The 288358-nt window shown below is 46.6% G+C and overlaps 2 protein-coding genes, 1 long non-coding RNA gene and 1 pseudogene across 7 annotated transcripts; 1 reads left to right on the plus strand and 3 right to left on the minus strand.

The window, feature by feature from the left end:
- Positions 1 to 4791: 4791 nt before the first annotated feature.
- LOC126540002 (FUN14 domain-containing protein 1-like) lies at positions 4792 to 144353 on the plus strand. 5 transcript variants are annotated; one of them, XM_055075779.2, is made up of 7 exons: positions 4951 to 5136; positions 33952 to 34037; positions 35743 to 35762; positions 53868 to 53961; positions 103027 to 103102; positions 113179 to 113298; positions 143333 to 144353. In XM_055075779.2, exons 3-7 carry the CDS (start codon positions 35753 to 35755, stop codon positions 143411 to 143413), a joined length of 381 nt encoding a protein of 126 aa, XP_054931754.2. In that variant the 5' UTR covers positions 4951 to 5136; positions 33952 to 34037; positions 35743 to 35752; the 3' UTR covers positions 143414 to 144353. The 5 variants fall into 5 exon arrangements, with proteins under 5 accessions (XP_054931756.1, XP_054931754.2, XP_050042783.1 ...); XM_055075781.2 differs by lacking the exons at positions 4951 to 5136; positions 33952 to 34037 and adding an exon at positions 4792 to 4944; XM_050186826.3 differs by lacking the exon at positions 33952 to 34037.
- On the minus strand, positions 43417 to 44049 carry LOC126540001 (tigger transposable element-derived protein 6-like). Its single transcript, XM_050186825.3, has one exon. It carries the CDS (start codon positions 44047 to 44049, stop codon positions 43525 to 43527), a length of 525 nt encoding a protein of 174 aa, XP_050042782.2. The 3' UTR covers positions 43417 to 43524.
- Positions 144020 to 150408, minus strand: LOC140216222 (uncharacterized). The gene is made up of 2 exons (XR_011892920.1): positions 150373 to 150408; positions 144020 to 147976 (listed from the first exon to the last, which is right to left on the minus strand). It is a non-coding gene; the product is annotated as an uncharacterized lncRNA (long non-coding RNA).
- Positions 150409 to 196588: 46180 nt separating this feature from the next.
- LOC140215875 (uncharacterized) lies at positions 196589 to 197406 on the minus strand (annotated as a pseudogene).
- Positions 197407 to 288358: the final 90952 nt, after the last annotated feature.

Raw genomic sequence — 288358 nt, forward strand, 5'->3', positions numbered from 1 at the left:
AATGATGGGAAGTACAGGCTTCGGATTGACTTCGGTCTTTAGACTAGTGGCGTTTGCTTGCGGCGCGGTAAACAAAGTTATACTCGAATATTATCGCGTAAAATCTAATTCTATTTCTGCAGTATGTTATATAATGTACAACACGCTGCATAAACTTTCTATGACTTTGAGATGGAAGCATGGTTTACTATGGTTTGTCGCCAGAACACACCAGGGTATGCATACTTGTGCGATTCTGTTCCCAATTTAACGCCAAAGAATAATTATTTATTCATTTTTGCAACAGCAAAACAACCGTGGAAGTACTTATATAACAATACTCATCAAGTATTTCTGGAAATAAAAATGTTGTATTGTGACAAAGCGTTGTGCCCTTGAGAGGAATGCTAGAAGTGTCGTCTGCTACGACGCCTGCTCGCTGCAAACGCGAGACTTTTCTCGCAGACGACAGGCACTTGCGAACTCTCTCGCTCTTTCGAAAGGTTGCGTCGGCTGTCACGATTGCTCAACGTCTTCAAGTACTTTTAAGCACATCTGCTGCAGTGCTAGCTAGGACGCTAGTGGCCTCCTACGAGTATGCTGCATCATATTTTATATTGGCGTACCGCTTCCGAAGCGTTACAGCGTGGCTTTGCGGGTACCCAAGGTGCGACACTAGACTACAGCTAGGAAGCAGCTATCTTTCCTACCACAAGTAAGTTTGTGTTCTCAAAGTCCTAAAACACGCATTTCAATGAGCACATAATGAAGCCCTCAATAAAATTTGATTGTCAAGCCACTAGAAGTACAACTGTATATGTCTTGTATCAGTAGTGCCTTCTTTGTCCTATTCTGCAGTTTCATAAAGCACGTAACGCTACAGTGCCAACCTAACACACTTAACAAACAAAGGTCCAAACGCTCAAAACATGTTCTTTCAACGTTTACGATGCCGCCGCTTTCTCGTCACGGCTTCGACGCCACACCGCGACACAAGCATCGTCCCAGTCGCTGGCCCAGGGCGCTATCGCCACTCCGAGCAACATAACAAAGGCAGAGAGCTTCGCGTTGCACTGTCCAACTGCAGGTTAGAGTAATTGCGCTTGGAGCGAAACCAAAACTGCCAAAAAAATACTTGTACACTAGTTCGCCAGTCAATAGAATGCCAATCCGAAGCCTGTACTTCCCATCATTCCCATGATTATAGTGTACTAGAATAATGTCCTAGTGGCGCGAGCAAGAGGGAGGGACAATGCGCCGGCTGAAGCAAATGCCAGTAGCCGCCGTCGGTGGCGCTGCTGTGCTTTTTCCAGCTGCTGGCGCGTGGTCGAGCCGGCTCAGACACGCTCTGCGGGTGTTTGCTCCGTGTGTTTTCCGAGCCGTGTTACGTTCAACGTGGCCATGCTTGTGAAAAACAGTGGATGATTTGAAAAAAAGAAGGCGTATCCCTGCATCTACTGCAGCACAGGAGGTTCGATGCCAAAAAGAAAGACGGACACCCATTTATACGCTCCGGGCTGCCACAGCGATTATCAGGGCGCTCCGAAAGCGTCATTGTTCGCCGCACCAACGGAAAATGAACTTGGGAAGAAATGGGAGAGCGCAATCTGCGAACAGCAGACAAGCATCTCACTGAATCTTCAGCGGTATTTCATTAAAACTTCTTTCTGGGCGAGTTGGTGCATACTTGACATAAGAATTCCGTGCTTGTTTCTCGTCCTTGTTACTTTGTGGTTGCATGTGTTTGCGTTGTTACAATTTTTTATGTTCAGTGGTATGTGAGCACCACTTTGAGCCTCGATACATTTGGAGGGATTACGTCCGCATCATCAACAGCACCGAAATGCGACTTCCACGTGGGAAGCTGTCGCTGGCGCCTGGCGCGGTGCCTACCCTTCTGCCCGACTGTATGTACGTCCTACCTTTCTGTCGCACCTGTTCAAGAGAGGCCAGAAAGGAAGAGGCCAGCCGTAGAAAGTGCACCGATGGTAAGCGCGAATTAAGCCACGTAAGAGCGCACGGACCGCACAAAATGAAGAAAGAGCGGGAGATTGTCAGCTCCGCCAACCACTTCGCGAGATCCTGGTCGAGACTGGGTAAGATGAAAACGGACAGTTTGCGGAGAATGAACCATTCGCAATTAGCTCGCTCCAAGTAGTGAATGTTCCCTCAAGCTCTGGTGCCACTTTAACTGTGGCAACGACTCAACCGTAGTTTTCGCGACAACGTAGGTACAAAAGCAAGAAAGGCTCGAGATATTGCATGAGAAAGTTCTGCATTTCAGTGGGCATGAAGACGAAGTGTCTGCTCAACTGTACTTTAAAGGTGGGCTGTGGCAAGACATAGTTGTACGCTCCCTTGCCGCTGCGAACCATTTGCTACAAGACTCTGAGAGCATCATCTGCCAAGGAATAATGCCTGAAAGTGACTTTCATGACCTCTCACGTGTTTTAACTCGGGGCTGCAGCCTGCTGCTCTGGTATTTGCGACTCCAGCATATAGTGACAGCCGCTTAATTTTCTATATTGCTGGTTGTGGCGAGAAAGTGCATTTTAAAGACAGGCTGTGAAGCCTGCCTGAACTTACTACTGATCACAAAATGGGCAGCAGGAAATTTGAGGTTTGCAGAGTTTGCCATATGAAAGACAACGGTGGTTTGTCATATCCTGCCTCCCCTATGTACAAGTTTATGATCAACTTGGACAAAGACTTCATAGTTTGTTTTAGTCTTCTTGAGTTGCACGCAGACAGTGTTTTAGATGTTTTAGCTAGGTGCTGTTAAAGCCAGGCTGCAGCATCAACTTGGCTGTCCTGATCACTTCGAATCCATCACAGCAGAACTCACTGCTTTCTACATCACAACCAAGCTACATTTCTTCACAAAAAGCGTGAAGAAGTGTAATGAAAGAAGCCGCCCTGCAGGCATCAAAATATATTAAGCTCAGTTGATGTTCCTAGAACTCCATGCTACAAGGTGTTTTTTGGTCATGTGTTTTAACAGTAATAGTTACTTATAATGGGATTTGATGCTCGGTGTCTAGGGAAGGTACACTTTAGGGTTCCATTATAGCTGTGCTATTTTCATTGTGAATAATTAAAAAAAATACTTACCTGGATTTCTTTCGAGCGTCACTCTGACAGTATGTGCTGAAGATGCGGCGGATTTCTTAGGAGCTAAAACTTCGGAAAAAATTGTGAGTTTGTATGTGCGCAATTGCATAGTCAAAAATGAATTCATTCCGGGGTTTAATGTGTACAACACACTAAGATCTAATTATTAGGCACGCAGTAAAGAGGGGGGGGGGGGGGGACACATGAATAATTTTGACCAACTTGGGTTTTATAACCGGCAACACGGACATGTTTGCATTTTCCCGCTATGAAAGTGCAGCCAACGAGTTCATTATTTAATCCTACGCCCTCGGGGTTAGCAGCGCAACGCCGAAATCGCTACGCACTTTCCTGTCATTTGCGATAAGCACGCGATTTAAATGGAGTGGTAAATATAGCTTAGAAGCAAGGCAGGCCCAGATATATTGGCTTTCGAGCAGTAGATGAGCAACAAGGAGCTCAGTGAATTGCCAGCTGGCACAGGCGATACGACGAGCGCAATGAAAGCGCCGGACTGTGCGAGAATACGCTAGCAGACGACATTGTCGATACTATGCTCTCGGTGTGGCCTTCAATATCTTCCTTTACACAATACTTTGTTAAATACAATCCTGTTCTGTTATAATGAAAGAACCATGTCCGTAAAACACCCTTAATAACACGGACCGCCTCAAAAGCGACGAATATGAGAGCAGCCGGTCTGCTAGAAAAGGTCGCAGTGGCGACACCTGGTGGCGTCAACGGAAAGAGGCACGCGCGCTCCTTTCCGGTCGTGTCACTAGGACATCATTCTAGTACACTATACCCATGATGGTTGAACGATCGCAGCGCCAGATTTGCCTCTAATATGAAACTCTATGGTGTAAAGTAAAAAAATTCAGCATGTTCAGCGCCCCTAGCAGAGAAAGCACAAATTAAAGTATGCGACCAGATTACAGTAGCTCCACTTACGCGCCTCGATTGATTTTTAGCCCTCTGTGGCCATTTGTTGAACTTGAGAGTGGTCGGGGCAACTCTATGGTCGGGGCCATATGGGGACCATAGAGTTTCTATGGTCGGGGCCACGGAGGAAGGAAACTAAGGAGAGGCCCTGACGTCACTCTTTGTGAAGCAAAAGTGAAGCCGGAATTTGGCGTTGCTCATGGCGATGCTCCGCCTTTTGGGCCACCCTCCTCTCTTTACATCTTTCGCGAAACCACGCCGCGCTGCGCGTGGTGTCGCGCGCGCGCTCGCGCAACATCAGGCAGAGCACGGTGCAGGTAACACAGCGGAACAAGACACGGTGACTAACGCAAACCCGCCCACTCAGCGCCTTTGCCACGGCCCGAAACCTACCAGAGCAACACGTGTGAGCGCTCAAAACCATAACAACGCCGCCATTGTGGCCCAAAAGGCGTGGCCATACAACAAAAAAAAAATAAAAAAGCAGCAAAAAAATGAGAACCTACTACGTCATTTCCGCCACATTTTTATCCTAGCTCGCGGAGGGGGTAGGGCCTCTCTTTAGTTTCCTTCCTCCGTGGTCGGGGCCCTGACGTTCCATAAAGGAAGCGGAAGCTAGGAGCGCCGGTACTTATCGTCATTCGTAGGCCTACAGCCCATCAGCGGAGGCCGAAGTGGACAGTCCACTAGGTGGACTCTTGCAGAATAGCGCTCCAATCCTCCGATCCTCCATTGCGCGCCGGAACATGCCGGTACTTGCGAATACGTCATGGACGGTCATCTCGGAGTTTAAGAACTTCGAATCTCAAATGCTATAATCGCGTACGCTGCAAGTGCCGGAAGCGACTGCAGACGGAAGCACGCCATGGTTGCCTTATTGGACACCGCCTAATTTTTGTGGCGTTGCGAAAGGTATGCGAAAGGTGCAGCAGTGCAATAAGTGTTGTGTGGTGTAGGCACGGCGAGTGTCTGCGCTGTGGTGGTAGTGTCCTAGTGCCGTGGTCATAGCACAAACTCCTCGCGTCGTGTGGTTACTCACCTGCCGAGCACTTGCGAAGCGTAACAGCTGCAAAGTGTAGGCCCAAGCCCGTGCGTGTTGCAAAGGTAAGCGTGCGACGCGCTCGTGTTTGTTTCGTCGCCTGTGCCGTGGGAGCGAGCGCTGGCCGTGCGCGGTTCCGACAAGCGCACCACGTTTCGCCGCTTGGGGTGCATTCGCCCACAGGTTCACATTGGAACTCCTGGCTGTTCATTTGGCTGTGCTCAAGCATCAGATGACCACCAGGCTACTATATAGAGGTGCTTCGGAATATAGTTGTGATCGCGATATTGTGCGCCATCGATAGCAGCGCTTAGCTGCTTTGCGTAAATAGACGTATGGTACTTGGAAAAGTTACACAGTAGGTAGTTGGAATACTAAAATTTGAGCTTAAAAACTACGAAATTGGACAAGGCTGGAGCTAGTACACGATCCTAAGACACTGTGCGCGAACGATCATACATATTCACAAGTTTCTGAAAAATACATTTGATAGCTCGCGCTCGATGGGTGGCCTCAAGGTTCTGACTGGTGTTGCACAAGTCGCGGGGCGTGATTTATTTCCAACGAATGACTTTCGCTAATAATGTCATCTGTTTGCTTTCACACGGGAAAATGTAATGACATTCGTTGAAAATCGGGGAAAACACGGGGAAGCTAGGAGATGGAAATTCAAGACAATGAGCAAAATGAGAACAAGTTGAAGCGAGAGCCAACGTTTCGACAGGTGGACCTTTTTCAAGGCGACATATACTTTCCTCGGGACAATATATATAGGTAGGCTTCTAAACGGGAGAGGGGTAAGGCAGGTGGGCGAGGCAACAACCGAGGGCATGTTAGCGGCGACAGCGTAGAATGTAGAAGAAAGGAGTGCTATTGAACGTCGGCGAGGGAATTCTGCACCCTCGCCCCCTAACAACCTCGGTTGCCACGCTCGCCCGCCCTCTCACCTTTAGAAGAAACCTATCTATATTGGGGGCGAGCTCCACCGCTGGAAAAGGTGGCGCCACCGTCGGCGTGACGTGGCATGAGGGATCGTCTGAACACAGCGGGCGCGTCAGCTGCTTCGGAAGCGCCGAAGCGAGCTGAAGAGGAAGTCCCACCTGCGCCGCGGTTCTGATTAAGTGGTGAGGCTTTACCGCCTTGGATGTCTGCTTGACAATATTTGAAAGTACTATAATAGGTAGTGGCTGCCTTTGGAGGTGTGCAGCATGGTAGGCATTGGTAGGCGCTGAGGCTCGGTGCTGCAGTGCCAGACGTACGCAACGGAGCCCGGTGTCAGCCTTGTTTACACATAGCCGCAGGGCAAGGAGCTGCGTGAAGCTTGGCTGGCGAAAATTAGAACCGGCAGGCAGCCATCGGCTTCAACTCGGGTATGCAGCAAGCACAGACGCGAGGAACATTTCTGCTATGGCGCCGGGACTGCGCGATGTTCAACGAGTAGCAGAAAACGCGCACCGAGACAGATGCTCGCCTGCACCCACTGCCTGTCTAATGTCATGATGGTTTGGTCTAGGAACTTGTTGATGCTAGATACTGGCAAGTTCACTGGAACGGACAGGGAGTGATAAGACGCACATAAAAAAAAAAGGGCATGGCATATGGTCATGTTGGTGTTATGAATTAATCCACTGGATTACGAAAAAGAAGCAGAGGGAAATCGCACACTGAGAAGACCGATAAACATACTGTGCGACGCAACTTGAGAAATAATATTGAGATGTCCAAGAATTTAGAAGACAAAAAAGGATTGAATCATCGCGACGGCACATCAGTCGCCGTAGGCATCGAAGTCTATAACGAAATTATTTTTGAACAGTTAATCTGATAGCGTCTGCGCAACAATCGTTGCTAGTGTACTGTCAAATGCTCATATGCTGCGGCCTAAAGCTCACGGTACGGTGTAAAAACGCGTTCACAGCGAAATCGAAATATTGTGCGCGGACATGCATGCAGACGCGCAGTCGGTTGCTGCGAACCTGTGCGATCGTTGCATTGAGGCTTCATTTTGTTATGCCCCATTTGGTTATACAGACAGCCCACTATAAGAACATATTTCACATAGTTTACTCTCAGCGTTCGCCTACCTTTCAAGCAAGAAGCCGGTTCGGGAGACTCCATCGCGGCAACCGCGCGCAGTGGTGTTCACTGTACGTGTTCGGTAAAGAGATAGCATCTGTAAACAATTCTGTGCTTTCAGTTTGCCCAAGATGATTATATCGACAGTCAAAAACTTCCCTCATTTTGAGAGTACCTATATAAATGTCCAGGAGTGCTGCCATGTGGTGTTTTTATTGAGCACCGTAAGTGAAACCTATGATGTGTGCGTCGCATGATCCCTCATAGTACGCAATTTCAGGACAACATTCATTTGGGCTAGATGGTGCATACTTGAATTAAGAAGGAACAGTGCCAACTACGACGATCACGAAAGGGAGAACGACACAGGACAAGTGCCAACTTCATCTATCTTTATTCACCGAAAAATCGGCAAATATAAGGAAAAACACAGACATGCGCACAATGGCCATCATGCGTCATCTGCCAAGCCATTCTGGTAGGGCATTTCGCTTTTGAAGAGGGTCACGGAAGTATCACTAACACAGTTTTTTCCTCTTTTCTTTATATGGAATGCTTCCAAAACCTCACGTGCCTTTGTTTCCCTGCTTCTGCCAAGAATCTTCATCTCTCCGAACCGTGGTTCACACTTCTTGCAGTACTGGCATTGTTCTTGTGGCGAATGTTCTGCCGCTTGGTCACACACAGTGCAAGTTGCGCAATGTTGCGAAAGATGCGTCGCAACATTGCGACGCATCTTTCGCAATGCGCACCTCCTTCTTTCAGTGACCTCACATGTTCAGCTGCATGGTCATTCACGCATCTGCCCGTTTGGCCCACATAGGTTTTCCCACAGGTCAAAGGTATTTCATATACCACACCGGTGCAGCACTTTACAAGCTGCTTTCCATGTTTTTTGGTGCAGTTGCTCCTCGTACCCTGGTTCGCGACGCGGGCGCAGAGCTGAGCTTGTTTTCGAGGAGCCGAAAACACGACTAGGACGCCGTGTCTGTTTGCCAGCTTTTTCATATTGTGGGCTATCCTATGTACATACGGAACCACTTCCGGCTTCGCAGACAGTTTTTCTTGTGCGCACGGTTCCTTGACCATGGCACCTTTGATTTTTTGCAAGATCGCTTCAGCCACTGCTGTGATAACCGTGCTTGGGAACCCCGCCGTAACCAACCTATCAACTTGCTTGTCAAAGCTCGCATGCATTGCATGGTGACACGATTTCACGAGAGCAGACTCAAGACAAAGTTTAGCAATCGAATGTTTTACGGTTTTTGAATGCGCCGACGCATAAGGAAGAAGCTCCTTTTGTGCTCGAGGTGCGTACTGCCAACATACATGATCTTCACCCAAGGTAATGTTAATGTCCAAAAACTGTAATCGCCCCTGCAAGGGTAGCTCATGCGTGAAAACCAACCCCCGTCCCTCCTCTTTAAAGCTGTCTAGGACAGTGCTTACACCATCTATGTAAGTCAACACGTTCAGTTTGTTAAAAACTATTAAAAAATCGCCAACATACTTGAACACATTTAGTACACCCTTTCCTGTTAAAATTGGCTCCAAGGCGCTGTCAATACAGGTTAAGAAAATGTTAGTAAGCACCTTATATCCTTATATTTGCAGATTTTTCGGTGAATAAATATAGATGAAGTTGGCGCTTGTCCTGCGTCGTTGTCCCCACTTGGGATCGTCTTAGTTGGCGCTGTTCCTTCCTAATTCACATACTATGCAAGGGAGGCGCTTCCGACAGATGGCGATTCCGTAACTCCTCACCCCCAGTATACTCTCCCGAGGAAAGCACATGTTGCCTGGAAAAAGATCAGCCCACTTGTCGAAACGTTGGCTCACGCTTTTACCTTGTTCTCATTTTGCTCATTTGTTGAAAATGACATTTTCAAGTGAATGAGTGTGCCAAAGTCATTCGAATTCGTTTTTGAACTGAATGTGTACCCTCAACACCAGGAGCCTACCAAACAGCTTCACAAACAGTGCATGCTTTCTTTAATGTTTAACAAAAACAACTATTGTTCTGTCAATTTTATTTCATAATTATTACTTTAATGATGTTTAAGTGCATCTCAATGCGTAATTACCATGGAGGAAGGAAAATGTTAGGAGGGAGCATTGTGCAACACGATTGAAGCCAAACCTGGTGGCCCAACATGTGATCGCACGTAAAAGTGTGCAATGGGTTTTAGTGTTCCTGCTCTGCAGGCAGGGCAGCTGAACAAGTGCACACTGAATAAAAAGTACTGGCGTAGCTACTGGGAATCAAACGTCTCAGCAAATCTTTATTCTTGCTCCATGATCTTGACACAAGAGGTCATGTTGGGCTACCACTGAGCAAATTTATGGGCTTTACGGAGCATTTGCTCGTGAGTCTTTTTCTCTGCGAAGACTTGCAAAGCAGAGGTTCCCTTCTGCATCATAGTTTCGGAACGTGGCTCTTGGCAACTTGTGGAAATATAGCTACAGTGCTCCCAAGACACATCCATCATATCCATGACGTATCGTCTTGGATGTGAACCTTATCAGGAAGCCACAGGAAGTGTCCACTACAAGTGAGCTGCTTTTCAGTCGATGTAAAAGACAACATTCATTGCCGCTGGACCAGGTCTGCGCTGAGGTGAACCATCTCTCATTTCGCGCCCCAAATGCACCTATTAAGGTTGGAATGCCTTCGGGTTGGGGACCAACACTACTTTCCAAGCATTGAGGTCCCATAATGGTTGAGCACTAAACTGGGAGAGTGCTTGTACCTATTTTACCAGTAGGTACCCAGTGGCAGCACTTGCCTCCTACAGCCGCAGCAGATGCTCTTCATCGAGGCCGTCTATGATTGGACAAGAGGCACCTAGAAACAACTTGTGAAATCTCTATTAAGCTTCCTTTTGAAATGAAAACCCTCACGAGAGCCAAACACCAGGTCAGGGAACATCTGTACCCATTAGAATAAAATGGTGGGTTTCTGGGATTTGAGCTCGGTACCTCCCACATATGAGGCTGCTAGGTGACCACTGTGGTGGCCTAGCCTGGCTTCTGGGAACCATTTTCTTTGGGATTGCACCCAGAATAGTTGTGCCAGAACAGTGTCCTGGCAGCAACAAGAAAGCCCAGTCAAGTTTATGCAACACCTCAGGTGAGTCGTAGTGCTCACTGATCACTATTCCATGAAGCCATCGTCATCACCAATGTGTAGTTCACCATTTACCAAACTCTGAAAGCACCCCATGACTGAACTAGCAGCCCAGCAAAAACCACCATGGAATTACCACATGCTGCTTCACAGTAACCACAATCCGCCCGCAAAGAAAGCAGTTGCCGCTTTGCTGCTCTTGCAGGCTTAGAGCCAGTTCTGCTCACCATGGCACATTCCACACATAGGCCAAGCAGGAGGGGGTGGACAGCGTGCGCTTATTTTGCCGGGTGCCATATGTTCCCCCCTTACTGCAGCTGCGGTCCTCTGACTCCTGACACATAGCACGAGCTCCCCTTAGCCCTGAAGACATCTGAAGCCACCTACATGTTGCCCGCGATGCCCCCCTTGGAAGTGGGGAGAGCTCCCATACAGAGGCTGCGTCTCCACCCTAGCTTGATTACGTGGGTACGCAAACACCCACTATAGTGTTATCAAGCATGTGTGCTGATGTATAGCATAAGCAGGACGGTTTACACGTGTCACACTCTTGCTTATCATGACCAGTCATGTGACGTTTGCTGTTTCATTATAAAGCCAGTAACACCAAGCAATAAGTGTTCATTCTTTGGTCTGCCGCTACCCGCTAGCTACGTTCCGTTATTTCACTCACATTGTACAGGCACCTCTGGGCCATGAATCGTCACCTGACTCTTCCCAGGACTGATTCACAAGACCAGATTTCTGCGCTGTGGCCTCCAAGCTGGATTACAGGGGTGTGCAACCAGCACCCAGCCCTAAGAGCGTGGTCACTGAACTCTCTCACAAAGAGTGTGATTCCATATTGAGGCCTCCAAGTAGCTGGATTACAGGTGCTTACGAAAGTCACCCAGCCAGTTCAGTATGGTCTGGTGGTAACCTTCCTTGGCTGTGAGCCGATAGTATCCGAATTCATTCGGCATCATTTGTGTACGTGCTAATCAACACCCTGGCCCCAGGCAATAGGTTACAGAGGCTCGCCACAAGCCTCCGGCATGGTCCAGACATGCATAGTACAAGGCAACATGCATAGTTCAAGCACCACTTTCATGCACTTTTACTGTAGCAGTGGCCTAGCGGTAGAACATTCTCCTTGTTTGCGGGAGGAACCGAGCTCAAATCCGGGTGCCACCGGAAACCCACCGGTTTTTTCTAATGGGTAGAGGTGTTCCCTGGCCTGGTGCCCAGCTCTCAGGGAGGGGTTCACATCTGGAATGGGAATCCAATAGAGATTTCACGAGTTTTCTCTGTGCACCTCTTGTCCAACCGCAGATGGCCTTGCGGAAGAGCATCCGCTGCGGCTGTGGGAGGCAAGTGCTGCCGCCGGGTACCTACAGGGTAAAATAGGTAGAAGCACGCTCCTGGCTTGGTGCTCGGCCATTATGGCACCTCAACGCATGGAAAGGAGTATTTGTCCCCAACCCGAAGGCGTCCCCACCTCGATAGGTGCATTTGGGCCACCAGATGGGAAATGGTCACCATGGAAGCAGTCAGAACCTCCATTTCTTTGTGCTCACGAGGGTTCTGACGGAAGAGGCTAGGGTTTTCCCCAGATTAAACTAATGTATATCAGCATGTGAGACTTTATTGAAGTGCTCTTATTGTGTGCACTCTGGCTCTGTAGATTTCCCTTCACTGCCACAGAAAGTTGTTCGCAAGTATGAGAAGAAATGTGCACCCGCAAGAATTACTGTTAGGGGTACTTGAACAGTGAAATTTCGAAATCAAATGGCAACCGGACTGAGCGACCACCTGTGATACAGCGCTGAGAATTCACACTACATCGGCAACATTGTCCCCTTTCTCGTTCCCCCTGTGCAGGCTAGCCAACCGGGCTCAGCCCTGGTTGCCTTTCGTTTACCTTTATCTCCCTCTCCAAATGAAATACGAATATTTGAGGAAAAACACCTTTGCATATTGAATTGAATATTGAGTGTTTTCTTTTAATTTGATAAAGGGAGGCCTGCTTACATTAATTAATACATGCTTGTAATGCCATTCACAAATGGACATCCATTCAACTGAAGGAAGAGCTTGTAAATGAGAAACAAATGCTGTCTCTGATCTGGTGCACCAGGGCAATAACAGTAAAGCCACACTGGAGGAAAGATGCATGCTGCGCGCCGCTGCCAGTAAAATGCTGCTGCAACAGTATGGCCACACTGCTGAAGCAGTCGCGTGACAGCATAAAAGTCTCGCTTCCTCTCTTTGCTCTGCATGTAGGTGCGAGATGTTGTGCGCTTTTTCCTTTGTCTGCTGACAAATTGCTGCTGTGTTCTTGTTGCATTCTTTAGCCTTTGTTCTTGATGTGAGTCACGCAAGATGATGCCGCATTCTAAAGACTTGGAGAATGAGGTGCTGGGTGTTGCCTCCACGCCCCTGTATTCAGGGTCCACCTTGTAATACAGAATTGGATGTGGCGCGCGGCCTCCAAAAGCCTTTCTGTTGGGACATCTCGGCGGAGGCTCATCATTGTAGAAACAGTTGAAAGCCATGGCAACCAAAACAAGCGTGAACAAGAGTTGACAGAAGTAGACGATAATGCGAAACGAGTCGTTTGGCTGACACCAGACGCGAGTGCGAATCAAGCAGTCAGGCGGGCCCACATGACACCAGTTTTCCACATGCATGTCACTGAAGGGGCCACTCTCATTGTTTGCCTCCGTCCATGGCAAGCCACGAAAAATCACTCCAGGACCAATCCTTCTCTCAGCACAAGAAAACTGCCGCGAGGCAGCTCCACAAAGCGCTGCGTGCTTTCTTCCTCTAGCGTGGCCAAGGCTTAATGAAACAAGGGGACACCATGCCACTCTAGATGGACGTATTTATTTATTTATTTGTTTATTGTACCCTCAAGGCTTTACAGCATTGTAGAGGGGAGGGGCACAGAAAGAACACTTACAAATTTGATAAGGAGCATCCTACATAAAACAAAATCAGAAAATACAGCAAGAAAGAAATGAATAAAAGGTAATGGCATGTTGACATAAGGTACATGAAATGACATGGTGACACAGGTTATGGTGCTATGCAACGCATACATGTGGCAAAGAAAAAAGGAAGATGTAAAAACAAAAGAAAAATACAATAAAAAAACCTGTTAAGTTCCTCATGGAATCTTTCTGGGTTACTAATACTGACGGTTGAGGCTGGCAGGTGGTTTCAGTCGTGCCTAGTTTTGGGTAGAAATGAATGGGAATATGTTACCGTGTTTCCTCGACGAATATGAACTTTGCAGTGGTGATTAAGGCGTGAAGGTATGAAAAGAGCAGGCTGGATCCAGCGCAATTTAAGTACGTGATTGTGATAACAGATCTTTTGAAAAAGGCACAGGTCAGATAATTTTCTGTGCATTACAAGGTTAGGGAGATTAAGGCTATTTTTCATGGTAGTTACTCTGGATGCTCGATGATAGTTGAAACGTGCTGAGCGATTTTGAACTGCTTCGAGCTTTTTGATAAGTGTTACCTGGCTGGGGTCCCATACAGATGAAGCGTATTCCAGCACAGGACAAACGTAAGTGATATGTGGCTGTTTCTTTAATGATCATCATGCTAAGGAAAAATTCTGTTCTAAGTAACCGAGCATATGATTTGATTTGGATGTTACATAATCAATGTGATCAACCCATGACAAAGAGTTAGTGATGTGTACACCAAGATACTTGTGAGTTCGAACAAGTTCAAGCCGGATTGCGTTCGAAGGATACAAGTAGTTACGAAAAGGTGTGTGGTTACAGGAAATTCTCATTGTTTTACATTTAGAAGTATTCCATTTTTCAGAGCTCACACCAATGCATAATATTATTAATGTCTATTTGAAGGGATTCGATGTCAGCATCATTGGTGACTTTTCGGCATATAACACGATCGTCAGCAAAAAGACAAATGGATGAATTTATATTGTTAGGTGAATCGTAGTGTGCCTTGAATGGAACCCTGGGGAATGTCTGAATGCACTGGTACCTCAGGAGAATCGGTATTATTGGTGGAAAAGAACTGTGTGCAGTTAGAAAAAAATTCTATCCACTGGAACAATAGTGGGTCAATATGTAAGCAGTTTAGTTTTATTAGGAGCAGCTAATGATTAACCTTATCGAATGCTTTCACAAAGTCTAGGAAGATGTGGTCAGTTTCCACACCTGTGTTAAGGGCAACATGCAAATCATTAGGAAATATGAGTAGTTGCATTTCGCATGAAACGAACTTACGAAAGCCATGTTGGGAGCTGTGGAAGAAGTTATTTGAATCCAAGAAAGTAACAAGATGGGTGTAAATAATATGCTCCATTAGTTTACAAGGAATGTATGTAAGAGAAATAGGGTGATAGTTACGGGGGTTAGGCCAGACTTATAAAGAGGAATTACCTTTGCTGTTTTCCAGTCTTTCGGCAAATAGTTATCCTGAATCGATTTAGTAAAAGTGCAGCCTAATATGATAGAACTATATTCTTTGGCATTTTGGAGGAATTTAGAGTTAATTGTGTCAATACCGCACGAGGAAGACCGTTTCGATTTATTAATGATAGCCACTATACCGGCAATTGCAAACGTCATAGGATCCATAGGAAAATAGTTAAAATCTTGTGTGCACGGATAATGAATAATGTTAGAGTCTGAGAAAGAGTGAGTAAAAGTTTCATGAAGTAATGAAGCACAGATATGTTTTGGAACCGGATTACCAGATTCATCAACGAGTCTTATGACTGTTTCACTTTTTGGCTTTACTGTGCTTTAAAACTGCTTTGGATTATTTGTTAACAAAGCTAGAAGTGTAATGTGAAAGAAATTGAATTTAGCAGTGTTGAGAGCTTTAGCATACACTGTAGCAGCTGTTTTATAGGCAGACCAGCACTTTGCGATCTTTTCGCAGCACGAAATAGCCTTGCTTTTTTGTTAGATAATCTCTTTAGGTGTCTAGAATACCATGGTGCATTAGAATCACTGTATACGGTTCTTAAAGGGACGTACAGGTTAATTAGTTCAATAACTTTTGCTTTGAACAACTTTCAGAGTGCTTCAATGCGTTTATCCGAATAATTTAAAAGGAATTCGTCGAGGAAGGAGCAAAGAGTGATGTTGATAGCTTCAAAATAGGCTTTGTAGTAGTCTCTTACTCTTTTCACAATCTTATGTGTACTAGGTGTGGGAAAGGAAATTGTGAAATGAAGTACATCGTGATCGCTCAATCCGGTTGTGTGTGTTACCGATGAGGTGATATCTGGAGCTGGTGTTAGTACCAAATCGAGTAGTGATGCTGTGGTGGGTGTCATACGTGTCGGCTGAGAGACGAGTTCAGACAGATGGAAATCTAAACAAACGTTAAGGAAACTGATAGCTTCTGCAGACGATGGGTCGGGAAAGGGGTATGGTTCTGACCATTGTATATGTGCAAAATTAAAATCGCCAACAAGAAAAATAGGCACATCGGGAAACCGCACAGTAACTGCACTCAAAGAATAATGTAGCAGCTCAGAAAAACCTTTGTGAACGATAGCAAGTGCCAAGAATAATTTTTTTGAAGTTAATGGTTAGGCAACACCAAATTATTTCCAAACTACTAACTGTTGGATTCAAAAAGCATGTGAAATTCTCATTCACTGCGATCACAATGCCACCGCCCATTCTATTGCCACGGTCACATCGGTACACAACAAACCGTTTGTTACACTAAAACAATTCGGTATTTTTTATTTTACTCGACAGCCAGGTTTCTGTTAGTATTACAATATCCGCTCCTGAATCATTTATTAGAGCGTTGAGGCTGTCTTGTCATGTAAAGACTACGGATGTTAGTGTAGAGTACAGTTGCAGAGAGGAAGCGGCCGCCACCCCTCGCGTTATCCTATTTTTTTTTTTTTTTTTGAGGTGTACAAGTGAAGAGAATGCGTCGACTTAGGTGGACATTATCAGAGGGACATTATCTGAAGCGTGAGAAGATGATGCAACTTCACATGCACTGCCTGTAAGTCTGTAAGTATAGAGTAGAGGGATTGCCACTGTGACGTTTGTGTACACTATCATTGCCTGCATCGTAAACATAGCATATCCCACCTGTGAAAAGTTTGTTGTGGTTCAATCTAGTGGCCGTGTTCAATGATTTACTGAACTCCCGGAACTTTTTGCATGCCATGTGTGTGCCGAATGAAAAATCTTGCTTTATGTTGAGCTCACTTTCTGCGATTAGGGAACGCTTCGAGAAGACCAACTCTTTAGTTTTGCGAGTGCCAAATTTGACAATAATGGCCATGTTCCCAGTTTTCTGGTGCAATGTCTGCAATACCAAAGAACAGCAGGTTGTTGCGTTGTGAATGATCCTCAGTGTCATCAAGCCTTGTGCGCAAAGAGCTTATTTCTTTCTGCATGGTGGTTACACTTTCACACATGCAGTCAACATCTTGCTGAAATCCTTCGAAAGTCGTAGTTTTTCCACTTCCTGTAGGCGGTCATTAATCTTCGGTAAGGCGGTGTCTACTGAAGCGTGTGCAAGTTTAAGTTCATCTATCGCTTTACATATGTTGCATTGGTTTGCCTCAATGCGAATGCAACGTGCATTTGTTTCCTTTACCATTTTAAGTATTCCCTCAGTGGGTCCCGGATTTTGCTTGACATCGCCGCACAAAGCCAAAAACAAGTCACAAAAAGGATCGAACAAGGCACTTGGGCACGAAAGCACAATAATGCATCAGTCGTCCGACCAGAAACACTTAAGAGGCGATAATAAACAGTGACTAACCTGTGCAATCAAGGACAAGAAGTGGTAGTGCCACATTCTAGTTTTGCTTCCATGTCCAATGACAATAAGGCCCACTGGACGCGGTTGCAATAATGTGCTGAAGGGCAAACTGCTGGAAGGTGGGTGCAGCATTGTCGTCATCATCCATCCGGAGCAAAACTGGCTGTGCGCCATGGGAAACACAACGACGGCGGTTGCAGGCAATGCCTAGGCTGTGAACACTGCCACTGCAGTGCGCCGAGAAGATGCCGTCACTCCAGCCCCCACAGGAGCCAAGAAGCTGCACAGTCGGAAACACGAGGGTCCTGCTACAGCACTCTTGAAAAGTTGTAAACTTGACGGTGACCATCTAATACATTGCTTTTCCTTAATTCAAACAGCAAATTTCTATATGAGCTGCATAACACCGAAACATCTTGTTAAATGACTGCCATGCAGTCTGCTTATAACAATATCAAGAACGAAAAATCCAATCGTTATAAACAATCATTGCTATATCTGCACTGCCGTAAAAGAAAAACAACTGCCGAGCATACCTTTGTAGCTCTAAAACCAAACTTGCCACTTGTGCTAAAAGCAGACATTGTAAAAAGTAGTCAATAAAACCTAAAATGTTTATTTATACCTCAAAATAGCACATCAAGCATTAGGTGCGCTTAAATAGTCAGAAATCTGCACTTGATTTTGTGGGAGTTTCAGGTTCACAACTGTGGTATGCATCGTGTCCAGCTGCTGCGTGAACACTGGCAGAAATAATTTAGCATGCATGAAATCAATGAGCGACTCTATCAGGGTCGGTGTCTAAGACGGTGCCGTTGCTGTCGTCACCTCCATCGCACAATGCCACCGTCTGTCGTGACAACCATCGCCCTGTCTGATATCTCTGCAGAACAAGGCAGCACTATCTGCACTTAGAAACTGCTCCATCAAAGCACCAGCTGTTTCATTGTCAGTAGCAATGTGCTCCCAGAGCTCAGGTAATCTCAGCGGCTACCACTCTTGGTTTCACCCTTGCACACAAACCCACCTTTTCCATTGATCGGCAGTGCCACTGGTGCCAGCATTCATGATCTGGGTGCTCCCAGTTTCCAGAATTGTCGATATTGTAGACTTCGCGAGCTTGTGTGTCTTTGAGTCTTGCAAGATTTGTAGCTTCGTCTCGAGCGACACAACTGTGAGCTTTGTCGACACCGTCTTCTCCTAACTCGGCTGTCCACTCCTTCAGGGCTTCTTCCACGCTCACTGAGAGAGAGTGTTGATAGGGTGGGCCCCGCTTTGCTTCTTGACTTTTTATTTAAAGCAGTGCTTTTCTTTGCGGACGTGACAATGTTTTATCTCCATCTTCTCTGGACACATAGGGCAAGGTGATGATGATTTTTCGTATGCCCTTTGAAATGGGATGGTGACAATCACCTAGCCTGCTTATCTAATCAGGTATGCGGTACATGTTTTAAAGTAAAGCTTTCTTTGCCTCTTCCTTCGACTTTCCCACTGCTGCTGCTGTGGCTGCTGCTGTCTGGCACACCTTGTCGGGGAGGTTGTTCAAAATGTGTGTATACATGACAGGAGCGGGTCAAGAGAGGAACTGGGATGTGAGAAACTCGTTTGGACCCACCGCGTCGAATGTGCACAATGCCCTCTAGAGCTCTCTGGTTGTCGCCACATTAGCCTCTTGACAGCTGTAATTATCCGTGACACCCCTCAAAAGCATTGCAGAAACTGCAGTGACTTCCTTTCTACAAATTTTCGAGCCCAGAGGGGACGTAATAGAACTGTAGAAAGGAGGGAGAAGAGGCAGTTCCCATACAAGGGTGGGAGAGGGAAAGGTGACGTGAGAAGGCAAGGGAACCCTACTACGATACAACAGCGGTTGCGGAGAAACTGGATAAGCTTAAGTTAAAGGTATGGTATTGACACGTGTACTTATCTTTATCGGGCAACCACGTTTCGCCGCCTAACAAATGTAATCGCACAGCGTGCGACGCGCCTGCATGTATCCGAAATTTCTGGAAAGTTATCGATGCTTCTATCCGCTCTCTGTTATCGCCGAACCTTATGTTATCGGATTTAATCACCTGACGCGAATGGCGTAGAACTTTGTGGAAGGCATGCGGGTTCAAACAATTAGTCTGGAACATTCGACGACTGCTCTATAAAAGCAGACGCGCTTGACCCGCTGACCAGATTTCCGACGATCGCTGACCGTGTTCGCCGCTATCGTTGTGCTATAAGTGTAGCCTGTTTTTGGGGGCACAGGTTCGCCCAATAAAAGCTAGATTTGTATTCCACCGTATTGCTGCTTTCTTCACCGTCACTACCACGTGACAGTATAGTACGTTTCTGCTATTTCTGAAAAATAAACACCATGCAAATATTATCAGTGGACAAATTGCAGTTCTGCAGAAGCAGAACTGCATTAATTAAAGTGCACCGCAGGGCACACGAAACACTGCGGAAGAGGTCGACTGTCGAATCAACACGTCTGTGTCCACCGCGGTAGCTTTGCAGCTATGGCATTACTAGAGGTCACAGATTTGATGCCGATCGCGGCAGCCACATTCCGATGGGGGCGAAATAGAAAACGCATGTGCACTTTGATTTTGGAACACGTTAAAGAACATTGCGGTGTCAAAATTAAACCGGAGTTCGCCGCTACAGCATGCTTCATAATGCGATTGTTGTTTTGACATGAACAGCCCCATAATCCAATGCAAGTTTAATACTTCTGCCACAATGTGATGTGCCATGTGAGGCAATGAGAAATGCTAAACCCCCTGAGAGGTTATGAAATATGGTGCACAATGCCTCAAGCAAACACTTCTCCCTGTGTGTTCTGTGTACTACGCAGACAAACAGCAGTGGTGCATGCAAGGCAACATTTAACGTCAACTCATCACTCTCGTGTTGGACTAAATGTTAAAGAAATTAAACATTCACCGTCAACATCACCACTAATTATTGTCAATCAAAGCAACCAGCACAGAAAGCTTCACTTACATCGATTGCCATGGTGTGTGGGATCTGCATAATTTTTTCATTGTCCCATTTTTGTACACATCTCCATAATCTTTTTTTTCTTCAAACCTTCTCTATCTACCTTATATTGTACCTATGCCTGTAAAAGGTCTAGTTGTATCAACCTCTCCTTTGATTTTTTTCTACCAATACTCTAAACGTCCCCTGGTTATCTCGACTGCTGACTGGTTGATGCTCCCGTCCACTTTAAATTCCAACACTTCTAAAAGGTATACGTTAAGTTCTGGTCTCAATGGGTTCAGTAAGATCATTGGCATTCCACTATGATGTGCTGAGTGGTCTCTGCATTTTTCCTGCAGCATATACATGCCTCATCTGCTTGTGAATATTTGCTCTGGCATGTTTTTGTCCTTAGGCAACTAGCTGAGCTTCAAATAGCAAGGCACTGCCCTTTGTGTTGTACAGATTTTCCGTTCAAATTTCTTTCTTCTCATTCTTTTAAATCTCCATGGTCCTTCTTGTTTTCATTCTTTATATCGAATTGCCTGTCTCCATTTCTTTCACTTTCTTTCTGATTTATTTATTTATTTATTTTATTTGAACATACTACAGGCTTTGACGGCGCTTACAGGAGCGGTTACAAAGGTAAAACAACAATCATGAACAGAAATGAATGGTTTTTACTTTGGTTACAAAGATTCCACAGTATTACAACACACAGCACTGTTAGGTAAATTGTTCTAGTAAGAAATAGCAGAGGGAAACAGTGAATATTTATGTATATTAATGTGGCTTGGGGGTTGGCAAATTACCTTACTGTGGTTAGTTCTTGATGAGTGTAAAAACGGATCAAGTAAGTAATGTCAAGTAAGTAATGGTATAAAAGGTAAATGAATTTAAGTTCTGAAATTATTCTTCGTTGTGCCAGTAGTTCTGAATGTGCTTTCTATAATAGTTCAGACACTGAATTTCCTTGAATAATCAGAATATATGAATCTGAGTGCCAGTTGTTGAATGCGCTCTATTTTGTCAATTAGGTGTCTTTGATAAGGGCTCCAGATTAAACCAGCATATTCCTATGATGGTCTGAGAAGTGCTTTTAGGCATTTAATTTGATGTGTGGTGGAGTATTACACAGCTTCCTTCTTAAGAAGGACAGCTTACCTTCGGCGGTCTGATATATAGAGGAGATGTGAGGTTCCCAGTTAGGGTTCGATGTGATACTAAGGCCCAAGTATTTTATTTGATTGCATTTGATGAGTGTGGTGTTTCCAAGATCATACATGAAATGAAGTGAATTTTTCTTGTTAGTGAATGTGATGCATATTGTCTTCAACGCATTGTCTCATGTCCCATGTGTCCCACCATGAACGGATGGATTGAAGTCAATTTTTTAGTTCGATTTGGTGTCCCATATTACGTGCAGCTGTGTATACTACACAATCATCGGCGAAAAGCCGCATCTGGACCATTCCATGAACATTGAACTGGATATCATTGACATACATAAGAAATAAGATACATGTAGAAGCAGAAACAGACCCTTACGGAACACCTGAGTAAATTTCAATTTGCTACGAGACATGCTTATCTATGGCCATGCTTTGTTTTCTATTTAATAGAAAGCTGAAAATCCATGAAATTATTTTGCTGTCAATACCAAAGGCTGAGAGTTTTGTAATGAAATCTTGATGCGGGACAATGTCAAATGCCTTGGAAAAATCTAAGAATACTGCGTCTTTTAGGTCTCCATTGTTTATTGCATTAGATATTTTGTCCGTTAACTCAGTGAGTTGGGTTACGGTTGACAGACCTGATCTAAAACCGTGTTGTTGGCTTTAAAGCAGTTTGTTGCTTTCTAAATGGGATGTTATGTCCTTGAAGATTATGTGCTCCGATAGTTTGCAACAAGCACTTGTTAACGACATAGGGTGGTAGTTATTTAGTTCTAATTTTGAACCCGATTTGGGAATTGGAATGATCTTAGCATTGCGCCAGTCTTCTGGCAATGTCTCTGTTTCAAGGGAGGTGATAAATATTTGTGCAGGTATTTGGATACCCATTTGGCATAATGGTTTAGAAATGAATTCGCGATGTTTTCAGGGCCAGTATATTTCTTCAAATCCAACTTTCCTAAAAGAGAAATGATGCCTACTTCACTTATCGTTAACCTTGGCATGGGCACTATCAGCGGATACGGTTCTAGTTGGGTGTTAGAGGCATGTTTCGTGAAAACAGATTGGAAGAAAAGTGTTAAATTCTTTTGCAATACCTTCCGGTTCGGAAATAATGGTAACTAAAAATTTATGGGTGCAGCAGTGGCGTAGAGGTAGAACACCCGCCTCGCGTGCAAGAGGTCCGTGGTTCGAATCCGGGTGCCGCGCGATTTTCCACCGGATTAAAAAAATAAATTCCGCGTGTTGATAAAATTGCACAAACAGGCCTGGAGTGTAGCCTGATCCCGGTGACCAGAACCGGTAATGCACTTTCTCACCAGAGCAGGATATGCCACCCTGGTGCAGTACTTGACCACAACCTCCTATATGAACACAACAATCAAACCCCGGCCCTCAGTCCCCAGCAGCTGCGAAGCAACTCACCACGGCGGTGGTCAGACCTGCGATGCAGAAGAGGGTGCTATGAATCCCTCGCTCCGCAGAGGCCGCCATTGGAATATGAACCTGGCAACGTTTAACGCTAGAACGTTATCTAGTGAGGCAAGTCTAGCAGTGCTATTGGAGGAATTAGAGGGCAGTAAATGGGATATAATAGGGCTCACTGAAGTTAGGAGGCCAAAAGAAGCATATACAGTGCTAAAAAGCAGGCACGTCCTGTGCTACCGGTGCTTAGCGGAGAGACGAGAACTAGGAGTCGGATTCCTGATTAATAAGAATATAGCTGGTAACATACAAGAATTCTATAGCATTAACGAGAGGGTGGCAGGTCTTGTTGTGAAACTTAATAAGAGGAACAAAATGAATGTTGTACAGGTCTATGCCCTTACATCCAGTCATGATGACCAGGAAGTCGAAAGCTTCTATGAAGACGTGGAATCGGCGATGGGTAGAGTGAAAACAAAATACACTATACTGATGGGCGACTTTAATGCCAAGGTAGGCAAGAAGCAGGCTGGAGACAAGGCAGTGGGGGAACATGGCATAGGCACTAGGAATAGCAGGGGAGAGTTGTTAGTAGAGTTTGCGGAACAGAATAATATGTGGATAACGAATACCTTCTTCCGCAAGCGGGATGGCCGAAAGTGGACGTGGAGGAGCCCGAACGGCCAGACTAGAAATGAAATAGACCTCATACTCTGCGCTAACCCTGGCATCATACAAGATGTGGACGTGCTCAGCAAGGTGCGCTGCAGTGACCATAGGATGGTAAGAGCTCGAATTAGCCTAGACCTGAGGAGGGAACGGAAGAAAGTGGTACATAAGAAGCTGATAAATGAGTTAGCGGTAAGAGGGAAAATAGAGGAATTCCAGATGAAGTTACAGAACAGGTATTCGGCTTTAACTCAGGAAGAGGACCTTAGTGTTGAAGCAATGAACAACAATCTTGTGGGCATCATTAAGGAGTGTGCAATAGAAGTCGGTGGTAACTCCGTTAGACAGGATACCAGTAAGCTATCGCAGGAGACAAAAGATCTGATCAAGAAATGCCAATGTATGAAAGCCTCTAACCCTACAGCTAGAATAGAACTGGCAGAACTTTCTAAGTTAATCAACAAGCGTAAGACAGCTGACATAAGGAAGTATAATGTGGATAGAATTGAACATGCTCTCAGGAACGGAGGAAGCCTAAAAGAAGTGAAGAAGAAACTAGGAATTGGCAAGAATCAGATGTATGCGTTAAGAGACAAAGCCGGCAATATCGTTACTAACATGGATGAGATAGTTCAAGTGGCTGAGGAGTGCTATAGAGATTTATACAGTACCAGTGGCACCCACGACGATAATGGAAGAGTGAATAGCCTAGAGGAATTCGTAATCCCACAGGTAACGCCGGAAGAAGTAAAGAAAGCCTTGGGAGGTATGCAAAGGGGGAAGCCAGCTGGGGAGGATCAGGTAACAGCAGATTTGTTGAAGGATGGTGAGCAGATTGTTCTAGAGAAACTGGCCACCCTGTATACGCAATGCCTCATGACCTCGAGCGTACCGCAATCTTGGAAAAACGCTAACATAATCCTAATCCATAAGAAAGGGGATTCCAAAGACTTGAAAAATTATAGACCGATCTGGCTACTGTCTGTCGCCAACAAAGTATTCACTAAGGTAATCGCAAATAGAATGAGGAACACTTTAGACTTCTGTCAACGAAAGGACCAGGCAGGATTCCGTAAAGGCTACTCAACAATAGACCATATTCTCACTATCAATCAGGTGATAGAGAAATGTGCGGAATATAACCAACCCTTATATATAGCTTTCATTGATTACGAGAAAGCGTTTGATTCTGTCGAAACCTGAGCAGTCATGGAGGCCTTATGGAATCAGGGTGTAGACGAGCCGTATGTAAAAATACTGAAAGATATCTATAGCGGCTCCACAGCCACTGTAGTCCTCCATAAAGAAAGCAACAAATTCCCAAGAAAGAAAGGCATCAGGCTGGGAAATACAATCTCTCCAATGCTATTCACAGCGTGTTTAAAGGAGGTATTCAGAGACCTAGATTGGGAAGAATTGGGGATAAGAGTTCATAGAGATTACCTTAGTGACTTGCGATTCGCTGATGATATTGCCTTGCTTAGTAACTCAGGGGACCAATTGCAATGCATGCTCACTGACCTGGAGAGGCAAAGTGGCAGAGTGGGCCTAAAAATTAATCTGCAGAAGACTAAAGTAATGTTTAACAGTCTAGGTAGCGAGGTAGCGAGGCACTGGTAGTATAGGTAGCAAGGCACTGGAAGTGGTAAGGGAATACATCTACTTAGGGCAGGTAGTGACGGGGGATCCGGATCATGAGACGGAAATAATCAGAAGAATAGGAATGGGCTGGGGAGCGTTTGGCAGGCATTCTCAGATCATGAACAGCAGGTTGCAATTGTCACTCAAGATAAATTTGTATAACAGCTGTGTCTTACCAATACTCACCTTCATTGCAGTAACCTGTAGGCTTACGAAAAGGGTTCTACTTAAATTGAGGACGACACAACGAGCTATGGAAAGAACAATGGGTGTAACGTTAAGGGGGATAATAAGATAGCAGATTGGTGGAGGGAACAAACGTGAATTAATGGCATCTTAGTTGAAATCAAGGAAAAGAAAGGCCAAGACCACGTTTTTATATCTTGGCATAACTAGATTGTGCATTTGCATCGTTTGCCAGTTTTATTTTGGATGAACGTATTTGTGTATTGTGTTCTATTCATCGTTGTGTTATCATTGAATTGTTACATTCTTCAACTGCATTCTGGCTGTATTTTTGCACCGCATGTCTACAGCCCACGTTTCGTCCATTCCCCCTACACTAATGCTCAGAAGGGCTCTATAAGAAACTGTGTTAATGAATAAATAACTGGTATATCTCGGGGGTGCACAAGTTGTTGGCTGCACGAGCAGCATTTTGACCAAAAGGTTCGGTCCCATGTAAGGGCCGCACCTCATCAAAATTGGGGAAATAAGTACAGTGCTTGCAAAAAATTTAGTAAGAAAATGTTTCCAAGTATCCCCCTGCCGTTATTAGCTACACTTTCGAATGTCTTGGCAGCAGCGGCAGTGCTCGCGCACCAGCTCGCGCATTCCTTTTTGGTTGTACAGGTTGGTTACGACAGCATCTGTCGTTTTTTTTGTTATCCGGTTACTGTCGCTGCTGCCGATAACTGCTTTTATGCTACTTGTGTCCTTGCATTAAGTTTTTAGTGTTTTTTTAGTTGAGCGCTGTTAGATATGCCTACCTGTGCTGAGCTCGCTAAGAGAATTGATGAACTGGAGCCAAGACTTCTTAATGAATCGGATTGATTGACTGATTGCATTGTTGACAAAATTATCGTTAACATGAAGACATCTGGGGTTACGTGGAGAGCCTTGAATCCAGTTTAAAATTTCTGAATGATCTGGTCGACAAGCTGCACAGTGAAAAGGCCTCAGTTGTGGCAGAACACAAAGCCCTGAAAACGGAACTGTTCACTTTCCCGAAGGGTCTCCGAGCTCGAGCAGTACCCTCGCATGGACAATATAGAAATCAGGGGTATCCCCTATACTCAGGACGAGGACTGTGTTGCAGTTTTGGAGACAATGGGCAGGAAAATTGGATGCCCCATGACTTCCTCTGATGTCGATGTTGTTCATCGAGTCTATACTAAAGATAAGGGTAGGAAACATTTAATTGCTAGGTTCTGTTCTCGAACAAAAAAGAATGATTTTACCAGCAAGGCACGAAAGGCAAGGCTCTGCCTGAATGACACCGGAAAGTATGATAACAACCTTCCCATATTTGTCATTGACTACTTGACACCACAAAATAAGGCACTCTTTTCCAAAGCACTGGGGCTTAAGAAAAGCCAACAACTGGAAGCACTTGTGGACGGACAGTTGTCAGATTAAGGCTAGAAAGACTAATTAGAGCCGTGTTTGTCACATTGCGGATGAGTCTGACCTTTCTGTTTTCAACTAACTGCCTCGATTCTGACTCTTAAATGTCATTACCATCAACCATGGATTCTTACCTCTCAACATCTGCACTGAATAAATTCATGTCACGCGACTACCATTCAATTATTCACTTCAATGCTAGAAGTCTCCACAACCAGCTTGATGATTTTCAGCACCTGTTTTCGACACTTAACAATGCTTTTTGAATAATATGTGTGTCTGAAACCTGGCTTAGTAATGATGACAAGGATCTATTCTGCTTTAACTCATACACTTCTGAGTATTCTCACAGAGAGACGAGTAATCACGCCGGTTCAGCTATATTTGTCTCATCTAACATTCTATATAAACGACGGCCTGACTTGGAGTTGAATATTACTAACTGTGAATCTGTGTTTGTTGAATTTGATTCCTCTGTCTTCAGCATAGAGAAAAAGAACTTAGTGTTTGGCTGCATTTATCGCTCACGTTCTTCTCTAGTTACTGACGTCTGTAGTGCCCTTGATCAAACCATGGAAAAAATATCATGCGCTAATTGTAACGCAATAATCATGGGCAATATCAACATTAACCTCATAGATACTAATTCATCTAATTCTTCTAGTTATTCAAGCATGATTTTGGCTTCTAGCGCGAAGTGAAACACGGACACAGAAAGGAGCAGACAGGACGAGCGCTAACTCTCAACTAAATTTTTATTAAAACGAAGAACATATATATAGGTGATTGCAAAAACCGTAGCAAAAGAACATGACAAGGTAAAAAGCATCAGTTTAACATATCAGGGGGTATAGAAGTCAAAGAACAAAAATTACTACAGATTAGTACACGTATTGCGAAGGTACTGAAATTCGCAATCTAACAGAGACAACGAAGCATGACTGACGCAAGTGTCTCCTAATCTTTTTATGTGGAATGCCTCGATAATTTCCCGCGTGGTTTGGCATCTGTGTCTAGAAAGAATTTTCGTGTCTTCAAAGAAAGGTTTGCAACCACACTCGAAACAATGTGCCGCTAAATGTGATGCATTGGGGCTGTTTAGTGAATGTTTGTGTTCTTTTAGTCTAATGTTAATGCACCTGCCACTCTGTCCACTGTAAGCTTTCCCACACTCGAGTGGAATCTGATAAACTATACCCGTGTTGCAAGGCACTAAAGGGGACACATGTTTAACTCCACAATCATCTTTTCTTTTTTTGCCTTCCTGTTCAAGTCTCCTATTTATCAAAGGGCACATGTTAGACAACTTGCGTGGGGCCGAGAAAACGGTACTGACGTCATACCTATTGGCCACATTCCTTAAACCATGGGATAATCTATGTATGTAGGGTACTACAGCAAACTTTGTTTCTTTTTTCTGTTTTTCTTGTTTCTTACCGGGGCTTTTTACCCATTTTACAAGTTTTTCGCAGGTTAGTGATAATAGATGCACTGGATAGCTAGCTTTTCCAAGCCTTTCTATCTGTTGTGAAAAACTTTGTTGCATATTGTGCGGACATGACTTAGTAATGGCAGACCTAAGAGTTGAATAAGCTATCCCCTGTTTAACAAGTTTAGAATGGCAAGAAGAATATTCTAGCAGTGGTTTCTTGGCCCTAGGCGAATAATGCCAACAGACATGCTCATCCTGGAACATTAAGCACAGATCTAGAAACTGTAATTTGTTGTCCTGGATAATCTCTAGCGTGAAACCTAGGCCCCCACCACATTCCCTAAAAACTTTTAAAATATCCGTAGCTTTCTTGGTGTAGTTATCGCGAGAACAAAATACCAGATAGTCGTCTACGTATCTAAACGCATGCACCGCCAATTCCTTAAGATTGTTTTGTAGTTTTTTATTAACTCGACTTAGATAAATGTCACTCAAAACTGGCGCAACTTTAGAACCAATACAAACTCCCGATTTTTGTACATACATAGAACTACCCCATTTTACAACGGTATTCCCTAAGTAAAACAACAAAAGTTCTAAAAAAGATTCCACGGGCATCCCACAGTCCTGAGTAAACCGGAACTCATCATTGTTGAGCGTCAGTGCTTCTTTAACACTACACAGTAGTTCCGATTGCGGAAGCGAATAAAAAAGGTCTTTAACATCAACACTGATCGCTGAGCATTTACCTGGATTATTTTCTGTGAGGAAGGCTACAATTTCTTCCGAATGTCTTATCAGGAAGGGGTCATTAAGACGAACTGAAGACAATACATTATGCAAAAAAGTTGAGACTGTGTACTGCCACGTTCCTTTTTCAGAAATAATGGCTCGAAAAGGAACTTCCGGCTTATGTGTCTTAGCACTAAAAGATATGTCGAGGTGCAGTCCCTTGGTATGTTTAACTCCCGACGCGAGGCACTCCAGACCAAATTTCTCAAGCAAATCATTTGCAGTTTTTTTCACTTTCTTTAAATTGGTAATTTTTGGAACAAAATTTTTGTCAATAGCGGTTTTAGCTTTTTGTGCGTACAATTCTTGAGGAACAACAACAAAGAAACCTTCTTTGTCCGCAGTAACCAACCTAAGCTCATGCTTGACGAAAAAACGCGACACACCAGTTAGGTTATCTGACTTACTGGACTGAGGTACAGTCCTCGCGATCACATCAACGCACTCGGCCACACACCTTGGTCGAAAGTCTTCAGTGACCCAACGAGAAATGGATCTAGACAAGCTGACCTTTTCCGGAGGTGACAGTTCAGGTTCACAGGCAAACTTTGGTCCCTTGCGCAGAGTGCTTTCGATGTTAGCTGGGAGTTGTTGACCGCCGAGCACAAGCACTTTTCCTTGGTCCCGCGTAGTCTTATCCTTCTTCGGTAACGAAAGACGAGCATGGGCCCATAGGAATTCAGTGGCCTGCTCTGCGATCCTAATCCATTCCCGAAAACTGTGGAAGGCCAACGACGATGTATTATTACCACTGATATTACCGATCTCTATCCTATCGTTCTACACCTGCGCAATCACTCAGCCTTATCTAACACAACGCTTTACAGAGTTATGCTTGACAAAGAGATGTTCCTTGCTAGCATAACTAAAACTGACTGGTCGGAAGTTGTATCATCTAATGAACCTCAAAAAGCTTTTTCACAATTTTGAACAACACTTTCGTCGCATTTCAATTACCACTCTCATAAAATTAAATGCAGAAAAAAGGTATCATCGCCAGAAAATCTGTGGCTTACAGATAGCCTTCTGAAAGCAATGCGGTCACGTGAAAATTTGTATAAGAAAACAAAGAAGCAACCTTTCAATACTAAATTACTTGCCTATTATAAAAATTTTTCTAACTCACTTTCGGCACAGCTGAGAAGTGCGAAGAGAAATTATAAGGAACAAAAAAATATATAATGTGGTAATAACACTAGAAAAAGTGGGAAATAGTTAACACCTTTTTAAACCGTAACTCTCAGAACGTCATTTCGAGAATCATTCACAATGACATGCTATACATTAATCCGCTTGCTATTGCAAATGCCTTTTGTAATGCTTTCTTCAATAACACTTCCGATTCTGCTTCATGTTGTAACATGTCCTTTAAGCGCTTACCTCATTCATTTTTCCTTTTTCCAACAACACCTGATGAAGTAATTTTAGTCATTAAAACCCTTAAAGCCACTAGTGCTGGCGTAGGTAATATTAATGCCTACCACATTAAAATTATCGCGGAACCTATCGCTAACATCCTCTCAGCTATCATTAACGTGATATTTAAAACCGGTATTTTTCCACGTGAACTTAAGAGGAAGCTTTAGCTCAGGTGCTCCTATCAAAATACATGTAAAAGGAGAATTATTTTTCTCGGCAACCACTGTACCAAATTAGACGAGGTTTGTTGCATTTAACAGAAAAGCTTAAAATCTTAGTGACTGTTCATTTCGATTTTTGAGTTAGGTTGTCAATTTTTTATTAAAAATTGGCAAAAATCGAAAATTTTCAAAAAACGAGACTCAAGTTTACAACCCTGTAACTCAACAATGCAAAATGATAATATAATTCTGTGAATTGCATCTCATAGTAAATCTAAAGCGGACAAAATTGATACGTTACACATGAATATAAAAAAATTTAGTAATATGTAAATACAGCTTTTGCAGAACCCTTGTAACCAATGTAACAAATTCACGTAAGATGTAAAATGACATCGAATTTGACCGCATTGAATGATCTAATGGATGCCGTGTACAGAACTGCGATACCTGTTCTTGATGCAGAACTATGAATTTGTAAATGTCGTGCTTCTATTTTTTTCAAATGGTGGAATTTTTGAAAATTATTTTAACAAAATTCGAGCCCTAAATCGAAATTTTGCTTCCAACAGTCACTAGAATTTAACTTTCTCTCTCAAATGCAGCAAATTTCATTAAAATCGGTCAAGGAGTTATCTCAGAAAAACGTTTTTGCATTTTAGATGTATTTGAATAGGCCGCGTCGGAGTTAAGCCCGAGGTAAAGCTTCCTCTTAAACGCGGTCGAGTTCAAAAGGAGTTCAAGCATGAGCTCTGTCATGTTCATGTCTCCGGAAGGCGACAATGAACTTTCTGCTTGGTCGGAAGCCTCTGATGATGCCTTTACGACTCTTCGTCACCTACTCACGTCTCTGCCAGTCTTGCGCCATTTTGATCCAAGCGCACCTACAGAACTTCACACTGACACCAGTGGTGTCGGCCTTGGTGCCGTGCTCGCACAACGCAAGGACACTAATGCCGAATACGTAGTCGCTTAGGCCAGTCGTGCCCTCACGAGACCTGAGGCCAATTACTCAGTCACAGAAAAAGAGCGCCATGACCTCAATCCTCCCCCTCACCCCTTCCCCGTCGACTCACTCGTGTGGCTTTGGGTCCCGCCTGTTGCTGCTCCTGGCATTTCGTCCAAGGTCCTCCCGAAGTACCATAGGCCCTACCGCGTGGTTGCACAAACATCACGAGTGAACTACGTGGTCAAACCCGTATCGCCATCTCCCGATCTGCGTCGTTGGGGGTGAGAGACTGTGCACATTGACCGGCTGAAGCAGTATTACGATCCGCCCACCTCCTCCTAGGTCGCCAGGATGGCTACTCTTCAATTCCGGGGTGATTGTGACGAAGAAGATCGGCAGGCTGAAAAGCCCCATTGCCATTGCTTGGCTCGTACCCAGTTCGTTCGCTGGCTGCTCCCTACCTGCTGTTGCCGCGTTGGTCGCTGCTTCTCTACGACCCGAATAAACCCCCTTTATAGGATAAACAAATTTTAATTTCTGTGGACAAATGACAGGCTTCAGCAGTAAATTACGTATGCAGGGTATCTGGAGGGTTATAACTTTGTTTTAGGAATGCAGAATTTAATATGCTGCTCTGGAGGACCTGTAAACTGCAACAAAATCACATATAGTGAAAATCAGGGGACTATTATGACCAATATTATCGCAAAGTAAAATGCATGTGGATGAATTACTGCACTTGTAAAATTTCTTTACCAAGAGCCCGAATGAGTTAAATGCTGAAGGGTTTCAAATGGACCAGTCATAAGAAGGGCAATGTTTTAAAATGTGTGATTTAATTACAAGCAACTGATATTTTTATTGCAACTGCTTGAAAGAAACAGCTTTGCTGGAAATCGGGTTGTGATTCTGTAGGGTCACACAAGTCTGCAGTGTTTTTGTACTAGTTTTTGCGAAGTTTTTGAAAACACTAGCAGTATGGATATAGTAGTATGTAGTTTGAAAGTTCATCTGCACCGTTACCCTTATGTGAAAAGTTACTTTGGGCTCCTTCTTAGGGAACTTCCCCCCAGAAAACAAGATTAAAAACATGCTCTAATATAATGTCCAAGACTTTGCAAACAATCAGCATCACAGCAGTTTCTATTTTCTAGCGATTCTGAGCCATCAGTGATTTCAGCTAAACTAGTTGAAGTTAGAAATGTCAGTTGGAGTTAGAAATGTCAATCTTTTGTCAGAGCACCCAAGAGCTGCAGGTAGCATGGTGTATAATTGAAAGTGTTATCCAAGTCTACTTCGGCGATAGTTCGGCCATTTGAAATTATGTCGTGGACATTTGGCTTTTTATTCATTTGATGCCTTGTAATTTAATTTGGGATTTTCCGTGCAAGAACTGCTTTTCCATTACATTCACATTTAACAGGTTATGTAAACTTACTGCCTTCTTTCGCAGTGTGATTATTGTTGTTACAGTGTTGTGGATTCATAATAAAGTTATTAACCTTATTTGTTTGACTCTTAACTAGGTTAAATGTGTTTCACCTCTATTATTTACAAAGGTGTTTCATAAAAACTTCATAAAAAGTTTCATAAATAGATTCATAAAAACTACTGGTTCTTATGTAGATTCCAGTATGTAGGTGTGGCAGGTGGGCCTAAATGCTGTCAAAAGGTGTCTGCCACTTCTGTAGGGCCACTGCTGAACTTTATTGCAGCACCAGTGTATGTCTGGGTGCCACTGGTCTTCTTTTCCCCATTTCACGCTCAGAGCAGTCCCTCTGAAATGGGAGAGTAGCTTCTTTGATTATTAGGCACTACTACTGCCCCTTCCCTAAATTAAATTTAGACCCCACTTTATCATTAGCTTGTCTGCTACTTTTATGTTGTCTCCGTGCTTCTGTGCCATCGAATATCTGAACGTTTTTTTACTAATATCCACAGCAGCCAAGTTTGTTTTTGACCTGTTATCTTTTATTCCAAGAACTGCACCAAGGTTGACCATGTGATGTCAATGTGATGCTGTAGATCCTTAACAAAATAATGCTCATTTATAAGAAAACAAATTATTGATGAGTCATTGAGAGAAACTGTAAGGGGGGCATTCAACCTGAAAATAGGGAGTGGGCAGCAGTCCAGTGCTGCAGTGTAAGAAAAGTGGCTGGTTCCAGATTCTAGTTAATTAAGTTGTGATGATTTTAAAAGGTAAAAGAGACCAGCAGGCACTCAATTTGTACACAAAAAAGACAAGAGGCACCTTGTGTGCCTTTGCTTTGAGCCTGTTCAGTAAAGAGATTGAATTCTCAGTTTGTATGTGTGAGATGCTGGTGTGCACTGCTTCTTGTTTTCAGTCTTGTTGCATGACTATTTGTACCATGTCCAGTAAAACTAGTTGGGTGAGTAGGTTCATAATGCTTGGGAAAAAGATGCTGCACAAAAAACCGACAAGCTCGAGAGGGCACTTGTGCCATGCTCATGTAGTATGCTCTTGTACCATATTTGCATTTGTACCTAGTTTTTGAGCATTCCGTTTTCTTGTGCTTTATTTCAGTCAACTTTCGTGAATGTTACCTAGATGGCATGGGTAGTATTTGTTTGGAATATGTGGTGTTCCAATTAAAACAATTGTTTAATATCCATAGGTGCCTCATGAAACATTTGAATATGGCTAAATTAAAGTGGGTCAAATTAAGATTTGTGCACACACCACAACATGCCTTAGACGAAGGTCAGTGCTGCATTGCACATATATTTTTTTCACAATCTAGTGTTCACCCCACTTGCTTGCAAACCTGTACTAGCTAGCTTGTCTAACATCCACCAAATTCCATGCTTACACCGTTTTCATGAACTGGAAAGAAAGGCATGGTGCATAAACAGCTTTCTGTGGGAGGAGTTTCGTACATTTGCCAAATGGGCGGCGATGTTCTAGAACTGGAGTGCAGTGCTGGTGTTGGAAGCAACTACCTGCATGTTTTTTTTTTTTTTTATTGTACCCTCAAGACCGAAGTATTACAGAGGGGAGTGGGTAAAAAAAACAAAAAAAAAACATACACAAGTAAATAAACAAAGCAGCAATAAACAACAAATGTAATTAGTTAATTGCATCCGGGAGTAATGATGTCTGATAAGGCCGAACGAAACTTTGAGTTGTCCTTGATTGCGACAACTGCGCCGGGAAGGTGGTTCCATTCCTGAGAGGCCCTAGGAATGAATGATTCGTTACAGGTTCTGGTGCGGCACTGAATGATTCCAACCTTATGGCTATGGTCGATGCGAGAGGAAATGTAGGTAGGAGGTGATATTAGATTATCGCGTAGGTACGAAATGTGGAAATATAGTTTATGAAATAAAGCAAGGCGAAAGCACTTACGCCGGGCGGAGAGAGGAGCAAGCAGCAAAGTGTTTTTCATGGCAGTTACGCTTGATGTACGGCTGTAATTGCTATGAATGAAACGTACGGCATTGTTTTGGATTAGTTCAAGTGATTGAGTAAGGGTTTCGAGGTGCGGGTCCCAGATGGATGAGGCGTACTCCATTTTACTCCTAATAACCGTTTTGTATAGAATTAATTTTAATGATGTAGGAGCAGAAGAAAAGTTTCGGCGAAGATAACCTAGCATGCGATTAGTATTGTTTATTACGTTGTCGATGTGCAACGACCAGGAAAGTGACGAGGTTATGTGGACGCCTAGGTATTTATAGGAGGTTACGACCTCCAGGGGAGTATCATTAAGGTAATAGTTTGGTGGAGGAATATGGCTGCGAGTTACACGCATACATTTACATTTACTTACGTTAAGTTGCATTAACCATACGTCACACCAGTTAGAGATAGCGGTTATATCGTCTTGTAAGAATTGGTGATCAGATTTGTCCGAGATTTCACGGAGGATAACAGTCATCTGCAAAAAGGTAAATATTAGAACAAACGTCATTGGGTAAATCGTTAATGTAAATTAAAAAAAGAAGAGGGCCTATAACTGATCCTTGGGGCACACCAGAGTCTACAGGATTAGATGGGGATATATGATTTTTTAACACAACATACTGCGACTGATTAAAGAGAAAATGTTGCGGCAGGAGAAAGCTTTCCTAGCAACACAGCAACGCTGCCCTGCCAGGAAGTAACTGGCCATGCTCAGGGCCACATGTTCTGCAAGGACATCTTTCTCTGGGGCCGCCAATGCCCTACAGCCATGTGGTAGAACTTGGTGCTTTTCTCTTACTGGTGCATTAAGGATTGCATGGTGCTTGGGCAAGGAGAAATTTATTACTAGTATATAACACAAATGATTTGACTGTCACTCTAAAGCATAGTATGCTTGCTTGACTGCAGTCAGCATATTTGTGTGTTGTTGCTTGGTTTCAGCATGTGAAAGTGATTGTGGTAACCATGCTCTTCGTTTATAGTGCCCTTTTTTTCTTTGCAGATACCGAAGAATGAAGCCAGGTAAGCAGAAAACCTGTGTACACAAGAAATTCCCACAGTATAGACATTTCTAGTAATTTTGCGAACATGGCTTAACTAGTAGATGCATTGCATTCATGAAAACACGGCAATACATATTATGTGGAGCATAACTAGACCAGCAACAATTCCTGCTCCTTGCTGAATACCACAGCACCCCTAGTCTTAGCAGTGCAGTGTACCAGCAAGGCCAACAGAAATAAAATCTCACTTACACTAAATAGTTATCAGTGAGTAGTATGAACTATCAAAGCAATCTTTTTAAAGCTGTAAGTTTTCTTATTGACGGCATTTATATGGCGCCTAAGCAGATGATGCAGACACCTGCTGGTTAGCAGATATGACGCAATTCCCAGAACATGACCTTTTGGATGTTCAGGGTGCCATGGGCACTCTTGGAGACCATGCCCAAGCGCTGCAGCATTCCTCAGTATGTCGGGTCATGTGCAATTTCTGGAAAATGGCAATAATGGCATTTGTTTGCGTTGATTCTTCGATATTTTTTGTGATGCATCCACTCATATTTCAAATGTAAGTTTTTGCAGGGAAGCAACTGCACCAAATGTTTTCTTTTTTTGAGGAACGGCTTTTTTTTTTTTTACAGCGAAGCTCTTAAGAGCCAGTTCCCCCAGGATCGTGTCCATGTGTAGACACAAAACTCCCCATACGTGGGCCAATAGTGCAATGCCGGACCGATCTGCGGCGGAGGTGGCACAGGCATTAAGTACGCCCCATATGTGGCCCGATACCAAAGATAGTGCAATACCGGGCCGACTCGCGGAGGATGTGCAGTTCGCCATTAAGGGGCCCACATACACAGCTTCGCTGGTCATCCTTCTTCACGGAGTGAAACGTCACTGAGTTTTTTAAATAAGCTTGTATCTAGGCCACTGCCATTATTGCTGATAGGCTAGTGCTTATATAGGCGGACATTAGCGGTGAGAAAAATTTCAACACTAATTTATTTATTTATTTATTTATTGATACTGCAATCCCGGTATCGGGATTACAAAGACGGCGCCGAATAAAACAACACACGAAGAAAGGAGACACGAGACAAGCACGTAGGCGCCTACGTGCTTGTCTCGTGTCTTCTTTCTTTGTGTGTTGTTTTATTCGGCGCCGTCTTTGTAATCATGCTTAACCAACTAGCCCATCAGCACATGCCCGGTATCGGGATTATAGCAGGGTGGGAAAAAGAATTAAGCAGTTTCACAAAAATGGCAAAATGTAAACAAAAGAAACAAGGGTGCAGGTTGACGCTCTGCAGCCAGCATCAGGAATATATTTGAACAAGATATCAAACAGTAAAAAAACAAAAAAAAACACAATAGAACAGTAAAGTGAGGAAATGCAGTAACACAGACTAGGTAATATGTTGAGCGAATAACGTCAGTGACGGTTGCAACACTTCATTGTTAGTGAGGTTATTCTAATTGGTAATAGTTCATGAAAGAAATGAATATTTAAAACAGTTATTACAGATGCGAAAAGGAGTTTAAGTTAGCTGATGTTGTTCTCGGGTCGCATACCCAGACGAAAAATGAACTAAATGGGTGAGTTCAGTTCTGTAGTGCCCTTTAATTAATTGGTACATGAATTTAAGTCTTGCAGAACGATTTCACTCATTTATTGTGGGCAGACCAGCTTTGATTAAAAGATGTGTTATCGATGTACGTCGGTAATTATTATATATGTATCGAGCAGCCCTCCTTCGAACCCTCTCTACTTTGTTTATGTTAGTCTTAGTGAATGGGTCCCAAATGATAGCAGCATAATCTAAGGTAGGCAAGACAATACATTTGTAAGCAAGGAGGCAGACAAATGGAGTGGATAACCGTACCGCCCGTCTTAGGAAAAACAATTTACGAAAAGCGTTACACGTTATGAAATCAATATGTTTGTTCCAGCTGAGATTGTTAGGGACCCAGAGCCCTAGATATTTATATTCTGTTACTTCTGCAAGTGTCACATCATTAATATTGTAATCAAATGGTAAGGCATTCTTTTTGTGAGTAATCCTCATCAATACAGTTTTTTCAAAATTAATGGACATTTGCCATGATTCACACCATGCAGAAACTTTTTGCAACGCGCGCTATTTAGTAGTATTTGATCTGAGACACTTCTTACTTCTGTATAAATTACACAATCGTTTAGCTAAACTATTCTGATTAACTATTTAAATATTAATTTCAGAGCACATGTCGTAATTGAAAATTGAAGCTGAGGAGCAGTTAATTCGTGTCTGCTTAGCAGCGATCCGATAACTAGCACCAATTTTTTCGAGATGTGCGACCTTAAAATGTGATACGAAATACATGCTCATTTCAGTTCAGCTTCCTAACAGCAAGCCTTTAACAGTTCAGGATGATCTTAACTGGAATGCCAAGGCATTTTTTAGAAGATTTGTGGGGATATTCTCCTGTTGTGGAAGTCACATATAAAGATGCATTTACAATATTTACAAGAGAAGCAGAGCAGTGATGCATAAACAAGATGGCTGTCGATACCGATTCCACCTCCACACGTCAAATTGTCTTCTTCTGACTCTTGGTAACATGACCCCTGCCTGTAAAGCTGGCGCCTCGGCGCTCACTTTAAGGAAGGTCAACTCGCGGCAAAGTAAAGCTTCAGCCGGGACACATGCACAACGTCAGTGGGAAGTGGGAACATGCGAGTCCAGCAGAGCTATTTCAGAGTTCGCATTGCCAAGCTGACACCATATTGTCACGTTGTAGTGACGATGAAGAAAACAGTCGCAAAACTGCAAACGACGAGACTAACTTTTTATCGGGCGAATGTGTGCCCACAAAAGCAAGTTACGTTCAAAGCACAATGATGGCAGTGAACACAGTCGGCGAACGTCAAAATCTAATCAGGGGGTCAACCACATCAGCTTTTATACATGAGTCATCGAAGGTTTTTATTTATTTATTTATTTATTTATTTACAGTACCCTCAGAGTAAGTATACATTATAGAGGGAGAGGCTACATAAAGGAGGTAAAAATGGTATACAGAAAAAACACAGTATAAGTAACAATGAAAAATTATGCTAGCTCACTAAGTTATACATAATAAACAAAAAATAATAGTGGTAGTTCACAATAGAAATCTCTTGATACATTCTTCAATACACAAGTTAGAAATGATAGGTCAATATACACATAGTTAAGTTGCAAATATAGTATTCATACAATAAAAAGTCACATGACATATTGAACGCAAGTTTCGTGATTTAAATGTAGTTAACTAAAGGATTTCTAAATTGAACAGGATTACTGATACTAATAATAGATGCTGGCAGACCGTTCCATTCGTTGCATGTTTCGGGTAAAAATTATTGCGAATGTGTTAGTGTGTTAGAGTGAGGCACATGAACCTCATGCGTATGATCTATACGTGAGGAGATGAATGGTGCTGTATTAATCCATGCCAACTGAAGCACCGCATTCTGGTAGTAAATCTTATGAAATAAGCATAGGCGTGATTGTTTCCTGCGGGTTAATAGCGAAGGTAGGTTCAGAGTAGTCTTCATTTGTGTTACGCTTGCCGTGCAATGGTAATTAGCTAGTATAAACTAAGCGGAGCGATTCTGGACACTTTCAAGGCAGTTAATTGAGATTCCAGAGTAATCACTGGTGCCCTCATGTCTACCAGAAAGTACCACACAATTCGCGTCGCGCATACATGCAATCAGATTACACAAAGTTTGGTGACAACAGGCAGCAGATAGAACCATCAATATCATTCGAGAAATTTCCAATACATGCAGTTGCATCCTGCACTGAGCAATAAGATTTGTTAGACGGTGAAATGAAAAGATCAACAAGTACGCTTGTCAATATCGTGTAGGGCCCTGTGTAGTGCACCAGCAACTTTTTAGACCAGCCGACGTGGCAACATGTTGTCGATAGGAGAACTACAGAGCCAGGAGGAAATCGAATGTCCCGATGTCAGCTGTGATGCTGGATCTTCTGCACGGCCTGAGACTTGGTGAGCCAGGAGCCGGCATTCTGGCGGGCCATGTGAGCCCGGGTGAAGACGTCTTGAGCATGTTCAGTGGGATTGTTCGTCGTGGAAGAAAGCAGTGTGTCAAAAGGCAAAGTAGGGTGGTGACCAAACAAAAGTAAAAGGGTGAAAAGCCAGTGGTCTTGTAAAGGGACAAATTATAGGCGAAGGTCATAAAGGGTAACATGCTGTCCTAATCACTACAGTCATCAGAAACGTACATAGACAGCATTTCTCTACACGTGCGATTGAGCTGCTCTGTGAGTCCATTTGTCGGCGGGCAGTAGGCAGTGGAAAGCTTGCGCTCAGCAGAACAAAGGTGAAGTAGGTCTTCAGCTAGTTAGGACAAGAAGGTGTGGCAGCAATCAGTAAGGAGCTGCCGAGGTGTGCCGTGATGGAGGATGACATCATGTAAAAGGAAATCCGCCACCTCAGTTGCACAGCGTGTGTGCAAAGCTCGCGTCATAGCGTACTGGGTCACATAATCAGTCGCAACAATGACAAACTTATTCCAGATTTCAATGTCAGAAAAGGGCCGAGAAGATCGAGACTCAAGCGAAAGAATGGTTCCGAGAGCACATCGATGGGGTGAAGGCAGGCAGCACAGCAGGTTTCTTTGTTGCACTTACAGAGCGCACAGACTGCAACGTAGCAGTGCACAGAGCAATAGATGCCTGGCCAATAGAAGCGGCGCCGTAAGCCCACAAAACACTGAGGCTGCCTGCAGTGGGGGTGTCATACAACTGCTCAAGAACTGATGTCCGGAGATGGCTTGGTACGAGTAAAAATTCTGGTCCTTCAGGGTGTAAGCTGTGATGCTAGACTATGTCGTTGTGAAGCACAAACATGCACAGTGTGGGCTCCGAATGTCCAGAATTGAGACAATCGATGAGAGCACGCATCACACCGTTCTTCAGTGCAGATATCGCCCATATAAGAAATGGCCAGGACACAAGAGTCTGTGTCATGCGCATCATATTCAGGACGGTCAACAGGATGATGGGAGAGGCAGTCAGCATCCTTGTGCGAACAGCCTGACTTGTTTAAAACAGCAGATGAATATTCTTGTAGCCATAGCGCCCATCTACCCAATCGTCCAGTAGGGTCTTTAAGTGACGAAATCCAGCATAAGGCGTGGTGATTGGGGATCGGCTGTGTGGCTGTAGAAGTAGGGGCAGAATTTGGCAACTGCCCAAACTAACGCCAGGCAATCCCGTTCAGTAATTTAATAATTCCTCTTGGCGGGTGACAGTGGGCAGCTGTCATATGCAATTATGCGCTCTGCATTGCGCTGCCATTGAACAAATACAGCCCCAACTCCATGGCTACTGGCATCCGTGTGAAGTTCAGTGGCAGCAAATGGATCATGATGAGCCAGCGATGGGGGAGCCTTTAGCAAGCATTGAGGGCGGAGAAAGCTTTGGTTTGTACAAAGCCCCATGTGAAAGCAATGACCGTCTTAAGTTGGTGAATGGGTGAGCGGTTTCAGCAAAGTTCTTGATGAAACACAAGCATAGCCCAACAAAGCTTCTTACATCTGGGGCGGAAGACGGAACAGGAAAGTTCTGGAGAGCATGAATCTTGTCAGGCTTGGGCTGAACACCAGCAGCACTGATGAGATCGCCAAGAACGGTAATTTGATGGCGTCCAATGTGGCACTTGGAGGATTTCAATTGCAGACCGGCGCGTTGGAAAACAGCAAGAATGGCTGATAGACACATTAGATGACTTGTGAAAGTTGGTAAAAAAGACTATCACATTGTCTAGATAACAGACATGTGGACCATTTATAGTCACGAAGCAAAGAGTCCATCGTTCTTTTGAAGGTTGCCGGAGCATTACAAAGGCCGAACGGCATAACCTTGAATTGGTAGAGGCCATTGGGTGTTACGAAGGCAGTTTTCTCATGATCCATGTCATCTACCAAGATTTGCCTATAGCCTGATCCAAGGTCTATTGATGAAAAATACTTGGCTCTGTATGTGCAAGCAGTCCATAGCATCATCAATAGGTTGTAAGGGGTAGACATCTCTGTGTGCGGTTTTGTTCAGGTGTCTGTAATCGACACAAAACTGCCAATTGCCATCCTTCTTCTTGACAAGGACAACAGGCGACTCCCACGGACTGCAAGATGGCTCGATAATGCCTTTAGTCAACATCTTATCGACTTCTCATTGTGTCACTTGTAATTCAGCTTGTGAAACACAGTACGGAAATGGCATATCGAACTGGCGTCTCTGGCATAAATACGATGGGTGACCACCAATGTCTGGGCTAAAGGGTGGCCGTCAAGGTAAAAAATGTCGCAGTAAGTTTCCAAGAAATGGCGGAGGTCAGCAACTTGTGCAGGAAGAAGCTCAGGTGCAACCATCTAGCTAAGATCGTCATTGAGTGTCGGTGAACTGAAGGTTCCTGTAGAGGGCGACGGAATTTCAGCATCAAGAGCAGATATCTCACAATCGTTCACAGCCGAGATGTCGCTGAAAGACATGCCTCTGGGAATAATTTGAGTTGAGCACTTAAAATTGAGAGGGAGTAAAGTGTGATTACCTGTAACAGTGAGCACAGTAGGGGGAACAGGAGGAATAAACCTTATTTGTGCACAGTATGGTGAACAGCCAAATTTCACTCGAGCAGTATGTCAGTGGTGGGACATAGCACATAAATGCCGTCAGGAACACATAGTAATGACATTAGAATGATGTACGTAGTGGCTCGAGGCAACAGGCTTATGGATGTCTTCGGAAGAGCATAACCGTGGTTGTGGGACTGGTGGACTATAGCAGCCATGGGGCAGTTCAAGCTGAATGACACTAGACGTGCAGTCAAAGAGAGCTGATTGGGACGATGAAAAGTTTAAGCAGAGTATTATGTCGTAAGGGCATTGTTTCAAAACTGCAAACAAAACAGTCGTTAGGCGCCCTGTGATGCCAGTGTGAGCGTTGCATATACCAAGCACGGTAGTCGTTCCCGTGTCAGCGACATGGAGAGTGAGTGATGCAGCCGGTGTGAGAACTTTGTTCAGGCATTGGCACAATTGGGCACTCATCAGGGATATATATGCGCCAGTGTCAGTGACACCATCGACTACAATGTCCATCAAGTTCTGTTTGGTTGGCAAAGTGATCAGAGGGTTTTGCAGTCGAGTCATCAATACAGCATCACCTCCAGTGGCTGCATCGCTTAGTTTTCCAGAGATGGGTGTTGGGACTGCATCGGGGATGGTGGGCAACGAGCCTGCGGCAATAGGCACGATTGTCGAGAAGCTGGTGGCCAACGGGACTGGTGACGTCGGAATGATGATGATGGACTGTTCCAAGGAGCATGAGTGTCATTCTTTGGCTGTTATGGTTCAAATAGAGGCTGGTAAAGATGCTGGCTCTGTTTGGAGCGATAATAACTGGTGAATGGCGGTTGCAGAGGTGAGGAGACAGTGTGGTTGTTACAATGGTGAGGAATGTAACCAATATGCCAGCAGGCAAAACAGATTGGCTAATTGTCTGCAGTTCACTGCTCAGCTGGATTTCGGTAGCGTGCACAATACCACTGACCATTTGATAGACCAGGAGCATGACACAGCTGTGAAGTGGCAATGGCACATACAGAATACAGTCCAGCCCACATATAACGAACTTGATCGTCACGTGGCATTTGTTCGTTGTATCCAAAGTTCGTACTAAGTGGACCACCTATAATACGGGAAAAAAGAGCAAGCGAGACGAAAGTTCACTTTATTTTTGAAAAAAGTCCGTGATGCATGTCTGCTTCTTCAAAGCTGATTGCATCACTGCTGTTTCTAATTTTTCCAGCGCGGTAATATGTTCATCGCCAAGGCCTCTGCTGCACACGAGTTCCTTAAGCGACGCGATGTAACCAATCGCGGTTGAAGCGTTCACAGCAACCGGCGGTAGAGCAGCATCCTCGTCATCGTCCTCGTCGGTCTCTGGGCAGTCAGGAAGGGCTCGCACTTCACACACAATCGCTTCGTCAGTGCATGGCTCCGCAATGTCGGCGTCGTCATCAGCAGAAACGAAATCGTCCCAGGCAACGTCAGGTCCGGCCAGCTGCGTGTCAACGACGCGTTGCCACAAGTCCTCGTGCGACCGGCCTTCCGGTGGGTGATCTATGGCGTCCTCGGTGCCTGGGCCCATAAAACCCGCCTTGCGGAAGCAATTTTCTATGCACTCCGCGATGAGTTCCATCCACGCCGCTTTCAACATGTCCACAGCGGCAAGCAAGCTGATGCGAACTGGCATGGCAGCATCAATAACGATCAACAAGCGTTGGATGATGCGCCGCCGGTAGTACACCTTAAACGCATGAATGATGCCTATATCCAGCGGCTGAATTTTGCAGGTTGCATTTGATAAAACAACGCAGTCTCGTCGGCATTGTAAACGTCCTGTGGAGCATAGCTCGTGATTGTTGGGAGGTTGTCGGAAAGCCACGCATCGACGTCGTCGTTGTTTACAGACGCAGCCTCGCCGACGACCGCCTTGAAAACAATTCCGTGGCGAGCCTTAAACCGGTGGAGCCATCCATTGCCTGGGCTGAAATCGGGAAAGTACAAAAGGAAGGCGAAGTCTTTAGCCTTGGAGAGCATCAGCGGTCCACTGATCGGAACGTTGCGAGACCGCGCGTCAGCGAACCACTTCAGCGGTGCGTCCTCAACGTCCGCGTAGGTCGCCTTCCGAAGGCGCTTTCTAGTCGTCGGGTCGGCATTCACGGTAGCACCAAGAATCTTTTTCTTGCTCTTAGCAATGGTTGAAATGGTCGATTTCGACAGTCCGTACTTCTTGACCAGTTCGCAGTTTTTTGCACCTTGAGCAAGTTCATTAACAATGGCCATCTTCGTTGCGATGTCGACAGCTTTCCTTTTAGCACCTGAAGAGGTTGGCGTACAGTCCTCCATCGCACCAGGCACAAGTCAAGCCCTTGGGCTCGCGCGCTGAGGCAGCCTTCAACTCCCCGATCTGGGAAAGGCACGGATGCGGCAACGATGTCAATGCAGTGCCATCGCACAGAAAGAATCGACGGCACAATGCCCTCAGCGCGGGGTGGCAACGGAGCAACAAATGGAGAACCGGTGTGAGCCGGTAGAGCAGACGCCTGACTTTTCGGATTGGCCGACGCAGATCACATGGATGCATCACAGCGACGCGAGCGGCGCCACTTTTTCTTTCGTCACCGTGCGCGCGCGCTTTCTTGTTTTCATTTTTTCAACGCGCGCTTTTTCTTTTTTACTTTATTTTACCCGCAAAGGAGCGCCGGGGGACGCTTTTTGCGCTCTGTGTTCGCGTCGTGTCAGGAGAACACAAAGTGCGCGAAATTCGCCTGCCGCGGGTTCGCAGTCCAGCGAAACCGCACCAAACACCGCCTGCTCGGTCAACTACAGGGGCCCAGCTTCGCGTTCGCTCTAACCGAGTGTTGAGGCCACAACAGTTCGTTCTATGTGAGACACTGTGCCATTGCCCCAATATATATTTTGACGGTAGCACCGCCCTCGTTCGTACTAAGCGAGCGTTCGTTATATCTGCGGCTGTTATAAGTGGGCTGGACTGTAACTCCAAAACAGCGAGTTCTTCACGGACTATTGCTTACACAAATGGTGCTGTGGGCAAGTTGTTCAGGTAACTGGGGCCGGACAAAAGGGCTGCAGGAGCCATGGCTTCAAGTTCTTGCCGCACTATCTGTGTCAGGTCATCTGATGATGATGGTCGCTACATTCCTAGCCTGTCGTCACAAGAGGATGATGTAGTCGTGTTCGGCAGACGTCCGAATGGCATTGCAATACGGCGGCTCTTGGCCTGTTCGAAGCATGGACACTCTTTTATGATGCCCTGTACAGTTTCACAATTTTTGCACATGAGCAGGTTGAAAGCATCACCAGCGATCCCTTTCAGTACATGCCCAACCTTGTCTGACTCAGCCATATCACTGTCGGCCTTACGCCACAGAGCCAGCAAGTCCTGGATGTGAGAGATGTACGATTCTGTGGAGGTTTGGATGCAGGTCGCTAGTTTTCTTTGTGGCACTCTTCCACCCAGAACGGCTGAACAAGTCCCTCAGCTTGTGTTTGCACATTTCACAGTTGTTAAGCTCTTCGTTGTGGTTGCCATACCATACCTTCGCCATGCCTTGTAAGTAGAAAACTAAGTTAGCCAACATAATCATTGGATCCCATTTGTTGTGGGCACTTACATGCTCATATGTGCCAATCCAGTCTTCCACGCCCGGGTGGTCAGTGCTGCAGAACGTTCCTGGATCCCACAGCTGAGCCAGCACAACCATTGGGGTTTTAGGCATTGATGTAGGCCGTGCCATTTCAGGTCCTGTTTCGTCTGCCATCTTGTCCAGTCAGAGGTGACAACCACTGTGGAGCTCCGTTTATTACATTGTGGAAGTCACATATGAAGATGTAACAGTCTAGCCCACTTATAACGAACCTTAGCATCACGTGACGTCTGTTCGCCATATCCCGAAGTTCCTAGTGAGTGGACCATAGTCAAAACACGATTTATTTCTTTGCAAAGAAGGTTGTGATGCTCGTCTGTTTCTGCAATGCAGGTCCAATGAGGGCGGTCTCCAGTATATTTAAAGCAAAAGCGTACACTTCGCCGAGGCCCTTAGCATAGACAAGTTGCCTGAGGCCCTCTATGTAGCCCATTGCAACAGGTGCACTTATGGGTGCTGGCTCCTAAGTTTCATCGTCATCCAATTACTCCGTGTTGCTCTCCACCCACACTTCACAAACGATGGCCTCGTCCGTGCACAGTTCTGTAATATCAGTGTCTTCATCAGCAGAAGTAAATCATTCCAACCAATGTCATGGCCCCCCATGTCGGAGTCGACGACGCGCTGCAGCAAATCGCTGCCGGACTTATCAATTTCGGAAGCATCAGGCTCGGCATCAGGCACTGTGTCGATGAAGCTGGCTTTACGGAAACAGTTCCACACACAAATAGAGGTCACCTCTGCACAGGCTGCCTTCACTATTTCAACGGCTGAATACAGTGAAACTCGAAGTAGCAAGTTGGCGACCAGGTCGTCAACAGCAATCAGCAAGCGCTCCACAATGCGGTGCATATACGATGCCTTAAATGTGCATATTATGCCCAAATCAAGGTGGCTGCGCTTTCGGAAGAGTGAGTGACTGCCGTCGGAGTTCACATGTGGTGCTCTGAGCAGTTGTCAAATACGAGCAGCACTCGCCTGCCTTGCCTCTGCATGTTGTGGTCAAACTTGTCTAGCCACTCTGCGAATAAATTGCTCGTCATCCATACCTTAGTATTGTGTCTGTAGCTTACAAGTACGTAGCTGCAAAAGCAATACGGCTTCTTAGATTTTCAGATTACAAAGGGCACGCGCTGGTCGCTGCCATCCATATTAGCGCACAGAAGTACTGTAACATGCACTTTACTGTGCTTGCTGCCAGCACCTGAGTCGCCTTTCATGCCGTGCGTCTTGTCCAGCAGCATTTGAGACAATAACGCAATTTTGTCTGTGTTATACACGTCCTGCTCCACATAGCTTGCAATAATGACTTGGTTTCTTACAAGCCAAATGGCAACGTGTTAATCACATACTGAAGCTGCCTTGCTGACCATCGGTTTAAAAACAATCCCATGCCGCACTTTGAATCGATGTAGCCAGCCATTACCTGGACAGAAGTCTAGAAAATCTAGCAGGAACGCAAAGTATTTGGCTTTGCTCAGCATCATCGCTTCATTTATTGGCGTGTTGCGAGCCCATACATCGAGGAACCACTTGAGCAGCACGTCCTCTACGTCTGCACAGGTGGCCTTCCGCAGGCGCTTTCTGTTTGTCGAGTCGGCATAAGAGCTGGTGAACTTTTCCTTGCTGTTTACAATTGTTGAGATGGTTGATTTTGACATGTTGTACTTCTTCACCAACTCGCAGTTTTTAGCACTTTGAGACAGTTCCGTCATGATTGCTCGCTTCTTGGCCATGTCCAGTGCTTTTCGTTTCGTGACCACTCCATCGTGACCACTCCATCGTGACCATCCGCCATCTTGAATACAAATCGGGCCCGACTAGAACAATGCACAGAAGCGAAGTATGGAGACTGTAAAGGGGGGTTTATTCGGCTCGTAGAGCAGCAGCAACAAACTCAGCACCAGCAGGTAGGGCGCAGCCAGCGAATGAACTGGGTACGTGCCACGCGATGGCAACGGGGCTTTTCAGCCTGCCGATCTTCTTCGTCACAATCACACCAGGAATTGAAGAGTAGCCATTCTGGCGACTTAGGAAGAGGTGGGTGGATCATAATACTGCTTCAGCCGGTCAATGTGCACAGTCTCTCGCCCCCGACGACGTAGATCGGAAGGTGGCGATACGGGTTTGACCACGTAGTTCACTGGTGATGTTTGTGCAACCACGCGGTAGGGCCCGTAGTGCTTCGGGAGGAGCTTCGACGAAAGGCCAGGAGCAGCAACAGGCGGGGCTCAAAGCCACACGAGTGAGTCGACGGGGAAGGGGTGAGGGGCAGGATTGAGGTCATGGCGTTCTTTTTGGCGGCACTGTTGAGCAGACGTGAAAGAACGGGCCAGTTGTCGGCATTTCTCGGCGTGCTGAGCAACCACAGAAACAGGTGAGCATACAGCAGGGTCCAGCCGGTACGGGAGAACCGTATCAATGGTGCTGTAGGGATGGCGGCCGTAAAACAGAAAGAATGGTGAGAATCCGGTGGTGGCTTGAGAGGCAGTGTTATATGCGTAAATGACGAATGGAAGTACAAGGTCCCAGTTGGAGTGGTCAGATGCAACATACATTGATAGCATGTCACCAAGAGTTCTGTTGAATCGTTCTGTTAAGCCATTGGTCTGTGGATGATAAGCAGTAGTAGTGCGGTGAATAATTTGGCATTCAGATAGGAGTGACTGAAGGACGTCCGAGAGGAATACGCGGCCCCGATCGCTCAACAGTTCACGAGGGGCGCCATGGCGAAGAACGAAGTTGTTTAGAATGAACGAGGCGATGTCTTTTGCTGATGCGGCAGGCAAGGCGGCGGTTTCAGCATACCGTGTCAAATGATCTACGGCGACAACAATCCATCGGTTGCCAGCGCCAGTAGATGGAAGAGGCCCGTATATGTCAATACCGACACGGTCAAATGGCTGATCTGGGCAGGGAAGTGGTTGTAGAGGTGCGGTGGAGAGATGCGGGACACATTTGCGTCGCTGGCAGGCAATGCAGGAGCGTACGTATTTGTGGGCGAAGGTGTACATCCCTCGCCAATAATATCGTAGGCGAAGACGTGTGTAGGTTTGTGACGCTCCGCCGTGACCACACTGCGGGTCAGAATGAAAAGCGGAGCACAAATCTTGTCGTAGGTGGCGAGGCACTACTAAGAGCCATTTGCGGCCGTCATTGTGGTAGTTGCGGCGGTATAAAAGTCCGTCGCGGATTGTGAAATGCTGCGCCTGTCGGCGTAACGCTCGAGGTGCCGAAGTTGCCGGAGGATTTGACAAAAAGCCGAATATCATGACGATCCACGGGTCTTTTCATTGCTCCGATGCCATGTCCAGGATGTCAAGTGTTGAGATGTCATGTCTCTAGGTAGAAGTGCTGTTGTCTAAAGTAACTGGGGAGCGCGAGAGGGCATCGGCATCAGAGTGTTTGCGTCCAGAACGATAGACGACACGGATATCATATTCCTGGATTCGGAGGGCCCACCGAGCGAGGCGGCCCGATGGGTCTTTTAGTTGGACAGCCAGCAAAGAGCGTGACGATCCGTCACCACGTCAAAGCGTCGACCGCAGAGATATGGACGAAATTTTTAAAGAGCCCATACGCCAGGCACTCTTTTTCTGTGATTGAGTAATTGGCTTCAGGTTTCCTGAGAGCACGACTGGCATAAGCGACTACGTATTCGGCATTAGTGTTCTTGCGTTGTGCGAGCACGGCACCAAGGCCGACACCACTGGCGTCAATGTGAAGTTCTGTAGGTGCAGTTGGATCAAAATGGCGCAAGAGTTGCGGAGAGGTGAGTAGGTGGCGAAGAGTCGTAAAGGCATCATCAGAGGCTTCCGACCAAGCAGGAAGTTCATTGTCGCCTTGGAGAAGTTGGTTAAGTGGTGCGATCACAGTAGCGAAATTGCGAACGAAACGTCGAAAATCGGAGCATAGGCCAATGAAGCTGTGTAGTGCTTTCAAGTTAGTGGGCTTCGGAAATTCGGATACGGCACGAAGTTTATCAGGGTCAGGAAGAATGCCTTCTTTGGAGACAATGTGGCCTAATATAGTCCGTTTTCGAGCTGCAAATCGGCACTTTCTTAAGTTAAGCTGGAGACCAGCATTCCAGAGACAGGTCAAAACTTGATGTAAACGCCGAAGATGAGTCGGAAAATCAGGAGAAAAGACGAAAACGTCGTCGAGGTAGCAGAGGCATGTATGCCACTTCAGGCCGCATAGGATGCCGTTCATCATGCGTGCGAAGGTGGCGGGCGCATTGCACAGACCGAACGGCATTACAGTGAATTCATACAAGCCGTCTGGTGTTACAAATGTGATTTTCGAACAGTCAGCGTCAGCCATGGGCACCTGCCAGTAGCCAGAGCGGTGATCTAAGGAGGAAAAAAACTCCGCTCCTTGCTAACAGTCAAGTGCGTCGTCAATACGTGGCAACGGGTATACATCCTTTCGGGTAATCTTGTTAAGCCTTCGATAATCGACGCAAAATCGTATGGTGCTGTCTTTCTTTTTAACTAGGATCGCTGGTGATGCCCAAGGACTACTAGAAGGCTGGATGACACCGCGATTGAGCATATCGTTCACCTGGTCATTGATAATGCATCTTTCAGTTGCCGATACTCGGTAGGGACGCTGTCAAATTGGTGCATGGCTCTCAGTGTTGATAGTGTGCGAAACAGTCGTTGTGCGGCCGAGTGATGTTGCTTGGCAATCAAAAGAGGAAGAGAAGCCTTGGAGCAAGTGAAGAAATTCGTCGCGCTGCGTTGTCGTAAGGTCACTGGCAATAGCTGGCGTAACAGAATGCGGCAGAAGAGCAGCAAAATAAGTGGAGTCCTCCATCATGTCAAATATTGAAGATGAGGTCAGTGGCTCTGCTCTGCCAAGGCTTTCATGGCAGCGTATAGTAATTGGTTCAGCCGGTGGGTTTGAGACGCACATGAGAGAGGCGCCAGCTTTGAACTCGAGGATGGCGAACGGCAGTGGTAGTGAACAGTGGCGAACTAAGAGTTCGGACGGAGCGAAGAGTACTGTGCCGACATCTACAGATTCGCAAGAGATACAAGAGTGGAAGACCAGGATAACAGTGACTTCTGAAACAGCGATTTTGCGACAATGGTCCTTATAGTCAGTGATAATATCGGTCAAAAACTGAAACAGCTCGATTTCAGCGCAGGCGCAGTCAATGATCGCATGATGTGTGGAGAGAAAGTTCCAACCTAATATGACGTCGTGTGAACATGATGGCAACACAATGAATTCTATGATATAGAGGACCTCCTGAATTGCAACACGAGCAGTGCAGGCTCTGGATGGCTAGACGTGCTGCGCGTTGGCAGTTCAAAGAGACAGTCCAGAAAGCGGCGTCGTCACTTTTCCTATCTTGCTGCAAATACGGGCATCTATCGCTGAAAGTGCAGCGCCGGTGTCAAGTGCTAGCGTCAATGTTCCTTCTATTGCGACGTCATTAGCGTTCTTCGGGGAAGTGTGAGGCCTTATACATTTCGCTGGCACTGCAGTTCTCGCCTCCTGAACTGCGATATTTAGTTTTCCTTGCACAAAGGGCTCCGCCGCCGGTGCATGGGGGAAAGCAAGCGGTGGCGAGGAGAAGGTGAACGGCGAGCGGCGGAGAATGCGGTGTCGACGGCAGAAGGAGATTCAAAGGCGTCCGAATAGTTGCGGCATTGTTGGAAACGTGGCGCATACGGACGCGCATTGTTCGGGACGTTCGGTGTAAGCAGGCGACAGTGACGTGCCATGTGTCCAGCACGGCTACAATAAAAGCAAATCGGACGGTTGTCTTCCCTGCGCCAATGGTCTTGAGGTCGTGCATAGTGCACCAGTGGACGGACTGGAGGGGATACGGGTGGGCGCAAAGGTGTGCGAAGGAGGCCGTAGGTCCGTGGTGCAGGCCTCATTGCGACTTCGGCGTACGTCAGGGGAGCGGCCGTAGGAGCCTGCTGAAGAGAAGGCGAAATGTGGTCGGCTACCTGCTCCTTGATGACAGATTGGAGAGCGGGCGCCAACGGAGTACTCGGCTGGCCGTGTGCTAGTGGAATCAAGGAAAGCTGACGAGCCACCTCTTCACGGACGAACTCCTTGATCTGTAGCAGCAGTGAAGTGTTATCCGGGGCAGCAGCCAAGCTCGACATTGAAGTGGCCTGAGGTGCAGATTGGCGGGTGGCTACGCGATGTTTGCGCAGTTCGTCGAAGCTTTGACACAGACTGACGAGTTCAAAGTCTGTCGAGGGATTTTTCGCCAGCAGCATCTGGAAGGCCTCGTCTTCAATGCCTTTTAAGATATGGCGGATCTTCTCGGCATCAGCCATTGCGGTGTCAACGCTGTTGCAGAGGTCGACAACATCTATATAGCTGGTAAATGTCTCCCCGCACTGTTGCGCACGGCCACGCAAACGTTGCTCGGCGCGAAGCTTGTGAACCGAGGGGCGCCCAAATACCTCTGTCACGTTAGTCTTGAAGGCCGTCCATGTCATCAGATCACGTTCGTGGTTGCGGTGCCACACGCTAGCGACACCGCTCAAATAAAATGACACGTAATTCAGTTTTTTGGTGTCGTCCTAGTGGTAGTGGTTGTGAACGGGCCGGGGCAGACCATGGTAATCACCGGGGCTGTGGGTTGTGGTGGTCCTTCTTCTGGCATTATGAAGACGGGCTGCAGTGTCCGATTACGATGTTCCAGAATTCTGGTTGTACGCAGCAGCTCCACCAATTGTAAAGGGGGGTTTATTCGGCTCGTAGAGCAGCAGCGACAAACTCAGCACCAGCAGGTAGGGCGCAGCCAGCGAACAAACTGGGTGCGTGCCACGCGATGGCAACGGGGCTTTTAAGCCTGCCGATCTTCTTCGTCACAAGACATGTGGAAAGGCCTGCTTTGTGGTAACGGCCAGAAAATGAAACTTATAAACTTAAGCCGGCGCCGCAATGTGCCTATTGAGACAGCGAGGGAGTCACAAGAGAGAGTGAGGAGAGGGGAGCAGAGTTGCAAGGATGGGCGAGAGGGCAACCTTGGAAGCCACACGCCAACGCTCGTGGGCAGAGCGTGACAGCGGGAAGAGGGTAGTGGGGCACATGACGGATAGTTCGCCTGCAAGAAGACTAGGGAACACAGACCGTGCATGCAAAGGGGTCGGAGGTCGTTGTCATCTCGCATTGTGGCGGCGGGTTTACGCTGTCTGTTCGCCGTAACCGATTGGCAGGGTTCAAAGACGTTCGTTATACATGCGGTTTTATGCCGTTGAAGTAATGTATATTTTGGCGGTCGCACGGTTCTTGTTTGTTTTAAGTGAAAGTTTGTCTGAAGTGAGGCCATTATATGTGGGCTCAACTGTATTTAGAATATTTAAGAGATGCAACAATGCATAGACAAGATGGCTTTTGAGACCGATTTCACCTCCGCACATCAAATAGTCTTCTTCTGACTGGCGCCACTCTTGGTTGCGCCATAACAATATTTTCGTTAATTAGTGAAGATGAAATTCTTCTTGCTACTATTGTCGATCTAGCTATCTAGCCTATCTGCAAAAATGGCAGGGGCCTACATATGACAGCTTCTTTTAGAAAAAATTGTTTGCATAAAATAACACATGGTATATCTACTACATTTTCTAAACCTAAGCCTTTTACACAGTATAAAATTTTGGCCGTGAGCACACACATTGATTGATATTCAGAGCGTGCATAGTGAAATGAGTGATTTGTAAACTGGTTTCAATAGAATCTTCTGGTTGATGCTGTGTTGCAGTTTGTGATCTACCAGTTGGCATTTAAATTGCTTTCACTTATACTCCATGGGTGGATGAAGGGTTTGATGGACGTTTGCCAAGTGAGGGAATGGAACTTGCAGGTTCCAAAGGCGAGTCTTGGCCTGTGAGCTTCTTCAAGGATGCCACCAAGGCCTCACCTGCCAAGCAGCTCACAATAGGTGGCATATCGGGATGGTGAGTGTGAGGTCATTATTTGCATGCACTTTGCATACCCAAAGCAGAAGCATAACATGCCGAGGAATGACAGAAATGCAAAAGATGCATGCTTGAGTATATAGTTTGAATATGTTGACAACATGTCACTGGCACAGATATTGTGGGGATGTGCGACTCTCATGTTATTTTGCCCGCATGGCTCCCATCTTCTGTAATCCGGCTTTGCTGCGTGTCTTTAGAGCGTAGGTTGGTGTGGTTGCAGAACAGTACGAGAGATGGCGCGAGTGTTGCGCTGCTAATGCCACCTAATGGCGGGGTCACTTGGGCGCGAAAGGGAGATGGCTGTTGCTCTTTGGCTCGGAGTCTGCAAGTGGCGTGGACGTTCCGTGTGTGCACCAATCCATGCTTCTGCAAAACCGTCTCGCAAGGCCTAGGAGCAGAACACCTGAATAGATGAACACAATTGTTTGAACGCGCCACCATTCGCATGACCATACATGCAAATGACCAGGCGTTAGTGTCCAGCATAGGGCGAACATTTTCGCTCTATATCCAGTCGTGGTGAGTCGGATTTCCTAGATTTATTGCGCACCCATTGGCATGTTTTGTGGATAGTAACTCTGCTAGCAGACCCCACATCTGGCTGTCCAATGTGGACCTCTTGGGGCACGGACAAAATCTTTGACAGTTTGCTTGGTTCGAGACGACCTTTCTTTGAACTGCATCATAGGCCTAGCTTGTATTTTAATCGCAAGTGTCGGCGCCGTGCTTTCTTAAGCAAGACAATAGTTGCTGTAGTTTGTTTGAACTTTTCAACATGCTAAGCCTTTTCGCAAGTGTTTTCAATAACATTCATTGGTACGAGAGCCACTTGGTCTGCATCCTGGGAGAGCAAAGCTTAGCGCCCATGGATCATTGGCAAGCCTGAAGCAAGTGAGTACGGAAACCTCTTAGTTGGTCCGAGTTCCTTTTGTAAATAGCTTCTTCTCTCTCTTTGACTCTAGAAGTCATGGCTCTGAGAGCTGGGTGGCCGTGGGTGCCGCTACAGGCTTTCTGGTATTGTGGTCCGGCACCGGCCGCTCTGACACTGTCTGGGACGGTGGGCACTGTCAACTCGGATGCTTTGTGCGACGAGCAGGGTAGGACCATCTCACAGAGCTGACCTCTCCACGCGGCTGCCTGTCTTGTGCCCATTTTTGGTGTTGTTTTTGAATGCTGGTTGCTGTCAGGGTAGCGACTCATTAGGCCTAAGGCTTTACAAAGCTGCCTGTCACATATGGAGGGACACAACCTGGTGGACTGTGGTATTAAGGTGTCACACTTTGCTTCCCTCATTCTAGTTAGCCTCACATGAATTGAAATTATTCATTTGACTCAAGAAAGCACGCTTTGTTCACGTGAACTTCACATCTGAATAGCCGCCCTAAAATTAGCTAGCCAAATTGAACATCCTACCACGTGGGCAATGCACTTCCTCTTGCTTGTACTACTTTAGTGTTTGTTGAGTGCACTGAGTGTACGTAGTGTGAGCGAAGTCACCCCTGGTTTACTGTCACCTGCACATTGTCTGCGCTGTTGGCCCGGACTACGAACGAGCCACTCCGAGCAATGGAGATGCATGTGGCCAGCTCAGCGCAGCGACTTCGGCGGCCGCCTGTGTCCAGCTCGCAACCCTCAGTGGCTGGGAAAACAGCCGGCAATCATGAATGGCTACTGTGACTCTCGCCAGCAAGGCATATCGGCACAAGCAATGCTTCGTCTTGCCGACTAGTGCGTCTCTTTTTCCAGACTGCTGATCTGAAGTTGGGCTGTCGAGTCTGCAGAGCTGCTGCTGTAACCAGCGGACGCCAGTGGGGTACCCAAGAAACAATGTCGGCTTGCATGTTATGGACAGCACATGGACATTTGCCCGGCATGGCCACTTCTGGATGTACTACTTCTTCATGAAGCAAGCATTGATGGTAGACCCTGTGACACGTTTCATCGTACTATGCAGTGATTTAAGGTTGGGGGGATGTGGGGACGCGCGACTCTCACGCGTCCCCTGATGTTGTTTTCCCTGCATGGTTTCTGTCTTTTGTAATCCGGCTTCGGCGCGTGGCTTTACGGCGGCGTTCGGTTTGGTTGCAGAGTAGTACAAGAGATGGAATGAGGGTTGTGCTGCTAACGCCGCCTAACGGTGGGGTTACTTTGGCTTGCGGTTGGCAAGTGGCACGGATGTTCTGCAGTTGCGCCGATCCATGCTTCTGCGAGACTGTCTCGCGAGGCCTAGGAGCAGGACACTGCAATGGACGAACACGATCGTTAGAACGTGCCACCGTTCGCATGACCATACACACGAGCGGCCAGGCATTTGTGTCCAACATAGTGCGAACATATTCGTTTGCCATCCGATCGTGGAAGTTGGTCTTCCTCGATTTGTCACGTGCCCATCGGCATGTTTTGTTGATAGCAACTCGGCTAGCAGGCATTAGTGTATGAAAGATGCAATAAATGTCTTTGTGATTGTTTGCACTGTGTTGTCCCGCACAGGTGAGACCCCATATCTTGAGGGTACACTCTGCATGTGGCTAGGGCTGAAGGCGAGCACTGGATGTAGCCACACATGGGTGTTCCGTGGTACTCCTCAACCCATAGCGCATGTAATCACAGCTATGTCAGGTTTGAATAAATAAAGCCTGTTTCACATGTTGCGACTGGAGTGACGAAAATCATTCCAGTCGCATGTGTCGCAATGCAATTTTTATAGGGGCCATTTCACATGATTGCGATTTCAACAATGCTATTCAAAAGGCACAGCACGACTGAGACGGAGACAAAGAAACAAAAAACCACATCACAAGCGCTGACGGCCAACTGGTTTTATTTGCACTGAAACCTTACCTTAGCTTTACTTGGGTAACTTCAAAGAATTGCCAACTACAGTTCCTGGACCTAATGCTGCTATTTAAGGTCGACCATATATACTGGCAAATAGAATGAGGAACACCTTAGACTTCTGCCAACCTTAGACTTCTGCCAACCAAGCGACCAGGCAGGATTCTGTAAAGGCTACTCAACAATAGACCATATTCGCACTATCAATCAGGTGATATAGAAATGTGCGGAATATAACCAACCCTTATATATATAGAAAGAAGAATGATAGGTGTAACGTTAAGGGATAAGAAAAGAGCAGATTGGGTGAGGGAACAAACGCGAGTTAATGATATCTTAGTTGAAATCAAGAAAAAGAAATGGGCATGGGCAGGACACGTAATGAGGAGGGAAGATAACCGATGGTCACTAAGAGTTACAGAATGGATTCCAAGGGAAGGGAAGCGTAGCAGAGGGCGGCAGAAAGTTAGGTGGGCGGATGAGATTAAGAAGTTTGCAGGAACAACATGGCCACAATTAGTACATGACCGGGCTAGTTGGAGAAGTATGGGAGAGGCCTTTGCCCTGCAGTGCGCGTAACCAGGCTGATGATGATGATGATTACGAGAAAGCGTTTGATTCAGTCGAAACCTCAGCAGTCATGGAGGCATTACGGAATCAGGGTGTAGACAAGCCATATGTAAAAATACTGAGAGATATCTATAGCGGCTCCACAGCCACCGTAGTTCTCCATAAAGAAAGCAACAAAATCCCAATAAAGAAAGGCGTCAGGCTGGGAGATACGATCTCTCCAATGCTATTCACAGCATGTTTACAGGAGGTATTCAGAGACCTGGATTGGGAAGAATTGGGGATAAGAGTTAATGGAGAATACCTTAGTAGCTTGTGATTCGCTGATGATATTGCCTTGCTTAGTAACTCAGGGGACCGATTGCAATGCATGCTCACTGACCTGGAGAGGCATAGCAGAAGGGTGGGTCTAAAAATTAACCTGCAGAAAACTCAAGTAATGTTTAACAGTCTTGGAAGAGAACAGCAGTTTACGATAAGTAGCGAGGCACTAGAAGTGTAATAACCGATGTGGACGCAGCAGCAGATTTTGCAAGATTGCTTTATTGCACAAAAAACAAGTGTTTATGTAGGCACGATGTATCGCTTATCGGCACACAGGCGACGGGTTTAACACGGAAGACATGCGCACAAGATAGCCAACTCAGTCACGTCGCTCTGTTATCACATCCCTTTCCACCTAGTAGTCAATGCCATAACGAAGCACTGGGCGACGTACACGAGTAGACCTATGGCATGCTTGCAGAACTTCTGGACTAGGCGATCTCTGCACTGCAGTTTGCGTCGCTGGAAGGATAGGTGATCTCTGCACTTCAGTTTCAGTCGCTGGAAGCTTGAAGCTGGGGTTATCGTGAGAGACTATCGGTATAGCATCCCATGCTCTCCGCACGTGGTTGCGATGACGTCGGTGTACTGAACCATCGGAAGTCTGTACTTTGTACATGACGTGGCCCAAGCGACGCAGTATCCGTGCGGCCAGCCACTTCGGACCACGAGAGAAGTTCTGCACATACACGGGGTCACCTTGCAGAAACTCCCTCGAGGATGGCGGCTTCGTACATCCAGGGCCTTTTGCGCCATGGTGCACTCTCGACAAGACAGAGCGGAAGCTCCTGCCCAGCATGAGTTCTGCTGGCGTCTTCCCGGTTTCCGAGTGGGGCGTGGAGTGCTGCTTGAATAAAAAACGAGAGACTTGAATAAAAAAGCGACAAAACAACAGGAATCTGCTTGTCTCGTTGAAAGATACCGCGTAGTGGCTTATGATCTGTCAAGATGCGGAATTCTCGCCCACATAGGTACTGATGAAATTGACGGACGCCATGGACAATAGCTAGAGCCTCGCGGCCAATCTGGGCGTAATTACGTTCGGCCTTAGTGAGTGTTCTTGACACATAAGCAACAGGTTGCTCGCGTCCTTGAGCATCGCGGTGAGCTAATACAGCTCCCACACCCATGGGTGATGCGTCACGAGACAGAATTAAGGGTGTATCAGGGTTGAAATGCACTAAAAGTGACTCGGACGTCAGCAACGTCTTTAGTCTTTCGAAAGCTAGTTGCTGCTCTTCGCCCCAGTTCCACGTACTGTCGCCGTCCAGTAGGCGGTAGAGCACTTCTGCAACTTCAGACCGACCCTTTAGGAAACGATTGTAGAAATTCACCATACCTAGAAAAGCTTGGAGCTCCTTCTTGTTCTTTGGTACAGGTGCTTTGTGAATCGCCTCGACTTTAGCCTTTGACGGGTAGATGCCGGTGGCGTCTATCCGGCGTCCTAAGTACTCCAGGCTCTCTTTGAAGAACTGACACTTGGCGCCTTGTATACGCAGTGCCGCTTTTGACAGTCGGTTGAGAACCTCCATGAGGATTTCATGGTGCTCCTCTGCTGTTTCGCTGGCCACAAGGATGTCGTCGAGGTATGCCGCCACCTGGCATAGACCTGCAAGCACTGTATCAATTGCTCTTTGAAATAATCCGGGTGCTACCGAGACACCAAATGGCAAACGTCGCACTTTGTACAGGCCCTTTACTGTATTTATTGTGAGCACTTCTGCTGTAGCGTCATCAACTGCAAGTTGCTGGTACGCTTGCGTCAAGTCAATTTTATAAAAAATACGGCCTTTCCCCAACATTGTGAAATGTTCCTTGCTAGTAAGTAAAGGATAAACGTTGTTCCTTACCGCTTGGTTTACTGTACTTCGATAGTCGCTGCAAATTCTTAATGACCCATCCTTTTTACGGACGATGACCACAGGGGTGGCCCATTCTGAGTACTGCGTCGGTTGCAGAACACCTTGACGTTCCAGTTTTTCCAGTTCTGTGATGACGTCATCCTTCAGTGCGAACGGAATTGTGGTGTTGACCGAAGGTGGAAGTCAGACTCCAGCCGTCCCGAAGTAAAAGCCGTTTATTTAACATATACAACCAATATATATAATGAAGAACAGAAGCGCCCCCTGGGGAATAAAGAACCGAAATGAATAACGAAACTGAATATAACATACTCCCTCCCTTATTTTTAGTAGTTAGTTGTTAGTAAGTATTAGTAACGAAAACCCCAAAGCATGCACACTGTACTTATTTACACATATTTACAACCTATGTACACAATGGCAGACCACGAACTAATTGGTCTGATAGTCTTTGAGCCAGGCCGGTGGCCGGCGCTCTCGGGTCGGCCGCGTTGGACGTCGCACTGGCGACGGGCTCGTTGACTGCTGCTGCGGTATGCCAGGACACAGTGCCTGCGTCCTGAGAGAAGGAGGCTGCAGCACGGCAGGCTGCAGCACATCGGGAGACAGCGGCTGCGGCGTGGCAGGCTGTAGCGCCTCAGGAGACCGCGGCTGCGGCGTGGCAGGTTGCAGCGCCTCAGGAGACCGCGGCTGCGGCGTGGCAGGTTGCAGCGCCTCAGGAGACCGCGGCTGCGGCGTGGCAGGTGGGCCTGGTCCCCAGGTGCCCCTCTCCGGAACCCTGGAAAGCTTGGAGGCATTCCACGTACGGCCGTCTCCAAGTCGGAAAGAGGCTGGTCCCCTCCTCTTGATCACCTCAGTGGGTGAAGAAAAGGCGCAGTCTCCCTTGAACCGGACGGACTGTTTTTTGACACGGACAAAATCGCCTACGGCTATCTTCGTCTTCTTGGCGGCTCTTCTTTTGTCCGTGTAGTGCTTACTGCTTTGCTGCTGACGCCGAACCCTTTGACGAAGTCGCGCCAACTCCTTGGCTGGATCTTCCGCAAATGCTGGTGCCGAGAAACCCACGATATCCAGCCTGGTTCGGGGCATTCTACCATGCAGCAGAACTGCTGGGGCGACTCCGGTGGTGGCGTGCGGAGTACAGCGGTAAATGGCAAGGTATTCTGTGACAGCTTGCCGGAGTGGTCGTCTTTCGAGGAGTGAGACTTGAATGAAGTTTTTCAATGTGCGATTGAAACGTTCTATTTGCCCATTGGCTTGGGGGTAGTATACTGAAGAATGTGAAAGACTGATGCCTCTGTGTTGCAGGAAAGTTATGAACTCACGCGAAGTGAACTGAGGTCCATTGTCACAAACGATCTCTTCCGGGTAGCCTTCCCGGGCAAAAACACTTCTTAAAAAGTCTTTCACGGTGCTCGTGGACACTTCGCTGCAAAAATACACCTCTGGCCATTTCGAATGGTAGTCAACAAGCGTTGCAGCAAATCTGCTGTTGTAGGCTGCATGCTCCAAGGGACCAACAATGTCTAGGCCAAGCTTTTGCCACGGTCGCTCAGGCCATGCAACAGGTTGCAACGGTGCTGGTGATGTTTTGGCGGACTTATCTGCCTCCAGGCAGATATGGCAGTTATTTACTGCCGTTTCCACTTGCTTATCCATTCGTGGCCACCAGAACCGCTCACGCAGTCGCGCCTTCGTGCGCGTGATACCCGGATGTGTCTCATGCGCGATGCCGATGATCTGAGCCGTGAGGGAGGACGGAACAACGAGGCGCTCTCCACACAGAAGCAGGTCATCGACAACAGAAAGTTCTTCCCGAATGGCGTAGAATGGTTTCGCCTCTTCTGGTATGGACTTCTTTGGCGGCCAGGAACTCAGCACGAATGACTTGACGGTTTCCAGGCAACTGTCGTCGAGGGCGGCCTGCCTGAACTTCTCCTTAGTCACGCAGGCTGGCTCAATGAACGAGACAATTTCTTCCTCCTTAGCAATCTCTGCCTCCGAGGTAGGTGCTGGTAGCCGAGAAAGTGCATCTGCTACAGTGTTTGTGGACCCCTTGCGGTATTCAACAGTGAAATTGTAGCAAAGCAGTCGTGCACTCCAGCGTGCGATTCGAAGTGGGTGTCTTCCATGTCCTTGTGACGACAGCAAGGACACCAGTGCCTGGTGGTCTGTTCGAATTGTGAAATGGCGACCCCACAGGTACGTGTGCCATCGCTCACACGCCCAAATGCACGCAAGTGCTTCTCGTTCACCGACTGAATATTTTCTCTCTGCAGGCGACAGTGTACGGGATGCGAAAGCGACTGTGCGGAGCTCGTGGCCACTTTGTTGCTGCAGGACTGCTCCCAGCCCACAGTCGGACGCGTCGGTCGACACAATTACTGGCAATGACGGATCGAACATCTGGAGGACTGTACTTGACGAAAGCATTTCCTTGACCCTCCGGAAACTGCTGTCTGCTTCGGCAGACCAGATGAATGGCTCATGTTTGCGAAGTAAGACTCTCATAGGCTCAACCACTTGTGCCAAGTGTGGAACAAACTTGGAGTAGTATTCTACGAGGCCCAGGAACGAACGAAGGGCGGCCACATCAGTTGGCACTGGTGTGTTAGCTATGGAGTCTACTTTCTCTGGAAGTGGCGAGATACCACGTGCAGTGACCTTGTGCCCTAGAAAGGCAAGTTCTGGAACGTTGAAAAGGCATTTGTTGTTCAGTTTCAGACCTGCGTTCTTGATCTTTTGCAGCACGGTCTTCAAGTTTGAAAGGTGTTGTTCTGCGGTCTTGCCAAAAATGATGACATCATCAATGTAGAATAACACGCCAGGGCAGCGGTCAAGGATTTCCGCCATCATCTTCTGAAATGCCGCTGGGGCAGAAACCAACCCAAAGCAAACTCTTTTAAAACGGAAAAGGCCATCATGGGTGATGAAAGCTGTCAGATCCCTGCTGTCAGGGTGCAAGAGAACCTGATGGTAAGCAGAAGCCAAGTCAAGTTTGGAGAAGTGTGTAGCGCCTACCAAAGCGTGAAGCAGCTCCTCTGTATGGGGCAATGGGAAACTATCTGGAACAATAGCTTTGTTCGGCTCTCGAAGATCTACACAGATCCTGATGCTACCATCTTTCTTGTTAACAACAACAATGGGGGACACCCATTCAGAAGCATCGATCCGCTCGATGATGTCAAGGCTCAGCAACCTATGAAGCTCATTTGATACTGGTGAACGGAGAGAATACGGCAGACGGCGAAGCTTCGAAGTTACAGGCCTTGCCGTGTCTTGATGCGATGCGTGAACCCCTTAGCAAGACCCAACTCGGGACTGAAAAGTGAACTGAACTCATGTGCTAAGGCTGGCGGAAGAGCTTTGTTACGGGGCTGCGTGCTTGACGATGTGGAAATAGAACAGGATAGCGGGTCAACAACAGTCGGCTGCGGAATAACGGACGTGTATAGGCACTTGAGAGCAGAACCCTCAATGCGAAGATCCAAGGCTTTAATGCCGTCTAGACCGATCAGAGAAGTGCCTCGGTGAACAACATAAAAACGTAGCGACGCTGTGCGGCCTTTAAATCGAACGTCTGCCTGGAAACAACCTAGCACTGGAATCAGCCGTTGAGAGTAGTCAAACAGACTAACATGCGGAGCAGGCAGGAGCGGAACGCTCTGAAAATATCGACTGAAGTCTTGTTCCGACAGGATTGAAACAGACGACCCTGAATCAACAAGGAATGTCAAAGTGAAATTCGCGACTTGCAATTGAATATGAATTCCGCTACGCGCGGAACGTTGCACAGTCAAAACTTCCTCAGCACTGCTGGATGACGAAACATCTTCATGAAATTCAACTTCACGGACTCGGCCTTGCATTTGGGTTAGCTTGCGGTTGCATACCCTTTGAAAGTGGCCCTTGTGACCACAAAACGAACAAGTCTTGCCATGCGCTGGGCACTGTGGCGCTGACGCGATGTGGTCCCGCGAACCGCATCGGAAACAATGTGGCGAGCCGGAGCGGCTACTCTATTCTCGGTACCGCTGAGGGGGGCGGTTCCGCTGCGGCGCACGTGAGCCGCTCGCGCTCCTCGTTAAATTCTGCTCTACGGTGGCTGCCGGTCGTGAATTCCTTTTTTTCGAAGAATGCGACGATGGTTTTCGACGCTGCCGCAATGAAATTGCTTCGACCGAAGCAGAAAGCTCTTTTAGCTCTTCAGTCGCCTGCTCAAACTGAAGTGCAATTCGAACAGAATTCTCGAATGAAAGTGTGGAACCCTCGAGCAGTAACCGCTCACGTACGCGAGGGGAAGCTACGCCGGCAACGAATTGGTCCCGCAAAGCATCATCTTGCGAGGCAAACGAGCAATGTGACGCCAGCTCCCGTAGAGCGGCAACAAAGTCATGAACGGACTCGCCTGTGTGTTGGCTGTGGCGGTGAAAGCGATGACGCTCGATGATAACGTTGCGCGACGTCGAAAACTGTAGCCGTAATGCGGCGAGTGCAGAGTCGTATTCGTCAGGAGGGGCCACGGCAGACTTGTCATCGGCGCGTGCTGCGGCACTTGGCGCGGCCGGTGCTGCGGCGCTCGTCCCTGCATGTAGCGTCTGATAAATACGCTGGCCCTCCGCCCCCAAACAATGCAAAAGAATAGCCTTGCGTTGCTCCGGCTTGAATGCGGCGGCTCCGGATGCCAGCAAGTACACGTTGAACATCTGCTCCCACTGCTCCCATGGCAATGAGGGACGGCCGGGCGTCGGAAGGAAAAACGGCGGCGGAGCAAGCCCGGTGAAGCTCATGGTGGCGGATACGGACGGCGCAGCGGGGCTGGGGGTACGTTCACGACATCCTCGTCGCCAAATGTGGTGTTGACCGAAGGTGGAAGTCAGACTCCAGCCGTCCCGAAGTAAAAGCCGTTTATTTAACATATACAACCAATATATATAATGAAGAACAGAAGCGCCCCCTGGGGAATAAAGAACCGAAATGAATAACGAAACTGAATATAACAGGAATGCTGCAGCATTTTAGAAACTTGGGCCGGGCGTCTTCCTTCAGCTCGATGTGTAGGGGTGGCATAGCAGCGCCTGGAAATGTTTCGTCAAAAACATCCGGAAACTTTTTGATAAGGGGTTCTGCATTTTGTTCGATGCTGTGAAGCCCAGTGACATTAATGTTCGAGACCATGAAGCAATCACGACCCAAAAGCGTGCTACCTTCGTTTCTTACGAGTATCAGTAGCTCGAAGTCTTGTTCCTTGAATTTGACCGGAAGTGTGGCTTTTCCAACGACGTCCAATCCTTCCTTAGTCCAAGTTACGAGCTTGGTGTCCGATTCTTCAAGCTTTATGCGCCTTGCCACTTTCAGTTTGCTGAACGTGTTTTGACTGATAATCGACCTAGCTGCTGCTGAGTCGACTACCATGGGCACTTTTTTACCGCCTATACTTACGGCCACCATAAACTTGGGACAACCGCTAGTCACTTGACTAATATTTAGCATGTCATCATACTCAGTTTGCTCCGAGTTTGACATATTTTCTAACTGGTGGTTAACCTGACCTCTTTGTTTCTTGCGACACGCTTTGGCCAAGTGCCCTTTCACGGAACAGTTGAATCATACTGCGGTTTTAAACCTGCAACGGTATGCAGCGTGGTTGCCCAAACACCGGAAACACTGCCGTTTCAACTGCTCGCTTGCAGTTTTTACATCTTGCCCATTCTTATGCTGGTTTATGGGTTGCCTGTCCACTTTAGCTGTCAAATCTGGGACGTCCTGACGTAGGCCGGCCATAACCCTTTGATGTTTTGCAGCAGCCTCTGCCGTCACTGCTAGATCGTAGGCAGTCTTAAAGTTAGGTCTTTCTTGGCCAACAAACGTTGCTGCTCAATGCTGTCAGAGATTCCAAAAACCAACCGGTCTCTTAGCATTACGTCAAGAGGAAGCTGGTTGTCTTTGAATCCGCAGTTCTCGGCTAGCTTACGTAAAGCTCTAATGTAGTCTGCGACAGATTCGGCGTCGTGCTGATCTTGCTTCGAGAACACGTACCTTGAATATAGCTCGGATGGCTTCGGGTTGATGTGGTTCTTCACGGCTTTTACGATGGACTTGTAGTCAGCATTCGGTGGTCGGAGAGGCTTGACGAGGGTAGTTATCAGGGAGTATGTATCCTCCCCACAGCAGCTCAGCAATACTGCCCTCTTGTCGGCGTCTTCCTTGAGCTTGTTTGCAGTGCAGCATAGCTCTATACGCTCAACGTAATCCTCCCATGAAGAGTTATCATTTCAGTGAAATACGCCGATACGGACGCTGAAGGCCATCTTGCTGGAAACGCCCTCCCCGCATGGGCACAACCGTGCCTCGTCGCCAGTGTAATAACCGATGTGGACGCAGCAGCAGCTTTTGCAAGATTCCTTTATTGCACAAAAAACAACGGTTTATGTAGGCACAATGTATCGCTTATCGGCACACGGTTTAACACAGAAGACATGTGCACAAGATAGCCAACTCAGTCACGTCGCTCTGTTGTCACAAGAAGTGGTATGGGAATACATCTACTTAGGGCAGGTAGTGACGGCGGATCCGGATCATGAGATGGAAATAATCAGAAGAATAAGAATGGGCTGGGGTGCGTTTGGCAGGCATTCTCAGATCATGAACAGCAGGTTGCCATTATCCCTCAAGAGAAAAGTGTATAATAGCTGTGTTTTACCAGTACTCACCGAAGGGGCAGAAACCTGGAGGCTTACGAAAAGGGTTCTATTTAAATTGAGGACGACGCAACGAGCTATGGAAAGAAGAATGATGGGTGTGACGTTAAGGGATAAGAAAAGAGCAGATTGGGTGAGGGAACACACGCGAGTTAATGACATCTTAGTTGAAATCAAGAAAAGGAAATGGGCGTAGGCAGGACATGTAACGAGGAGGGAAGATAACCGATGGTCACTAAAGGCTACGGACTGGATTCCAAGGAAAGGGAAGCGTAGCAGGGGGCGGCAGAAAGTTAGGTGGGCGGATGAGATTAAGTTTGCAGGGACAATATAACCACAGTTAGTACATGACCAGGGTAGTTGGAGAAGTATGGGAGAGGCCTTTGCCCTGCAGTGGGCGTAACCAGGATGATGATGATTATGATGACGATGATATTGTCACGTGGTGGTGACGTTGAAGAACACAGTAGCAATAGTGTGAAAGACAAAACTAACTTTTATTGGGCGAACCTGTGCCCACAAAAGGAGGCTGCACTTATAGGACAACGATAGCGGCGAACACGGTCGGCGATCGTCGAAAATCTGATCAGCAGGTCCAGCGCGTCGGTGTTTATACAGTAGTCATCGAATGTTCCAGACTAAACGTTGGGACCCGCGTGCCTTCCACAAAGTTCTACACCATTCGCGTCACGCCATGAAATCAGATAACACAAGGTTCGGCAACAACTGACAGGGGATAGAAGCATCGATAACTTTCCAGAAACTTCGGATACATGCAGGCGCGTCCCACTCTGTGCGATAAGATTTGTTAGGAGGCGAAACATGGTCGCCCGATAGATCTAAGTACCCGTGTCAATACCCCCCTCTTAAAAAGCATCGACCCGATGCTGCAAACAAACGAAAGTAATAAAGAAAGCCACTCATAGCAAAGAAAACAACAAAATAAGGAAGTTCGTCAACATCCGTAAGAGGGTTTAAGGCGCACCACGTGGACCACTTCAGATCGTGCGTGATGTGAAATGGCCTGAAGCTGTGAATGCGAAATGCTGTCTGGCACGACCTCATAGTCCAGTGCGCCAATACGTCGGATGACCTTGTAGGTTCCGAAATAGCGTCGCAATAGTTTCTCACTCAGTTGTCGTCGGCGTATCGGGGTCTGTACCCAAACACGGTCGCCGGGCTGGCACTCGACGATGCGTCGTCGGAGGTTGTAGTGTCGGCTGTCGGTACGCTGCTGGGTCTTGATCCGTAGGCGGGCAAACTGTCGGGCTTCTTCAGCGTGCTGGAGATAAATAGCGACGTCAAGATTCTCCTCGTCAGTGACGTGGGGCAATATGGCGTCGAGCATCATCATCGGGTTCCTGTCGTAAACCAGCTTAAACGGCATGATCTGTGTTGTTTCTTGCACCGCCGTGTTGTAAGCGAATGTTACGTACGGCAGGACGGCATCCCAGGTCTTGTGTTCGACGTTGACGTACATTGCTAGCATGTCGGTGAGGGTCTTGTTCAGGCGCTCCATGAGACCGTTCGTCTGCCGGTGGTCAGCAGTTGTCCTCCATTGGCTTGTCTGGCTGTATTGCAGAATGGCTTGGTTGAGCTCTGCTGTAAAAGCCGTTCTTCTGTCGGTGATGAGGACTTCTGGGGCACCATGTCGCAGCAGGATGTGCTTGACGAAAAATTTCGCCACTTCGGCTGCGCTGCCTTTTGGTAGATTTTTAGTTTCAGCGGAGCCGGTGAGGTAGTCCGTCGCCACGATGATCCTTTTATTCCCGGATGTTGACGTCCATCCCAATCTGCTGGAATGGTCGACGAGGAGGTTCGATCGGCTGTAGTAATCCTGCTGGCCTTGTCGGTGGTGTCTTGCGTCTCTGACAGTCTCAGCATGTCTTGATATAGCGGGCAACGTCGGCGGTCAGACGCGGCCAGTAATACCGTTCCTGTATCCTCGACAGTGTCCAGGAGAATCTGAGGTGCCCAGCGGTTGGATTGTCGTGTAGGGCGTGCACTACTTCTGGACGCAGCGCTGACGGTACAACAAGAAGGTAGCTGGCGCGGACTGGTGAGAAGTTCTTCTTCACGAGCAGGTTGTTTTGTAGCGGGAAGGAAGACAAGCCGCGCTTAAATGCCCTAGGGACGACGTCGGTGTTCCCTTCCAAGTACTCGACGAGGCATTTTAGCTCCGCGTCTGCTCGCTGCTGTTTAGTGAAGTCTTCCGCGCTTATTATGCCGAGGAAGGCGTCGTCATCCTCGTCATCTTGCGGCGGTGGGTCAATGGGGGCGCGGGATAGGCAATCGGCATCTGAGTGTTTTCTTCCGGACTTGTATGTTACAGTGATGTCGTATTCTTGTTGTCTGAGGCTCCACCGCGCCAGCCGTCCTGAAGGGTCCTTTAAGTTAGCTAGCCAACACAACGCGTGATGGTCGCTGACGACTTTGAATGGCCTGCCATAGAAGTAAGGGCGGAATTTTGCTGTAGCCCAAATGATGGCGAGTCATTCCTTTTCAGTCGTAGAATAATTGCCTTCCGCTTTTGACAGCGACCGGCTAGCATAAGATATCACCCGTTCAAGTCCGTCTTTCCTCTGGACTAGGACGGCACCAAGGTCTCGGCTACTGGCGTCAGTGTGGATTTCAGTATCAGCGTCCTCGTCAAAGTCTGCAAGTACCAGCGGCGACTGCATGCGTCGTTTGAGTTCTTGAAATGCGTCGGCCTGTGACGTTTCCCACTTGAACTCGACATCACATTTCGTTAGATGTGTTAGCGGCTCCGCAATGCGTGAAAAGACCTTGACAAAGCGCCTATAGTAGGCACACATGCCAAGGAATCTGCGGACCTGTTAATCTGCTACTAGGAACCCACTTCTCTGCCCTTTCCCACTCACCTTGTTCAAATGGAGCCACTGCACTAACTAGTGGTGAAGTGCTAACAGATGCCTGGACGACAAAGTGACGTCTGCGTCGTCCATAACAAGGACAACACCTCGCTGCATGTGCGCTCGTGATGTAGAAAAAATAATACATCCAGAAGAAAACTACGAATGAGCAAGCATCACAAAAGGGCACGCAGCGAATTGGCAGATAACGTATGGCTTAAGTAGCTTAAGAAAGACAAAGACACTATGTTGGCAGACAGACTGAGCTGAGAACCGGAACAATGAAGATGCGTTGGCTTGGGTCATACGTCAACGTTCGGGAGGCCAACACCTGTCGGAGGGACCCGGTCGAGCGCCAACGCATCAGGGGACCTCTAACCAACATGTCTTCCACTCCTATCAACCAGCCAATCAATCAGAGTTTCCAAAAGCTCGCCTGCCATTTCCACTCGTACGGTTCATCAAGCAATACACAACTCCAGCTGCGGGAGAGAATCAGTCGAGCACCACCACACGAAGGTGGTGTCTTAAGAATGCAGCTTCCGCTCCTGTCAAATAGCCGGCCAACCAAAGTCTGCGAGAGCTCGCCTGCCATCTCCGCTCGTACAGTTTGTTGAGCGATTCCAAACTGTGAGTGCGCTGTGGTAGTCACTCTGAACGCTGTGTAGGGACGCTTGGTCTTGTTTGCCCCCCATGGCTTGTGCCTTGTACTTGTACTTTGTATGTTTGAATATATGTTTGTGTGTGGTGATTGTTGTCATTCCTTCCTTGCTGCCCTCGGAGGCATCTCTGACTTACATAATTAGGCCTGCCCCTCAAACCACATTGTAACACCGGTCTATCTTAAAGTACATGCAATGTTTTATTGTTCTTTAAGTTTTTCTGTTATCATTGTTCTTATATGTTCTGTTGCCTCATCTCCTAGCCAAACACCTAGAGATGTAACTGTAAACATCTGCTCTAGGCTAGTCTTGTTACTCAAGGAGTTGAGATGTCTACAAAATTTCTTAGCTGCTTTTCTATCGTTTTTGTTTACTTCTACAGTACAAGAAGTTATCCCATTTTCTGTCTGCGCCAGCTTCTGGTTCACCCATCTGCTTAGAATATCTGTGTTCCCTGGAGGTGTCCTGACGTTTTTGTATGGCCTTCTTATCCTCCTTATCCAACCAGCTCTTGGGTTTGCGTCTTTTCGATTTGGGCCTGTCTTGTACCTTAGGAAGCTCTAGCGCAAGTAGCCCTCTTAAATTTTCCTGTGTCCGTTCTGTTTTAGTATCCTCAGAAATTAGTTCGGTGGTGTAACAGCTGCACCAATTGTGCCATCCTGCGTGAAAACGGCATTTTAGCAGAAAATTGTGCCCAGCCTGTGGAAAAGCAAGCGTACGAGTGAGACCCTCCTTCCATCCATGCTTCATATCTAGCAAAATTGAAATCAAAGCCAACAGCCCACTATCATCATCATCGTAGAAGAAAGCAGGGACCCGCCGAGTAATCCGGTTGGCCAATCCTGCATATTTCTCTGACAGGCTTACAGTGTAGTACTGCTGTACTGTCTTACTGGCGCTTTATTTCGGTGTTCTTCGAACCTGCATGGTAGCTCAGTGTTTGTTGAAGGATGATGTCAGATTCTAGGAGTAAAGGTTAGCTTTTTCTATGTTTATGGGCGATAGCAGGGTTTTGTAATAGAGCCGCTGTTATCAGAATAGCATGTGATGCATAGTTTAGAGGGGCCTTAGTGAGCATGTGTCAGCTTCCGCATATCTGAGTTAGTGAACAGATTTAGATTTATGAGAGTACCACCAGTTTTACTGCTCGCATGGATAAGGGCCAGGTTAATTTTGGCATTATGTATAAATGCTCAGCTTGAACACATGGAGGTCGTTCAGAAAGAAAACAAAAATTCAGTTCCATACCACTCCATGCACATAAATGCACATGCACATAAATGGTGGGCGATGTGCGACTAGTCGCTCCTCCACGATGTTGAGCCTCAAAAGATGATGAGGTACTGGGTGGTATACATACTCATGTATTGTTGCAAAATGCAGCACGACACCTTTTACTAACGAAACTAGGCATGTAGAACAGACATGCACCTCACTGCACTCCGAGGGCGCACACTGCTTCACCGTAGCCAAGGCGATCATGCGTTGTTCACCATAGCCAGGGTGATCATGCGTTGTTCGACATCCTGCAATGCAGTACATAATGTTTATGAGGTCACTCAAAAACCACAGGCGGTCACACATAACACAGGCCACACAAAACTGGTTCCCCACAAACTCCCTCTAAAACATGGCCGTTGCTCCAGTGAAACATTCCAAGTTTGCGGGATCGGGGCCACATGTTAGGTTCGCATTTCCGCCTCGCAGTCCTGGCGGGTAGCATGTTTATGGGACCGCGACCACGGGAGAGCAGAAGGAAAGGAGGTATGCAATGCAATTTTTTCAAGTTGGCGGTGTGCTTGAAGCCTGCTTCTCCTCCGCCATGGATCTGCCTGGTATTGTACTATCTTCGGGATCAGCCTATGTATGGGGAGAACTTTTTGATATACACGATGCACAAAATTTTTTCCAGAACCTAGCCATATACAGCTTTACTGTAAAAAGAGAACCATGCGAATATTCATCACTGACCTAAGTGGGTTCTAAAGTCACGTTTTATATGTGTTCTTGAACTTATTTCCTGTGACCAGATATTGTGACTGATTTTCTCAACGTCATTTCACACTTGCAACCTAGCTGTTAGTGTCCCCCGAAGTTCATGACCCCTCGGGGTAGCCTTTACAATGGCTATGGCATGGCGTTGCACTGCTGTGCTCGAGATTACGGGTTTGCTTGCAGCTGCCGGCCTCATATTCATGAGCGAGAGATGCAAGAATGCTTTTAATGCAAAAATTGCAAAAGTGCAAAAATAATATTTGTTTGCACAACTACACTATTTTGTGCCGTGCTTTATTGAACCAAATGAGAGAGAGCAAGGACCAATGGCACCATTTATTAATTTTGATAGGTGCAGATTTAAGAGGACTGAAGTCAAATGTGGTATGCGGTGAGAGCTGCCACTTCGATGGGCGCTGCCACGTTTACTGACGCAAAACTATTGTTTCGAGTTTGAGTCGCTGCTCTGTGTCGGCGAAATAGTGTTGCCAGAACAAACGCAAAACCGTCTTTGAGTCTCGCGCATGCACTGTGGCACTCTCTATTTCTTTGTTTGAAAACTCTAATGTGCTTGGAATCACATGAATGACATGAATGACATGAGTGTCGCACTATGTTGCATCCTTGGTTACTAGACTCGTGTGTCTTGACAGTCTGTCTGTGGCAATGTCTGTGGTGCCTTCTCTGCGCCATATCGGAGAGTTTACGAAACTGGCCGCAGCCTTCTTTGTGCATCGTGGTGTCAAGGAGCTCAGCATCCTTTCGTGACCGCTTTCTCACGGTAAGCCTTGCGCATATCCGTCTCCTCAACATATCGACTACATTAGTTCAAATTTACATGGTATATGGTAAGCATACGTGCGTTTGACCCTCTTCCACAAGTGCTTGCTGCTGCGCTAAATCGGCTTGTTGCCTGCGCCGCAACTTGCACCGAAAGGTGAAATGGGTGCTCCACCACTTCCTCCATTTGTTGGGTTGCTATTTCCAGCCGCTTTTCTGAGTAAAAAATCCCATCTGGTGGTTCATCTTGCCTCCTTCCTACTTTCATTTCTCTTCTAAAGCTCAGCTTGATTTGCTTGTGATCACTACTTAGACTTCTGGAGCCATATTCATCTATGTTCATTACCCCTAGCCTGTCATAAGTCCTATGTGACGTTAGTGCATAATCTGTGGTCAGGTACAGGCTCCATACCTCCCATGTTATGTGCCCTTCACACTTCTCAGTATGGGTACATACAACTAAGTCATGCCTTTCACACATATCCAGCAGCATGTTGCCTGTTAAGTCTGTGTACCCATCCATATCTTCTATGAGTGCATTCATGTCTCCTATTGCAAAGATTACATTTTTTTTCAAGGTCCAATCTGTCGCGAAATGAAACCACAGTGAAAATCCGATGACGCTGTGTGTAGATGTGTTACGCAGTGTCCCTATTATGCCCGTTGATCGCGTGAGGTTGCAGTTGCCGATTCTGAGCATGCAGCGAGCACGTAAACGTGCCTAGAACAATAGTCTCCCACGAAGTGTGAAGTGCATGCTGTCATTCGATATCTGCATGCTGAGGGGCCAAAATTTATCAACGAATGAGTAATATGTCCGGTACAAATTTCATGAGTGGCAGCGAAGTCTGGCAATCAGGCAGGAACGTTGAAGCAGGATGCACAGACATTCATGGGATACAGGCGGGCTGGGAAAAAAGCGAGTGTCATCCTATGATCTTGTTCAGCTAGTGGATCAGGCAATTTAAGAAAATTGTCGGTTGACAATTTCTGTGTTTAGTGATTTGTTTGCCGAAATTTTACGTCAGCTCTCTATACCATCCTGAATGAGAGACTCCAGTACAGTTGAACCTGGATGTAATGAGCCTTTGTGTAATGAATTCCTGAATTTAACGAACTTTTTTAAATTCTCTGTTCTCACCCCCATTGAAGCCCATGTGGTTGTGACCTTTATGTAACGAAGACATTGTGGCGATTGACCTTAGTGTAACGAACTCGCTAAGCTGGTCAATCATTGTTTTTTGCACTTGTACTGAAAAATCGACCGAAGAAATGCTCTAATTTAGTGAGCACTTGCACTACTGTAAGGCGCCAGCAGCTATGAAAACGTCTAGAATTGCCTAAAAATGAAAATTCGTCATGATGATGATGACTGTAGTGGCCAGCAGCATCCCATGGCTAAAGCCCAGACCGCACGTAGGCTTGCAGACGCGCGCAAGCTCGCGTCCGTGCGCCTACGCATGCGCAGATGGTGTGGCATGGGTCATACACGTTGAAACGCGGCATGATCTCGGGGGACAGCTCCTCTCTGTTATTGCCTGCTTGGGCTGCCTCGCATTGGCACACCTGGCTACGCAGCTACGGCACTGTAATTCAACTCTCAGTGAAGCAGATTTATATCATGCAAGAAAGTGCTTCTTCTTTCCTTTTTGTGCTTATTTAACAGCTATAAAAATATAACAATTACGGTTATAGATATCGAAGCATTTTGAAACACTGTCAATAACAAAGTACGAAGCAGCGTCTGCCAGGGCGTCCGAGTTAGCCCAGTGAGAATGCGCTGTCGCGCGTCTTTGTGGATGCAAACCGCCATTCCTGTCGAGGCGCGGCAGGTGCTAGGTGCACAGACGTGAGCTTGCGTTTGTCCACTAGTGTATGTGTGGTCTCAGCTTAATGTAGCAGCCACTTCGAATTGATTGTGTACTGTGATACTAAACAGCACTACTGAGACTACACGACATATTTTGTTTTTGTAGTGGGATTTTGAGCGTCCGTTTGTGCATATGCACTGTAATTTTTCTTATTTTCATTTTTCTCAACTGCATAGACACATTATTCCATAATTATTCACTTAAATTTTTTTTTTTTCCTTTTTACCTGATGTGGTGGGAGGGGGGTTGGGGGTGCGGGACTTCATTTGTGCTGCGTGCGCTGTGGTGCATTCGCCATCTAGCAAGCTGTCTGTTCACAAAGAGCTGTGCGTATCCACATGTCAGTGCGGTGTTGATTCGAGACTTGGTTTGAGGTGCCCGACTTGACTGTCAGCCCGTAGTCACGTGTCTCCGCTTCTGTCTGCACTGTCAGCTTGTCCGTGATGAGTTCTGCTGCCAGAAAACGAAAAGTTTTGTCTTTTCAAGACAAGCTCGCAATTTTAAATGCCATCTCCGCCGGCGAGAAAAACAAGGACGTCGCCACCCGGTACAGCATTCCAGCTAGCACCCTCTTAACAATTTTGAGGCTAGAGAAAAGCGTCAGAGATGCAGTGAAATCGGGAAGTTTGAAAAAAAAAGGATGAAGCTGTTCACGTATGCTGAAGTGGACAAAGCAGCATTCACATGGTTTTTGGACACCCAAGCCAGAAATCTGCCAATAAGTGGTGCTATTCTGCAGCAAAAAGCGAAGGATTTTGCATGCATCTTGAGCATGGACGATTTAAAGGCTAGCAAAGGATGGCTGCAAGGCTTTAAAAACTGGTACAGTGTCATTGGAAAAGTGATCAGCGGCGAACCTGCCTTGGCAGACAGCGACGCTACTGCTTCGTGGGTGACTGACAAGCTGCCTGGAATTTTCAGTCGGTTCAAGGCAGATGACATCTACAATTCCGACAAGACTGCTCTGTTTTACCAAATGCTGCCAGGCTGTATGCTAGCTTTGAAAGGAGACGACTGCTGCGGTGGAAAACAGAGCAAGCTCCGCGTAACGGTTCTGCTGTGCGCCAATGGTGACGGCACCGATAAGCGAGTCCCGTTAGTCGTCGGGAAAAGTGCCCATCCCAGGTGTTTTAAGGGGGCAAAGTGAATGCCTGTGAAATATGTGCCAAATACTAAGGCGTGGATGACTTGGTCAATTTTCTTCGAGATGGGTAAAAGAATTTAAGCAAGATGTCAAGTGGCAAGGTCGTCAAGTCAGCATACTGTTGGACAATTGCTCGGCGCACCACATCGAAGGCTTGGTGCTGTTGAACATTGAGCTACACTACTTTCTGGCGAATTGCGCGGCCCTGATACAGCCCCTGGACAAAGGAGTCATTAACAGTTTCAAGTGCTGTTGCCGGCAGCGACTCATCGAGAACATTCTTCTCAGCATCCGTCTTGAACGGTAGATGAAGATAGACATCTATCAAGCAGTCGAGGTGCATGCTGAGTCCTGGTGAGAGGTCAGGGCACAGGTTATTGCACTTTTTTTTTAAAGGTTGGAGTAACAAAGAACACAGAGGCTGGTGCCAACGACGAGGAAGATGAGCCAAGTCCATCCGATATGGCCGTAGTGTGGAATGCGCTACGCACCAGCGGCGGTGCACCTGACGATGTCGACTTGAGCGACTTCTTGTTTGCTGACAACGCCACCGTAGCAACGGAAGAAATGTCAGATCCGGCCTTAGCTGAGAGTGTGCACGATCACGATGATGGCGATGACGGTCCCTGCGAAGCAGGTGCATGCAATGTGCCCAGTGCGAAGGAGGTGGTGAAAGCAATGGACATGTTGCGCCGTTTCGTCAGCTCGCACAATGGAGCCCTAAATGACCTTGCTTCTTTGGAGCACCGTGTAGCGCCTTAAGCTCGTGTGGAAGCAGCAGGCGCAAATCATGCTGTTTTTCACTGTGAAATAAATACTTGAAAGGTGAGTTCACCTTTACTCACTTGTAGCATTTTGGTTGTTTCTGTTTCATTCATTTGAGCCTTAACGTGAAACCTGTATATAACGAAAAATTGTCAACTTTAGTCAACTTCGTTAAATCCAAGTTCAACTGTACCACAAACTCTGTGCAAGGTGAGTTCCCAAGATGCTGACTGACCATCACAAAACACAGCAAATGAGTGCAGCCTTAACTTTTCTCCAGCACTACCACGATAAAGGAGATTTTTTGGATAACATCGTCACAAGAGACACGACATGGGTCTGTTTCAAAACTGAAGAAGCAAATGAGCAATCCAAACAGTGGATGCATTCTGATTCGCTGATGGCAACGAAGTCCAAGCGAACGTTTTCCAGCAGAATGTGCGTTGTTACTGTGTTCTGGGACAGCAATAGTGTCCCAAAACCTACTCCTAACTTATTAATGTTGCTTGCTATGCATTCTACCATTTTTTTTTTATTTCTTCTTTGGCATTTTCTCCTGTCAACAGGTATACAAATACAAGGAGTGTCTGCTCCCCTGCCACTTTCCCTTTTAGCCATAAATGTTCCTTGCATTCCTGTTTGACCCTTTGCCAATTCATACTTTTATAAACCAATGCCCCCAATTCCACCTCCCTTTCTACTGCTCTTTGTTCTATTGCAATATTCGCATGCATAATCAGGATTACAGGGTGGCAGCTCCATGTCCCTAAGATGTGTCTCCACAAACCCATGTACTATGAGCTCCTCCTGCTTTAGCTGCTATTCTATATTCTATACTACATTTACAATATATACAATAAACGCCACAGTGTTTATTGATGCTTCTGCCTTCCTATTGTAAAGACGCCCTCTTTAACCCTAGCTATGTCTGAGTACCCACCACCTGGACCTGTCCATTCACCTCCAGCCAGTGGCGTAGCCAGAAATTTCGGGGGTGGGGTGGGGGTGGGGGGGGGGGGGGGGGGCTGAAGCCCCATAAGCCGCGTAGCCCCGGCCTCCAGCCTGTGGTTGCTGTCCTCTGGTTCGTGCTAGCTGGCCCTCCACCTGCTGTACGCCACTGCCGCGACCTCTCGCACTGCCCCACCTGCATTAATTAAGGTGTACCGCAGGATCCAGGAGACACTACGGAGGCGGTCGACCGTCAAATCAACACTTCTGTGCCCGCCGCATTAGCTTTGCAGCTATGGCATTGCTAGAGGTCGTGGATTTGATCCCAATCGTGGCAGCTGCATTTCGATAGGGGCAAAATAGAAAACGCATGTGCACTTACATTTTGGGACACATTAAAGAACATCACGGTGTCAAAATTAATCCGAAGCCCGCCACTACGGCTTGCCTCATAATCCGAGTGTGATTTTGCCACGTACAGCCCCATAATACAATTCAAGTTTAATACTTCTGCCATAATGCAATGTGGCATGTGAGGGAATGACAACGTTCAACCCTCTCAGAGGCTATAAAATGTGGTGCACAACAACGCCTCAAACAAACACCTCTCCCTGTGTGTTCTGCGTACAAGTACTACGCAGACAAACAGCAGTAGTGCATTCAAGGTAACATTTAACATCAACTCACCACTCTCGTGTTAGACTAAATGTTGAAGAAATTAAGCTTTAGCCATCAACATCACTGGTAATTATCGTTAATCAAAGTATCCAGTACGGAAAGCTTTGTTCCCACAGTGCGTGGGATCTGCATAATTTTTTCTAGCCTTCCGCTCCATTGCCCTCCCGATCACCTAACGAAAAAGCCCACCAAAATACCGAATCAAAGCCCCACAGTAAGCCCCACAGTAAGTCTTATGGCAGTCTTGCTATCTGGCCACCTCCGCTAGCCTTCCTCCACCTACCACCATTTTAAAACTGCCACACTCTACTGCTTACACCATGCACTACTACTTATTAAAAAAAAAAATCAATTATTTCTTACCTAATTATATCTAACCAAAAGACCAAGAAACTCAAAAGCATGAAAAATAATATACACAATGAAGATCAGTGAAATTGCACCCTTCACTAAGTATAAAATATATTACTAGTCGCGGCTAGGCGGCGTGTGCCGCCACCTGATTCAAAGGGTTCAGCCTTATCCATCCATTCATCCATCCAATTTCACTCTTGCCTTGATTTTAGCCACCAATCAGATAACCTCTATTTGCTTATATCTACCCACTTAAGATGCCAGACATAACAATGATGCCAGACATAACAATCGAAGCACATGGTATCACCAAGCTAATTGAATCCCTTAAATTAACATCCTCAGCTGGCATCGATGAAATCAATTCCAAAATGCTCAAAAACACTGCGCACATCTCTAGTGTATTTTTATGCCACATCTTTCAGCAATCATTATCATCTGGAGTGGTGCCGCAAGAATGGAAAATAGGTAAGATAATTCCAGTACCAAAAAAAGGATCATTGTCATTGTGCCACAATTAGCGTCCAATTTCCCTCATCACTGCTTGTTCTAAACTAATGGAGCATATAATTTATTCTCATATTGTAAACTTTCTAACATCCGCTAATTTCTTTAATCCTAATCAACACGGTTTTCAGAAAGGCATGTCCTGCGAGACTCAACTAGCTCTATTCGTTAATGACATCAGCTCGCATCTTGATCAAAACATACCCATAGACGCCCTCTTCCTAGATTTCCAAAAGGCTTTCGACAAGGTTCCTCATGAACGGCTCTTTCTAAAACTATCATGTCTTAATCTTAATCCTTGTGTTCTCCGATGGATACGCAACTTTCTGACTAACCGTCAACAGTTCGTTTACGCTAACCAATGCTCGTCTACCTTATCACCCGTTATCTCCGGCGTGCCACAAGGCACAGTCCTGGGGCCACTACTCTTCTTAATATACATTAACGACTTACCGATAGGTTGTTCTTCCAAAATTCGTTTATTTGCTGACGATTGTGTAATCTATCTTCTTATTACTAACGACGCTAATTCTCGCGCTCTCCAGTCCGACCTTAACGTCATTGAAACTTGGTGTAATAATTGGCTAATGTCCCTCAATGTCAAAAAAACGTCGCTACTAACTTTCCATCGTCGCCAATCATTTATTTCAGCTAATTACATTATCGCCGATTCAGAAATATGTGCTGTTACTCATTATAAGTACCTAGGCGTTAACCTGTCCAATAACCTCAGTTGGTCCTCGCACATTTGCAGCATTAGCAATGATGCCAATCGTGTACTATGCTACCTGTGTCGTAATCTACGTCTTGTTCCGCCCTCAGTAAAGCTACTCGCATATTTAACAATCGTTCGACCCAAACTGGAATACGCATGCTCAGTGTGGGACCCACACCAATCTAACCTGGCAACAGCACTAGAATCCATACAGAATCGTGCAGCAAGATTCATTCATTCTGACTACTCTTACCACACTAGCGTTACTAAACTTAAATCATCTCTGAACCTTCCAACACTCGAGCAGCGCCACAAAACAGCAAGACTGTGCCTCTTTTACAAATTTTATTACTCGCTACTTCATCAGACCGACATCACGCCTGCGCATCGCACTTCATCCCGTCATAGCCATTCAAAGGCTGTTTATCCCCCTCCAGCTCGCACCTCCGCTCATCTTAACTCTTCGTTCAAACAGCGAAAGACTGGAATCATCTACCTTCTGAAGCGATGCACCACTCCAGTCATTCATCGTTCAAGGCATTCATTGAAAATATGATGTAAATATGCCCACCCCTCATGTAAAACCCCAAATGGGGTATTTGAGGTACCAATAAATAAATAAATAAATCTATTTATCCTCCGCTGACCCTAAACGCCAATGCTTTGAACTGCAGGGTGAAGCCGTGTACAGAAAAGTATCAGGTGTTCAGCCATTACCTCTTCCTCTCCACATGCACCGCATACCATGTCTATCCCTTGGTACTTGACTCGGTACGCCTTAGTCCGCAATACTCCTGTCCTGGCTTCATACAACGAAAAGCTTCCCCTACAATCATCGAAGTTCTGTATGTTCCCATTGCTGATTTCATCTGCATCCCAGTTTTTCACAGACCCCTCTCTGTTTCTTTAACCTTTTTTCTAACCGATGTTTCTCGGCTTGCTTCCGTGCTGTTGCGCAAATATTTGCGTGGCAATTTTCTAGTTCGCTCCCACCATTTTTTGTCAGCATTCCTCATGTTCAAGGAACTGAAAACATTTTTTATTTTGAGGTCGCCATTTGATAAAGGCTGCAGGCACTAGGCGCGGTCAGCCATGGCTTACAGTGATTTACAGTGCTGTGTGACACAACATGCTAATCTCGAGTGCCATGAACCACACTGATGCTATATGCTAGAATAGCAGCTTGGGCTTGTTGGTTTTCCATCCTGGCGTTAACAGTGCAAAACGTAGACGAGACACGAGATGAGAAGACGACACCACAGCGCTTGTGGTGTCGTCTTCTCGTCTCGTGTCTCGTCTATGTTTTGCGCTGTTAACACCAGGCTGATGCATTGTTCTCGACGCAATCTGCACCACATGCACAGGTGCTCATAACCACGCTGTTATGGCCCGGCCTTCTTGCGATTTGTTTATAATTGATTACTGACAAGATACTATGCACCAGGATTGTTCTGGGAATTCTTAAAATTTATTTTACCGCTGAAACCTTAAAACATTGAATTAACAAAACACGATTTAACAAAGTTTTTTGCTGGAAGTACAACTTCGCTATACTATCGAGTTTTGACTACATACCCCCCAAAAAAAGTGAAGACAATTTTCTTTTTTCATTTTTTTTTTTACATAGTGCAGTTGCCACTATGACAACCTTTTTATCTGCTTGCTGAACTTCCATCAGTTGCAGATATTCTAGTTTCAACGTTGTATGAGGCACTATAACACATGTTAACATAACAGTGCATTAAAATCGTGTGCTGAGAAAAGTAGGGTCAAGCTCCTAGATTTACCAAAACATGCCAGAATCAGTCTTTTTTGTGGTCAACATTCTGTAACATTTCTCTGTTTCTGCAGTCTTTTCATTGCTGTTTTGCTTCAGCTTTCAATTCGAAATCACTTTTTTTTTTACCGGCCGCAATTTCATTGATAGCGTGCACATGGAGTGCTTGCGCCATAGCGGATGCCATACAGCTTGCATTTTTCGGTCAGTCTTTGCATTCTCTCCATCACCAATACTTAAAAAGGCACGAAATATGTCCATGACAGTTGTGAAGTGTTCTCTAAAGAGCACGTTCCGCCATAAACAAAGAAAAGAGGTGCGCACGAGAGCTTCACAAAGCTCGCTAATGAATATAGGATGCACTACATAGAAAATGAAAGTCGCAAAATCAAAACGAAGACTTGTGTTGAACACAAGTTGGTTTGTGTAATGAAACCTTCATACGAAGTTGGGACTTGATGGGGCATGCCCACTTTCGGGTCAAAATGACAAGTAACATGATTTAACTAAGCATTTTGAAGTCATGCATACCCGAGTGCTATTTATTTTTTGAAAGGTATGGACATGCGCTACCAAGAGAATGTGATATCAGAAAATAGACACGGACCAAGCAAAGTTTTACCCCACCTTAACTGATACTGGAGGTGTTCACCTGGCTGTATTTATTTATTTATTCCTCAAATGCCCCTGGAGAGGGGTTCTACATGAGGGGGGGGGCAGCTTCAAAGAAGAAGCAGGGTGTGAGACTGGGCTAGTTGGTATTCCATGCTGAAGTGACTAGCGCAAGAGTAGACACGGTGCACAAAAGGGCAACAAGGACAAGCGCTAACTTCAGAAGCGCAATTATCAAAGAAGAAGGTGTTCTATGACAGTCTTGAACTCAGTCGCACTGGAGTGGTGCACTGCTTCTTCAGGCAGATCATTCCAGTCTCTCGCTGTACACAGGAAAAACGAAGGCAGATGGGATGATGTGCACGCATGCGGGGGGTATACTGACTTTGAATGATTAGTCCAGGATGAATGGCGGTGAACGTGTGATATGACGTTGTTACCAATTGGGGCATGATAAAACTAGTGATGAAGAATGAGCCTGAAAACTTGACATCTTGTTTCTAGATTGGAAAGATTCACATTAGATTTTAGCACTGTGACACTAGTATATGAAGAATAGTCATGGAAGATAAATCGCGCTGCACTGTTTTGGACAGATTCAAGCATGTTAGAAAAATTATTATGATGGAGGTCCCAAAATGAGCATGCATATTCAAGTCTGGGCCTTACCAAGATTTGTAGACAAGGGTTTTTATGAAAGGAGGGGCAAATTTCAGATTTTGTTGGAGAAAGCCTAAGGTACGATTTGTCTCATTAGTTAGCGATGTGAGAAGACTCTGAAAGATTCTGCGTTAAAATAAGCCCTAGGTATTTATAAGATGTCACAGATGATATTACTGAGTTACCTAAGAGGTATGAGGGTGCTACATAAGAATGCTGACGATAGAAAGAGATTAATGAGGTTTTATATACATTTAAATACATTAACCATGTTTTACACCATTTTTCAACTGTTTGTAAGTCACGCTGTAGAACAAGGATATCTGAGCCATTGTTAATAGGTTGGTAAATAACACAGTTGTCCGCAAATAGTCGTATGTTAGAAGATGTATCATTAGGAAGATCATTAATGTAGATAAAGAAGAGAAGGGGGCCAAGAACAGAACCTTGAGAAAGCACAGGAGACAGAGGAGATGAAAAGTTATTTGCAAGAAACGAACTGTTGCCGACTGGTCAGAAAATTGCACAACCAATTATAGATTAGGGGACTGAAATTCAGGATGGAAAGTTTCAACAAAAGACTATTGTGGAGAACTTTATCAAAAGCTTTCTCGAAGTCTAAAAACAATGAGCCTACAGGTATATTAAGGTCAAATTGGGAACTGATGCCATTTATAAAGAGTGCAAGTTCAGTATCGCAAGATAAACTCTTCAGAAATCTATGCTGACTACGATAAAAAAAGTTATTGGAAGTTAGAAATCTCATGATGTGCGAGAAGATGACATGCTCCATCAGTTTAGAACAAACACTGGTAATGGAAATCGGCTGGTAGTCAAGACATGACGTTGAAAAAAAACTATTTTGGGGACTGGAATGATCTTATCTGTCTTACAGTCCTGCATCATCACTCCAGACGAGAGTGACTGTTGAAAAATGTATGATAGAATGACACTAGCAACATCTTTTGTATTTTGAAGCTTTGATTTCATCTATACCAGCTGATCAAGTGAGCTTCAAAGATTCTATTAGACTACAAATGCCATCAGGTTCAAACATGATGTCTGGAATGGGAAGGTATTGAAGGTTAGGAAAATAGGAGAGATTACTTGAGATTCCTTTGTAAAAAAACTGAACAGAATGTGGAATTAAGTGTTGTTGCAAGTTCGGTATCAGGGATAGGGATGTCATTTTGGTCAAACATTGTTATCGATTTCTTTGAACATGGATTTACAACCTTCCAGAATTAACGAGGTTATTACTCAACATATCAGGAAGTGAGGTTGAAAAGAATGATTGCTTAGTTTTGTTAGCTTAGTGACTGAAACATTTTGTCAGTGCAGCGGCACTTTTCCCACATGTGTGGCATGTTAGATTGCTTGGCGATATGATAGAGCTTTTTCTTTTATTGCGATAGCAATTATGTGGGCACTCCAGGCGCATCCCTGCCGTTGCCGTGAGGCGAGTGAAAGCGTGCGAGGGGGAGTGTGCGCGAGTGAGGAATGGCGGCCCGGATGTGTGCCTGTGGCGGGCAAGGCAAGGGGGGATCAGGCGAAAGAGGAGGGGCGTTCTTCTCCGGCGGCTGCCACGGTGTCTCGATGTGCTCCTCGTCCACCGCTCCATACAGAGTGGAGACATTGCAGCGTCTACTGCAGCATTGGCACCGCGAATCATGGACGCTGTAGTAGATGCCTTTGACAGATGCCATAGGGATGCGTTGCTGGCACTCGTGTGTCTTGAGAGCAATCTGCGACATGACCAAAGTATGTGCCCGCACGGGCCTCATCTTCAAAGTGATCTGCGATGTTTGCAGAGTGTGCGTAGTGCCGGTAGTTTCTATGTGCTGTGCTTTCAACGTCTCGTTCACATTGAAGCGACAGATGCACGGAGGTCAATTAGCTCACAGCATCTGCTGCGATTCCTAACTCCAGCGTTTTCACAGTTTCTGCTGTCATATAGTGAGATGTGTTCATGTTTACCTGTGCGCTCGTGACACTGTGCTGATTAATTTAGCAAAAACACGTTGGCTGGCTAGCTGGTTTGAATTCAGGATAGAATGGGTAAGCGCGACTGAACAAAGACATAGAAAGAAGCAGACACACAAAGTGTGTCTGTCTCTGTGTGTCTTTTTCTTTCTACGTGATCCTCATTGAGTCACGCTTACACATTCTATCATTGTTAATTTAGTTACTGAGTGAATGCTTACAAGTTTATACGGCTGATAAAACTACTATCCTTACTTCGTACAGCTATGTACTAATTTGCTATTGCAATCGGTGTTTCACCTTTCAGGCGGAACTGCAAATTTTTTATTGCTGAGGCGTTTCAATGTGTTATTAAACCAAAGGCATGAGGGCCGCTCAGTTACAGTGATGGTAGGAATATGGGCTTTTCTTAGTTCCTGCATTTTGGATTTAAAAATTAGCCAGTTTTCTTCAACAGACCAACAAGAAAACGTTTCAAGAAAGGAGTAACTGAACTGAGTTAACTTTTCATTGAATGTGACATAATCACCTCTGTCATAGAGCGTTATAGTCTTTCTTATTTTGGGGAGATATGCTATCTGAAATTGATAAATATCATGAATTACAGCATCATCACTAAGCCCAGGCAAAAATGTTAGCTCACAAAAGTTGTCAAAATGCGTGGTAAACAAGAGGTCGAGTGAGCTGGACGATTGATTGATATGCCTTGTTGGGTTGGCAATGAGCTGAGATAAGCCAAGCATAAGACACATGTCAAGAAATTCACTTGCTTCGTTATGCTTCGATGTTAGTGCTATGTCAGACCATACTATGGTTGGAAAGTTGAAATCACCGAACAGAATGATTGGCGCGTTAGGAAAGGAATGTGCCAGAGTGTAAAGTGCCTCATGTAAGCATGCAACAAAGCTTGAATTGGCATCAGGAGGAACGTAAGAAGATCCTAATATTAAGGGTGGGTGAGAATTTCTAGTGCACAGAAACAGTATTTCCAGTGGAGAGAAGGTATCAATTTTGAAACAATGAAGGTTGTGGTTAGTGGCTATTAACACCCCTCCTCCTCACCTCACATCACGATCGCAACAGAAGATATCAAAGTCGGTTAAGGCAATCTGAATTTCGGTGTTGTCAAGGGTTGTGTTTCACCAAGCTTCCGTTAAAATGAGAATGTTGCTATCTGCGGTGGAAATAAAGTTAGAAAATGAATCGAGCTTTGGCAACGTGCTTCTAATGTTGGTATATAATATAGAAAGAGGACATTTTCTTTGTTGTTCTCCAGGATCAGCTTTTAGCTATGATGGTCGTTGGATTACTTTGTCCGTAGAATGATCATATAGATAGGTGGTGCTATCCATGCTAACCTGTTATGAGGAAGCTTACAATGTTTGCCTCGAGGTTTTGCAAATGCAACAAGTTTTTTGCGGGCGAGCCGAGTATTTGGTGAATAGACTCGTGATACACTGAGATCTGTAACTTTAAGTTTACCTGAGTTTGCCAGAATGCACTCTTTTTAACTTTGAAGTGCGTGAACTTGACAGTTATAGGTCTTGTTTTGTTTACATCAAGAGAGCCAATCCTGTGTGTGCGTTCAATGTCAACTGGCTGCAAATCAACACTAAGCTTGGTTTTGCACAGTTCAATCACCAAACTCCTGGCTTCGTTCCAAGTTTCTTCCAAGTTGTTGGTTATGCCATAAAATAGAAGGTTTGATCTGCGAGCATTATCTTCGTAGGCATCTATTTTTTAGGAAAGTTGGGAAAACTTATCTGCGTTTTCGTTATCTGCCAAATTATCACATTCGCAAACGTAGGAATTCAAATGGATGCAGGGATGTCACTTGGTACCAATCCAGCAGCAGTCTGCCTCTACTACAATGCACACAGTGCTGCAGCGGGTGAGCAACTGCCGAAGCACAATGTTGTCGTGTCTTGGCAATTCCACAAATGACTCATAATCTAGTGTGGCCAGCCAACAGAAACTACTGGATGGAGGAATATGCTGGCAAAGGGTGTCATCCACCTAGTTGACAAGTAGTGTCGCATAAAAATTTTGACTTTCTTTGGAAAGAAACACCATTAGCACATTCGGGAAGAACGATAGGAAGCAAACTTAGAACTGAGGTTAAACAGTGCAAAAAAGATGAGGACACAAGGAAACAAATACCACAGACAAGCGCTGTTTGTTTCCTTCTGTCCTCGTCTTTTTTGCGCTGTTTAACCTCAGTTCTAAGTATGAACCAACTAGCCCTCATCAAAATCTTACTAATAGGAAGCAAGGGTAGAACATAGCAAGCATGACAATTGGTGCCAGTAGGAGCCTAAATCTTTCGCTACCGCAAGCACCCTCTGGGCAGTGTTGGCATGCTAATGATGCTTTCGAGACCTTCCACGCTGCTCACTTGCAGACACATTGCTCCATATGATATATTGTAGGAAAATTAAACTTTTGTTTCTTATGGAGTTTTTTTATATTTTTTCCCTGCCTGGCAGTGATTTTTCAACTGGCTCTGAACATGTGTGCCCTCGTCGGAGCTGAAAGCAAAATGAGCATGCGCCATAACATAGCAGCTCTCACAATTGCACTGTGTCACTGACTGATTTTATTGACGGCTCAAGCAGTAGCCAGTCATAGCATGCTGCCTTTTCATGCGACTTTGATTGTGAGAGTGGCAATGATGGAAATTGAACTGTAACTTGAGTATGCACCACTAGTTCGTGCTCCTCTACCAACTGAAGCCAGTCAGCACTAGCCAGCTAATATGTAGATGTACAGAAACAGCAAGAAATGTTACGACAGCAAAACACAGTAGAAAAAAAGTGTTTACTGCAATACTTGCAACGTTCCCATATGTTTCACGTACAGGAACTGCTTTGCTGCATGGCCCGCCCGAACTGTAGGGCTTCCAGTTAAATTTTTGTAGCACACATGGATAACGAGTAAAAATTTTGATTTCTTTGCAGATTGTGGCTATTGGATAGTGAAACATTTTTTTATACTTCAAACATGTTTAGCTATATTTTCTGTTTAGGTACAAGCGAATCATTACAAGTTTTGTTCAATATTTTTCTACAATCTTGTTTTGGCAATTCAAATCTTTTATGTCTTTGTATTACTTTTTCCTAATACATAATTTATTTTTATAAACTCATGTTGACTAATGTTGCTACAATATTATATATGTATTATATGTACATTATAGATACTATACAACGAGGTTTCTTGTCATTCACAGCGTTGTGGAACGCTAGGTATATAAAGGCACTGCAAGGGCTGTCTGTAGCATGGGGCTCGCTCGCGATCACAGTATGGTCCTTCGTCTTCCTCTTCAGTTGGCACTGCTTCATTACAATGCCCCAGGAGCGAAACGTAGCCATCCTGGTTACTCAGGGCGCTGAAAAGATGAGTGGGTCGTAATATGGTTTCAGGCGGTTGGCATGTACTGTCCCTCGCCCACGACGACGCAGGTCTGGTGACACTGTGAGCGGCTTGACGATGTAGTTGACCAGTGAAGTGGCCTCGATGATACGGTATGGACTGTGATCACATGCCAGGAGTTTGGAAGAAAGGCCAGGAATGCAGGCTGGTATCTAAAGGCACACAAGTGAACCAGGAGCAAAGTTGTGCGGTGGTTGATGACGTTAGGATGGATAGTTGGGCGTGTTGGTTAAGCATGATTTCTGAAGTGAAGGCGCTAAAAAGACGGAGGACAAAGAAGAAACACACACACACAGGGCGCCTGGATGGATAGTTGGGCGTGTTGGTTAAGCATGATTTCTGAAGTGAAGGCGCTAAAAAGACGGAGGACAAAGAAGAAACACACACACACAGGGCCCTGTGTGTGTGTGTTTCTTCTTTGTCCTCCGTCTTTTTAGCGCCTTCACTTCAGAAATCGTGGTTGATGAGTACGGTCATACCTTGTCTTTTGACGTTCTTGAGTTCTTGAACGTCAGCTTGCCAGCTGACGGCAATCTTCAGCATATTTGGCGACTTCGGAAAGCGGAGTATACTCTGTAGCATCAGGTTGGTACAGCAGTATGGTGTCCAAAGGGCATGAAGGCTCATGACCACACACAAGGAAAAAGGGGAAAAGCCGGTGGTCGCTTGCATTGCGGTGTTGTATGCGAACGTAACAAAGGGGAGTACGGTGTCCCAGTTGGAGTCGTCGGATGAAATATACATCCGCAACAGGTCACCATGTATGCGATTGAACCGTTTGGTCAGACCGTTGGTTTGAGGAGGGTACGCAGTCGATTTCTGGTGAATTATCCTGCACTCAGCAAGAAGGGCTCGGATGCCCTCCGACCAGAAGACACGGCCCCTATCAGTAGTTCTCGGGGAGCACTGTGGCGAAGAACAAAATTGTGAAGGATGAAAAAACCAATGTCATGGGCGGTCGCTGCTGGCAGAGCTGCAGTCTCAGCATAGCGAGTAAGGTGATCTACGCCGACAATAATCCACTGATTTCCACGCCCGCTGCATGGAAACGGGCCGTAGAGGTTGATGCCGACGCGGTCGAACGGACGAGACGGTCATGGTAGCGGCTGCAACGGTCCTGTGAAACGCTGGGTAGGTGTCTTGTCTTGTTGGCATGTAGCACAAGACTGAATGTACAGTCGCGGACAGAATATTATGGACCATGAAATCTAAGAAAAAGCTGAATATCTCTGCAACCTCACAACGCAATCTGGTATTTGCATTTTGGACCTCGACTAAAATATGCTCGCAACGTTGTCGTGGGCAGTTTTACTGGTTACTGCTACAGGCTGCTCGGGAATTGAATGTTTTCGGAGATCCCGTGGTCCATTTTATTCTGTCCGCAACTGTACTTTTGCACAAAATTATACATGCTTTGCCTATAATAGCGCTGACGCAACCTTGCGTAAGTTTTCAGGACACCAACATGAGCGCTTACGGGATCGACGTGAAAAGATGCACAGATGGCACAGTGCATATGACGATGTATAGCAAGAAGCCATTTCTGACCATCAGGCATGTAGGTGCGGCGATATAGAATGTTGTCCCGCACGGAAAAGTGGTTTGCTTGGTGACGCAGTGCTCGTGTTGAAGGGACGTCAGACGTAGCGCATGGTAGTCAAGTAACATTACAAGTGTTGGGTCCTTGCGCTGCTCTGTGAGCATGTCAGTGATGGTCAACGGTGAGAGGGCGGACGAGGAAGCTGAAATAGATGCCAAATCAGGCGTCAGCGGGGAGCGGGAGAGCGCATCAGCGTCGGAGTGCTTGCAACCGGAGTAATACACGACGCGTATGTCGTACTCTTGCAGGCGAAGCGCCCAATGTCCCAAGCGTCCCGACGGGTCTTTCAAGGAAGAAAGCCAACAAAGGGCATGGGGGTCAGTAACTGCGGCGAAAGAACAGCCGTAAAGTTATGGGCGAAACTTGCTTAGTGCCCAGATGATCGCTAGGCACTCCTTTTCTGTGACGGAGTAATTTAATTCTGCTTTCTTTAGAGTACGGTTCACATAAGCAATGACATATTCATCATAGCCAGCTTTACGTTGTGCTAAGACTGCACCAAGGCCAACTCCACTGGCGTCAATATGAACTTCCGTGAGAGCATCAGGGTCATAGTGGCAAAGAATCGGTGGTGAGGTCAACAAGTGGTGCAACTGCTGAAATGCTGCATCACATACAAGTGACCACACTGCTATGCCATTACTGGTGGAAAGTAAACTTGTCAAGGCCGCTATGATGGGTGCGAAAGTGTGTACGAAGCGACGAAAATAGGAACATCAACCAATAAAACTTCTGAGGGTTTCGATAGACATGGGTGTTAGGAAGTCTGCAACGGCATGGAGCTTGTCTGGGTCCAGAAGGACACCGTCTTTTGAGATAACATGACCCAAGATGGTTAGTTTGCTTGCAGCAAAACAGCATTTTTTGAGGTTAAGCTGTAGGACAGCAGATGTGAGACAGGTCAGAATGTCATGCAGGTGAGCACGGTGTGTCGGAAAATCGGTTGAGAAGACGACGATGTCATCGACGTAACATAAACAGGTCTTCCATTAGTGTCCCTCGAAAGATGGTGTACATCGTACACTCAAAAGTAGCAGGCGAGTTGCACAAACCGAAGGGCATTATGTTAAACTTGTAGAGGCCATCGGGTGTAACGAACGCGGTTTTTGGATGGTCAGGTTCGGCCATTGGAACTTGCCAGTACCCGGAGCGCAGATCCAAGGAACTGAAATATTTTGCGCCTTGTAAACAGTCGAGAGCGTCATCGATCTGAGGCAGTGGATGAACGTCTTTTTTTGTTATCTTGTTTAGGCGTCTGTAGTCGACACAAAACCGAATAGAGCCACCTTTCTTTCTTACCAATATGACAGGTGAAGACCAAGGACTTTGAGAGGGACGGATGACTCTATGTTTGAGCATGTCGTCCACTTGCTCCATGATGATTCGGCGCCCTTCGGCAGAGACACGATATGGGCGCTGTTGCTAGGGGCAGTGGAAACCGGTGTCGATAGTGTGAGAAACACCAGTGACACGGCCCAGTGACGTCTGATGACAGCCGAAAGAAGAGAGAAACTTGTGAAGGAGAGCGAGAAGTTGGCGGCAATGAGATGGGGAAAGAGCGTGGTCGATGGCGTCAAAATTCACTGAAGGTGGTGAGCCTGAGACCAAAGCCATGGCGTCAACGTAACGGAGGGAGTCGGTAGGAACATCGAGGTTGTCAACCTAGTCGACCACCTGGAAGTATCCTACGGTCTCTCCACGCAGTAGGCTGATCGGATACTGGTAGTCGTTGGTGAACCAGCATCACAGTTGACCCAGATGTCATAGTGAGCACGGCAAACGGACAAACAATGCCCTTGCGCTGAGCAAACACATCAGACGGCGTGAACACCACAGTGGAATCAGATGCGGCATCAGACGACAGGACTACAGCCATCGACAACTCGGGGGGTATGGTTGTGTCGGCATCGACACTGAGTTTGTCGGCAAAATGAGGAGAGCTGGTCAGCAGTGATTCACATAGTGGTAAAAGCAACACGCGAACAGTCAGTGACAGCATGATGATGTGACAGGAAATCCCAAACAAGGATGGGGTCGTGAGAGCACGGTGGTAGCATGAAACACTCGATTATGTACAGAACGTTGTTGATGATGACACGGGCTGTGCATACAGCTGAAGGGTGAATTTGCTGCGCACTGGTAGTGGCGAGCACCAGGCCAGAGAGAGCTGTAGTCACTTTGCGTAGTTTGTGACAAAGGTTCTCGTGAATGATGGAAACGGCTGCTCCGGCATTGACTAGTGCCACTGCAGGTACTCCCTCTGCAAAAATGGTAATAACATTTAGTAAAGCAATGAAGGGGGCTAGTTGGTGAACGTTCATGGTTCGTCCACGTTTGTCCACGTCCCGTCCTTCACTTAATATTGTCTGTGTAAAACTGAGCGCAATATAACCATGAAGGTAATAACATTTTGCAGCGAAGATTGAGGTGTTGAGAACATCGATGTATTTGTAGTTCTTGCCTCAGGAACTGCACCAGTCAGTTTCCCTCTTCAGTGGGAGCTTGACGACGCAGGGGCGAAATCGTGCGCCGATGAGGGGAAGGGGAACGCCGAGCTTCCGACCGGCGATCAGTGTCAAGACGTCGCAGTGAAAATGGAGGCATGGAGGCGTATTGTGGCGCGTATCTGGGCGCGTCAAAGGTGGTACGCGTAGTTGGGGCATGCCACATGGCCAGCAATGCTGCAGGCAAGCAGATAGGCCCGTTGTCTTGGCCGGTGGGACGAAAAAACTGTGGTGAGAGTTGGGCAACTGGAAATGAAGCCGGATGCATGGGCGATGAAAAGGAAGCTGTCGGTGCTGGTGGCCGTGCAACCACGGCTGCATAACTGAGCAGCAGTGACGTAGGGTGAGTGGCAAAGTCGGTATGGGACAGCGGCACACTCATAGGATAGGGTGGGGGGTTGTAGGAGCTGCAGGAAGCGCTTCAGATATCTTGAGTCCGGATCGCTTACTGCAGCATTGGATACGGTACGTCCTTCATCTTCCTCTTCAATCGGAACATACACAGGGGCGTGTGTGCTTCATTACAACTATAATATTATGGTAATAATATTTGTATATATAAATATATATTTATATTTTTGGCAATTTATATTTAGACACTAATCTCGTTAATCAGAGTTGTAAGCATGTTCATTCGGCTTTGCTTTCCTGTATTGCACTAAATTTTGAGTGCAATAGTTTCTTCAGAAAAGAAAAATCTGGTGTAACATACAAAAGACTGCCATTTTCGCCATATTAGGGAAAGACTTAACCTAGGTTGTGGGTTTGGCTCTCACTGGTGGCAGCTACCTTTATTCTCCACAAAAAAAGCAGGAAGATGCCCATAAAAAAAGGGTGAGGTTGGGAGACACAATCCAATGCTATTCACTGCATTCTTGGAAGAAGTATCAAGCTATTAAACTGGGAAGGCTTAGGAGTGAGGATCGACGGCTAATATTTTAGCAACCTTTGCTTTGCAGATGACATTGTCCTGTTCAATAACACTGGGGACAAATTGTAACATATTATTGAGAACCTTAACAGAGAAAGTGTAAGAGTGGGGTTGAAGATTAATATGCAGAAGACAAAGATAATGCTCAATAGCATCTGCAGCAGAATTGATAGTTTGACGAGCTGGTAAGTATTCGTGGTGACATCTTCAGCACGTACAATAGACAAAGATGTAGGGAAGGTGAACACATGAGCGCTGGCAATAGCCTGGCAAGAGAGCAAGAGTTGAGATCGCCACTCAGTTTCTATAGTCTGTGAAGGAGTACGCTTCATCATCATCATCATCAGCCTGGTTATGCCCACTGCAGGGCAAAGGCCTCTCCCATACTTCTCCAACCACCCCGGTCATGTACTAATTGTGGCCATGTCGTCTCTGCAAACTTCTTAATCTCATCCACACACCTAACTTTCTGCCGCCCCCTGCTACGCTTCCCTTCCCTTGGAATCCAGCCCGTAACCTTTAATGACCATCGGTTACCTTCCCTCCTCATTACATGTCCTGCCCATGCCCATTTCTTTGTCTTGATTCCAACTAAGATGTCATTAATTCGCGTTTGTTCCCTCACCAAATCTGCTCTTTTCTTATCCCTTAACGTTACACCCATCATTCTCCTTTCCATAGCTTGTTGCATCGTCCTCAATTTAAGTAGAACCCTTTTCGTAAGCCTCCAGGTTTCTGCCCCATACGTGAGTACTGGTAAGACACAGCTGTTATACACTTTTCTCTTGAGGGATAATGGCAACCTGCTGTTCATGATCTGAGAATGCCTGCCAAATGCACCCCAGCCCATTCTTATTCTTCTGATTATTTCCGTCTCATGATCCGGATCCGTCGTCACTACCTGCCCTAAATAGATGTATTCCCTTACGACTTCCAGTGCCTTACTACCTATTGTAAATTGCTGTTCTCTTCCGAGACTGTTAAACATTACTTTAGTTTTCTGCAGATTAATTTTTAGACCCATTCTTCTGCTTTGCCTCTCCAGGTCAGTGAGCATGCATTGCAATTGGTCCCCTGAGTTACTAATCAACGCAATATCATCAGCGATTCGTATGTTACTAAGGTATTCTCCATCAACTTTTATCCCCAATTCTTCCCAATTCAGGTTTCTGAATACCTCCTGTAAACACGCTGTGAATAGCATTGGAGAGATCGTATCTCCCTGCCTGACGCCTTTCTTTATTGGGATTTTGTTGCTTTCTTTATGGAGAACTACAGTGGCTGTGGAGCCGCTATACATACCTCTCAGTATTTTTACATACGGCTCGTCTACACCCTGATTCCGTAATGCCTCCATGACTGCTGAGGTTTCAGCAAAATCAAATGTTTTCTCGTAATCAATGAAAGCTATATATAAGGGTTGGTTATAGGGTTGGTTGTATTCCGCACATTTCTCTATCACCTGATAGTGTGAATATGGTCTATTGTTGAGTAGCCTTTACGGAATCCTGCCTGATCCTTTGCTTGACAGAAGTCTATGGTGTTCCTGATTCTATTTGCGATTATCTTAGTAAATAGTTTGTAGGCAACTGACAGTAAGCTGATCGGTCTATAATTTTGCAAGTCTTTGGCGTCCCCTTTCTTATGGATTAGGATTATGTTAGCGTTCTTCCAAGATTCCGGTACGCTTGAGGTCATGAGGCATTGCGTATACAGGGTGGCCAGTTTCTCTAGTACAATCTGCCCACCATCCTTCATCAAATCTGCTGTTACCTGATCCTCCCGAGCTGCGTCCTCGCTTTGCATAGCTCCCAAGGCTTTCTTTACTTCTTCCGGCGTTACCTGTGGGATTTCGAATTACTCTCTTCCATTATCGTTGTGGGTGCCACTGGTACTGTATAAATCTCTATAGAACTCCTCAGCCACTTGAACTATCTCATCCATATTAGTAATGATATTGCTGGCTTTGTCTCTTAACACATACATCTGATGCTTGCCAATTCCTAGTTTCTTCTTCACTGCTTTTAGGCTTCCTCCGTTCCTGAGAGCATGTTCAATTCTATCCATATTATACTTCCTTATGTCAGCTGTCTTACGCTTGTTGATTAACTTCGAAAGTTCTGCCAGTTCTATTCTAGCTGTAGGGTTAGAGGCTTTCATACATTGGCGTTTCTTGATCAGATCTTTCGTCTCCTGCAATAGCTTGCTGGTATCCTGTCTAACCGAGTTGCCACCGACTTCTATTGCACACTCCTTAATGATGCCCAGAAGATTGTCGTTCATTGCTTCAACACTAAGGTCCTCTTCCTGAGTTAAAGCCGAATACCGGTTCTGTAGCTTGATCTGGAATTCCTCTATTTTCCCTCTTACCGCTAACTCATTGATCGGCTTCTTATGTACCAGTTTCTTACGTTCCCTCCTCAGGTCTAGGCTAATTCGAGTTCATACCATCCTATGGTCACTGCAGCGCACATTGCTGAGCACGTCCACATTTTGTATGATGCCAGGGTAAGCACAGAGTATGAAGTCTATTTCATTTCTAGTCTTGCCGTTCGGGCTCCTCCACGTCCACTTTCGGCTATCCCGCTTGCGGAAGAAGGTATTCATTATCCGTATATTATTCTGTTCCGCAAACTCTACTAATAACTCTCCCCTACTATTCCTAGTGCCTATGCCATATTCCCCCACTGCCTTTTCTCCAGCCTGCTTCTTGCCTACCTTGGCATTGAAAATTATAGTGTATTTTGTTTTCACTCTACCCATCGCCGATTCCACGTCTTCATAAAAGCTTTTGACTTCCTGGTCATCATGATTGGATGTAGGGGTGTAGACCTGTACAACCTTCATTTTGTACCTCTTATTAAGTTTCACAACAAGCCCTGCCACCCTCTCGTTAATGCTATAGAATTCGTGTATGTTACCAGCTATATTCTTATTAATCAGGAATCCGACTTCTAGTTCTCGTCTCTCCGCTAAGCCCCGGTAGCACAGGACGTGCCCACTTTTTAGCACTGTATATGCTTCTTTTGGCCTCCTAACTTCACTGAGCCCTATTATATCTCATTTACTGCCCTCTAATTCCTCCAATAGCACAACTAGACTCGCCTCACTAGATAACATTCTAGCATTAAACGTTGCCAGGTTCATATTCCAGTGGCGGCCTGTCCGGAGCCAGGGATTCTTAGCACCCTCTGCTGCGTCGCAGGTCTGACCGCCGCCGTGGTCAGTTGCTTTGTAGCTGCTGGGGACTGAGGGCCGGGGTTTGATTGTTGTGTTCATGTAGGAGGTTGTGGCCAAGTACTGCACCAGGGTGGCCAATCCTGCTCTGGTGAGGGAGTGCATTACCGGTTCTGGTCACCGGGATCAGACCACACTCCAGGCCTGTTTATGCAATTTTATGAACACGCGGATTTTTTTTTTTTATCCGGTGGAAAATTGCGCAGCACCGGGATTCGAACCACGGACCTCTTGCACGCGAGGCGGGTGTTCTAACTCTACGCCACCGCTGCACACTATCCGGACCCACACAATACACTTCCACAAACAATCACCACTCACCTCTTACCGATGTGACTTCAGGCGTTCCTCAGGGCGCCTGTCTGGCCCCTTTATTATTTCTAATCTATGTGAACGACTTGCCTACTAGCATACATTGTAAACCACGACTTTTCGCAGACGACTGCGTAGTTCACAACACTGTTGACTCCTCTGATGATGTTCTTTGCCTGCAGCGTGACCTCGATGTCATCTCATCATGGTGCGAAAAGTGGCGCATGCCTCTCAACTTATGGAAATGTAAATCGATGTCTATTACCCGAAAGCGCAGTCCCTTTCAGTCCACTTATTGCATTAGCTCTGTCAACATCAGCACCACTTCATCTTACAAGTACCTGGGTCTTATTTTGACATCATGACTCTCTTGGATAACACATATCGAAACAATATGTCACGAAGCTGCGCAGTCACTCGAGTAACTACAAAGAAATTTAAAAAAGGCACCGCCATAAGTAAGGAAGTTGGCGTACGTGTCATTCGTCAGTCCACAACTCCAATTTGCTTCTGCTGTCTGGCATCCATCTCAAGATTACCTAGCTGCATCATTGGAATCCGTTCGAAACCAAGCCACCCGCTTCATCACTTCACATTATTCACGGTACACTAGTGTCACTTCCTTAAAGCAAACAATAGGTCTGGCAACACTGAAGTCTCGCTGCATCATATCACGTCTTTGTTTGCTGCACTCCTTTTTTTTACAATCCACGCTCAAGGCACCACCTTCTTAAACCATCATTGCGAACTTCCTCTTGAATAAGTCACAGCTCTGCCACAGCACGTTTAACCGGCCGCTCATGTGCCATGACTACTTCCTTCTTTCCTGATGCAATCGTTTGTTGTAATGCACTCCCTGGCAACTTCGTTACCTGTACTGACCGCAAAAAATTTCGTGAATACCTAATGAATCACTTTGAATAACTTTCAGTTCCCAGTGCACACCGTTCATGAACCCATCATAAACCACTCGGAATAGTCTACCCTTGTCAACCCTTCCACCTAGTTCTTTTTTTCTGCGAATGTATTGCCATGTTGCTTCTTTAAATCGTAATTTTTCTTTAATTGTTTATAGTCATACAAAATCAGCAATGTTTCATTTTTTTTTTGTACATAACCACTCTTACACGTGTTTGTATTGCCCCCCTTTGTGTAATGCCTTCGGGCCTTCAAGGTGATAATAAATGAAATGAAATCCGATCTGACCTTCACGACTTTGTTACACCCACGAAAGGCACTTATTGATAACGAAGGCAGAGTTGTGACGGCCTTGATCAGCTGAGTGCGTGTCAAGATTCAGCTAGCCTCCCGCATTTCGTCTTTCTTCTTTCACCCATCCTGGATGCCCCACATCTTGTTGAGGCATAAAACTAGAAGGCACGTCAGGCTGTCACATGAACCTTTGCACAGACAAAGCCCATCGGGCAAGTCAAGCAGGCTGTTGAGAGATGAAGGGGTTGCAACCGGTGACATGTAAGTTCAGTCTTTGCTGACCGTGGGCCATTTGATGTGAGAAGTGCCATGTGGTAGGTCAATTCGCTTATATGATCCGTAATAACATAGGGTCTAACATAGTGGGCCAGCAGATTTCTACAGAACCCACGTTTTGTTGCTGGTTTCCACAGCCACACTAAGTCACCAGGGTCCATAGTGAAATATTTAGCCCCGCACAATTGACAAGGACACAGTAAAGGGGGACACACAGTGTCACCCTTCACTGTGTCTTTGTCAATTGTGCAAGCTAAATATTTCACTATGAATTCGTACCAACTCGCCCAACTATCAGTTCTGCTCCACCAGGGTCATTGCAACAGAACTGCTTGTTGGCCTAGTTGGTGCTTGCTAAAAAACATGTCTTTTACCAGGGTCGTATATCACATGTTGATGTTGGTGGTGGGAGCGCATCTTTGAGTGGTCTTGTGCGCAAAGAAGCTCGTCATCAGGCCTCTTCAGCAAGAGAGACAGTCTCGGGTATATAAAGATTATTGTGGCTTGAAAACAGGAAGATAGTGTCCAGTGCATAATGAAGTGGAAGAGCATAAAGAAAAAGAAGAGGACTGTAGCCTGTAGTATCGTGCGTTGAGGTATTAAATGCATGCGTAATGAAAGGCAGCACGCTGTCTCAGTTCTTATGATCTGACGCAACATAAATGGACAGCTTGTTAGTAAGAGTTCTGTAATTGCATTCCGTAATGCCATTTGTTTGTGGATGATATGGGATGGAATGTCGAAAACTTGAAGCACATAGATGAAGCATCGCTTTGACCACATCTGCAGTGAACTGCTGCCCATGGTCACTAATGATGACTCTGAGAGGTCCATGTCGGAGAATGATGAAACACAGCACATAAATACACACTTTGATTGCAGTAGCAAATGGTATAGCAGCTGTCTCACAGTAGCGTGTCAAGTGATTGGCACTCACGACAACCCAGCGATTCCCATTAGATGACCGTGGCAAAGGACCGAGAAGGTTGATGCCGACTTGCTCGAAAGGAGTGCCTGGGAGGGGCACTGGATGTAGTCTACCAGGATGCTTGTGGCTTGAGGCTTGTTGGATACTTGTGACATTGACACTCGTTGCAGCTGGACACACATACTGGTCAATCATATGACGCATTTTAGGCCAGTAGGATCTTTTTTGAATGCAGTAGAGTGCTTGGGCAGATTCGAGATGACCAGATATTGGATCGTCATGCATAGTGCGCAAGATGGGAACATGGAGACTCCCTGGTACCGCCAGGAAGTATTGTGGGCCTGTAGTAGAATAGTTCATTTTTTACAGTGCCCCATCACGAATGCGGAATCGAGTGGATGATGATGATTTCCTTGCATAGTGAGCAGTGGCTCTAAAGTTCTGTCTTTTTGTTGTTCAATCTTGAAGGTATTAATATCAGGAAATCCTGGCTTCAATGATGCGATATACCAATCGAAGTTGTCCGCGTCACAGTCCGTCATCGGAAGTGGCATGCACGAGAGGCAGTCAGTGTAGGCATGTCTTCGGCCACTTCTTATAAGAAATGGTAAAATCATACTCCTGTGAACCAAGTGTCCAATGCCCTAACTGACCACGGAGATTGGATTACAGAGATTAGCCAGCCAGCAGAGAGAATGATGGCCTGTCACCACAGTGAAGAGGCACCCATACAAGTTTGACCAGAAGCGCTGTACTGTGAAAATCACTGCAAGACATTCTTGTTCTGTGACGGTGTACTTATGCTCGGACTTGCTTAGGAAGCTACTGGCAAAGGAAACAACGTATTCTTTGATGTCGATGCGTCGAATAAGGACAGCGCCAACTCCAATACTGCTAGCGTCCGTACGAATTTCTGTGGGAGCCGCAGGGTCTAAGTGTTGGAAAATGGTATGGGACATCAAAAGAAAAGCTCACAAGAACTGACCTCTGGCATTCAGGGTTTCATTCAAAGGGAACGCCCTTATGGAGAAAGTATGTCAGCAGATACGCAATGTTGGCAAATCTACGAATAAACCGGCAGAAGTATGAGGAAAGGCCCAGGAAACTACGTAGCTCTTTTACTGAGTTAGGCTGCTTGAAGGCTTTGACTGCAGCATTTTCTTTGCCGGATCAGGTTGTATGCCATCCTTATCCACTATATGGCCAAGAGCTAGTGTTTGGCGCTCTCCAAAATGGCATTTCTTCGAGTACGTACCAAGCCTGCTTTTCTCAAGCACTTTAGCACAAGATTGAGACGGGCATTGTGCTCACTAAACATGTGCCTGAAAATCACTCCATTGTCTAGATAGCAAATGCACACTTTACACCTGAAACCACGCAGGATACTGTCCATGAAGCTCTTGAAAGTTTCAGGTGCGTTCCACAGCCTGAATGGCGCCACATTATATTCAAAAAGTCCGTCTGGTGTTACAAATGTCGTCCTCTCCTTGTCTGCCTTGTGCATAGGAGTCTGCCAGTACCCCGACCTCAAGTCGACAGACGAAAAGTAAGATGCTGATGGAAGACGGTCAACAGCATTATCAATACGTGGAGGAGGATACACATCCTTTTTAGTGATGGTGTTCAGATGCCAGTAGTCAACACAAAATCGCCATGTACCAATCTTTCCTTTTAACTAGCATCACTGGCGCTGCCCACAGACTACATGATCCTTGGATTACATTCTTATTTATTATTTCACGGACTTTATCCTTGATCACCTTATGTTCTGATGGTGAGACTCTGTACGGCTTCTGTCGCAAAGGTTGTGCAGATCCGGTATCTATGTGATGGGGGATACAAGAAGGAGAAAACGTTGGTGGCCCCTCTTGCTGTGAAAAGTCAAACAGTCCGGCATGTTTTAGCAGAATATTTGCCACTTCATGACACTGCTTAGGGCTGAGCGACTTGTTCACCATAGTTAGAATAGAGGAGTCCACAGCAGGGCATGCATTAATGCAATGGCGTTTATCCACAGAATTGGGGGCCTATGTAAGAATGGCGAGTGATAGCACTTGATCTTCATGGTAGGTGGCAAGTTTCAGACCCTGTGGTAGTATTGCAGGTTCACTGGAACAGTTTACAGTTCATAAGCTACTGTGTCCATGAACAACTGACAGTGTGTAATATGGTATCGGTACATTCCTCTTGATGCAGCTGAGATGGATGGGCACGATGATAGCATCAAACGTTCTGTCGGTGCTAGGGAAACAGGCAACCAAAACATAAGTTGCAGATAATGGAGGTGCAACTGTATCCTTGGATACACAAAGCACACTTTCGTGATACGACAGGCTTTCCATAAACACAGCTGAAAAGCTCGTACCTACACTAATTTCTCCCGTTCTGCAGTTGACAGTGGCACCACACAGTTTAAGAAAATCAAAGCCCAGGATTACGTCATACATAGAGTGAGGTAGAATAGTGAACTCAGCATTAAATATTTGAATTTTGAGATCAGTGTGTGTCATGGACACCAACCACAGAGGTACTCCATGGCCATGTGAGGGTGCATTTGCGCCTGGTCAACGACATGGAGAGCACCGTCGCTTTAGCAAGTTCGTGTGCAGGCAGACCGTTCCTCCTGTGCAGCAGACTGAGCTACTTTACACTGCTACATGACCCCCCACAGATGAACGCATTGGGGAAGCAGTCCATTGATCGTCGTTCGCTTGTTTGCTATAGCTGCAGCGATTTGGGTCACATTTCCAGGTACTGCAATCGCCGCCAACCACCAAGCTTCGACCGATTGACAATGTCTAGGTGGTACCGCACCCCACTTGTTGTACTTGCCCTCACACACATATCCAGGAAGCGTTCCTCACCCGGAGACGCTGCGGAACCGTTCTCCAGCATCCAATTGCAGCTTGACACCAGCACCCGCTCCTTGCGTAAGCCAGTCACCTCTGCGGCGTTGCTAGCCGTTGCCACATTCGGAAAACTAGTCAGTACGGCCATTGAAGATGAGGTCGCTGCACAATCTCCCATGTCGACAGAGATACCTTCACCACTTTGTTACACCCACTAAAGGTGTTAATCGAGAACAAAGGCAAAGTTAGTTGCGACGGCCTTGATCAGCTGAGTGCCTGTCGAGATTCAGCTAGCTTCCCGCACATCGTCTTTCTTCTCTTCACCTATCTTGGATGCCCCACATCTTGTTGAGGTGTAAACCTAGAATGCACGTAAGACTGTCACATTATATTGACATGTGTACTTGTTTATCTTTCTCCGGTGGCCGCTTTTCACTGGGTAACAAATGTTAAATGTTATCACTCGGTGCAGGACGTGCCTGCATGTATTGGAAGTTTCTCGAATGTTATCAATGGTTCTGTCTGTTGTCATTGAACCTTGTGTAATTTGATTGTATGCATGATGGAAATTTTGTACTACTCTATGGAGAGCACACGGGCACGAGCAATTACACTGGAACCTTCGATGAGTCACGTATAAAAGCTGACAAGCTTGACCTGCTGATCACACTTTCAATGGTCGATGAGTGTACTCGCTGCTATCATTGTGCTGAGTGTTACTTGTTTGGGCACAGGCTCACTCAATAAAGAATTAGATTGATAACTCTGTTTAAGCACTGCGTCTTTCTTCACTGTCACTACAATGTGAAAATATGGCTGAATTATCAGTTATAACCCACGTCATTGACACAAACAAGAATATTGTGCTACTCACCACTCAAGAGGAGCATGAAACTGTGACAGTGTGCACACCAGCCAGTCCTGTCTTAAATATGACTTGGCAATGTCATCATGTGCTTTTGTGGTCTACCATGATGTAAACCTCATAGCCTCTTGAAATTGGGTGCTTGGGCACTGCACATAGTAACATTCTCAGAGTCCATCCTATTTTCAGTTGCACTGCACATGCCTGCTGTTTCATTGTTCATTTAAATCCACACCTTTCTGCAATAAAATTTTCTGTTCGAACTGTCTGTCTTCCCAGGTGCGTGGGGTTCGTCTTCACTAAGGCTGGCAAGATTGCTGCTACTGCCATTGGAGGCAGCCTGCTGCTTTTTCAGGTGTGCCTTCTGCATGCAGTCACATTGGCAGTTCTCATCACAGGGTGTGTTTGAAGACAGCTACTTTGCCATTTTTACTGGACAGCTGCCATCTTAAGTAGCGTTCCAATTATGACATACATGTCACAGAAGACAGCTTTCATGAGGCAGCATAAAAGCTGGCAATAGAAATAATGTTAACTAAACATGGTGTTGAATGCCAATGGCCTAGGTTTCAAACCTTAAAAGTGCCCTGAAAAACGTAACCAAGAGTGGCCTCACTATTAAGGGACGCTGCCCCACGAATCTCATGCAACAAGCATTTTTTTCAAGTATAAGCGTAGTTAGAGGTAGTTGTCATACCTATGCACGGAGAAGAGCACACATTTGGGCTGTTTGGTTCATGATTACAAGCAGAAAACAGCACTAAACGACAGGACGAAGAGAGGGACACAGACCAAAATGGTTTAAAATATATTTACCTTTCGGCTCCCCCCGGGATCCCTGTTCAGAATGAAACAAGCAGTAGAGCTGGCGCATTTTTATGTGCGACTCAAAACATGACTGAGGCACTAAGCATGCATGGATGGCAGATTGCCTTAGTTGCGATCAAGCGTGTGCGCCGTGTTTTGAATGATTAGGGATTTGAGATAAAGACGCAAAGAATGATTTTGTTCCTTGGCAATCATGTGAGATTTTTCCCAGTTTATTGTATGTGATGTTGTTGCACAGTTTTCGGCCAGGGCATTCGACGCAACGTGTCATTCTGGACGTCATTTTTTTGCTGTTTGTCTTGTTTTGAATTTGCTGGTTTCTCCAATGTAGATATACCGACAGTCCGCACACGGAATGACGTATACCACGCCTGGGAACTTCTTTTCCAAAGGGTCTTTCACATGAAAGAGCTTGTGTCTTGTGTCTTGAGCTTGTGACCCTCAATGAGGGTGACATTATAAATAAATTCATTAATCAATCTATTAATTAATTAATTAATTAATTTATTTATTTATTTATTTATTTATTAATGAAGTTTCCGGGAGGGCACGTGCGCAGCAAGCACATCATATGACCGCAAAATGTATGCAAGGTCTTGCTTATGCCAGGGACGTACGGTATCGAAGCCCGTTGTTTGGGGTGTCCAGGATGGGTGGGAACTGCGCAAGCCAGTTGGTGCCCTACTGAGTCAATGAAGTATTCAGGGTACCCATAATCCATCAATTCCCGCCGCACAAGTGGATTGTCCGTCATGCGGTCTTCCGCTGTCGTGCACACGTGTTTCGCCTAAAAAAAGAAGAGAGACGACAACAGACGTCTTTTGTGAAGCAGGGGGCACTGATGTGTAGTTAAGGTAGTGACCAATGTGATTTTGCTTCCTAAACGCCTTGGATAACAGTTTTGGCCCTTCACATTGCACAAGGGTGTCCAAGAACGGCAGTTGGCTTTCAGATTCCACTTCTATGGTGAACTTGATTGCTGCTTGCATACTATTTAGGTGGGCCGTGATGAGGCCAAGGTTTTGTCGTTGCAAAACACTGAAACAGTCGTCACCATATCTGAAGAAGACTTTAGGTGTTGGTGTAAATGAGGACAATGCTTGAGCTTCGATAGCCTCCATTAAATTAGCTACTGTGACCAAAATTGATGCTTCGTGGACTTTCTGACAAGATTTCTTCTGGAACATGAAATACATATTTCATAGGCAAAACTTTAGTAGCCTACCTAGATCATGCACCTCGATGGAGGATCTGTCAGGCAATGTCCGGTCCTTGTCGAAGGCGGCGATGCAAACATCTACGGCCAGTTCTGTTGGCATGCTCGTAAACATGATACCACGTCGAAAGAAATGAAGACTTGTTGGGGTTGACACTTGTCTTTTCAACCTTTTTAATGAAGTCGTAGGTGTTGCATATATGCATAGCACTTTTGCCAACCAGTGGTGATATGATTTGCCAATCAGTGGTGCTGTCAAATTTTCTTCCTCATATAACCAACCAGTGGTGACATCAGTAAGAAAATTTGACAGCTTGTGGAGCAGTGAACGTGTGAAGTCCACTATTTGGCGCAGGGGAACATCGGGCTTGTGTACTTTTGGTAGGCCATATATAGCTGGAGCACATCCACTGTGGCAAAGCAATCTGTAGTACAACTGCTTGTGTTGAGGCAGCACCATGCGGAAGACGTTGGCCAGCAGTTTTTGCTGATCCCTCTGAAGTTTGGGTGTCAGGTTTCTTCGACGTCGGCGTACGTGTAAACATCACTCAATACCAAGCAGATTTTTTCGATATACTTGCTCCTGTCTAGAAGGACGATTGCATCCCCCTTGTCGGCAGGAGGTACAACAATATTCTGGTTCTCCTGCAGCCTCTTGATGGCATCACGTTCCTGCTTGGATGTTGTCCTGCATGTTCTTGTGGGTTGGGCGCTTAACTTGGACAACATGTTTGAAGCACGTGTGCGAGCCTCGTCACAGAAGGATTGGTCGACCAAGTTCACAGCACGCACAGCAGCGCATATTATTCTCTTCGCGTCTGTTGCAGGTCCCATGTTGAAGTTGAGACTGCGACCTGCAACAGACACGAAGAGAACAATATGTGCCGCTGAGCGTGCTGTGAACTTGGTCGAGCAATCCCTCTATGACGAGGTTCGCACATGTGTTGTAAACGTGTTGTCAAAGTTGCGCACCCAACCCATCATGGACACCTTGTCCAAGCAGGAACATGATGCCACCAAGAGGCTGCAGGGGAACCAGGCTATTGTCGTACCTCCCACCGACAAGGGGAACGCAACCGTCCTTCTAGACAGGAGCAAGTACGCTAAAAAATGCGCTTGCTATTGAGTGATGTTCACATGTACGCCGACATCGCAAGAGACCTGACACCCAAGCTTCGGAGGAGCCTGGAGAAACTGCTGGCCGATGTCTTCCGCATGGTGCCACCTCAACACATGCAGTTGTACTACAGATTGCTTTGCCACAATGAATCTGCTTCAGCTGTACAGTCAAATCTTGACATAACGAATCACGCAGGACCGCCGAAGATCGTTTGTTATTTTGAAATATTGTAAATAAAAACTTGCGGTTATAGACCAGTGGACAAACCTAGGAATGAAAATGATGTACCTTGGCAGTATACGCATGTGCAGACAAGCCTACTGAAATAAAATTTTTTCGCTCACTTCAAAGCTGCTTTATTTAAAGAAATCAGTGATTTCCTTCTGGTGCGTGAGCACGCATGACCGATTAGGAATGTGTCTACATCTTACACTTTGCGCAGTGAAACATTGTTAAACCGTAGTTGGTCGGAGTTTGGAAAAAGCATGTATTAAACGGTAGTACTGCTTAACCGAAATGGCATGAGATCGCCCACTTACCTGTCAAAAATGGAACTCGGAGAGAGTGCGATGGAAGGGAGAAAAACATGCAGTATTTATTCACTTCGCATGACAAAAGTGTTATTTTCGTTTGATGCCGCGGTGGCCTAGCAGCGACGACAGTGGCCTCAAACTTGCTGAAGCTGCGAGCCAGCTTTTCAGCCAGCCCACTCTTCTCGGCAAACACTCGCATGGCAGATTCCTCGTTGGCGTTGCATGTTCTCCATGCACGCAGGTGGTAGCGCTGCAGGTGTCGCGACGCGCCTTTTTCATTGCAGGGTGCTGCTCTCGTCGCGACGATTGCATTCATGAGGCTGACGTAACGCGCAGCTTCTGCCACTGTTGGGCCTGAAACGCCCGTGCTGTTGCTTTGCGTGTCGTCCTCACCACTGTCGCTAGTCGACACTTTGGCAACAACAGAGGCAACGATGGCAAAAAGTAGAACCTCGTAGCTGACGTCTCTTCGTGGTCACAGCAGCACTGCCGAGCACCTTCTTGGCATTCCAAATGCCACGCACTGTAGTCAACAGTAGATCCCTGTCGCATGCCAGCCCTGACTTCTTTGTGTCACGTTTGATAGCATGAACAATATCTAATTTTTACAGTTAAACAGTTAAACACAGAACAGAACAGTTAAATGTTCTTGTCACGCATATACAATGCAAAGTAAAATTCACGGGATTGAAACACAACGTTTCACAGCGTATTTTCAAGTGTCTCGAACCATGTGCCTTTCAGCTGTACCTCTTGTTATGTTGACCCTACTGTTATGTCGACGACTGGTGTGGTTTCTATGCTGCTAAATTTAAAAACGAAATCATCATCAGAACCGGACAACATCCAAAATGCCTTTTTGCACCGCTATGCAGAGATGAGTGCACGTTTTATAGTGCGCATTTTTAGTGTATCTTTATCTTACGCTACCCTTCCCAAAGATTGGTGATCGGCTTGGGTTGTACCGGTGCTTAAGAATGGCGAAGCAACATTAATAACAAACTATTGACCGATTTCCCTTACTTCATCTTGCTGCAAACTATTGGAACATATTATAGCTAACCAGGTAAAAGAATTCTTAAGTGACAACAGCATCCTCACACCGGTACAGCATGGCTTTAGGAAAGGGTTTCCTACCATCACTCACTTGGCTTCAGTCATCCACAGCTTTGCTAGCATTCTTGATAAACCTGGTCAGATTGATGTTATATTCCTGGATTACAGAAAAGCATTTGATCTTGTTTGTCACCATAAACTAATTGAAAAGCTAGAAATCGTAAAACTGCCGCCATACTTTAATCAGCTGGATCTCTGCATACTTCACTAAGTGCACACAATTTGTCAGCATAAGTGACTGCCGTAAAGATGAAGTGCCAGTTACTTCCGGTGTTCCTCAAGGCAGCATGCTTGGCCCCATGTTATTTTTAATATGTATTAATGATATTGTAGAAGTAATTGCTCACCCCATTCAAATAAGATTGTTTGCTGATGATTGTGTTTTATTTAACGAAATTAAATGCCACGGAGATTAAGTCCTCTTAAATTCTACCCTTCAGAGCATTCATTCCTGGTGCCAGCAGTAGAATATAGAGCTCAACACTAAAAAAACAGTTTCTATGAGAATTACTAAAAAAAAAAGCACCCTTTACCGCTTACTTATGATCTTGCATCTGAAGTCGAGGAATATAGGTACCTGGGAGTTATCATAACGCATCATATTTCCTGGAACAAGCTACTACATGTGCTTCAGCTTCAAGAAAACTTGGTCTGCTCAGGCATAAATTAAATATAGCACCTCCGGAAACCAAGCTGTTGGCTTATAACTGTATTATAAGGCCTACACTAGAATATGCGGCAATTGCTTAGGACCTGTACATGAAACGCAACATTGTTGCATTAGAAAAAACTCAGCGAAAAGCTGTACTCTTTATATTTTCTAAATACCATCCAACTGACTCTCCCTCAAACCTAATAAAAATGAATAATATAGAAACACTACAATTGTGAAGGAAAATTCAAAGGATTAAGTTCCTCTATCTGCTTCAGAATAATCAACTATCTCTTAATCCGCAGCAATACATGCAACTGCTGGCAGGGCGATTAACAAGGCACCGGCATGCCAAATCATCAACTCCGTATTTTGCCAGGACCAACACCTTTAAATATTCCTTGTTTCCTCGCACAATAATGGAATGGAATAACTTGCCCGTATCGCTTCTTATTAACACTGAAAGCATTGACTGCATTGACAGCTGAACATAGGACAGTTGAAAAATGTTGTTTGCTTCTTTTTTATCTTGTTTTCGTGCAGTGTTTTTGAAATTGTTATGTTTTAATTCTTGCAATCATTCCAGTGTAATTAGTTCTTGTTATTTTTGTTTCGCTACTCACATACTCTTGCATTTCCTTGTTGTTGCTCTTTTCCTGTACTTCTGCCCCTCCTGCAAGGGCCAATACAAGGCCTGCAGTATTTTCTAAATAAAATAAAAATAAACAAAAGCGTGCGCTCTGCTTCCGATAGCACCACACGCTGTGAAACAGGTAGGCCAAGATGCTTATCGTAAGGTGATTGGCGGTGATAGCTGTGAATGCGATGACCCAGCTGAGGATTTGCTGGCACCGAAATGAGAAACTGAGTGCGCACCGGCGTTTTCGTGAGACGGCCGGCCAAGTATTGCAGTGAGGCTGCCACGGCGGGCAGCTGTAGACTGTTCTCGATCGCGCGTGCCTTGCGCATTTCTTGTTTACATGGTATCTAGCTTGCGCCAGAAAATGTATGATACGATCGCAGTATGGCGATGCACTGAACTTTGGTGCCGAAAAATTGTGTTTTCTGGGAACGTATGAACAGGTAAAAAATGATTGTAGCTCTATTGGGCCATTTTCTGTGTTCTCGATTGTGAACGTTCACGCCGGAAAAATGTATGTAATGGGAATGTATCAACGAGGTTCTACTGTATTTGTCTCAGCACTCGTCCTGTGTAGGTCTTTGTCCTCATCGTCTGCACTGCCCGTTACCATGACTCAACACCAACTCGCCCAATTTTTAATTCTTTTGTCAATATTTGATAAAATTTTATAATCTACTCAGAATTGCCCAAAAGCTGCTCGGTGCCAGTGGTAAGATGCTAAAGCTCCAACTATGCTGAAGAACTAAACAGGAAGCCACACTAGAAATAGAGTTCTTGTTATGCTACTGTTCGACCGAAATGTCGAATCCATGGGATGTTCTTTCACAAAACATTTGTCATCTGATAATTATAGTTTCCAAGGTTAGTTTCATTCTTGCTCATCTGTGCATATCATCACCACATATACATCTCTCTAATCTGTACAGATCATCATCAGCGCCCATTGCGTATTCGCTGTTAGCATAGCTCAAGCTTGGCTAGAATAAAGCAGTTCCTCAAAAGTGGTGGAGGTTGCTTCTTGTTCCACCAAGTCCTCTTGCAGTTTCTTTCTGGAGCTTTCCTTAAGACCTGTTCCCTCAAGACCTGTTCCCTCAAGACAATTTTTGGCACATCCAGTGCCGATGTTTTTGCATGGCCTTTGCGTTCCGTAGTGACCATCAGCATTAATCAGCGTGATCCTCAAGTGCCCACTGGTCTACGTGAATCTAGTGTATGTGCACACACATACACACAGAAGCGTGTGCGTGTGGTAGAACAAATATCTTCAGTCGCCCCAATGTTATGATTGAAAAGATTATGTACCTTTTAATAACAGCCGTTTCTTATGCTGACATTCTGACTGGAGCCTGGCCGAAGCCCAGGCTCTGGCAGGGCTTTGGCTGAACTGTCAACACAATCAGCAGTATTTTCATAAGTTGTCGTTAATTTCTCACAACCTCGTTAATTTGACCCTTATTAATTCAATAAGTTGAATAATTCAGACTCGTCCTCTGGTCTCGGCAAGCATATGCATTATTTAATTGCATCAAACTCTTGCTAATTTGTACATTTTGGCCTCACACCAGTAAATTAAGACAACTCATGGAATGCGGGATGCAGTAAATGGATGACACAAATGAACAAAAGCAGCACTAGTGTTCAATAGAAACGAAGTGGCAGAGTCCACAGTGCCATCTTCATTAGTGGAAACCATATGAGAACGACAGGAACACTGGAATGGCTTTCTGCCTATTTGTGCCTTTATAGCCTTTATTGTTGCGTTTACCGCTGCGCATAATACTATGTTGTTCGTGTTCCTTTAGATCTATCCTGATCGCACCTATATCAGCCACAGTTTTGTCTGCAGTGGTTACGGCAAACAATAATTTCATTTTGACTTCATAAACACATGCCTTTAAAAAATTCATGGTTGCCATTCATGATCTCATCGATGGTGACCACGGTTTTGTCTACAGTGGTTGCAGCAAACAGTATCATTTTGACTCAGTGTGCACGATGTCACAGACATGGCCAAAGCTGTCAAAGATGAGCAATAATAGATGGCCCTTATGCTGGTATCGAAACTGCCAGCTACATCACCATTGGTGGATGCTCTGTGTCACTGGCGAATATATTGGGATTTGCGTGCGGTATGGAAAAGCATCTCTTGGATGAAGACATGGGTCTTGCATCGCAGCCCCACTGTGAAGGAAGCATGAGGCCTTCGCTGCTGCGCACACTAATATGTCACAAGATGACAAAAAATGTAGCTTCTACATTGCTTTGTGCTAATTGGAAGCAAGATTTGTTGATTCATTCAGTAAGTAAATTTGTGCTGATTGAGTAAGCTTTTGTTTATTGTTTTTTGTTACCCTCGATAATTTGGACATTTCTTTTTTTGGTCCTGTGAAATCTGAATTAATGAGATGTTACTGTGTGTGTGCGTGTGTGTAATACTACCTTCGTCAAGCTGCCGAAAAGCAGCTTTTTCTCTCGCTTCCCATGTTCTGTATTGCACATTCAATAAGCTTCTATTTCTGCATGTGTATATAGTATGTGCGGGAAAATTTATGGGGATTTTTATAAAATCATGCAGGAAAAAGAGCCAGAAATAGGAAATTTTCATGCTTAGGTAGGGGAATTCTGCAAAGTATGGAACGTCAGTGTAGTGTGATCGTAGCAGACTGTCGCAACTGTTGTGTGTAGAACCTAAGTGCAAAAATGAAATACCTTTTTGGTCCTTTTGAGATCGCAGACATATATTTTTTTCAGTTTATTTCACTCAAGATGAGCAATAATAGTATTACTTAGAATGTTCTTGCAACATGCAATCTGCCAATACCTGTTGGTTGGTAGCTTGCGGCTTAGCTGCGGACGGCATCATGAAAGATAGAGCAAGCAATTTTTGATACGAGATTGTAAATTACCTGCTGCACGCATTGGAATAGCATGTGGCTCACATGTTCACAAGAGCCTTGTGTACAGATTGGCAACATATTTTTTTTTTTTGCTATGTTGAAGAAGTGTTCCAGGGCCCTATAAGTGTGTGCGATTTTAGGTGAGGGCCTTCAGTTTAAGGGAAAGGCAGATGTTGGAAAGCAATCCGTGTGAGTGGTCAAAATGCACGAGTCTCTCTGACCAAGCAGAATCTCGTTCAGAGCTAGTTGGTCATTCATGTCAAAAGAGGACAAGCGGTGCAAAATGACGAGGAACATAGAGTAACAGGACGTATGCCAACTGCCAAATGAAGTTTATTCACAGAAAGCATTTGCCAAAGCATTATGCAGCTTTCAAAATGTGCTGCTACATTGAGCAAAAAGGTAAGCAATGACAAGCGCATGGTATTGCTGGTTGCTTTATCCACACCCTGCCCTACAATGTCAAGAAGATGCAGCCATCATGGGATCAACATAGCCATGTCAGCATTTTGCAAGCTATCAAAGATATGCTTCAAGTTAAGCCATCAACCTAAAGAAGTATGTGCAACAAACCTAGTGACAAGGTTCTCTGAAAGTGTGTCAGGAGTAGTTTGTTTAATTCTATTCAGTTGCAACAAAGACTGTACTAGCCAGACAAGGCACTGCCAACATAGGCTAAACATTAACAATGGTTTAGGTAGCCACCTGGCCTCACATTACAAAGATTGTGGGTGCTCTCCTTTGTTTCGCCAAACCCAGTTCAGTGGAAAATCTAATGACAAGATAGAGCATGAGGACATTGAAGCGTATCACACTAGTCCAAAAATAAAGTTCATCAGTATGCTTTCATTGTCTTTTCTTGAAAAGGAATTGCTTTTAGATGACTTGCCTTGATTCACTTTCCTTGCATCATTCATAGTGCCACGTGACAATGATCAGCTAAGCTGTTTTTTTTATTTTATACTTCTTATTTATTTTTTTCTTGTTTAATCTTTTGATAGTGTGGTGGTAGGCTGTGCTTTAAAGTTAATGTTCGCTGACAATAAACTCCAGCTGGTAGTCCGTGTACGTTGTGTGCTGTGTTCTTGCCCGTGTCATTTTATGTTGCTTGTTCCCCTTCGACTGTCTGACTAGTTGTCTGCTGCAAGCAGAAAATGTGATGGAAATGAGTGATTTTTTATTTCCATTTGTTTTTAGAAAATTACGATACTATTTTGTTTTATTGCAGTGTTAAAAATAAGGCGCAAAGCAGTGAACAATGTCAGGAAGTATTGCTAAGCCAGTCAAGCCGAGGCAGTGATAAAAAAACTATATAAGTGGGCACCAGGCTGAACAACATGTATGCATCCCTCAGAACAAGCTCAGACCAGTGATGATACCCTCCGCTGTGTAGGCAGGCAGGTGAAGCCCCATTGGTGATTTCCAGATTGCACAGCACCAGGGCTATGTGAAGGTGAACTGGTCCAGGCTGAACAAGGACCTGCAGCAGGCACAAAATGAGCTGGCACGGCGCACAGACGGGAAGCTGCCCAGATTGCTCGAGGAGGTAAGCCACTTCGGTTTTAAAAGTGCGGGGGACATGGGTTGGATTCCATGCTGAAAACAGTGCATACACACGAGCAAGAAGAAAAGTGTAGTAAATGGAGGAAACTGCTGCCATGAACTAAATGGGTGGACTTTCCAGTGGCAGAGATTTGTATAGTCAAACCAGCTATAACAATCTGTCAGTTATGACAATGGCATTTACAATTTTCCAACCCTGTCTATGTGAAAGTGTTCATGTAAAAGAACAAATGCCAAGTTCCAACACATGAAAGCACGGCCAAACTGTGCGCATTACAGCATGCTCCCTGCTACAGTTCAGCTACAAAAAAGATAGTTGTTTCTCAATGTAATGGAGTCAGTAAAATTGGCAATTTGCTTCGTTGTATCGAAGTTTTGTTATGCAGAAATTTGATTTTTTATGCAAATCAGTACAGTTGCTAATGGATTGTTCTTACACAGAAGAGGGTGCAAAATTTTCTGAGTTACTGGGCAATCTGTGAAAGCAAATTTCAATGAGAAAAAGAAAAGCATTTTGTTGAACTTGAGAGTCTGTGTTGAAAGATATGGTTTCATACCATGTCGATGATATCTTCAAATTGGCAGTACAAAGCGGAGCCAGCCACGCTTTCGCATCCACTCCACCCCAACGGCTGATAGTGTCACTTGCAATGGGATGACCCTATCATGAAAAGCCCTGGCAGCAGGGAGTGAATGCTTCATCTGCCTCTCTCTTCAACGAGTCTCCGAAACTTGAGATTATGCATTCTTCAATAATCAATGCACGATGGCTCACGATGCCATGCCATCTCAGCTAGTTCAGTCTTTGCACGCACGGCAGAGTGCCTCTAAAACAGGGCACACAGGCGGCGCATGTGCTCAGCCGTGCTGATAGCCATGCGCAGCCATGACCGTGCTTAAAAAGGGGACGAACGTACCAACCTAATTGTAATTCATGCGGAAGTTTCCATTTATTGTCTCAGTATTCCTTTGTGGCTGCAGTGAAATTTCATTATATTAAAATCGTTGTAATGATGTTCAATTGAAGGCAAGAAACAGCAGATAGACAGCAGCGTAGCAGCAGCGACCAGCCCGAGCTCTCGCGCAAATCACAGCACGGGTCCTCGTCGTCGTCTCTGAGCTGCTATCCGAAACACGAGGTGCGTCTGCTTCATTACATTGGCCCCGGGTGTGAAACGGAGCCATCCTGGCGACTCAGGGAGCAGAGAAGATGAGGGGATCGAAATAAGGCTTCTGCCAGCTAACATGCACTGTCTTGCGACCTCGACAACGAAGGTCCAGCGATGGTGTGATGGGCTCAACGATATAGTTCACAGGGGAGGAGGCATCGACGATCCAGTACAGATCGTGGTACCGCGCAAGTAGCTTAGAAGAAAGGCCAGGCGTGTGAGGCGGTATCCATAGCCAAACAAGGGAACCAGCAGGGAACGTGGGCGTGGCCTGATGACTGTCGCGTCATGTTTTCTGACGCCCCTGATCCTCGCTGGTCAACGAACTAGCCATCCGGCGGCAATCTTCAGCGTATCGGGCGACTTCTGAAATAGTTGTGCACTCGAAGCATCGGGTCGGTAGGGCAGTATAGTATCCAGAGGACACGAAGGCTCACGCCCATAGAAGAGAAAAAAAAGGTGAAAATCCGGTGGTCGCTTATGTCATGGTATTATAAGCGAAAGTAACGAACAGGAGTACGGTGCCCCAATTAGTGTGGTCGGACGAAACATACATGCTCAACATGTCGCCCAGTGTTCAGTTGAAGTGCTCGTCAGACCGTTCGTTTGGGGGTGATACGTGGTCGACTTCCAGTGAATGATCCGGCATTCGCGAAGGAGGGATTGTATCGCTTCTGACAATAAGACACGACCCTATCACTGAGTAGTTCTCGAGGAGCATCATGGCGAAGGATGAAGTTACGAAGAATGAACATTGCAACTTCATCTGCGGTTGCGGTGGGGAGAGCTGCGGTCTTGGCGTAGCGCGTCCAGTGATCGACGCCAACAATAATCCAGCGGTTGCCACATCTGCTGGATGAGAGCAGGCCATAGAGGTTGATGCCTATGTGGTCGAACGGTCGAGCAGGGCATGGTTGCAGCTGTAGTGGGCCAGTAGGGTGCAGTGGAGGAGTTTTGCTTTGCTTTGGCAGGTGGTGCATGATCGAATGTACTGCTGCACAAACCGATACATTCCACGCCAGTAATATCGTTGACGCAGCTTTGTGAAGGTTTTTAGGACGCCGGCGTGGGCGCTTTGAGGGTCAGCATGGAAGTACGTCCACGTATCGGAGAGCATGTGACGAGGGATAGCCAGAAGCCATTTCCGAACATCAGGCATATAGTTGCGGCGGGAGAGGGTGTTGTCTCACACGGCAAAATGGGCTGCTTGACGGCATAACGTCCGCATTGAAGGAATGACCTATGGAGCGACAAGGTAGTCGAGAAGCAGGGCGAGCGATGGGTCCTTGCGTTGCTCGGAGGGCATGTCAGTAGCGGTCAGTAGTGACAGGTCTGAGGTCAGAGAAGGAACGGAAAGAGAAGCCACATCAGGTGTCATCGGCCAGCGGGAGAGCGCGGCGTCAGTGTCGGAATGCTTTCGACCAGAGCGGTATACGACACAAATGTATTATTCCTGTAGGCGAAGCGCCCAACGTCCGTAAAGATAAGGACGAAATATGGCCAATGCCCAAATGATGGCTAAGCATTCCTTCTCTGTAACGGAGTAATTCATCTCAGCTTTTTTAAGGGTACAGCTGGCATAAGCCACGACGTATTCTTCATGCATGGCTTTCTGTTGGGCCAAGACCGCACCAAGGCCGACACCACTGGCGTCGGTGTGAACCTCTGCCAGCGTGGTTGGGTCGTAATGGCGAAGAATCGGCTGGGAAGTCAGCAATTCACGTAACTTGTCAAAGGCTTCATTGCATGCTGATAGCCACGCGGAAATGCCTTCGCTTGCGGTAAGCAGCTTCGTCAAGGGTGCGATTATAAAGGCAAAGTTTCGCATGAAGCGTCGAAAATAAGAGCACAGGCCTATGAAACTTTGCAGGGCCTTGATAGATGTGGGCTTCGGAAACTCTGCGACTGCGCGAAGCTTGTCGGGATCGGGAAGGATGCCGTCTTTCGAAACAATGTGACCCAAAACAGTTAATTTTCGGGCTGCGAAACGGCACTTCTTGAGGTTGAGCTGTAGGCCAGCTGAAGGGAGACAGGTCAGGATGTCATGCAGACGGGCGAGATGTGTCGGAAGATCCTGTGAAAAAACAACTATGTCATCTTGGTAACACAAACAAGTCTTCCACTTGTGTCCGCGAAGGATGGTATCAATCATGTGCTCGAAGGTAGCGGGAGCATTGCAGAGCCTGAAAGGCATAAGAAAGGCATAAGACCATTGGGAGTGATGAAAACTGTGTTTGGGCAGTCAGCCTCAGCTATGGGAACCTGCCAATAGCTGGAGCGGAGATCTAAAGATGAGAAGTATTCGGCACCTTGCAGACAGTCAAGAGCATTGTTGATCCGAGGCAGTGGGTAGATGCCTTTTCTTGTGATCCTGTTTAGGCGGCGATAATTGATACAAAACCGAATGGTGCCATCTTTTTTCTGCACTAGAATGACAGGTGACGACCAAGGGCTTTGAGAAGGCTGAATGACGTCGCGCTGCATCATGTCGTCCACTTGTTCCATGATAACTCGGTGCTCTTCTGCGGAAACGCAATATGCACACTGTCGCAAGGGGGCATGGGAACCGGTGTTTACAGTATGAGAGACACTTGTCGTGCGACCCAAGCATGGTTTGTTGCAGTCGAACGAAGTCGTTCAGTAGAGCAAGAAGTTTAGTGCGATGAGATGGCGAAAGGTCTGCGGTGATGGCGTTGTCGAAAACTGCTAAGGGCGGTGTTGAGGAGATGCAAGTTATGGCGTCCAGATGTAAACGGGTGACGCCATCGTGAACGTCAAGGTCTCCAACATACATGAGAGCTTGCACAAATCCTAAGGGCTCACCGCGCAGTATGGTCACTGGATACCGGTGTGGATTACAGATGGGTATCAAAGGTGATCCAAACCTAACTGTGAGGACGGCGAATGGGAGAAATAAGTTCTTGCGGTGAGCAAGCATGTCAAATGGCGTAAACGCCACAGTTACGTCTGGCACGGCAGTACGCGACAAGGTCACAAGCACCGACGTCTCCAGAGGTAGATCAGTATCATCACGAACAAAGACCTTGTGAACACTGAGGTCGGCGTAGACCAATGGGGAGTCACATAGCGGAGAAAGGGCCACTTCCGCATGATAACAATCGATTATGGCACTATGACGTGACAGGAAGTCCCACCCAAGGATGAGATCATGAAAACAGGAGGGCAACACAAAAAACTCGATGATGTACAAAATGTCTTGGATGACTACACAGAGAGAGACAGAGATAGCAAAGAGAGGAAAGGCAAGGAGGTCAACCAGACGAGCGTCCGGTTTGCCACCCTACACTGGGGGAAGGGAAAGGGGGAACAAAAAGAGGAAATTGGGATAGAGGGAACACTGTCTGTGCATGCAGCAAAGCACCTGGAAATCAGTCAAGTCAAAGTAAGTGCTACACACAGGCTGTGCATACAGCTGTAGGATGAATGCGTTGCACGCTAGCAGTGCAGAGTGCCATGCCAGATGGAGAGGTTGTTAATTTTTTCAGCTTGCGACGAAAACTTTCGTGGGTGATGGAAACGGTGGCCCCGGTATCGATAAGTGCTTGGGCAGATGCTCCCTCGACATGGACGTAAATGACATTCTGTGGTGAAAATTGAGGCCTTAGAAAGTTCTATGAGCTTGCATTTCTTGCCTTCGGAACTGCACTAGTCAGTTTCCCTCAGCAGTAGGTGGCCGACGACGCATAGGTGACAGTGACCATCGATGTGGAGAAGGAGAATGGCGACTGTCTGAACGACGGTCATGATCAAAGGGTCTCAGCAGCGTCTTGGCAGCATATGTCGGCGGGATGTTGTGGCGTGGAGGGAAACTGGTCAAAGGCGTTACGGTGCGAGGACATGTTATGACAAAAGCGTGCAATGTGACCAGTGATGCCACAGGTGAAGCAAATAGACCTGTTGTCTGGCGTGCGCCACGTGTTGGCTCGACGAAGAGGCTAGGGTGGCTGTCATGGAATGGGAGCAGGGGGAACCCGGTGCGTTGGAGGTGGAAGGAATATGACAGTGGGGGTGGCCGTGCAACAGCGGCAGCATAGTTGAGTGGTGGAGGAGTGACCTGCGACGGGTAGTTGGCATAAGAGAGCGATGCTGTCAGAGACGCAAATAGTGGTGGGTAGTCAAGATAGGAGAGCGGCGCCATCACAGGAGCTGACGGGCGAACGGGGGTAAGTGCATTAGATATTTGGACATGCATGGCTTGTTGCACGGCCGGAGTCAGTGTTAGGGCAGGCTCCTGACTGTAAGGGAGTAGCGACAGCTGGTGGGCCACTTCGTGTATGAAATCCTTGAGCTGAAGGACGAGAGCAGAAGGATCGGTATGGCCCGCGGTAGCTGCAATGGCTGAGACCGAGTCAGCCTGTGAGACATTTTGGCGAGCAATGTTCCGTTGGCGGCACAATTAGTTGAAACTCTGACACAGGTTGAAGAGTATGGCGATGTTGGTTGGACTCTTGGTCAGCAGCATTTGAAATGCGTCGTCCTCAGTACCCTTCAGAATATGGTTGATCTTCTCATCCTCTGTCATCGTTGAATTAACACGGCTGCAGACACCCAAGACATCCTCAATTTAGCTGGGAAAGCTTTCACCCGGCTGATGTGCTCAGTGGCATAGCCGCTGTTCGGCGCGTAGCTTGGGGACAACGGGGCGGCCGAACACTTTGGCGAAATGTGTCTTGAATGCAGACCAACTTGAAATATCAGATTTCTTAAACCAGAGATTTGTGACATCAGCAAGGTAAAATATGACGTTATTCAGTTTAGACTGGTCGTCCCACTAATTGTGAGTGCTTACATGTTCATAAGAGGACAGCCAGTCTTCAACGTCATGCCCTCCGGTCCTGCAAAAGATGGCCGGGCCGCGCTGACAGAGAATGCTGGTGCAAGTGATAGGGGCAGCCATGAGTACAGTCGGTGCTTAGGTCACATCAGTTATGGTGTCGGTGGGCAACATAAGAGTGCGGAGCTCCAGGGTGACTTGAGGGATTCCAGCAATCTCCACCAAATGTAATGATGTTTAATTGAAGGTGAGAAACAGCAGATAGACAGCAGCCTAGCAGCAGCGAACAGCCCAAGCTCTCTCGCAAATCACAGCACGGGTCGTTGTCGTCTCTGAGCTGCTATCCGAAACACGAGGCGCATCTACTTCATTACATCGTGTATAAACACACTCTGTTATATTGAGGTTCAAAGTACCTGGTGTTTTGTGGACAAGGAGTTATAGAAAGTTAGATACTTCGTTATGTCGAGAATTCTGGTTATATTGACGCGTGAACTCATTTATCTTTTACGGGTGAGCGCTTTTACCGTCCACGAAATGTTATCGCTCAGCGCAGGATGCGTCTACATGTATCGGAAGTTTCTAGAATGTTATCGATGCTTCTATCCAGTGTCTGTTGTCGCCGAACCTTGTATGATCTGATTGCATGTATGTGCAACGCGAATGGCGTAGAACTTTGTGGAAGGCATGCGGGTCCCAGCGATTATTCTGGAACATTTGACGACTGATCTATAAAAGCCGACGCGCTTGACCCGCTGATCAGATTTTCGACCATCGCTGAGTGTATTCGCCGCTATCGTTCTTTGAGTGTAGCCTGCTTTTGAGGGCACAAGTTCACCCAATAAAACGCTAGTTTCGTTAATCAAAGTTTTGCTGCCTTCACCGTCACTACCACGTGACAATATTGAGGTTCGTAATATCGAGGTTTAACTGTACAATCCCTGAGATTAGTGAGCAAGCGTCACCCACTGATTGCGGAAGAGCCAAGGAAGGTCACTCACTTCTCCAGCGGCAGTACAGTGCGAAGAGCGTGGCCTGCCATAATAGCTTAGCAGCTATGGTGTTGGGCTGCTAAGCACGAGGTCGTGGTATCAAATGTAAAAATCAGCGTGCCTCATAATCAGATAGTGCTTTTGGCACGTAAAACCCCATACTTTCTTTTTTTATGTGAAGAGTGGTTATTATGCTGTTGTTAGGAGGTCACGGTTCATCGACACTTTATGACGTTCATAACACCTTGTGCCGAACCTTTCAAATTGCACACTTTTGTGGCTGAAGTGGCAAGAACTACAACTTTACGGTTCTCCGTGCACTCAGCCTTGTGCCAGTAGCAAAACCTTTGCAAAATGGCCGCATGCCACAGTAGTTCTCACTTCCAGCCAATAATTGTTGCTTTTATTTTTTTTAACAAATATTTGTAACTAGGTGTGGAGAGATGCAGGAAAGAAAACTGAATATATCAAAAATCTGATTTTTCAAATAACATACTAACTTGGGCTGTTTGGTACATGTCTGAAGAAAACAAGTAACAGCGCTGGACAACGAGACATGACCAAGACCACAGTGGTCCCGAACCAAACTGCCACCAACAGCTTCGGTGTTAATTTTAGCACCTATTGAAGAGCGAGTCACATATAAGGAACTAGTGATACAACAACCATCTTTCACAGAACTATATTGTTCATTGGGGATACATTTTTATTTTATTTATTTATTTACAATACTGCTACTCTCATTTGAGAGCGTGGCAGTTGGGCGATACAGTATACATGTATATCAGTATGTATCTAGGCAGAACAGGTAATTAAAAAAAAAACGGGGAAAAAAAGAAAACAGTTGCCCAAGGATGGCAAATAAGAAGGAAGCTGAGTTTAGGAACAAAAATGCATGTTTTCACATGACAGTTAATTAAGATGATGCTAGCAGTGAAGAACATGTAAGTAACCAGTTATACATGAAATATGAGCGAACCTAAAGATAACACTTAGCGCGTAACGAATTGGAAAAAAGAATCTAGGCTAGCAGTTAGCAGGAAAATGGCAGTTACAACAATGATCTTAGGGCTAGAAGTAATACAGTAATGAAAATTTATTTTTGGGAACGGAGCGTATCATATGTCCACATAACAACAACCAACAAAAAGGAAAAATGGGACGTCAAAAGCAACACAATGCAGATTTGTGACGATGATACATGCGATGATATATAATTTTATTTACGCACTGGAGCTTCTGCTTATGAGGTAAATTCAGACAATGATTCGATGGCGGTTATAGCAGGATCAAGTCTATTCCATTCAGCTACTGTAAGGGGGAAGAATGAATACTTAAACATGTCGTTGCTTCATGTGGATTCTGTTAACGTGTATGCATGTTTGTTAAGTGTTTTTGGTGCCTCAGAAAATGAAATGTACCTGGACACATCTATCTTATAGTTATTTTTTAGAAGTTGAAACAAGAACTTCAGGCGAGCGTGTTTTGCTCTGGTAGATAGCATTTGCAATCCAGACTGCGTTAGAAGATTAGTCGGTGAGTCAGCGCATTTATATTTGTTGTGAATGAACTTTATAGCCTTTCTTTGTGCTGCCTCTAATTTTCTTATGTTAATCGTTGTATGAGGAAACCAGACTGTGTTTGCATATTCGAGAACCAGCCTAATGAACATTGTGTAGGCCAGTAGCTTCGTTGATTTCATAGAGAGTGCAAGGCTTCTTTTGAGGAAGAATAGTTTGCGTAATGCTCCTGCGGTGATATTCGAAATATGTTTATCCCACCTGAGGAGTGAGGTTAATGTAACTCCCAGGTATTTATGTTGTTCAACTTTAGTTAGTGGTATGCCATTAATCTCATATGTAAAGTTAGATGGTCTTGTTTTCCTTGTTACGGTCATGGCCACAGACTTTCTTACGTTAATTGACATCTGCCAATTAAAGCACCAATAGCTACAGTGTTGAGGGATGTATTAAGTGCGATTTGGTCACTATAATTAGTGATTTCGCTATAAATAATGCAGTCGTCGGCGAACAGTTCTGTATTACAACCAATGTTAGCTGTGATGTCATTAATATAGATTATGAAGAGTAATGGCCCAAGAACTGAGCCTTGGGGAACTCCGGAAGTAATGGCGACAGTGTTAGCTAGCATTTTTTCGTTTATTACAAATTGTGCACGATTGGCTAGGAATTCTTTTATCCAGGCTGAAAGGTGCCCTTTCCCAACAACACTTTCAACTTTAGCGATTAATTTTTTATGGCATACACAATCAAATGTGTTAGATACATCAAGTAAACTCATGTCAGTCTGGCTTCGGTGATTGACAGTAGAGTCACCGACCGTTTATTCGGACCTCACGGGGACTGCGGTAATGTCCGTATAAACAGGTGTCCAAAAAAGCAGATTAAGAAAAAAAAAAGAAATCCATTATTTCCACGCACTTATTCGGGCTCAGCAGTAGGCTTGAAGAAATTGTGAATGCGCCCTTGCATGCTGTTCTGTTTATGCGCAATCAGGTAAGCCTGAATCTCTGAAAGGGTCGTACGGTCACTTTAGGCAGCTGAAAGCACAGTCACTGCTTGTACATGCTCCGCATGCGGCGGCAGCGTAGCACATGGTGCGTCATCTTCTGACTCGGAGTCATCGTCCGGCAGTGCAGCAGAAACCTGACGAATTAGCTTGCCATCGTCGAGTTCTGCGCATGTCAGTACAGCAGTGTCAGCACCTGTGAAACTGTCAAATGAGACGGTGCCCGCAATCGCAATGCAACCACTGCACAGGTCTCGGCAGAACATTTTCGGCATCAGTAGGGAGCACATCGGAAGGCGACAAATCCTAGGCCTCCCAGCACCCGCTAGCTGGCATTCCCCAGCGCAGTCTGCGCGGGCACTGTCGGTGCCATCAGACACTTGACGTGATGTATCTGTATGCCGCATTGAATCACCGCAACCTTGCCACAGCACACAAACCAAACACCGCCAGGCAGTCACGCTGACAGCAGTTGCAGAAACCAAAAGTGTGGCCTACTCGCAGCATCGTGCGCGAAGAAAGAAACAAATCAGCTGCTGGATTGTCTTGACATGGCTTACTAAGCTGAGACCGGAACTGCTGTAGCCACTCTATCGAACCAGGCGGAAACGATGATGATGAGCGGGGATTTGCAGTAGCGCCACTTCTTGGGGCAGCAAGGAGGCTCCGTTCAAAACAAAAATGGCGTTGAGCATGTCGAACCATGCACCGGTCAGAGTCGGTGCATGGTGTTCTCGATCGAGTTGGCTCAAGGAGCGTCCGAAAAATCAGATGAGAGGTTGCAAGGTGTCCGAACTTTCAGCAGTTGTTATATATCATGGTCTATGGGGAGAATGGCGGTGCTGTGAAGCAGACCGAATAATCGAGCATGTCCGAATTTTTGGAGTCCGAAAAATCAGTCAGCATTTCTAAATGCAAGATTGTGGACTAGTTCTGTTAGTTGGGTTACTGTTGATAAACCATGGCGAAAGCCATGTTGGTAGGGAGACAAGAAGCCAATGCTCTCTAGAAAAACCGTTATGTGCTTTAAAATTATGTGCTCTAGAAGCTTACAGGATGTACTAGTTAATGAAAAGGGTCTAAAATTTGAAATTTCTGCTGTGTCGCCTGATTTATGTATAGGTATTATCTTTGCAGCTTTCCAGTCATTCGGTAGTGGTGAAGTCGTGAGTGATTTACGAAAAATTATGCCAAGGTCACGGAGCAAGAAACATTTAGGAGTGGAAACTCCGCTGTTTGCGGCGACCAGAAAAGGTCACAAGCCCGCGGATATATTTTCATGCTGGCGGCACCTGGCGGCATGGGAAGAAATTACCGCCGTTTTGGTTGCCGGGGCAACCGGTCGAGCGTGTTGCTCCCGTTCGGCCGCGCGCGCCTGACTTCTACTGAGGGCACTCTCGCGCGCTTCTTTACCGCTTGTAGCCCGAAGAGCAACTGCTGCTACGCTTCAGCCATTTGAGCACAGTAAAAAATAAAACGCGTTTTCCATGACAGCTATAAGATGATACGTAGCTTCTGGTTGTAGCCAGGGCTATCTTGCTCCGTGGCGGGCGGCTTTCGGCTTTTTGCGCTTGCGAAACTGATGGCTATCTCGTTCCTAATCGCTTAAAGGGCGACCGCTTGTTTCTCGCTCTAGTGCTCACAGGGGTGCGCGTCGGAAGGATGCCGCCGTGCATGTGTTTCCGTTCCTTTTCTTTTTTTTTAAGACTCGCGAAAACTAGTTGCCCTAGCTGCTTGGCGATAAGAGGAAGATTAGCGGAAGTTTGCCACACGTGTTGCTTTTTTTGATGGGCACACAACAAAACAGTTTTCTTGAGTGCGCGCACCTACGCAGTTCGATTACGGCGTGCCCACTGAAGCAAACACCCGTGTCGTCTGCTTGTCGTCTGCTTTGAGCGGGCGCCGCCGGAGTGAGCGCCGGAGCTGCCGGAGCCGCCGAGCCGCCTGCCGGGCGCTGCTTTCTTTTTTTCCGCTGCGGCTTCTACGACGCGCCGCATGGTGCCGCCACTGCATAGGGTAGCGTCGGCGCATGCAACAATTGTGACTTTATCTGGTCGCCCGCGCTCGCTCGCGCTGACGGGAGTTTCACCTCCTACATGTCTTACTCCGTGGCCAAGGTATCTACTGCACCATTCCGCAGACCTTTTCAGAAAGTCATTACGCATGTTGTCAGGACCGCTGCCTTTTTTATGGTCGAGATTAAGCAGAAGATTAAGTATGCCACCATCCATAATGTTTAATTTGCGAATGCTTACACCCTGCCTGGTTAGAATTGCGGGAATAATGTTATTATCTGTAGTAAATACCGATTGAAAGAAAATGTTTTATGCGTTGGCTTTCGCAGTTTCCTCCTCTGGGCGTAAGTGGGACACTTCTCTATCATTGGTGCGAAAGTGCCTCCAGAATATTTTCCGGGATTATTAGTAAGAAAGCTCGGTAACGTTACATTAAAATAATAATCTTTTGCATGTTTGACTGTAAGCTTGAACTCTGCGATGGCATTAGGAAGTTTCGTCAACCTGGATTCATCTCCTCCTTTAATTTTTATTATTCTACGCAATCTTTTCAGACGGTGCTTTGCCTGAATTACTTCTCGGGTTATCCAGCGAGTATTTTTTGGCGGCCACTTGGTTTTAGTAGGCATGTAGTTCGTGACGCAGTATAGGACGATAGATTTGAACATAAGCCAAAGGGAATTTACGTCAACAGAGACATTGGAACCCATTTGGGAAAAAGGCTGGAACACATGAACAGGGTATGTTAGTATGCTATTGTCATCAGCGTTTAGGAAGTCGGTTGCTATGGACACAGGAAAGTGGGCAGTAATAACAACAAGTGGTAACACACATACTGGTACGTCGTGATCTGATAGGCCATGAATTACGTCAGTTCGTACATGGTTAATATCGAAATGATGGCTGATAAAGTATTAGGTCAAGAATGCTTTGAGTAGTTGTCACCGAAGGCGTTGGACGTGAAAGGACCCGATGAAGAGTGAAGGTTAGCATTAGTAGTTAACATTAGTAGTAATTTATATTTCTTGAATATGATTATATGGTACTGTACAGTTTAGAACTTGTTGTTGGGCGAGTTGGTACATATTAGCGAACATTGTTTAACTGCGCGAACAAACGGACCACAGAGACAGCATGGGACAAGGACGGCCGCAGACTTGCAACTAATGTTTATTCCACAATGACCACATATAAGTACACCCCCGACATACACCACTACGCGTGCGCACAGGCAGATTGTAAGGTTGGAAGAAGCAGGTTTCCCGCAATCAGTCATATCAGCAGTAGTGGAGGCAGTGCTTAAGAAGATAAAGAAGGAAGGCAATATTACTGAAGACACAAGGGAGCGCAAAAATAAGAAACATAAAGTTGTGTCTTATGTTCACAAGACTTTAATATTAATTAATTGGTTTTAATTTGTATGTGAGGATTCCATACGGTGCACGCATACTCAAGTTTTGGTCTAATCATGTTGTTATATGCCAAATGTTTAACGTTAGAAGACTCTTGTTTTAATTTATGTCGAAGAAAACGGAGAATACGAAAAGAAGAAGAGCATACGGTTTGAATATGTTTTTTCCAGCTAAAATTATTCGTTATGTTACTCCAAGGAATTTATATTCTTTGACCTCTGAAAGATGACGAGCGGGAAGATTATATGAAAAGGAATGACTGTTTCTTTTGTTAGTGATCCGCATAAATACTGTCTTATCAGAATTTAGTTTCATCTCCCATTTAGAACACCATTCAATAATATTATGTAGGTTAGAATTAAGTAAAATCTGTTCACTTGGAACATTAATTTCATGAAACAAAACACAATCGTCGGCAAACAACTTAATTTGAACAGGATGAGGGATGACGTCTGTAGTAGTCTATAATATCCATAATGTAGATAAGAAACAGTAGTGGTCCAAGGACACTACCTTGCGGGACACGAGAAGTGACTGGAAGTTTGCTAGAACAGTGACCATCGATATTGACATACTGAAATCGGTTAAATAGATAAACAGAAACCCTGTTAACAATGAAAGAAGGAAGACCAGTATTTTCAAGTTTTTGGAGAAGTTTACTGTATGGAACTAGATCAAAAGCTTTCAGAAAATCTAGAAAGATGACATCCACTTGGCCAGAATTGTCAAGAACCTGAGCGAAATGTGAAATACTGATGGGAGTTGGGTGACCGTAGAAAAGCCTTTCCTAAATCCATGCTGGAAAGCCAATACTTTGTTGTTGTCATCAAGAAATGTTTTAACTTAGTTGGGTATAATATGTTCAAAAAGCTTGCAGCATGATGAGGTCAACGATAGGGGGTGGTAATTATCAAAAAACGCGGCATCACCTTTCTTGTGTATGGGAATGACACGGGCCACCCTCCAGTCGGGTGGTAGACTTTGAGACAAAAGAGAAGCACGAAAAATGATGACAAGAAAGTGCGAAACCATTTCAGCATAACAATGTAAGAATGCATTAGGTATTTCATCAAGTCCAGGAGTTGCTTTTGTTTTAAGATTCAATAGCATTGCAAAAATAGCAGGTTGGGATACAAGATCATGTACAGGCTGGGAAGAAGAATCACAGGTTGTAAAATTATTTGTAGGTATGGAAAACACACTGTGAAAATACGAATTGAACTTATCAGCAACATCTTTTTTGTTGGTTAGCAACATGCCTTCATGCATCATTGCAGGCAGAGATATTTTTTGTTTGCTTAAAAAATTCCAAAATGTCTGAGGGGTGTTTCGAATGAAGCTCGGCAAAACATATTGAAAGTAATGTCGCTTAGCAGCCGCAACTGCTTTGCTCAAGGAAACCTATTTCATATGAATTATGCTGCGAGGGACACATGCTCTTCTTAAGCGTTTAAGTTTTCTTTTGAGGTGCAAGATTTCTCGCGTAATCCAGGGATTAGGTTTGCCAGTTCTTTTGGGTCTTGTAGGAATGAAATAACTGATACAATATTTGCACATGTCTTTAAATTTAGACCAAAGAGTCCCCCGTGTCACTTTCGTTAAAACTGCTGAGGCACAGATCCAAGTAATCTAATACACTCTGATCCCTGGCATTCGAGAAATCTTTTACAAGCACGGTTTTGGCCGGTGCGGCACGTTTATCAGCGACAAATTCACAAGTGAAGTACACCAACTCATGATCAGATAGTCCGTGATGGATCGAAACAGAAAATGTTTCCAGAGAGCGGCTCACAAAAAGCAGATCAAGAACGGAGTTAGATGAACCATGAATACACGTAGCTTGTCCTACTACCTGTTTCAAATTGTGACAGAGCATAATATCAAATAAATGTTCAGTATTAGCATAATGTTGCGAGTTAGATGAAGCCAAATCCATATTAGAGCCGGGTAAGTTAAAACCGCCGACAAGAAATATGTTATCATGTTTGAAGGATGACATGTGTTTAGACAAATTGCGCAAAAACTGGGGAGGAGAATCTGGAGCTCGATAAACTGCGAATAGAAGGATGGAACGGCCCCTAAAAAATAGCTTAAGAGAGATGCCTTCATTGCTATCGATCTGAGGAATTAAAGTAGCTTGGATATTGTTTTTAACCAGAACCGTCACTCCACCACCTCTTGATAATCTGTCGCATTGATAGACTTGATAGTACTGAGGAAAGACGTCTTTATTATCTATTTCATCCCAAAGCCATGTCTTGATTATGACGACGACATGTGGATTGTAGCCAAGAAGAATAGCCTCTAGCTGCTCGTTTTTATTGATTATGCTCCTCGCATTTATGTTTATTAGTCTGAATTCCTTCGTAACCTGCTCATTACGTGGGTCATCCTTTTGTGTGTGCTGTGATTGCAGTTTCACCTTTGTGCAAGTGGTATCATCCCATGAAAACATTTGGCCAGCAATGAGCACTAACTTATCATTCACTAACTTCACCTTCATTTTGCTGTCTCTTTCCGCTTTAGCACTGTCCCATGAAAGTTTTCATTTCCTGAGGGTTTCTTTCGAGTAGTCATGTCAAATCGATATATTCTTTCCTTTCAGCTTGTGTGCGTTTTTAAGGACCTTTTGTTTTTCATTGTAATCTTGGAAAAATATTATCACAGGCCTATTTTTACTGTTTTTTCCTAAACGATGAATTCTACTGACAGAAGTGCAATGGACATCATGTGTTTTCGATAAGATTTTAGCTAGTACCTTCTGTTTTAGGTCACATTCTGTCTCGTCTTGCTCCTCACATACACCAAAGATGATCAAGTTGGAATGTCTACAGTAATCTTCCATATAGACCAGTTTTGACTGTAATGTGTTAATTGCACTCTCTAAATTGTCAATGCGTTCTGTTTGTACTAACGAGAATGCAAAAATCATCGCTTATGGAATGTAAAGAAATGTGAACAGGTGAAAAACATACATAGTAAAGTACAAGTGAGAAAAACGTACCATATTTTACAGATCGGACAGGGTCCATGATAATAGAGAGGTTTAGCTTGTCCGGTATTTGGGTAAATGCAGGCGGAGGCGTAAACAGGAGCGGCCTGCTTGGTGCAGTCACTGGTGGCGCATAGCTCAAACAGACAAAAACAGCTGATATTGCTGTAACCAAGTGTATTTTACTTTGCTGCGGGTGTAAATTTTGGGCAGCAACACGATTACGCCAGTGCTGAAAGTTTACACCAGCAACGAAGTAGAATGCACTTGGTTAAGGCATTAGCTGTTTTTGTCTGTTTGAGTTCTGTGCCACCGGGTGGCTCCACCATGCAGGCCGCTCACGTTTACGCCTCTGCCCCAATGCCCCAACGCCCCCCCCACCCCCCCCCCCCCCCCGTCCGCGTGCGTTTACCCAAATACCGGACAAGCTAAACCTCTCTAATGTATCAACAAAACTAACAAAACTGCTTAGTTAAATATCATTCAAAATTGCTTTGCCTCATCTCGAGGACATTTATACCACAAGAAGTTAATTCAATCAGAAGTCTGCCTAATTGAAGCTCTATGCTGTTATAGCCAGGTTGTCTTGCTAACTTTTTCCGGAGCGCTCCTTCGACTACACATTGACATAAATGTGTTATACGTTAAACTCATTTTGTAACAGAGCAATAATCTGTACACTTGTAGAGCCACTCATAAGGCAACGTAAGGAATAGATGATGTAATGGTGACTCTCAGGGAACATTTGAAATTTGACAGAAAGCATTCTTTCCTCATCTGCAAATCCTATCTGTATGCGACATTGTACCCCACACTAATGAGCAGTAACCTACTTGAGTTCAAAAAAATGAGTTGTACACTTAAAGCTTCAGTCTCTCAGGTAATACATACTGGCAGTTGCCCTTATCACTTATTCAAACTTGGTATCTTTCCTTGATTCAAATATGTTTTTTTTTTCTCCTTGTCAACACGGCTTCAGGAAGCACTTCTCTTGTGAAATGCAGTTACTCTCTTTTACTAATGATTTTTTTGGAGCATTTGACAAAAATTTGATAACCGATTGTATCTTTTTAGACTAGACTGAAGCCTTCAACACTGTATCACACAAACTCCTCTTCTTAACAATGAGCAAGTTCAATAAAGATCCTGATATCCTAGACTGGATTCAGTGCTTTCTAACTGCTTACAGTACGTTCATGTTAATGTCTCCCCTACTGTTCTTGTTACTTCAGGTGTACCACAAGGATCGGTGTTGGCCCATTACTATTTCTTATTTATATTAATGACTTACCTGTCGGTATTAACTCTAGCATTGAACTCCCTGCTGATGATTGTGTACTTTATAGTGTAATTAATAACCAACAGGACGTTTCTATATTGCAATCCCACATTGACACTATTTCTAACTTGTGTCACAAATGGCTTATGAAGCTAAATACGTTAAAATGTAAGGTCATGAGAGTAATGCATCACAATAAAGTTAATGACAACTTTACTTATACCCTTAATGACTCCGTGTTAATCCCCGTCACTAGTTACCGCTACCTTGGCGTGCATATAACTCACAACCTCATGGAATATACACGTTGAACATGTAATTAATAATGCTAATCGCATCGTTGGATTTCTATACAGAAATTTTTCATCTGTTCCCTCCGATTTAAAGATTAAATTGCACGCAACTCTAGTTAAGTCAAAGTTAGAATATGCTTGCTCTATTTGGGACCCACCTAGCTCTGCATTAATCACCGCCCTTGAATCTGTTCAGAACTGCACTGCCTGATATGTGCTCTCTAATTACTCTTGCTACACCAGCGTTTCTTCATCATCATCATCATCATCAGCCTGGTTACGCCCACTGCAGGGCAAAGGCCTCTCCCATACTTCTCCAACTACCCCGGTCATGTAGTAATTGTGGCCATGTTGTCCCTGCAAACTTCTTATTAATCTCATCTGCCCACCTAACTTTCTGCCGTCCCCTGCTATGCTTCCCTTCCCTCGGAATCCAGTCCGTAACCATTAATGACCATCGGTTATCTTCCCTCCTCATTACATGTCCTGCCCATGCCCATTTCTTTTTCTTGATTTCAACTAAGATGTCTTTAACTCGTGTTTGTTCCTTCACCCAATCTGCTCTTTTCTTATCCCTTAATGTTACACCTATCATCTTTTTTCGATAGCTCGTTGCGTCGTCCTCAATTTAAGTAGAACCCTTTTCGTAAGCCTCCAGGTTTCTGCCTCGTACGTGAGTACTGGTAAGACACAGCTGTTATACACTTTTCTCTTGATGGATAATGGCAACCAGCTGTTCGTGATCTGAGAATGCCTGCCAAACGTACCCCAGCCCATTCTTATTCTTCTGATTATTTCAGTGTCATGATCCGGATCTGCGATCACTACCTGTCCTAAGTAGATGTATTTCCTTACCACTTCCAGTGCCTCGCTACCTATCGTAAACTGCTGTTCTCTTCCGAGACTGTTAAACATTACTTTAGTTTTCTGCAGATTAATTTTTGACCCACTCTTCTGCTTTGCCTCTCCAGGTCAGTGAGCATACATTGCAATTGGTCCCCTGAGTTACTAAGCAAGGCAATATCATCAGTGAATCACAAGTTACTAAGGTATTCTCCCTTAACTCCTATCCCCAATTCTTCCCAATCCAGGTCTCTCAATACCTCATGTAAACACGCTGTGAATAGCATTGTAGAGATCGTATCTCCCTGCCTGACACCTTTCTTTATTGTGATTTTGTTGCTTTCTTTATGGAGGACTACTGTGGCTGTGGAGCCGCTATAGATATATTTCAGTATTTTTACATACGGCTCGTCTACACCTTGATTCCGTAATGCCTCCATGACTGCTGAGGTTTCAACTGAATCAAATGCTTTCTTGTAATCAATGAAAGCTATATATAAGGGTTGGTTATATTCCGCACATTTCTCTATCACCTGATTGATAGTGTGAATATGGTCTATTGTTAAGTAGCCTTTACGGAATCCTGCCTGGTCCTTTGCTTGACAGAAGTCTAAGGTCTTCCTGATTCTATTTGTGATTACCTTAGTAAATACTTTGTAGGCAACGGAGAGTAAGCTGATCGGTCTATAATTTTTCACGTCTTTGGCTAATGGTTCCTTTGGCTAATGGTTCCTTCCTTATGGTTTAGGATTATGTTAGCATTCTTCCAAGATTCCAGTACGCTCGAGGTCATGAGGCATTGCATATAGAGGGTGGCCAGTTTTCCTAGAACAGTCTGCCCACCATCCTTCAACAAATCTGCTGTTACCAGATCCTCCCCAGATGCCTTCCCCCTTTGCATAGCTCCCAAGGCTTTCTTCACTTCTTCCGGCGTTACTTGTGGGATTTCAAATTCCTCTAGACTATTCTCTCTTCTTCCATTATTATCGTGGGTGTCACTGGTACTGTATAAGTCTCTGCAGAACTCCTCAGCCACTTGAACTATCTCATCCATATTAGTAGTGATATTGCCAGCTTTGTCTCTTAACGCATACATCTGATTCTTGCCTATTCCTAGTTTCTTCCTCACTGCATTTAGGCTTCCTCCATTCCTGAGAGCACCGTTGAATTCTATCCATATTATACTTCCTTATGTCAGCTGTCTTACGAAAGTTGATTAACTTGGAAAGTTCTGCCAGTTCTATTCTAGCTGTAGGATTAGAGGCTTCATTGAAAGCTAATTTAGGTCTACTGACACTTCGGTCACGCCGCAAGTGCTTTCGCTTAAGCCTCTATCACAAAATTTTTTACACTAACCCTACACTTAAACACGATCTTTCCCTGCCTCCAGATTACATGTCCTCGCAAATCAGTCATAAACTTAAGCTTAAAATTCTTTTATGCTGCACTAACACTTGTCATGTCTCTTTTTTGCCGCAAACAAGCAGTGACTGGAACCACCTTCCCACCTCCGGCGCTGCAATCGAAGACCTTGCCACCTTTAAAGTTGCGATTAAGAATTTATTGTTAGAACACTCCTCTCTCTAATACCCTCGAGTCCAAAGAGTATAAAAATAAATGAATAAGTAAATTCCAGCTGTTCTAGTATGATTACGAAGAGTATGCTTATTTTAAGAATACTACAGTAAGTGCTTATTGAATATTACACCAAGGAGTTTGGCTTTTGACACTAATTTAATTTTATTTAGACCAATCTTGAAAGGTCCATGAAACAGTTGGTCAAGTTTTGTAGACGCATAGGTCACAGCTACAGTAAAATATTAGTGCTGCAATTGAAGTGAAGCGTCATATATTAAAGGACCTGTAGACGATCACAAGTTACCCTCTTCCTTTGCCATGCTTTTTCTCCTCAACTTGTTCACCGCATGATCAGGGCTAAGCTCTGCCTTAACTGGTTCTGTAGCCGCGTTTACATGAAAACGGTAGAAGCGTATCGTATTATCTTGCCGTATCGCATTCCGCTGATGCACCTCCGTTTACATGTATGCGAACCTCACTGGCTGGCAAGCTAGCGCCATCTGGTGTCACATTTCAATATGAGCCCCCTACTTCCGGTGAACATGCTTCCATTGCCATACGGCTGCGTCGCTGGTTGGTTGGCCGGTTGTAATCCCGCAGCGAATGCTTTCCCATAATCCCTGATGCGATACGCTTCTGTTTGCATGCGCCGCCGAAATGCACATTCTCCATCTCAAACTACCCTTGTTTGGCGTATTGGATGCGCTACGCCTTCCTAGCGAATTGCCTCGTTTACATGAGATGCGATACGCTTGAAAGTTGATACAATACGCTTCTGTCGTATTCATGTAAACGCCGCTTGTGTTATGATGTTGAAAAGGGAAGAAGCATGGGCATGGATCGGAAGGCCTTACCAAAAACTCGAAGAACCGCAATGAGGCTTCATGTTTTCTTTTTTAACCTGGCCAACCAATTGAAGAAGATAGGCGGCAAGAACAGTGCACACATGCTGTAAACACTGAACACCACAGTCCTGAAAAGATTGGTTGAGGTGTGCAAAGCACCGTTGGGCCAAAACTACGAACAGAAGGAATGCTGACAGCAAAAGGGCATCTAGAAGGACAACCCATAACTGTTTTGAGCGATACTCGTTGCGACACTGTCGTAGTAAAGCACACTCTTGTGCCAGCCAACAAGTTTCCTGGGAAAACGTGCGCTATCTATTTACTAGATAGTTCGCACAATACCGTCCCAAAGCTGAAGTTCAAGTTGACTGTCTGTTCTTTAAAGGCATTGTGCGTGCCATATGCATGGAGCATCAATTGTATGATGTTGTTCTGGGCAATGTTAACTGTGCTTACCCCTATCTCGAGTTACCTGGAGGCACAGATGTGAAGATGGAGCCTACCGCACTATATCGCCAAGAAAGTAGTGAGGCTGCAGGCCTATGACAAGGAGAAAACCTACCCATTTCTGGATATTACTATAGTTGCTGCATCACATTCCCTTGCAACAAGGCTGACAGCAGCCTTTGTAAACCCTCTAGATGTCACTCCCAATGCATTGGCAAAGTTGCAGAAGGATGATCAAAGTCTCAGTGGTTGCTTCGCGGACTTGGGCAAGACCAAAACCACGCGATCTGCCAATGTCACATTTGTACTGCTGAATGATACTAATGATAGTCTCTTCTGCCGTTATAAATCTGCGACAAAAAGGGAAATCGAGCAGCTTGTTGTTCCGAGAGATCTTTGGTGTTCCGTCCTGAAGATAGCGCATGAAAGTATCCTCTCTGATCATCAAGGGACAAAGTGAACGACCTACAGGGTCTCAGAAGAAGTTTACTGGCCTGGCGTTCAAGTTTTAACGGAACGTTGAAACAAATGATTTGACGAATGGGTCAAGAAAGCCCCAAAAACTGGTATCGATACTTAGAACACTGCTTTTCATGTACAGAGAAGTCCCACAGACCAGCTTGGGCTTCTCACCTTTTGATCTCCTTTATGGCCCTTACGGACGAGGACCGATCACCATCCTGAAGGAGCTTTGGTCAAGGAAACATTTGGACAAAGGTACCAAAATGACGTACGGCTACATAGTAGAGCTGCAAGCACGGCTGCAGCAGACGTCAACTAGCCCACGAGGAGCTTCAAAAAGCAAAAATTACACAAAAACAATATTATTACCACAAGGCAAAGGCATGACACATTGCTATGGGAAACAAAGTATTATTGTTGCTACCATCCGAGAACAATAAATTGATCCTAACATCGAAGGGTCCATTCACCGTCATTGGGAAGAGAAGCGACCTTGATTACGTCATTGACTTGGGCACGCGAAGAAGTACTATTCATATAAGCTTACTCGAAAAGTATGAGGAAAGATGTTCCTAACCATCGGCTGAACACCAAGCTGCTGTAGCGGTCAACACCCGAGAAGATGCAGGGAATGACCCGCAATTTATTGCACTGAACAAGAAAGAAACGTACCAAGGTATAAAAGTGTCCACTGAATTACTTGATGAGAAAGCCGGAGAAGCAAAGGAAACATTGTCTACATTCCAAGACATATTCTTGGACGTACCTGGAAAAACCCACCTCGTAGAATGCCAGCTAAAAGCGACAACAGACATGTTGGTGCACATCCGGCAATATCCAGTACCTTTTGCAATTGAAAAGGCTGTAGAAGATGAAGTCCAGGAAATGCTAAAGCAATGAATTATTGAACCGTCGAACTCACCATACCAGTCCCCAGTGGTGGTAGCGAAAAAGAAGGACGGCAGCATGCACTTGTGCATTGATTTTAGACAACTAAATTGTGTGGTCATCATGGATAACGAACCTATGCCACGAGTAAACATGTTTGCCAAGCTGGGCAGGAGTCGGTACTTTTCCAAGTTCGACTTTACGAAAGGGTATTGGCAAGTGCCCATGCATTCAGAGTGCAAGCACATGACAGCCTTCCAATCTTCGTCGGGTCTCTATCAGTTCCGCTTTATGGCTTTTGGTATTAAGACAGCTTCAGCTGTTTTCATAAGGCTTATGAGAAAAGTAGTAAACGGTATCCCCAATATCTATCACTACTTCAACAACGTCTTAAATGCCATCAAAACATGGGAACAACATGTGCACACCCTTCGGCGTTTCTTCCAGCAAGTGAAAAACGACGGTCTATCAAGCCCTCCAAAAGTGAAGTTGGTTTCACCTCCATGAAACTTTTAGGGCATATTGCAGGCCACGGTGACCTACGGCCACTGATCGAGACCCTTGAGAAAATTGAAACCGCTAAGAAGCCAACTACTAAAAAAGAAGTCCGGTCATTTTCTGGCCTTGCCGGATAATATCGAGACTTCGTGCCAAATTATTCCCAGGTATCGGCGCCCCTCACAGAACTGATTCGCAAGTGTGTGCCCAATAAACTGGTCTAGGAGTGGTGTCACCAGGAAGCCTTCGATGAACTATGACGATTACTTTCTGAGCAGCCCATTCTGCGATCTCCATATTAAGAACAGCCGTTTGTCTTACGTACAGGCGCGTCATCGAGAAGCCTTGGAGCTGTCTTCCTGCAACGTCACGGTGGTGTTCTGTACCCGGTTGCATACGCAAGTAGGAAACTGCTGTCTAGAGAAACACACTACTCCACCATAGCATGGGAAGGCCTCGCTCTTGTCTGGGCCATCCAAAAGTTTCAGGTTTATTTTTATGGCAAGCACTTACTGCTACAAAATGACCATGAACCACTTTCTTACATTAACTCCACCAAGCATGTGAACAACGGAGTATTGCACTGGAGTTTACTGATTATGGGATATGACTTCACTGTCGAATACATCAAAGGCAGTGACAATATTGGAGCCGACTACCTAAGCAGAGTGTCTTAGTTATCCAAGTTTATATGTGCGTACATAGCTTCTGTTACTGTTTATTTACAAGTGCGTGTTTTTCTTTTTTGGTACTGTAGCAACTGTGTGCAACCTGCGAACTATCTGTGTGCTATGTGTCTGTGCCACAAGACCTCCTGCTTCAAGCCCCCTCTGCATGGCAAAGTTGTTTAACGCGTAACAACTTTCTTGTGTGAGGGGTATTGTGCTGAAAGACGATGATGATGGCAACTACACATGCGGCACAATGCGGGAAATAAGAGAGCATGAGGTTCGGTGGCAGAAGAAAAAAGAAAGAGGAAAACACGAGCGAACGGGCAGCTGCGGCCAGGAAGGACGATCGAACGAGGACCGAGCGAGGTTCGTGGAAGGAGTCCCGAGAAGGCTACCCAGGCGTACCGCTTGGCTGTCTCGGACGGGTCGCGAATCACAGAACTGAGGTCCTGCCCGTGTCCCGAGATCTTGCAGTTCCTGTGCACTCGGGAGTCTGGTGCTCTCGCAGTCCCGGGGTCGGAATCTTAAGCCACCAACCATGCGGATGTCGCCGCATCCCCATCACCGCCTACCCAAGCTGCCTCTGACGCATTCTGTGCGTCAACAAAAGTTCTACCACACGTGAGCAACGACTGGGGGTATGCCGCCACACCCAGACTTTGCGCGATATTGGTCTTTTCTCACCGCACCGCACGTCAACATACGTGACGGTCCACGTGATTACTTTACAATGTCGCTATGTCAAATATGTCTCGGCATTTGTACAATAGGAAACAAGCTTTACTAAGTTTCTTGCAGACTTCGTTGATGTGAGGTTTCCAGTTAAAAGATGTCAAGTATAATGCCTAGGTATTTTATAGAATTCACTTAATTTAATGCTGAATTATTCATTGTGAGCGTACATGAGTGTTCATCCAGAATTTTGCGCGGGGAATTAAAAACAATGCACGTAGTTTTCTATGTATTTAACATTAGTTTGTTTGAAGAGAACCACTTGTGGATAACGTCAAGCTCTGAATTTGCACAAAGAAAGGTATGGTCCGGAGAGTCTTGGGCACATATGGAAGCAGTATCGTCGGCGTGCATAAATATTGAGAATATTTTTATAACACAAGGAAGGTCGTTAATGTATATTGAGAAAAATATTGGTCCGAGAACTGAGCCTTGGGGTACACCTGTAGTTGTTTCAGGAAACTCGGACTGGGTATCAGCTATCTGCACTGTCTGCTTACGGTTTCGTAGATAATTTTTAAAGAATTCTAGGCACGTTTCACGAAAACCATAACATTCTAGTTTGTTTAATAAAATCCTGTGGTTGACAGTATCAAGGGTTTTTTTTTATGTCAAGAAATATACCCAGAACGGTTCTATTGTCATTTAAGTGGTAGTTAAGTTCAGATAAGGGCGAGACGGCTGTGTCAGCTGACCTACCCTTTCTAAATCCATGCTGACAATGTGTATGAATATTGTGGTGTTCTAGGAAAGACATAATTCGTTTGACTATTAGTTTTTCTAATACAACATTTATAGTACTTAGGATAGAGATAGGACGGTAGTTTTCTGGGATATTTTTATCACCAGCCTTGTGAATCGAGATTATCTTTGACAATTTAAGAAGGTCCGGATAGGTAGATGTGTAAAATGATAAGTTAAATATTTCTTCTAAAGGTACACAAAGGATATCAATGCATTCCTTGAGTGCCAAAGAAGGTATGTTATCACAACAAATTGAAAAGTTGGCTGGCATAGCGCTAAGTAGAGTTGCAATTTCACTAGCTGTTATATTGGTAAATTTATATATGTGAGGATTGTGAGGAGGGTATGTAGTGTATTGTTTGTTGATAGCCGTAGCCATTATCCGAGAACCTACTCTGCAAAAATAGGTACGTATTACACATCAAAACGAGGGTGTTTAATGATACTCTGAGAGCCTCGATGTCTGGTATGGTGTAAGAGTTTGCAGGAGGTTTAAGAACAGAGATTATAATACGCCCTGTTATTCGTGAGAGACCTGAATTTTTATTAATTAAGTTTGTGTAGTATTCTTTCTTTCTTACTCGAATGAGTGCTGTTACTTTATTACAAGGCGATCTGAATTGCTGTAGGTAATAGTCATTGTTTTTCTGCTTCTTTACTTTTGAATGCCAAAAGTCTTTCTTCATAATTTGTTCTAATATGTGTTTGTTCATCCATGGGCAAATAGGGGTTCTGTAATATCTCTTATCATGAACTGCTGTGGACAGCATTATTGCCTCACTTAAGGTTTTGTTTAGTTTAGAATAAAGGACATTCACATCTGGGACAGATAATTCATCGGAATGTAATTGGAGTAAATACCTTGGAATATATCTACAGAGGTTCCACAGCTACCTTAATTCTACACAAGAAAAGCAGGAAGATACCTATAAAGAAAGGGGTCAGACAGGGAGACACGATCTCTCCAAAGCTATTCAGTGCGTGCTTGGAAGAAGTATACAAGCTATTAAACTGGGAAGGCTTAGGAGTAAGGATCAACAGCGAATATCTCGGCAACCTTCAGTTTGCTGATGACATTGTTCTATTCAGCAACAATGCAGACCAGTTACAACAAATGATTAGAGGACCTTAACAGAGAGAGTGTAAGAGTGGCGTTGAAGATTAATATGCAGAAGAGGAAGATAATGATGAATAGAGTCTGTGAGGAGTATGTTTACCTAGGTCAATTAATCACAGGGAACCCTGATCATAAGGAAATCCATAGAAGAATAAAAATGGGTTGGATCGCATACAGCATTGTCAGCTCCTGACTGGAAGCTTACCATTATCATTGAAAAGGAAGGTGTACAATCAGTGCATTTTACCGGTGCTGACATATGGGGCAGAGACTTGGAGACTGACAAGGAAGCTTGAGAACAAGTTAAGGACCCTGCAAAGAGCAATGAAATGAAGAATGCTAGGTTTAACATTAAGAGACAGAAAGAGAGCGGTTTGGATCAAAGAGCGAACGGGTATAGCCAATATTCTAATTGACATTAAGAAAAAAAATGGAGCTGGGCAGGTCATGTAATATGCAGGTTAGATAACCGTTGGACCACTAGGACTACAAAATGGGTACCAAGAGAAGGGAAGTGCAGCCGAGGATGGCAGAAGACTAGGTGGGGTGATAAAATTAGGAAATTTGGGGGCGCTAGGTGGAATTGTTGGGGCAGGACAGGGGTAATTGGAGATTGCAGGGAGAGGCCTTCATCCAGCAGTGGACATAAAATACGTTGATGGTAATGCTGACTGTTATGTCTCACTAGGGGTTCCCCTAGCCTAATGCAGAACTTAATGTTGTGGTCTCCCACTAGGCTCACGCTCTGATATGATGCCCGCTGGACGACCACCGCGGGTTCGAGCACTCTGAGCCGCCATGCATACGGCGTCCTGTGTCCACACCTGCTCGGGCCCACGCCGTGCGCCAACGCGCCATTGCGTGTGTACGCACGCTGCTGGCCCCAGCTAAGGGAAGGCAAGACCAAGCACGTAGCAATGGAGATCCTAAGTAAAGCACTTCAGAAAGAAGAAATAACACATATTAGGCTGGGATTTGATACAAATGCAAGTTTGAAGAACACGTCCGAATCTAAATCTCATTGCAACACAATACATGGCCAAATGGTTGCCGATGGCCACACCGCGACAGAGAAAACAGAGAAAGAAACAGAGAACCCAGCTGTAAGAGGCTGCCTATCCTTCGGTTAGCGCCTGCAATCGCGCCCCCCACACCAGAGAAAATGGAAACCGAAAGAAACAATGGAGGAACAGACAGGGGCACAATCGGAAGACACAGCCTCACGACATCAAGACGACGGAAGAGTGCATACACCCGCCGAGGCCAGGGCCTCGCCTCGCCGAAGTGACCATCAGTCGGTGGCGGACAAAGGGGGCCTCCGCCGGCAGAGAGGAACATGCACACACCTTCCAACGCCCTGATGTGGTCTCCTCAAGCCCTGTCTTGGGCGCGCATACCTGGAGCGCACGCAAACAGAGCCTGAATCCCGCCAAAATGTCGGCAAAAGGGGAAGCCCATTGACTTTCCCATGGGTGGGATGACAGCCGAGTGACAGTGTTTTACAACCCACTGCCACCCAGTCCAGGCAGGAGGAGAGGGACATGGAGCCCCCGGAAATGCAGTGCAGCAGCTCCGCACAACCACCACGAGAGCCTGCAACCCCACAGTGTACACTCTTTTGTCAGAATTTCTGTCCATCATGCCATTCATGCAACGTCCAACTACAGTAAAACCCTTTTATTTCAAACTTGTAATAATCGAAATAACTTTTGAGATAAGTGAAATCTCGAAACTAGAAGACCGCTGGCCATGCATAAACCACATAAAGCCTTTCCAAAATAGTGCTAGTAACATTCTCGATTGATCATTTTCAGGTGATTCACCACCAGATACATCAATGTCTACAGGCAACAGCATTTCTGGAACTGGTTAAGATGATTGATCCTAAAGCAAGGCCTCAAGCCTGTCATCGGAGCAGTTCATAATTAGTGTAAGATATGCAAAAAAGTGGATGTTACAAATTTCACAGTGCAATGAATTATGAACAAAATCACTTTGGAAACTGAAACTGAACTATGGAAGATCACAACTGTTACACCTATACCAGACGGCCACAAGTGACCTGAATAGTTACGCCTCACGGTCGTGCAAGCATGAAGTGAGCATTCTTATCAAGCCGTATTCTCGCTGAAAATAAACGCTGTGGACCTCGTTTGGGTGCAGTGCATAGACTGAAAGTGGCTGCTCAAAAGTGCCAATCGTCTTGTTCAAGGTCACGATTAATACACTGTAGCCACATTGATGCATCACCAACAGTACCCTTAATGAGAGGGAGAAAATAAAAGGTTTGGCTCACTACTCTAGCACGAGGCCACAACTAAGTGACAACAAGCAGTTTAGCAAGTGTGCGCAAGCATTCATAGGCAGAAAAAAGGGCGAAAGTGTGCCATTTGGCTTGGTGCTCGCATGATCTCTCATTGCAGCCAGTCGAGAAGCAGGATATTGACATGAAAAGAGGCTCCAACGATACCAGATGCACTCTGAAGGTTGGCGGAAGTCACTTGTCATCTCGTCCCTTTGCTAATGGGGCAAAATAGCAACGGTTGCTAATGGCACTGATTGCTGTTTGTGGGGATCGAGCTGCGCCTCAGCACCTTTGTGCAGGCGTTCACCTATTCTGTCATCCATACGCCTCTCCCCTTTCACCTGAGATGGTTGTTGGGGGTGGCTTTTTCCGTGGACCAGTTTGCAGCCATGGTGCTTGCGCTGCCATTTTCACACGGCAACATGCTAGTAGCGTTCTTTTCTGTATTTTCGTTCTTGGCATGGGATCCTCTTCCTGCACACCACTCTGAGACCAGATGTTCTGCAGCGTTGAGTGTCGCTAGAGACAAATACACCTATTTCCGTTAACTTAGGGCAATACAGTGTTCTATTGCTTGCACAGCGCTTAGCGCCTCTTTTGCAGGACGAGCATGTGCACAGTGGTGTCCTAGGTTACACAAAGCGACGACTGACATGGCCCTAAGGCTCGCTAAGCCCAAACCTATGCTGGTCGCTACCAGAATCTCACATCTCTCTGACATGACATTAGTTGGCGTGATGCAAAGTGCCAAGGTGCACTTGGCTGCGAGTGAGAAAGGGCAGGTGGAGAGGAGTATTTGGCATTTGCCCAATAAGGCTGCAGCTTAGGAAACGTTTCTGTGGCGTCACGAATGCTCTTGCAAGACACTGTACACATGCCAGTATTCGTTATCATTGGACATTGTGATCAGAGAATACTGTTTTCACTTTTTGGTGATATCACAGCTGTGCAAAAGCATGGAAGCCTCTGGTAGAAATATTTTCCCGGTATTCTTGCAGCTCATATTTCTAGATGTCTCAAGTCTAGCACAAGAACATTTTGAGACAAGGGGTGATAAACACACAGAGCTGACACTGTGCTGGTAAAAAATTTGACTTAGATATTTCGAGATATCAGAGTTTGAGTTAAAGGGGGCTTACGGTAAATGCTTCAGCAAGCTGAATACTAGTGGGTTGCTAAACTTGCCTTTGTCTTTCCAAGGCAATGTCTACTCTGAGCACATACAAAGCAACCCAACAGCATCCATATTCTAGAAAAATAAGAGAAATTGAGTCTCGGAATCTTTTCTAATAAAAGGTGTATAACAACATACCCACATTTATTGATTCTGGAACCTTCTCTGTGCCATGTTGGAGAGTTCGCAAACCCAGCCGTTGCTGTTGTACACTGACTTTCATGACTATTCTTGCAGGCCCAGAAGTTTGTCAAGGACAATGTCTTCCTGGCTACGGGCTTTGCTGGCGGCTTCCTTCTGGGTGTGGCATCCTCCTGAAAGCAAGCTTGCTGAGCAGGCAGCTACACGGCTGTGGAACAGCTGCGACACATTTATTTCTGTTTCTTCCTTTGCCATGCATTAGAAGGGCGCACACAAACAGCTACTCTATTGCTTGGCTTTGCAGTTTGTCTGTCTGCTTAAAAAAAATGTGGTCTTTTGTGGCCATCACGAGCAAGGCTCTCTATGAAATCCTGCTCAGGGGCTGTTCTTGTACACAGGGATCACAGATAAGCAGGGTTCTAGTATTGACACAGCATGTGAAAAAAGTGCTCTCTGCCACTTGCTGCTCAAAATAATATCTTGTTGGATAATTGGAGGATTTCAGCACAGAGTCACCTACTGTTGCCTTTGTTGGTGGCCTGTTGTGTAGGCTTACATGGGGTAAAAAATTGCGACAAGCATATCCTGGAGGTGGTTAAACAAGGCCTCGATGTTGTGCAGAGGCTGTCATCATCTATAGTTAAAGTATGTGCTCCGTCAATATAGATGATGCCATAGGCTGTAAAGTTGACATGCTGCAGAGCCAGCGCACACTTGCCCTATATGTGCATTCTCTACTTAGACAAGGGGTTTAAGGTGAAAATGTGCCCAAGTCACCGAACCATGTGTCTGCATGCCTTTTATGGTATGAAACTGCCACCGACAAATAAAGGAGCCTGCTATATTGGCTACTATAACTGTACCATGTGTATGTGCAGAGCGCTGTGTAGGTGCTTAATCTGTTAGTTTGCTCTTGAGTCTGCCTCTTTGTTAAAATTTGTGAGGTATCCTGTGTTTCAGAGACAAAGATCAAGTGATGTTTAAATAAAGTCAAAGCATAGACTCTTACGTGGACAATTCTGTACATGTAGCATTCACCCTCACTTGATATTAAGCGGACTGAAGCATCTTTTTTTTGTCACATCAAGGTGAATAAAGTGGGCATGAAGCACGTCAACTTGCATAATGAGGTATGCACTGTACAGTTTAGATGCCGTTGCTACAAAATGAGCTGTGTAACATAAAGAAAACAATGTGGCCTGGTCAGTCTTCTACAGGATGTTTCTGCAAACTTTACCCAATGTTTAAAAATATTCCAAGGCATTCTAGTAGGATGTGACCAAATCCATCCTGTGACCAAATATATGGAAGTGGCATTTAAGCACAGAAGGCTAAATGCACTGAAATCTCGGTGCACAAGCGAATACGTTACATCCTTCAATATATCCGGCAGGCTTTCTATACATTACAGAAAAAATTATTACATACCAAATAGAAAGTTGAAACCTGCTGAATCAGATGTTCCCTACTACACTCTACAACTTTCTCATTGGAAGTTTTGTCGTAAACTTAATATTTGTGAAGTTCAATAATTAATCTTGCCTAATTGTGCACTTATGCAGAATACAAAAAATAGTGGCTTACTCCATACGATCGCACACAACATAAATCTGGTTTCATGTTTCTAGAGTGCTTCGGCATATTGATATGTTATGAAATAAACGGAGTTTATTTAAAAGGATTCCAGGCAAACCTTAGACGGGGCAAAACATCCTTCTCTCTGTCGTGCCTTCCGCTCATACTTCTTCCACTTATGCGGCTACATTTGCCGTAATATTTCTCCCCTCCTAGACGAAGCCCGCCGGGCGAGTCAGTTAAGTTCTCAGAATGAAGGGCTTCAGACGAGCAACGTGTACAATCTGTCTTGGCAGAGCATTTTCGAGTTGTGGTGAGACGTGCCAGTTGTTAGTTTACTTCACTGAGCTTTTCAACAATGTACAGGCTGGTATAGTTGGCGAGAAGTCTATGCACAGGACAGCATAGCAAGACTAGATCCCCTAGAGAATAGGTGACATCCCGACGGTGCCTGTTGTACCATGCTTTTGACCGGTCTTGCAAAGCCAGAGTACGCATGCAGGTCAAGCGTCGAGCTCCTTCAGGAAGACACAGTCTCGGTGATGGAAAAATCATCGTAGGTGGAGAAAGAAAATATGATGTCCAGTGCGTGACACGGCGGATGAGCGTAGAGGAAGAAAACTGGACTGTAGCCCGTAGTTTCGTTCTTTGCAGGGTTAAAGGCATGTGTAATAAAGGGCAAAATGTCATCCGTGTCTTTATGGTCCGATGCAACGTATATAAACAACATGTTCACCAGTGTGCGGTTGGTACGCTCGGTCAGCTTATTTGTTTGCAGGTGATACGGTGTCAAGTGGTAAAAGCTGGAAGCGCACAATCAAAGAAGCTCTTCTACGACATCTGCAGTAAACTGGCAGCCGTGGCTGCTGATGATGATTCCAGGAGGGCTGTGATGGTGAATGATCGAGTGCAGTAGAAAAAGGGAAACTTGGCTGGCAGTGGCGCATGGATGGGAAGGCAGCCGTCTCGCAGTACCGGGTCAGATGGTCGGCAGCTACAATGATCCAACGGTTTCCTTTCGATGAGTGGGGACCCATGAGATCAATTCCAACTTGCTCGAAAGAAGAGCTAGGAGGCGTCAGTAGTTGTAGCAGTCCGGCTGGCATGGTAGATGCTTATGGGCCTGACACTAAATGCAACCAGCCACATACATTTCAGTCGATCGGGGCCAGTAGCACCGTTCCTTGGGCCAGATGAAATGTATGCGCTGCCCCTAGATGTCTGGAGATAGGATCGTTGTGGTTGTAAGCTGAGGCCTTCTGTCTGCTCCTTCTCAAAGGTCTCTTTATCAGGAAATGCTGGTGCCAAAGATACAATCAGGTGGTCAAAGTTATCCGCATCACAAAGTGTCGTGTTTATTTGGAAAGGCAGTCTGCATCAGCGTGTCGGCAACCACTCTTGTATGAAACTGTAAAGTTGGACTACTGGAGACGTGGAGCCCAGCGCACGAGACGACCAGAGGGATCCCAAAAGCTGACAAGCCAGCGCAATGAATGATGATCTGTGACGATTGTGAATGGACGCCCATACACATACAAGCGGAAACGCTGCACAGCAAAAATGACCACTAGGCATTCTTGCTCTGTAACGTCGTAATTGCATTCAGGCTTACTTAACATGCGACTTGCATAAGCAATAACGTGCTCTTTCCAGTTGCATCGTTGACCGAGGACTCCACCATCACTCATCGGTATGGATCTCTGTCGGTGCGGCTGGGTCGAAATACCGAAGTATGTGACCCGTCATGAGTAGAAACTTCAGTTGATGACAAGAAGGATCCCACTTATGAGTCCGATCGAAAGCATGTCCTTACGCGGAAGACAAGTCAGGGAATAGGTGACATCAGCAAAAGTGGGTATAAATCGGCGGAAGAAAGAGTAGAGTCCTAGGAAGCAACGAAGCTCTAACCGACCAAGGAGTCACGCTCCAACAGCTGATGTCTTTTGTGGGTCAGGCCAGATAATGTACTTGTCTACAAGATGGCCAAGGACCAATGTCTGCCGCTCACCAAAGTGACATTTCTTAGAACTGAGCACTAGGCCGGCGTGTTCGATGCAGTCTAAGACAACTTCCAGACGCCAGTTGCGCTCTTCAAAAGTGCTTTCAAAAATGGTAACGTCGTCCAGGACGCATGCGAAAATTCCATTTTAGGCCTTCAAGAATGGTGTCAACAAATCTTTCGAAAGTCACAGGTGCATTGCAGCGACCAAACGGCATGACATTTAACTCAAAAAGGCTGTCCGGGGTTATAAGTGCCGTTTTTTATTTGTCCGCCAGGTGCATTCAGATTTACTAGTACCCTGATCACAAACTGACAGAAGTAGGACACTGAATGAAGGCAGTCCAATACATCATCTATGCTTGGAAAAGGGTAGTCTTTCTTGGTAATGGAATTGAGGTGGCAATAGTCCACACAAAATCGCAAAGTACCATCTTTTTTTTTTTTTTTTTCACAAGTATAACTGGAGCATTTTACACACCATTAATAAAATAAGTTTGGCCAGCGGACTGTAGGATTCCTGGATTAGTCCTTTCTGTAGCATTTCGTTAACTTGTTCGTCAATAATCTTGCACTCTGATGGTGATACTCAATAGGGTGTTTGTTGAACACGCTGCGCCAACCCCGTGTTAATTCTCTGCTTGGTTCGAGATGCAGGAATGGACGGCATGTTATCCTCCTGGGCAAAGTTGAATATACTTAAGTGCTTAGTTAGAATATTCACTAATGTACAGCGCTCATGCTTGTTGATTGACTTGCTGATCGTGGGAAGAGTGTGAGTCTTCTGAACAAGTGCCAACTCGTTCCCGACTTGCCAGCACGGCAAGTCGGGCTCTTTGAAGAAACCAAGGTTTGTGCCACTGCGTTTTCGCCTGAAGGAATCCATAATTTAAAGCACTGCTGAGCCACAGACACAAGACAAGGTGGTCGAAAAATGCTCTTTTCATGCCGGTTAACTGTGCAGGCTCTACTTCGGCGTCAAAGGCCTGATGATTGGTACTAGCACAGCTCACCGAAGCACACACAGCTGACAAAGCAGGCACAAAAGTTTCCTCACAGGCATGGAGTGCACCGCCCTTGCTTGGAGCATCCTGCCTGAGCTCGTAAGAAATGTTGCTACTTACAAATATCTCCCCTGTTCGGCAATCAAATGTGGCACCGCACACCTGTAGAAAATCAGTACCTAATATAGCGTCATGTGAGGATCAGTGGAGAATGGTAAATTCAGCCGTGAAAACTTGACCACCTAGTGACACTTGCACAGTGCAAACATGAAGAGGCCGCATCGAGTCCCTGCTCACGCCACAAAATGTTGCCACTTCCCATTGGACCATAAACGTCCTAGAGATGTCCAGCAGATATCCGAAACGGGGCATTCGAACATCCCTAGGACATATCTAAGAAGCCTGTGGATCATTCTTGGATGTCCATGGGATTGTCTCACGCACGCAAATTGGCGTGCATAGGAACGTCCCACGAACGTCGTAATGGGATATTCGGACGTCCAAGAGATGTTTAAATAAAGATAATTTTTATTGCATAACCCCGGGTACGTTACAAGGACATTTTTGTCAGGATGTAGGACGCTTCTGGGACATCGTGTTACCAATTGTCCAAAGGATGTTTATAGGACATTTGTTTGTGGATTTAGGATATCCACAGGATGTCCTTATTGATTATAAGTAGGCATAATAGGGATGTTCCTCATAATGTGTCCTAGCAGTGCAGCAGGCCTGCTGCATTTTACATACCATTAATAAAATAAGTTTGGCCTGGTTTTGTGTTGGCTTGTGGGGCAATAGTAAAAAAGAATTGCATGGCTCTTGAAGATCCATCCCAGTGGTCCAATAAGGCGACCAAAGATTTTTGTCATGCAAGAGCTGGAGCCCCAGGAGACAGGCCAGGAATACAGCCCACTGCAGTGCAACTCAGCATTGTGCACACAATTCCTTGCTACAGTAAGCTAATACATTACATACAACTTGATAAAAATACAATAATTGAAAACAGACATGCAAGCTATACTTTTTTGTGCTAACAGAAACGAAGCTACAGAACTAAGTTCTGCAGGCTGCTGAATCATTTGACAATCTCGTCAAAAATACAGCATTCATTTCAATAAAGCAGTTGCAGGAAGACCAGCAGTTCAACTCTCAAATGCACTCGGCAATTTTCAGTAAAGTGCATCAATGCAAACCATTTAAACTCAATAATTTCATCATACAAGCTCAGCCATTAGAAATGTCACACCATGGTTACTAAAAGAGGGCATTAATTAAACTGTTTACAAATGCGCTTTGGGCAGCAAGAAAATTTTATAATTCGCAGGGGCCACTACGGAAGTTATCATGAGGTTTGCTGCAGGCTCACTTCCATGGTCGCAGGCACATCAATGCAAAATTTGCTGAACATGGCCACTTTTTACCAGAGCCTTTCCCTAGACCATATTCAGTAGTTACACACACTAACATGAGTTATGCTGAAGATGTCACAACTACATTAGGCATTAACAAAATTACTTCAGTGGTCATATAAAAACAAAAAGCTGCTGTATGATCATCCATTTATAAAGCAAATGTGCTATATATCCATAATAGGTTTTGATAAAGGTCACCAGAACAAACACTGACAGTTTTGTGTAGTGACGAGACCATTTCGGTTGAGCTAATAATTTGCAGATGCACCTCTGGCAGTAAAAGAAATTTAAAAGCCCTCTGCAAGGGTGGGGGGTACAAAGGAAATTAGTAGGAGGGCTACTGCGGGCTGGCTCACTTCAACAGTCCCAAGCACATAAATGCGATATTTGCGGGAAAGTTCACAGGTGTTTTAGTCATGAAGGGAGCTACTCCAGACTTTCTGCGGGCCTGCTTCAGTGGTCGCACACAGTAAAAGTACTAAAGATTTTATAGATACACTGGGCATTAATAAAATTACTAAAGGATCACTTAAGCAGTTGCAAACACGAATATTACTGGAGAGTTCACAGATACAAAAGCAGTTACAAGACACTTGCTTCTGCACAAAACCAAACTGATTTCACAGGTACTAGAAGTGACAAGATATTTGCTGTACTTGAGTGGTCACAAACACAAATTCACCGTAAGTGTTTGCAGGCTCAAAAGCCTCTAAGCAAGTAAACAGCAGCTGAATGTGACCTTTCCATGGCCGCAGCCAAATATTTCTGAAGCTGTCGCAGGTACCTTGGAGACTACACAATTAACTAAAGGCTTGCAGCATGCTTGCTTCAGTAGTCATACACAGAAAAATGCATTACAAGAGTTTGCCCGTACCAAAAGCTAACAGAGGATTTGTGTGCGTTTGTTTCGGCGGCCACACATAAACACAAGTTCATCCTAAAAATTCACGGGTATCTGGCAGCTTCGATGGAAGTTACCAGAGGCAGAGCATGGCTGTTGTTCCACGGCAGCAGATACAAATACTTCTAGATCACAGGTATCTTGGTGACTAATCATTTTACTAAGGCTCACTGCACGCTGGCTCGGCGGTCGCAAACAACTACGTTGCAGTTCACATGTACAGTCGGGGACAGAAAAAAATTTACCACAGCGAAGACGGCCGGAGCAGCCGCGGGGCCGGCGCTGCTGTCGCGAGCTCACGACGAGAGTACCCCGAGTGACGTCAAACTTCTCCTGCGCACCTTCGCGCTGGTGCTTGCCATGCTTGATAAATCTCTAGTGCACCGTTTGGCTACTCTGCTGCTGACGGTTGGGACGAAGGGGCGCGTGAATAACTCGGCAGTTTTCGCTGTAGCGGAAGGCGGCAGGCCATCAAACCGCCGCGCTGTGAAGGAACCCGATTTTTCTGTCGGAGATTTGCAGTAGCGGACACAATAAAATGAAGTATGGCTTCGGTTAAAAAACGCGGACCAGTGCCGACTAGTGAAAAAGGCGCCTGGTGTCGAGACGTCTACCCTCGCATGCGCGTCCCTTTCAGCTCGCAGCCTCTCCAAACCTTTGGCATCGAGCGCTATTTAATCGTAGGGAGCAGCGCGAGATGACAGCTCGGACGCGCGCGCTCCGCAGCAATACTAGATAGAAACTTTATTGAAATGGAAAAGATTTGAAGGAGGGGTGGTTGGAGCCTCTCAGTCCGGGGCCCCACTGGTCTCTGCCGCCTGCCTGACCTGGCAGGACTTTCTGCCAGGTCAGAGCGGGCGAGCTGTGCCTCTGCTCCATTGTGTTACTGGTATTTGGCCTATGAGGGTGCTTAGTGCACTCCCAGGTTTATTATACAGTCGCAATGTCTCATTGCATTACCGTTGCCGAAGTCATGTTAAAAGAAGTTCATAATGAACTTCGCAAATTGGGCCGTGAGGTTGAACCGGCTGCTTTTACGGGTTTTATGAAAATAAACATGCCTTATAAGGCCAGCGAACTGAACTGTTCTTATCAGCCGCAGGTACCGGTCGCTGCCCAGTTCTTGCGTGTTTTTAAAAGAAAGGTCACCTATCGCTGCCTTCTACTTGCTTTTCTCTGCTTGGGCTTTCTGGGGCCCTCAGACCGACTCGCGAGCTAGACGTCTGGCGATACGAAAAAGATGTACGCATTCTCACTGTACTGGAGACACGTACGACACACTGACCCATTTGCGATCCAGTTGGAGTCTATGAGCACAAGCACATTCTCGCTTGACGAATCGTCGTGCTTTATTGAACAAACTTCGGGTGGCAGCGCATCACTACGACAGCGCGCCGGCAAGGAGCCAGAATGTCATTCTGACGTACCGCGTTTTGATTCATTGACTGCGGCCTGAGGTCAGTCAGGTGCCTTCTTGGTTACCACGGCAAGTGAAGGGAGCCAAAGTTTTGCGATGGCCGGCGCACGGTGGAGAACAGTACGCGCGTAGAACCGGCCTACATGCGACCACGGAACAGCCGTTTGATGTTTTCGCAGGCGTACGTTCTGTGGAGCCTTGCCGACTCTTGAAGCGCATCCACTAACCTTCACTTTCCTGCGCTTCTCGCGCGCACAGATAAGATACGCCTGCGGCAGCGACGGCTTCTTTGCCATTTTCCACGATGAAGCGTCGGCTGGCAGGCGCACGGTAAAAGCGAAGCGCTGCAGGTTTGGGAGTGCATGTCAAACGGCCAAACGCGCTCGGCATGCCGGCCGCCGTCGCGGCTGCCAGCGATACCGCGCAGCGCAAGTTTGCCGATCGAAAGAACGAATGTGGCGCGCAAGCTGCAAACCGCGCGGGCGAATCTACCTTGCGATGACGGTGCAAACTGCACCACGCGCACCGCTGTTCGCGCCGACAGCGCTTGTGGTTTCGGCGATCTGTTCGACAAGACTCGCCCTGAACTGCAATATTCCAGCTTCATTTTTTATTTTCTCCCTTTCAAATGTAAGAACCAGAACAGAAGCGACATTATCTCACTAGAGGGGGATCGCGCAGTGCGGCCAAAACGGATGTGCGCGCCTGTCAATGGTGATGACTGGACGGCGCGCACTCTCCGCTGTTCAACTTTCATTTGGTGCCGATAGTATATACTACGAAAACATTCTATTTCCAAGCATTCCCCTCTTCTCGGGCCTTATTTCCTCCACTTTAATTGCACGAATACACGGTCTACTGCGCGTTTCCAGAACTTGGCTACAACCGACGCGATAGTACGCTACGAATACACAAAGGTGGCTACAAAACACGTTCTCAACCGGACCATGCTGGACGCTAGCAGAATACCTTCCACTCGCACTCAAGACAAATGCGTGGGTGCCGTTCAGAACACAGAAGTTTCGAGTTACTAATTCCTGGCGTTTGAGCTCCTTGGCTTATCTCTTGTGTGTTCTGCAGGCGCAAGCAACGCACTCCCGTGTTATCACTCTTGACGATCGCTCGTCGCGTTTTCGACAAGCGTGGGTACCGAAAGAAGGCTTAAATTGTTGCGGGGACATAAAAAATTGTCACAAGCTTGTCGCAGTAAGATTTAGTACACGCCTAACTAATTTTGTGACCTAGCTGTCCTTCGCTGCATCACGACTGGCGCGGCAAATGTGCCTCAAAATTATCGGAAAATGTGACGAAATCAATTACAATCATGTTGGGGGTCAGAGGAAGCGTCGTGAACTGGTCCCAGTAAGATACAGCACACGCGAAAAAACTGCGCCACACAGCCGAGCTGCTTCTCGCCAACTGCCTCACAAGGCCAGGCGCGGCCACTGGGCTTGAAAAATACCGCAACAAGTAACGAAATTATAGTTACAATAATGTTGGCGGTCAGAGAAAGCGCAGAAGTACACGCGAAACTGCGTCATAGCACCCTGTGTGACTATATCTATAGCGTGCCCAAAAACTACCGAAATAAGTTATATTGGGGTTCATAGAAAGCGTCGCAAACATCTCCCGGTCATCATCATCATCATCAGCCTGGTTATGCCCACTGCAGGGCAAAGGCCTCTCCCATACTTCTCCAACTACCCCGGTCATGTACTAATTGTGGCCATGTTGTCCCTGCAAATTTCTTAATCTCATCCGCCCACCTAACTTTCTGCCGCCCTCTGCTACGCTTTCCTTCCCTTAGAATCCATTCCGTAACTCTTAATGACCATCGGTTATCTTCCCTCCTCATTACGTGTCCTGCCCATGCCCATTTCTTTTTCTTGATTTCAACTAAGATATCATTAACTCGCGTTTGTTCCCTCACCCAATCTGCTCTTTTCTTATCCCTTAGCGTTACACCTATCATTCTTCTTTCCATAGCTCGTTGCGTCGTCCTCAATTTAAGTAGAACCCTTTTCGTAAGCCTCCAGGTTTCTGCCCCGTACGTGAGTACTGGTAAGACACAGCTGTTATAAGCTTTTCTCTTGAGGGATAATGGCAACCTGCTGTTCATGATCTGAGAATGCCTACCAAACGCACCCCAGCCCATATTCTTCTGATTATTTCAGTCTCATGATCCGGATCCGCAGTTACTACCTGTCCTAAGTAGATGTATTACCACCTACCACTTCTAGCGCATCACTACCTATTGTAAACTGCTGTTCCCTTCCAAGACTGTTAAACATTACTTTAGTTTTCTGCAAATTAATTTTTATAATAGACCCACCCTTCGGCTTTGTCTCTCCAGGTCAGTGAGCATGCATTGCAGTTGGTCCCCTGAGTTACTAAGCACATCTTAGTAACATCTCCCGGTACGATTCATTAACTCAAATTAACTGCGCCTCGATGGCCGCGCTGCTTTTCGTTAACTGCGTCACAAGTCTAGCCTAGGTGTCATGCCGTAAGCCTAATTGCTTGAAATGCGTCGCATACTGTCGAACAAGATTTCTCGCCTCGCCGTAGTCCAATAGTGCAAGGGTGCCATGTAGAAGTTCAGAAGGAACGCAAGAATTCACCGGAAGCCCACCAAACCAGGCGAAATCCAAAAAAAGAAAACGGGCAGACGGGTGAACGAACAGGCTCAGATGCGCGGCCGCCCTCGCTCGCTTCGGCAGTGTGTCTGACGAATGACGCATGCTCCTGGCTCGTCATTCGCCGATTCGCCTGTCACTAGGCAACGGGAGTAAGCCGCAAAGTTTAATTATACGCACATATTTTTACTTTTGCCGGGAAAAAATAAAAGAATGAAACAATTTCTGTTAATCTCATTTCACATTCTCTTTTTTTTTCGATGCTCGTGGCAGCAAGCGGTCGGCGTTAATACTAGCATGACGTATTTCATGTTGCCACTTTTCGACGAGTGTCCCCTCTTGTTATATTTTTTTATTGCGAAGCAATACTACTTTAGGTCGCACTTCAGCCCGTTCCGTGGCGAGGTGGTGGTAGGCACCATTGACCTTTAGCGTGACCTCGCTGCGTGACGTCACACTACGTGACCTAGAGTGACGTCACACCAGCTGTGTAAAAACGGGGCCCCGTCTCACGCCGTCGCGAGGCGAGGCGGTAGCCACCAATGGCGGCCTAACTCCCGCTCCTCTCACCAGGGGCGCGGCGCGGCGCCCGAGTCTAAAATCCCTTGATGATTTGAAAGTAGCGACACTCTTTGAACTCTGCCGCCGCCGCGCGACCTCCTCGCCTCCTCCTCGCCCCTTGCGCGTTCCCGCCGCGGCAACCAGTTTTGCCCCCGTTTTTCTGCGCGACGATTGGTCTCCCTGCCGTTGCCCTTGGAAACGCGCGGATCTTGAGTTTTGCTTGTGTTTTTCTTTTTCGTTCGCGCCATTTTCCTCCTGAGCACGGCTGGCTCGGCGCTTTAGCTGGGCGTAGCGAACGTTGTACGCTGTGTTTCCTGCTCTATGTGCTAGCGCTATACCTGGCTGTTGCGCATATAAGTAGCAGCAAGAAGCCTGAACATGGTTATGCCGTTCTTATGATACCACAGCGAAAGCGTGACGGCTTGCGCAGGAAGCAGTGGCTGCATGACATTGGCCGAAAGAACTTTGTGCCGACAAAAAACAGCGTTGTTTGCGAGGTGAGGCGTCTTTCTTATAGCTCGTAGCAAAGCATCCCGTTATGCTGCATTTTTTTGTTCATTCTTCCGGCCTGCTCACCAACGTTTTTGTTGCGATTGTCCTCAGTATGCTTAATATTCTGGGGCGACTCCATCACTTCGCACGTCGCTAACTGTTGTTATTCAGTCGGAAGTGCAGCATTATAGATTCTGCTTTGCGCCATGAAAAAATTAGTGGCAAGTATACCCGTGGCATTGCAGATGATGAGCGTTAGCTAGTCAACATTGAGTTTTTTTTTAAGCTTTAAGGCGAAAGCCGTTAGATCTCTATGTTTCAAGGTCGCGTTGTAAACTGGAAGTATCACGTGAGCCAAGGAAGGCCGGAGGTGACCCAAAGCATGTCCACCCCTGCATAAGGGAATCATTACCCAAGTTAATCACTGAATCATTAGTGATTGACGTAAGGTCGATTAGGGAGGATTAAGGTTGATTAAAGTGTATTAAAGAAGATTAAGGTGGATTAGAGTGCATTAAGAAGTATTAAGATGCATGAATAAAGATTAAGGTGTGTGGAGGAGGATTAAGGCAGATTATGGTGGATGAAAGTGAAGGGTTGATGAAAGGGTATTAAGACCGATTAGGGTGCACGAACTAAGATTAGGGGGATTAAGGTGGATAAAGGAAGATTAAGGTCGATTAATCTGGATTAAGGTGTATTATGGTCGATATGGGTGGATTAAGACCGATTAAGAGGGATTAGTGCAGATTAAGGTGAATTAGGGACCATGGAGTGCGATTAGGTTTGATAGAGGTGGATTAGGGTGTATTAATGTAGATTGGGACTATTAAGCAGGATTCAGTTGTATTAAGGTGCATGAATAAGGATTAAGGTGGATGAAGGAGGATTTAGGTGGATTAGGGTGGACTAAGGTGAATTAGGGTTCATTGAGTGTTAAGACCGGTTAGTCTACCATAATCCTCCTAATGCACTTTAATCCACCGAATCCACATTCATCGACCTTAATCCTCCTTCATTCGCATTAATCCACCATAATCCACGAAAGACCTCCTTAATGCACCCTAATCCAGCTTCATCGACGTTAATTACTCTAGGCCTCCTTAATGCACTTTAATCCTCCTTAATCAACCCTAATGCTTCCTCATTCTCTTTAATCTACCCTAACCGGCTATAACCGTCCTTAATTCACCTTAATCCACCCGAATCCGCATTCATCTACCTTAGTCCACCCTAGTCGTCCTTATTCCACCCTAATCCTCCTTCATTCACTTTAATTACCTCCTTAATGTACCTTAATCCTTCTTAATCCACCCTTATCCTCCATCATGCGCTTTAATCCACCCTAATCCTCTATAATCGTCTTTAATGCACCTCAACGCACCTTCATCCACCCTAATCCACCTTCATCGACCTTAGTCCAACCCAGTCTTCCTTTATGCACCTTAGTTCACCTTCATTAACCCTAATGCACCTTCATCGACTTTAATCCACCTTAATACACCCGAATTCATCTTAATCCAATCACTAATCAATCGTTACTTTGCTAATCATTAATCATCTCTTTTACGCGGCTGCACATGCTTTGGTTCGCTTCCCGCCTTCCTTCGGTCACGTGATATTTTCTGTAGCTCACAACGGGACCTTGAAACAGAGGTCTAAGGCTTTCGCTTAATAAGCCACGGACAAAGGGATGTGTCACAAGCAATACTAGATCAGACGCACGAAGTAAAGCATCTGATCATGTGGCAGAAAAATTGTCTGGAGTACAGAACTCGCCTCAAAGCACCCTTTACATCGGTATAGCCCGTTCATACGGCTTTAAGAAAAAACCAACCTCCTCGTAAACGTTGCCTCCAGCATTATCGATGCTGTTATTAGCATTTCTCAAAATTTTCAGCCCCACTGGGGCGCGCAACTGCCCAGGTAGCACACAAAGTCTTGAAAACGTCGTATTAAGGGATTCAACGTCTGAAACGGATTTTTGACCAAAATCGACGCATCAAAGACGTTCCAAACAAGATAGCTTAAAAACGAGGGATGAATACGTTTTGATAGCGTTGGAAGCCAGGCAGCTTAAAAACGAGGGGTGAATACGTTTTGAAAACGACTCAAGGCGCCACCGCCACGCCACGGCGCGTCAGCCTCTTTAGCGGCTTCTACAACAACCCATCAACGCGATCCAACCTTGCGTAAGGTGGCGATACCATCGTCAAATCATGTGACCAAGGTGGCCACGTGATTCGTGATGCCGAGTGAGCCGGGCATAGTCGCGTCGTCATGGCGTCGTCGCGTCACCGCACTCGCATTGCGCTGTGGTGTGTTTGCGGCTGTTCTGAATGTGCTGCCGCTGCCCTTTGCTATGTAAGTGTTGCAGTGTTTTGCTGTCAAGAAAACGATATTCTGTGATCAGTTTGGGTTGTGCGATATGTTTGTGTGGTTTTAATTTGGAAATCAGTAGTGTTTTCAATTGTTATGTGACCAAGGCGGCCATGTTATTCGTGAAGCCGGGCATAGTTGCGTTATCGCACTCGCATGGCGCTATGGTCTGTTTGCGACTGTTCTGAATGTGCTGCCGCTGCCCTTTGTCATGTAAGTGTTGCAGTGCTTTGCTGTCAAGAAAACGACATTCTGTGATTAGTTTGGGTTGTGCGATCTATTTGAGCCGCGCATAATAGCGTTATCGCACTTCCATTGCGCTGTGGTATGATAGCGGCTGTTCTGAATGTGCTGCCGCTGCCCTTTGTCATGTAAGTGTTGCAGGGTTTTGCCGTCAAGAAAACGACGTTCTGTGATTAGTTTGGGTTGTGCGATCTGTTTGTGTAGTTTAATTTGGAAATCAGTAGTGTTTTGAATTGGAGGGCGCGGAGTGGAGGGCACTAATCAGCTCTTCAAGTTCATTGTCATGTTATGTGAGGCGCCTTTTCACTGACGCTGTAATTAAGGCGTTAAGGGCAGTATAAGGACGAAAGTTAGAGCGACGAAATCGTGCCTGTGTGTCCCTAGCGTCGGGATCGGCCGCTATGCGTGATCCTAACAAGAAAGCATTTTGCAGAATGCGAAGAAAGGCGGCAAAATTTGTATCTGTGCGCACCTTGCCGATCTCCGCAATAGAGCCGTCATCGTGGTATTTTAGTCTCCCGTTTAGCAAGAATGTTGCAGACAAGCGAACTGGTTCAAACAGGCTTTTTTTTTAATGATTCAGTACTAGTGCGGTATCCCAAAAGGTGAGGTCAAGTGCTCGCCCTATTTTCTTCCCTCGCGCTACAGCGCACTGACAGAATTTTGCGTGCACCATACCGTGCTTTTATCGTTTGCGCTTCAGGTTCTCGATTGTGTTTTCGCCCCCTTTACCCACGTGATGGGTATTTCATGGTATTACCGGGTACCACATGTGTCCATATATTGTGTCCAATATATGAAACGGCCAAATTCGATTTTATTTGACGCCTCAAATGGTAATAATGTATTGAGTCCCTTGTAGCTTTGTGCTTGTTATCAATTTTACTATTAGGCGAATGGATACAGCATGTACGCTGCCTAACTCGCTTGTGGATACTGCATACGTGAGTCGAGTATGCCCTTGGTATAAAATAACTTGTATGCTTTAAGTAGTACGATTGTTTGCAGTTTGGGACATGTGTCGGAATGTACGCTGTGCGCCCTTCGCGCTTTACGGCGGCCTGCTGAGTTCGTGCGGGTGCCATGTGTGCGCATGGAGTTCGCGAAACGCTCTCACAGTTTTTTTTTTTTTTATATATACATGTGTTCTGTTCGCGCGCTTCGCACAACAGGGCATGTCGCAGTTCTTTGTCTTTGTGCAACACATTTTCCTAGCGTACGTCTGTGCATTATTTCATATCGGTTTCACACGGGGCTCTTTTAGCCGCTATCCAGTCCGTTACAAATCGAATTTCTCGGTCGTGATTGGCTCCTCTGCGCAAGCTACGAGATTGAGCCAGTCGCATCGATAATTTCGATCCGGATCGGGCGTGATCGCGATCGAGAGTGGTCGTGTGACACCGGTTTTACACATGGCTCCCACATAGGGAACACTTTAAATTCAATGCTACTGAGTGAAGAGCAAGTGCATATATATGCCAGTGGTGGTATGTGGGCAAGTCTCTCTGGTGAAGCCAATACTTGTGCATTCAATACATTTCAATTACCAGCGTAGTGCATCAATGTGTCTACTTCGACAAAATGGAGCACCAGTGCAGATATCTGAGCATACCTGTCCAGGGCAGCAAGTGTGTACATTGAAACCACTACCAGCATGTGTGGCAGTTCTATTTCCAGCAGCGGGACTACACACTAATCAGTAGGGTGCTCTCAAGCTGTTTATCTATGAAGCTCTGTCTGGACTGTGTGCCAAATATTTTTGGACGTGAAAGTGGGGGTGAATTGGTAAACATCAGTGTAACTGTGCCTGGACTTTGTGGCAAATGTTTTTGGATGTGAAAGTGTGAGTGAACTGGCAATGAATTTGCTCTGGGCTACATGTGTTAAACGTTTTTCTCATTCAGAGTGCTTTTTTTTACTTTAGGAGACTGGAGATGTGCGCAAAGTGTGACATGTCAGTGTGCTAATTAATGTTTTTGCTGGTTTGCAAATTATTCGTTGCAACTTTGTTTTTGCCAGAGAGGTACAACTTTGCCTCTTGTAAAGGGCTTTTTAGATAAAACACATACTATTTATTATGACCATTGCTTCCTTTGTTACACAACTGCAGCTTCCAGTGCATTCCAGTTTATTTCCATGTTTATGTAAGTTTCTAATATGAGGCTTGCATATTCATTTCTCACGTTCTGGAGTGGCAAGATGCAGCATTACTGTCTCATCGTTCGCTGTACTACAGTAGTGTTCACTTGTTACACTGAATCCCCCGTTTAAGTATTCGTACTAATTTCACTTTTTGCTTTTTTGTTGTATGGTTATTTTTTCTCGCCATTACCTTCTTTGATATATCCTAAAGGCAATATTTCCAATTTTGCATTGTTCCCATTTTTTTTATTTCTGTCACAGGAATGGTATGCGGTGGTATTTCTTTTTGTGCTCTTTTCAAGCTTCTAGCTGATAGGTAACATTGCTTGGAAGCAGTTACCATCTGATTCATACTCTTGCATTTTTCAGTCTACTTTTTCCATTCGCTCCGATGTCACTTCTGCATAACTCTAGTCCATATAATAGCACGTGCACTTTACTATGATAAATTAGACACTGTAGTACACTCCAGGTTTTTCTGTTCATTTTTGTATGTGTACTTGGAATTTTGTTTATGTGCTAGTGAATGTTCACTTTCGAGTTCATTACGAATCCTTTCTGCGACTTTTGTCATTGTTGATGTACCTTTACTTCTATTTGCATTTCACACACAGTTTGTTCGAACCTTGCATAAGCATTACATTTTAATAAAGTGTTTTTGCTTTGTCACAATGTTCTCATTTCATGCACTCTTGGCATGAAGGGCTTGGTCTGGCCACCTGCCAAGACGTGGCCATTTGTTCTTTGCAGGATGTCATTCCCATTGTGGTTGTAAGCATCGTAGCTTACTAAAGGCGGTATTAAGGATTTATTATTCCTAACAGGCTCATTTTCGTGCGACTTGGTAGAGGATGCGCCGGCCATGCGGGGAACAGTGCTTGGCACTGCGCCGTGGCTCTTACAGTCAACACCGACGCTTCTACTCATCTGGGGCGCGATTGGAGATCGTTGTTCGAAACGCCCGGTCAGTTTCACCTCACGCGATTGGCCTAGGCCGTGCAAACGGGTGCGGCTGACGACGTCTGCGCGGCATAGGCCAGTCGCGTGAGGCGAAACTAAACGCGTGTTTTGAACAACGATGTCTGATCGCGCCCGTCACCCGCGAAAATTAGCTTCAGATGATCGTAAACCTTTCAAGACCGCTTCTAGACCAGCTTTTTGATAACGTCCTAAAAACGTTTAGAAATTGGTTACGAATAGTTTTGCCAAAGGGATTACTTGTGTCTTTCCCAATCCTATTTCTAGACCAGCTTTTCGAATACGTCTTGCAGACCTGTTCTAGATCGTCTCAAGAAAGTAATTAAGCCGGACATTAGCAGAGATATACGACGTTTTCCCGCCGAAGTTCTCTCATTCGTGTCTTCTTTAACCCGTTTTTATCGTCTTGGATAAACGCTACGAAAACGTTACGTATCTCTTTTGTGCTACCTGGGTGGCCCAAAATAGCACGCCTCCATAGAATCCTGCGGCCCGTCCGCGGCAGCCCAGGAGGAAAAGCGCGCCGTGCGCAGCCGGCGGGCGAGGAGAATCGAGGAGGAAAGCGCCGTGAGGAGGAGAGTGTCGCTACTTTCAAATTATCAAGGGGTTTTACGGGGCTTTAGGTTTTACCCGAGTCATCCTCGCGTGTCGCGACATCAGCAGCGGCCTCCTCGCAGCCGCCGACGTTCGGCGGGTGTCGAGCATCGAGAACGTCGTCATGCGCTACTTGGACCTCTCGTCCTTCAGCTCGATACGGGCGTTCGCCAACGGTGTGCTCAAGTCCGAGATGCACCTGGACGTGCTGGTGCTTAGATGATTCACTCTAAGCCGTAACACTAGCATAACCCAAGACTACCACCAGCCATACTACCAGCTGATCCGAGAATAACACACTATTGCTTCGCAATCACCAGGCTTAACCAAGCTAAGCCACGGCCGTTTTTTTCTCTATGCCGCAACCTTCCACATTCGCGCAGAAACGCCGCGAGTGCCCCAATCACCTCGGAGGATGTGAGCAAAGGGTCATCGTTGCTTTCCTCATTGTGCCCGCTCTCACTTGTGTTCGGTACGACGCCGGCAATGTAGTCTTCGTTTTCGGGCTCTCCCGTGGTCAGAACACCTCCATCCGCACTCAAACTCTTCGACCGTTGGATCATCACTGGCTTCCGGCAATAGACCTCATACTCTGCCCAGGCGGCGCTGCCCAGGCCACAATGGACTTTCGTTTGTGTTGAGGCACAGTATCCTAAAAATCAAGGACCTGGAAAGCTTCTTCCGCCCATCCACGCTTCGGAAAGGAAGCGTGGGCGAAGTACGTGTACAATATAAAATAAAGTCTCAAGTGTTATTTCGGCGTGCTGCAACTCGCAAGTACAGAGAGCATCAGGTTTGTTTATAGGCATATCAGCATAAAAATCTAAGCATTTCAAATTGGTTCATATTGAATATGTCCTGAACACAAGACTTATGCATCTCCTATATCTTTATGTATTTTATCGTAATGTTTGGCTCGCAATTATTTAGAGAGAGTAAATCCTTTCATAGCCTTTTCCAGGGCAGCAAACAGAAAACGTTTTCCAAGGCAGCAAACAGCGTGCGATCATAACGAAAGTAAGCTTCCTACAGTGCCTACGCCCGTGCTGTAGCTGCATCTTTCTTTCTCGTAGGAGCTACAGCATCGCTCAATACTTTAATTTGAACTTTTCGCAGACGCTTCGAGCAACAAGCGTGCACAAATAAATGTAAATAAACGCGGCAATTTTTTTCTTTACACACGTGCGTTACTTCGCAATTACTCATCCAGTGCTCCTACTGCAACATTATTGCTCACACTTGAAAAACGCAGTCGAGCAGGCTCAGCACGTTGCGAAGCGGGCTTGTTGTATCGGTGCAGGACATACAAAATACTGAAAGTAGAAATGAGCTCGCGATACAACGATGCTCTAGAACAGGGTCTTGAATTCATAAACGAAACAAAATGTTTGGTTAAGCTGACCTGCCAAATCTCTCCGTTCCACTTGTTGAGTCAAGCGGAGGCGGACGTCTGTTAAAACTTTTCTGTGGTTAAAAGGGGGAGATATCGATGGCACATAAGCAGGATGGTTCGCAACGTTGTTTTTTCTCTTACGAACAAAGTGGCGGCTCCAGATTCTTGAGTTCTCGCTTGTTTACCACGGTCCTCCGTCAGGGCTACGCAACACAATTACAGAACAAAATTGTCGTACTTTCTCATGCGAGCCGCTGTGTTGCGAGGAATGCAAGTAATCCGAGTACACAACAGGTTGAACGGCCCGTATCCAGCGCTCTCGTCCTTCCCCTTCATACGATCGCGATGAAAATCGGTAAAACTGAACGTTGTTATTCCGTCCTTCACGTTCATGGCAATTTACAACACAACAGTAACGTCGATTGCGGCGTTTATTCGTAGCGCGCGGAGCTATCGCGGTTGCCGTCGTTTCCGCCATCAGTCTGAAGAGTGAGCCAGCAAGCGCTTTATGGCAGTTCGGTGGCGCGTCCGACTAGCGTAGAAATTCATAGCTCTCTGTCTGGGTGTTAAATGCGCAAAACACTCGCAATATGGACCGAAATCTAGTTAAAGCGTTGTTTCGCAGTCGCTAGCTGCATAGGCAGCTTAGCAAGGGAGTCGGGCTTCGCACTACCCAGTTACTGCCTCTTCGCAACAGCAGGTGGCGCTACGCGTCTTGCAAAACTCCAGTCTGACGTCCATTGTGACAGCTCGCTCCAAACTTCGGCGACACTGCCAATGGCTTCGTCGCACTCATAAGCATTTTCACTCATCACCGGGCACGCGGAAGATGGCACGTCTGAAGCAGTTTAGGATTAACCACTTGTACACGCCCACCTCAACGTCACGGCCGCGCGTACGCCTCGGGCGCCACAGGCATCGGGTCGTTATAGTCCTCGTTAGCCCTAATCTCCCTCTTATGCAAGATCGTGCTAAGCGCACCTCGAAATGTTGTACGCTGCGGCGACAACCGAAATGTTACCGCGTTCAATGCGATTTATGATTTCGAGCTTCACGGCGAAAAGCAAGTTCAGCACTTCGCGCTAGCCATCACGGCAGCTAGACGGTATAGTTACTGTATATGCTACCAAAGGTAGCATATCTTGGGCAGCATATACAGTTAACTCTACTATGAATGGTTGGATGTTATGAGCGTCCCCTTTGGAACGGTGCGGTGGGTTTCGCCACCAAGCTCTTGCTATTCTTACGGAAGGATGGAAGAAGAAGATCGGTGGACGCTGGCCACTGCGTGTTGTTAGTGGTGAGCCATCTTGTCTACGCTGACTCATGCTGTATATATATTGTAAATACAATCTTCTATACTCCCAACATCCCCGTAACATATTGGCGAGACGTCCAGGGCACCACGGCTGGCAACGGAGCTCCGCAGTGGATGTCACATCACCGTCCACACCATGAACGACAGTGAGCGCTCGGAATCAACGTCGTTGCCGCCTCCTAAGTCACTGTCGCATCGTACGTCGCTGTCACCTTCGGTTGTCGTTGTGCAAACTAAGGATCCTGGAACTTTCTGCAGGACCGATGGCGCTGACATTGAAGAGTGGGTGGCCATGCACGAATGCGTGAGTGGAATCACCAGATGGGACCATACACTTATGATAGCTAATTTGTTCTACCTCAGAGGCACGGCAAAGATGTGGTACGAAAATCACGAAGAGGAGCTAACCAGCTGGGACCAATGCAAAGAGAAATTGACAGAGTTGTTTGGCAAACCAGCCGGCCGTAAAATTCCCACAAAGCAGGAACTGGCCTCCCGTGCCCGATCCCCCACTGAGTTCTATGTCTCGTACATCCAGGACGTGCTGGCACTTTGACGTAAAGCCGATCACGACATGACAGAAGCTGAAAAGGTGTGGCACGTACTTAAGGGCATTGCTGACGATGCGTTTAATCTGCTCATGTGTACAAACTGCTCTACAGTTGATGCAATCATTAAAGAGTGCCGACAATTCGATCAGGCGAAAGGCAGACGCGTCTTGCAACCATTCGCCAGACTTCCCAATACTGCCGCAACGTCGACGTGTGAAGATCAGCCCGCATAGCAGCATGCGTCGCCATCAGAGGACGTGGTGCGAATCGTTGGACGTGAACTGTATGCTATGCCGCCCGCAGCTTTCTGTTCGCGTAGTTCTGATGCTACCACATTTTCAGTTCCCCTCGTACAAGCCATGGATCGTACCCCAGGAACTTGAAAACATTGGTTTACGTTCGGTCTGTGCTGTTGCGAATCCCAGAGCAACGAATCCCCTTCTACTATTTTCGCTCCACTTCGACGCTTCCCTACGCAGTATCGCAACCCGACTGAGTGGAAAACTGCGGACGACCAGCCGATATGTTTTTCCTTTCGCCGCATCGGTCATGTTGCCTGATACTGTCGCAACTTGTGGCCTTCAACACCTCGCACGCCGACAAACCTGAGCCGTTTTAATGGAAATGCCCGCAATGTTTTGCCCACCGCCGAGTCCAAGAGCGCCGACAACTCTGCTAGGAACACGTGGTACAGTGGCTCACCATCGCCGCGCGGACACCTGTCGCGCTCACCGCAAACACGTCGCCCATCTTCCCGTTCGCCGCAGCCACGTCACCTTTCGTCCCTTGTGGCTTTTGGCCGCAACTTTTCGGAAAACTAAGAAATGCAGCCCTCAGAGGTGGCGCTGCATTGCCTACTACTGCAGCAAATCCTCTGTCTGTGCCCACAAGCAGAAGCGTAATTGACGTTAAAATAGACGGCGTACCTGTCCAAGCACTCGTCGACACTGGAGGCCAAGTGTCTGTGATGAGTGCTAGCCTGCGTAGACGTTTAAAGAAGGTCCTCACCCCAGCAGCTGCCCGAGTGCTTCGTGTGGCCGACGGCGGCGTGCTGGTTGTTCTTGGAATGTGTACTGAGCTTTGAAATATAGCCGGCCGCCCTACTTCTGTTCTGTTTGCTGTGATCGACAACTGCCCGTTGTCGTTATCCTTGGATGACGTTACCCTTGGATTGCACTTTTTATGTACTGATTCTGCTCTCATCGACTGCGCGACCGGCGTTCTTCAGTTGGAACTGCCTTAATTCGCCGATGCTCCGAGCACCGCCCCACCGCACTTGGACTCGCTTCACGATGTGCTTATGGCACCCAAGGCAATTACTTACGTCACTTTGACCGTCCAGCCACAGGTTACTGACGGTGAATACCTGCTTCGCCCCATCAACGACGTGCTTTTTGAACCGCAACGTTGCTGTTCCGCATATACTGGTCACGGTTAGTAATTTACGACGTCGTTCTACCGCTTCTGAATTTCAGCCTGTGCCCTCAAGTGATTCCGGCCAGCATGTTCCTGGTCAGCGTTTCTAGTGGTTCCGAATTTGATATTGAGAGTCTGAGTGCCGAGAGTTCTTTATTAGTGCCAGTTGCAGCTCCCAACTCTGGTTTCTTAATGGATGACTTCGCGAAAATGATTGCACCTGACCTCACCTTTGCACAGGCCACAAACATACGTCTCCTGCTTGAATCGTACAGTGGCATCTTTGATTTCGGCGATGGGCCTTTAGGCGAAGCATCTGTTGTTCACCACCGTATAAAGACGCGAATCCTATTCGTCGGCGTCCCTATCCTGTATCGCATGCTGAACGTCGAGTCATCCAATCAAAAGTGGACAAAATGCTCCGCAAGGGGTCATCGAGCCATCAGCCAGCCCTTGGGCTTCGCCTGTCGCCCTTGTGAAAAAGAAAGATGGTACCTGGCGTTCTTGCGTCGACTACCGCACCTAATTAAACCGCCCGACTCTTGGCCAATCCCCCACTGTGGATATGTGCCACGGCCACTCAGGCCAACAACAACAACAACGACTACCGCCACTTAAACAAGATCACGCTAAAAGACGTCTACCCACTACCACGCATTGATGACACATTGGACTGCTCGCACGGCGCTGAATACTTCTCGTCCATCGATCTTCGATCCGGCTACTGGCAGATTTCAGTTGATGAATGGACCGCGAGAAGACGGCCTTCATCACGCCGGATGGCTTATATCAGTTCAAAGTCATGCCATTTGCAAGGGGAGTACGGTAGCATTGCACGCATTGCATGCCATTTGGCCTACGCAATGCTCCTGCAACATTTGAACGTATGACGGACTCTCTTCTTCGAGGCTACAAATGGACCGCCTGTATTTGTTACCATGACGACGTTATTGTTTTTCTCCCACGTTCGGCAGCCACATTACCCGACTCGCTGCCATTCTTGCGATCTTCCGAAAAGCTGGTCTCCAACTGAACTCCACGAAGTGTCAATTCGGGCGCCGTCAGATTACCGTGTTGCGACACCTGGTTGACGCATCCGGTGTTCAACCAGACCCAGAAAAGTTCGCGCCGTACGCAATTTCCCTGTGCCACGTTCTGCTTCTAACGTGCGCTGCTTCGTCGGCTTGTGCTCTTACTTTCGCCGTTTCGTCAAAAACTTCGCCGATGTTGCTCGGCCTTTGACAGATCTTCTAAAGAAGAACACGCCGTTCTTATGGGGCCCTGAGCAAGCTCACGCGTTCGCCGCTGTCATCGGGTTTCTGACCACCTCTGCCATACTTGCCCACCTTGATCCATCTGCAACAACTGACGCAAGCGGCCATGGCATCGGCGCTGATCTCGTCCAACAAGAGAATGGCACCGATTGCGTGATAGCTTACGCCAGCCGTCTGTTGTCACCTGCCGAGTGAAATTACTCCATCACCGAATGGGAGTGCTTGGATTTAGTTTGGGCTGTCACCAAGTTGCGGCCATATTTGTACTGCCGCACGTTTTCGGTCGTTACAGACCACCACGCACTCTGCTGGCTGTCTTCCCTGTGGGACCCGACAGGACGGTTTGGTCACTGGGCTTTGCGACTCCAGGAATTTTCATTTATTGTCAGTTACAAGACTGGACGCCTCCACAAGGACGCCGTCTGCCTCTCTCGTCACCCTGTGGATCCCCCTAATCCTGCTGCGCATGATCCGGTGACCTGCGTGATGGTTTTTACTGACATGACTGACGTGCGCGCTGCACAACAACACGACGCCTCCTTACAGTCCATCATCGCCGAAGTGCAATCTTGCAGCACTGACGGCACGTGCCGCATGCCCGTGCTGCACGAAGGCATCCTCTACCGCCGCAACTTCATTCCTGACGGCCATTAGTTGTTCCTTGTCCTTCCTTTTCATCTGCGATCCATCGCTCTCGAACAACTTCACGATGCACCGATGGTGGAATACCTGGGAGCTCTGCGTACATGCGACCGCGTACGACGCCGGTTCTTCTGGCCGGGTCTCTACCGCTCTGTGCGTCGTTATGCCGCAACTTGCGAATTGTGTCAGCGCCGGAAGTAGTGTTCCTGTATATGCTTCCGCTCCCTGCGGGAGCATATACAGGAACACTAGCTGGAAGAAACCTCCCCTGCCACCTGTCGGACGACACCATCCAATTGAAGTTCCCTCTCCCCGTAGCATCCCCGTAACATTACTATACTGCGTCTAATGTCCTACCTAGGTTGAAGAAGAAATAAAGAAAAAAAAACAATATGAAGCCTCACAACGAAATTTTCTGACCACGTATTGCGAAGTTTGCTTACGTACGTCTCCGTTTTCTGTCGTTTCCCTACTTTTCTTCCACCCATCTTCCAATCACCTCTTACTAATCTCTATTGCGGGCATGTTTACTTTTCCACTGCTCTCGCTGAGCCCAATGGCATCAAGGAGGCCAGTGATGCCTAAATCGACCGCTGGGCTGATGTCTTCACATTCTAATAAAACATGCTCCATCGTTTCCCTAGCTTTACCGCAGCAAGCACATGCTTCTTCTTCCTTCTTATATCTCGCTTTATAGGCGCGTGTTCTAAGGCATCCCGATCGAGCTTCGAAAATTAATGAGCTTCCCTTTGAGTTATCATAAATTCTTTCTTTCCTGATTTCGTTTCTTCCTCTTAAGTATATAGTTACTCATGGCAGGTTTCTTTTCCATTGCCGCCATCCATAAGATTATTTCAGCCTCTCCGACTTCCCGCTAGACGTTCTTTGTTGCTGTGTTGCCCACCTTACATGCCGCATACTTGCTGGTAAGCTTCCTAGTTCTTTTCCTCCACTTTGAATCAGTGTTTTTCCTGTACAGATACCTAAACACTCTCCCAGCGCGTTTACTTTGTTCCATATTCCTCAGTCGTTCTTCACAATCAATTTTGCTGTGACCTTCCCTCACTTCAAAACTAGTCCAGCCCATATCACCCTGCACAGCTTCATTTCTAGTCTTCCCGTGAGCGCCCAATGCGAGGCGTCCCACTGACCTTTGGTTCCCATCGAGTCCTGATTGTACCCCTTATTCATTTCCAAAGGTAAGTCCTGAAATCATTGCACCTTTCCACATACCCCGGAGCACCTTGAACCTATTGTATCCCCATAGCGCTCTGTGCTTCATTATGGCTGCATTTTTCTTCCCATTTGCTGTTTAATTGTTTTTTCTTGTGTTTCCATATATCTATTGCCTTCGTGTATCCATATACCAAGGTATTTATATTGTCGCAGTACAACACGGGTAGAAGGCCGGGTGACGTTCTTCAATAACAGCAGGGCAACCTGTTCAAAAACAAACAGGACAGAGGCACGTCTTCTTCGTCTTCGCCGAATCCCACTGACCCACTAGATCAAGTCCGTTAATGTTCATATCTTCGTCGTCGTCGCCTGTACAGAATACACGCGTCATTTGTCCTTCCCTAAGAGAGCATCGCCCCGATGCTAGACCAGAAGTGTCACTTGCGGAAGTAAGGGTCTCTCGCATAGTTAATCTTTCACATACGGCTTTATGCGGACAACGTGCACAAGTTCGGGACAGTATGTGTGGCGCCACGTACAATTGGGACTATCGGGAACGACCTCGTATGTGACATCACTGAGTCGGCGCAATACTCGACATGGTCCGAACTATTGTCTTAACACCTTCTCGGAGAGGCCTCGTTTTCGTTTGCGTGTCCAAACCCACACTCTGTCGCCGACGTCATAGCTTACGGTGAAGGTCATAGCGCCCTGCGTCGTAGTCTTGCTGCTGGCAGATCCGCAAGCGTGCGAGCTGCCGAGCCTCTTTTGCGCGTTGCGTAAACACATCGGCGTCCGTGTCAGTGTCGTCAAAGTCGTGTGGAAGCATCGCATCCAACATCGTTCGTACATCCCGTCCGTGAACAAGGGTGAACGGAGTCATGCGCGTCGTCTCTTGTTTGGCCGTGTTATATGCAAAGGTAATATAAGGTAGGATGTTATCTAAATTCTCATGTTCAACCTCCACGTACATTGAAAGCGTGTCTTCGATTGTTTTGTTTAGGCGTTCTGTTAATCCGTTGGTTTGTTGATGGTAGGTGGTTGATTTCCGATGAGCCGTTCCACTTAGCAGCAAGACGTCATGTAAAGGTGCAGCCGTGAAGGCAGTTCCTCGGTCTGTTATTACGACGGTTGGTGCGCCGTGTCGCAACACAACATGCTCAATGAAAAAGCGTGCCACCTCGGCTGCTGTGCTTCTCTGAATTGCCTTTGTTTCAGCGTAACGTGTGAGATAGTCGGTTGCGACGATAACAAAGCGATTTCCTGCAGTAGAAGTAGGAAGTGGGCTCAATATATCCATTCTGATTTGATCAAATGGTCTCCGAGGAATCTGGACGGGTTGTAGGAGGCCGGCTGGTTTCGACGGAGGCGACTTGCGCCTGGGGCAGTCGTGGAAAGTGCGAACGTGATGTTTCACGGCGGTGGTAAGTCTCGGCCAGTAGTGTCTCTGCTGCACTCTGGCCAACGTTCTCTTGTAGCCTCAGTGACCAGAAGTCACTTCGTTGTGACAGGCTTGAAGTACTTTCGTACGAAGAGCTGCAGGAATGACGAGCAGATGGGGGGATCCGGTCGAAGAAAAGTTCCTTTTGTAAATGACTTTGGCCCTCAAGCAAAAGGACAATAGTCCTCTTGCGAAAACTCTAGGTGGTTTCGCAGATCTGCCCTCTAAGTAATTGATGAGTTCAAGCAACTCAGGGTCTTCCCGTTGTTGTTGTTGCGCGATCGTGGATGTGTCCAGAACACAAAGAAATGCCGAGTCTTCTTCAGGTGGAGCAGGTGACTCTATCGGCGATCGAGACAGGCAGTCAGCATCCGTATGTCGTTTCCCCGACTTGTACATGACAGTCATGTCAAACTCTTGCAGCCGTAGGCTCCAACGCGCCAATCATCCCGAAGGATCTTTAAGATTTGTCAACCAACACAGTGAATGGTGGTCGCTGATAACTGTGAAGTGGCGGCCATATAAATATGGGCGAAATTTTATAACCGCCCGTACTACGGCGAGGCATTCTTTCTCAGTTGTCGAGTAATTAACCTCTGTGCGTGAGAGTGTTCTACTTGCATAGGCAAGCACTCTTTCTGTGCCCTCCTGCCGCTGCACAAGAACAGCTCCTAAGCCAACATTGCTGGCATCAGTGTGAAGAAATGTAGGAGCGGTCTCTTCAAAGTGAGCAAGCACTGGAGGAAAGCGATGTCGTCTCTCGTCAGGTGAGTTAACGGCGACGCAATGCGAGCAAAGTCCGCAATAAACCGTCGGTAATAGGCACAAAGGCGTAGGAAACGCCTGACAGCCCTTTTATCAGATGGTACGGGAAACTGCTACGGCGGCAATTTTCTCAGGATCCGGGTGAATGCCTGCGTGGCTGAGGACGTGACCAAGAAACTAGTTCTGCAAGGCCAAAGTGGCACTTCTGCTTGAGGGTGAGGCCGGCGAATCGTATGGACTGCAGAATTGCTTCAAGCCGTTCGAGGTGTTCTTCAAACGTGGCGGAGAACACGATGACGTCGTCGAGGTACACTAAGCAAGTTTTCCACTTCAGACCCGAAAACACAGTATCCAAGAGGCGTTGGAACGTAGCAGGGGCAGAGCACAAGCCGAAAGGCAAGACTTTAAATTCATATAGGCCGTCTGGTGTCACAAAAGCAGTTTTTTCACGGTCTCTCGGGTCTACCTCGATTTGCCAATATCCGCTTTTTAAGTCCATTGAGGAGAAGTAACGTGCGTGACGAAGCCTATCCAGTGAATCGTCTATACGGGGAAGCGGGTACACGTCTTATTTCGTTACCTGATTTAGTTTTCGGTAGTCCACACAGAAACGGAAGCTACCGTCGTTTTTCTTGACTGGAACTACAGGGGATGCCCAGGGACTCGTTGATGGTTGGATCACGTCGTCTTCCAGCATTTTTATCACTTGTTGTATGGCTTCACGTTCTCTGGAAGCAACACGATAAGGATTTTGGTGAATTGGTCTTGTCGTATCCTCTGTAATTATTCGATGCCTCGTTAGAGGCGTCCGACCGACGCTGGATGTCGACGCAAAGCAATCGTTGAACTTGGACAATAGCGTAAGAAGCCGTTCTCGTTCATGTTGCGACAAAGCAGTGCTGACGTCAAGTGCAGGAGCTGGGTCTGGCGTAGGCGCTTCTTCCAGTAGTGAAAAGCAGCCGCGAACATCCGCAACACCATCAAAATAAGCCACAACCGTGCCCTTCAGAAGGTACCGTCGCTCTGTGCAAAAATTGGTAAGCAACAGGTTCGTGCGCCCGTCGGTGAGATTTACTATTCCTCATGCGACCGAGATACCGTGAGTAAGCAACAACGTGGTTATTTGGTCGGCAACTCCCTCGCAATGAAACGGTACGTAACATGCTACCGAAACAAGGATACATGATCGAGGTGGGATGACGACGTCGTCTTCTGCTAGATGAAAAGAGTTGCGCTGCGGCGGTAAGCAATGGACTAAACCAGGGCTGTTATCAAACGTCACCATGCGGTCCGGTATGTTAATTACAGCGCCATATTCTTCCAGGAAATGCATTCCAGTAATCAAATCTTTACAGCACACAGGAAGAACGATGAAAGCGGTCACGAAAGAAGAATCCCCGATGTTAATTCTAGCAGTACATCTTCCAGTAGGCATCAGTAATGTGATGCCGTCCTTATGTGAGGTCCCGTCCATGGCGTCTTTACTTTCTTCAGGCGGAGGACGAGTTCCTGGCTCATTATAGGGAAGTCGGCACCAGTGTCGACTAACGCTGTGACCGGCCACCCATCCACGAAAACATCGATGTCGGAGCTCACAATTTCTTCGGTGTCGGTGTTTATCGGCTTCACGTCGTGCTGCGGCGAGAATGCGGGGGGCTTTTTATCGTCTTGCGGCGGGCCTGCGACCTAACCCCCAGAGGTCACCGCTTTCAGTTTCCCCGGCGTGGGCTGGGCGACCTTTGACCTCGGAGGTCAGCAAAAGTACGTCCAGTAGGGGAAGGCATCTGACGTGGAAGGGTTGGAGACCGCGACCGACGGCCGAAATCGGACCGATCATTAAGCACGGATTCGTCACTCGGGTGCGCGGTTGGAGGTCCCTGAAAAGCAGCGTCGTCGCGGCGTAGCACGGAGTCTCATTTGCACGTCGACCATGGGACCACACTGTACTTATTTACACATATTTACAAACTATGTACACAACGTCAGACCGCCAACTAGTCGGTCTGATAATCTTGGAGCCAGGCCGGAGGCCGGCGCTCTCGGGTCGGCCGCTTTAGAAGTCGCACTGGCGACGATGGCGACGGGCTCGTAGACTGCTGCTGCAGTTTGGCAGGAGACCGCGCCTGCGTCCTGGAAGAAGGCGGCTGAAGCACGGTAGACTGCAGCGCATCAGGAAGCTGTGGCGTGGCGGGCTGCAGCGCATCAGGAAGCTGCGGCGTGGCGGGCTGCAGCGCATCAGTGTTGTGCGATCTTGTACGCGTTCCAAAATAGAACGGAGGTGGTGCGTTCTGTACGCCACGAAACAGGCGGTCCGCAATGTTTGCGCGAACGAGAGGAAGCAAACAGCCAATGAGCGAAGTGGAAGCCTGCGTCACGCTTTTGACGTCTGCTTGGGGACCGTATAATATGTTGAGAAGCGTTTCCAACATTTTGAGAAATATTTTGCTATTATGACTGAGTAGCAAAATGTATTGGTGTTGCTTTTCAAAGTTTCAATTTGGAATGCGAAACGACTGAAACAAAATATTGCGGTTAATGTCTTCAAATGGCGCTAGGTGGTGTCGCAGTTTTGTGAAATGGACGACTACAAATAAAGTTGTGCAGGATGATATGGGCTGGACTAGTTTTGAAGTGAGGGAAGCTCGCAGTAAAATTGAGTATGAAGAACGGCTGAGGAATATGGAAGAAAGTAAATGGGCTGGGAGAGTGTTCAGGTATCTGTACAGGGAAAACATTGATTCACAGTGGAGGAAAGGAACTAGAAAGCTTTCCAGCAAGTATGCGGCCTGTAGGGTGGGCAACGCAGCAACAAAGAAGGTCAAGCGGAAAGTCAGAGAGGCTGAATTAATCTCATGGGTGGCGGCAATGGAAAAGAAACCTGCCATGAGTAAATACTTAAGAGGAAAAAACGGAATCAGGAAAGAAACCATTTATGATAACTCAAAGGGAAGCTCATTACATTTCGAAGCGAGATCGGGATGCCTTAGAACACGCACATATAAAGCGAGATATAAGAAGGAAGAAGAAGCATGTGCTTGCTGCGGTAAAGCTAGGAAAACGACGGAGCATGTATTATTAGAATGTGAAGACGTCTACCCAGCGGTCGGTTTAGGCATCACTGGCCTTCTTGAAGCCCTTGGGTTCAGCGGGAGCAGGGGTAAAGCAAACAAAGCAAACATGTGCGCAGTAGACATTAGTAAGAGGCGATTGGAGGATTGGTGGAAGAAAAGTAGGGAAACGACAAAAGACGGAGACGTACAAAAGCACATTTCGCAATAGGGGATCAGAAAATTTGGGCGTGGTAGTCCATAGCATTTTTGTTCTTTTTTTCATTGTTTAACCTAGGTAGGATATTAGGCAGTGTAGTAGCAAGAGCTTGGTGACGCAACCCACCGCCCCGTTCCAAAGGGGACGCTCATAATATCCATCCATCCATCCATCCACCCATCCATCCATCCATCCATCCATCCATCCATCCATCCATCCATCCATCCATCCATCCATCCATCCATCCATCCATCCATCCATCCATCCATCCATCCATCCATCCATCCATCCATCCACGTTCAGTGATGGCGCTAGTCACCACCCCGTTTCAAGCACACGGCGCGAATTTTGAAGCGGTTGGTTCAGTCGTTCACGGACGGACGGAAAAAACTTCAGTGGAAAAAGGACCTGCGAGGTTGCCAGCCCGGGGTCAGGCCACCCGGGCATTGTGTGCGGTGAGGCATAGCCTTTCCACCGCTTCCCGGGCCCGCTGGATAGCCCATAATTGGTCGTGTAGTTTTGAACTAGTCAGAGCGCTTAGCCATCGGTCCTCGAGAAGGTCCGGTTCTATCTTGTCCTCTACGTATCCTGAACTCATCTGTGTGAACTTCCACAAGATGTGTGCCATGTCTGCGTGTTCGTGTTTGCAGAGCTTGCAGCTTGCGTCTGGATATTGTGTTGAATTTATTCTGTTTAAGTGTACTGGGTTTCGGAACGTTCTGGTTTGCAATCTTCTCCAATCTGTTTCTTAAGACCTGTCGAGTTGTTTGTGGGGTTGTGGGTATGCTTCTCTTTGTTTCGTGTTGTGTGTCAGTATGTCGTGGTACGTGACCAGTCTGTCCCTGTCGTCTTTTATCGCTTCTTCGTCGTCGTCGCCTCCTCCGTCTTCTCCATCGCCTTCGCCGCAGTCCTTCCCCCTTCCCCGGGGGTTGCGGGGTGTTGGGCCGTCACTGTCCGTGCCGCGGTGGGTTAGTTTTCGCGCGACTCGGTGGGCCTTCTCGTTGAGGTTGGGAGGGGCATTCATGGTAACTTCTCCCATATGTGCCGGGATCCATTTGAGGTATTTGGGTGTAATTGTGCCGTTCTTAAAGTCTTCTGCTCTGTGGTTCAGGATTTTGGCCGCCTCGGTGGAGACGCAGCCCTTTGTGAAATTCCTAATAGCCGTGATTATTCTTCTGTATTGTTGCCGACCGCTGATTATAGCCAATGCGATTGCCGTTTCTTCCGCTGCCTCCGACGATCTAGTCCTTACGGAGCCCGCAGTCACCAGTGTCGTCCCTGTTTCGGGGGTACCGCGCGGCGTCTACGAAGAGCACCCCCTCCCGCGCGCCGTGGTTTTTGAGAATCGTTTTCGTGCGGCATTTTCTTCTCTGGAGATTGTGCACAGGGTGCATGTTCTTCGGGATATTTTCTGTGGTAATTGCGGCTCGGACGTCTGGGTGAATCTGCATCTTGGGGCCGTTCATTCCGTGGTAGTTTATGCCGATCTTTTCCATGATTTCTCTGCCCGCCTTGGTTCCGGAGAGTCTTTCGAGTTGCGCTATTCTTTGTGCTTCTGCGATCTCCTCCAGCGTGTTATGCACCCTGAGTTGAAGTAACCTTTCGTTTCTTGTGTATTGGGGGAGACCCAGTGCTGTTCTGTACGCTTTTCTAATGAGCGCGTCGATCCTGTCTTTCTCGGCCTTGTTCCAGTGGACGAATGCCGCCACGTACGCGACGTGGCTGATCGCGAAGGCCTGAACGAACCGTACGACGTTTCTTTCTTTAATGCCCCTCCTGTTGTTGGAGACTCTCTGTATTAGCCGAATGGCCGCCGTGACTTTCTTTTCCAGGCGTGTTATAGTTTCCGTGTTTGTTCCCCTGGCTTCGATCCAGAGACCCAGGACTCTAATCTTTTGGACCATGGGTATCTCCGTGCCTTTCCTCGTGGTTAATCTGATTCCCCTTTTGTGTAGTTCCGCTACGTCTCTGGACGGTTTGCCGAACCTCCTGGGGCGGTAGAGCAGCAATTCCGATTTTTCCGGCGAGCATTCAAGTCCGGTGCCCTCTAGATGATTTTCGATTGCCTCCACCGCCCCTTGAAGTCTGTTCTCCATATCGTCCTCGCTTGCGTCTTTCGTGGTCCAAATCGTAATGTCGTCTGCATAAACGGTGTGATTAATGCCTTCTATTCGGTCCAGTTTTTCCGATAGTCCGATCATGACGAGGTTGAAGAGGATCGGTGACACGACGGACCCTTGCGGCGTGCCAGCGCTGCCCATGTCCACCTGGATACTCTCCTCCTCGTCCAGTCTGATTCTGGCTGTTCTTCCCGTAAGGAAATTTCGGATAAAATTATACGTTCGTTCGCCCAGGCCGAGTTGCACGATTCTGTCGAGTATGGCCGTGTGCTTGACCCTGTCGAAGGCCTTCTTTAGATCAAGTTCAAGTATTGCCCTCAAGCCCCGCCCCGTGGTATCTATGACTTGCTCCTTTAGTTGTATCATGGCGTCTTGTGTAGAGAGCCCTCTTCTGAAGCCAATCGTGTTGCTGTGGCACAGGTCGCTTGACTCCAGGTAGCCGTTAACTCTACTCAGGCAAGCGTGCTCCATCACTTTACCAACGCAGGAAGTGAGAGAGACCGGCCGCATGTTCTGTATTTTCAAGGGTTTACCCGGCTTCGGGATGGGGATCACGTCGGACCTCTTCCATTCGTCGGGTATCCCGCCGTTCCGCCAGCACTCGTTGATGTAGTCTGTCAAGCGGCTCGTTGCCTGGTCGTCCAGATTCCGGAGCATCTTGTTGGTCACTTTGTCGGGGCCCGGAGCCGACTTGGTCTTGATGGTCTGCAGGACCGCCTTGATTTCTTGCTGGGAGAAATCTCTGTCGAGGTCTTCGTTGGGAGAGCCCGAGTAGTTCCGGTGTTCAACGGCTGGAGGTCTCTCAAGGTAGAGCTTGACGATGTCATCACCCATTTCACGGATGTTTCCTTTGTACTTGTGTCTGAGCTTGGTCATTTCCGCTTTCGCCGCTGTCTTCGTTCCCGACGGGTCGAGCAGGTGCTTGAGGATCTTCCACGTCTTGCCCGTGTTGATGTTGCCGTCCATGGCGTCGCATACCTCGTCCCAATCCTGATTGCATAACTGGGCGCAGTGTGCTTCGATGGTCTTGTTTAGTTCCGCGATTTTGCGCCTTAGATTTCTATTGTGTTTGTGCCCTGGCAACCGTTTCTGGATGGATTTTTTGGCTTGTACGAGGTGCGCGAGCCTGCTGTCCATCCGCGGAGAGTGACCACCACCGTTGTCGTCGTCTTCATGTTCGCGTCGAGCCTCCCAGTCGTCCCACTCCATCTCGGTCGTGGCCTTTTCTACGCCTCGTAGCAGCTCTCCGTTCCATTCCTCTGTTTCTTATGGGTCCCTGTTCTTTTTTGTCTCTGATTTTGCGGAATTTGTCCCAATCTACTAGGCGGAACTTATGTTTTATTCCCTTCGTGACGCGGGCCTCTCCTAGGGCTAAGCTGAGTATCCTGCGATCGCTCCCCAGGTCCTCGAATGTGTTCTCCCAGGTGATTCTCCCGGCTCTCCTGCATAGCGTTAGGTCTGGTGTGGTGTCCCTATGGGGGCCCGCACCCACTCTGGTGTGTGAGGCCGGCTCGTTGAGAAGGGTTAGGCCGGCCTTTTCTAGGAGGTCGGCCAGATTCTTTCCCTTCTTGGACGAGTGTCCATATCCCCACTGCGTGTGTGGAGCGTTGAAGTCCCCTCCGATGACGAGCCTGTTGTCGCCGGCGATGGTCAACGTTTCATTTATTAAATCTTCGAAATTGTGTGTTAGGCCCTTTTTGGATGGGCTGCTGTAGACGTTCAGGACGAAAGTGTTGCTCTCCTTCTTGCTGCGTGGCACGACTTCTATGAGGATGTGGCTAATGTCCGTAATTTTTCTCATAATTCTCGGGATCAGTCGGGTTCAGTCGAGCACTGGAAGCCATGGCGCAAAACGTGGTAGCACCCATGAAGGGACCGCATGTGTCGGAGGCACAGAGGGAGACGGTGGTCGTCTTCATGGAGCAGCATCCCCAGCTGGCTATAATATCCAGCGAGTTGTGGTGGCGCTTCACTGTTGGTGACCGCCGACGGCTGTGGCAGCAGCTGGCCGACACGCTGAACAGGGAAGGCCTTGTCGTCAAAACCACAGAGCAGTGGCAGGAGTGGTGTAGAAAGCAAGTTTTTGAGGCCCGCCGCGACGCTGTCACAATCGCCCAAGAGCAAAGGTGAGTGACCGTCTAATGGTCTGGGTGATTTGTCCTTCGACATTGGCGTGCATTTTCAGAAGCACAGGAGGAGGCGGCTACCCGGTTTCTGTGGCTGAGTCCTCCAGCTGACCGGGACGGTCCGTCTCCACGGCGTCACCGACCTCCCCTACCAAGAGGTAAGCACACTGCCGCCGTAATATCATGGGTTCCTGAACGGTGGCGGCTTAGAGTTTGCCATTATCTGTAAGTGGTACCTTTCGCGGAACGCGACACTGTTGGTTAACAGGAAAATAGCGTAGGAGAGAATGGAAAAGCAGCTAGGTTACTCAACTAGAATCTCTGTTGGCTGCGCTTTCAGGAAAAGGAGGATTAAGTGATCATCACAGAATTAAAATGCCTTCAGGTAAGTGCACAAGGATGGTAATACACGGGATCATTAAGCACTCAAAAATTGCAGAATATTTCCGCAAATGTGTAGTACAAAAACTTGTAACATAAGCATTGTAACAAATAGCCACGTAGTGAAGGGTCACGCTTACGACACTTTCCAGCAGATTGACGTCCCCACTGCGGCCATGGAAGTAGTCATTGTGGAAGGAACAGACGAGGCTGCGGGCGTGCAGAGGACATCGACACGTAAGCATCAGAGGAATTAGTGTTTTAATTATCGCCAAATGTGTGTGCAGTTCGTAAACGTTTAATGTGTTTACTCTACAGCGGCAGAGGATCCACCGCGCGGCGCATCACCTACAGAAAGGATGGCCGCTGCACCTGGTAAGTTATTGATCCTCAAGCTGTTAAAGAAAATGAGCTCTCATATTTTATTGAACTAGCCCAATAAGCTATAATATTGCCATAGCCACTTTTATTCGTACCATAAAATGCAGTGCAACTGTAGAAAATGCTGCACGCTTTCAGTGTTGCAGCGCCCTGTTCGGCCACCAGGTCGACAGTGACCGCGACGGGTGGATACCTTAACGACGATGTCGTCGCAGTGCGCCCGCAGCGTGGAACAGGGCGACGAGATGCTGCAGGTTGGTTGCTCCTTTGGTGTCATTTTGCATGAAGGACAAATATTCTTTCTGCTCTGTTGTCATAAGTAAATCATGAATCTGAAAAACAAACCAGCTTGGGATGTAAACAAGAAATATACGTTGTATTGAGGGCTCGGTATCGTGTCTTGCCAACGATCAGCCGCCGGGCAAAAGGTTTGTTAGCCCTGAAAAGGGCTGTTTGGTGGTGAGAGATGCATATGAATAGATGACGGAGAGTAGTTCCAGCAGGTCTTTGTCCAAACGAAGAGGGCATAGCTTGTACACGACGCTTGACACTGCCAAAGGATGGCATCAGACCAGTGGCTCTTCAACAGAGAGGGAATCGTTGTGCACGTTACAATTCTTGACAACAGCAGCTTCCAGCCGTGAGCTGGTTGCGAGTAATCAGCAACTCATGCGAACAGTTCCACCATGATTATTCATTCCAGGTTCTGCGGAGAATCGAAGCCTCCACCACCCACCTCGCTGTCGCGGCAGAGTGGACAGCAGCTCAGGAGGGGATCTTGGAGCAGGTGCGCGCCATAGCGCAAGACATTGCTGCGCACCTGCAACAAGACAGAAATAAATTTTTTGTTTTTCAATATCATTTTATTCATTTGTGTTTCATCAGTTCCGTTTGTTTTATTTATTTATTGTTTGAGTTTTAGTGTTTAAGTTTCCTTTATGAGTAATACAGGAGCATTTTTTTTTTGGTTGAAAGGTGTAATGCGTGCACCCATTTTTGTTCTGCAGTATTTGCCTCTTTCTATTTATGCTTACCCAGCTACTATGCCAGCGTGCTTTCTTTATTTACACATTTCAAAGGCGCCTAGTCATTCACAATGGAATCATTACAAATAGCTGTCGATTTCTGTGTATGGGTTTTGCACTGTGATATTTATATTCCTTCACTGTGTTGTAGCTTACTGCACTCATTATGAAGCATTACCGCATAGTGTTTGCACTGTGATATTTTCATTTCGGCACAGTGAGGCTAAGATGCAACAACTACAATGTGCTCTTTTTTTCAGAGCACAAAACTAGTCACTCTTTAAGTTGTATAGTTTCACAAATGAAAATTACCATCATCATTGCACCACGCCAGTGTTTGGTTTCCTCTAGTCTTCGTTCGAAGTGAGTCATTGCAAGAATAAGTTTCACGTGTGACACGTTCTGGGTGGTGTGAGATTGTAGAGCCAATTATTCATGTTTTATGTAACATGTTTCATCACAGCTGGCAAGTGCACTCATCCTTCTTAAAATTATGATTAACCTGTTGTTTAGCATCGCACTACAATTGCTGTCAAGAAATGAATGCTTCTAGTCAGTGACTCATAACACTGACAAGGGAACGGACATACCTGTGAAAGTCATACTTTCTTGCAAGGTCACGTAAATGTAACTGCAAGTTTTATGTGCCGTGGTGAAAACGAATTGTGTGATGCTGATGTTGCAATGTTTTCACATGCTTTGCTACCTGAAGCATGTTGTACTACGAGGTTTGTGGTGTACTTGTCATCAGAGTGTGAAAAAGTTGACCTATCTATTTTTATGCGCTTTTGCGTTAATTTACGTCTACCGATTTGGACATGATGTGACGAGTGTAATGTTGTCACTACACTCAGCGTTACATTCTGTTTGTGTTTGAATTCGCATTCATTACGCTTTACTTGCTTGCCTCGCCTGCGTATTCATGCTTGCACAGAAGTTTTGATACACCTAGCACAAGAGTTGGCTAGCAAGCATATTGCCTCGCTCCTACAAATGTACACTGAGCGCCCGAATGCACATGATGCAGCGGTTGCGATCATTCTGGTGTGTTTTATGAAAGTTTTGCGCACCTTTTGCTGATGGCGACCATGAGCACAGAGTGCCGATCATATGTACTGTTTCCATCAAGTCTGTCATGACTATGTTGGGTCAAGGGATGTTTCCTTTTCATATTTCATGTGATATTTAAAGAAAAGGCTGCACTTTCACGTTGCTACAGTGTTTCATGTTGCACTAGGAAAGAAGTACTTTGTGCCAATTTCCCATTACTGCACACCAACGATGGCAAAACAAACACATGTTTGGACATGACTAGAAAGTAACAATTGCTGCATCTACAGAAAGTGGCATATCACAGGATGCACACAACACATACAAGCTGTTGTAGCATCGTATTTCTAATGTTACACGAGGAAAGAAGCATTTTGTGATGTGCATATTGCGCAAAACAATGCTAGCTTGGGAGCAGCACCAAATGCACTTCTTCACAGATGAAGGGGCATGAAGCATTGTCTTACGACTGCTTCACGAGTACTACTGTTAATAAGTGGCAGCCTTGGAGACTCTTCCATAGTGAAGAGGGTACAATTGTTTCCGAGTCCACGGCTGTGGCATTCTATTTAAAGGATTCTTTGTATTAGTTTACTTCGTTTGTGTTTAAATTATTATAATCTATCGGATGTGTGGATTTGGAACATTGGCCATCCGTATGGAGGTGCACTTGATGTGTATACAAATTTTTTATAGTAATTTCCACTGTACCAACACAGCCCTGTGATAGCCTAAGGGCACTGCAATTTGTATAAATAAATTATGTATTATGAAAACTCACCATTCCTGTGTCTTTCAGAAAAGGTTGACAACGGCGCTGCACTGCTGCCTTCCTCTGAGGAACACGTCGTGCGGTGCCAGCACCTGGAGGTCTCCTGGCTCCTCTGGCTCCTCAGCTGGTGGCACTTCCCTACCGTAATCGTGCAATGTCCAGTCGCCCGCGTCCAAGGCAATGTTATGGATAGCAACGCATGCATAAATGATTCGCGCTGCTCTATCGGGGCTGTATAGCAGTGTCCGAAAGTTCTACAAGCAGCGGAGCTTGCTTTTCAACACCCCGATACATCTCTCCACAACATTGCACATGGATGCTTGCCCCCAGTTGCAGCGGCCTTCAGAGGTGGCGCCGGCATGGCTGCCAGGTACTGGAACAAGCAGCCATGGCTCGAGGGGATATCCTGAGTCTCCTATTACAGAAAAGTGACAGCTGAGTGCTCTGCCCTAGTTAGGGGTACGCATTACGAATAATAAACAAGCAGATACTCGTCAGGCTGCAGTTGTGCGGCTAGGCGTGCAGGCAGTGGATTTTGCTGCCACACCCAAGAGTCGGGGCATGAACCAGGGAACCGGGGGTCCACAATAAGAATGCGAAGTTCCGCGTTGCACACCTGCAGTGGGGAGCAATGCAAAATAGCGCTGCAGATATGCTCGAAATCCGTTTCGCCATTAATATGCAGAAAAGAATACATGTACGCTGGCACAAGTAGCAGACTGTTTCAGCTATAGGCGTGCACAGGGCCTTGCAATGGGGGGAGGGGGGCAATGCGCCCCCCCCCTCGTGCGCACGCCTATGGTTTGCACTAATTGATAGCTAAATCAAAACTTGAGGCCCGATATTGCACAAGAACACCCATACAAGCCAAAGCCAGCCCATGCAATGGATGTAAGTACTTCCGTGTTCAAAATGCTTCCATCGTATCCAGTGGCGTAGCCAGAAATTTCGTTCGGGGGGGGCTCACTTTGCAGCTCGGCCTCCTCCTCATAGAAAAAGTCGATGGATCAAATACATTAAACATTAATAATAACTGCGTTGCCATTGCCAAAGATGCTGCACACGAATTCTTGAACGCTACGCACTGTCAAGACAAGTAAAATGTGTATTTTTTCATAAAAGAATATAATCGTACGTCTCAAAATTATGCCCGAAGTATCTTATATCATGTTTTCTGTATATTTAATAAGTAATGCAAATGTCAGACGAACTTTAGAACTATATCGGTTTGAAACCAGCAAAGCAGTGCATGCCGCTGATATGAAAAATGTAAAGGCCATGAAATGTACAAGTTGAGGGCAAATATTTGAATGAAAATTTGTTAGCCTCCCGGCATTTCTGTCATTTGCATCTCTCTCTCTCTCTCTCTTTCTTTCTCTCCATGTCATTCAAGAACCTTGTTTACATTTTTGTATATATGCAACAGCCAGGGAAAAATCTCAATGACGCTGTCCTTTGTTCCAATGTATTGCGCAGCAGCAGCTGTCATCGGTCATGTATTGTGAGTAGTTGCACTGAAACTATAGTCAAAACAGAGAGCACATATAAAAAGCAGGAGTTCTGCTAAAATTAAGAAGGCGAGTCAAATGAAAGGGAGCCAATGCGAATATGTGACAAACGGGGTACTTTATTTAAAAGTAGTCTCCATGAGCATTTAGACATTTGTCCCACTGACCAACGAGTCGCGTAATGCCCGTCTCATAAAAGTCCTTGTGTCGCTTCAAAAATCTGTAACTGACTCTACGTCATCGTCCGACACGAATCTGGTTCGTTCCTTTGAGCAGTTTTTTTCAAATGCTCCCAACTGTGGAAGTCGCAAGGCGACAGGTCTGGGCTGTATGGCGGATGTTGCGGCGTTTCCCCCTTGAACTTTGCCAATTTTGTATTAACCACATCAGCGACGTGGCGACGGTCAATGTTGTGGCGCAAGATGATCCCATTGCTCAATTTTCCACGTCGCTTGTTCTTGATTGCGACGCGCAGCCGATCCGACGTTTCACAATATAGGAAACTATTGATAGTCTCTCCAGGTTTAGCAAATACGACCAATAATGACCCTTGACGATCGAAAAAAAGAAGTCCACAACACCTTTCTGGCAGAAATGACGGTCTTTCCTTTCCTTGAGGGTAGTGAATTCAAATGTTTTCACTGTAAGCTTTGCCGTAGTGCTTCACGCTAGTAGTAGCGGCACCATGATTCGTCGCCGGTCCCAATTGCAGACAAAACGTCGTCACCCTCATCGTGATACGGGATTAGATGAGTCAAGGCAGCGCCGAACTTCTCCGTGTTCTGGCGATGGCTCAAAGTCTTGGGCATTCATTTCCCACACAAGAGCCGATAACCGAGATGTTCATGAATTATGGTGTGACCCGAACCGTGACTGAAGTTCACGCGCCCTGCCAATTGACATCGATGCTTATCCTCCGTTCTTGTCTAATCAGCCTTCGCAGTTGTGTTGGGCGTGATTGCACGGCGGCTTTGGCCCGGTCATTGATCGTCTTTGCAACTTTCACGTCCTTCTTTGAACCGTTTGCTCCAACGCTTCACAGTGGCCAATGAAACGCAATGTTCAACACACACGGCAGCCATACGGCGACTAATTTCTTTTTAGGAAACATGTTCATCTGTCCAAAACCCCAGGACACCACGCTATTCAACTTTTGGAGCGTCCATATGTCACGCAACCATGTTCAACCCATTGTATGAGAGCATTAAAAAACATTTATCTTCACCCCTGCATGTCCCTTTTGTAAATGAGATGCCTATGTGCTATGCGCATGCCTCGCAAATAATGAACGGAACCATTATTGCGCGGAGTGAGTTGGCGCTCTTTCAGCTGACTAGCCCTCGTACGTTAGAAATGCGAAGATACAATGGAATATACAAATGTGAAGACATAGCTTGATAAAGGGCAAAAAAGTGCCACTGGAAACAAAGTTCACCGCGCATATACACAAAACGTCGCAACAACATATTTAAATATACGTATAAGTCTTCAATAAATCTACGTAGTCAGAAAAATCACTATATATGATGCGTCAAGCAATGCAAATAAACATGTTGCGCAACCACAGATTCACAGATCACAGCCCCCCCCCCCCCCCTCCAATCTCCCATTGTATCGCGTGCGACGGAAGGTGGTGCGCTTCCTCCCCGCCTTTCTCCCTTGCGCACTCAAGACTGAGCCACCATCATCGGCTCACCCATGTCGTCCCTCCCCCGCCCTCACGCAAATACAGCATGCGGCGCGCGGTCACGATGTTATCGCCCTCGGACTTTATTTATACAAAACATGAGGGTGACGGCGACGGCAGGAATGTTCCTTGAGTCGCCATATAGCTGCTATCGCAACATTATAATAAAAGTATTCGGCAACTGAAGCGTCCCGTGGCCCATTACTTTCCGCAAAAGAAGTAACAAAATAGAACTTTCACCATGCGACAATTCGCTGCGCCGAAACAGTCTTTTTTTTTCCTTTTGTGGGGAAGGGGGCACCGAAATGAAATAGCGCAAAGGAAAGCATGTTGGCTACAATTGACTGCCTACTTTGGGCACCTAGTGTGGCTACCGAAGGAATATCGAAGAAAACGTGAGACGCTCGGTCCACAGAGAACATTACGCATAATGCTGGGTATCCTACACCGGCGAGACAAAATTTTCCAGAGGTTGCGCTCAAGCGAACGCGTTGCAATCCGTCGAGTCCCCGCAGTGCTGGTGGCGAGCGACTATGCATTGTTTCTTTTTCTCGTCTGCTAACCAGAAAGTGCCCAAAACTCTGCCAGGTGAAAATGCAGTCGGCCAGAGAAAAACGAGCGCGCATCGAAGTGCGCCGCGCGGTGGTCGATGCAGCAAGAGGAAAACGCATGCGCTCTGTCTGGATCGGCAGACCGCGGGTATCGAGAACAAAAAAAAAAAAAAAAAGAAAAGAAAAGAAAAGGAGGCTCAATGTGTCCTCGCAAACAAAAGTCCAAGTAGGAAAATAAATAAGAACTTAGTTACCTTTGCTGGCTTTAGTGTCTTGACATGGATGCTTTGGCGCAGGTGAAAAAAAAATGTTGATATTCTTTTATGACATGACGGCACAAATGAACCACCACAACGCTTCGTCTCATCGAACCTCGAACCTCGTTGCGTGCTTTGTCAACTTCTCTGATAATGTGTTGATTTGGCTTGTCTCGTTGTATGGTTCAATGCACGACTTTAGAAAATTCAATGCACTTTGGGCATCAAATGTTTATAACAGCATTAAACCCACAAAGTTTCGGTACTGAAAATCTAAAGCGCGACTTTGGAGACGTCAATGCACCTTTCGCATGAGAAGGTTATGAGAACTTTATACCCATAAAGTTTCAGAATTGAAATCCAAGCGCTCCGTAGATTCTGCGGCCTCCGCGAGATGCCGAGACGAGCCCGCTCGACATCAAAACGCTCTCGAAACTTTGTGCTCGGATGGGGTTCCTTGCGTTACGATATGTGATCCTGATGCATGGGCATTCCCGCGAAAGCCAGCCCGATTTCGCAATGTTCGCGCTAAAATGTCTTTCCGAGCGTGAAAAGGGCATTCTAGACAAAACCGAGCATGATTTCCGGCCCCGGGAGTTGTTTCGGTCGGCGGTGCATGACAACACGAAAAAATTTCGGGGGGGGGGGGGCTCAAGCCCCATAAGCCCCCCCCCTGGCTACGCCCCTGATCGTATCTCCCCTATAGCGCATCCATTTCTGCTACGACTGCTGCCCATTTTCCTTAATACTTCCAAGATGCACAACTTCATTGCGTATGCACGCCAGAACGAAAACACAATTTTGGAACGGCAGACGAATTATGCACACAAACACATGGCACTCATAATTACTCCCGACATGTCAGACTTCAACGAGCTTGTAAACAGTTCCCCGCATGTCCTCTTTTAATCGCTCCATTACTAGTTATGCCGGCTGGGGCATTAAACTGAACAATTGCTACTATGGGCGAGTAAAAATGGCGACCGCAGTTTGAAGTAAAACATTCCAACGGTACTTACGACCATGACGTTTTAGGGCATAATAACCCTTTCTCGACATGAAGCTCGCCGGGTCGGCCGGGCTGAGTCCCTCTGGCTTCATAATCGCTATCAACGTGCCGTCGACGCACGCTAGCACGCCTGGAATGGCGCCGCGTCGCGCAAACGCCGTCTTTGCCTCATCCTTGGCAGCTGGTGCGAGTGGAAAGTGTCGTAGCGCAAGCTTCGTGTGTGACGTCTTGTGATATCTAACTATGCTCTGATATAGTGACGCCACATGACCCTGTGACGTCATAGCGTTTTCTGTATAAGAACAAGCCGTTCTTGGCAATATAGTTGCCTTTCTGCTCCTGGACCGTTGTCGCTCTTCTGCGTTAGTTCATCTGGCGACGAAGATGGGATCACCGTGACCTGGCCTACTGGACGCCATCAACGAAGATGCGGCGGCTCAACGAGGCCACGCTACTACCGGAGGCGTCGCTACTATAGGCTAGCAAGAGATCCGGAATCCAAACAAGTAACACATTTACTTCTCCTACCAAGCCATGTCTCGGCTCGGCAGACTAGACGAGTACGACCCTAAGGTTCAGAACTTCGAATCTTATGTCGAACGATTTGAGCATTACGTCAGGGCAAACGAGATAGCGGAAGCGAAGAAACTGTCTGTTTTCTTGACAGTAGTTGGTGCAGAAGCATATGAAATTTTCAAAAACTTGGTTGTTCCATTGCTACCAGGAGATAAGACCTTCGCGGAAGTAAAGGAGCTCTTGCAAAGCCACTAAAACCCGAAGACGTCTGTAATTGCAGAAAGGTGCAAATTCAACCGCCGAGTGCAACTTGACCACGAAAGTGTCGAAGACTTCCTGGTAGAGTTGAAGCACCTAGCCCGCAAATGTAACTTTGGGCCATTTCTCCTGGACGCGCTACGCGACAGATTGGTAGCTGGGATCCGAAGTGAAGAAACGCAGAAGGCGTTGTTCACGGCTGACGCACTCACGTTTGAAAGGGCATGCAAAATAGCTCTTGACAGCGAATTGGCCGCGAAACAAACAGCCGCAATACAAGCAGGAAGCCGCGCGGAGAGCATAAACGCAGTGAAAATGAAAACTAACGAGCATAAGCGCAGCGATCGTGACCAAGCGAAGGGTAAAAGCTCGGCGCGAGACAAGACCAAGAAACAAAAATGTTACCACTGTGGCAAGACACACGCGCCAGAACAGTGCTGGTATAAAACCTACTCGTGCAAACTATGTTCAAAAGTTGGACACCTTCAAAACATGTGTCGAACGAGCAAAAGTGAGCTGAAGGCACATGCAGTAATGGAATCGTCAGACGAAGAAGAGCACACTCTGTACAACTGCACAGTCTTCACATCTGTGAAGAACGGTTATGTGGTGACTGTAAACGTGGAGGGCCAGAAAGTGTCAATGCAGGTGGACACGGGGGCCGCAGTGACAGTTTTACCTGAAAGTGTGTACAAAGAGAAGTTTGCGCATGTGCATTGTGAACCTACTCGGGTTGTTCTAAAGACGTACGCAGGCGAGAAAATGGATGTTATAGGGCAATGCAATGTAACCGCGACCTATGACGGGCAGAGTGCAGTTTTACCAATCGTTGTTGTGAAAAACCGCGAACGCGAGTTACCTGTATTGCTGGGAAGAACCTGGCTTAACAAGCTTCGGCTGAATTGGAAATCGCTTTGCAGTGTGCGCAGCGAAGGCAGAGTAGATAAGATTCGCGCAAAGTTTCCAAACGTGTTTTCGCAATCGCTGGGTGCTATCAGGAACTTCGAGGCGCAAATTGTTATGCAACTGGGTTGTACGCCGGTGTTTTGTAAAGCACGCCCGCTTCCTTTTTCTTTGCGCGAACAAGCAGACAAACGCCTCGCTGAGCTCGAAAGTCAAGGCGTAATCACGCCTGTGAGTAGAAGCGATCGGGCAACTCCACTGGTTCTGGTCCCAAAGAAACAAAGTGATCAAATACGCCTTTGTGGTGATTACAAAATCACTGTAAATCCGGTACTTAAAATAGACCACTACCCACTACCACAACCGGAGGAATTGTTCACAGCACTGTGTGGAGGCAAAGTATTTTGTGTCTTTGATTTGTCATCGGCGTACCAACAAGTGGCACTGAGCCCAGAATCAAGACATATTCTGACGGTTAACACGCACAAGGGGCTCTATCAATATAACAGACTTCCTTATGGAATAGCCAGTGCCCCTGCTTTGTTCCAGTGCATGATGGATAAGGTTTTGCTTGGTATTCCGAATGTTGGTTGTTATATTGATGATGTCATAATTGCAGGTCAGCACGTGGACGATTGCCAAAAAACGCTCGAGCGGGTGCTAGGCAAGCTTTCGGAGCATAACATAACGTTAAAGCTGGAAAAATGTAAGTTTTTCCAAGATTTTGTCTCTTACCTTGGGCACATGGTCAGCGCCGATGGCATCGACCCGACAGAAGAGAAAGTGAAGGCAATCCTGCACGCTCCTGAGCCAACAAATGTAACCGAATTAAGAGCATACTTAGGGCTGCTCAATTTTTACAGCAAATTTACGAAGAATGTGTCATCTATAGCAGAACCAATGTACAGATTGTTACGGAAGGGAGAACGATGGCTGTGGACGAAACAGTGTAGTAATGCTTTTAAAGCGACTAAGCATCTGCTTGTAAACAGCCATGCTCTTACCTACTACGACGCACGCAAGCCGCTTGGGTTGCAATGTGACGCGTCTGCGTACGGCGTTGGAGCTGTAATTTTTCACGTGCTACCGGACGGAGAAGAGCGTCCGATAGCCTTTGCTTCACGAACTCTGACGTCAGCTGAGAAAAATTATGCACAATGTGAAAGAGAGGCCCTAGCGCTTATCTTTGGGCTTCAAAAGTTCCACAAGTTTCTTTTCGGTAGACAGTTTATGTTGTACACAGACCATCAGCCACTCGTAAGCATCTTGGGACAAAACAAAGCGACACCGTCGCAAGCAGCTGCGAGATTGCAAAGATGGTCCTTGATAATGTCCGCGTACCGGTATACGCTTAAGTACCGCAAAGGGGCTGAAATCGAAATGGCTGATGCTCTGTCTCGTCTACCTCTACCGTCTTGTCCCAAATCTGAGAGTTCGGAATGCTTTTCCGTGTTCGAAAGCACTCCGTTGAACTCTTCTGACGTAGCTAAGGCCACTGCACGGGATGGCAAACTGTGCAGAGTGGTCGAGTACACGCGGTATGGTTGGCCTTCAGAAGTGCCTAATGAGCTCCAGCCATACTACGTTAGACGTCTAGAGCTATCACTCGAGCAAGGTTGTCACGTGGGGCACAAGGGTGATCGTGCCCTAGGCATTGCAACCGGCTGTATTGTCCTTGCTACATGAGGACCACCCAGGCACCTCAAGGATGAAAATGCTGGCTAGAGGCTTCATTTGGTGGCCAGGTCTCGATAAAGCAGTAGAAGATTACGTACGGACCTGTCGGGTTTGCCAAGTCGTGCAACCAGCCGCGCAGCCTGTACCACTACACCCTTGGCCTTATCCGTCCAAGGTTTGGCAAAGGCTGCATGTTAACTTTGACATGAAAGGACAGCTTAACTTTCTAGTCTTAGTGGACGCCTATTCTAAGTGGATTGAAGTATGGCTAATGACCTCAACCGTCACAAGACAAATCATTTCCAAACTTCGAAGCGTCTTCGCGGCGTACGGATTTCCCGACGAAATTGTGAGTGATATTGGGCCGCAATTCGTATCACAAGAGTTCGAAGACTTCTTGGCTAAGAATAACATAAAACATACAAGAACGCCGCCCTATCACCCAATTTCGAACGGGGCAGCCGAACGTCTATTCCAAACAACGAAGCGCGCATTGCTGAAACAGCTGTTATCAGATGTCTCGCAAAACCGAGAATCGGTGCAAGCCGGGTTAGACAGCTTTTTGATGAGCTATCGGAATACGCCACATAGTGTGACAGGCAGCACTCCTGCGCAGCTCTTCATAAAGAGGCAACCTAAGACCAAGTTGTCATTCCTCAAACCCGATTTTAAGCAAGATATGCTCAACAAACAGCTGAACAGCAAGCGGCAGAAAGATAAGCACCGGGGTACTGAACGTGGATTCTTAGTGAGTGACAAAGTATTTGTTAAATGCGTTCGTGGTGAAAATGTGGCTTGGGAAGACGGCGTAGTTACTCAGATTGTAAGCCCAGTGACATATCTTGTGAATGTGGCGGGTGAAGTGCGCTTTGTGCATGCTGACCATTTGCGTCACTCCTTTGCGAGACCTGTCTCAGCTGAACCATTGCAGCTACTTCCAGACACAAGGCGCCTGGCTGAGCCGCAACAACCGCCAGATACCGATCCCGTAGTCACCCCTACAAGACTCCCGATGGCTGCCGCAGAACCCGCGGAATCTGCATTACGCGACTCTATGCAGAGTCCAACTCCTCAGGCTTCAACCGACCCTCCGATTACGGCAACAACGACTTCACACAAGGACACATCCCCAGCAGAGCAGAGCACAGAATTCCAAGCAAGCCCGAAGTTATGCCTCGACGAAGCGGCCGTGCGCGACGTCCGCCGGATAGGTTTAGGCATGAGGACTTTAGGAAGATAAGTGCTGACTCAAACTAAGTGGGAAGGAATGTCGTAGCGCAAGCTTCGTGTGTGACGTCTTGTGATATCTAACTATGCTCTGATATAGTGACGCCACATGACCCTGTGACGTCATAGCGTTTTCTGTATAAGAACAAGCTGTTCTTGGCAATAAAGTTAGTTGCTTTCTGCTCCTGGACCGTTGTCGCTCTTCTGCGTTAGTTCAGAAAGTCCACCAACTTTCTCCGGGCAGACTCGGAAATGATGGCCTCCGTCACCTCGTGAATGGTGCTGCTCACGGCCGACTGTGCCATGCCTATGTGCTCCTCGCGACCAACGCTCCTCTGGAAGCTTCCGGCGCCGAAGAATCGCAGCGCGCACAACACCTTCCTTTTTGTGGAAAGGCCACTGGCTCGCTGGCATCCAATGATAGGTTCAAGCTCGTCGCACAAGTTACGCACTGTTCGTTTGGACAGACGAAAATACTGCCGGAACTCTTCTTCCGTCAGCTCTTCAAATGCATCATCTATCTCGGGTCGTCGTCTCTGCGCGACTGCAGCAGCCGCACAGGCGACACGAAAAGGCACGGCAGAGAAAGCAAACGCCATGTTCTCCAACTGTTGGGAGCGCGGAATTGGATTGAACCGGATACGAAAGATGCTAACTGTCCCAAGCACTTACGTTCTAATCCAATCCAAGCCATCTGGTAGCCGTTCTAATCCGTCCTATCGATTCAGACGGACTCTCCGTCCGTTCCGTGGCGTTCGTCCGTAAGCAGACGACACGGAATGATTGACAGCAGCAAGACGTCACGGCACACGTGACAATTGACGTCATGGCGTTCGTCGCGGTTCAAATTGACCAATCGTGTGCGGCTCGGTGGAACGGACCGCCTCCGTTCTGTTTTGGAACGCGTACAAGATCGCACCCCAGGAGACCGCGGCTGCGGCGTGGCAGGTGGGCCTGGTTCCCAGGTGCCCCTCTCCGGAAATGCAAAGCTTGGATGCATTCCACGTACGGCCGTCTCCAAGTCGCAAAGAGGCTGGTCCCCTCCTCTTGATCACCTCAGTTAGTGAAGAAAAGGCGCAGTCTCCCTTGAAACGAACGGACGCTTTTGATACGGACAAAGTCGCCTACGGCTGTCTTCGTCTTCTTGGCTGCTCTCCCTTTGTCCATGTAGTGCTTGCTGCTCTGCTGCTGAAGCCGAACCCTTTGACGAAGTCGCGCCAACTCCTTGGCTGGGTCTTCCGCAAATGGTGGTGCTGAGAAACCCACGACATCCAGCCTGGTTTGGGGCATTCTACCATGCAGCAGAACTGCTGGGGCGACCCCGGTGGTGGCGTGCGGAGTACAGCGGTAAATGGCAAGGTATTCTGTGACAGCTTGCCGGAGTGGTCGTCTTTCGAGGAGTGAGACTTGAATGAAATTTTTCAGTGTGCGATTTAAACGTTCTATTTGTCCATTGGCTTGAGGATAGTATACCGAAGAATGTGAAAGACTGATGCCTCTGTTTTGCAGGAAAGTGATGAACTCACGCGAAGCGAAATGAGGTGCATTGTCACAAACGATCTCTTCTGGGTAGCCTTCACGGGCAAAAAAACTTGTTAAAAAGTATTTCACGGTGCTCGTGGACACTTCGCTGCAAAAATATACATCTGGCCACTTAGAATGGTAGTCAGCAAGCCTTACAGCAAATCTGCTGTTGTGAGCTGCATGCTCCAAAGGACCAACAATATCTACGCCAAGCTTCTGCCACGGTCGCTCAGGCCATTCAACAGGTTGCAACGCTGCTGGTGATGTTTTGGCGGACTTATCTGCCTCCAGGCAGATGTGGCAGTTTTCTACTGCCGTTTCCACTTGATTATCCATTCGCGGCCACCAGAACCGCTCACGCAGTCGCGCCTTTGTGCGCGTGATATCTGGATGTGTTTACAATAAAAGCAGGAACAGCGCCACACAGGACTAGCGAGTAAACAGGACTGAGCGCTGATGTGTCTCGTGCGTGATGCCGATGATCTGAGCTGTGAGGGAGGACGGAACAGCGAGGCGCTCTCCACGCAGTAGCAGGTTACCGACAACGAAAATTTCTTCCCGCATAGGGTAGAATGGTTTCGCCTCTTCTGGTATGGACATCTTAGGCCGTCAGGAACTCAGCACGAATGAGTTGACGGTTTTCAGGCCACTGTCGTTGAGGGCAGCCTGCCTGAACTTCTCCTTTGTCACGCAGGCTGGCTCAATGAACGAGGCAATTTCTTCCTCCTTAGCAATCTCTGCCTCCGCGGTAGGTGCTGGTAGCCGAGAAAGTGCATCTGTTAGTGTTTGTGGACCTCTTGCGGTATTCAACAGTGAAATGGTAGCAAAGCAGTCGTGCACTCCAGCGTGCAATTCGGAGTGGGCGTCTTCCATGTCCTTGTGACGACAGCAAGGACACCAGTGCCTGGTAGTCTGTTTGAATTGTGAAATGGCGACCCCCAAGGTACGTGTGTCATCGCTCACATGCCCAAATACATGCAAGAGCTTCTCGTTCACCGACTGAATATTTTCTCTCCGCAGGCGACAGTGCACGAGATGCGAAAGTGACTGTGCGGAGCTCGTGGCCACTTTGTTGCTGCAGGACTGCTCCCAACCCATAGTCGGACGCGTCGGTCTACACAATAACTGGAAGTGATGGATCTAACATGTGGAGGACTGTACTCAACGAAAGCATTTCTTTGACCCTCCTGAAACTGCTGTCTGCTTCGGCAGACCAGATGAATGGCTCGTTTTTGCGAAGCAAGATTCTAATAGGCTCAACCACTTGTGCCAAATGTGGAACAAACTTGGAATAGTATTCTACGAGACCCAGGAACGAACGAAGGGTGGCAACATCAGTTGGCACTGGTGTGTTAACTATGGAGTCTACCTTCTCAGGGAGTGGCGAGATACCACGTGCGGTGACCTTGTGTCCTAGAAACGCAACTTCTGGAACGTAGAAGAGGCATTTGTTGTTCAGTTTCAGACCTGTGTTTTTTTATCTTTTGCAGCACGGTCTTCAAGTTTGAAAGGTGTTGTTCTGCGGTCTTGCCAAGAATGATGACATCATCAATGTCGAGCAACACGCCAGGGCAGCGGTCAAGGATTGTCGCCATCATCTTCTGAAATACCACTGGGCAGAAACCAACCCAAAGCAAACTTTTTTAAAACGGAAAAGGCCGTCATGAGTGATGAAAGCTGTCAGATCCCTGCTGTCAGGGTGCAAGAGAACCTGATGGTAAGCGGAAACCAAGTCAAGTTTTGAAAAGTGTGTAGCGCCTACCAAAGCGTGAAGCAGCTCCCCTGTGTGGGGCAACGGGAAACTGTGTGGAACAATAGCTTTGTTTGGCTCTCGAAGGTCCACACATATGCTGATGCTACCATCATTCTTGTTAACAGCAGCAATGGGGGACACCCATTCAGAAGCATCGATGCGCTCGATGATGTCAAGGTTCAGCAACCTCTGAAACTCATTTGATACTGGTGACCGGAGAGAATATGCCAGACGGCGAAGCTTCGAAGTTACAGGCTGCAGGCCTTGCCGCGTCTTGATGCAATGCGTGAAGCCCTTAGCAAGACCCAACTCGGGACTGAACAGTGAAGTGAACTCATGTGCTAAGGCTGGCGGAAGAGCTTTGTTACAGGGCTGCGTGCTTGACGGTGTGGAAATGGAACAGGTAGCGGGTCAACGACAGTCGGCAGCGGAGCAACGGACGTGTATAAGCATTTGAGAGCAGAACCCTCAATGCCGAGATCCAAGGCTTTAATTCCGTCAATACCGATCAGACAAGTTCCTCGGTGAACAACATAAAAACGTAGCGACGCTGTGCGGCCTTTAAACCGAACGTCCGCCTGGCAACGACCTAGCACGGAAATCGGCCGTTGAGAGTAGTCAAACAGAGTAACATGCGGAGCAGGCAGGAGCGGAACGCTCTGAAAATATCGACTGAATTCTTGCTCCGACAGGATTGAAACAGACGACCCTGAATCTACAAGGAATGTCAAGGTGACATTCGCGACTTGCACTTGAATATGAATTCCGCTACGCGCGGAACGTTGCACCGTCAAAACTTGCTCAGCACTGCCGAAACATCTTCATGAAATTCAACGTCACGGACTGTGCCTTGCATTTGAGTTAGCTTGCGGTTGCATACCCTTTGAAAGTGGCCCTTGCAACCGCAAAACCAACAAGTCTTCCCATGCGCTGGGCACTGCGGCGCTGACGCGATGTTGTCCAGCGAGCCGCATAGGAAACAATGTGGCGAACCGGAGCGGCTACTCTGTTCTCGGTACCGCTCAGGGTGGCGGTTCCACTGCGGCGCACGTTAGACGCCCGCGCTCCTCGTTAAATTCTGCTCAAAGTTGGCTGTCGGTTGTGAATTCCTTTTTTTTTCGAAGAATGGGAGGATGGTTTACGACGCCGCCGCAATGAAATTGCTTCGACCGAAGCAGTAAGCTCCTTTAGCTCTTGAGCCGCCTGCTCAAAGTGAAGTGCAATTCGAAATGAATTATCGAATGAAAGTGTGGAACCCTCGAGCAGTAACCGCTCATGTACGCGATTGGAAGCTACACCGGCAACGAATTGATCCCTCAGAGCATCATCTTGCGAGGCAAACGAACAATATGACACCAGTTCCCGTAGAGCGGCAACAATGACATGAATGGACTCGCCTGTGTGTTGGCTGCGGCGGTGAAAGCGATGACGCTCGATGATAACGTTGCGCGACGTCGAAAACTGGTGCCGTAATGCGGCAAGTGCAGAGTCGTATTCGTCAGGAGGGGCCACGACAGACTTATCATCGGCGAATGCTCCGGCACTTGGCGTTGCCGGTGCTGCGGCGCTGGCCCCTGCATGTAGCGTCTGATAAATACGCTGGCCCTCCGCCCCCAAACAATGCAAAATAATAGCCTTGCGTTGCTCCGGCTTGAATGCGGCGGCTCCGGATGCCTGCAAGTACACGTTGAACATCTGCTCCCACTGTTCCCACGGCAATGACGGACGGCCGGGCGTCGGAAGGAAAAACGGTGGCGGAAAAAGCCCGGTGAAGCTCATGGTGGACGGATACGGACGGCGCAGCGGAGCTGGGGGCACGTTCACGACATCTTTGTCGCCAATGTGGTATTGACCGAAGGTGGAAGTCATGCTTCAGCCGTCCCGCGGCGTTGACCAAGGCTTGGTGAACGGCGGCTGGTGGTATGACTGTAGCGGGTGCGCGCCTCGAAGCCTCCTCTTGCGGCAGCGACCAAGGAGCGACTGTCGGAGGCTGGTGGTACGGCGGTGTGGTTGTAACGGGTGGGGGGCATCGGACAGCGGCGGCGTAAGTCATGGGACGCTGGTGATGTTGAAGATCGCTTGCCGGGAGCGCCTGCCTGACTTCGTCGCCCACCACTCCAGCGATTGACACTACGGGTCTATCCACTGTCGGTATAAGAATCTCCTCTCTGACGAGTTCTCTGACCAATTCACGCAAGGGATTCTGATGCTCACCAGTCACTGCGGCGGCATTGATTGTGTTGCTGGTGGACAGTCGATCGTACTTCCTGCATCTTTGATGAAGGGCCCGCTCAATAGCCGTAGCCTCTTTGATAAAGTCAGCGACGGTGACTGGTGGATTCCGCACAAGCCCCGCAAACAATTGCTCTTTTACACCTCGCATGAAGTAGCGCAACTTTCTTTCTTCAGTCATGTTCGGGTCAGCTCTACAAAAGAGGCGGGCCATGTCCTCGGCGAACATCGTGACCGACTCATTAGGTTGTTGTACCCGTAGCTCCATCATCCGCTGGGTTCGATTGCGTCGGTCGGCTCTCGCAAAAGTGTCCGTGATTTTTTATTTTTTTTTATTTCATATACCTCACAAGCTCCAGGAGGAGTATTGCGTGAGGGGGGCGGTACAGATAGCAATTGCGGAGCAAAAACATAGTTCTTGTTACATAAATATGAACAAAACGAGAATCTAATAATAAACAAAGAACGCAAAGTAAACAAAGATAAAAAGCAAGGAAGGTAAACGAACAGGTATTAGCTTTTCAGTATACAGTAGCGCAAACAACCTTAGAACAAATGCTTACATAAATAAATAACAATGAAGTAAAAAGTAACAAAACTAAACAGATACTTGTTTTTAGCTAAGTACTAGCCAAATATGTCCAAATATGCAGTGATTTTTTGTCTGAAGGTTAATGGGTCATTAATGTCAGCGATGTTATCAGGAAGACCATTCCACAGTGCAATCACACGTGGCAAAGCTGAGCAGTTGAATGCATTGGTGTGACCGAAGATGCGTTGGAAACTGGGATGATTATACAGGCGTCTAGATGTGCGGGAGGGACGAACGAGTGGTAAAGTAGATGGGCGTACATTATGCATGATTTTGTGCAGAAGACAAAGTAATGCTATATTCCTGCGCGATTCCAAAGATGAAAGCGACAACGACAGCTTGATGTTAGTTACGCTTGAAAATGGGCTATAATCTCTGGCAATGAAACGTGCAGCACGGTTTTGGATCGACTCGAGAAGATGGATTAGAGAGGCCTGATGAGGTGACCATATAGAAGCTGCGAATTCGAGCTGCGGTTGCACTAATGTTTGGTAGGCTATCTTTCTAGTGAGGGAAGGAGCGCTGCGAAGGTTGCGTTTTAAATATCCGAGAGTGCGTGATGCTTTAGCCGTTATTTTCTCAATGTGGGATGACCATGAAAGGCTAGGTGTTAGAATAATTCCAAGGTACTTGTATGAAGATGTGCGAGCGACGATACTATTGCCAAGTGAGTAACTGAAAATGGAGTAGGACGTTTTGCGAGTAAATGTCATCAGATTGCATTTGTTAGTGTTTAGGGTCATTTGCCAATCCAAACACCAGTTAGTGACGCACTGAAGCTCACGTTGAAGAGCAATATGATCAGCAGGGGAGCGGATTTGACGGTAGATAACGCAGTCATCTGCGAATAGTCGAACACTGGATGCAATGTTAAATGGCAAGTCATTGATGCAAATCAGGAGAGTAAGGGTCCAAGGACACTTCCCTGAGGTACGCCTGATGTTACGTTACTGAAAGGGGAAGAGTACTGGTCAATGACAGTGGACTCCTTTCGAAAAGACAAAAAGTTTCTTATCCAAGAAATTGTTAGTTCGTCAAGGGTTAAGTATTAGAGTTTAGAAATGAGGCGACAGTGAGCCACGCGATCAAAGGGCCACGCGATCAGGTTTCTGACGAAAGTCGTTCCATGTAGTTAGGCTTGCTTCGCGGTTCTCGTACCAAGTACGGCCACTGTCGTCAAGGGCGAAATATACGTGGGAGAGCTTTTGCTACTCAGTCCACTGGTTAATCTGTGAAACGCGTTCATACTTGTCATACTTCAATGTCTTCGAAGACTGCACCGCGATAGCGATCGGGAACCAGAGAATGGAGAAAGGTTACTTGTTGTGGACTGGAAAACTGGCTGCTTTGGGGTGTTTTCGGGGGGCTGGTGTCGGCCATTGCGAGATGTGTGGAACTCCTAGAGAGAGGTGGTTCAAGAGGGGAGAACTCCGGGGCAAGGCCTAGCAGTCGACGGCTAAAGCGATGCACGGGCGTCGTAACTGGTGATAACGCGTCCGGGCTAGATGAACGACTCCCAGAAGGACTCCGGAGCACCAGGCGTGGTCAGTACCCTGCACCTCCACCACTGTCGCAGTGCAGCGCGGATAGAAGGCCGGGAGACGTTCTTCAATAACAGCAGGACAACCTGTTCAAAAACAAACAGGACAGAGGCACGTCTTCTTCGTGCTCGCCGAATCCCACTGACCCACTAGACGAAGTCCGTTAATGTTCATATCCCAGCAGAACATTTTGTTGGGCTAGTTGGTGCATGTTACTGAAGTACTAAAGCGCCAAACAGACGACACAAGAAGAGACACGAACGAGCGCTTACTAACAACTGGTGCTTTATTGACGGAAACACACAATATATATACGCAAATCTGGCGGCGCAATTCACACGTTGTCGAAAATCGCATGCTAACAGGCAAAAGGCGATGCGATAAAACGATTGTAAAGGTGACGCTCGAGACTATGACACGTGGTGTATAGGGCCAAATGATCATAAATGATAATGGTTACGTGATACACAAAACCCCGCCGTAAGGAAGTACCCCATTAAAAACTAAGATTAAGATTTTTCACCGAGCGCAGGCGGCGCAGCTACATGCTCACTTCTAACTAAAGGCTTCTAAAAAGGACATTTCACTTTTATACAGAATTTTCGACGGTTCGCTGACGCATTCAAGGCCCTTCCTTTTAATGTGGAAGGCTTCCTTCAGCTCACGGGCAACGCTGTCTCGACTTCTGTTCAGAACAATGGTATCTCTTAGGCGAGGTCTATACCCGAACTCTTTGCAATGGATGGCCATATTGGAACCAGTTCCTATTTCCTGTAAGCGTTTGTGTTCTTTTAGCCTTTCATTTAAAAACCACCCCGTTTGTCCAATGTAAACCGTTTTGCATGAGAGCGGAATCTGATAAACTGCCCCTTCCTTGCAACTGACAAGTGGATTGGTATGCTGGGTTCCGCAGGTCGCGCGTTCTGTTTTTTGGTTGTTAACGCGGAACGTCTAATTTACTCGCGACCTTTTTCAGGTTGTGAGCTACGTGGTGAGAGTAGGGTACAACTACGGGTCTTAATCTCCTGGTTTGTTCTTGCGTGTTTTTTCTCTGTTCATATCGTCGTCGTCGTCTGTATAGAACACACGCGTCAATGTTCTCTTACCCGAAATATTTCCTGGCCCTGTATTGCCACTGCCTGTTCACCGTTTTCGTTGAATACCATAACACCCGATTTATTAACACTAAATTTAAAACCTAAATTCTTGCCTTCTTGTCCACAGATATTAGACAGACGTTGCAAATCACTTTGCTTAATTGTTAGCTAGCAACACAATGTCGTCCGCATAAAATAAACCTGGAAGCTGCTGCTCTACTACTGTACCCGCCTGTTTGTATGAGAGATTAAACCCGATATTACTTCCTTCTAGCGCCCTCTCCATCCTCACCATGTACATCATAAACAGCAGTGGGCATAAAGGGTACCCCTGCCTCAGTCCCTTGTTGATATCAACTTTCTCCTCACTCCTCATTCCCGCAGGGGCGTCTGCGTCAGCAGGCGTTTGGTGCTTTGCGACACCACGTACCCGAGCACACGAGGGTTGGATCTTCCCGCGTGTAGCCGTGCGCGAGTTAGCCGTGTGTGGGGAAAGGGGGATCCGGAGGGTTGAGCCGATTCCGGGTGTTCGGACCTTTTAGGCCCCCCGGCGGAGGCAGCACACCTCTTTGGCTTCTGCTTCACATAGACGGCACCCCCGGACTGACCCACCCGGGGAAATCGGTAATTACCTTTTCCTGTCTCTCTCTCACTCCGACCTTCGTCTTTGTCACACTTTCCACCTTTTCGTTCTTCGCGTGGCTTCCCTTTACTTCCAAATTTTCGAGGCAGCAAGGGTTAACCTTGTGTGAATAGCCAACCTAGGTTATTTCATATTTGGTTCAGCTGGCGTTTGCAGGGCCTGTTTTTGCAGTTCCTGTAGCGACCCCTTGTAGGGCTCCACGGTGGGTGGCTGGCGTTATTGCAGAAAACTACACATTCCTCTATGGATAGTTCCTTCCCTCCACTCTCTGATCGCCCTCAAAAAAGAGGGCGCACCGATGAAGTTTTCCAGTTTTCGGTCTGCAAAAAGAATCCTTCCCCCGCTCCCATGTCATTCGTTCTGAAAAACCAGATAAACCAGTTCGAACAATTTCACCCTTCCTTGTTTCCAAGTCATTGACTGAAGTGTTTGCTCCAGGTTATAAGGTGTCGAGGATGACAAACTGTGATCTCCTCTTGGAGCTTCGCGATCAGAAACAGTATGAGAAATTGCCAAAACTAGTGTCATTTGGGGAAACCCAAGTAATCGTAACCCCACACCGTACGATGAACACAACCCACGGTGTTGCCTCGGACGATGACTTGCTGGAGCTCACTGAGGCTGAACTCTTGGAGGGCTTCAGTGACCAGAATGTTATCAATGTCAAAATAATTAAGATTAGGCGCGACAGCAAAGAAATCAAAACCAAGCACCTGATACATTCGGCTCAAGTGTTCTGCCCAATTCTATAGAGGCCAGGTACATCAAGCTCCGTGTTAGGCCATATGTGCCAAATCCCCTCAGATGTTTCAAATGCCAACGTTTCGGCCACAGTTCACAGATCTGCAGTGGCCGCCAAACTTGTGCGAAATGAGCATACCTCTGAATCTTGCGAGAACTCTCTCCACTGTGTAAACTGTGACGGGGAGCACGCCGCGTACTTGTGGTCGTGCCCATCCTGAAAAAAAAAAGAAATTGTTACAATCAAAGTCAAAGAAAATATATATTTCAAGGAGGCACGTAGGCGGGTGTCATACCTACCTAAGAGCAGCTTTGCCGTTGTGGCGCGTCAGGGGGCAGCGTCACAACGGCCTCCGGTGGCTGTCTGGTCTACACACAGTTAGCTGGCGGTGACGGCATCCGGCCCCCCGGCGGCTACAGCTTGTACTGTTCCGCCACCCCAGAAGAAGGGACCATCGACCTCCAGGCAGGTAGTCTCAAAGGCCTTGTCCAACGTGCCGAGGCCTTCACGTCAAATACAGCGCTCGGAAGAGCGCGTGTCCAGCGCCTCGGAAGAGGCGATGGACACAACAACCAGCCAGACGGCGCCACCAGTGCCCAAGGAGCGGCGAGCCACTCTCGACCGCCCAAAAAAAGACAAAGCTCGTGTCACGGCGCCTCCAAAGGGCCAGTGAGCTAATCCTCGTCTCTTAAACACCCAGCACACAACACATCTTCTATAATAGAGACAAATGCTACAATGGAATGTTAGAGGACTCATTCACAACCTAGATGATATTACATAACTTCTACACAAGCATCATCCAAAGTTGCTGTGTGTTCAAGAGACACATCTGAAACCCACACACACAAACTTTATTCGTCAATACACAATCTATCGTAAAGACCGCAACCAGGCTAATGCCTCCGGCGGAGTTGCAAAAGTTGCGGATAAGTCTGTAGCTTGTCAACAGGTCGCCCTTCAGACGCCCCATAAGACAGTGTCAGTTCGAGCAATCCTTTTTAACAAACTGGTTGACTGTGTGCTCTATATACATACCTCCTAACTATCATCTGAGAAAAGCCGATTTCTATAACCTAATTAATCAGCTTCGTGACCCCTACATACTCGTAGGTCATTTTAATGCCAACAATACGATGTGGGGAGATTCGCGATGCGACACGAGAGGCCGATTGACTGAAAACTTTTTTCCGAGCTCTAGTGCCTGTCTGTTCAATAAGAAGGAGCGGACCTATATAGCATAAAACGCAACTCACTTTCATCGATAGATCTAGCAATAGGCTCTGTTTCTCTTCTGCCTCACCTGCAATGGAATGTGATCAATAATTCTTTTGGAAGTGACCACTTCCCCGTAACTTTAAACTTAATTACGCGGCATGACAACTGTCCCGGTGTTCCCATTTGGAAATTAGCATCGGCTGACTGGGAGCATTTCAAAGGATCAACTCATTTAACACCCGATGTTATAAGCAATTTTAGTATAGATGATGCTGTCGCATATCTTACGGCTTTTATTTGATTTGTGATACTGCTGAAAAGTTTATCCCGCAAAGCAATGGTGGTTCACTTAAAAGATGTGTTGCCTGGTGGAATGAAGACTGTAGAGATGCGCGAAAGAGGCAGAATAAGGCATGGGGCATATTGCGCAGATCGCCGAATACAGAAAATCTCTGAATTTAAACACATAAAATCGCAGGGAAGGCGGATACGACGTCAGGCGAATAGATAAAGTTGGGAGAGGTTCCTTTCAGGTATAAGTTCGTACACACAGGAGGCGAAAATTTGGAATGGTGTAAGGAGGCTAAAAGGGCAGCAAATAAATCCGTTGCCCCTGGTGAATGATCGAGGGAATACCTTAGAAGAGCAGGCAGACTTTCTTGGGGAGCACTTTGAACATGTGTCGAGCTCAATCCACTATTCTCAGTCCTTCCTTAAAACAAAGAAGTAGAAGAACGTAAGCCAATACGTCATACGTAAATGCAGACAGAATGAACTGTATAACCGGCCTTTCAGTATTGCCGAGTTGAGAGCTGCCTTGAACATATGCAGAAGCTCTGCACCGGGACCTGACAGAGTCATGTATGACATGATCAGAAACCTACATACTGACGCACAAGTTACACTACTCGCACTTTTCAACACTATTTGGGCTGCGGGATATCTTCCATCCACATGTAAAGAACCGATCGTGGTCCCTCTTCTGAAGCAGGGTAAATACCCTTCATTGGCGGCAAGTTATCATCCGATAGCTCTTACAAATTGTCTGTATAAGCTTTTTGAAAAAAATGATTAATCGCAGACTCATACACTTCCTTGAATTCAGCAAGATACTTTATTCTTATCAGTGTGGCTTCGGAGAAGGGCGGTCGACAACAGATCATCTAGTGCGCACTGAAGCATATATCCGCGATGCATTTGTACATCAACAGTTTTATCAATATTCCTTGATATGGAAAAGGCGTATGACACAACATGGCGTAACGGGATCTTGCGAGACTTTTTGGGAATGAGCATCTGTGGAAATGTGCTGAAAATAATTGAAAGCTATTTGTCGAATCGTATTTTCCGCGTGCAAATTGGCAACGTATTATCGCGACCTTTTATACAAGACACTGGTGTACCCCAGGGAGGCGTACTCAGTTGCACACTCTTTATCGTAAAGATGAACACACCTCGTGCTTCACTACCACCAACCATTTTTTATTCCGTCTACGTAGACGATATTTATTTATTTTGTTTATTTGAGTACCCTAAGGGCCCATTAGGGCATTACATAGGAGGGGGGGGGGGGGCGAAAAAGCTCAAGCGTAAGTGGAATGTGTACGATGCAAATATTATATGAAGGAGTTAGGAACAATAAAAAAAAAGATCTAAACGTCGAGCAGAAACAAACAAAATAGAAAAAAAGAAAGAAAGAGAAACGGAGTTTATACAATATCTGGTAGCGTGAAAATGCCTTATTTCTTTCTTTATTTATTTATTTATTTATTTATTTATTTATTTATTTATTACAAACCCCACAGCGCCAGTGTGGCATTACAGGGGGGGGGGGGGTTCAAACAGTGTATACAACATACAGTACAAGTCAGTTCATAATAAATGCAAAATAATTTACGGCACAACTTATACATCCTGAGAAACACAACTTGAGTCATTAACAGAATATGTTATATTAATGAAGAAAAAGAAAGATACATCGTTAGACAGCATTGATCTTGAGAGCACAACTTCATTCATCAAAAGAACATGTTATAACAAGGAAGAAGAACATGCATCATTAGACAGAAGTGTTGCAGAGTCCGGCGGTAACCGGTTCCAGTTCAAAATTGTCCTGGGGAAAAAAGACATTCTTAGCATTTCGGTTTTGCATTTTATTTCTTACCTTATTCACATGATCTAGACGTAAAGATACATAATCGGGCTTAAATATGTACTTATCGCGTTCAATACAAGTTCTAGAATGAAATATGTTATGAAAGAACTTTAACCTGAGTGATTTTCTTCGTTCCTCTAATAGTTTTCAGCCAAGAAACCAAGTTCCCACTAATAGTTCCCATCCAAAGAACCTAAAATGCGATGTTAACAACCAGTACCCATCAGAATACGAATGTGAAGATACAATCCAATGATGGTTTAGGTAAACAACCTAAACAGATACATATCATATGAAACGGAATTAATTTTATACAATGCCAAGCACATGAAAACACTGTTTAAGTAAATATTCAAGCAAATGTTGGTTCGGACAGGTTGATACACTCTAAAGAGGTGAGCAGTGTTGCATGAAATGATGATGATTCCGTAAGCGAGACAATGTTTGAAGGTAGCGAGTTCCATTCGGCAATAGATAAAACTAGAGGTGAATTTTAAAAAGCGTTAGTCCTGGCAAGTATAAGTTTTACTTTGTGAACATGGCTTGTGCGGGTCGAGATGCGGGGAGCGGGAAGAATATGGGCTCGAGCGATTGCAATGTTGCTGCGGTAAAGGCTATGGAAGAAGGACAACCGTGATAATTTCCTGCGCATGTCAAGTGAAGGGAGATCGAGTAATTTCTTTAAGGCGGACGCACATTGATATCAAGAGTATGAAGTTAAGATAAACCGCGCAGCTTTATTTTGAACTGATTCGAGTAGGTTCGTGAGATTAGAGTGATGGGGTGCCAAATTATGGACGCATATTCTAAAGAGGGCCTGAAGAGAGAACTGTACGCGCGAAGTCTGGTATCTGTGTTCGGAAGATGTAAGTGCGATTTAAGGTAACCAAGTTTTTTGCATGCTTTTGTGGTGATGTGTTCAATGTGAGTATTCCAGCTTAAATTGGAGGTAAACCGGACACCCAAGCACTTGACTGAAGGTACTGAGTCAACAGCAATACCGCGTATTGTATACTGGTCAGAGGTAGGTCGAGTTATCGAAGCAAATTTTACGTGTTTAGTATTGGCTACGTTAATTTCCATCTGCCATGTGTCACACCAGTCAGTTAGTTTTGTTAAATCAGACTTCGGCACGGAGATGACAGCAGGGCAGCTTATTTCATTATACAAGGCACAGTCATCTGCGAAAAGACGTATTTGTGAAGTAATATTAGTTGTTATGTCACTGATGTATAATAAAAATAGCAGTGTACCAAGGACGCACCCTTGAGGAACTCCTGAACTGACGTGGGTGAGGTTAGAAAAGCAGTTGTTTAGACTGATTACGTGAAATCTGTTAGTTAGGAACTCCTCAATCCATCGTGTCGTGTTGTAGTCAAGCTGTAGATTTCGAACTTTCAGTGTTGGTCGATTATGAGGTGCCTGGTCGAAAACTTAAGAAAAATCAATAAAAAAGGCGTCTATACTAATCAATTTGCATAAAGACATGTGAATATCTGCTACAAGTTCATATAGTGGCGTCTGACATGAGCGATTTTGGCGAAAGCCATGTTGGTTATTGAGGAGGAGGGTATTATTGTTAAAATAGGCTATAATGTGAGAGTATACGATCTGTTCCAGTAATTTGCAACAGATAGATGTCAGTGATGTAAGTCTGTAATTATTAGGGTCTGCTGTGTCACCAGATTTAAATACCGGTATTAGTAATGCTGATTTCCAATCTTCCGGTAGGCACCCCGTATCTAGTGACTGCTGAAATATTAGAGATAACAAAACTGAAGAGTAGCGCGAGGTTAATTTTAGAAGTTTAGTACTTATACCGTCAGGACCTGGGCTGGTTTTATGGGGAAGCCTGTCAATTCCACGAGAGACACTATGTTCCGATATTATGATGGATGAAAAAGGGAATTGAATGGATGGTTGTTCAAGTATGTGAGTGTTATCAAGCGACAGTTCGTTAGTAAAAGCTGCAGAGAAGCATTTGCTAAATAGCTCTGTGCTATCTCTTGTGTTAAGCACTGCTCCGCTTTCGGAAATTAGTAAAGGAGCAGTGTGTTTTGGTTTTGAGTTAACTACTTGCCAAAACATTTTCGGATGAGTTTCGATCATATTGGGAAGGGTGCAACTAAAAAAAACTTGTCTTTAGCTTCGAGAACTGTAGTTTCTGTATGGCGCGCTATGGTTTTGTAATTTTGCCAGTCTTCTGGAGCATTTGTTCGGGCAGCTTTTCTGAACGCTCGTTTTTTTCTTGTTTATGCTCTTTTTCACATCGCGGTTAAACCACGGATCCTTCTGTCTTGAGCTGATGGTCAATTTTGGTGTACATGTAGTTTCAACTTCTTTGAGTTTATCGCTGAACAAGCTCCAGTTATAATTTACCGTTCTGTTTTGAAAATTGTTTGCGAAGTCGGCTGCAAATGAGGCTAACATACCAATCATTTTGGCAGTGTCGCCGCGTGCGTAGTTGAGAATGCATTTTTTCACTGTATATTTCTCGACAGGTTTCAATGCAAAGAAATGTTGCACCACCCTGTGATCACTTAATGGTTTTATTACGTGTCGCAGCCAAGTCTGGATGATTTGTTAAAATAACATATAGTACGTGGTCAACCCGAGTTGGTTCGCGCACAACTTGAGCTAAATGATGAAAATGCAAGGTTTGTAGAAAATGAAGACACTCAGACCTGTTGCTATTTTCCTTTAAGGACGAGGTCGACCACTCGATACCTGGGTAATAAAAGTCATCCCCTAATATCAATATGCATTTTGGGAACTGGGATATGACCTGTTAAAAAGCATAATTGAAAAAATGAAATAATTCCAAGCGGCTATCAGGTGGCCGGACGATAGCATGCACCAATGACACATTGCGCATGTCCGATACGTGCAGAGACCCACACTATTTCAAGAGCAACTCCCTCTACCAACTCCCTCTCTTTCTAAATCTGACGTATTGAACCCGCAAACAAGTATCTTCACTGCAGAAGCCTACGCAGTACTGTCTGCAGTAAAACATATAAAGAAATTAAAACTCGACAGAGCAATAGTATGTACAAATAGGTTTCAAATCCTGCAATCTTACAGTGTGCGAGAGACAGGTACAGCAGGGCTTAAACAAGGTGCCCAAGTGGGCTGACAAAAATGGATATAAAATCAACCCCCCAAAAGTTATTGTGTTCTCTTTACAAGAGAGAGAGGCCTGGTTCCAGATCCTTGTTTAGAACTGGACGGACAACAAATTCCTGTCAACAAAGAGCACAAATTTCTAGGTGTTATACTTCACTCCAGGCTTACTTTCGTTTCACACATAAAATTTCTTAAAGCAAAATGTCTAAAAACAATGAACTTACTTAAAATCCTATCCCATACGACATGAGGAAGCGACAGGAAGTGTTTACTGAATCTTTACAGGAGCCTAGTTCGCTCACGATTAGACTATGGTGCCATAGTATATCACTGTGCCGCACCGAGCGCGCTAAAGTTAGACCACGTTCATCATTTGGGTACCCGCCTGGCCACTGGCGCATTTAGAACAAGCCCTGTCGAAAGTCTATATGTAGAGTCGGATGAGCGGTCACTCCATCTTCAGAGAGCACACATCAGCTTCACCTATTTTCTCAAAGTGCGCTCTAAAAAGGAACATCCGTGTTTCAGAATCGTTAACGACTTGCCGTGAGAGACACTTTTTCGTAATAGACCCTCTGTGAGACTTTTTTTGTCACTGCATGCAAGAGAACTTAGCGAGGGAATAAATGTCCCTGTTCTCAAACATCGTAAGCTATTACCACCCTGGGAGTGGCAGGTGATAGACTGTGATGTATCCTTTGTAGAGGTCACAAAGCACGCAGCTGACCTCGAAATTGCTATGCATTTCCGTAAACTTCAATCGAAGTACTCCTGCTCCGAATTCTACACAGACACGTCAAAATCACATGCTGGTGTATCTTATGCTGCTGTTGTTCTCTCTCTTTCTAAATCTGACGTATTGGACCCGCAAACAAGTATCTGCACTGTAGAAGCCTATGCAGTACTGTCTGCAGTAAAACATAAAAAAAAAACTCGACAGAGCAATAGTATTCACAGACTCGCTAAGTCTTGCTAAAATACATGTTTTTTGCCGCAATTGAACACACACAAAAGGAAGACACATAAAGGCGATACGGGCGGCACTTCCAACTGATTTAAGTTGGGCTGTGACCCACGAATATATATACACACACGCATGCGCTGAGCCAGGGAACACGAACTAAATCTAATGAAAGATGGCGTGGCACGTTTGCCTGCGCACTGCAAGGCCTGCATGTGCAAACCACGTTTTTCTGAGATTAGGATTCTTGGCAGAAATAGATTTCAAACAGCACGTGAGCTAATGGAAGCTAACTATATAAAAAACAAAGGTACAAATTGCATTAACGGTACATCTATCGTGCTGTATCACTCGGAAACTAGATTGTTCGACCGCTGGGTAACGTAGATCTGTGAACAGCCAGCGCATGCGTGTATGTGTATATATATTCATGGGTCACAGCCCAAATTAAATCAGTTGGAAGTGCCGCCCATGTTGTCTTTATGTGTCTTCCTTTTGTGTGTGTTCAATTGCGGCAAAAACATGTCTTTTAGCAAGCACCAACTAGGCCAAGAAGCAGTTCTGTCGCTAAGTCTTGTAGAATCGTTAATTTCTTTACAAAAGCAACTCCTGTTTCCATTCAACTTTACTCACTCTTATGCAATATTTATCTATCACATAGACATGTAGTAATATGCTGGGTACCTGGCCATAGAGGGATCGAGGGTAATGTACTAGCTGTACTAGCTAATATTCCTACGGCTGCTGTCCCTGTCACAGATCTGAAGCCTTTCTTACGAAAAAAAAACTGCGAGAACACTGGCAAAGCATGTGGAATGCACAAATAAATAATAAACTGCACGTTATAAAACCGCAGTTAGGTTTCTGGCCCTCCCCAACAAAATCACGGCGAACAGATGTCCTATAGTGTCGTCTCAGAATAGGGCACACATTTGGTACCCACAATTTTCTGCTTACTGGAAATGAACCTCCAGCCTGTTGTCGATGTCGTGATAGGCTGACCGTCCTTCATGTCCTCATGGAGTGTCGGAAAGCCGAATCTTAGAGAAAGAAGCATTTTCCTCTTGCATATTATTATTGCGTCCCTCTTCACCCGGCTATGTTTCTTGGTAAAGAACCGTGTTTTAACACCAAAGCAGTCCTCAGTTTCTTAAATGATGTTGTTAATGATGATGTTATAAGCCCATTAAAGCGGCATCCTCTTCCCAGAGGATGCCGCTGTGATATTTTTGTATAGCACATACCTCCAGGCCCTTGTGTCTCAAGGGCTCTAACGAGGCAGTGGTGCTATAGTAAATTTTAGCATCTTACATATTTTCTATATCGCACAATTATTTCGCAATGCACCCTATAGCTCATAGTACACGTCATTTGTCAACGCCATAATCTTATTATACAGATTTACGCACTTTAGAGCGACTATTTTTAAGGACCCTTTACAACCACGTCACATCAACTTCATAGAAGTCATAACTCCACTGAAAACTCATCAACACTGGCTTGGCGCTCCTTGGCCATACCTAGCCCTTGCGCCACTAAACACCACACATTCATTCGCTCCTCATCCCTTCCCATTCAACGCAAACGGTATTTTCTAAGTAAATCTCTCTCAAAAGCTGCAGACAATTGTTACCTAGGCTTTTCCCTTCCAAAATATCCCAAAAAATATTGCGTCTACGTTGTCATACGCTCCTGTAATGTATAAAAAGGCCACATATGCTGCCGGCCTGCTTTCTACTCTTGATATTTTAATACGCTGAGTAAGAACAAATAAGTTATCATCCATACGCCTACTTATTCTGAAGCCATTCTGAAGTTCTCCCAAAACGCCATTATTCTCTGCCGATGCTTGCAGCTTTAATTTGATTGCCTGCATTGCTAGCCTATATATTACCGATGTAATGGTCAACAGTCTATAGGAGTGAATTCTATCTTTCTCCCCCTTACCTTTATAAATTAAATTCATTCTACTTTGTCGCCAACTGTCTGGTGGTTTTTTCCATTGCTTTCATTCACCAGAGCTTCCTTACTTTTTGTTCCTATTTCATTAAGCAGCCTAACGGGAACCTCGTGTAGCGCTGTGGCTGTGCGCTTAGGAATTTTCTCTTCGGCTTTCTTCCTTTTGAAATTTGTCACTACCAGCTCTTTTTCCATCTGGTACTCTTTCATTCTCTTTTTTTTTCTTCAAATACAACCTCGTCACTGCCTTGGAAAGATTCGCCTGTTATTTTTCAGATGTAATTTGTTGCCGCTTCTCCTTCCAGTCTGTTTCCATCTTCGTCTAGAATATGTTGTTGTATTGTTGTTGACTTCCTGCCAAATAATTTTATGTGGTTCCAAAATATTTTAGGTGCGGCCTTCCTTTTCTCACGTAATTCTGACAACCAACGTTCACTTTCACCTTTCCATTTTGCTTGCACCAGTATTTGAACCATAGACTTTTTCTTGTGGTACATTTCCCATTCACTGGCTACTTCATCCTGCTGCAACTGCGCCTTCTTTGCCTGCCGGGGCTCTCGGGATGCTTTCTGTCGTTCGGCGATCGCTTCTAGTATCTCCCTGTTCCACCACCTTTTCGGTTTCTTTTTTCCTTCCGAACGAACATGTTGTTTCTCTTTCCATAATTCTGTCGCTATTACACTTAGAAGCTCACTATATTCCCTCTCTTTATTTGGCCATTTGCCAAGTTCTTCCTTGACTCTAGTAACTATATTTGTTATTTGTTCAGCGTTCAAACTTGGACTGGCCATACTGCACTCCTTGCTCTCTTACCCAACTACATATTCCATTTTCAAAATGATGCGTTTATGGTCCTCCCTATGCTGATATACCCTTCCTCGTCAATGTCCATTTCTCTCAGTTTATCATGCATTCCTTCTGTTATCAGGGCTACGGCGGCCGCATTTCGATGGGGGCGAAATGCGGAAAACACCCGTGTACTTAGATTTAGGTGCACGTTAAAGATCCCCAGGTGGTCGAAATTTCCGGAGTCCTCCACTACGGCGTGCCTCATAATCAGAAAGTGGTTTTGGCACGTTAAACCCATAATTTTTTTCTGTCATCAGACAGTAATCAATGGTTGATTGCCGGTTTCCCACTTCCCACGTGATCTGTCCTTCACACTTACGCCCTATATTCACGATAACGAGGTTATGTTGCCCACAAAAGTCTACCATTGACTTCCCGTTGTTGTCGGTATAGCCATCTAAATCCTGTATGTGGGCATTCATGTCACCTAATAGGATAATTTCAGCATCATTCCCAAAATTGTTAATATCAGCACTTATGCATTCCACTAACTCTTTACTCTTCTCTGTGCAATTATTTCCGGTCCACAAATACGTAACGCCCAGCAAAATTTTTTACTACTCATTCTACCTGATAACCAAAGATGCTCTTGACGTATTGAATTTACTCTTTTCCATTTGGCTCCCCGATGGATGAGCATTCCGACTCCCCCTCCCTTTCTTTCCGGCTTAGTTCTGTTGCACCCTTCCCAAACATAATTCTCAATCACTAGCGGCTCTTCCGAGTCACTAAGGTACGTTTCTGTAACCGAATACAGCCCTATTAGTTCTCTATTTAACTGCTCCTCAATCTCTGCCCACTTGTCCTTTCTTCTGCCGCCCTGCATGTTTATGTAGCCTATTGCATGGCGAGCTCTCTTTCTTGCTTTCCTCCTTTTTCTGTTGTCAACGGCGATGCTATTCTGAGGTTCCCCAGGGCACCGTCTTCAATACTACTTACTCTGGCCTCCTGAGCGCCCGTGGGCCCCCTAAAAAAGCAACAGTACGACCACCAAGTCGCCAGCCCACTTCTCGTGCCAGCCTGTAATTGAAGTGGATCCCGTCTCGTTTAAAACCTCCACACCTTCTCACTTCCCTGTTTATTTCGACAGCCTCGAAGCCTTTCTCTCTGCTCATTTTCCATATCGCCTCATTAGCAGCCACTATGTCTCTTTTTACGTGACTGTCGCGTACAGGCACTTCCGGCACCGTGCACATCAAGATGTGCACCTGAGGGGATAGCTCGCGCAAGTCGTCCACCCCCTTCGCCAAACGGTGGGCTAATCCTGTCTCTTTCCTGTTAGGACGTCATTTAGCCCACCTGCTACTATGACAAGGTTGCGCACGTGGGCATTTTCCGCGAGCTTTTCTTTTGCTCGCTCCATGACAGAACCCAGTCTTCACACTGGAAATGTCCTTACCGCCACTGTTTTATCGCCTTTCACTCTCTCCTACCTCTCCCTGCTTCCCTTTGTATTTTTCCGCGTGATTCAGACTCGACAAGGGGCATTGTCCCCTGTGATCCTGCTTTTCCCACGTGGCAGCCTCAAGATAGGTGCCGCTCTTTACAGCTAAGCCTTCACCACGTTGCACGCATTCCACGTACTTTGCGGGCACTCCCTCTCCTGTCACGTTGGGGCACTGCGTTCCATTGTCACGACCATTCTCGTTCACAATGGCCGCCCGGTTCAGTTTTTCTCGGCTGCTTCAAGTCTTTTTTCAACTACCGTCCAAGCATCACGCTCCCTATTTAGCTCATTTTTTAGCTCTTCCGCCTGTTTCACAAGCTCTTGCTGGTAAGCCTCCACTTTCTGCAGCCTAGTATCGACATCACCGTGTGTGCAGGTTCACTCGATTCCCTCTCCAGTCTCATCCGTCCCCTCATTTGCTATGAGGGACCGCCCGCGCCCTGCCCGCTTTCCTGGCTTTCTGCCATGTCTTGCACGACTTTTTTAGGGAAATGCTATAATACTATAATAATGCAGAGCACGTGCCTTTTGGCAAAAACCGATACGCACAGGACCCAAATCCTCAAAATATTGCTAAGCAACTCTCACCAATGTTTCAAAAGCAATCGATGCCGTGGAAACCCAAGGTAAGACTCGCTCTTGCACGGGCTCAACCACGCGGCCACGCTCTCACTTCCCTACCAAAACATGCACAGTAAAAGCACTAATAGCTCTTAGTCTTGCCACCTCCAAGCTACCATTTAAAGGCTACAAACAGTCCAGGTCCCACTCGGCTGCACGTGTTGAAGCATGTGGCGCGATAAGACGCTCTAACCATCCTGCAAAACCAAATGTTCACGCAACACACCCGCGCACACGAAATACGAGACAAGAGAAAACCGCCCAATTACTATTTAAAGGCTAAAAAAATCAACAAATCAAAAACAGAAGCAAGCTCAAAGCAGGCACAAAAACATGATTTCGTCGCCACCACGGAGCCCCAAATGGGCGTCCATTCGCCACAATATCTCAAGCCCATGTCTAGACGGGTAAAATCAACGCCGCCTATGAATACCATGTCTGGAACGTGAGCCACAAACGCGCTGCCCTTCCCTCACCTGTACTCTCCTCCTCGTTGAATGGATGGACGTTATGAGCGTCCCCTTTGGAACGGGGGCGCTCATAAGGGGCATAAGGGGGCGATGGGCTGGGCCACCAACCCAAGAAATACGGAAGCAGCTATTTGATCTCTAAAAGATGTCTTGAACGGTTAATTCAAAAGTCTAGATGTTGTCTTGATGAAGACATTTTGTAGCCATGGACGTCTAGAAGTACTTCAGGGAGCTCGGCTAATGTTAAGCTAAAGGTTGGCTAGTGGACAGCTTGACGAGAGCAACTGAAGACTTCTATTAGACATTCCCAGAAATTTTTGCGGCAGCCAGTTGTATATACAGTTACACGAGGTTTGTCCACAGTCACAATTTATATTGAATGAGGCACAGACTTCAGAAAGAAAGTTTATATTGTCAAATAGACTGATGCATGGGTAGTTCTTCCAGATGTGAACCATGGCAACAGTGTAGTGCAGCCTCATTGGTCGATTAGTGCTTTTTACGTAGACTAATCAATTGAATGCCGCCTGCCAGAATTATTTTGCAAATAAAACAAGATATGTATTGTATGCGGATATCGTGCCAATGTTCGCCCATTCACCTAAACAAGAACACCTCTACATAGGCGGCGGGCAGAGCAGTCGCTAAGAATTTACTTGCATTCACAGGTTTGGGTGACCCTTGAAGCCATCTTTAGCTCGGCAGCCGTAGACTATGGAACACATTGAGGACCCGCACTGTGGCTGGCTGAGTGCATCTGCACCGACTACTGTAGCGAAAGACGCACAGGCTACTTTCGGGACCACATGTGGCTGAGGTCCCCAGCTGGACCCGATAAAACAATGCTCCGATCGCCTTTTCGGACACCCGGAAGCACAGGCGGCGGGCAGAGCAGTCGTAAGAATCTACTTGCAATCATAGGTTTGGGTTTCCCTTGAAGCCATCTGTAGATCGGCAGCCGTGGACGGTGGAACACATTGAGGACCCGCACTGTGGCTGGCTGAGTGCATCTGCACCGACTACTGCAGCGAAAAACACACAGCTTACTTTCGGGACCACGTGTGGCTGATGTCACCTGCTGGACCCGATAAAACAACGCTCCGACCGCCTTTTCGGACACTTGGCAGCACAGGCGGTGGGCAGAGAAGTCGTAAGAATCTACTTGCATACATGTGTTTGGGTGTCCCTTGAAGCCCTCTGCAGATCGGCGGCCGTGGACTGTGGAACGCATTGAAGACCCGCACTGTGGCTGGCTGGGTGCATCTGCACCGACTACTGCAGCGAAAAACGCACAGGCTACTTTCGGGACCACGTGTGGCTGAGGCCACCTGCTGGACCCGATAAAACAATGCCCCGATCGCCTTTTCGGACGCTTGGCAGCAGAGGCGGCGGGCAGAGCAGTCGCTAAGAATCTACTTGCATTCACAGGTTTAGTGAAACAATTTTTTTTGTTACTCGTCTTCTTGCTGCCCCTGCTGCCATTTACTATTTGCTGTTTTCGTTTGCCGTTGTAAGTCTATTTCGAGCTCTGGCCCTGAGCAGCTCTGGTGATGGGAGGCGACGTCGCTGACCTCAAACGAGAGATGGCTGATCTCAAACGTGAATTTTGGAAAGAGATAAGAGAGTTAAGGAACAGCTTGGAATTTGTCAGCACGGAATATGAAAGCCGAAATAAATAGAGTGAAAACACAAGAAAAGAAAATACATATCTCAAGGTCATGCAGGAGCCACTGAAACGTAAGCTTGACGCTTTACAAAAGCAAGCCCATGAAACAACATTGCAAATAGTGGCTCAGGGCCAGTACTCCAGAAGTAGAAACATAGAAATTAAGGAAATCCCGTTGTCAGAGAATGAAAATATTGTGGAAGTACTTAGCAAGATTGGCGATACGATTGGCGTATCGCTAAGCGAGTATGACATTCAAGTGCGTCACCGTACTCCGAACCGAAAGGACAATGCAAACAAATCTATTGCTGTAGCTTTCAGTCGCCGAGCGACGCGTGATCTAGTCGTTGAGAAGGTGCGAAAAACGAGCTTCACGACACAAGATCTAGGATATAGTGGGAGAGAACGCGTGTCCTCGAAGGAACACTTGTGTCCCCAGTGAAAGAAGCTGCTTGGGATGACTATTGCACACAAGAAAGCACTGAACTAGAAATTCGCTTGGACGAAGGGAGGGAAGGTGTTCGCTAGAAAAACAGAAGCGTCTCATGTGATTCTGATCACCTGCGAAAATGACTAGGACAAAATGGAGTAGACAGTTACGTGTAAGCCTACGTGAACACCGTCTCACGGCTTACAATGACTGACTCAAAAGATGTAGTATGCCTTCTTGAACGCGATTATCTACGTTTTCTACACTGTAATGCGCAATCCGCAGTGAACAAACATGACATCCTAACAGCGCTTCTTTCTTCATTCTACGTAGATTTTCATGTGATCATAACAGAAACTTGGTACGTTTCTGATATGAACGTGTTGCGCTTATTTGGTTTTAACACGTCCTTTTTAAAATAGAAAGCATCGTCGAGGTGGGGGCATAGCGCTACTTGTATCCACTATACTCTCATGTTCAATTACTAGTGACTTTTGTAGCATTACCGATGACTATGAAACACTAGCCGTCTAGTGCGGAAAACATCTTTTTGCAGCTGTCTACCGCCCTGCTGATGGAAATATTGGGAGGTGTCTTGGTTTCTTAGAAAAGCTGCTCGACTTTTCGTTTTCTAGTAAACTAGACTTGGTAATAGGTAGTGACTGTAATATCAATATTCTGTAACCCACATCTGATTCCCGTGAGTTACAAGTGTTACTTACCTCGTTTGACTGCATGAACGTCATAACAGAACCCACGCGCATTAGTTGCGGTTCTGAAACCCTTTTGGACTTGTTTATAGCCAATTACACACACAGCAACATTGCGTCGGGCGTCATTGCCGCAGATGTGAGTGATCACTTGCCCATATTTATGTTTTGCAAACAAAATGAGTTACAAATAATCGGAACAGATAATCCCGATACATTTATTATTCAAGATATTGTGACGTGTAGAAAGAAACAGGTGGAAGAGACTATTTACAGGCTATTTATACTGGAGCCAGAGCGCCAGGCCGACATTCGCTCGCGCTAAGGGCACAGACCCACTTCGTCGTTCTCGCGGCGGCTCGTCTCTTGAGCATCCCGCGATAATATTGACACGTGTACTTATCTTTATCGGGCGACCACGTTTCGCCGCCTAACAAATGTTATCGCACAGCGCGGGACGCGCCTGCATGTATCCGAAGTTTCTGGAAAGTTATCGACGCTTCTATGTGCTGTCTGTTGTCGCCGAACCTTATGTTATCTGATTTCATCGCCTGACGCGAATGGCGTAGAAATTTGTGGAAGACGCACGGGTCCCAACGATTAGTCTGGAACATTCGACGACTGCTGTATAAAAGCCGACGCGCTTGACCCGCTGATCAGATTTTCGACGATCGCCGACTGTGTTCGCCGCTATCGTTGTGCTATAAGTCTAGCCTGTCTTTTGGACACAGGTTCGCCCAATAAAATTTAGTTTTTGTCGTTCACAGTGTTGTTACTGGGTTCTTCAACGTCACCACCACGTGACATCTGGTGGAGGTGCTAGTGCGTTCATGTACCGAACGCCCCCGCAAAGCCGCGATCCAAGCCCGAGGACAAAACCAACATCGCCCAAGACCAGCGTGCTAGCCGCAGACTGCAAGGACTGCCCCCAGAGCATGAACTTCTACCTGAGTCGAACAAGAAGATCGTGGTCAAAGCAACCCCAATGGCTGCCCCAGCGTCCCCCGTTATCCTACAACAACCTCGGGACCCACCGACCTTCCATGGAGCAGCGACTGAAGACCCAGAATCCTGGCTGGAGACCTACGAGCGAATCGCGACTTTTAACAACGGGAACTCAGACGACAAGCTGCGGCATGTATACTTTGCCTTAGGAGATGCCGCCAGAAAGTGGTTTGAGAACGACGAGTCGACCTTGACGACATGGGACCTCTCCCGTACCGGCTTCTTGCGCACCTTTACGAGCGTCGTGCGCAAGGAAAGGGCCGAAGCCATGCTGGACGCCCGAGTGCAGCAACCTAACGAGAACGTTGCCATCTTCACGGAAGAAATGAACCGTCTGTTCCGCCACGCCGACCCGGATATGCCCGAGGAGAAGAAAGTCCGCCTTCTCATGCGTGGTGTGAAGGATGAACTTTTCGGCGCAATGATACGAAGCCCACCGAAGACCGTAGAAGAGTTCCTTCGTGAGGCCACCAGCATCGAGAAGACACTCGAAATGCGGAACCGGCAATTCAACCGCCGTACAAGCTCTACCAACTACGCAGAAATTCAATCACTGGCCACGGACGATCTGCGCGAAACCATCAGGGCCATTGTGCGCGAAGAACTGCGCAAGGTCTTGCCTTCGTCGCAGCCTCAAGTGGCCTCGATCGCTGACATCGTGAAAGAAGAGGTACACCGATCGCTTGGAGTTCCTGAGGTGCAACCAGAATCACGACAGCCCCAGCCGGAAGCGATGACCTACGCCGCCGTCGCACGCCGTCAAGGCACCCCTCCGCGACAACGCCAGGGCCCTGTAACGCCGCAATTCCGTCGTCCGCCGCCGCCGCCACCAGCACGACCACCCGTCGCCCAGCGCACCTACGCGAGGAAGACGGACATTTGGCGAGCCCCCGACCACCGCCCGCTCTGCATTCACTGCGGAGAAGCCGGCCTTGTGTACCGCCGATGCCCATACCGCGACATGGGACTGAGAGGGTTGGCCGTCAACGCGCCGCGTCCACAGCTTGGCGAACGCCCACGTGACATCGCCGATAACCTCGCCGCTACTCAGTGGAGCCCTCGACGGCCGTCCCGTTCGCCGTCACCAGGCCGCTACCTGTCGCCGCAGCGCCGATCATACACCGGCCCAGCCCGGGGCCGCTCTACGAGCCCATATCCGGAAAACTAAAAGCAGCAACCGATGGAGGTGAGGTTGCTGTTCGTCGAACTGACGAAGATCCTCCGCCGCCGACGAAGACGACGAAGAGACCATCTCGACGACATAATAACGACCCGCCGCCGTCCCGACGAAGTCAGGAAGCCAACACTACACCGACGAAAGACGACTTGGCGACGCGACGTTCCAGCTTCAGTTCAACACGACGCAGCCGTGATCCGACGCCAAGACCTAACTACAACGCCAGACAAAGAACCACCGACCTCGACGTGCTTCTCGATGGCCACGCAGTTACGGCCTTAGTGGACATAGGTGCTGATTACTCCGTCATGAGTGGACACATCGCCGCCCAGTTGAAGAAGGTTAAGACTGCATGGGAAGGCCCTGAAATTCGCACCGCTGGAGGACACATGATTACGCCGACTGGAATCTGCACGGCAAGAATAACCATTCATAACCGGACTTACCCTGCCACCTTCGTTATCCTCCAACAGTGTTCAAGAGACGTCATTCTTGGCATGGACTTCCTGAACCAACACGGCGCAATCATCGACCTGAAGTCGAAATCGATAACGCTTTCGCAAGAGCAAGCGATACCATCGGAGAGTTTTCGTGGTCACCGCACCTTGAGTGTGCTCGAAGATCAAGTAAGCATCCCGCCTCGCTCCAGCATTGTTATTTCGGTCGGCACCGAAATACCCGCTGACGTAGAAGGTGTCATCAAAGGCGACCAACGTCCACTGCTAGACCGTGAAATTTGCCTCGCAAGAGGGATCGCTCGACTGCATGGAGGGAAAACTGAAGTGTTGCTGACAAACTTCAGCCAGGAGTTCAAGCACATCAACAAGGGCACGACGATCGCGTACATCGAGCAAATTCTGGAAACCAGTAATGCGTTTGTCCTCTCGGATCCCGCCGCATCTACCCCGACGACCATGGTTCCCGAACCAGACTACGACATTAATCCAAGTCTCCCCGTGATTAAGCAACAGCAGCTCAGAAGTCTGCTCCGACGATATAAAGGCTGCTTTTCGACGTCATCGAGGATTCGAGAAACACCAGTCACCAAGCATCGCATAATCACCGAGGAGTACGCTCGACCACTCCGCCAGAGCCCTTACCGAGTTTCGCCGCGAGAACGCGAAGCTATAAGAGAACAAGTCGACGAAATGCTGCGCGACGACGTCATCCAGCCGTCAAAAAGCCCGAGGGCATCCCCTGTTGTTCTAGTGAAGAAATAGGACGGAACCCTACGTTTCTGCGTCGATTGTCGTCATCTGAACAAGATCACGAAGAAGGACGTATACCCCCTCCCACGGATAGACGACGCATTGGATCGGCTCTGCAACGCTAAATACTTCTCCTCGATGGACCTCAAGTCAGGCTATTGGCAAATAGAAGTCGACGAAAGAGATCGCAAAAAGACCGCCTTCATCACCCCAGACGGCCTCTACGAGTTCAAGGTTATGCCATTTGGACTGTGCTCGGCGCCTGCAACGTTCCAGCGCGTGATGGACACGGTTTTAGCAGGATTGAAGTGGCAGACCTGTCTCGTTTACTTGGATGACGTCGTTGTATTCGCCGGAAATTTCGACGATCACCTTAGGCGGCTTGCCACAGTACTAGAGGCCATCAAGTCATCAGGGCTCATGCTGAAGCCAGAAAAGTGCCGCTTCGCTTACGACGAGCTTCTGTTTCTAGGCCACGTCATCAGCAAGTCTGGAGTCCGCCCTGACCCGCAGAAGACAGCTGCCATCGCAAAGTTCCCGCAGCCGACCGACAAGAAGGCAGTGCGTAGATTTCTTGGCATGTGTGCCTACTACAGGCGATTTGTCAAGGACTTTTCACGCATCGCTGAGCCGCTGACACAGCTAACTAAATGTGACATCGAGTTCAAGTGGGAAACGCCGCAGGCCGACGCATGCAGTCGCCGCCCCTACTTGCGCACTTGGACGAGCACGCCGATACCGAAATCCACACTGACGCCAGTAGCCTAGGCCTCGGTGCCGTCGTAGTCCAGAGAAAAGATGGACATGAACACGTGATAGCTTACGCTAGCCGCTTGTTGTCAAAAGCGGAAGGCAATTATTCTACAACCGAAAAGGAATGCCTCGCCATCGTTTGGGCTACAGCGATATTTCGCCCTTACCTATATGGCAGGCCATTCAAAGTGGTCCGCGACCATCACGCGTTGTGTTGGCTAGCTAACTTAAAGGACCCTTCAGGACGGCTGGCACGGTGGAGCCTCAGACTACAAGAATACGACATCACTGTAACATACAAGTCTGGACGAAAACACTCAGATGCTGATTGCCTATCACGTGCCCCCATTGACCCGTCGCCGCAAGATGACGAGGATGACGACGCCTTCCTTGGAATAATAAGCGCGGAAGACTTCGCCGAACAGCAACGAGAAAAACCGGAGCTAAAAGGCCTCGTCGAGTATTTGGAAGGGCACACCGACGTTGTCCCTAGGGCATTTAGGCGTGGATTGTCTTCGTTCACGCTACAAAACAACCTGCTCGTGAAGAACTTCTCACCAGTCCGCGCCAGCTACCTTCTTGTTGTACCGTCAGCGCTGCGTCCAGAAATACTGCACGCCCTACACGACGATCCAACCGCTGGGCACCTCGGATTCTCCCGGACGCTGTCGAGAATACAGGAAAGGTATTACTGGCCGCGTCTGACCGCCGACGTCGCCCATTACGTCAAGACATGCCGAGAGTGTCAGCGACGCAAGACACCACCGACAAGGCCAGCAGGATTACTACAGCCGATCGAACCTCCTCGCCGACCATTCCAGCAGATTGGGATGGATTTGTTGGGGCCGTTTCCGATGTCAACATCCGGGAATAAGTGGATCGTCGCGGCGACGGACTATCTCACCCGCTTTGCTGAAACTAAAGCTCTACCGAAAAGCAGCGCAGCCGAAGTGGCGAAATTTTTCGTCGAGAACATCCTGCTGCGACATGGCGCCCCAGAAGTCCTCATCACCGACAGAAGAACGGCTTTTACAGCAGAGCTCGTCCAAGCCATTCTGCAGTACAGCCAGACAAGCTACAGGAGGACAACTGCCTACCATCCGCAGACGAATGGTCTCACAGAACGCCTGAACAAGACCCTCGCCGACACGCTAGCAGTGTATGTCGACGTTGAGCACAAGACGTGGGACGCGGTCCTGCCGTATGTAACCTTCGCTTACAACACGGCAGTGCAAGAAACAACACAGATCACGCCGTTTAAGCTGGTTTACGGCAGGAACCCGACGACGACGCTCGACGCCATGCTGCCCCACGTCACTGACGAAGAGAATGTTGACGTCGCTAGCTATCTCCAGCGCGCCGAAGAAGCCCGACAGCTCGCCCGCCTACGGATCAAGAACCAACATTGGACCGACAGCCGACACTACAACCTCCGACGACGCTTCGTCGAGTACCAGCCCGGCGACCGCGTTTGGGTTTGGACTCGGATACGCCGACGAGGACTGAGTGAGAAACTATTGCGCCGCTATTTCGGACCCTACAAGGTCATTTGACGTAATGGCGCACTGGACTATGAGGTCGTGCCAGACGGAATTTCGCATTCACAGCGGCGCCGCGCACGATCTGAAGTGGTTCACGTGGTGCGTCTGAAACCCTTTTACGCACGCTGACGAACTTCCTTATTTTGTTGTTTTCCGTGCCACGGGTGTTTTCTTTACTACTTTCGTTTGTATGCAGCATCGGGTCGATGCTTTTTAAGAGGGGGGTAATGACACGTGTACTTATCTTTATCGGGCGACCACGTTTCGCCGGCTAACAAATGTTATCGCACAGTGCGGGACGCGCCTGCATGTATCCGATGTTTCTGGAAAGTTATCGACGCTTCTATCCGCTGTCTGTTGTCGCCGAACCTTATGTTATCTGATTTCATCGCCTGACGCGAATGGCGTAGAAATTTGTGGAAGACGCGCGGGTCCCAGCGATTAGTCTGGAACATTCGACGACTGCTGTATAAAAGCCGACGCGCTTGACCCGCTGATCAGATTTTCGACGATCGCCGACTGTGTTCGCCGCTATCGTTGTGCTATAAGTCTAGCCTGTCATGTGGGCACAGGTTCGCCCAATAAAATTTAGTTTTTGTCGTTCACAGTGTTGCTACTGTGTTCTTCAACGTCACCACCACGTGACAATATCGTAATCCCCCCCCTCCCCCCCGGCGGTAAAAGCGCCGTCACGGTGCTGTTAAATATCTAATGCGTGTGGAGAGGTGTAGGGCTTGAGTCGGGTGACGTGGACAATGTCACTGGTTGTCACAGCGGAGGACGTAGTGGGCGTGGCTAGAACGATTTCATAGGTGACCTCGGTCACTTGGCGAAGCACGTGATATGGGCCTGTGTAACAGGAAAGCAGTTTTTCACAAAGCCCAAGTTTACGCGATGGTGACCAAAGCAACACGAGGGTGCCGGGCGCAAAATGAACCTCCTATATGAACACACCAATCAAACCCCGGCCCTCAGTCCCCAGCAGCTGCGAAGCAACTGACCACGGCGGCGGTCAGACCTGCGACGCTGCAGAGGGTGCTAAGAATCCCTGGCTCCGGACAGGCCGCCATTGGAATATGAACCTGGCAACGTTTAACGCTAGAACGTTATCTAGTGAGGCGAGTCTAGCAGTGCTACTGGAAGAATTAGAGGGCAGTAAATGGGATATAATAGGGCTCAGTGAAGTTAGGAGGCCAAAAGAAGCATATACAGTGCTCAGAAGCGGGCACGTCCTGTGCTACCGGGGCTTAGCGGAGAGACGAGAACTAGGAGTCGGATTCCTGATTAATAAGAATATAGCTGGTAACATACAGGAATTCTATAGCATTAACGAGAGGGTGGCATGTCTTGTTCTGAAACTTAATAAGAGGTACAAAATGAAGGTTGTACAGGTCCACGCCCCTACATCCAGTCATGATGACCAGGAAGTCGAAAGCTTCTATGAAGACGTGGAATCGGCGATGGGTAGAGTGAAAACAAAATACACTATACTGATGGGCGATTTCAATGCCAAAGTAGGCAAGAAGCAGGCTGGAGACAAGGCAGTGGGGGAATACGGCATAGGCACTAGGAATAGCAGGGGAGAGTTACTAGTAGAGTTTGCGGAACAGAATAATATGCGGGTAATGAATACCTTCTTCCGCAAGCGGGATAGCCGAAAGTGGACGTGGAGGAGCCCGAACGGCGAGACTAGAAATGAAATAGACTTCATACTCTGCGCTAACCCTGGCATCATACAAGATGTGGACGTGCTCGGTAAGGTGCGCTGCAGTGACCACAGGATGGTAAGAACTCGAATTAGCCTAGACTTGAGGAGGGAACGGAAGAAACTGGTACATAAGAAGCCGATCAATGAGTTAGCGGTAAGAGGGAAAATAGAGGACTTCCAGATCAAGCTACAGAACAGGTATTCGGCTTTAACTCAGGAAGAGGAAATTAGTGTTGAAGCAATGAACGACAATCTTGTGGGCATCATTAAGGAATGTGCAATAGAAGTCGGCGGTAACTCTGTTAGACAGGATACCAGTAAGCTGTCGCAGGAGACGAAAGATCTGATCAAGAAACGCCAATGTATGAAAGCCTCTAACCCTACAGCCAGAATAGAACTGGCAGAACTTTCGAAGTTAATCAACAAGCGTAAGACAGCTGACATAAGGAAGTATAATATGGATAGAATTGAACAAGCTCTCAGGAACGGAGGAAGCCTAAAAGCAGAGAAGAAGAAACTAGGAATTGGCAAGAATCAGATGTATGCGTTAAGAGACAAAGCCGGCAATATCATTACTAATATGGATGAGATAGTTCAGGTGGCTGAGGAGTTCTATAGAGATTTATACAGTACGAGTGGAACCCACGATGATAATAGCAGAGAGAATAGTCTAGAGGAATTCGAAATCCCACAAGTAACGCCGGAAGAAGTAAGGAAAGCCTTGGGAGCTATGCAAAGGGGGAAGGCAGCTGGGGAGGATCAGGTAACAGCAGATTTGTTGAAGGACGGTGGGCAGATTGTTCTAGAAAAACTGGCCACCCTGTATACACAATGCCTCATGACCTCGAGCGTACCGGAATCTTGGAAGAACGCTAACATAATCCTAATCCATAAGAAAGGGGACGCCAAAGACTTGAAAAATTATAGACCGATCAGCTTACTGTCCGTTGCCTACAAAGTATTTACTAAGGTAATCGCAAATAGAATCAGGAACACCTTAGACTTCCGTCAACCAAAGGACCAGGCAGGATTCCGTAAAGGCTACTCAACAATAGATCATATTCACACTATCAATCAGGTGATAGAGAAATGTGCGGAATATAACCAACCACTATATGTAGCTTTCATTGATTATGAGAAAGCGTTTGATTCAGTCGAAACCTCAGCAGTCATGGAGGCATTGCGGAATCAGGGTGTAGACGAGCCGTACGTCAAAATACTGAAAGATATCTATAGCGGCTCCACAGCCACTGTAGTCCTCCATAAAGAAAGCAACAAAATCCCTATAAAGAAAGGCGTCAGGCAGGGAGATACGATCTCTCCAATGCTATTCACAGCATGTTTACAGGAGGTATTCAGAGACCTGGATTGGGAAGAATTGGGGATAAGAGTAAATGGAGAATACCTTAGTAACTTGCGCTTCGCTGATGATATTGCCTTGCTTAGTAACTCAGGGGACCAACTGCAATGCATGCTCACTGACCTGGAGAGGCAGAGCAGAAGGGTGGGACTAAAAATTAATCTGCAGAAAATGGACATCACGATGACGGAAATCGTAGCGCTGCTTCTGTTTGTCTTGAGACACTTGTAGACGAGTGCGCGCAAGTTGGCGAGCAAGGTCAGCATGGGCGATTGCATCACGGGCATAATCGCTAGTTGAAGATGTGGTGGACCGAAGCACAGTGTTCAGTGGTAGCGTCGGTTCTCGGCCATAAAAGAGGTAAAACGGGGAAAAGCCAGCAATTTCGAGACGGGATGAGTTGTACGCAAAGGTAATGTAAGGTAGAGCCAGGTACCAGTTACGATGGTCGTCTGAAACGTATTTGGATAGCATGTCTGTAAAGGCGCAGTTCAAACGCTCAGTGAGGCCGTTCGTTTGAGGGTGGTAGGAGGTGGTAAATTTATGCTGTATTGAGGAGTCACGCATGATGTCGTCAATGACTTTGGCCAAAAACGTACGGCCACGCTCTGTTAGCAACTGACGCGGAGCACCATGCATCAAAATGATATCATGTAGGAGGAAGTCCGCAACATCAGTTGCGCAGCTGGTCGGACGCGATAGCACTATGGAATGGCCTGCCAAATACCATCACATCATGCACTAACCGCTAATCATTCCGGGATAAACGAAATGACCATTTTTCATGAGGGCGAAAGGTTCCTGTCATATTCAATTCGGCACTCTGAACAGCTGATTATTTTTTATTTTTACTTGTTTTCCGTGTGATGCCCTTTTCACTGTATTTTTCTCGTGTATTAATTGAGTGTTTCATATTGTCACGTGGTAGTGACGGTGAAGAAACCAGCAATACGGTGAAATACAAAACTAACTTTTATTGGGCGAACCTGTGCCCACAAAAACAGGCTTCACTTATAGCACAACGAAAGCGGCGAACACGGTCGGCGATCGTCGGAAATCTGATCTGTGGGTCAAGCGCGTCGACTTTTATACAGCAGTCGCCGAATGTTCCAGACTAATCGGTCGGACCCGCGTGCCTTCCACAAAGTTCTACACCATTCGCGTCACGCGATGAAATCAGATAACGCAAGGTTCGGCGACAACAGACAGCCGGGTAGAAGCGTCGATAACTTTCCAGAAACTTCGGATACAGGCAGGCGCCTCCCGCGCTGTGCGATTACATTTGTCAGGCGGCGAAACGTGGTCGCCCGATAAAGATAAGTACATGTGTCAATATATATACCTATATTGTTTTTTCTCGTGTTTCAATCCCGTGAATTTTACTTTGCGTTGTATACGGGTGACAACAACATTTACCTGTTACATACTCTTTTTTTTTGTTATTGTTCTCTTTCGTCAATTTATTCGTTCTCTTTGACCTTGATTTTGCTCCCCCCTTATGTAATGCCTTCGGGCCTTGAAGGAAAAAAATAAATGAAATGAAATGGAAGAGCACGGGTTACGGCGTAGCCGGTCGCGTAGTCCGCCGCGACTGCAACCCAGTTGTTTCCTGATGTAGAATCCGGAAATGGGCCGAGAAGGTCCAAGCCGTCACGATGGAAGGGCTCGGCAGGGATGTCGAGTGGCTGCAGGTAACCAGCGGGGAGCTGGAAAGGCTTCTTGCGTCGATGGCAAAGTTCACAAGCGGCGACGTAACGTCCTACGGAACGGGCAAGGCCCGGCCAGAAAAAACGGCGACGTACACTGTCATAGGTTCAAGATATGACGAGGTATCCTGCCGTTGGTGCATCCTGAAGCTCTGCTAGAAAGGTGGAGCGGAGGCGTTTAGGTATTACAAGTAGGAACTCAGAGCCGTCCGGATGAAGGTTACTATGGTACAGAGTACCGTCGCGGAGGACGAAGAGGCGTAGAGTAGCATCGGCCGCAGAGTGATCAAAACGTCCGATGAGTGCTGTGATGTAGGCGTCACGGCGTTGCTCGTCGGCGAAATGAAGCAGCTGTGATACTGAGAATACGCAAGCAGCACTGGTAATATTGGAGGGGTCAGAGTCTTCAACAGGGTAACGCGACAAGCTGTCAGCGTCTTGGTGCAGGCGGCCAGACTTGTACACCACGGAATACGAAAATTCTTGTAGTCTCAAAGTCCATCGACCAAGCCGGCCTGTAGGATCTTTTAGCGATGACAGCCAGCAAAGAGCATGATGGTCAGTGACTACGGGAAAAGGGCGACCGTAAAGGTAAGGGCGGAACTTCGCAACTGCCCAGACAAAAGAAAGGCACTCTCGTTCCATAATGGAATAGTTGCGCTCCGATGGTGCTAGGAGGCGGCTCGCATAAGCAATAACGCGATCTTGGCCACGCTGACGCTGGGCTAAGACGGCACCTGTGCCATGACCGCTGGCATCTGTACGCAATTCTGTAGTGGCATCAGGGTCGAAGTGGGCGAGAATGGGTGGTGAGGTTAGAAGAGTGACGAGTCGAGAGAAGGCGGCGGCTTCCAATGTACCCCACGAGAATTTTACGCCTTTCTTCAAAAGGTTAGTGAGGGGTCTAGCAATTGCTGCAAAATCTTTAACAAAACGACGAAATTACGAGCATAGCCCTACAATACTTCGAACGTCTGCGGCTGTCTTCGGAACCGGAAAGTCTCGGATAGCGCGTGTTTTGTCGGGATCAGGCTGTACTCCGGAAGCGTCAACGAGATGACCGAGAAGAGTAATTTGGCGGTGACCAAAACGGCATTTGGACGAGTTGAGTTGCAGTTTCGCCTTTCGAAATACATTAAGTATAGTTGCTAGACGCTCAAGGTGAGTGTCGAACGTTGGCGAGAGGACGAGGACGTCGTCGAGGTAGCAGAGGCATGTGGACCATTTGAAACCTTGGAGCAAGGAGTCCATCATACGCTCGAAGGAGGCAGGGGCGTTGCATAATCGAAACGGCATTACTTTAAATTGGTATAGGCCATCAAGTGTGATGAACGCGGTTTTTTCTCTGTCCATATCGTCAACAGCAATCTGCCAGCATCCCCAACGAAGATCAATAGACGAGAAATAGCTGGAACCGTGCAGGCAGTCAAGGGCGTCGTCTATACGGGGGAGCGGGTAGACGTCCTTCTTAGTAACGTTGTTCAGATGACGGTAGTCTACACAGAAGCGCCACGTGCCGTCCTTCTTCTTAACCAACACCACAGGTGACGCCCAGGGACTCGAAGAAGGCTCAATGATGTTTTTATCCAGCATTTTGTTCACTTCAATTTGAATAACTCGGCGTTGCGACGCAGAAACTCGATACAGTCGTCGGTGAATAGGCGTAGCATCGCCAGTAAGAATCCGACGCTTGACCGCGAGCGTCTGGCCTAAAGGGTGATCGTCGAAGTCGAAAATATCTCGGTAGGACGATAATACTTGGCAAAGGTGTTCAGTCTGCGCAGAGGACAGGTCCGTCGCAACCATTTTCTTTATGTTGGGATCGGCGCCCGAGGCCGGCGCGGGGGGCCAGCTGAGCTCGCAAGAACCATCGGTCGATAACGCTGTCACGTGATGGCTTCCGAGACTATCAACGTTGGCAAGGCAAATACCTTGCGGCAAAATTTGCTTTGCCAATCCTGAGTTAAAGATAGGCATGCGAGAAGGTTTTACCAGAATCGGTAACTCAAGGCGAAGGGTTCTGGCAGAGCAGTTAATAAGAGCAGAATGCGCGGAGAGAAAATCGAGGCCGAGAATTAGGTCGTGGGGGCAATGAGCAATCACGATGAAGAGCACAGGAGTGTGGCGGCCGGCAATGCTGACACGTGCCGTACACATTCGGATGATAGGCACAGTACCGCCATCCGCAACGCGGCCGACGCGTGCCGACGCTGGGGTGAGGAGCTTGTTCAGTCGTCGTCGGAAGGCAGCACTCATAATAGAAAGATGTGCTCCTGTATCAATGAGTGTCGTGACAGGATGGCCGTCAACGTCAACGTCAAGAAGGTTTTCGTTCGTAGGTAACGTGAGCAGATGATTTGAGTGTAGGGTCGACAACGCAGCTTCATCTCCAGAAGCTGCAGTGCGTAGTTTTCCGGCTAGATCCGGGAGGCAATAGGCGGCGAAGAGAAGCGACGGGGTTGGGGCGAACGAGACTGATGGCGTCGAGGTGAGGGCGAGCGGCTGTAGCGAATGTTCGGAGCAGGAGCATCAGCGGAAGTGGGTTCATGGCGAGTAGTATAGGGAACAGAAGGTCCAAATGTGCGGGGATAAGCGGCGGCGTATGTCTGAGGAGGTGGTGGCCATCGGTTGCGGCAGTGACGAGCGACGTGGTCGATGTGACAGCAGTGGACGCAGGTCGGTCTGCCATCGGGGGTACGCCATTCGGACGGGTTGCGGCGAGATGTGGCAGAAAAAGACTGCCAGGGACGAGGAGGGCCGCTAGAGAACTGGGGAACGCTGAGTTGAGAAGTTGAACACACACAGTTCAGACCCATGTTCTCAAATTCCTGTCTGACGACGGCCTGAATCAGCGCAATTGTGGTTGCTGGCGGATCTGGAGGCGTCGCTGAGAAAGCTAGCGAACAGGCGGCCTCGAGTTCACGGCGAACAATACGGGTTACGTCGTCACAGGTGGTAGTCTGACGCGGTCGACCCTCACATGTCGACGTAGCAGCAGTGTTGGGTAGCCGCGTTATGTGGTGTGTGATACGGCGGCTCTTAGCTTGTTCAAGGCGACGGCATTCTTTTATGACGGCGTCGATAGTTGAGACGTTGCCGAAAATAAGCAAATTGAAAGCGACTTCGGCGATGCCTTTTAGCACATGCGCTACTTTATCTGCTTCAGACATAGTATGGTCAGATTTGCGGCATAGAGCCAGGACGTCGAGGATATATGAAACGTATGGCTCTGTAGGTGTCTGAACACGAGACTCAAGAGCCTTTCTCGCGGCAACCTTGCGCCCAATGGGGTCGCCGAACAGTTCCCCTAGCTTTTCTTCGAAACTGTACCAATTGGTTATCTCGTCATCATTCGTTTGGTGCCACATGCGTGGGGTGCTGCCGAGATAAAAGATGACATTGGCAAGTATAATGGTTGGGTCCCACCTGCTATTAGCGCAGGCATGTTCATATAGCTTGATCCGTTCGTGAACATCCTGTCCCTCCAGGCCAGAGAACACACCAGGGTCGCGATGTTGGGCAACCGTGACGACGGGAGCAGTTGGATAAGCCGAAGCCGTTGCAGAGGTGGTCTCGTCACCGAGAGGCATGGCGACAAGCTCGATGTACCGAAAACTCCGGAGTTCTGTGACGAGGACGGGGATCGCTCACCTACACCAGAATGTTACGTGGGGAAAGACACAGACGGAAGAGACTATTTGCAGGTTCTTTACACTGGAGCCAGGGCACCAGGCCGGCATTCGCTCGCGCCAAGGGCACAGATCAACTTCGTCGTTCTCGAGGCGGCTCGTGTCTTGAGCGTCTCGCGATAATATCGTAATAATATAAACACAAAAACACTGGATACGTTTCGTCATGAAATAGAAAACATAGATTGGACACCAGTATTTCAATGCACAGATGCTGACGAGGCTATGTAACTTTTATGGAAATTTTTGGAGACGCATATGACAACTCGTTTAGACCTAGAATGATAAGTAAGCCTAAGAAAATCAGGAACCGTGGCTTACACCAGAAGGCACGGACTTAATACAAAAAAAAGAATGCAATGTATTCAAAGTTCATGCATACACGGGATCCCACTGACCTGGCCTCAATAAAAAAATTATAAATTATGTAAAATGTTTGCGCAGTACAAAAAATTTGTATTACGAAAACTAGCTTTTACAATGTGGTGGTCGAGGGGAAGCTTTATGGCGCGAACTTAACAAGCTCTTGAATTGTAGTAGTAGGTTCAATGAACTGCAAAACAACCTACAGTCCTTAACATATAATATACCGACTGTACTACAATCACAGCCTACAGTCCTTGACACAGCACATACCGACTCTACCAAACAAATATAAGCACACAGCTACGCTAAATAAAAATGGTTTGCGTGATTACTTTCTCTCCTTATAGTGACACTTTAGTATATTGCATTCAAATGTGAAATATCATTTTATGCATACGTGCGATGTGTAATGTTTGTTGTGTATAAAGCCTTCTATGTATATATCATGTGAGTGCTACTGCCATGTAAGGGACCCTGGGCCTCCGCCAAGCTGCTGCGACAGCTTTCTGCCCAGGTGTCCCTCCAGTTCCTTTTGTTTCTGGTAAATAATATTGATTGATTGATTTGATTGATTGAACTACAGCTTACATCCGATAATAGGCTTATGAAGGACCGGGAGCTAACTGACTGATTTAATACCTACTTTACTAATCTAGTGTCGGGCGTCCAGAACAATGCAGCTATTAGCTTTTTAAATGAACCCAATATTCACTCCGCATTTTTTTCTCCTACTACACCGGAGGAAATTTATTCCATATTCTCAAGTCTAAAGCACAGTAAAGCTCGAGATATAGACGGTCTTCAACTACGGCCAAAAAAGTATGCACTTGACTTTCTTGTCCATGTCATCATCATCATCATCATAATCATTATCATTGTTACGCCCACTGCTGGGCGAAGGTCTCTCCAATACTTCTCCAATTAACCCGGTCATGTACTAATTGTGGCCATGTCGTCCCTGCAAACTTCTTAATCTTATCCGCCCACCTAACTTTCTGCCGCCACCTGCTATACGCTTCCTTTCCATTGGAATCCAGTCCGTAACCCTTAATGACCATGGGTTATCTTCCCTTTTCATTACATGTCCTGCCCATTCCCATTTCTTTTTCTTGATTTCAACTAAGATGTCATTAACTCGCGCTAGTTCCCTCACCCAATCTGCTCTTTTCTTATGCCTTGGCGTTATACCAATAATTCTTCTTTCCATAGCTCGTTACGTCGTCCTTAATTTAAGTAGAACCCTTTTCGTAAGCCTCTATGTTTCTGCCCCGCACGAGAGTACTAGTAAGACACAGCTGCTATACACTTTCCTCTTCAGGGATAATGGCAACCTGCTGTTCATGATCGGAGAATGCCTGCCAAACGCACCCCACCCCATTCTTATTCTTCTGATTATTCAGTCTCATGATGCGGATCCGCGGTCACTACCTGCCCTAAGGAGATGTATTCCCTTACCACTTCCAGTGCCTCGCTACCTATTATAAACTGCTGTTCTCTTCCGAGACTGTTAAACATTACTTTAGTTTTCTGCAGATTAATTTTTTAGATCCACTCTTCTGCTTTGCCTATCCAGGTCACTGATCATGCATTGCAATTGGTCCCCTGAGTTACTAAGGAAGGTAATATCATCAGCGAATCGCAAGTTACTAAGGTATTCTCCAGTAATTCTTATCCCCGATTCTTCCCAATCTAGGTCTCTGAATACCTTCTGTAAACATGCCGTGAATAGTAGTGGAGAGATCGTATCTCCCTGCCTGACGCCTTTCTTTATTGGGATTTTGTTGCTTTCTTTATGGAGGACTACGGTGGTTGTGGAGCCGCTATATGTGCTTAACCACATATATAACATTTCTCTGTCTACGGGCATTTTTCCTGAATAAAATGCAGCACGCGAAAGTAACACTTTTATACAGGAGTGGGGACAAATACGATTTTGCAAATTACTGACTTCTCCTAGTGTTTTCTAAGGGCTTGGAAAAAGTAATTAGCAAAAGAATCACCTTGTTCTGCGAAAACACTCTTATCTCACCGCAACAGTTCTGCTTCCGCCAGCGCATGTCCGCAGAACACGCTTCGCTAACGCAGAAAGAAGTAATATTACAGGGTCTTGAAAAAAAGAAATTAACGCTAGGCATCTTTGTGGACTTCTCTAAAGCTTTCGATATAATAAGTCATCGAATCTTGTTTGCGAAATTAGAATAATATGGGTTTCGTGGCCTACCTCTTTCTCTTCTAGAATCATACTTAAAGCATAGGAAACAAGCAGTAGCAATCACGAATCAGCTTTCCTCTTTAGAAGATGTTGTTGGAGGTGTCCGCCAGGGGAGCATATTAGGGCCGATATTATTTAACCTATATTTAAATGATGTTGCAAAAGTTAGTAACAATGCGCAGTTTGCTATTTTTGCCAATGACGCAAGCATATTCGTCCAAGCACACGATGTTCAGGATCTCTTTTGCTTAGCAAACTCAACACTTCAAAAAATGCACACCTGGAGTATAGCAAATTCACTTGAAATTATTACCAAAAAAACAAAATCAGTTTTATTCACCCTTGTCAAAAAACAGTTAACCATTCGTTTGATCTCTGCCTAAACAGTGAAAAAATAGATGTTGTGAGTGAGGTTAAAGCACTAGGAGTTATCTTCACCGAACTCTTAAGCTGGGATGCTCCTGTATAGCGGGTACCCAAACGATTTTTCAAATTACTGACCCGGTTCTGTTCTCCCAGTGTTTTCTAAGGGCTTGGAAAAAGTAATTGGTAAAAGAATCACCTCGTTCTGCGAAAAACAGTCTCTGATCTCACCGCAACAGTTCGGCTTCCGCCAGCGCATGTCCACAGAACACGCTTCGCTAACGCCGAAAGAAGTAATATTATAGGGTCTTGAAGAAAAGAAATTAACGCTAGGCATCTTTGTGGACTTCTCCAAAGAAAGCACGAGCGTGCGGTGTGCTTTCTAGGCTTCGTCATGTTCTGACGGACAAAATTAAATTATTGCTTTATAGCGCTCTCTTTGCAACTCACATTAAGTACAGTAGCTTTATATGGGGAACTACTTCATGGAGGAACATTCAGAAAATGTGTGCTCTACAGAAAAGGGAACTGCGTCTTATAGCGAATGTAGTACACGATGCGCATACAAAGGATCTGTTTTTGAAATATGGCATACTTACTTTTCAACTATTGTATGGCTTTACTATTAAAATACAAGAAGAGTCTTAAGCAAAACTAAACCACCTTTCTTGCATTATGCGATTTAACAAAACCATCCGACATACCCTATACACTCAAAAATAGAAGCACTTTGCTAACTCCCTTTTCAAGAACATGTCATGGAAGAACACAGGTCAAAATCGCGCATAGCTACCCTTTTAGGCGACGTGGAAAATGACAATATCGACATATTGTCACTCTTGTATAAAACTGTTACTTTCGCGTGCTGCATTTTTCAGGAAAAATGCCCGTAGAAAGAGAAATGTTGTATATGTGGTTAAGCACATGGACAAGAAAGTCAAGTGCACACTTTATTGGCCGTTTTGAAGACCGTCAATATCTCGAGCTTTACTGTTCTTTAGACCCGCGAGAAATAGAAAACTTTTCAACTAAATCGCTGGTGCTCTTAAATACATATAAACTGTTCGTTGATTTGTATGATTAGACTATTACATCGAATTGAAATATTTATGTTGGGCTTATTTTGTTGCTTATTTATGTTGCATTTTATTTTTTTTTTAATTTTCTTGTAGAGAGGTTCCTAATTATCTTACGTCATGTGATTAGCGTTTTCTATAGACTACTGTTCTGTGGGCTACTGTTCATTATATAATATACAGTGGCATACTATAACAGAGCAGTCGCTACAGATTTTTGAGTATTTTATACTATGTGCTTTGTGTCTTTTTTTCCCATTTTTCTTTTTTACGCGACCATTTGAAATCTGTAAATATTTCTTTCACTCAAATGTATTTTTCGGTCTCTTGTTTCTGCCAAGTAATGGGGCAAGCACCCAGTCAAGCTGCAGCTTAGCAACTTTTTGTGCTTGTTCTAGCATTCTTCTGTTTTTGTACAAAAGAAATGCTGAAATAAATTGACTTGACATGAGAAAAAACGGCATTATTGACAAAACTTCGCCCTGCTGGGTCTCCACCGACTGAAATAGTTTCTAGCAGGCAGACATTTTGTCAGTGTTGCTGCAGTTCAGGCAAAAACTGCATCCTGGTTCATGCTACAGGGGGCACGACGGCCTGGCACCAGTATGCGAAGGAGAACGCTGCGCTGGAATGAATTGTTAAGAAATAAAGGGTAGTTCACATCTGGAAAAACACTCTGCAGGCAATATAAATATACTTTTTTCTGATGTCCATGTCTCATTTAAAAGTAAATTGTAACTGACTTTGTGGGTGCCCCTTGTAAGGTAACGCCACATGCTTGCACAGCATCACGCAGAAATAATGGCCAGTTCTTCGACATACCACCCATTAGAGAATTCCTTGCACGTTGCATGTTATCGGAACTTAAAGATAAACCATAATATGCTGTTATTTTTTCCATACACTGTGCGATGAGTTTTTCATGCATAAAATATGATTCCAAGCAAAAATGCAGCAAGACATCTACTAACGCGCAAACAATAATCAAGCTCACGACCAAGACAGACAACGCAGTACGTCTCATCCGAAGGGTGGCTAACCGCGATCATGGCCTTAAAGAGGACAATCTGCTACGGTTGATTAACGCCTTTGTGCTCTGCCACTTTGCCTACGTGGCGGCTATGCACAGATGGCAAAGAGCAGAGAGGAACAAACTCAACACGTTGCTCAGGAAAATAACTAAGCGAGCCCTGGGTATACCAATCTTCACCAACACCAATCGCCTCCTCCAGCTAGGTGTGCATAACACTCTGGAGGAGATTGCAGAGGCTCAGGAAAGAGCGCAACTTGCCAGACTCTCCACGACCGCCGCCGGTAGGAGGATATTACAAGAGCTCGGCTACCCACCATCTGCAGAAGCACCAAGAAAATGCCAGTTACCACGGGACATACGAGATTTGATCTCCGTATCGCCGATACCAAGAAATGTACACCCTGAATATAACAAGGGTAGAAGGAAAGCAAGAGCTTCAACCATACTCAAACAGATCCAGACAGAGGGGCGTAGAGCCTGCTTTGTTGACGCGGCCGCATATCGGAAGGGGTGCTCCTTTTCTGCAGTAGTGGTGGATTCCAAACAGCGACTCACGAACTGTGCATCTGTACGAACCGGAGATCCGACGATAGCCGAGCAGGTGGCCATTGCCTTGGCGATGCTTGATGACAGCAGCGACGTCATCTACAGTGACTCACGGTCGGCCATTAGGGCATTTCAGTGTGGAGTGATCTCAGAACAGGCTTTTGGGCTACTTTGTGAGGCAGGTGCGGATAGAATCAAGTATCACTCGCTTACTTGGTTGCCAGCCCACGTTGGGCACATGGCGGGTGTCCCCACGAACCTCAATGAGACGGCCCACGCTGCCGCGCGCGCACTGACTGACCGCGCTGGCGCTGTAACGGCCGAAGAGAGAGTTATGCATGGTAGGGACGCGCCGGCCACTTATAATGAACTTCTTAAACACTTCTATCTCTCACGGCGACAATACCCTCCTCCTCACCCCAAGCTCACTAGGCCTCAGGCACTGACATTCAGACTGTTGCAGACAGAAACCTATCCCAACCTGTTCACGTTACATGCGATATATCCGGAGATTTACACTGATGACGCGTGCCCTGCTTGCGGGGATAGATCAACACTTTCGCACATGCTCTGGGGATGTATCTCTATAGCAAGCCCTGACCTCAGCTCAGCTAGGTGGGAGGCGGCCCTCCGCAACCCACTCCTGGCTGAGCAACGTTGGGCTGTCCAGCAGGCCCACGATGCGGCTGGCAGGCTAGGCCTGTCGGTCCCGACGTGGGAGCGGCCCGCGACGTGCTAATGCGCGTTCTGCAGGACTGTAAAATAAATGTTACTCAATCAATCAATCAATCTACTTCACACCATGTCACATAGTCATACTTTATTACATAATAAATTAGAAAAGATGCAGAAAGTGTAATTAACAAGAGTGACAACTTGCAGCAAAGGTGAGCATGGATAAATCTTCAAGATGATCGCCGCGGCTGCCAGAGTAGGCCAGCCTTCGTAGGAGAGCACTGGCTGCCCACAGAAGCTTGCTGTCACAGGCCACGCGTGAAGGTTCTTGTAGACATAGGCAAGCAATATCTGCACAAAAGAGGAAAAAAAAGGCGAGGGAGGAAATGGGATAGTTGAAATTGGAACTTCAATTAGCAATATGTGCTAAGTAAGAAGCTTGGCTAACATTAAAAATAAATTTAAGCCCTGTTTTCTCTTAAATTACAGGTATATTAAGGTATGTATGTGATGCTATTGAAATTTCATAGTATATTTCCTGGCATATAGTTATTAAAGTGCAGAGCAGAGTCAGACAAAGTGAGCCTTGAAATTATTGTATGCTGTATTGTGCCTAAAAAGGCACTTATCAAGTTGTCAAACAAGTCTGAGAAGCTTCCCGCAAAATATACTAACTTAATTAAGAAGTTAAATAGCGTTTTATATTGTTAAATGAAAAGCAAGTTTGGCATTTTGCACTGTCTAGCTGTTGCCTTTTTTTTCAAACCTAGAAATGACAGTACAGGCTAAGCAGGTAGCATGCAAAGGAGGACTGGCGATAAAGCAGTGTCCCAAAGCAACAGTTCTAGGCTGGATTAATCACTTTTATTGATATATCTTCATGTGACCCTAATTGGCTTAGGGCAATACCTCACACCAATGACGCATCATCTTGCATAATAGGTCATCAAATTTAATGTATCTCATAATGTGATCAAAGGATAACATTGCCCACTGTCTTGGAAGTGTTAACATGCTTCTTGCGCAAGAAAGGGAAAAGTGATTTGTATAGGTAGCAAATTCGTAATTGCATCTATAGCCTCAGGTAATTCTGAGCATTTATGTTGACTCGCTAAAATTTTATATGGCAGTTTTGGATCTCGCCCTTAGCGGCCAGAATCCTAGGCCAAAGAAAGTCAGATAGAAAAATTCAAATAATTTGGACTCCGGCGCACGAAGCCGTCCCCGGCAACGAGGCGGCCCACGAGCTGGCTCGAGATCTCTACCGCCGAGCCGCTACGGGGCCCCTCGATGACCGAGGGAGCGGAGAGTCCATGCTAAAATATGGGGAGGTCACGCAGCATTATAGATTGGCTCGTAGACTGGTATCCCTGCCAGACCCAAAATTAAACAACAGACAAGCAGTCGCGTGGAGACGACTACAACCTTATACGTATCCGCACCAGGTTATGGCGAACCACATGTTCCCCGAGGCCAGGAGCGATAGATGTAATCTTTGTGGGGCGAGAGGGACCCTCGACCACATAATATGGGAATGTCCGTACTCTCCCAGGGGAACGCAGAAAATAGGTAGTAGAGACACCTAGGAGACCCTGCTGCACCGCTCGGAATCTGCGCTCCAGCTCCGGCTCGTCCAACTGGCTGAAGAGGCTGCTGGGACCCAAGACCTCCCAGCCTGCATCCGAGGCGGCGGCACTCGCCCCCTGACCTGCGTGTCGGGGGGGTGGGTAGACCACCTTATCCGTTGGAAAATATAAAGTTTATTCTATCTATCTATGTTGACTCGCATTTGAGAAGCCACTACACACGAAAATATGTATTCAAGTAATGGTCCATGTTGAATAATTGCCCACCTAGTGAAACGTCAAATGTGGCAGCCAAATGGGGCAGGGATAATAAATTGCTAAAATCTGATAACACCTCCAATGATATTATTGAAATTGATGAGAAAAATAGCAGAGGTAAAATAATAGTTATGACAAAATTTTAAAAGTACCTCTGCAAACTGCTGGGACCCTCAGCATTATGCCTGTTCTACATGCACATATGTTGCAGCACAATCTCTATCTCAGACGCAGGCGCCTCCACACATCACTGTGCGATCTCCTCACAATAAGGTTAAAAACAGTCTGGCACAAGCTACCTGATGTGATTCATTTTGCAAGCGCCAGCCAAGTGCTGACGGTGGTAGAGCGAAATTGAAGTTTGTTCTTGTACGGAAGCCTCGGACCATGTTTTATCAGTTGTAGCGGCAAAGCATATCTCTTAAAGCACATATGTAATTATTAAATGAGGCTGCTTGCTGATGCTTTACAGTAAATTCATGTAAAGAAACTAAATCACACAGAAAACATATAGAATACAGAACTAATAACATACTGGCTTGAATAAATTTGTGCATTAGGGAAGCAATGTGTAATGTACACTGCTGTAGCAAATTTTTACTCATGTATGGAAAACTGATAAATGGTGACACAACAGAGCTAATTTGTGAGTTCTTACGTTGCACTGACTACCTACAGTTAAATTTTGTAAGGCTGGGAAACTCTAATTAATAGTAGAACTCTGTATGTACACTGGCACTGAAAAATTGGTTATAATAGTGGCAGGTTATAAGGGACCAGTGAAAAAAAATCACCTTTTGTGGGACACCAACTAGCTATTTTACCACGAAGCGGTCCCTGCCCTTAACTCATATACAAAGCACTGGGAGGCCCAGAGAAGGTGCGGTACATTGGCTTACACTGATCATGATGAGGTCCCGTTATCCAGCTAGCGCCAAGGTACAAGGATGCCCAGCCGTTTATAGAGGGAAAATAACAAAATAATACAGCATCAAATCAATTGAAAGACAGATTTGCAATTACAGATGAGGTGACCCACAGTCATTAATTAATAAATGCCAAGCAGTCGTGATTGCACTCCCAGATGAAGCACCTACTAAGCTAAAAGTTTTGCTGCTTATTTAGAACAAAACAATAGTGAAATTTTTACATCAGCAGCCGATTGCATTTGGAATTGTATAGATGAAGTAAAAATTGCAGTTATATTTTGCTACAAGCTGCATAGTCACTGGCACACGCGCGCGCACGCAACGCTGTAACCCTTGCAAGAACAAAAGGAAACGAAATAGGGCGAGTTCAGTCTGGTTCAGGATTACAGCCAGCGTGACCTCTTCGAATGCACTCCCTTCGGTTGATTCGTGCAGCGTTAACCACCAAGACTTACAAGCAGAACCCTCGTATAAAAGTAAAGATGACGAAAACCCACAGGGCAGAAGAGCCCATCCATCAAGAATTGTCGCGGGTAAAACCTAAAAATAATCACATTCTTGACGACAAATGAAGTGCAAAATATTTCACTTACCGGAAAAAGTGTTATGCGAACGTGCGACGTACAAAGATGCACCGAGAACAACGAAGGCAACGAATGCAGATTCCGCCATTGTGGTAGTAAGCCGTCGGCGAAAACACGCAATGCAGCCGATGTCACCAAGCACTGATACAAAACACACGGAAAACAGCATCAGTACAGCTAAATTACTCCAGCTAATATCCAGTATAAATGTGTAGAACGGCTTAGAATGACGCACAGTTGGCATAACGAACCCACGACCGAGACATTGCGGGCGACAGTGGCCGTTTCTTTTTCCAATTTCTGGCCTCCCAGTGTTTCGAGCACGCAATGAGATGCCTGACGAATTTGGAGCGCGTCTACTTGACAGCCGCCGACGTGATCGCATCGCGCTGGTTCTGTGACACTGCTGTGATCACTACAACACCGGCGTTTCGCTCCTGCTGCTGTCAGTGCCTGCTGCGCGAGCATTAAACCCGATATTGATTCCTTCTAGCGCCCTCTCCATCCTTACCATGTACATCATAAGCAGCAGTGGCGATAAAGGGCACCCCTGCCCAGGCGCGTAGCTAGGGGGGGGGGGGGGGGGTTGCTTATGGGGCTTCAGGCTCTCCCGGAATTTTTTCGTGCTGTCCATTCACCGCTGGCCAAAACAACCCCAGGCGCCGGAAATCATTCTGGATTTTGTCTAGAATGTCATCATCAGGCTCGCAAAGACATCTCAGCGCGTACTTTGCGAAATTCGGCTAGATTTCGTGGCAACGCCCATGCACCGGGAGTCGCATAACGCAAGCGCTGTGTGTGTCTCTGTGTGTCTTCATTTGTCCCGTCTTTTAATCGCGCTGCCGTACACCCGTTGAAGATGCATTAGCAACAAGCCCACATTGCAACCCTCGTGGACATAGAAGAATGGTTTGCAGGAGTCGTGGGCGCGCCCCGTATGGAAAACAATAACACGCCCTTTATTTGATTGATGAAGTTCTGGTGTGAAATTATTTAACATTACATCCAACTTATTATGTTGCTTCCTACGAGTTCGATTTGTCTATGGTGTATTTTATTCGTTAACGCGGACGGCCGATGGTAACCGCACATTTAACACGGCGTTTGGCATTTTATGCACTTCTAGAGAAAAAGATCTAAAAAAAGTTCTTGAGTTAGACGTTCTTAATGTGCTTACCAAAATACTCTGGTGACACCACCAGTGGGTTTTACCGCAGATAGAATATATATGAGCATATTCTAGGTGGTAAAGTTATGTTTAGAATAAATTCTAGTTTCAGTCTTATCATAGACCAAGACTTCTATAGCTGTTTGTAGCCATATCAAGAGGTTTTTAAGTGGTTCTGTGTTTCGTGGGAAGCTCTTGCTATTATGCTGCCTAATGTCCCACCTAGGCTAAAAAAGAAGATAGGAAAGGAAAACCACTATGAACTCCCATAACCAAATTTCCTGACCCCCGTTGCGCACTTTGCTTTTGTACGTCTCCGTTTTTGGTCATTTCTCTACTTTTCTTCCACCAATTTTCCTATCGCCTCTTACTAATCTCTATTGCGGACATGTTAACTCTTTCCACTGCTCTCTCTGAACCCAAGGGATTAGAGAAGGACTGTGGTGCCGAAATCAACCGCTGCGCGCACGTCTTCATATTATAATAAAACATGCTCCATCGTTTCCCTAGCTTTACCGCAGCAAGCACATGCTTCTTCCTTCTCATATTTCGCTTTATAGGTGCGTGTTCTAAGGCATCCTGATCTCGCTTCGAAAAGTAATGAGCTTCCCTCTGAGTTATAAATTGTTTCTTTCCCGATTTCGTTGTTTCCTCTTAAGCAGTTACTCATGGTAGGTTTCTTTCCCATAGCCGCCACCCATGAGATTATTTCAGTCCTCTCTGACTTTCCGCTTGACGTTCTTTGTTGCTGTGTCGCTGACCTGACAGGCCGCATACTTGCTGGTAAGCTTCTTAGTTCTTTTCCTCCCCTCTGAATCAATGTTTTTCCTGTACAGATACCTCAGCACTCTCTCAGCCCATTTACAGTCTCCCATATTTCTCAGTCGTTCTTCATAATCAATTTTACTGCGAGTTTCCCTCACTCCAAAACTAGTCCAGCCCCATATCAACCTGCACAGTTTCATTTTTAGACTTCCCGTGAGTGCCGAATGTGAGGCGTCCCACTGACCTTTGGTTGCCATCGAGTCCTGATTGTACCCCTGATTTAAAGCAAACAACCGCATTTCCAAAAGTACTGGAACCATTAGACCTTTCCACATACCCCTGAGCATCTCGTACCTACTGTATCCCCATAGCGCTCTGTGCTTCATTATGGCTGCATTTCTCTTCCCCTTTACTGTTATTGTTTTTTCCCGTGTTTCCATATATCTATTGCCCTCGTTTATCTATATACCAAGGTATTTATATTCTCTTACCCGAGGTATTTCCTGGTCCTATATTGCCACTGTCTTTTCACTGTTTTCATTGAATACCATAACACCTGATTTTATAACACTAAATTTCAAACCTAAATTCTTGCTTTGCTGTCCACAGACATTAGCCATACGTTGCAAATAACTTTGCTTGTTAGCTAGGAGAACACAATGTCGTCCGCATAAAATAAACCTGGAATCTGCTGCTCTACTACTGTACCCGCCTGTTTTTATGAGCGATTGAACCCGATATTACTTCCTTCTAGCGCCCTCTCCATCCTTACCATGTACATCATAAACAGCAGTGGCGATAAAGGGCACCCCTGCCCAGGGGCGTAGCCAGGGGTGGAGGGGGGGGGGGGGAGTGCTTATGAAGCTTCAGGCCCTCCCGAAATTTTTTTGTGCTGTCCATCGCCATCGCCGGCCAAAACAACCCCCAGCGCTAGACATCATTCTGGATTTTGTCTAGAATGTCATCTTCAGGCTCGCAACGACATCTCAGCGCATACTTTGCGAAATTGGGCTACATTTCGTGGCAACGCTCATGCACCGGGAGTCACATAACGCAAGGATCCCCATCCGAGCACAAAGTTTCCGAGGGCGTTTTAATAACAAGCAGGCTTGTCGAGGCATCTCGCGTAGGCCGCGGAATCTGCAGAGCGAATGGATTTCAATTCCGAAACTTTATGGGCGTAAAGTTCTTGTAAACTTTTGATGCCAAAGGTACATTGACATTTCTAAAGTCGTACATCGGAACATACAACGACAGAAGCCAAATCAACACACTATCAGAGAAGTTGGCAAAGCACAGAGCGAGGTACGATGAGATGAAGCGTTGTGGTGGTTCATTTGTGCCGTCATGTCACAGAAACGAATATCAAAATTTCACCTGCGCCAAAGCATTCATGTCAGGACATTAAAGCCAGTGAAGGTAACTGCGTTCTTATTTATTTTTGTACTTTGACTTTTCTTGTTCTCGATACCCGCGGGCTGCCAGAGCCAGCCAGAGCACATGCGTATTTCTCGTGTTTCTCTGGCCGAGTGGATTTTCACCTGGCAGAGTTTTGGATGATTTCTGGATAGCAGACGAGTAAAATAAACAACGGTCACTCGCCGCCATCACTGTGGGTAGTCGACAGATTGCAACGCGTTCGCTTGGGCGCAACCTTTCCGGAAAGTCTTGTCTCTCCGGTGTAAAATACCGAGCAGCATGCGTATTCTCTGTGAACTAAGCCTCTCACATTTTCTTCGATATTCCTTCGGTAGTCACATTAGGTGCCCAAAGTAGGCGTTCGATTGTGGTCAACATGCTTTCCTTTGCTTTCCTTTGCGTCTTTTTCCCCATTTCGATGCCCCCGCCCCACAAAAGAAAAAAAAAAAGACATTGTTTCGGCGCATCAAATTGTCGCATGGTGAAAGTTCGATTTTGTTACTTCTTTTGCGGAAAGTAATGCGCCACAGGACGCTTCAGTTACCGGATATTCATATTATATTATTGCGATACCAATTACATGGATACTCCAGGTGCATTCCTGCCGTCGCGTCGCCCTCATGTTCCGTATAAAGTCCAAGGGCGATAACATCGTGACGGCGCGCGGCATGCTGTATATGCGAGTGAAAGGATGTGGCGCGGGTGGCATGGGGGAGCCGGCGATGGTGACTCAGTCTTGTGTGCGCAAGGGAAAAAAACACGGAGGAAGCGCGCCACCTTCCGTCGCACGCGATACATCGGGGGGAGTGGAGGGAGGCTGGGCGGGCATTAGGATTATTATTACGAACTTCCTCTCGCTTAAGTCACAGCTCTGCCATAGCACGCTTACCCAGCCGCTCATCTGCCATGGCCACTTCCTTCTTTCCTGATGCAATCGTTTATTGAAATGTGCTCCCTGACAACTTCGTTACCTGTACTGACCGCAAAAAATTTCGTGAATACCTAACAAATCACTTTGAATAACTTTCTGTTCCCAGTGTACATCGTTCATGAACCCATCATAAACCTATCGGAATAGTCTACCATTGTCCACCCTTCCACCTATTCTTTTTCTTTTGTTTCTTTTATTGCGAATGTATTGCCGTGTTACTTCTTTCAATTCGAATTTTTCTTTGATTGTTTAAAGTCGTACAAAATCAGCAATGTGTTTTTTTTTTCTTTTTTTCGTTGTTTAGCAAGAAATCACTCTTACACGTGTTTGTATTGCCCCCCCCCCCCCCCCTTGTGTAATGCCTTCTGGTCTTCAAGGTGATAATAAATGAAATAAATGAAATGAAATGAAATGTTATCTGTGATTGCGCAACATGTTTAATTGCCTTGTTTGGCGCATTATATACCGTGACTTTTTCTTAGATACGTAAATTATTGTAGACTTATACGTATTGTAGAGGGGGGTTTATTCGGGTCGTAGAGAAGCAGCGACCAACGCGGCAACAGCAGGTAGGGCGCAGCCAGCGAACGAACTGGGTACGAGCCACGTGATGGCAACGGGGCTTTTCAGCCTGCCGACCTTCTTCGTCAAAATCACCCCCGGAATTGAAGAGTAGCCATCCTGGTGACCTACGAAGAGGTGGGGGGATCGTAATACTGCTTCAGCCGGTCCATGTGCACAGTCTCTCACCCCCGACGACGCAGATCGGGAGATGGCGATACGGGTCCGACCACGTAGTTGACGGGTGATGTTTGTGCAACCACGCGGTAGGGCCCGTGGTACTTCGGGAGGAGCTTGGACGAAAGGCCAGGAGCAGCAACAGGCGGGACCCAAAGCCACACGAATGAGTCGACGGGGAAGGGGTGAGGGGGAGGATTGAGGTCATGGCGCTCTTTTTGGCGGCACTGTTGAGCGGACGTCAAAGAACGGGCCAGTTGTGGGCATTTCTCGGCGTGCTGAGCAATCGCAGAAACAGGTGATCATACAGCAGGGTCCGGCCGGTACAGGAGAACAGTATCAATGGTGCTGGAGGGATGGTGGCCGCAAAGCAGAAAGAATGGTGATTATCCGGTAGTGGCTTGAGAGGCAGTGTTATATGCGTAAGTGACGAACGGAAGTACAAGATCCCAGTTGGAGTGGTCAGATGCAACATACATTGACAGCATGTCACCAAGAGTTCTGTTGAATCGTTCTGTTAAGCCATTTGTCTGTGGATGATAAGCAGTAGTAGTGCGGTGAATAATTTGGCATTCAGATAGGAGTGACTGAAGGACGTCCGAGAGGAATACGCGGCCCCGATCGCTCAACAGTTCACGAGGGGCGCCATGGCGAAGAACGAAGTTGTTTAGAATGAACGAGGCGATGTCTTTTGCTGATGCGGCAGGCAAGGCGGCGTTCAGCATACCGTGTCAAATGATCTACGGCGGCAACAATCCATCGGTTGCCAGCGCCAGTAGATGGAAGAGGCCCGTATATGTCAATATCGACACGGTCAAATGGCTAGTGGTTGTAGAGGTGCGGTGGAGAGATGCGGGACACATTTGCGTCGCTGGCAGGCAATGCAGGAGCGTACGTATTTGTGGACGAAGGTGTACATCCCTCGCCAATAATATCGTAGGCGAAGACGTGTGTACGTTTCTGACGCTCCGCCGTGACCACACTGCGGGTCAGAATGAAAAGCGGAGCACAAATCTTGTCGTAGGCGGTGAGGCACTACTAAGAGCCATTTGCGGCCATCATTGTGGTAGTTGCGGCGGTATAAAAGTCCGTCGCGGATTGTGAAATGCTGCGCCTGTCGGCGTAACGCTCGAGGTGCCGAAGTTGCCGGAGGATTTGACGAAAAGCCGAATATCATGACGATTCACGGGTCTTTTCGTTGCTCCGATGCCATGTCCAGGATGTCAAGTGTTGAGATGTCATGTCTCTAGGTAGAAGTGCTGCTGTCTAAAGTAACTGGGGAGCGCGAGAGGGCATCGGCATCAGACAGTGGCGTAGCCAGAAATTTCGTTCGGGGGGGGGCTCACTTTGCAGCTCGGCCTCCTCCTTATAGAATTAGTCGAGGGATTAAGATATATATATATATATACATATATATGTGTGTGTGTGTGTGTGTGTCTGTCGTTCAACAACCTTGTTTACATTTTCGTACATATGCAACGACCAGGGGAAAATCTCAATGACGCTTTCCTTTGTTAGAATGTATTGCGCAGGAGCAGCTGTCACCGGTTGTGTATTGCGAGTAATTGCTCCGAAATTATAGTCGCAACAGAGAGCACATATAAAAAGCAGGAGTTCTGCAACATATACGAGGGCGAGTCAAATGAAAGTGAGCCAATGCGAATATATGACAAACGGGGTACTTTATTTAAAAGTAGTCACCATGAGTATTTAGACACTTGTCCTACTAACGAGTCGTGTAATTCCCGTCTCATAAAACTCCTTGCGTTGCTACCTCAAAAATCCGTAAATGACTGCACGTCATCTTCCGACACGAATCTGGTTCCCTTGAGCAGTTTCTTCAAATTTTACCAAATGTGGAAGACGCAAGGCAACGGGTCTGGGCTGCATGAGGGATGTTGCAGCGTTTCCCACTTGAACTTTGCCAGTTTTGTATTAACCACATCAGCGACGTGGGAACGGGTAATGTCGTGAAGCACGATGTTCCCAATGCTCAATTTTCCACGTCGTTTGTTCTTAATTGCGACACGCAGCCGATCCGACCATTCACAATATCTGAAACGATTTAGAGTCTCTCTAGCTTTAGAAAATTCGATCAATAGTGGCCCCTAACGATCTAAAAAGAAGTCATCCCTTTACCGGCATAAATGACGGCCTTTGTTTTCCTTGGGAGTGGTGAATTAAAATGTTTCAACTGTAAATTTTGCCGTAGTGTTTCAGGCTAGTAGTAGCGGCACCATGAGTCATCCCCGGTCACAATTGCAGACAAAAAGTCGTCACCCTCATCTGGGATTCTTTGACGTGTACTTAAATCTAAGTACATGGGTGTTTTCGTATTTCGCCTCCATCGATATGCAGCCGCCGTGACCAGGATTCGATCCCGCCACCTCGTGCTCAGCAGCCCATACCATAGCCACTGAGGAACGACGGCCTTTTCAATTGTGTTCGGGGTGATTGCACGGTGGCTTTGGCCCGGCCATGGATCGTCTTTGTAACTTTCATGTGCTTCTTTGAACAGTTTGCTACAACGCTTCACAGTGGCCAATGAAACGCAATGTTCAACGCATACGGCGGCCATACGGCAAATAATTTCTTTTTGGGAAACATCTTCATTTGTCAAAAACCTCACGACACCAAGCTGTTCGACTTTCGGAGTATCCATTATGTCACACACCCATGTTCAACCCAGTGTATGAGAGCATTAAAGAACATTTAACCTCACCTCTTCATGTCAATTGTAAGTGAGATGCGTATGTGCTACGCACATGCCTCGAAAATAATGAACCCAACCATTATTGCGCGGGGCGGGTTTTCTCACTTTCATTTGACTCGCCTTCGTACATTAGAAATGCGAAGATACAATGGAATATACAAATGTGAAGATACAGCTTGATACAGGGCAAAAAATTGTCACTGGAAACAATGTTCACTGCGCATATGCGCAAAACCTCGCAACAAGATATTTAAATATACGCATAAGTCACCAATAAATCTACGTGCCTAAGAAAAAGTCACTATACATTATGCGTCAAACAAGGCAAATAAACAGGTTGCGAAACGAGATTCACAGATCACAGCACCCCGCCCCCCTCCCTCCACTCCCAAAATGGATCGCGTGCGACGGAAGGCGGCGCGCTTCCTTCCCGCTTTTCTCCCTTGCGCACACAAGACTCAGCCACCACCGTCGGCTCACCCCTTCCCCCCCATGCTTTCACTCGCACATAGAGCATGCGGCGCGCGGTTACGATGTTATCGCCCTTGGCCTTTACTTATACGGAACATGAGGGCAACGGCAGGAATGCGCCTCCAGTCTTCATATAGCTGCTATCGCAATAATATAATAGTATCCGGCAACTGAAGCGTTCCGTGGCCCATTACTTTCCGCGAAAGAAGTAACAAGGTCGAACTTTCACCATTCGAAAATTCGCTGCGCCGCAACAATGTCTTCTTTTTTTCTTTTGTGGGGCGGTGGGCGGCGAAATAGAATAGCGCAAAGGTCAGCATGTTGGGCTACAATCGAATGCCTACTTTGGGCACCTAGTGTGGCTACCGAAGGAATATCGAAGAAAACGTGTGACGCTTGGTCCGCAGGAAACCATACGCATACTGTTCGGCATCCTACACCGGCGAGACAAAATTTTCCGGAGAGGTTGCGCTCAAGCGAACGCGTTGCAATCCATCGAGTCCCCGCAGTGCTGGCGGCGAGCGACTATGCATTGTTTCTTTTTCTCGTCTGCTAGCCAGAAAGCGTCCAAAACTCTGCCAGGCGAAAATGCAGTCGGCCAGAGAAAAACAAACGCGCATCCAAGTGCGCCGCGCGGTTATCGATGCAGCACGAGAAAAACGCATGCGCTCTGGCTGGATCGGCAGCCCGCGGGTTGCGAGAACAAAAAAAAAAGAAAGGAAATGACAAAGAGGCTCAATATATCCTCGCGAATAAAAGTCTAGGTAGAAAAATAAATAAGAACTTAGTTACAATGGTGGCTTTAGTGTCTTGACATGGATGCCTTGGCGCAGGTGAAAAAAAAAATGTTTATATTCTTTTCTGTGACCTGACGGCACAAATGAACCACCACAACGCTTTGTCTCATCGGACCTCGCTGCGTGCTTTGTCAACTTGTCTGATAGTATGTTGATTCGGTTTGTCTTGTTGTATGGCCCGATGTGCGACTTTAGAAAAGTCGATGCACCTTTGGCGTCAAATGTTTACAACAGCATTAAACCCAAAAAGTTCCGGAATTGAAAATCTAAAGCACGACTTTGAAAATGTCAATGGACCTTTCGCATCAAAATGTTATGAGAACTTTATACCCACAACGTTTCAAAATTGAAATCCAAGCGCTCCGTAGATTCCGCGGCCTCCGCGAGATGCCGAGACGAGCCCGCTCGCCTTCAAAACGCCCTTGAAATTATGTGCTCGGTGAGGCTCCTTGCGTTACGATATGTGACTCCTGATGCATGGGCGTTGCCGCGAAATCCAGCCCGATTTAGCAATGTTCACGCTAAAATGTCTTTTCGAGCGTGAATTAAGGACATTCTAGACAAAATCGAGCATAATTTCTGGCGCCGGGAGTTGTTTTGGTCGGCGGCGCATGACAGCACGAAAAAATTTTGGGGGGGGGGGCTGAAGCCCCATAAGCCCCCCCCCCCTGGCTACGCCCCTGACATCAGAGTGTTTGCGTCCAGAACGATAGACGACACGGATATCATATTCCTGGATTCAGAGGGCCCACCGAGCGAGGCGGCCCGACGGGTCCTTTAGGTTGGACAGCCAGCAAAGAGCGTGACGATCCGTCACCACGTCAAAGCGTCGACCGCAGAGATATGGACGAAATTTTTAAAGAGCCCATACGATAGCCAGGCACTTTTTTTCTGTGATTGAGTGATTGGCTTCAGGTTTCGTGAGAGCACGACTGGCATAAGCGACTACGTATTCGGCATTAGTGTCCTTGCGTTGTGCGAGCACGGCACCAAGGCCGACACCACTGGCGTCAGTGTGAAGTTCTGTAGGTACGCTTGGATCAAAATGGCGCAAGACTTGCGGAGACGTGGGTAGGTGGCGAAGAGTCGTAAAGGCATCATCAGAGGCTTCCGACCAAGCAGGAAGTTCATTGTCGCCTTGGAGAAGTTGGTTAAGTGGTGCGATCACAGTAGCGAAATTGCCGAACGAAACGTCGAAAATAGGAGCATAGGCCAATGAAGCTGTGTAGTGCTTTCAAGTTAGTGGGCTTCGGAAATTCGGATACGGCACGAAGTTTATCAGGGTCAGGAAGAATGCCTTCTTTGGAGACAACGTGGCCTAATATAGTCAGTTTTCGAGCTGCAAATCGGCACTTTCTTAAGTTAAGCTGGAGACCAGCATTCCGGAGACAGGTCAAAACTTGATGTAAACGCCGAAGATGAGTCGGAAAATCAGGAGAAAAGACGAAAACGTCGTCGAGGTAGCAGAGGCATGTATGCCACTTCAGGCCGCATAGGATGCCGTTCATCATGCGTTCGAAGGTGGCGGGCGCATTGCACAGACCGAACGGCATTACAGTGAATTCATACAAGCCATCTGGTGTTACAAACGCGGTTTTAGAACAGTCAGCGTCAGCCATGGGCACCTGCCAGTAGCCAGAGCGGAGATCTAAGGAGGAAAAACACTCCGCTCCTTGCAAACAGTCAAGTGAGTCGTCAATACGTGGCAACGGGTATACATTCTTTCGGGTAATCTTGTTAAGCCTTCGATAGTCGATGCAAGATCGTATGGTGCCGTCTTTTTTTTAACTAGGACGACTGGTGATGCCCAAGGACTACTAGAAGGCTGGAAGACGCCGCGATTGAGCATATCGTTCACCTGGTCAATGATAACGCGTCTTTCAGTCGCCGATACTCGGTAGGGACGCTGTCGAATTGGTGCATGGCTCCCAGTGTCGATAGTGTGCGAAACAGTCGTTGTGCGGCCGAGTGATGTTGCTTGGCAATCAAAAGAGGAAGAGAAGCCTTCGAGCAAGCGAAGAAGTTCGTCGCGCTGCGTCGTCGTAAGGTCACTGGCAATAGCTGGCGTAAAAGAACGCGGCAGTGACTGAGGACGTGATGCCTCGAGAGCCTCGATGCCTCGATGCCTAAGTGGAGTCGTCCATCGTGTCAAATATTGAAGATGAGGTCAGTGGCTCTGCTCTGCCAAGGCTTTCACGGCGGCGTAAAGTAATTGGTTCAGCCGATGGGTTTGAGACGCACATGAGAGAGGCGCCAGCTTTGAACTCGAGGACGGTGAACGGCAGTCGTAGCGAACGGCGGCGAACTAAGAGTTCAGACGGAGCGAAGAGTACTGTGCCGTCATCTACATACTCACAAGAGATACTGACAAGAGTGGAAGACCAGGCAGGTAGAACGGTGTCTTCTGGAACAGAGATTTTGCGGCAATGGTCTTTTTGGTCAGTAATAATATCGGTCGAAAACTGAAACAGCTCGATTTCGGCGCGGGCGCAGTCAATGATCGCATGATGTGTGGAGAGAAAGTCCCAACCTAATATGACGTCGTGTGAACATGATGGCAACACAATGAATTCTATGATATAGAGGACATCCTGAATTGCAACACGAGCAGTGCAAGCGCCGGAGGGCTCGACGTGCTGCGCGTTGGCAGTGCGAAGAGACAGTACAGAAAGCGGCGTCGTCACTTTTCCTATCTTGCGGCAAATACGGGCATCTATCGCTGAAAGTGCAGCGCCGGTGTCGACAAGTGCTAGCGTCAATGTTTCTTCTATTGTGACTTCAATAAGCTTCTTCGAGGAAGTGTGAGGCCTTATACATTTCGCTGGTACCGCAGTTCTCGCCTCCTGAACTGCGATATTTAGTTTTCCTGGCGCGAAGGGCTCCGACGCCGGTGCATGGGGGAAAGCGAGCGGCGGGGAGGAGAAGGTGAACGGCGAGCGGCTGAGAATGTGGTGTCGACGACAGAAGGAGATTCAAAGGTGTCCGAATAGTTGCGGCGTTGTTGGAAACGTGGCGCATATGGACGCACATTGTTGGGAACGTTTGGTGTAAGGAGGCGACAGTCACGTCCTACGTGTCCAGCATGGCCACAATAAAAACAAATCAGGCGATTGTCTTCCGCGCGCCAATGATATTGAAGTCTTGCATACTGCACCAGTGGCCGGACTGGAGCGGATGAGAGCGGGTGCAAAGGAGGGCGAAGGGAACCGTACGTCTGTGGTGCAGGCCTGAAGCGACTTCGGAATACGTCAGGGGAGCGGCAATCGGAGTCTGCTGGAGAGAAGGTGGAATGTGGTCGGCTACCTGCTCCGTGATGACAGATTGGAGAACGGGCGCCAACGGAGTATTCGACTGGCCGTGTGTAAGGCGAATCAGAGAAAGCTGACGAGCCACCTCTTCACGGACGAACTCCTTGATCTGTAGCAGTAGCGGCGTGTTATCCGGGGAAACAGCCAAGCTCGACATTGAAGTCGCCTGAGTAGGAGATTGGCGGGTGGCTATGCGTTGTTTGCGGTGTTCGTCGAAGCTTTGGCAGAGACTGACGAGTTCAGAGACTGTCGCCGGATTTTTCGCCAACAGCATCTGGAAGGCGTCGTCTTCAATGCCTTTTAAGATATTACACGTGTACTTATCTTTATCGGGCGACCACGTTTCGCCGCTTAACAACTGTAATCGCACAGCGAGGGACGCGCCTGCATGTATCCGACGTTTCTGGAAAGTTATCGATGCTTCTACCCGGCTGTCTGTTGTCGCCGAACCTTGTGTTATCTGATTTCATCGCGTAACGCGAATGGTGTAGAACTTTGTGGAAGGCACGCAGGTCCGAACGATTAGTCTGGAACATTCGACGACTGCTCTATAAAAGCCGATGCGCTTGACCCGCTGATCAGATTTTACGACGATCGCCGACTGTGTTCGCCGCTCTCGTTGTGCTTTAAGTGTAGCCTGTTTTGTGGGCACAGGTTCGCCCAATAAAAGCTAGTTTTTGCCTTTCACAGCATTGCTACTGTGTTCTTTGACGTCATGACCATGTTACAATATGGCGGATCTTCTCGGCATCAGCCATTGTGACGTCAACGCGGTTGCAGAGTTCGAGAACATCTTCTATATAACTTGTAAATGTCTCCCCGCACTGTTGCGCACGACTGCGCAAACGTTGCTCGGCGCGAAGCTTGCGAACGGCGGGGCGCCCGAATACCTCTGTCACGTTAGTTTTGAAGGCTGTCCACGTCGTGAGATCACGTTCATGGTTGCGGTGCCACACGCTGGCGACACCGCTCAAATAAAACGATACGTAATTCAGTTTTTTGGTGTCGTCCCAGTGGTTGTGGATGCTTACCCGGTCCTAGTCAGCGAGCCGGTCCCCTAGGTCATGGTCTTCGGTACCGCTGAAGATGGGTGGGTCGCGTTGACGCAACGGGCCGGGGCAGACCACGGTAGTCACCGGGGCAGCGGTTTGTGGTTGCGGTGGTCCTTCTTCCGGCATAATGAAGACAGGCTGCAGTGTCCGGTTCCGAAGTTCCAGAATTCCGGTTGTACCCAGCAGCTCCACCAATTGTAAAGGGGGGTTTATTCGGGTCGTAGAGAAGCAGCGACCAACACGGCAACAGCATGTGGGGTGGTGGTGGTAACAACTTTATTGAGATTCTGCTCAGTTATCTGGCAGGCCCGAGTCCTTGGATGGCCCCTCACGAGGAGCGACCCTTTCGGCCCAGGCAACGAGGGCTTTTTGTCGTTTTTCATCCGGCGTTCTGAGCAGCTCCTCAGTATAGGTCGCAGCCAGCGAACGAACTGGGTACGAGCCACGCGATGGCAACGGGGCTTTTCAGCCTGCCGATCTTCTTCGTCACAGTATATTTAAATATCTTATTGCTAGGTTTTGTCTATACGTGCAGTGAACTTTGTTTCCAATGACAGTTTTCTTGCCCTTTATCAAGCTGTATCTTCGCATTTGTATATTCCATTGTATGTTCGCATTTCGAATGCACGAGGGCGAGTCAAATGAGAGTGTCTACCCACCCCGTGCAATAATGGTTCGGTTCTTTATCTACGAGGCATGCGCGTAGCACAGAGGCATCTCTCATTTACAAAAATGACACGCAGGCGTCAGGATAAATGTTCTTTAATGCTTTCATACACTGGGTTGAACATGGTTGCGTGACGTAATGGACGCTCCAGAAGTTGAGCAGCGTGGTGCCGTGAGGTCTTTGACAGCTCAAGGTGTTTCCTAAAAAGAAATTAGTCACCGTATGGCTTTCATGTACCTTGAACATTGCATTTCATTGGCCACTGTGAAGAGTTGGAGCAAACGGTTCAAAGAAGGACGTGAAAGTTGCAAAGACGATCCAAGACGGGGACAAAGCTACCGTGCAATCACCCCTAACAAAATTGCAAAGGTTGATTAGCTGATGGGACAAGAATGGAGGAGCTCGGCAGCACATTGCTGCTTGGCCTCCTCCTTAAGAAGTTTTAGCTCGGGTGGTCATCTAAATACATGTAAATACGTTTTTCTTGGCAATCACTACACCAAATTTGACGAGGTTTGTTACATTTAAAATAAAAAATTAAATTCTACTGACTTTTCATTTCCATTTTTTCATTTGGGTTGTCAATTCTTCATTAAAAATTAGAAAAATCAGAAATTTTCAGAAAACGAAATTATGAAGTTTAACACCCTGTAACTCAACAATGAAAAATAACATCGAAATTCTGTGAATTGCATCTAATAGTACATGTACAGCACACAAAATTGATATGTTACACATGAATCTCAAAAAATTTAGTATTATGGAAATACAGCTTTTGCAGAATCCTTGTACACAAGTAACCAATTCCCGTAAGATACGAATTGACATATCAAATTTGTCCGCTTTGACTGTTATAATAGATGTCGTTTACAGAACTGCGATATCTGTTCTTGATGCAGAGCTATTAGCTATTAAACGTCGTGCTTCTAGTTTTTCTCGAACTTTCGAATTTTTCAAGATATTTAAACAAAATTCAGACCCTAAGTCGTGATTCCGCTTCCAACAGACACCAGAATTTAACTTTCTCTCTGAAGTGCAACAAATTTTAAGAAAAGCGATCGAGGAGTTATCTCAGAAAAGTGTTTCTGCGTTTTACATGTACTTGAATAGGCCGCGTCGGAGTTAGGCCCGAGCTAAAGCTTCCTCTTAAACAATTTGTCGAGGTTTCAAATACATGTATAATAACTGCATTGACATTGCCAAAGGTGCTGGAAACTAATTCTTGAACGCTAGACACTGTCAAAACAAGTAAAATATGTATTTTTTTTTAAAAGAATGTACTCTTATGTGCCATAAATTGTGCCCAGAATACCTGATGTCAACGCTTCCATGTTTTTTGCCTATCTAATAAGTAAAGAAAATATCACACGAGCTTTAGAACTGTATCAGTTCGAAACCAGCAAAACATTGCATGTCGCTGATATAAAAAAAATGTAAAGACCATGAAATGAACATGTTGAGGACAAATGTGTTAATGAATCACTGTCATTGAAGAACCTTGTTTACATTCATGCACACATGCAATGGCCAGTGAAAAATCTAAATGACGCTGTCATTTGTTCGAATGTATTACGCAGGAGCAGTCGTGTGTCGTGAGTAATTGCATCGAAATTATAGTTGCAACAGAGAGCACGTAGAAAAAGCGGGAGTTCTGCAAAATATACGAGGGCGAGTCAAATGAAAATGAGCCATTGGGAATACATGAGAAACAGGGTACTTTATTTAAAAGTAGTCTTCATGAGCATTTAGACATTTATCCCGATGACTAGCGAGTCGCGTGATTCCCGTCTCATAAAGCTCCTTGGGTTACTGCTTGAAAAAGCCTGCAACTGACTCTTTCACGTCATAGTCCGATACGAATATGGTTCTCTTGAGCTGTATTTTCAGCTGCCCCAACATGTGGAAGTCGCAAGGCGACAGGTCTGAGCTGTGTGGCGGATGTTGCAGCGTTTCCCAGTTGAACTTTGCCAGTTATGTGTTAACCGCCTCAGCGACGTGGGGACGCGCATTGTCGTGGAGCAAGATGACCCCATTCGTCAATTTTCCACGTCGTTTGTTCCTGATTGCGACACGCAGCCAATCCGGCTTTTCACAATATTGGAAACAATTGATAGCCTCTCCAGGTTTAGCAAATTCGATCAGTACTTGCCCCTGACTATCGTAAGAAAAGTCAACAACACCTCTCCGGCGGAAATGACAGCCTTTGCCTTCTTTGGGGGTGGTGAATTTGAATATTTCCGCTGTAAGCTTTGCCGTCGTTTTTCAGGTTCGTAGTAGCGGCACCATGATTCGTCCCCGGTCAGAACTGTAGACGAGAAGTCGTCACCCTCATTGTGATATCAGATTAGATGAGTCAAGGGAGTGCTGAACCTCTCTGTCTTCTGGCGGTGGTTCAAAATCTTGGGCATCCATTGCGGACACAAGAGCCAATAACCGAGATGTTCATGAATGATTGCGTGAACCGAACCGTGACTGATGTCCACACGCTCTGCCAGTTCATTGATGCTTATCCTCCATTCTTGTCTCATAAGATCATCAACCTTTGGAATTTTGTTGGGGGTGATTGCACAATGGCTTTGGCCCGGTCTTGGATCGTCTTTGCAACTTTCACGTCCTTCTTTGAACCGTTTACCCCAACACTTCACAGTGGCCAATGAAATGAAATGTTCAACGAACACGGCAGCCATACGGCGACTAATTCCTTTTTGGGAAACACCTTCAGCTGTCAAAAACCTCACGACACCATGCTGCTCAACTTCTGGAGCATCCATTACGTCACGCAACCATCTTCAACCCAGTTTATGAGAGCATTAAAGAACATTTATCCTCACACCTGCGTGTCACTTTTGTAAATGAGAGATCCCTGTGTGCTACGCGCATGTCTCGCAGATAATGAACTGAACCATTATTGCGTGGAGTGGGTAGGCTAACTTTCACTTCACTCGCCCTCGTACATTAAAAATGCGAAGATACAGCTTGATAAAGGGCAAAAAAGTGTCACTGGAAATAAAGTTTACTGCACGTATATACACAAAACCTGGCAACAAGATATCTAAGTATACGCATAAGTATCCAATAAATCTACCTAAGAAAACGTCACTGTATATAATGCGTCAGACAAGGCAAATAAACATGTTGCGCAATCACAGATTCACAGAATCCTAGATCCCGCCCCCATTCCCTCCACTCTACGGGCGACGGAAGGCGGCGCGCTTGCTCCCCGCTTTTCTCTTTTGCGCACACAAGACTTAGCCACCATCGTTGGCTCACCCATTCCACCCCCCCCCCCCCCCCCCACCGCCCTCAAAGTCAAAGTAGAAAAAGTAAATAGGAACGTAGTTACCTTGGCTGGCTTTAGTGTCTTGACATGGATGCTTTGGCGAACGTGAAAAAAATGTTGATATTTTTTTATGTGACATGACGGCACGAATGAACCACCACAACGCTTCGTCTCATCGGACCTCGCTGCGTGTTTTGTCAACTTGATTTATTGGTTTATTGATTGATTATTTATTGGTTTATCTTCCCTGATAGTGTGTTGATTAGGCTTGTCTCGTTATATGTTCCGATGTAAGACTTTAGAAAAGTCAATGCATCTTTGGCGTCAAATGTTTATAACTACATTAAACCCACGAAGTTCCGCAATTGAAAATCTGAAGCACAACTTTGGAAATGTCAATGCACCTTTCGCATCAAAAGTTTATGAGAACTTTATACGCATAAAGTTTAGGAATTGATATCCATTCGCTCCGTAGATTCCGCGGCCTCCGCGACATGCCGTGGTGAGCCCGTTCGCCATCAAAACGTCCTTGAAAGTTGGTGCTCGGATGGGGCTCTTGCGTTATGTGACTCCCGGTGCATAGGCGTTGCCATGAAATCCAGCCCGAGTTTCCAATGTTCGCGGTGAAATGTCTTTTCGAGCGTGAGAAGGACATTCTAGACAAAATCCAGAATGATTTTCGGTGCCGGAGGCTGCTTTGGTCGGCCGTGCATGGACAGCACGAAAAAACTTCGGGGGGGGGGGGGGGGAGGGTGAAGCCCGATAAGCCCCCCCCCCCCCACCCTGGCTAGGCCCCTGCCAGAAGATGAAGAAATTCGGCGCTGCCTTCACTCATCTAATCAGGTACCACGATGACGGTGACGACTTCTTGTCAGCAGTTGTGACCGGGAACGAATCATGGTGCCGCTACTACGCGCCTGAAACACAAAGGCAAAGCTTACAGTGGAAACATTCGAATTCACCATCCCCAAAGAAAGCAAAGGCCGTCAGGGGGCACGGTGCCGACGAGAGCACTACCATGTGCTTACGTGCCGTCTTTCTGCAGGTTGGTGCTGCATATCATGCTACTCCTAAACCTAAGAAGCGCCGTTTTTGGTCGACACTGTTGCCCTTGTTTCTTCCTATTCGCTTTATTGGAAGGGTGCCTTTCATGTGGTTTTGCATTACGAGCTGTGTAGAGCATTTGATTTTACTTTTGTCTGGAGACGTCTAGCTGAATCCTGGACCTTTGACAGAGGCTCAGGTTGCAAAGCTCATGAAGGCTGTTGATGTTATTCCTGTAGTTCAAGAAAAGCTGCAAACACTTTTGAAGGAGGTCGCACTTATCCAATCAAATCAATGCGAATTCACGATGAATTTAGATTGTTTGGCAACAAAGCTATCCAAAGTAGAAGAAGAGATTAAATCCTTCAGAGGCACACAGACAGCTGTCACGAACCTTCAGTGGACTGTTGAGTCCCTGACAAAGCAAGTTCAAGCATTGTCAGATAAAAAAGACGACATAGAAAAGTGATCTAGGCGATGCAACCTTGTTTTTTATGGCATTACGGATACTGTAAAGGAAACCTGGTATTAGGCAGAAAAATATGTTATCTGTTTGTGTAAGGACCTGCGTGGTGTGAGCATCAGTCACAGTGACATTGAACGCGCTCACAGGATAGGGCGATCATCTTCATCATCATCAGCAGCAGCCTGCACTGCAGGGCAAATGCCTCTTCCATACTTGTCCAACTACTCCGGTCATGTGCTAATTGCGGCCATGTTGTCCCTGCCAACTTCTTAATCTCATCCGCCCACTAACTTTCTGCCGCTTCCTGCCACGCTTCCCTTCCCTTGGAATCCAGTCCGTAACCCTTAATGACATCGATTATCTTCATTCCTCATTACATCTCCTGTCCATGCCCATTACTTTTCTTGATTTCAACTACTATGTCATTTACTTGCGTTTGTTACCTCACCCAATCTGATCTTGTCTTGTTCCTTAACGTTACGCGCCCATCATTCTTCTTTCCATAGCTCGTTGCGTCGCCCTCAATTTAAGTAGAACCCTTTTCGTAAGCCTCCAGGTTTCTGCCTCGTGCGCGAGTACTGGTAAGACACAGCTGGTATACACTTTGCTCTTGAGGGATAGTGGCAACCTGCTGTTCATGATGTGAGAATGCCTGCCAAACGCACCCCAGCCCATTCTTATTCTTCTGATTATTTCAGTCTCATGATGCGGATCCGCGGTCACTACCTGTCCTAAGTAGATGTATTCCCTTACCACTTCCAGTGCCTCGCTATCTATCGTAAACTGCTGTTGCCTTCCGAAACTGTTAAACATTACTTTAGTTTTCTGCAGCTTAATTTTCAGGCCACCTTTCGACTTTGCCTCTCCAGGTCAGTGAGCATGCAGTGCAATTGGTCTCCTGAGTTACTAAGCAAGACAATATCATCAGCAAATCGCAAGTTACTAAGGTATCCTCCATTAACTCTTATCCCCAATTCTTCCCAATCCAGGTCTCTGAATACCTCCTGTAAACACGCTGTGAATAGCGTTGGAGAGATCGTATCTCCCGGCCTGACGCATTTCTTTATTTGGATTTGGTGGCTTTCTTTATGGAGGAATATGGTATCTTTCAGTATTTTTTCATACGGCTCGTTTACACCCTGATTCTGTAATGCCTGCATAACTGCTGAGGTTTCGACTGAATCAAGCGCTTTCTCGTAATCAATGAAAGCTATATATAAGGGTTGGTTATATTCCACACATTTCTCTATCACCTGATTGATTGTGTGAATATGGTCTATTGTTGAGTAGCCTTTACGGAATCCTGCCTGGTCCTTTGGTTGGCAGAAGTCTACGGTGTTCCTGATTGTATTTGCGATTACCTTAGTAAATACTTTGTAGGCAACGGACAGTAAGCTGATCGGTCTATAATTTTTCAAGTCTTTGGCGTCCCCTTTCTTATGGATTACAATTATGTAGCCGTTCTTCCAAGATTCCGGTACGCTCGAGGTCATGAGGCATTGCGTATACAGGGTGGCCAGTTTTTCTAGAACAATCTGCCCACCACCCTTCAACAAATATGCTGTTACTTGATCCTCCCCAGCTGCCTTCCCCCTTTGCATAGCTCCCAAAGCTTTCTTTACTTCTTCCGGCGTTACTCGTGGGATGTCAAATTCCTCTAGACTAGTCTCTATTGCATTATCGTCGTGGGTGCCACTGGTACTGTATATATCTCTATAGAACTCCTCCACCACTTTCTGCACGTCGCTCCGGACGTGCAGAAAGAGCAGAACAACTACAAAAGCGCTACGACCAAGCCGCTGACGTAGCCTACGTGGACACAGCGGAATACTCCAACCAAAACGCCATGGCGGTCGTCGCAGTGGCGGGCTCGCAGTACCGCCTCGCTGCATCCGCATCAATACTCACCACGCAACCCGAAGAAGGATAAGAAACGAGCATCGCTTTGGCCTACGCGACTACCAATGCACACTGCATCATCAGCGACTAAAAAACGGCCATTCGCAACTACACAAGAGGAGTAATAGCGCCCCAAGCGCAGAAGATACTCTCTGGCACTCCTCCTTCAAGGCAACGCCGCGTCCAGATCATCTGGGCCCCTGGTCGCTCGGGTCTGGCTGGAAACGAAGCCGCCCACGATGCCGCCCGACCTCTCGCACATTGAGCGCATCATCTTTCTCCTGAGTCTTCCGATCCCGACCCGCCCTCTGCTCCGCATCGCGGTCACACGCGGGATCGAATGGTCATGTACAGAGAAATTCTCCTCCCCTAACGCAGAGAGCGGTTACGCTACCCCCAGCACACAAAACACTGAATAAATACCAATCCACCACTTGGCGACTCCTTCAGACGCGAACTTTCCTGAACGCAGTGCTTTACAACCGCATTTATCTCGAAGCATACTCCCCACTCTGCAAAGCGTGCGAGGCCCGAGCTCACTTCAATCACATTATCTGGCAATGCCCCAGAGCTTCACCCACCAACACCTACCGCACTAACACACGCACCATAACTACGGCCGAGCAGTGGGAGACATTGCTGCTCAGCTTGGACTCAGAGGAGCAGCTCTGGGCCGTCCAGATGGCCGAAGGCGCCGCCAGAAAGCAAGGACTGGCAGCTGTCTGAGGAAGGGGGGGGACTGGGGGTCAGTCTCCCGACCCCAGCCACCCCTGAACGCCATCAAGGACATAATAAAGTTATCTCTTTCTCTCCTCAGCCACTTTAACTATCTCATCCATATTAGTAACGATATTGCCGGCTTCGTCTCTTTACGCATACATCTGATTCTTGCGCATTCCTAGTTTCTTCTTCACTGCTTTTAGGTTTCCTCCGTTCCTGAGAGTACGTTCAATTCTATCCATATTATACTGCCTTATGTCAGCTGTATTACGCTTGTTGATTAACTTAGTTCTATTGTAGCTGTAGGGTTAGAGGCTTTCGTACATTGGCGTTTCTTAACCAGATATTTCGTCTCCTGCGATAGCTTACTGGTGTCCTATCTAACGAAGTTACCACCGGCTTCTATTACACACTCCTTAATGTTGCCCATACGATTGTCATTCACTGCTTCAATACTAAGGTCCTCATCCTGAGTTAAAACCGAATATCAGTTCTTTAGCTTGATCCGAAATTCCTCTATTTTCCCTCTTACCGCTAACTCATTGATTGGCTTCTTATGTACGAGTTTCTTCCGGCCCCGCCTCAAGTCTAGGCTAATTCGAGTGCTTACCATCCTATGGTCACTGCAGCGCACCTTGCCGAGCACGTCCACATCTTGTATGATGCTAGGGTTAAAGCTGAGTACGGTCTATTTCATTTCTAGTCTCGTCATTCGGGGTCCTCCACGTCAACTGTCAGCTATCCTGCTTATGGAAGAAGGTATTCATTATCCGCATATTATTCCGTTCTGCAAACTCTACTAATAACTCTCCCCTGCTATTCCTAGAACCTATGCCATATTCCCCCACTGACTTGTCTCCACCCTACTTCTTGCCTACCCTGGCATTGAAGTCGCCCATCAGTGTGTGTATTTTGTTTTGACTTTAGCCATCGCCGATTCCACGTCTTCATAGACGCTTTCGACTTGCTGGCCATGATGACTGGATGTAGGGGCATAGACTAGTACTACCTTCAATATGTACCTCTTATTAAGTTTCACAACAAGACCTGCCACCTTCTCGTTAATGCTATAGAATTCCTGTTTGTTGCCAGCTATATTATTATTAATCAGAAATCCGACTCCTAGTTCTCGTCTCTCCGCTAAGCCCCGGTAGCATACGACGTTCCCGCTTTTTAGCACTGTATATGCTTCTTTTGTCCTTTTAACCTCACTGAGCCCTATTAAATCCCATTTACTACCCGCTAATTCTTCCACTAGCACTGCTATACTCGCCTCACTAGATAACGTTCTTGTGATAGGGCGATACAGCGCGCAAAAGCCACGACCAACTTTAGTTGCGTTTTCGTCCTACAAAACTAAACAGGTCTTGCGTAAAGGTCGAAAGTTTAAGGAAACAACCTACGCTATCAGTGAGGACTACTCCGCGCAGGTTCGCTTAGAAAGAAGGCATCTAATTTCATTCGCCAAAAAACCAACGCACCCCTTTAAGCTTGGGTTTAACGGTTTGAATATTAGAACATCTTTGATAACGAGGCTAAAGAGGTGGTACAGTGCAATTCATAGCAAACCCACGAATTTGGCCGTTCTGCACATGTCAAACAAAGTTTGCAGCTTATAATTATCAACTGTTGCAGCATAAAAAATAAAGCTGATGAGTTCGCGCTCGTAATTTCGCTGCATTGTCAGGGCATTATCATTGGCTCTGAATCCTGGCTGGATGACACAGTTTTAAAAGCTGAAGTGTTGCCCATAGGCTACATGGTTTATCGCTCAGACATGAACAGACACGGAGGGGGTGTATTCATACTTGTTTCGGATAACTTGCAAAGCTGGCCGGTAGATATTTGCAACATAGGCTGCGAGCTTTTCATGTGGAAAGTTGCTTCAAAGCTGGCCGATAGATTTTTGCAACATAGGGTGCGAGCTTGTCATATGTAAAGTTGCTTCACAATCTGGTAGGACAATTACAATAGCCTCGTTCTTCAGGCCCCCAGGAAATGACAGTGCAGCGATATCTAGCCTGTCTGAAGCACTAGCGTCAGTTGCTTATGACGTTGTTCTACTGGGGCTGACTTCAACCTACCAGAGGTGTCCTGGGGCCCGGTCTGCCGACCAATTTATAACCTCATCGTTACATTCTGCATTGTTGGACCTCACAAGTAACCTCAACCTTACTCAGTGCGTCGAGTCCCCAATCAAGTTTAGTGCTCTATCATTCAACACGATCGATCTCCTCTTCACAAGTGAAGCTGATCTGGTGTCTCCAACTATCTCTTTTCTACAACTGGTACAGCGCAACATACAAAGGAAGAAACAAGCCGAACCGGCCAGATAAAGGAACACAGGGCTCTGTTCCTATATCTGGCCGGCTCGGCTTGTTTCTTCCTTTGTATGTTGCGCTGTACCAGTTCTAGAATGCAATACCAACACGCCCGATCCTCAATCCTAGTGCACTTCACCTATCTGTGTTTTCGGTATCAGCGACCATGACATGACATGACAAGAACTTTATTTGAGTCCTGAGGGACTGAGATCTTGGGGAGCTAAAACCGAAGGCTCCCGAAGATCAAGTCGGTGGCGCCACCCACGATGGGACCGGGAGATGAAGTTCCGCCGCAATGTCGTGGGCCCTTTGGACAGCCTGGAGTTGCATGTGGAGATTGCTGCTCTTGAGCGATTCCTGCCATTGTTCTTTCGTGATGGGTGGAGAGGCGTTAAGGGCTGGGCACAGCCAGAACATGTGTTCAAAAGAGCATGAGTCATGACCATATTTGGGGCACGACTGTGAGTGGGCAGGATTTATCCTGTTAAGAGACCGAGGAGAGGGATACGAACGGGTTTGCAGAAGTCTGAGTGTGCTAGCCTGAGGTTTGTTCAATTTAGGGTGAGGGGGTGGAAATGTCCTCCTGCCCAGTCGATAATGGGAAACAATTTCATGGAAAGTACATAATGGATCTTTGTGGATGTTGACCTCGTTACGAGCCTGGCTACCCGCGACAGCGCGGTACGTGAAATCACGCGCTCTCCGGTGGGCCTGCTCGTTAGGATTACATCCAAGCGGGTTAACTGAGCTATCTAGATGGGCTGGGAACCACGAGATGTGGTATCCTTCGCTGCTCGCCCTAGTCTTTTGAAGTGCTTTAAGCAAAATACTGTTCGCCTGTTCAGATACGATAGCGGACGAGAAGGATCTAACCGCCATGCGCGAGTCCGAGAAGATGATAGCGGGAACGTTTGAGCTGTGAAAAGCCAGAGCGATCGCCGCTTCCTCCGCCACATGGGCAAACTTCGTATAAACAGAGGCTGCATTGACCAGGTTGCCTGCCGCGTCTACCACCGAGACAGCGAACTTATCCCCACTGTCATATCTGGCAGCATCGACAAAGAGGGCATCTAGTTTCTTCTGATTTATCTTTTTAAGGATGGACTTGGCTCTCGCCAATCTCCTACCCTCGTTATGCACTGGGTGTATGTTTCGCGGAACGGGCTCAACCATGATGCGATTTCTGGTTTCCCGGATCAAGCTAACTTTGGTCGCCGGTTCATGTCTTGGTTGGATTCCCGCTTCTTCTAAGATCTTGATCCCTGGCTTAGTGGATGAAAGTCTCATTATTTGACCCGCTGTGTGAGCTTCTATTAGCTCATCGATGGTGGAGTCCTAGCTCCAGCAGCTTCTCAGTGCTTGTGGACTGCGGAAGGCCGAGCACGCGCTTGAGGCCGGTTCTGATTAGGGAGTCGAGCTTGGCCTTTTCCGCTTTACCCCAATTAAGGTACGGTGCGATGTAGATAACAAGACTCAGGAAGAATGCTTGATAGGCTCTGAGCAAATTGTCCTCTTTGAGACCGCCTCTTCGATTCGAGACGCGGGCTACAAGTCTTAGGACATCACTACTCTGTTGTTTTAACCAGCGTTTCTTATCCACACCCAAATAGAGCTCGGCTTACTCCAAAACTGACAAACTTTTACGATCAAGGAAACTATCGAGAAATGAACAGTGAATTAACTGATTTTCTTCCAGCTTTCTCAGAGGTTTGCTCAGAAAAAGATGTTAACATTGCTTCGAGCATACTGAAAGATAAAATATTTACACTAATTTCGGTAGCACGTCCTGTGCTACCGGGGCTTAGCGGAGAGACGAGAACTAGGAGTCGGATTCCTGATTAATAAGAATATAGCTGGTAACATACAGGAATTCTATAGCATTAACGAGAGGGTGGCATGTCTTGTTGTGAAACTTAATAAGAGGTACAAAATGAAGGTTGTACAGGTCTACGCCCCTACATCCAGTCATGATGACCAGGAAGTCGAAAGCTTCTACGAAGACGTGGAATCGGCGATGGGTAGAGTGAAAACAAAATACACTATACTGATGGGCGATTTCAATGCCAAGGTAGGCAAGAAGCATGCTGGAGACAAGGCAGTGGGGGAATATGGCATAGGCACTAGGAATAGCAGGGGGGAGGTATTAGTAGAGTTTGCAGAACAGAATAATATGAGGATAATGAATACCTTCTTCCGCAAGCGGAATAACCGAAAGTGGACATGGAGGAGCCCGAACGGCGAGACTAGAAATGAAATAGATTTCATACTCTGCGCTAACCCTGGCATCATACAAGATGTGGACGTGCTCGGTAAGGTGCGCTGCAGTGACCACAGGATGGTAAGAACTCGAATTAGCCTAGACCTGAGGAGGGAACGGAGGAAACTGGTACATAAGAAGCCGATCAATGAGTTAGCGCTAAGAGGGAAAATAGAGGAATTCCAGATCAAGCTACAGAACAGGTATTCGGCTTTAAGCCACGAAGAGGATCTTAGTGTTGAAGCAATGAACGACAATCTTGTGGGCATCATTAAGGAGTGTGCAATAGAAGTCGGTGGTAACTCCGTTAGACAGGATACCAGTAAGCTATCGCAGGAGACGAAAGATCTGATCAAGAAACGCCAATGTATGAAAGCCTCTAACCCTACAGCTAGAATAGAACTGGCAGAACTTTCGAAGTTAATCAACAAGCGTAAGACAGCTGACATAAGGAAGCATAACATGGATAGAATTGAACAAGCTCTCAGGAACGGAGGAAGCCTAAAAGCAGTGAAGAAGAAACTAGGAATTGGCAAGAATCAGATGTATGCGCTAAGAGACAAAGCCGGCAATATCATTACTAATATGGATGAGATAGTTCAAGTGGCTGAGGAGTTCTATAGAGATTTATACAGTACGAGTGGCACCCACGATGATAATGGAAGAGAGAATAATCTAGAGGAATTCGATATCCCAGAAGTAACGCCGGAAGAAGTAAAGAAAGCCTTGGGAGCTATGCAAAGGGGGAAGGCAGCTGGGGAGGATCAGGTAACAGCAGATTTGCTGAAGGATGGTGGGCAGATTGTTCTAGAAAAACTGGCCAGCCTCTATACGCAATGCCTCAAGACCTCGAGCGTACCGGAATCTTGGAAGAACGCTAACATAATCCTAATCCATAAGAAAGGCGACGCCAAAGACTTGAAAAATTATAGACCGATCAGCTTACTGTCCGTTGCCTACAAAGTATTTACTAAGGTAATTGCAAATAGAATCCGGAACACCTTAGACTTCCGTCAACCAAAGGACCAGGCAGGATTCCGTAAAGGCTACTCAACAATAGATCATATTCACACTATCAATCAGGTGATAGAGAAATGTGCGGAATATAACCAACCATTATATATAGCTTTCATTGATTACGAGAAAGCGTTTGATTCAGTCGAAACCTCAGCAGTCATGGAGGCATTGCGGAATCAGGGTGTAGACGAGCCGTATGTAAAAATACTGAAAGATATCTATAGCGGCTCCACAGCCACTGTACTCCTCCATAAAGAAAGCAACAAAATCCCAATAAAGAAAGGCGTCAGGCAGGGAGATACGATCTCTCCAATGCTATTCACAGCGTGTTTACAGGAGGTATTCAGAGACCTGGATTGGGAAGAATTGGGGATAAGAGTAAATGGAGAATACCTTAGTAACTTGCGCTTCGCTGATGATATTGCCTTGCTTAGTAACTCAGGGGACCAACTGCAATGCATGCTCACTGATCTGGAGAGGCAGAGCAGAAGGGTGGGACTAAAAATGAATCTGCAGAAAACTAAAGTAATGTTTAACAGTCTCGGAAGGGAACAGCAGTTTACGATAGGTAGCGAGGCACTGGAAGTGGTAAGAGAATACATCTACTTAGGACAGGTAGTGACTGCTGATCCAGATCATGAGAGTGAAATAATCAGAAGAATAAGAATGGGCTGGGGTGCGTTTGGCAGGCATTCGCAGATCATGAACAGCAGGTTGCCATTATCCCTCAAGAGAAAAGTGTATAACAGCTGTGTCTTACCAGTACTCACGTACGGGGCAGAAACCTGGAGGCTTACGAAAAGGGTTCTACTTAAATTGAGGACGACGCAACGAGCTATGGAAAGAAAAATGATAGGTGTAACGTTAAGGGATAAGAAAAGAGCAGATTGGGTGAGGGAACAAACGCGCGTTAATGACATCTTAGTTGAAATCAAGAAAAAGAAATGGGCATGGGCAGGACATGTAATGAGGAGGGAAGATAACCGATGGTCATTAAGGGTTACGGACTGGATTCCGAGGGAAGGGAAGCGTAGCAGGGGGCGACAGAAAGTTAGGTGGGCAGATGAGATTAGGAAGTTTGGAGGGTCAACATGGCCACAATTAGTACATGACCGGGGTAGTTGGAGAAGTATGGGAGAGGCCTTTGCCCTGCAGTGGGCGTAATCAGGCTGATGATGATGATGATGATGACCATCAACATTTCTAACTGCCAAACGTCGGAAAGCTAAACCATGGATCACCCATGAAATCCGTCAACTCCTTAGCAGAACACGCCGTATCTTTTTCAGAACCTCAGGAAATGCAAAAAGCCAGTCACTTCCGAAATATTATTTTCTGTCCAGGAAATTTGTAAATAGAAAATTAGTGAAGCGCAGCGTCATTTTTTCAGTACTTTAGGTGCAAAGATTCGAAACAACGACAAAGTTAAATGGAAGCTTGCCAAAAGAATCAGGAAAGAGAAAATTGGTAGGGTGAATGGGTGATCATCACGTCTGACAATGGCACGATAACAAATGATGAATTGAAAGCCATTGCTTTCAACGACAATATCAGGTCCGCCTTTTCTGCTAATTCAGCGATGAAGAATATTCCTTTAACGGCTTGCGCCTCAGTTCTTCAGGAAATTCCCGTTATCACTTTATCAATTCATGGTATTTTTCAAATCTTTACCAGCCTCGACACAAACAAAGCGACAGGTCCTAACGGCCTACCCAATCGTGTGCTGAAAGAATGTGCTAGCTCTCTTAGCAATCTTCTTACAATCTATACGACGTCATTATCTGAAGAAATTATGCCGGACGAAGGGAAATTTGCTCATGTGGTTCCTGTCCAAAAAAAAAAAAATATTAGGATTTTACGTGCCAAAACCACTTTCTGACTATTAGGTATGGAATGATAAGGAATGATAATGATGAATGATGAGGAATGATAATAAAAGATTTTTCGTGACGTAATCGGCAAGATTGACGGTGTGCTGGAATGATGGCTGTAGTACTAGGAGAAGAATGATAAAATTTGTGATAAAGACACAGTCTGAAAATATGCCGCCTTATACCTAGATTGGAAATTCCTGCTTTTAATTTTAGCTGAGAGACACTAGTGTGGTAAGAATAATCAGAATAAATATAGCAAGCTGCACGATTCTGACCTGCTTCTAGAGTGTTAGAAAGGGTGGTTTGGTGCGGGTCCCAAACAGAGCATGCGTATTCTGGCTTAGGTCTGACAAAAGTTACATAAGTTAGTATCTTTAAGGATGGTGGTACGAAGTGCAAGTTGCGGCCGAAGTAACCAAGCGTGCGATTGGCTTCGTTAGTGATGTTCGTAATATGAGAGGACCAAGAAAGGTTATCTGAGAGTGTAAGGCCAAGGTACTTGCATGACTCCACAGATGATATCTCCGAGTTGCAGAGAACGTACTTAGGCGTATGGTGAAGCTTCGGTCGATGAAAAGGTACTAGTAAAGTCTTTGTAATGTTCAGTGACTTTAGCCACATGCTGCCCCAAATTGTAACTTTGTCTAGATCATCTTGCAATGCGTGGTTGTCGGTATCAGCTTGGATTGGGCGATAAATGACACAATCGTCAGCAAAAAGGCGAATGTTAGAAGAAAGATTAGCCGGTAAATCACTAATATATATATAAGGAAAAGGTGGGGCCCGAGAACTGCGCCTTGGGGTGCACCGGAGAGAACAAGGCTTTTAGAGGGGGAGTGGTTGTTAGCATACACAAACTGTTGTCTGTTAGTCAAGAAATTTCGTATCCAGTTCAAAACAAGGGGATTAAGGTGCACGCGAGAAAGTTTTAGGAGAAGTCATTGGTGCGGAACTTTGTCAAACGCCTTTTTGAAATCTAAAAAGAGGGCATCAACTGGGATGTTTTGATCAAGGTTAGAGCTTATGTCATCTATAAAGAGTGCTAATTGGCTATCACAAGATAAACCTTTACGGAAGCCATGCTGGTTATGGTGGAGGAAACTGACAGACGTTAGGAATGTAGGAATGTGGGAGTAAAGCACATGTTCCATTAATTTCGAACAGACCCTAGTTGGATGGTAGCTACAACATGATGATGAAAGTCCTTTCTTTAAGACTGGTATAGCCTTAACCACTTTCAAGTCGTCCGGCACCACTCGTGATGATAAATATTGCTGAAAAATGTGACATAACATCTCGCTTGCAACATATTTAGTATATTTTAAGACTTTGGAATTAATACCATCGATGCCAGGTGAAGACGGCAGCTTCAAGGAATCAATGCATTTCCTGATTCCATCAGAACTGAAGGTGATTGCGGGCATTGTATGGTAACTGAAAAGTGGGAATTCAGGAAATTCACCTTTAGGCTCATTCGTAAACACGGAAGAGAATGCATGATTGAGCGCTTCGGCGATTTCGTGATGAGGAATAGGCTTATTTTTCTCGTCGCACAGAGCAAGTGGTTGCGAACGCTTTGGATTTATAAAATTCCAGAATTTTTTGGAGTTATTTAGCAGGATGTTTTGTAGGGTAGTCGAAGAAAAGGGGCGTTTTGCTTGACTAGCGAGGGATAGGTACGTTTTTTCAGCGGTGTAGTATTTCTGCCATGCGCACTCAGAGTTAGAATGCCTAGCAGCGCGGTAAAGTCTTTTCTTTTTATTGTTGAGACGCTTTAGTGTCGTATTGAACGAGGGTGATGAGTGCTTTTCAGTTACAGTGATAGTAGGTATGTAAGTTTTTATCAGCTCATGCATTTTATTTTTGAAAAGAAGCCAGTTAATTTCAACAGAACGTTCTAAGAAACCGGTAAGGAATGAGCTGGCAAATTCCGCTAGTTTATTATTCATATCAGCATAGTTGCCTTTGTCGTAAAGCGTGATAGTTTTTCTAGCTTTAGTGAAGGCAGGGACGTCACTTTGGAATGAGGTATGTAGCACTGAATGATCGCTAAGGCCAGGTAAATGCGTCAGTGATGAAACATTGTCGGAGTGAGAAGTGAGGATAAGGTCTAATATGTTAGAAGACTTATCATTGTGCCGCGTGGGGTTACTGACGATTTGTGTTAAGCCAAACGTAAGAACGTAATATAACGCAATTACATGCTGACAGCTTCAGCCGCTTTACTTTGGCTGTGAAATGCTGACAGTGTTTTTTGGAATGCCGTCACGTTTAGCGCTTCAAGTCAGTCACATTTCAGGATGTTAGTAACTTGCAGTGCTAGTCCTTCCTGTATCCTGTGCTAGTATCATCATCATCATTTATTATTCCCTTAAGGGTCCCTTCGGGGACATTACATAAGGGGGGGGGGAAACAGCGATGGGAAAGTGCCATACATCAGCTAAAAAAATGCAAACAAAGGCAACAGAAAAATAAATAATAAAATGTAGAAAACATCAGGCATAAACAGAACAATGAAAATATCTCAAACTGAGTAGCAATAAATTAAAAGAAAAGGGTACACGTAAATGTGAAACATGGTAAACATAAGTGACAAAAAAGAAGAGAAAAAAGATAGGCGATGACATAAGCAAGTCGGATTGCTGGGAGAGGAAACGTGAGGAAAAGTGGCTATTTTGGGTTGAAATGGTCTGATAGTAACTGTCTAAATTTGGAGAGATTTGACTCTAAAACCACGGCTTCGGGAAGATTGTTCCATTCTTTTATGGCGATGGGGAGGAAGGATTTGTTGAAGGCGTGGAAGAACCATGCAAACGCTGTATGCTAAGGAAGTTAAACAAACGGTGAGATGAGCGTAACGGAGCATGTAATAAGTTCTCGCGCAGTGCAGGAAAGTTAAAGTATAATTTATGAAAAAGACAGAGCATTGCAAGTTTCCGGCGGAGTGCTAGGGGTTCGAGTCCGAGAGTCAATTTCATGTCAGTAACGCTGTGCCAAGGTGAGTACTGGGAAGTTATGAAGCGGGCTGCCCGGTTCTGAATGGCTTCGAGCGACTGAGTCAAGTAAACCTGGTGAGGGTTCGATATGGCTGAGGCATACTCCATTTTAGAGCGGACGTATGTTTCGTATGCTAGTGGCCTGATGAATGGAGGGGACATAGCCAGAGATCTTCGGATGAAACCAAATGTTCTGGAAGTGTTAGCACAAAGTTTCGTGATATGGTCCACCCAAGTTAGCTCGTTAGTTATTTCGACTCCTCGGTACCTGTATGAGTTTGTTACTGATAACGCCGTGGAGTTCAGCGAGTACTGGAAAAGGGTAGTGGAACGTTTACGTGAGATGTGCATGCATTTACATTTTGAAATATTAAGCTGCATAAGCCAGTCAGAATACCATTTCTGGTTTTTGTTTAGGTCATCTTGTAATGATTCCTGGTCGGTATTATCGGAGATGCGGCGATAAATGACGCAATCGTCCGCATAAAGACGGACGAACGACGAAATCCACGATGGCAGGTCGTTGATGAAAATTAGGAAGAGAAGCGGAGCAAGAACGGAACCCTGGGGAACTCCAGAGATAACGTCAGTAGTTTTAGACGCATGGCTGGCGATGACGGTGAACTGTGAGCGGTTAGTTAAAAAGCAGCGAATCCAGGATAAGATAATAGGGTCGAGCGATAAGCATGCAAGTTTACACAATAGACGTTGGTGAGGAACGCGGTCAAATGGTTTTGAAAAATCTTAAGTAGATGACGTCTGTTTGGAATGCAGAATCTAAATTAAGGTGAAGATCGGTTGTAAATTCGAAAAGTTGGGTTTCGCACGAGAAGCCTGCCCTGAAACCATGCTGTTTGGGAAAGAAGAAAGAATTGTGATCGAGGTGATTCTCAATATGGGAGTAGAGCATATGTTCGAAGAGCTTGCATGAGATGCATGTTAATGAAATGGGACGATAATTAGAGGGGTCAGCACGGTCGCCGCTCTTAAAAATTGGCACAACCTTGCTTGATTTCCAGTCATTCGGAATTTGACTGGTATTGAGGGACTGGGCGAAGATGAGTTGTAGGATTTGGCTTGTTAAATGTTTCGTGCCTTCAACTGTTTTAGCAGGAATGGTATCACGTCCGGGTGAAGTGGCCGGCTTGAGGTTATCGATGAGCTTTGAAATTCCCTCAGATGTGATGGTTATGGGTGGCATTGGAATAAAATTTAGGCTCCGTAAAGTAATGCTCTTATCCGCTGGCTGGTGGGTGAAAACTGAGGTGAAGTAGGAATTCATCACGTCTGATCGCTCGCAAAGCGGAACGTCTGTGCCGTCATGTCTTTTTAAGGATATGTTATAGGAGCTGTTCTTGTTGGGCTGTAGCAAATTCCAAAATTTCTTGGGGTTAACACGCAATAATTTCTAGAACATCGTGACTGTAATATTTTCTTTTGGATGACCGCAATAATCTAGTGTATTCGCGAAGGATGCCGAAGTATTTTTTCCATTTTACAGGTGATCCGGAGTTCTTGGTATTACGGAAGAGGCGCTTCTTTTTTCGTGATAGCTTACGCAGCGAGTTAGAATACCATGGCTTTGTGACATCTCCGCGGATGCAGATGAGTGGGACGTAGGCGTCTATGAGCGATAAGATTTTGTGCTTAAAAAGACACAAATTTTCGTTCACAGGTCTGGTAGCCATGGGCGCATGAAAGGTGGTAAAAAAGTGTTCCAGGTCGGAGTTTATGCTCGTGAAGTCAGCCTTACTGTAATCACGGATGTGTTTGATGGACGGTTGACGGGGGGAGACTTCAATCAGCCAAGATTCAAGCCAAGATTCAGTAAATAAAGCGATGTCAGTTCTATGGTCTTCGAGGACGGCCTCAACTATTTCTTTTTTTGGCAGGTAGCTTCTTATATTTGTCAGTAGGACAGAAATTTTGTTAGTTTTAGCTGTGCGCAGGCATTCTGACAGCTGGAGCTGCGGCAGGGAAGTGTCGCACGGCACCTGCGTTAACCGCTATGAATGAAGTTTTACAACGGAATCTGTTTCGGCGTTGTAAGTGAAAAGCTTTCTGCCGATAACCAACTTATCAAAGCGGATCTTAAATGAAGCGTTAGTTTGTTGGCCATAAAAAAAAAGCTTTTTTCGGGCTAGCCGAACTTTAGCTGAGTAATCCTCACGAACTGAGAATGGGGTTTCTTTAAGTTCCTGTCCTGCAACAAGAATTCTTGATCTATCTTTAAAGTGTGCAAGCTTAACTATGATTGGGCGGTTTTTACCCGACTGGAAACGACCTAGTCGGTGTGCACGTTCAATATCTTGGCTACGAACTGTAATACCTAGGTGTTCGGAACAGAATGAAGTAATGTGGGCCTCAGACTAGTCCCAGCTTTGGCCGAGTTCGTCCTGAAGTCCGAGGAACAATAGGTTTGTGCGTCGCAAGCGGTTTTCAGCGTCGTCGCACTTGTTTGTCAGTGCTTTAACGTCTGAAGCAAGCTGGGCCAAGTCGGTGTTTGTTTCGGACGCAGCTACTTTTTCTGGGTTTGTCTGGATAGTTCTTTCGAGTATTTCGACGCGCGCTGAAAGACGATGCACCGAGTCTTCAATGTTCGTTTGAGCGGACCGGATCAAGGTAAGCTTGGCAAGTACGGTGCTCTGAGCGCATTCAATACGAGATATGGCTTGGTAAATTGTTTCCAAAGACGGCGGAGCATTGTTTCCATTCGGGCCTGGGTTTAGTTCGGCATCACCAGATAAAACAAGGAGAAGAGAAATAAGGTGGGCATTGAGCCAGTAGAAGCAAGCGATACACAGCATCCTTTGACAATACTCGATGGCGTCTTTGGGGCACGACACCTCAAGCAAAAATGGGTTGCTAGAGCGACAGTACGTGACATAAGGAAGATAACTAACCTGCAGCAGAAGAAAAAAAGGGCTTCTGCATGACGAGTTGCGATGCGGTGGCGTGCCCCAAATGACTCCAGTGGCACAGCGGCTTATGTAGGTGCCGGATTCCCGCGGTTGTGCCAGGTTGCCAGATGACAGACTGGTCCACCGCTGGAAGCCGCGGATGCAGGTCGATGTGGTCGTTGTCGATGTAGTCATCGCCAGCTGCCAGCCAAGCGATTTCGTTGACGTCGTGTGGCCCAAAAAAGCCTGAGCGTTCGGCGTTGGAGCGTGAAGTGGCGGGGCCCCATATCAAGATTGCCTGCAGCAGGTGAAAAAAGGGCGTCTGCATGACGAGTTGCGATGCGGTGGCGTGAGCCCGCATGACTTTTTTGCTCGCATGATGTTTTTTAACGACCATTGAGTGGCCGGATTCATAAGGCAGAAACGCCTTACCTACCTGGTGCTATATTCCCAACATGTGTACTGCATTGGAAATACAAAAAAGCATGTCTAGGAATTGCAATTTCTTGTTGCTATGCGATTCCATCGCCAATTCTATATCATTGTGCACCCTAACAAACAAATCCACGGCATATTTTGCTCCACTTTCTGAAAACTTATTATGCGGAACAAAAATGAGTAAGTCATCTACATATCGGAAGCATTTTGCAGATCCCCAATGCCCTTACAACAGGAGGAAGGCGGCAGATGAAAATTCAAGACAATGAGTAAAACGAGAACAACGTGAAAGGAGACTCGGTTTCGATAAGTAGACTGGTCTTCTTCAAGGCGACGTGTGCCTTCCTCCCCACTATATATGTATAGGTGCGGTTCTTCTAAAGGGGAGAGGGCGTAAGGCGGGTGGGTGTGACAACGAGCGAATGTCTGTTAGCGGCGAGGATGTAGTATTGCGAAGAAAGGAGTGCTGGGCACAAGGCCGACGACATGGCCGTATATATATATATATATATATATATATATATATATATATATATATATATATATATATATATATGCGTGTGTGTGTGTTACATCAGCGTGTGTGAGTGCGGGCTATATTGGTAGCTGCACTATGAGGGCCCCCTTCGCGGAAAGGGGGCCCTGAGGCTCGAAATTCAGAGATTGCCACTTCAGCAGAGCTGCGCATCCGTAAAAGGTTGATCACTGAAAGGCGCTAGAGATGATCCTGTAGAAATGCTGGAAGGTTTCGTGGCCATGGCCTTTTGTCCGCCATGATGAGCCTGAACGAGTGTCCTTCTTTATGGACTAGCACTCCAAGTTACTTAACTCCTGAAATTGCGTCGATATGCTAGAATACACGTCCAGCAATTCGTAGGAATATTAAAACGGCTAAAGCTGTAGGAAAAGAGTGCAAAAAACTGGGTGATCATTTTGTATCGGCAGGGAATATACCATGCGGTCAAAAAACAGGTGAGAGGAATAATGTTGTAACACAACAGGTAATTAGACCGACAAGGCTGCCATCACTGCTTATTTCAGCTCATCCCCGCCCCCCACTTCTTCGTCTTCGGAATGACCCTTCTCGCTTCTTCTTCGGCTAGGTTACACTTCCCTACTTTTCTGCGTCGCCCCTCCTGGGGTGATAAAGCAGAACGTTGCTCCTGGCCGCAAACTCCAGGTGTCCATTATTTATGTACCCACAGTCTTGTTGCCCAACACCTTGTTGCACCGATAACTTCACTACTTGGAGGGGTCCAAGAATATTTGCTTCACTGGCCGGTAGTCCTTTTCGAACGAGCACAAGGTCTTGTAGTCCAACATTTGGTGTATGGCCTAGGCGGCGCTTGTCAAAGTGAAACTTCATGGCCTTGGCGGCGCTTGTTAAAGTGGAACTTCATGGCTTTTCTATATCTGTATTGCTCCTCAGATGTTTTGCAATGGTCAGTTAGCATTAGCCTGTCAGCATTTCCGAGCTCTTTGTCTGCGCTTAGCTTTGGAACCTCACCATAGACAGCAAAATACGGACTGCACCCAAGACTGCTTGTATGAGTCCTGTTATGATGAGCCACAGCCGCTTATAGGCAACATTTCCAGCCGCCGTAAAAATTTGGACACACCGACATGAATTGTTTCAAATCGCGTATCACCCTGTCCGCCATTACATTACCCTGCGAGTGATAGGGCGCACAACGCCACAGTGTGATGCCACCGTTTTCTGCCCACTCTTGAATCTTCCTGCTAATGAATGCAGGCCCACTGTCCAATATCAGAGCTTTGAAATTGGAGAATATGCCACTGTCAAGGAGGTCTACGGCACTTTCTTCGTCTTCTGTGGCGGGCCGTGGAGCCACCATTCTGGTACATTAATATGTTGTGACCAGAAGTGACTGAGTTTTGCGTTCACCTGCACTTTTCTTTTTCAGCTCGGCGAAGCCTACATGCATGACTTCATTATGTTTTTCCGAGTCTTCAGGCAACACAAGCTCGTCTGATCGTGGCCGATACTTGGCTTTGTTTATCTGGCACAAATGGCATGACCTTACATATTTTTCAATGTCTCTTTCATGTATTTCCATATAAACTTTTCAAAAATGCTGTATGTGAGCCAGAAACCATCGTGGCCGGCGGACTCTGGAGTGTCGTGGTACAGGTGGAGCATCTTTGAAACAAGAGACTCTCACAGCTTGGTCATATTAATCATCATCATCATCATCATCATCATCAGCCTGGTTACGCCCACTGCAGGGCAAAGGCCTCTCCCATACTTCTCCAACTGCCCCGGTCATGTGCTAATTGTGGCCATGTTGACCCTCCGAACTTCCTAATCTCATCTGCCCACCTAACTTTCTGTTGCCCCCTGCTACGCTTCCCTTCCCTCGGAATCCAGTCCGTAACCCTTAATGAGCATCGGTTATCTTCCCTCCTCATTACATGTCCTGCCCATGCCCATTTCTTTTTCTTGATTTCAACTAAGATGTCATTAACGCGCGTTTGTTCCCTCACCCAATCTGCTCTTTTCTTATCCCTTAATGTTACACCTATCATTCTTCTTTCCATAGCCCGTTGCGTCGTCCTCAATTTAAGTAGAACCTTTTTCGTAAGCCTCCAGGTTTCTGCCCCGTACGTGAGTACTGGTAAGACACAGCTGTTATAAACTTTTCTCTTGAGGGATAATGGCAACCTGCTGTTCATGATCTCAGAATGCCTGCCAAACGCACCCCAGCCCATTCTTATTCTTCTGATTATTTCACTCTCATGATCCGGATCAGCAGTCACTACCTGTCCTAAGTAGATGTATTCCCTTACCACTTCCAGTGCCTCGCTACCTATCGTAAACTGCTGTTCCCTTCCGAGACTGTTGAACATTACTTTAGTTTTCTGCAGATTAATTTTTAGACCCACCCTTCTGCTCTGCCTCTCCAGGTCAGTGAGCATGCATTGCAGTTGCTCCCCTGAGTTACTAAGCAAGGCAATATCATCAGCGAAGCGCAAGTTACTAAGGTATTCCCCATTTATTCTTATCCCCAATTCTTCCCAATCCAGGTCTCTGAATACCTCCTGTAAACATGCTGTGAATAGCATTGGAGAGTTCGTATCTTCCTGCCTGACGCCCTTCTTTATTGGGATTTTGTTGCTTTCTTTTTGAAGGACTACGGTGGCTGTAGAGCGGCTGTAGATATCTTTCAGTATTTTTACGTACGGCTCGTCTACACCCCGATTCCGCAATGCCTCCATGACTGCTGAGGTTTCGACTGAATCAAACGCTTTCTCATAATCAATGAAAGGTACATATAATGGTTGGTTATATTCCGCACATTTCTCTATCACCTGATTGATAGTGTGAATATGATCTATTGTTGAGTAGCCTTAACGGAATCCTGCCTGGTCCTTTGGTTGACGGAAGTCTAAGGTGTTCCTGATTCTATTTGCAATTACCTTAGTAAATACTTTGTAGGCAATGGACAGTAAGCTGATCGGTCTATAATTTTTCAAGTCTTTAGCGTCCCCTTTCTTATGGATTAGGACTATGTTAGCGTTCTTCCAAGATTCCGGTACGCTCGAGGTCATGAGGCATTGTGTATACAGGGTGGCCAGTTTTTCTAGAACAATCTGCCCACCGTCCTTCAACAAATCTGCGGTTACCTGATCCTCCCCTGCTGCCTTCCCCCTTTGCATAGCACCCAAGGGATTCCTTACTTCTTTCGGCGTTACTTGTGGGATTTCAAATTCCTCTAGACTATTTTCTCTTCCATTATCATCGTGGGTTCCACTCGTCCTGTATAAATGTCTATAGAACTCCTCAGCCACCTGAAATATCTCATCCATATTAGTAATGATATTGCCGGCTTTGTCTCTTAACGCATACATCTGATTCTTGCCAATTCATAGTTTCTTCTTCTCTGCTTTCAGGCTTCCTCCGTTCCTGAGAGCTTGTTCAATTCTATCCATATTAAACTTCCTTATGTCAGCCGTCTTACGCTTGTTGATTAACTTCGAAAGTTCTGCCAGTTCTATTCTGGCTGTAGGGTTAGAGGCTTTCATACATTGGCGTTTCTTGATCAGATCTTTCGTCTCCTGCGACAGCTTACTGGTATCCTGTCTAACAGAGTTACCGCCGACTTCTATTGCACACTCCTTAATGATGCCCACAAGATTGTCGTTCATTGCTTCAACACTAAGGTCCTCTTCCTGAGTTAAAGCCGAATACCTGTTCTGTAGCTTGATCTGGAATTCCTCTATTTTCCCTCTTACCGCTAACTCATTGATCGGCTTCTTATGTACCAGTTTCTTCCGTTCCCTCCTCAAGTCTAGGCTAATTCGAGTTCTTACCATCCTGTGGTCACTGCAGCGCACCTTACCGAGCACGTCCACATCTTGTATGATGCCAGGGTTAGCGCAGAGTATGAAGTCTATTTCATTTCTAGTCTCGCCGTTCGGGCTCATCCACGTCCACTTTCGGCTATCCCGCTTGCGGAAGAAGGTATTCATTATCTGCATATTATTCTGTTCCGCAAACTCTACTAATAACTCTCCCCTGCTATTCCTAGTGCCTATGCCGTATTCCCCCACTGCCTAGTCTCCAGCCTGCTTCTTGCCTACTTTGGCATTGAAATCGCCCATCAGTATAGTGTATTTTGTTTTCACTCTACCCATCGCCGATTCCACGTCTTCATAGAAGCTTTCGACTTCCTGGTCAGCATGACTGGATGTAGGAGCGTAGACCTGTACAACCTTCATTTTGTACCTCTTATTAAGTTTCAGAACAAGACATGTGAATAAGACAGAACAATCATCTCATGTGGGAGCCCAATTGCCAATTGAGACAATGCATCGACGTCTGTGAGATGGCTGCCTGAACGATGGAATATTTCTAAGTCGTACTGTTGTAGTTCATTTATATAACGAGCAAGGGCTTACCTCTTCGTTCCGACATGTTCAGGAGGTAAGTCAAGGCTTGATGACCTGTATATAATTTAAACTTTCTTCCATCGCTATATGACCGAAAATAGCGCACTGCCGTTAAAACAGCCAGAGTCTCTTTATCGGTTGTAGTATAATTACCTTCACGAGGGCTGAAGGTGTAGGAATAGAAACCTGTCACTCGTAGCTGCTGACTCGGGGAAAATTGTGTGTCTCTTTGGTATCAAACTGCCCCAGAACTTTAGTTAGATGCGTCACTATTCATCTCAAAGGGCAGGCTGAAGTCAGGTAACATAAGCACTTGGTCAGATGACATACAATGTACGAGTTCCTGGTAGGCTGCTTCACATTCTTCAGTTCACGGAAAAGGGACACCATTTTTGTCCAGTTCAGCCAAGCATTTCGCTATTTTAGAAAAATTCTTGATAAATGCTCTGAAGTGGCCGGCAAGTTCAAGAAAAATTCTGAGTGAATGCAGATCATGTGGCTTCGGAAGCTTCGAGATTTGTTGCACCGACTCGAGTTTGGTGTTCTCGGTGACACCATCAAACACCGTTCCAAGAAAAACTACCCGAGGCTTGAAGATTTCACCTTTTCTTTCGTTTATTTTCAAATCTGCACCACTAAGCGATTGCAGAGTTGTGTCCAAGTGCTCCGAGTGCTCTTTTTCTGACCTCGAGTAAACTTGCAGACCGGCTCACCGAAAAACGTCCAGGACTGCTGAGAGGCGCTCGAGGTGCGTAGCGATTGTTGGGGAGAATACTATAACGTCGTCCAAGTAGCACAGGCACGCGGACCATTTGAAACCGTAAAGAAGGGAGTCCATGATGCGTTCAAAAGTGGCAGGAGCGTTACATAGACCGAACGGCATCACTTTGAATTGATAAAGACCGTCGGGTGTTACAAAGGCAGTCTTCTCGCGGTCGAGACCGTCCACGGCAATCTGCCAATAGCCGGAGCGAAGGTCAATAGAGGAGAAATAGCGAGCAGCGTGGAGGCAGTCAAGGGCGTCATCAATCCGAGGTAGGGGATACACGTCCTTTTTGGTAACCCTGTTAAGGTGCCGATAATCCGCGCAAAAGCGCCATGAGCCATCCTTCTTTTTTGCCAGCACAACAGGTGACGCCCATGGACTACATGACGGTTCAATAATGTTCTTGGCAAGCATTTTGCGAACTTCGGTGTGAATAACTTGACGCTCAGCCGGTGATACTCGATACGGGCGGCGATGAATAGGAGGGGCATCGCCGGTATTAATGCGATGTTTAACAGCTGTTGTTTGTGCCAAAGGACGATCGTTAAAGTCAAAAATATGTTGGTAGGAAATCAGAACGCGGTAGAGCGCACGAGCGTGCTCGGAAGGCATGTCGGGTGCAATCATGTTCTGTAAGTCGGCGATGGTACAAGTTGCCGACTGCGATGGTAGAGGAGGATCGGCTGAATTGTCGTCTACTGAAATCGATGCTACAGAGTGATCCTCAAATGGGCAAAGTTGGGCCAGAGACATCCCGCGTGGCAGCACTTGTGTCGTCAAGCCAAAATTGACCACTGGCAGGCAGACGCAATTTGCCGTAATAGATAAAACTGTATGAGGTATTGTGATCGCGTGTGTAAGGAGGACGTCTTGCATAGGAGCCGCGATGTAGTGACCGTCGGGGACTGGTGGGGATGACACGAGGTCAACGTAAGTCAGTGCCGAAGGTGGCAAGCGAACGAAGTCGACGGAACTGAGGCGAGTAGGGTGTTGTTCAGCGGGATCCAGAACAGGCAGGTCGAGGCGGAGAGAACTGGCGGAGCAATCGATGAGAGCAGAATGTGCGGAGAGGAAGTCTAAGCCGAGGATGATGTGGGGACAGTGAGCGATGACTGCGAATAGCACGGTAGTGGAGCGATCGGCGAAGGAGACGCGGGCGGCACACATACCAATTACCGGGGCTGTTCCGCCATCGGCGACACGGACAACAGGCGTCGTGGCGAGCGTGATTATTTTCCTCGGCCGGTTACGAAGGTCAGCGCTCATTACCGATAAATGCGCCCCAGTGTCTATGAGAGCAGATACAGGAACACCGTCGCCTTGCACGTCAAGAAGGTTCAGATGAGTGGGCAACGTCAGGAGAGGATTTGGCGGCGTAGGGAGCAATGCAGCGTCACCTAGAGGCACTGCATCGTCTAGTTTTCCGGCTGGGAGCGGCGTCCGAAGGGAGTCGGCGAATAGGAGCGACGGGGCTGGGGGGAGCGAGATTGTCGTCGTTGGGGCGAAGGCGAAGGAGAATAGGGGCGGTTCGGCGCAGGAGAATCGGTGGTGGCATTATCTGAGCGGGCAGCACAGAGACGAGAAAGGCCACCTGGGGGGCGAGAGTAGGTAGTATATGTAGACTGGTTCAGGGAACTCCAGCGACTGCGACAATGCCGAGAAATGTGCCCAATTCGATGGCAGTGAAAACAAATTGGCTTGTCGCCTGCAGTGCGCCATTCAGAGGGGTTGCGGAAACGTGGTGGGTAAGAAGGCGCTGGACGGGGTGGAATCGAAGAAGCCGGGTGGGTATAAGGGCGATGGGCCGAGCAGATGGTGTGAATACCCATGTAGGCGAACTCCTGGCGGACAACTGCCTGAATCAGGGAAACAGTGACTGCAGGTGCATTGGAGGGGCTGGAGTCGAAGGCAGCCGGATAGGCGGCCTCGATCTCACGCCGGACAATCCTGGTAACATCGCCAGTGTTGTTGGGACGAGGAGCGTCGGCACAGGAAGATGGCGCTGGGGTGTTGGGCAGACGTGGAAACTGTTGGTCGATACGTCGGCTTTTGGCGAGTTCCAGGCGGCGGCACTCTTTTATAACTGCATCCACCGTCGCAACGTTGTTAACTACGAGCAAGTTGAAGGCGTCATCCGCAATGCCTTTGAGGATGTGGGAGACCTTGTCGGACTCAGTCATGTGTGCGTCAACTTTGCGGCACAGAGCCAAGACGTCCTGAATGTACGTGACGTAGGGCTCCGTCGACGTCTGCACACGACCGGAAAGCGCCTTCTGCGCGGCAAGTTGGTGACCGTAGGGGTTGCCGAACAAGTCTCGAAGCTTTTGTTTAAGCGAATCCCAATTGGTCAGCTCATCTTCGTGGGTCCGATACCAAACCCGAGGTGTGCCACCGAGGTAAAAGACTACGTTGGCGAGCATGATAGTAGGGTCCCACCGGTTATTGCGGCTGACGTGTTCATACAGGCTGATCCAGTCGTCGACGTCTTCCCCATCTTTTGCCGAGAATACGCCAGGATCACGGGGAGCGGGGAGAGTGATGTAGGTCGTCGAAGTGGCAGCAGGTGTCGGAGCCGGCGGAGTCGAGTTGTCGTCGCCGGGAGCCATGAAGGAAGGCTCGACGTACCGTCCACTGCGAAGCTCCGTGACGAGGTACAGGGAACGTCCACCTCCACCAGATATGTTACGTAGGAAGACACCGACGAAAAGCTATTTACAAGTATATTTACAAGGCAATACGCCGCAGTTGGCCAAGAGGCAACAGCCCGCGCTAGCTTCCAATCGTCGTCGTCGTCTTCTTACTGCTCGGCTCTTCGTCATTGGATATACTATCCCGTAGCAATATTATCAATGCAGACATTGCAAAAACGTCGAAGATGTGGCTTCACAACATTATTCATCATCTGTTGAAACCAAGCTGGCGAATTCTTCCAACCAAAAGGCAGTCTATTATATTGATATGTCCAATAGCGTCACAAATGCTGAAAACCTTATGGTGTCCTCTACTAAAAGCACTTGCTAAAATCCCTTGCAAAAATCCAAGCGAGAGAACACACTGTAGCCACCAGTTTCATTGACAATTTCGTTGATGCGTGGCATCGGGAAAGGGAACAGGCCAGCTCGTTTGTTAATTTAACGGTAATCGGTGCAAAGTCTATACGTTCCGTCTTCTTTCGGTGCTATAGTGATGGGTGATTCAAAGGTAGACGTCGACGGTCGGATAACACCACCGTCGAGAATCTTTGGCAGTTAGTTCTTCCTTGAGCCATCTGTTCTTAGCTCGCGACATGTCGTAAAGCTTGCGTTTCACAACTGTTGTATCTAGAAGCTCGAACGGTACCTTAAACTTAGATGTAGCCTTAGGATAACCTCCTACACGCAGGAGCTCCGAGTACATCCTAGTGACGTCATCCGCCGCAGTAGGCTTCCGAAGGTTTTCACTAAATAGGGAGAACGATGATAATTGGCGATCATTTTGAGTAGTAACATGGCCATCTTAATAAAGATTTAGACGGAGTTATTGCATTACTGGGCGTGACAAAATCATTTGATGTTCTAGTCCATCGAGGACCAACGCTCTCGTTTTGATACTGTGGCTCTGACACTTGACGATTAGCTCCGCCCACTCTGTATACTTGCTTTTTGCCGTCGTATTCATACACACTGACTGGAAAATTTTTCACTGGGTTCAAGGCCGGAATACCCTTCTTTTTCACAACCGTGATGGAAGCTCCAATGTAGACAAACGCGCTGACTTCTTTTCCATTTACTTGCACCGGAACATATACCAAGTTGGTGCGCTCTAGAAGAAATATCTTGTGCTGTAGTCGCGATGAATTGTAATCAGAGATGTGTGTAGCTGCCTTCCTGCTCCCCTCTCGATATGTGACTTGTTTATTCGGCGGGGCCAGTTCATCTTGGGATTTCACATTACCATAACTGCTCACAGGTTGCTCAACATTATAACACAGCTCTTTTATATTCTGTGGTGACTCTTCTGTGTTTGACTTTCGAAGCTGGACAGGACACCGGATGTCTTCCGGAAGTCCCAGCATAATGAGCCCGACAAATGAAGCCTGGGATAGAGCAGAGTCGCCCAAAAGCAGCAGTCTCCATTTCTGAAAGAAATTGTCAAGAAGCGGCCCGGAGTTGTGCTTGTAAGACATAGCTCTATCCCAGCTTTGAAGCTTGTTCTCACCGAATGAAAATACAAAACTATGTTTCCACTCGTTCCGTGGGCGTTCACCTTTTTCTGAAGCTCGAAGGTCGTGCCAAATGTTTGCACTACATCCCATGTACAGATGCATGTTCATAACATTGTCTTTATCCTCTCGCCAGCAATTCCGGTCACAGGCGTATTCGTAAATGGGGTGTTGACCGAAAGTGGAAGTCAGGCTCCAGCCGTCCGGATGTAAAAAGCCGTTTATTCAACATATACAACCATATATATAATGAAGAACAGAAGCGCCCCCTGGGGAATAAAGAACTGAAATGAATAACGAAACTAAATACAACATACACCCTCCCTTATTTTTAGTGGTTAGTTGTTAGTAAGTATTAGTAAGGAAAACCCCAAGGCATGCACACTGTACTTATTTACGCATATTTACAACCTATGTACACAATGTCAGACTGCCAACCAATTGGTCTGATAGTCTTGGAGCCAGGCCGCTTGCCGGCGATCTCGGGTCAGCCGCGTTGGACGTCGCACTGGCGACGGGCTCGTTGACTGCTGCTGCGGTATGCCAGGACACAGTGCCTGCGTCCTGGGAGAAGGAGGCTGTAGCACGGCAGGCTGCAGCACATAGGGAGACAGCGGCTGCGGCGTGGCAGGCTGCAGCGCCTCAGGAGACCGCGGCTGCGGCGTGGCAGGTTGCAGCGCATCAGGAAGCTGCGACGTGGTGGGCTGCAGCGCATCAGGAGACCGCGGCTGCGGCGTGGCAGGTGGGCCTGGTTCCCAGGTGCCCCTCTCCGGAACCCTGGAAAGCTTGGAGGCATTCCATGTACGGCCGTCTCCAAGTCGGAAGGAGGCTGGTCCCCTCCTCTTGATCACCTCAGTTGGTGAAGAAAAGGCGCAGTCTCCATTGAACCGAACGGACGGTTTTTTGATGCGGACAAAATCGCCTACGGCTGTCTTAGTCTTCTTGGCGGCTCTCTTTTTGTCTGTGTAGTGCTTGCTGCTTTGCTGCTGACGCCTAACCCTTTGACGAAGTCGCGCCAACTCCTTGGCTGGGTCTTCAGCAAATGCTGGTGCTGAGAAACCCACGACATCCAGCCTGGTTCGGGGCATTCTACCATGCAGCAGGACTGCTGGGGCGACCCCGGTGGTGGCGCGTGGAGTACAGCGGTAAACGGCAAGGTATTCTGTGACACTTTCAAATTCAAATTCAAATTCACTTTGCCGGAGTGGTCGTCTTTCGAGGAGTGATACTTGAATGAAGTTTTTCAATGTGCGATTGAAACGTTCTATTTGCCCATTGGCTTGGGGGTAGTATAACGAAGAATGTGAAAGACTGATGCCTCTGTTTTGCAGGAAAGTGATGAATTCACGCGAATTGAACTGAGGTCCATTGTCACAAACGATCTCTTCCGGGTAGCCTTCACGGGCAAAAACACTTGTTAAAAAGTCTTTCACGGTGCTCATGGACACTTCGCTGCAAAAATACA

The sequence above is a fragment of the Dermacentor andersoni genome, chromosome 2 (assembly GCF_023375885.2).
Source record: "Dermacentor andersoni chromosome 2, qqDerAnde1_hic_scaffold, whole genome shotgun sequence".
NCBI classification, from domain to species: Eukaryota; Metazoa; Arthropoda; class Arachnida; order Ixodida; family Ixodidae; genus Dermacentor; species Dermacentor andersoni.

Excerpts from the sequence above, each read along its gene's own strand:
- LOC126540002 (XM_055075780.2), top strand. The coding sequence starts at position 16,251 with ATGATGCAACTTCACATGCACTGCCT. Across the intron at positions 16,277-35,742 it reads CAACTTCACATGCACTGCCT|ATACCGAAGAATGAAGCCAG; the intron begins GTAAGTCTGTAA and ends TTTTCTTTGCAG. Across the intron at positions 103,103-113,178 it reads GCAGCCTGCTGCTTTTTCAG|ATTGCACAGCACCAGGGCTA; the intron begins GTGTGCCTTCTG and ends GGTGATTTCCAG.
- LOC126540001 (XM_050186825.3), bottom strand. The coding sequence starts at position 44,049 with ATGCCAGTTCGCATCAGCTTGCTTGCCGCTGTGGACATGTTGAAAGCG.